General features: G+C 46.2%; 1 protein-coding gene across 1 annotated transcript; it reads right to left on the bottom strand.

Moving 5' to 3' along the window:
* Positions 1-24,407: 24,407 nt before the first annotated feature.
* On the bottom strand, positions 24,408-235,016 carry LOC147717052 (all-trans-retinol 13,14-reductase-like). The gene is made up of 11 exons (XM_086923955.1): positions 234,708-235,016; positions 213,416-213,598; positions 183,239-183,468; positions 167,848-168,043; positions 134,819-135,016; positions 120,850-120,969; positions 113,551-113,689; positions 99,631-99,740; positions 81,833-81,999; positions 76,892-77,051; positions 24,408-25,512 (listed from the first exon to the last, which is right to left on the bottom strand). Exons 1-11 carry the CDS (start codon positions 234,871-234,873, stop codon positions 25,367-25,369), a joined length of 1,815 nt encoding a protein of 604 aa, XP_086780081.1. The 5' UTR covers positions 234,874-235,016; the 3' UTR covers positions 24,408-25,366.
* Positions 235,017-236,790: the final 1,774 nt, after the last annotated feature.

The raw sequence follows: 236,790 nt of genomic DNA, 5'->3' as shown, positions 1-236,790 counted from the left end.
AGAGGTACGCCTCTTAAAAGAAAAGTAGCCACTGGTCCCCATTTGTATTCAAAGTTTTGTAGGAATCTAACAGTATTCTGCCATTCGCTACATCGTTAACCCTTGCCATAGCCTGGCATGCCATTGGAAAATAAAGTGTGCTGTAGTTTTCTTCCAGCAAGCCGGGCTGAAGACGGCTGAAATGACAGAAACCGGTCCTTGGAAGCTTATTTCCGGTCCAGGGAAGGCATGGCTTGGCAGTTCGGGCTGGACTGTTCCCATGAGGCACAGGGTCAGACTGATTTTCAAATGGCCATGTCTGAACTGTGGTGGCAGAGTGGGCTAAAGAATGGTGATGGATTAAGCCCAGATCTGTTGACTGGGTGTGAGTGTTTGATTGGTTCAGATGCACCGTCCATCACCACCCCCTTTTGTACCGCATAGTTTTCTTCCAGGCGGCAGCCAAGGTCATTTTGGCATCTCCTAAGCAGAGCCATAAAATGGCATGATTGCTTACAGTTTGATATTTCAATCAGTCAACGCGTAATCCCAGTAGGGCAAAACTTGGGGAAGCTAAATTATTCACTGGTGCAAAAGCTACGTTGTCTTTGTTGTTTACTGAAGATGGGTAACTAGGCTAGGTGTGCTTTTTCTGTCCATTTCACTTTCTCTCTCTTTTTAGGTCGAGCCTACACAGCGCATGCGCTGTCTCTTTGAGACATGTTGTATATATTTTGTGGGCTTACAGCCCTCCCATTCCTTTTCATTTTTTCTTATAGTGTCCTTTCAGAATCCTTGCTTTTAAGTGGTTAATCTTTCCTATCTGTCCCTCCTTTTCCTTGGTTGTTCACTCACACAGAGCAGCGCCCATTGCTTATAGCCTTCCTCTTGTCCCATTTTAGTTACTGCCTCAGGAACCTTTTTTTTTAATTCTAAAGAGCACCTCACATGAGCATTCGTATTTGGAGTAGGTACAACGTTTTCTGTACACAGGGCTATTATTCTTAGTCTTATTTCATTACATTTGCTGTTGAGTTAATTACCAAAATCAAATGCAGAGGCTGTTCTGCCCTTGTCCTGCTTTTTTGAAATCCTTGGTCACTTTGTATCGACCTGCACGTTCCCTCCGGTCAGCTCATCATCACCTGCTTGTCACTCCCAAATTCAAAATCAATAAATTTGGGGGTCGCCGTTTTGCTTCTCTCGCCCCTAAATTCTGGAATCCCCTGCCCCAGGCCATTAAATCTAGTGCCTCCCTTTTCCAGTTCAGGAAACTCCTTAAAACTTTCCTGTTTACTCTTTCTGGGTAATCCTCTCCTCGTTTTTCTTTCATACGTCCCTCCAGCAAGCGCCAGGAAACCTTCGGGTGTCAGTGCGCTCAAGAAGTGCCATTTAACATAACATAACATACTTTCTTTGTGGAACTGTTACATGGAAATCTGCAGAGCTCGGCTTAGAAATGCGCTTTCTGCACCCCCAACAGCGCATATTTGTATTTTGACACTGCTGTTATCATTTCCTTTTATCATGGTAGCTTGACATTCCTCTTATTTTTCCAAAGGGGCCACGCTTCCTCTGCGGCAGGTCGAGCAAGCCCTTCTCGTATCCATACCCACCAGCGGGTCTCCCTTTTCCCACCGCTCCCTCTGCAAATATAAAACGAACAGCAGGGAGGGGAGTTGTTTCCAGGGCCAGCTTGCCCCGCTCTCTTGTCTTGTTTTGCTTTCGATCTAGAATTGTATCCAGCAACAGCCCCTGCTGCCTCAGTTTTCAGTTTTGATACTGCAGATATTTACCCACGGTCCTTCTAACTTCCATTTTCAAATGCCTTGACAACAGCAAAACAATTGGGGAATTCACTGTTTACACACAGCCAGAAATTAAAAAGGTAGTCTCTATTTTCTTTTCTGAAAAGGAATAAGGTTTTGCTTTGTCTCATAAGCAGGAAGTAACTTCTGGCTTGTTTACAGGAAGAAAAAACGAAGTGTATTTGTCAGGAAATAAGAGATCTCTCCATGTGGCTCTTCTCCTTGGTGCTGTTCAGCAGGTTTGCTTGTTGCCAGTAGAAATATCCTCTATAGATACAGCACTTACTACAGGCAAGTAAGTTTTAGTAGGGTTTAATTAGGGGTACAGATTAAGGGAGGGAGCCTGCCAACCAACAAACCAGCTGGAAACTCCCAGTTTTAATTCAAATATTCATCAGAATGAGAATGTTCATAAAACATTATGCATCACATGGGCAATATGGCTAAAGGTAAATTGTCCTAAATCCTTTGCAAACTCCAATGTAAATATTATGTATATGTTGAAACAAACAAGTCACAACCTCTCCTGTACCTTTTCATAGGACAACCTTGTGGAAGGTCGCACATAAAATACCCTACAAAAGCAGGCCCAACGTTGTAGGTCCTTGTCCACAGAGTCAAAAGCAGTCAAATGTTCTAGCACCTTCTCGAAAATAAAGTTTTACTGCAAAAATGACAACGCAAAACAAGCATTGGCAAAGCCAAAATGCTATTAATCAACATAAGACCGAGTGGCTTTGCGAATGCTTAGTTAAATTTTTAGTCAGGAGTCAAAAGGCAAGCCAGACCCATTGGCATTGTTAATGCTTGTTAATGTTGCTTTCTCCATTTTTCACAGTTTTCTGTATTTTTCTTTCTCACTTTCCCTCTTTTTTGCCTTTCTCTCTCTTGCTCGGGGTCAAAGTCTATGGATGAAAAATAAGTTCCTATCCTCAATAATCCGTGCTGGTGCCCACCAGAAACCAGATGCATAAATGTAAGCACTGTAATTGAGTGTAATTTAAATTGCACTCATAGCTTGTTATGGTGTTGCCCTCCTTTTCATCACTCCCCGATGTCATCAGATCCCACAGCATCTCCATCATTTCCTACACCAATGACACCCCTCTCAGCCTCTCAATGTCCGATAAGTCCACCATGACCAGATCTAACTTCACCAAATGCATGATCATGGTGTCCGAATGGATGAAAACCAACTGCCTAAAACTCAACTGGGACAAAACAGAAGTGCTAAACTTTGGGAACACGAACTCCCCCTGGGACCTCACCTGGCCCACCACCTATACCCACGAAACACACAAGAAACCTCGGATTCAGCTTAGAAAACAAACTCAACATGAATTCACAAGTAAACATAGTTAGCACCTCCTGCTTCCACATACTACACATCCCCAGAAAAATATTCAAATGGACCCTCAAAAGCACCAGGCATACAATCCCTCAAGCCCTCATCACCCGAAGACTATACTACCACAAGGCACTCTATGTCGGAATCTCTAACCACCTACTCCACAGACTTCAGACCATCCAGAATGCTGCAGCTAGACTCATCCTGGACTTCCCACAGCACACACTCCACGCCACCCCTCAGAGAACTCCAGTGGGTGCCAATACAAAAAACTCCCAAGTCAAACTTCTCATGCATGCTTAGCAAGCACTACACAACATAGGACCAGCCACCTCCACTTCCACCAACTCGCCAACTTCCACCAACTCACTTCCACTAAGCTCAGCCTCACTCTCCCTCCCTCACCCCTCCACCCCCGTATCTGCAAAAGCAGAACGGGAGGCCTAGTCTTCTCCTATATCATACCCAAAACATGGAACGGCCTCCCTCCACACATTAGGTCCACTTCCTAAAATCTCCAAGAGGCTGAAGACCTGGCTCTTCAACTAACCACCAGCAGATGACATATACACCTGCTCCAGCATCTGGATACCATCGGGAGATAAGTCACGCTTTACAAACCCTAATAAAATAATATAACACTTTATAATTTACGCAACACCTTCAAATAATTTAAAGGTGTGGTGTAAATTATAAATTAAAGGTATGAATGTAAGCTTATATTTTATAATGTTTGTGTAGTTTAAGTTTGGTTTGTATCTAAAGAATAAATTAGGTTATAGTAATTTAAAGGTAGTGCTTAGATTATAAATTTAAGGTATAATTAAAGTTTAGAATTTGTAATCTTTGTGCAGTTCAGGTATGGTTTGCATAGAAAGAATAAATAAAGTATTTCTAACTATAACAAAGATTTTACCTTTTTTTAATTGAATTAGACTTCTTTTTATTTACAGAAAATTGATTTTAATCATAGTTTTGTTTTGTCAAGTAGAGTATTGTCAAGTGAAGTGCCGTGCAGTAAGGAGGAGGACAGTGTCGTACACTGTTGTGTAGTGGAGTGGGGTAGAGAGGAATGTGGTATAGTGCAATGGTGTAAAGTGAAATACTGTAGAGTGGAGTGATAGAGTAGAGTGATGTAGAGTGGAGTAGTGTAGAGTGGAATATCGTAGAGTGGAGTAGCATAGATCGGAGTTTTATTACCAAATAAAAACAGGCAAAAATAGACAAAAGGAAAACTGTGATTTCACAGGCGGAATAGCTGGAATTTCCACAGAATAACATATTTTATTGACCAAAACAGGGGCGGTTGTTTGTGTTTAATCATTTCTAATAAAGGGTATGCCTCAAGTAAACATCTCACACAAAACAGGGCATGCCCACCTACGTGCCATAGCACAATGCAGCACACCAAAATGGCATTTTTGCAAGAATAGAAATTTACCATAACATATAACATACACATAAGCAGTACTCTGATGATACAGGTATATCGACAATACGTTGATTTGTTGATAGTTAAATTTGAAATGGTAAAACCAGGATCTAAAAAACACTATCCACAATCCTTACTCTGACCTGTCAAGATTCTTCCAAAACTGTCAGTCAGAAAAGTTGTCAATAAAAGCACGCCAGTAAGCCTACGTAACCTCAACCTGCAAAATAAAGTGTAGTGGTGCACAGTGGAATAGCATAGAGTGGAGTGGTATAAAGTGGTATAGGATACAGTGGAGTGGCGTAGAGTAGAGTGAAGTACAGTGGGGTACAGTGGAGTGAAAGTAGACTTCAGTGGCGTAGAGTGTAGTTCCAAACTGTGAAATAGCAGATAGTAGGTAGCCGTGGAGTAGCGTAGACGGGAGTCGGGTACAGTGGAGTGGCGTAGAGTAGAATAGTGTACAGTGGAGTGGTATAAAGTGGAATGTGGTAGAGTGTAGTGGCGTACAGTGGAATAGCCTGCAGTGGAGTGGGGCAGAGTGTTGAGGTGGAGAGGCATACTGTGGAACAGCGTACAGTAGAGTTGGGTAGCAAAGAATGGTGTAGAGTGGAGTGAGGCACAGTGTAATGGTGTACAGTGAAACAGCATTCAGTGGAGATGCTTAAAGTGGAGTGTCGTAGAATGGAGTGTCTTAGAATTGAGCTGAGTGGAGTAGCATAAAGTGGAGGGTCACACAGTGGAGTGGCGTACAGTGGAGTGTCTTAGAATGGAGTGCTTTAGAGTGGAGTGGCATAGAAAGGAATATCATAGACTGTAGTAGTGTAGAGTGGAGTCGCATACAGTGGAATGGTGTAGAGTGGAATAACATCTAGTGTAGTGGCGTAACATAGAGTGGAGTGCCATATAGTGGAATAGCATAGGGTGGAGTGACGTAGAATGAAGTGTTGTTCAGTGGAATAATGTAGAGTGGAGTGGCATACATTGGAATGTCAGAGTGGAGCGTTGTAAAACATAATACCATACAGTGGAGTGTGGTAGAGTGGAGGGGTGTATACTGAAGTGGCATACAGTAGAGTGGAGCGGCCTGGCATACACTAGAATAGCATAGAGTGGAGTGGTGTAGAGTGGAAAGCATAGAGTGGAATATCGTAGAGTATAGTATCAGAGTGGTGTGGCATACAGTGGAATAGCGTACAGTGGAGTGGTGTAGAGTGGAAAGCATAGAATGGAATATCATGGAGTGAAGTATCATAGAGTGGAGTTGCATAGAGTGAAGTAGTGTTCAGTGGAGGGATGTACAGTGTAGTTGTAACGCTGCAGTGTTGTAGAATGGAGTGGCGTAAAGTGTAATAGCATATAGCGGAGTGATATAGAGTGTAGCGGCGTAGAGTAGAGTGTGGTAGAGTTGAGTGGCGTGCAGTGCCACTGGGTGCCATACAATTGATTGGTGTATAGTGAATTAGCATACAGTGGAGTGACTTATAGTGGAGTGATATAGAGTGTAATAATAGAGTGAAGAAGCATAGGGTGGGGTGGCGTACAGCAGACTTTGGTACTTAAAAGAGATGTAGCGTGAAAAAGGCAGAACGGATGTAGACGTAATGTGCCAGGAATTTAGATTGTGATGTGTGCTAATGTTTGGTAGTAGATGTAAATATTATAAGTAGTCTCAAAGTTTTGAATGTTAAAATACTTAGGAATATATTTTGCAGCAGTATACAGCTGTAACTTCATGGTATACCCATGGTATACCCTGGTAGATGCTGATAAGAAAGCAGTATCTGATTGGCTTATGGCTGTCTTTAGGAAACATAAAGGGCAGCCATGTAGTTTTCTGCACACTTTTGCTGCATCCTGGGTAGGGGTGTATTAGGTTTTATTTTTTTCTCTACCTATTACCACTTTATGAAAGTAATAATAGTTAGGAAACTGTATTCATAATTTTCTATATATTTTTTCAGCAAATTAGGGAGAACTGAGCATTTTTAAAAAAAAACAAATTGTGAAGATTGAAATACATTATAAAACGAAAAGACACCGTACTACACTATATTTATAAAATGTAATGTAGTACAGTGTTTTTTATTATCTAACATTTTTTTTTACAAAAAATGCTTTTAAGTACAGCGGTACTTCTCCTTCTCCTTAATAAAAAGGGTAAAAGGTAGAGGAAAAATATCAAACCTAATACTTACCTATATCTACGTGCGTAACGCAGAACACAGCCAAAGTGTACCTAAAACAACATGGCTGCCTTCAATTTTTGTTAAAGCAGTCATTAGCCAATCACATAATACCTTGTTACAGCTATGTACAATGGTACTTTTATGAAATACTGCAACATTTTCAGAAAGTACTGCAACAACAGATATTACTTCGTTAAAGTGCCTTATAATTTAAAAAATGCTTACCCTACTTACCTGTTGTACCAAAAAAAGATCATCTGCACGTGATCATGTGTAATCTTGACAAATTTCATGGAAGTAAGTTCAGCCATTTTCACGCTACGTCGGATACAAAAGTCTATGGAAAATGCATTGGTTGAATCACTGTGAAACTTTCCATCCTTTGTCAAAGTAAAAAAAGCTATAGTCATGGAATGTTTTGTGGAGATGTATAACTCGCATCCTCGCCATGCACAGCTAATTACCCCACATATTACATCATTCATGACATCTTCTATTGCATCATTGATATTATCACTGCAACAGTTATAATAAAATTAATAATGAGAAAGCTGTGAATGCAGGGGCGCGAGTTATATTTACATTAGGGTACGAGTTGAATTTCTGTGGTTTTATGCATGTAAATTCAGAACCTAACTATAATGTCCCTGTAACTTTTATGTTTTTCAGTGAATATACATATATATTTTTTCAAACAAAAGCCTGTAAGCTGTGAGGAGGCACTTGACAGCTTTCGGGCGTTTGGCGAAGAATATATATATATATATATATATATATATATATATATATATATATATATATATATATATATATATATATATATATTCAACTTGGGGTAGTTCAAGTCTCCTTCCGAAATAGGCGCTGCTTGCAAGTGCGTAGCTTCATGCGGTGGAACCAAACCGCTCTATATTCAAACTGCGTTTCCCCCAGGGATCCCAGATCGCCCGGTCAAAAACAAAAGAAGCCTCCACTCCAGTCACTCGATTTGTATGAGGCAAGTTAATTTATTTACAGATCCTCTGCAGCATTATTCACAGCGCAAAACCAACGCGTTTCGTTAGCTCCCCACTAACTTGATCACGGTTGTTACAAACACTGTTTGCTGGATGTATTTTAAAAAGGGAGTCCCTCCCACCTCGGTCACATGATTACAACCATTTGTTAACTTTCACAATGGCATTCTGGGAATTGTAGTTTTCAATTCCAATTTATGTAAACGTAATGCATTTCACACCAACTTAGTGTCTTACTTTCCAGTGCCCTCTCCCTGCTATTAATAGTTTTTGCTCTCTTTAACTTTAGATGAGGTGTTACCTCCAAAATTTTTATAAAGTAATTTTCAAATAAAAAAAACATAAAACATTTTATAGAAAGCAGGGTTGTTTTTCCAAGTCTTATTTCATCAGACATGTTTGGTGCCCTCTAGTGGGCTGACATTACTGAGGGTTTAAACAGTTTTGGGAAAGGTATTTGTGAGTCTATATATTTTTATATTGTCCCAGATCCTCAATTATTTGCATTCTGTGCCGTGGATTTATGGAAGGAAAAAGTTATTATGGAGTTCATTTGGAGAAGCACTCTTTGTTTTTCAGATATGTACATAAAGTTCTTCAGACTGATTCAGTCCGTAAGGGGTCATTCCAGGCTGGATTATGCAAACATTCTGTTTTTGGGACTTCCCAAATATCTGGTCAGGCGTTTGCAAATCGCCCAGAATTCTGCAGCCCGAGCCATTTTTGGCCTTCCAAGGAAAGCCAGAGCTACGGATCTTCTTGCCACATTGCATTGGCTACCAGTTGCAAAAAGGATTTTATTTAAAACACTGACCACGACTTTCAAGGCCCTGCATGGCATAGGCCCCAAATATATCTCCAAGCGACTGTCTTGGTATACCCCTCTCAGATCTCTTAGATCCTCGTCCTTATCAAAAATGAGTGTTCCCACTATCAAACGGGCAAGAGTAGGAGGACGGTCTTTTCGGCACTTAGCCCCTCATGCATGGAATGATCTTCCAATCTCTTTAAGACAGACTTCCAGTCTTCTGTCTTTCCGCAAGGCCCTTAAGACTTGGCTCTTCCCGTAATCTTTGAGGCTGCTTTTATGTCTGTATGCTCTTTTGGTGTTATGTTTTTTTTTTTCCCCATCTTCGGTTGGGAGTCTTCGTCAAAGCGCCGGGATACTCCAGTGGAGTGGCCGTGCGCTATAGAAGTGTACAAATAACATAACATAACATAACATTGTTCGAAAGTTCAAAATGTGGCGTGACTCTTTTTGGCGTAGAAGTTTTTCACGATGTCCACCTCTTTCTGATGGGGCCAACGTTTCCAAGCCCAGAAATTTTAGCAGTCGCCAGTTTCCGTCATGATGTGTCTCCATGTGTTTGGCCACTACGTTCCCTCTGTCCTTGTTTGTGGTGGCTCTTGTGTGTTCCAGAATTCGCTTTTTCAGCTCACAAATTGTACTTCCTATATATCGTAATTGACAAGGACATTCAATCATATAAACCGTATAGTGGCTTTTGCAGGTGATTAGTTCCTTTACCCTCCAGATTTTGCAATTTGCCATCTTGATTTGTTTAGTGGGTTTGGCTATCTCTCAAACTTTGCAATTGTAGCATTTGTTAAACCCAACAGTTTTGAGCCATGATGTCTTTTTCCGGTTCATAAAATGACTATGGATCAGTTGATCTTTCAAGTTTTTTGATCTTCTATATGTGACCACCGGGTGGTCCCCCATCTTTTGGCTGATCGTTGGATCTAGTTTTAGCAATTTCCAATTTTTCTCGAGGATTTGGATTACTTGTTTCGATTCCTTACTGTAATCCATTATGAGTCTTATTGGTTCATCCATTGTACACTCTTTAGTTTGTGGCTTGAGACAATCTGTCCTTGATATCTCATTTGCTCTTTCCCAACATTTTTTTGTCAAATTTTTTCCATACTTTCTCTTCCGAAATCTGTTCATTGTTATTGTGCTATGCTTTTCCCATTCTGTTTTTTCACTGCAAATGCGTTTGATGCGGAGAAATTCTCCGTAAGGTATACTTGAGATCAAGGCAGGTTGATGAAAACTTGTAGCTTCCAAGGTGGAGTTTGTAGCTGTTATTTTCCTGTGTAAAGTTGTCTCCACTTTGTTGTTACTTACATATACCTCTGTATCTAGGAAAGATATGCATTCCCTGCTTTTAGTATAAGTAAATTTCAATCCTTTTGTACTGTTGTTCAAAAGTTCAAAGTATTCTTCAAACTCACTCTCGCTTCCGTCCCACACTATAAACAAGTCATCAATGAATCTTTTCCATTGTATAATGTGTCGGGTAAATTTTGAGTTTTGGGGGTTCCAGGCTATCTCCTCCTCCCACCATCCCATGGCTATGCACGCATAGCTTGGGCTGAATGAGAAGCCCATCGCCGCGCCATTACGCTGCCGATAGAGTTGTTCCCCAAAGAAAAAGATGTTGTTAGTTAGCAACAGAGTGATCATTTCATACAACATATCATTATGTTCCTTGTAATGTATGTTGCGTTTTTGAAGAAAGTATTTACAAGCCTCTAAGCCTAAGTCATTGTCAATGTTTGTGTACAATGCGATGACATCCATGGATATCAAAAGATAATTTTCCTGCCATATCAAATCAGATAATGTACACAAAAAATCAGTTGTGTCCTTGAGGTATGATTTCAAATCCTCTACATAGGGTCTCAGAAAGAAATCAATAAAATTACCCATTGGTTCCATCAACGAGCCATTTGCCGATACAATCGGTCTTCCTGGTGGTCTAGTGGGGTCTTTATGGATCTTTGGTAAAAAGTACATAGTGGCTGTACAAGGGAAATCTACTGTGAGATATTTCTTTTCTTCATAGTCAATTAGATTTCTGTTTTCCCACGTTGTGAGTTTTTGATCTAGCTCTCTCTTTATTTGATCCATTGGATTTTTTGATAGTTGTTCATAATACTCGGAGTTGGATAGTTGATTCATCGCTTCCTCCGTGTATAAGTCCTTATCCCAAATAACCACATTGCCCCCTTTGTCCGCCATTTTTATTTCCACGTTTTTGTCATTGATGAGGGTTGTCAATGCTTCTCGTTCTGGTTGGGTTAAATTGTCTTTGAATTTAATTTTAGGAATGTTGTATAATTCCTGTATTACCGCCTCTTGGAAAATATCAATTTTATTGCCCGGAGTGAGTTGTGGAAAGAATTTGGACTTGGCCTTCATTTTGCTGATCCCGGCTCCTAGTTGTGGTATTGCTGTTTCCAAAGTTATTTCATTTTCTTCCTCTACATCCAGGTTCAGGAGAGCTAAATATCCCTCAGCGTCCTTTACACTCAAATCTGAGGACAAGTTTTGGGGATTTCTAATGATTTGAGGTTTGTTTTTTCTCTCTAAGAAGTGTTTGGCCAGCTTGATTTTCCGAATGTATAAATACAGATCTATCCTCGTTTGTGCCAAATCCAATTTTCTTGTGGGGCAGAAATTAATGCCTCTCTTGAGTAAAGAAGTTTCGGCTGGTGTTATTACCCTTATAGATAAATTAACCACTTGCAATTCTTCACTCATTTGCCCCTCTTCTGTTTCATGCCCCTCGTTTCCGGTCCACTCTGTTGATTTTGTGCACTTTCTCCTCCTGCCTCTTCTGGTTTTTTTTGTTGTTGTTGTTGATTTCTTTGTCTCGGTTGCCATGATCTTCCACGACCTCTTCCTCTTCCTCGCATTTGTCTGGGCGCCCCCTGCTCCTGTTCCCACTGTCGTTGTTGGAGCATGAGGCGCATATCCCCTAAAAAACGCCTCTGTTCGTCATCCAGGGTTGAATCCTCTTCTGTTTGTTCATTGGATGTGATTGAGGATAGGCTGGAGGATGAGATGGTTTTAGTTTGCATTTGGTTTTTGAAAGGATCATATTTTCGGGCGAATGTGAAAATTCTTCCTTCTGCATAATCATTTGCGTCTCTTACAAATTTGTTATGCTTCCTCAATCTCACAGTTTCCTCATGCTGCTCTATTTGTTTTTCCAAGTCCTCTTTGAATTTAGTCATTTCTTGATTTAATTTTAATGATTCCAATTATTTTTCCACTTCCTTAAGTTGTTCCTTTATTTTATCCAAGGCAATTTCAATATGCTTGACTAATATCTTAATCAAGCCCAATGATGAATTTAAGATGAATGCCCCCCATTCCTGTAGTAATTCGTTAGTTACATCCTGTTGACTTGGCATTAACATTATTCTGAGTCCCCTTGGAACCCTTTCTGCTTCCAAATATTTTCGTAGAGCTATGACTTCCCAAGATTTATTGATTTCTTTTCTGTTCAGTTTTTCCCAATGTCTTATTTTACTTTTTATGTCATCCTTCGGTGTTTCACTCTGTTTGGTTTGAACTTTCTCCATATTTCCCCTTTCGAACATATTTATGACATGTTCTTTTCTTTTGGCTTCTCTCTTCTCCATTTTACTAATGCTGCGAAGCGCTGCTTCAGATCAATTGTTGTGCTTAATGTTTTTCTGTCTCTTTAAGGTGACTGTCGGCTTGAAACTTAATGGGGTGATTTTGGCTCCGTAATGGTTGTGAATATCATAGGATAAATGCGCAATTGCCACTGTGTGTACCGCGCTAATACCACTTATTTCCGCCCATCAAAACACACCCATTGTTTATGCTGCCGTTGCTTAATCGCCAGGCTTTCCTTGTATTTTTTACTCGTACTCCGAATGGAAATATGCAAACTTGACGTTTTATTTCTCCGTCAATACAAAGAAGGAGAGAGGGGGATCCCTTCTTACCTCTGATATGCTCTCCGGGCAGCGTGGGTTCCCGCCCTCCACACACACTTCTCAGGTCTGCTTCCCTCGGCTCAGAAATCAATTGCGATGAGCACCACGAAAGGAATTTGAAATATTCAACTTGGGGTAGTTCAAGTCTCCTTCCGAAATAGGCGCTGCTTGCAAGTACGTAGCTTCATGCGGTGGAACCAAACCGCTCTATATTCAAACTGCGTTTCCCCCAGGGATCCCAGATCGCCCGGTCAAAAACAAAAGAAGCCGCCACTCCAGTCACTCGATTTGTATGAGGCAAGTTAATTTATTTACAGATCCTCTGCAGCATTATTCACAGCGCAAAACCAACGCGTTTCGTTAGCTCCCCACTAACTTGATCACGGTTGTTACAAACACTGTTTGCTGGATGTATTTTAAAAAGGGAGTCCCTCCCACCTCGGTCACATGATTACAACCATTTGTTAACTTTCACAATGGCATTCTGGGAATTGTAGTTTTCAATTCCAATTTATGTAAACGTAATGCATTTCACACCAACTTAGTGTCTTACATTCCAGTGCCCTCTCCCTGCTATTAATAGTTTTTGCTCTCTTTAACTTTAGATGAGGTGTTACCTCCACAATTTTTATAAAGTAATTTTCAAATAAAAAAACGTAAAACATTTTATAGAAAGCAGGGTTGTTTTTCCAAGTCTTATGAAATAAGACAGAATGCTGCAGAGGATCTGTAAATAAATTAACTTGCCTCATACAAATCGAGTGACTGGAGTGGCGGCTTCTTTTGTTTTTGACCGGGCGATCTGGGATCCCTGGGGGAAACGCAGTTTGAATATAGAGCGGTTTGGTTCCACCGCATGAAGCTACGCACTTGCAAGCAGCGCCTATTTCGGAAGGAGACTTGAACTACCCCAAGTTGAATATTTCAAATTCCTTTCGTGGTGCTCATCGCAATTGATTTCTGAGCCGAGGGAAGCAGACCTGAGAAGTGTGTGTGGAGGACGGGAACCCACGCTGCCCGGAGAGCATATCCGAGGTAAGAAGGGATCCCCCTCTCTCCTTCTTTGTATTGACGGAGAAATAAAACGTCAAGTTTGCATATTTCCATTCGGAGTACGAGTAAAAAATACAAGGAAAGCCTGGCGATTAAGCAACGGCAGCATAAACAATGGGTGTGTTTTGATGGGCGGAAATAAGTGGTATTAGTGCGGTACACACAGTGGCAATCGCGCATTTATCCTATGATACTCACAACCATTACGGAGCCGAAATCACCCCATTAAGTTTCAAGCCGACAGTCACCTTAAAGAGACAGAAAAACATTAAGCACAACAATTGATCTGAAGCAGCAGTAGTAGTAAAATGGAGAAGAGAGAAGCCAAAAGAAAAGAACATGTCACAAATATGTTCAAAAGGGGAAATATGGAGAAAGTTCAAACCAAACAGAGTGAAACACCGAAGGATGACATAAAAAGTAAAATAAGACATTGGAAAAAACTGAACAGAAAATAAATCAATAAATCTTGGGAAGTCATAGCTCTACGAAAATATTTGGAAGCAGAAAGGGTTCCAAGGGGACTCAGAATAATGTTAATGCCAAGTCAACAGGATGTAACTAACGAATTACTACAGGAATGGGGGGCATTCATCTTAAATTCATCATTGGGCTTGATTAAGATATTAGTCAAGCATATTGAAATTGCCTTGGATAAAATAAAGGAACAACTTAAGGAAGTGGAAAAAGAATTGGAATCATTAAAATTAAATCAAGAAATGACTAAATTCAAAGAGGACTTGGAAAAACAAATAGAGCAACATGAGGAAACTGTGAGATTGAGGAAGCATAACAAATTTGTAAGAGACGCAAATGATTATGCAGAAGGAAGAATTTTTACATTCGCCCGAAAAATATGATCCTTTCAAAAACCAAATGCAAACTAAAACCATCTCATCCTCCAGCCTATCCTCAATCACATCCAATGAACAAACAGAAGAGGATTCAACCCTGGATGACGAACAGAGGCGTTTTTTAGGGGATATGTGCCTCGTGCTCCAACAACGACAGTGGGAACAGGAGCAGGGGGCGCCCAGACAAATGCGAGGAAGAGGAAGAGGTCGTGGAAGATCATGGCAACCCAGACAAAGAAATCAACAACAACAACAACAAAAAAACAGAAGAGGCAGGAGGAGAAAGTGCACAAAATCAACAGAGTGGACCAGAAACGAGGGGCATGAAACAGAAGAGGGGCAAATGAGTGAAGAATTGCAAGTGGTTAATTTATCTAAAAGGGTAATAACACCAGCCGAAACTGCTTTACTCAAGAGAGGCATTAATTTCTGCCCCACAAGAAAAATGGATTTGGCACAAACGAGGATAGATCTGTATTTATACATTCGGAAAATCAAGCTGGCCAAACACTTCTTAGAGAGAAAAAACAAACCTCAAATCATTAGAAATCCCCAAAACTTGTCCTCAGATTTGAGTGTAAAAGACGCTGAGGGATATTTAGCTCTCCTGAACCTGGATGTAGAGGAAGAAAATGAAATAACTTTGGAAACAGCAATACCACAACTAGGAGCCGGGATCAGCAAAATGAAGGCCAAGTCCAAATTCTATCCACAACTCACTCCGGGCAATAAAATTGATATTTTCGAGAGGCGGTAATACAGGAATTATACAACATTCCTAAAATTAAATTCAAAGACAATTTAACCCAACCAGAACGAGAAGCATTGACAACCCTCATCAATGACAAAAACGTGGAAATAAAAATGGCGGACAAAGGGGGCAATGTGGTTATTTGGGATAAGGACTTATACACGGAGGAAGCGATGAATCAACTATCCAACTCCGAGTATTATGAACAACTATCAAAAAATCCAATGGATCAAATAAAGAGAGAGCTAGATCAAAAACTCACAACGTGGGAAAACAGAAATCTAATTGACTATGAAGAAAAGAAATATCTCACAGTAGATTTCCCTCGTACAGCCACTATGTACTTTTTACCAAAGATCCATAAAGACCCCACTAGACCACCAGGAAGACCGATTGTATCGGCAAATGGCTCGTTGATGGAACCAATGGGTAATTTTATTGATTTCTTTCTGAGACCCTATGTAGAGGATTTGAAATCATACCTCAAGGACACAACTGATTTTTTGTGTACATTATCTGATTTGATATGGCAGGAAAATTATCTTTTGATATCCATGGATGTCATCGCATTGTACACAAACATTGACAATGACTTAGGCTTAGAGGCTTGTAAATACTTTCTTCAAAAACGCAACATACATTACAAGGAACATAATGATATGTTGTATGAAATGATCACTCTGTTGCTAACTAACAACATCTTTTTCTTTGGGGAACAACTCTATCGGCAGCGTAATGGCGCGGCGATGGGCTTCTCATTCAGCCCAAGCTATGCGTGCATAGCCATGGGATGGTGGGAGGAGGAGATAGCCTGGAACCCCCAAAACTCAAAATTTACCCGACACATTATACAATGGAAAAGATTCATTGATGACTTGTTTATAGTGTGGGACGGAAGCGAGAGTGAGTTTGAAGAATACTTTGAACTTTTGAACAACAGTACAAAAGGATTGAAATTTACTTATACTAAAAGCAGGGAATGCATATCTTTCCTAGATACAGAGGTATATGTAAGTAACAACAAAGTGGAGACAACTTTACACAGGAAAATAACAGCTACAAACTCCACCTTGGAAGCTACAAGTTTTCATCAACCTGCCTTGATCTCAAGTATACCTTACGGAGAATTTCTCCGCATCAAACGCATTTGCAGTGAAAAAACAGAATGGGAAAAGCATAGCACAATAACAATGAACAGATTTCGGAAGAGAAAGTATGGAAAAAATTTGACAAAAAAATGTTGGGAAAGAGCAAATGAGATATCAAGGACAGATTGTCTCAAGCCACAAACTAAAGAGTGTACAATGGATGAACCAATAAGACTCATAATGGATTACAGTAAGGAATCGAAACAAGTAATCCAAATCCTCAAGAATAATTGGGAATTGCTAAAACTAGATCCAACGATCAGCCAAAAGATGGGGGACCACCCGGTGGTCACATATAGAAGATCAAAAAACTTGAAAGATCAACTGATCCATAGTCATTTTATGAACCGGAAAAAGACATCATGGCTCAAAACTGTTGGGTTTAACAAATGCTACAATTGCAAAGTTTGCGAGATAGCCAAACCCACTAAACAAATCAAGATGGCAAATTGCAAAATCTGGAGGATAAAGGAACTAATCACCTGCAAAAGCCAGTATACGGTTTATATGATTGAATGTCCTTGTCAATTACGATATATAGGAAGTACAGTTTGTGAGCTGAAAAAGCGAATTTTGGAACACACAAGAGCCACCACAAACAAGGACAGAGGGACAGTGGCCAAACACATGGAGACACATCATGACGGAAACTGGCGACTGCTAAAATTTCTGGGCTTGGAAACGTTGGCCCCATCAGAAAGAGGTGGACATTGTGAAAAACTTCTACGCCAAAAAGAGTCACGCCACATTTTGAACTTTCGAACAATGACCCCTTACGGACTGAATCAGTCTGAAGAACTTTATGTACATATCTGAAAAACAAAGAGTGCTTCTCCAAATGAACTCCATAATAACTTTTTCCTTCCATAAATCCACGGCACAGAATGCAAATAATTGAGGATCTGGGACAATATAAAAATATATAGACTCACAAATACCTTTCCCAAAACTGTTTAAACCCTCAGTAATGTCAGCCCACTAGAGGGCACCAAACATGTCTGATGAAATAAGACTTGGAAAAACAACCCTGCTTTCTATAAAATGTTTTATGTTTTTTTTATTTGAAAATTACTTTATAAAAATTTTGGAGGTAACACCTCATCTAAAGTTAAAGAGAGCAAAAACTATTAATAGCAGGGAGAGGGCACTGGAATGTAAGACACTAAGTTGCTGTGAAATGCATTACGTTTACATAAATTGGAATTGAAAACTACAATTCCCAGAATGCCATTGTGAAAGTTAACACATGGTTGTAATCATGTGACCGAGGTGGGAGTGACTCCCTTTTTAAAATACATCCAGCAAACAGTGTTTGTAACAACCGTGATCAAGTTAGTGGGGAGCTAACGAAACGCGTTGGTTTTGCACTGTGAATAATGCTGCAGAGGATCTGTAAATAAATTAACTTGCCTCATACAAATCGAGTGACTGGAGTGGCGGCTTCTTTTGTTTTTGACCAGGCGATCTGGGATCCCTGGGGGAAACGCAGTTTGAATTTATATGTGGTCGGAGGGGTCGTCTGTTTCATATATATATATATATACATACACATTCATATATATATACATACATACATAACTCAAGGCCCTAGAGAAGACAAGAAGCATGATAAGACATATTCCAAGTTTATGCCACTGAAATGCAAAATTATTCTAGCCATGCACCCCCAAAACCTCAGAATGTTTATGCAAGCATCTCCAGGCATTATATATATTATGCTCAGGCCTGATCAGTCAAAGATGATCTGTTCATTCCTCCTAACCATTCCTGGCGGGGTAGCAGAGGTTGATCTCCATTATTTAACAAAGTTTGTCTTGGAAAGCATTAGTCCCAAACCCTCTTCTTCCATTATTACCAGAGGGGTTCCTTTAGGGGAGAGAATAATATGCCAGGCCAGAACAGGTACAGGACACCTTATATCTCCAACCAGTATTGAAAGATAATGGCACATCTGATGACAAATGCTGGAAATCCCTAATTTCTGTTTATTTATTTCAGATATTTAGTCACAAAATATCAAAACACATAGAACTATTATGTTAGAAACATTTACATTCTGTCATGTTATTTACATAAAGAGATTCAAGTTTGTTGCGTTTAACTGGTAAACACTGGTAAAAACCCCACTAAAGAGAAAAGAGAAAAGTTCAGCTCTTTCTTCAGCTCTCAGGCAGACCTTTGCCCGAGTTTCACCTAGGATCAGTCAGTTCGATATATGGACGGATACTCCCATGAACATTTGATGGCTCAGTCAGTAAATGTATTTTCATAGAAGGTCAGTGAACCTTTAAGTAGCTAATCATATAATTAATAAGTGATAAATGTGCTTAGTGTGGAAAAAAGAGATGCATTATTTTGAAATCTGCTACGTCCCTCTCTCGTAGGTTGTTTGTGAGGTATTAGGAAATCGTCCTAATGCATCTTAGTAATTTTCTTTGTTTTCCATGCCTGCGGTGTGCGGGATAGTCTAAGCAAACGCTTCAAATCTGACGGACTCAAAATAGAATGGATAGACAGAGAATTTGGTAGACAGAGCACCCCGTCACATTTGTGAATGAGTAACCTGTGCTCCAAACTAAGTTAGGCCTCAACTCATAGGTGACTGAACAAAACACCGATAGCGACATTAATTCAGGAAGAGTTGGATTTAATAATTAACATGTTTTTATGCTTCTTGTAATATTGCGCTCTACAACACATACTCAGTGGCACAGTATACTAAGGGCTCAGTCAGCATTGGATACTACAGAAAGGCAGGCCTACATTGGGTGACCATTTTCTTCTCAACTCAAGAGGCACACACCTAATACATAAAGTGTATTTGTGTCTTTGAGGTCTTTGCATAAGCAATAAAAGCTCTGGTTCGGTTCATTGGACCAAAGTGTAATATTGAATTTAGTGGCATGTGATGAAATTTACAGAACGCTCACAATCTGCAGGCATATGGGATCAAAAAGACAGGCACTTTTTCTGGATGGACCCATAGCATATGTTACAGGTAGGCAACACTGCACAGTTTATTTAGATCCTTTTATGCATTCGCTCAGTAGGTTCGAGGTTCCCTCTCATTTCCACCTTTCATCTCTTGAGGTCTGTGCCAGTTCATGACTGTCAGCTGTGAAGAGCCAAGACAGTGGCGTAATAATGTCCTGACCGCTGTTTAAAAATGGGTCCGAGCATCATATCCCTAAATCCTACCCCCTTGTCTAGCCATTGCGAAAGCTTCAATTGGAACACATCTTGTTTTGCCCAAACAAGCCACTCTACAGGTTAATCTCGTTGTGTGTTTTAAGTAAGATTCTTAAAATCCTGGATCACCATCTCAAAATAGTGTATCATTGTCTTTGCAAGAAGCCACTGTTTCTAAATACCTTTGTTGATACGACAGATGAATGAAGATGCTGGACTACCCTCACCACCAGATGGCGCTGGGACAATGACAAGCGCAGAAGGCATGGGTGCCTACCCTAAATAGGTGTCGACCTGGATAAGACCAAAGGAAAGCAGGCAAACGTTCCTGCCCCCACTGTGATAATCACCCAAGACAAGGCAAAGAACAACAGAAAAGCGTGTCGGCTCCGACTGTAAGGTACTACTCCAACGGCAGGTAACAAAGAGCAGACAAACTCATCTATTCACAGTAACAAAAATGGTGTCCAGGTCTGTGGATCACTGCAAGCAGGGTAAGAGCTTTATCTTCCATCTTGTATGGATAAAAAGATGAATGAAACTACTAACTCACTCAAGTATGTAATGTAATTTAATTTTAGTTTTAATAAAAAAAATTGAAGCAGGAACACAACAAATAACTAGTTTCTTTAGAAATCTCTGACATATTTAGATATATTTTTGGAAACTGTAAAGGATTAAAGCCTGTAATTATAAATAACAGCCAAAACCACAGAGCAATAGTATTAACTGGTGTTATGTGGCTAGGCACATGAATTGCAGAGCAATGTGTCTTTCTGATCTACATAGACAAATGAGAGAATTGTAATGTCATGGAAGCTGATGCTTGTGTCGAGGAAAATCGCATCTCAGTATTTGCACTCACATGCAACACACGTGCTGTAGTGCTTCAATAAACACTAACATCTCTTTGTTTTGGATGCAACATACAATATAAAAGAACGTATTTCAATAATGTAACCAGAGACTGAAGAATAGGTGCGTATTCGAAAATATACAACCACAGACTACAAGCAGAAACTGCAGGACTCTAACCATTTTGTATAGTTTAATACACCACTGTAAATCACAAGTACATAGAGGGGCTGTAATGAGGAACAGAACTTTAGCACCCTTGCCTTCGTACAGAACTTGAAAAGTCAGTGGATTTGTCATAGAAAGAAATCCACATATACATTTTTTGAGCATTGACCAGGACATTTTAACAGCAGCGGCCTGTGCAGGTGAGAGAGGTGGGGCCAGGTGGAAGGGGGGGGGGGGGGGGGGCTCGACACGACGAGGGAAATGTAATTATTTATTTAATTTCCCCACGTGGTCGTTTGTCGAATTCCCCCCCCCACCCCATCCACCTGGCCCCACCGCTCTTACCTGAACGGGCCGCTGCTGCATTTTAACATATCCTCATTCTTAGCTTAATATCCAATAATGACAATTCATATGCAAGTCACAAAATACATATTTAACACAGATACTTAGGTGCCCTTCTGTGAAGTGCAGCAGATTCAGCCTTAGCTTCCCATCAGCACAGTCCCACACTAGTCGCAATCCAAGACAATTACTTTATTGATGTGTTTGTACCTATACCAATTAATAGGGACATCAACCTACAAATCCACGTGTATTCATTTGACAGGAAGGAAAACAGCTCATCATTCCAACAGACATAAACTATGATACAAGGATAACCTGCACGACTGTGAATTTTCTGTCAGTTCTTTCATTTAATCTCCCAGTGTACACTTCAGTAGAGGTTAAAGTCCCATGTCAGGGTTAGAAAAAGCCATCACAACACATTCAGACAAATGGACTGCAGAACAATCAGGGGAATACTGTACAACTAACAGAAGCACGCTGGGGCGTGAATACACCTATTTCCCTGAGGTAGGAGGTCGCATAATTCAGCAGCATTAACGGTATGAGAGCATAGGTAATGGAAGACCCACTGTGGCACAGATGGTAGTGGAAGAGACCCCGGTGACTCGGCCCACCATCAGTATTGGGTTATATGTCCTCTTGGCAACTAACATCTGACCATGCAGATGTTCACTCAGAATGTCAGATTGGGTCCATGCAGATTTTCACACAGATTGTCGGACTGGGCCCATGCAGATGTTCACACAGAATATAAGATGGGGTTCACACAGAATATAAGATGGGGTTCACACAGAATATAAGATGGGGTTCACACAGAATGTCAGATGGGGCCCATGCAGATGTTCACACAAAATGTCAGATGGGGTTCACACAGAATGTCAAATAGGGTCCACACAGAATGTCAGATGGGGCCCATGCAGATGTTCACAAAGAATGTCAGATGGGGTGCACACAGAATGTCAGATGGGGTGCACACATAATGTCAGATGGGGTCCACACAGAATGTCAGATGGGGCCCATGCAGATGTTCACACAGAATGTCAGATGGGGTGCACACAGAATGTCAGATGGGGTCCACACAGAATGTCAGATGGGGCCCATGCAGATGTTCACACAGAATGTCAGATGGGGTGCACACAGAATGTCAGATGGGGTGCACACAGAATGTCAGATGGTGTCCACACAGAATGTCAGATGGGGCCTATGCAGATGTTCACACAGAATGTCAGCTGGGGCCCATGCAGATGTTCACACAGAATGTTAGATTGAAATCTTGTATTCCAGACACACAGTACATAGGAGTGGCCAGGTCAATTGTGATATATGTAGTATTGTATTGTATTGTATTGTAAGGGGTGCTTGTAGAGCGCACTGACACCATGGGTTTCCTGGCGCTGGTTGGAAGTAGAGAGGACAGAGGGACTAACCAGATTGGGGGAAAAGCCAGGTTTTTAAGGACTTACGAAAGAGAGTCAAAGAGTTAGAGGTTTTAAGAGGAAGAGGAAAAGAGTTCCAGAGCTTGGGGGCCAGGTATGCAAATCTCCGGCCTCCAGATCTGCAAAGCTTGTAAGGAGGGACAGTCAAGAAGTGAAGATGAGAAGATCTCAAGTTCCGGGATGGGCAGTAGGGTCTCACGAGAGATTTCACGAAGGCGGGACAGGGCCCAACTAACGACTTGAAGATGAGGCAGCCGATCTTGAAGGCTGCCCTTGAGGTGACAGGAAGCCAGTGGAGTTTGGCGAGGAGGGGCCTGGCGGATTGCCACTTCGGGATCCCTAGGGCCAGTCTCGCCGCTTGATTTTGAACCGCTTGCAGTCTAGCCACCAATGTTTTAGGCAGACCGTGATAGATCGCGTTTGAAAAATCTAAGCGGGAGAGGACGAGGGCCATGATGACCTGCAGGAGGGCGTCAGGTGTAAGGAGGTATGCCACTTTCCTGATCCTGCGCAGCTGGTAGATACAGGACGAGACCACCGTCCCCACCTGCGGCCCAAGGGATAGAGCGGAGTCAATTGTGACCCCCAGACTCTTCACCGAGACCACGGGAGTGGGAGAGGGACCAAGTTCCGCCGGCCAGAATTGTGGCCCCCAGAAGGTGGCGCTCCTACCGGGAAGGAGGAGCTCCGTCTTACCGGGGTTCAACTTTAGCTGGTTGTGGCCCATCCACTGGAGAATGTGGGACATAACTGCCTGAAAGTTGGGGATAGCAGAGGGGGAATTAAGAGAAAAGATGAGTTGCAGGTCGTCCGCGTAATTAAACACGGTGACGTCCCACTGCCTCAAAGAAAAAAGAAGGGGGCGAAGGTAAAGATTGAAAAGAAGAGGGGATAAAGAAGAACCCTGGGGAACCCCGCAGGGCGAGTGCTCCCTAGGAGCCCTGAAGGTGCCCAGGCTGAGGGTCTGAGACCTGCCGGCCAGGAAGGATTTGACCCAGGCCAACGCCAGGCCTTGGATGCCAGCCTGCTCGACACGGTGGAGAAGGATGTTATGATCCACCGTGTCGAAGGCGGCTGACAGATCTAATAATACCAAGGCCTGGGGGGCACCCTTGTCGACACCGTCTCTCAGGGCGTCCAGCACGGCCAAGATCACGATCTCCGTAGAGTGGCCGGGTCTGAAGCCGGCCTGGTTAGCCTCGAGAAAGTTGGAGCTCTCGATAAACTGTGAGAGACAGGTGGTGACGTGGGCTTCCAGGATTTTAGAAAAGAAAGGTAGAAGAGAGATAGGACGGTAGTTCGCCAGGACGGCGGGGTCAGCCCCTGGCTTCTTCAAAAGGGGCACCAACACGGCCTCCTTGAAGGAGCCAGGCACTGTACCGGAAGAGAGAGAAGAGTTTAGCAGGGGGAGAATGCAGTCGGGTAGAGAATGGCAAATGTCCCGGAGTATAGAGGGGGGGCAACAGTCGTCTGGGGATCCCGCCTTAATGCGGGTGGCGAGAGTGGCCAGAGAGATAGAGTCTAGAAGGGGGAGTTGTGTGAGTAAAGAGGTGTTGCAGGGGGGGGGAACAGATCCAGCGCCAGGAGAAGTGACTGGAATGGTGTCCTTAATCAATACAATTTTTTCAATAAAAAAAGTGCTGAGAGTATTGCATGCTTCCTGTGTGGGGGCCTGAGTTGGGAGCGTCCTAGGGTCGGAGGTGAATTCATTAAGGATTTTAAAAATTTCTTTGGACTGGCAGGGGGCAGATAGGATTTTTCCTGAAGCATAGGCTTTTTTTGCTGCGAGGATGGCAAGTTTGTACCTATTGCGGGCGGCCACATAGGCATCTCTACTTAAAGGGGAGTAGTCTCTCCTCCACTTACGCTCAAGTTGACGAAGTTCCAAGTGGAGGGTTTTAAGATGGGGGGTAAACCATTTATGGGAATTGCTGTGCCGAGATAGGGGAAACTTAGTTAGGGGAGCAAAAATGTCACTGGCTGTTGTGAGCCAGTCAGTCAGTCACAAGCCCATAATAGTAACTCCTGTTAATGCACATATCACACTTATGAGTTGGCATGCCAATACTTATGGGGGGGGGGAAATCCAGGTATTTACTTTAATATGCAGATTTTGATGCAATAAACACCAAAATCTGCATGTTTTTCACCAAAACTCATAACTGTGTTGTATTTATCGTTCCTGATAGACTTCAACTCGGCAGACTTTGTCAGGTGCAATAAATATCTCACCAATTACCGAACCAAAGGGACTCACCCCATCCATCCAGCAACTTTTCACCCCATCCATCCAGCACAACGGATTATCTACTGGCCTGCTTTCTTTGCTTAGTTTGTTCAGTTCATTTGTGCTGCTGGCACTACATCCTGCACACCGAGGCTGCGGTTCGCCCATCCCAGCTAACATCTGCAGGTTTCATATCGGGTCACTTGCTAACAGCCTCATCGGAAGTGCAGGAGCCCAGTTAACACATGGTAACAGCATTTCCCAAGATGCTTTGAGGAACTGGTTGAATATTTTTCAATTAGACGTTCTGAAATTGTCTTTGCTTTGCGCACATCCACAGAATTCTTCCAGATATCACCTGGAGGGAATTACATATGCAAAGACTCTTGGGTACACGTCCAATTAAGAGCCAACGCCGTGGAGGGCAGAGAGAGAGAGGGTGAGAGATTGAGAGAGAGTAGAGACAGAGGCCACAGTAGGTCAGCAGAAGAAGAGTGATGACATTTTTGCAGTGTTGTCGTGGGCTATAAACTATGCAATTGAGAGCCAACGAGAGGGTGGTGCAATGTGTCTTCGTGCCAAGGGTAAGAGCATTTCATGCCCTGCCATTATCCTTAACCACTGCTGAAACGTATTCTTATCTTCAGCCATCTTGAGAAGAGTCTTCACAATTATATATCTCAGAGGCTGCATGCAAAGTGTCTGAGGTGAAATTGCTGACACATTGGAGCAGCTCAAGAGCCTCATACAGTACAGATCCTTGTCCAGCTAATTGGCCAATTCAGTCTTCATCTCCTCAGGGTATCAAGCAGACTTCTTGGCACTCTGCCTCTTCAGTCTCTTCTTCATGAGCAAGAGGTCCAGGTAAAGGATGCGCTTCAGAACTGCACAGCCAGCGATCAGACCCCCGTGGACTGCTCCGGCGATGCCACAGCTGAACACGTCCTGTCCTGTAGAGGAACAGAGAGATACCATGAGCCTTTGGGTCAATGCAAGTGTGAATGTACACCCTATGAGATTTTTGGACAGCGTAAAAGTAAATGAATGAAACAATCATGTGCTATAGGTTGTGATGCAATATATGAGTGGATGTCTGGGTTCCCTTTCTCAAGCTGTTGTTTTTTAATGACTTTTCTTAGGAATAACGGAAATAGTCTTTTTTGGAGTGACCTTGGTAATCAGAGCCAAAACACATGTTGACAAATGACAAAGTAAAGTGAGAGACCATGTATATTGTTGCTGTTTTTTATACATGTACATATTTTTGTATTTGCAGTTTTGTTGTCCCCTACCCCATGGTACCTCATCGCCCTGACGAAGGTGCGGCCTGACTAGGGCCTTACACCGAAACGCACGTCGGCGTGGTTCCTGTTGGTGGCAGGATCTCATCTGTATCAGATGACCTTTCCCATTCCTTCCCTGCCCCACCTTTCACTTTTGTTAATGCAATATTGTCCATCTTGATTGCATTTATTGGCACTGATGTACCATTTTGATTGTGATGTATGGATGTGTGAAAGAATGTTTGAATGATGGATAGTGAAAATGATATGACTGTGAATCGAGTTCTGATGTGTGCGGTGTTTGTGGGACTGTCATTCTCATTGAATGTGTACATATTTTAATATATGTAATGTCATTTATCCTGAATGATTAATCTTGAAATTCTAAGAAACGTTTGATAAAATGGTTAACAAATAAAGAAATCAGAAAAAAGATCCTATGTGTGTTTGGCTCCGATACTACTCGTTGTCACCCGCTGTTGAATCCAAGGATCCACTTGTAGGACCTTAGTAAATGACTCTGGCAAGGTTTTGTTTTTGATTCTTTTTGCTAGGGAAACAATAGTGTTCCATGATGGTGAGACAGGCCATGGCGAACCATGGTAGCAACGGGTGGAGAATTCACAGGACCTAAGTGACCTGTGCTGTGTGTATCAAGGTGAACTTTCCATTGTGAATTCACCTACGACTGCAAAGGTGTCCACAAGCACCCACAAACACACACACTCCCTCCCTCAACATAAATACACCCATCTGTGGGTGAACCTTTTTACATGCTTACAACACCGACTAAAAAAACCCTGATCTGCTGTAGTAGAAGTCAGAATATGAAGCGCGTCCAAGTGTACAGTACATGTAAATCCCAATGAAATGGATAACACAGGGCGAAATTACAAGGTACAGAAGGCCAGATAACAGCATAAGTAGGATACCTGGTACCTCAAGAAAAGGTAGTAAACAAAGGTATGCCCAGGATAGAAAATAATACCGGCCAGAATACCATCAAGTGCAAAGGACAAGGAAGTATTACAGGATACAATAATGCAACATTCATAGGACATCAGAGCAAAGCAGGGTTGAGTACTGTACCACAGAATACCAGGGTCAGATGGGAACTACAGGGCAGAGTACTAACCAAAGGTTCCAAGGACAGGGGAGTAATAAAGAAAACAAATAACACGGATCACTAAGAGAAGAGTTATACACAGATACAATGGACAGGAAGTTACACAGGGTAGAATAATAGGGAATCTCAAGCACAGAACGTTAACAAAGTAAAAAACACCAAGATAGATGGAAACACAGATCAGACTATCATAGTGTTCCAAGCACAGGAAAGGACCAAATATGAAGAATCCAAAAAAACGAGGAGTAATACAGGACAGAAAACTTGGCCTCTCAAGGAAGTGTGTTATATAGAATAAACATATATGTGTTTTTAGACTTCCATGCTATGTACGGTGATTCTGAACAGGGAAAATTATGTAAATGTCATCAAGCGGGTATCTTTAAATAGGGCAGGCCTTCTAATGCTGTTGATGCCTGCGATCACAGAGCTTCCAACGAATGGACTGGCTGCAGATCCACTATTGGAAACAAAAAGGTTCCACATGACTGTGGCTTCACCAATAGAAATACTGCAGTGCCGCCATCCTTAAATAGAGATGGAGAACCAAGAGTTGGGTAACTATCTGCCAATTTTATGCACATGCCCCATTAACCTGCCCAAATGTAAACAAGGTCCTCTGTTTTCAGCAGAGCTGCCCAGTATTAGACGGTAGTGACTGAAAGCTGCTGCAAAAAACAGTCATCCAGTCTCACTGGCCAAAATGTACTATGCTGCAGTGCAGGCGCTCACGAAATGCTATGAGGACACTAAAGTATTTCAGTTTACATGGCATTCAAAGAATGAGGAGGAACATACTAAACTACAAATAAGAACTGAAAAGATCTGCCAGCCGATGTCACACAGGACACCTGAGATGTGACACGAGTTTAAGAGAACAAAAGAGAAGATGAAACATATTCAGCAGTCAGAATCTGACAACAGCAAAATCACACCAAGGCTGCTTTAGAAAATCCCTTTTTTACTATCTCAGAGAACAGGGCTCTTACAGGGCTCTTCCAGAGAAATGCAAGTAAACATGATGAATGTGTTCATTGAACAAGATACTGCAACTACAGCACACGGTCCCTGGGGCTCCATCATAACCCACAGGAGAGTGAAGAATGCCGCATGACTGCCATTTTGGATTGGGGTTGCAGAGAAACTCATGCGCTGCACAGGCATTGTGTCATGGAAATCATAAAACGGGCCCTAAACAGAGTGTCCAGTTTACCACTGACGTGTTGGTAAGTCTAAGGAGCTAGTAATGCTTGCTGGCACAAAAGTCTTCCTCGACTTGGGCTGTGAGTACTTTAAGTCTTGGATTATACAAGTTTGCCGCACATCCTTGGCTCTGCTTGGTATTAGCACCCAGGACTGCAGTGTTCAGTGGATTATACCTCAACAAAGGAATTTGTGCACAGAGCTTCAGCAAGTGGATTCATTTTTTACCTGTGGAGTACTTACTAAGGGTGCATTTTTGGAGTGACACCCACCCCTTAAAGGACACAGCTGTGTTATTTGCCATCTATACATAGTTATCTTTCGTAAACTTTTAGGCATTGGTATTCTTTTTGCCACTTTGCAACCTATAGCAACATGTTGTTGTATTTAGACTGAGGTTACAATTGGTTTGTGTCATGCGTGCATCTCCTACTTTTTCACTGACACAACCGCAACCATTTTTACCTTACTCAGGTGAACCACTCAGTAAGTGGTAGGAGTGGAAGGGGTGTTTTCTTAAATACATTAATACCAATGAAGATGAGGAGTTATCACGATTGATAAGAAAATACTCTTACACTCAATAGATTCCCAAGGGATCATTGTGTTCAATGCCATGGAATAAAACCTCGTAGTTCAGGTGACTCCAATGTATTCCAACATGTGCTGGAAGACTTAGATATGTATGTAATCAGCTTCTGTGTGTATTGCAATTGACAGGCACATTTATTTCAGAAGAAAACAGAACAAATTGGAGCCTATGGAAGACTATGTCTCGGCACTGAAAAAGCTTGCCCTCACATGTAGGTTTGTAGCTTTACATAATGAGCTCATTCATGACCAGGTCATCATGTATGCTAATAACGAGAATTTTCAGGAGAGGTTATGGATATATAGGAAGGCACCATTATCGGATGGAATTGCAGTTGTTAAGAAAGTCAAAATTTAAAACCTGTGTGCAAATGCAGCTGGGGCAACTTTAAAGGAGGAGTTTAAGGATGTGGTTTGTAAGGTTAAACAGAAAGCCAAAAGATATAGACCCACACTTCAGGATGATTCAAAGAAGACAACGGGTAAGTATAAAGAGAGAAAATATTATAGGTGTGGGAGTAAAGACCAAAAGGGCATTTTGCAAAATTGTGTAGAAAGTGTAAAACACGTAAAAGTCTAGCTAGGGTGCAGGAGAAGTTAGACTCAGATTCTGGCTCAGAAGGGTCGGAGTCTAACTACAAGCACAAGGAGTGTGTACTGGGTATCAAGGAAAATTGTAACTGTAGTGATGTCAATCTCCTTCGTAAACATTTATGGTCAAAACCGATACGTGACATGAAGATTGGTGGGGTGCAAGTTTTAATTGTGGCAGACTCAGGTTCACTCTACACAACTGTGGACAAGTTGCTGTGGAAGAAGACATTTGCGGACGTTTTATGGAACTCCTTATCTGCACCTGATGTTGCGACTGAGAGTTTCACTAGAGATCCCATTCTGATGATTGGGTTTGGGAAGTTGTCATTCAGGTTTAAAAATATGGAGTCAATGGGCAAACTGTATGTTACAGAAGAGGGGTCTTAAGTTCTTTGTTGGGTTGACCAGAGGACTCTAAACATCGTTTTGGACCCAAACGGTCGGTGTGGAAAAGGTATTGGTGGTTGGGAATGGTGAGGAATGCTGGTTAGCTTACAAGGAGACGTACCCAGATGTGTTTTCAGGGAAGAGTGGCACACTTAAAGGGTTTTAGCACAAAACTGTGCTCAAGAAGAATGCCATTCCTAAGGTACCAAAGGGTAGGGCGATTCAGTGAATTTTGAGGGTGGAAATTTACAATGTGTAATGCCAGAGGCACTCCTTTGGTTTGAAACCGTATGATTACCTTTGACTACCATGATTTTAATTGAATTTTGATCATTTTACTTTACCCTAGCCTGAATATACGTACTTCATAGGCTTTTTCCCTTGAAAATTTCTTCAGTTTAATCTTGTAGTTTTAACAGAGCGAGAGCTGTCACAGAGTAGAACAGCTTGCCAAGAACAGAACATGTGGGATGTGCGAGAGAGAGAGAGAGACAGAGAGAGACAGAGAGAGAGAGAGAGAGAGAGAGAGAGAGAGAGAGAGAGAGAGAGATGGAAATGTGCTTTTTGGTCCCGAAGTGCAGTGTTATGAGCAGTGTTGGACAAATGTGCATTGTGTTGTACATTGAGAGATGAAGTACGTGCTGCTATAAGCAGTAGTGCACAAATGTGCATTGTGTTGTACATTGGGAAGTATTATGAAGATCTTAGTATTGGCTTTGACATCTTGAATTCTGACTCTGTCTTGCTTCCGCTTTGTGCACTTACAGGCAGGCCCCCAGAGTACTCAAGTTGTTTGGGTTAATCATGTTCAAGATTGCTTTGATTTTGGAGAGGAGATTGTTGAATGTACCACTGGAGACTTTTGTAAGCTTTGTTAAGATAAAGGCTGGAACATCTGAGAATGCAGAGGGAACGTGGGAACTCCTATTGCCCTGGAATGCTTGCATGGAAGGTGGCCAATTCCACTAAGTTTCCTTGGTGCAGAGGGAAGATCTCTCTGAACCTTCTAGTGTGTTTTGAGACTATGAAGCTGAGGTGTGTTGACTTTAAGACTGGGATTGTTTTATTGTCCGAATGGGGATGGATGCATGCACTTCGGGTACAGCTGATCCCAGGTTTGCTGAGGCTCTTAACCCCAGTGGTGAATCCCCCAGTCTGGAGTGGGCTAAGATGCAGTGTTTGCAACAGGTGAGGTGATTTGATTCTGATTGTTGCCATTGTGATGTGTGGCTGTTTACATGCATATACAGTTTACAGTGGCTATAACAGTCATTGTGATGCGTGACTGTTAGAATGCACCTTCAGTTTCCAGTGGCTATAATCATCTAAGGTGTTTTCTTTGAGTATTGACTTTGTGATGTGTGAATGAGTCCGCGTTCACATCCAAAGTTAATCATTTGATGTATTTAGTGTATATCGCTTTCTGATATCTTGCAGGACGTCCAGTATAACTTGCTCATGTATTATTCTTGTGTTTATTATCTATGCATTTAACAGTTGCATTTGCGAAGCGTTTTATTATTGCTTGTGTGTATGTATATATATATATCAACCAGTGAATTTGAGGTGAAAGTGTGGCAAGGGAGAGTGAAGAGACGGTGTCCTTCACGTGGACTTTCAACCGTAGGATGTTACGAAAAAAGTTAAGGAGACAGCGAGCCTTGTGTTGTTATTAAAAGCTCCATGTAAATTCTGTGAGCAATAATCAGCTATGTGTGCAGTGTCGCATTGAAAATGAAATATTTGGAAAACAAACTGCATATGGAGTACCAATGAGACCACATGCCGATCTAGTAGTCTCAAGTAGTGTTTAATAGCAGAATATGACACCGCAGTCACATGACAACGATTTGAAACTTACCTGTGATCAAGTCGGAATGGATGCCAAAACTCATCCGGAATTGAAACATGCTGTCCTTACTGCTATGCGGAAAAATAAAGCACCTTGTGTTTGAAGGTCTCGTGCTCCTTTGAAGATTTTGCAAGGGAGTTGGTTTTTGGATTTAAGTGGGGTGCTCCTCCCCACAGGCCGAGGCCGCCCTGAAAGAGGTCAATGCTCTCCATACGGAGTTCTTCGTAGTAGATATATATATCTATATACATTTGAATATTGTTCATTTGACATCTGGGAAAGCTTTTCCGTTAGAGAGCAGTGCATGAATAAAACCCCAAGCCTTATTCTGAAAAGAGTCTTTGATGTGCTTCATTTCATAAAGTGAAATCCTTCTCCAGGGGGTGTGGTGTTGTGTCTATTGCTTCATCGTGTTTGAGCCACTGCGTGGTATTCTGTATTATTAGGAAGTACGAAGCAAGACATAATGAGATTGAGAAACTACTCCTTGCAGGGGTCATTGAACCTGTGGATGCCACCAAGTGAGTTGCCCCATTAGTAGTGGCCAGATGTGCTAATGGGAAGATCCACTTGTGTGTGAATCTCAGGTACCTCAACAGCAACATTGTGATTGAGAGATGCTCCTTACCTAAAAATAATGAGCTTTTGACAATAACAAACTAACCATATTCATGACCCCTCCCAGGGATGCTATCTGTTTGTACGTATGCTGTTCGACCTCAGATTATCGGCTTTTGTTTTACAAAAATGAATGCACAAATTCTCAGAAACAGAGTGGGGGCTGTGTTCTTCCTGGATGATATTTTGGTCATGGGGGAAAACAGGGATCAGCATTACGGCAGGTTGCAAGAGTTAATGGAAACCCTTGTAACAATGTGCTTATGGCTGAACTTGCTAAATGTAAGTTTGGGGTGAATTCACTAGAATACCTAGGGCATGAGGTCACGTCAGAGGGGATCAAGCCAAAAGAGTCTCCTTGAAGCTGTTAAGGAGACTCCGGCATCCGCTATTAAGAATGAGCTATGGACTTTCTTTGAGCTGTAGAGTTCTATGATAAAGTTTGAAGAACTTTTCAGAGGAGACATAATTTATTTCAGCTTTTGAAAAACAAAGTCCCATTTGTCCGGTCAGACACCTTACAGGGTGATTTTCCACAGATCAAAGACAGCATTTGCAAGGCTGGGAGCTTTCAACGTTTTGATCCAAAGTTAGACTGAATCTTGACGACTGATGTTAGCAATAAGGGTATTGGTGCTGTGCTGTCTCTGAGGGAGTGAACACACCATGGGGTTTGCAATCAAAGGCTGTATCACCAGCCAAAGAGTGCTATTCGGTTATAGAAAAGGAAACGCTAGTCATCTTATGGAATCTGGAGCATTTCAGAAATTTTGTGAGGGGGTATGAAGCTGAGGTGAGATGTGATCATAAGCCTTTACTTAAAGTGTTGTCAGCTAAATGTTTATTTAATGCCACACCTAGAATTGCGAGAATGTCAGTACATCTGCTACATTATAGATGCATCTTGTGGTACCTCCCAGATATTAAGAAGAAAGTGGCTGACTGCCTCAGTAGATTACCTTCACCTTTAGAAGAGATGACAAAGAGGAAGTGTGCATGGCTTGGATGGATGATGAAACAATAGCTCCCATTTCGGAGAACGAATGGTGCAAAGCAAGTGAACAGGATGCCACCTGGTAGAAGGAGAAAGAATTTATAGTAGAGGGCAGGCCAGAGAAGAAATGGTTGGAAGATTGTTGTACACATTTTTGGGAGATCCGCAATTAACTCACGTCCATCATAAAATTGTGCCATGATGGGCATTTGGAGGTTGTCAAAAGTAAGAGGAGGATTAAAGAAAACTATTGGTAGCCAGGAATTGATGCTGAAATAGAGTTAATTGTCAGAGATTGTGCTTTATGCATAGATGCGGATAATTCACAAGTGCTGTTGAACCCCACCAATTGTTTCCTGTACCTTGACCTGAGATTGCTTGGGAGCTGTTAGGTGTTGACATCATGGGGATTTAGAGAGAGAGAGTGGTGAAGTCTGGTACGCCTTAGTAGACCTTGCTAATTTTTCAAAGTGGCCTGAAGCAGCATTTGTTAATGTGCTAGTGCAGAGACTGTTGTTAAGTTAATTGATTAAATCTTTCAGAGAGGAGAGGAGTTGGCCTAATGGCTTGAGTGGTCGACTTCGAATCTGGGGAACTGGGTTCGAGTCTTGACGCTGAACATCCTGTGATTCTGGGCAAATCACTTAATCTCCCCGATCTTAACAACAAAATTAATGTGTCCTCATGTAATGCAACTGGTGCAATGTAAAGCGCTCTGATACCATATTCGGGTCAACTTCACACTATATAAAACTCAGTAAAATGAAGGACTCTAGAAAAAAGTCATTACAGACATAGGGGTTCAGTTTAGGAGTGAGATTATAGAAGGTTTCCTGTGTCACAATTTTACCTCAATTTATCATCCCAGTGGCAATGGTGAAGGGAAGAGCTTTAGTCTAGTGATAAAAGGAAACTTAAAGTTGGCTAAAAGCAAAGGGTTGCAGTGGATGACATGTTAAAAAGAAAAGTTTGGATGTAGCGCACCACACCCTCTGCTTTTTGGTATAGCCCTTCCACCATTATGAGAGAAGGAGTACCTGTATGAGGGACAACCAAGTATGGATGGCTAAATATTGGTTGCAACAGTGGTCTCCTGAAACTGTATAAGAGAACATTGTGAAAGCACAGGGCGTGTATAATGACTATGCTGATCGGAAGAGAGGAAGAGAGGCAATAAGGAAGTGGTGGTGAAGAAGGGAAATATGGTACATATTAAGTTGCGATGGAGAGGGAAGAAGGGTGAAAGCAAGTATTCTGACACGTTAAAAATTGTAGAAGTGGTCAGAAATTCTGCAAGGCCTATCGATTGGCGTATGTGGAACTTTAGCAGAATTGTAAGGTGTAAGGATAGTAGGAAGGATGGAGGAGTAGGAAGGAAGGAAGAATGCGATTATAGTTGGTTGGATAAATGTAGGGGGTTGAATGATGGAGAAGGAGGTGTGACTGAAGAGATTGCTACTGAAGTGAATGAGGAAGTGGCGAGTGACAAAGGCGATGAGGAGAGGCGATCTAATATGTCCAAGACAGAAGTGAAACGTCCAGCATATGTGAAGGACTTTGTTGTTTAAAATATTAGATCCTAGAGTGAAGTAAAAAATTTAGCATATTTGAAGGACTATGTTGTTGAAAAAAAACATAAGGGGAAATTTTATTTTCCTTATTTTCAAATTGAGTATTACTAGATGTCTCCCCGATAGTGCACATATATTTTGTATTATGTGTTTTATTATGTATAATAAAATATATAATATATATGTATGAGGGGGAATATGTGTTGTGTTTATCCTTAAAACCACATGATGTCACCAATATTCTACGCAAAGCACGCAGCTGTTCTTATGATTGGAATAAGGGAACGTTGTGTGTGAGTGGGAGTTAGGCAGTCACAGCCGGATATTCAGCGTGTTGGCCTTTTCTCCTGCAATTACTCAACTAAAGAAGTTAACATGCCTCGTCTCTGCGGAAATTACTTATCACAAGATTGTTTCTTTATCATTTTCAATTCTAAATTATGAAATAATTAGTCCTATTTATGGAAAATGTCATTTAGCTTGTATAGACGAAACCAGGTTTTGATATTAGTTCGCCACACGTACATAGTTTTTCCTACTATTTTGTATGACTGACGTTTGTGCATTTCATGCACAACCCTGTGACTTATGAGGCACACATGGGGGTCATTTAGCTAGTATATCATAGCAAAGCACATTTTCTTTCCATGGATCACTGCCTTGTTCTTATAATGTAGCCAAACAGAGGTTAATGGTGTAACCTGGAGCCATATACAGCAATCACACATGCAAGGGCTTTGAGTGCACACTGTATTCTACATATGGCTTTTAATTTCCATGCCACTAGTACATTTCCTGCACCAACTTATCATGGCGTTACTGGAAAGTTATTTATTCTATTTGTGTGTAACCAATTGTACATGACCGGTTTCTGACAGAGCACATGCAGTGGGACTCTGAATTCCAGTTCCAGAGTCATAAGCAAAAAAAGTCTATAAAAAGGTGAAAAATTTGAGGAACCCATGCAGAAAAATCCAGATTGCTATAATTCAGGATTGGTCAATGGTGATAAACTACTAATTTCCCCAATTCAAAGAATTTACAGATGCTAGAGAATAGCAGGAAACACAATGATGCCATGGTCCCAGTATTTACAAAGTAGATAACACACCCTTGTGTCCCATTTCTACTGGAACTTACTCGGGACTTATCAATCTCCTACTTCTCCATGATCTTATGTTCAAGGATATGAAAGGGAACCCACATCTGAGAGGGAAAGTGAACTTGCCGAAGTTGTCTGCTTGTCAGACATCAGGGGATATTGGTGTTGTTCCAGGACACTTGAGTCACTGACATGCTCATTTAAGATATTTTGGATTTAATGGATAGTTAAGAGTTATAAACAGCATTAATTTGATAATCTAGCTGGAATGGATCAGTGCTATACCACCCTTTCAACATCTCTTGTACAGGTACTGAATGTCTTGCAGAGAAGGTAGAGGAAGGTCAAAGATAGACAACTGTGAAAAGTAAGCTGTCAGCTATTTTGAGACATCATGCAAATACAGAGATGCTGCTTGCTCATCATGCCTTAGTCCACAGATTTTTTTAGGATCCACAGAAGAAGTTCCTGCCGAAAGAACAAATACACATGTTTGTGTGATTTTACCAGTTTTCAAAATTGTGTGTGGAGTAAAACCAAATAATAATTTGTCTTTTAATTAGTTATCAGCTTAATTTGTTATATGTGATTTCAATCTTTCAAGTTCTTGGCTTAAATAGAAATACTGGTCCTCAAGAAGGTGTGATAATTGATGTCTCAAGGAGGTCCAATCTTCATACCAACACCACAATATATCTTAATTTGGTAGATTCAAATGTTGAGCATTGCATTCTGTTTCAAATTGTACATGAACTGGGGTCCTCAGCTAGTCAACAGCTGTTGGTTGTCAAGGAATCTTTTGCCCACAGTATCATCTTTTGCTTTTCCAAGTTGGATGAGAAGGGTGATGCATCAGGCGGGTGTTGATATGTTATGTTAATAACACTTAAATAGTGCACAAATACCACAGGTCTGTTGGCGCTTATCTAAGGATTATGGTACCATATTGCAACAGGTATTGTAAAAATGAGAAAGTCAATCTCTTCCAAAAGCTTGTTCAAATACAAAGTTTTCAGTCTCTTCCAAAATGGGAGGAAAGAGGTTTCTCTCCTCAAACTTTCCGGTAATCCATTCCAGATCTTCTGTATCAGAACTGAAAAAGACCGACTGCCCAGGTAGTTTTATTAAAGTGTGGGCACGTCAGCAAGATCGCTTCAGAGGAGTGGTGGCGGCTCCAGGTACATAGAGCCTCAGCCGGTCCTCAATATAGGCTGGTACCATGCCGTACAACGTCTTGTGTGCAATGCACAGGCCCTTAAATCTGTTTGACTGGCAGCCAGTGCAATTGTTGAAGCATGCACCCATACTTGTAGCTTAAACCATATTCTTGCTGCATCATTCATAAATACAAGAAGCTTACTAAGCAGCTTTTTGGGAAGACAGGTGTACAAGGCATTGCCATAGTCCTATCATGACATAATCAATACAGCCACCACTGTTCGCATAGTTGTAAAAGGAAGAAGAGGAACCAATTTCCGGAGCTGCATAAGGAGACTGTGCAGCTGCCTACCACTGTTGCCACCTTCCTAGCCATCGACAGGGTATTATCCAGCTTGATACCGAGGCTTTTCACAGTTGGCACGAATTCTGGGACAGGACCTAACTCCCGGGGACTAAAATCGTCCGTCCAAGGATTTCCCTTAGTGCTGATGGCCAGGACCACGGTCTTTTCTGGATTCACTTTCAGAGAATTCGCTGTCATTCAATTCGCAATGAACCTAAGAATATTCTGCATGTTCAACTGCGCCTACATGGAATTCTCAATCCGTAAGATCAGCTGAGTGTCATCTGCATAGTTAAACAGTTGGCAATCACCTGTGCTAAAGCTGAAATCAGAGGATATAGATAGATATTGAACAACAGTGGGGACAGCGCAGATCCCTGAGGGACCCCACAAGAACGTGTCCCTTCTCTGAAAACATGACCACCCATCTGCACCCTCTGTGACCGGTCATTCAAGAACGAGGAAATCCATAAAAGTGTGGACCCTGTAATCCCGTACTCCATTAACCGGTTCACAAGCACTTGATGGTCCTCTGTATCAAATGATGCCATAAGGTCCAGAAAAATAACACGGAGGACTTGTCCCTGTCAGCCACCAGTCTAAGCTCACCCAGTACAGAGCGCACCAAGAACTCAGTACTATGATGGGCTTGAAAGCCAGGTTGGCGAACATGCAGCAGTTGATGGTCCTCCATAAATTCTGTAAGGATTTTATTTACATACCATTCCAGAATTTTTGCAGGAAGTGGTAAAAGGGATACTAGGCGATAATTCTTTAAATTTTTTGGATCTGCCCCAGCCTTCTTCAACAGTGGGATAACCATGGCCTTCTTAAACTCTATGGCACTTTACCTGCCGCCAATGAAGCATTCAGTAGTGATTAAAACTAGCCCCCCCACAACAGGAAAGGCTATTTCAAACTCTTTGGGAGGGCAAGGGTCTTCTGGCGAGCCTGATTTAACAGCTGCCAGGGATGAGGCCAGGACCTGGGATCCAATAGTGGGAATGCCTATAACTTCTCACCCTGATAGACAGGCACATCAGCCATTATCAATAGGCAAGGACAAATTGGAGTGTTCATTACTTCGTACAGGATATCCTTTATTTTATTCATAAAAAGTCCTGCATTTTCCGGCAGTCCTCCGGATCTATTACAGAGGCCTGTTCGTTAATCCGGCGTAACTTATTAGGCACTTTAAAGTTCTCCTTTTGTGGATCACCGGCTTCAGTGAGCCTTGTCTCATAGAATGCTGCATTAGTGGCCACAATCGCTCTTCTATAGATGCCCACCATCACTTTGTTCCTCCTCAGAGCCTCCGGGTCATAACGCTTATGCCATCTCCTTTCATTCTGGCACAGTACCATTTTGTAATGATTTCACAAAAGAGAAGACCCCACTTAGTTCCAGGGAACAAGGTACTGTCGACAACTTAAGTCAAAAGGAAATCCCTGGACTACATGCATTTGTCTCCACACTCTCTCACACATACACATCGATCACTAGAGCAACATAGATGTTATTACATATCATGCCAACACAGAAATATGACGTTTACACTCTTCGTGTTTTATTAAAATATTTTTTTTCCCTGGGTTAAAATTCAGATCACTGTCTGAAAAGCATCATTAAAAACGTATACAGTGTTATCAAATTTCAACAAATTGATTACAATATTACATACAGGTACATAGTAATAAAAAACAACAAATTATAAAGGTTTATAATCATTCAGTTACCACAATTTTAAATTGCATAGTAAATCACAAAAGCAAAAACAACCCTTACAACCTGTAGGTGAAATGTATTCCCTACTACTATTATATCTTGACCCAATATCCTCATACCATTTTGAAACAGAGATATAGATCACAGTATCCAAAATCAAGGTATATCTGCTATCTGGTTGGGTTTCTGTTGGGTTCTATTTATCTGTGCGTCGACGCGTTTCGGTGTTGTCTCACTGATAAATTAACACCTTCTTCAGGACAGCGAAATTCATGGGGTTCATCATTAATACATATCCTTTATCAAGGCGGAAGGATGGCAATATTATAATTCCTTCCTTATTCTTTTTCTTAATCGATCTATCTTTGGCTGGTGATTTCTGGTACAAGTAGATCGCCCTTTTTGATTCAGGGCAGCGTTTGCTCAATAGTGGACCATAGATATAAGTCTTATTACGCTCCTCTCTCTGATGTCATGTATTTGTACTTCACCTATACGATTTCTTCATGCAGTTTGCCCAGGTGAAAACTCACTCTCTATTATTCCAAATGGGTTTTTGATGCACTTTCCTGGTCTCTGTTCTGGTGGATGTGTTTCTTATTTTAAATTAAATTAAAACCATCACATCGAGGTATGGCGTTTTCTTTCTGTCGTGCGGCGAACCGGATATGTTCGGTATATGCTTGGATACGCGCGTCTACCTCGTTCTCCTGTGTTGGCATGATATATAATAACATCTGTGTTGCTCTAGTGATCGATGTGTATGTGAGATAGAGTGTGGAGACAAATGCATGTAGTCCAGAGATTTCCTTTTGACTTAAGTTGTCGACAGTACCATTTTGTAGCTCATGTGCCAGAAACATTATCGTGGCAGAAGAATTTTTAGATAGATGTACCCTAGAGCGTATATTAAAATCAGATAATTGGTCAAGGGAGTCTATGTTAAAAAATATTTTAAACCAATTAACGGAATGGCCATAATGGTGATGAGTAAGGTCCGAACGAAAAATAATCCTCGCTTCCATTCCTCAATCAATCAATCAGTGACACTTGTAAAGCGCGCTACATACCCGTAGGGTCTCAAGGCGCTGGGGGGGGGGGGGGGGGGGGGGGGGGGGGGGCGGAAGGGGGGTGCCGCTACTGCTCGAACAGCCAGGTCTTCAGCTTCTTCCTGAAGGAGAGGTGGTCTTGGGTCAGGCGCAGGTCGGTCGGGAGGGAGTTCCAGGTCTTGGCGGCCAGGTAGGAGAAGGACCTTCCTCCTGTAGTCGCTCTTCGGATGCGGGGGACGGCGGCGAGGGCGTGCTTGGCTGATCGGAGGTGGCGTTTGGGAGCGTAGAAGTTGACTCGGCTGTTGAGGTAGCTCGGGCCTTGGTCGTGTAGGGCTTTGTGTGCGTGGGTGAGGAGGCGGAAGGTGATTCTTTTGTTGACGGGGAGCCAGTGAAGGTCTCTCAGATGTCCGGAGATGTGGCTGGTTCGTGGGATGTCGAGGATGAGTCTGGCTGAGGCGTTCTGGATCCGCTGGAGTCTCTTCTGGAGCTTGGCGGTGGTACCGGCGTAGAGGGCGTTGCCGTAGTCCAGTCGGCTGGTGACGAGGGCCTGGGTGACGGTCTTCCTGGTCTCGGTGGGGATCCACCAGAAGATCTTCCGTAGCATGCGTAGGATGTTGAAGCACGCCGAGGAGACGTTGTTGACTTGCCTGGTCATGGAGAGGGAGGAGTCCAGGAGGAAGCCCAGGTTGCGTGCATGGTCTGTCGGTTTGGGTGCGGTGCCCAGGGCGGGAGGCCACCAGGAGTCGTCCCAGGCGGAGGGTGAGGAGCCCAGGATGAGGACCTCCGTCTTGTCCGAGTTCAGTTTCAGGCGGCTGGTCGTCATCCACTCGGCTACCTCTTTCATCCCTTCGTGCAGGTTGGATCTGGCGGCGGCGGGGTCGTTGGTCAGGGAGAGGATCAGTTGGGTGTCGTCGGCGTAGGAGATTATGCTGAGGTTGTGTTTGCGTACGATGGCCGCGAGGGGGCTCATGTAGACGTTGAAGAGGGTGGGGCTCAGAGATGATCCTTGAGGGACGCCGCAGGTGACTTCGGAGGCCTCTGACTTGTACGGTGGTAGGCGGACTCTCTGTGTTCTTCCGTCGAGGAAGGAGATGATCCAGTCCAGCGCCTTGTCCTGGATTCCGATGTTGCTGAGGCGCCGTACTAGGGTGCGGTGGCAGACCGTGTCGAATGCCGCAGAGAGGTCTAGGAGGATGAGGGCCGCTGTTTCTCCATTGTCCATCAGGGCTCGGATGTCATCGGTGGCGGCGATGAGGGCGGTCTCGGTGCTGTGATTGGCTCGGAAGCCGGACTGTGAGGGGTCGAGGGATCCGTTCGTCTCGAGGAAGGCGGCCATCTGCTTGTTGACGGTCTTCTCGATGACTTTGGCTGGAAACGGGAGGAGCGAGATGGGGCGGTAATTCTTGAGGTCGGTGGGGTCCGCTGTTGGTTTCTTGAGTAGAGCGCTGAGTTCGGCGTGTTTCCAGCTCTCAGGGAAGATGGTGGTGTCGAAGGATGTGTTGATGATGTCTCGCAGGTGGGGTGCGATGACAGCGTCAGCATTCCTGACATTGAAAAAAACATTTTCCTAATTATTATGAAGGAAAAATCAAGATTCTACATACCAATATGTCTTTTGAGTTGGAAATAAGTGAATTGTATATAGCATATGTAGGAAAATAGAAGCCTCAAACTGGAATCAAAGCAATTGACATACAGCAGATTCATGAGTAGCTGCTGAATTTCAATGAAAAAAACTGTTGTTACGTGTGGAGGAAGGATTAAGACTCATATTAGTTAATGGTCGGGACTGGTAGAGATGGTAGCTAGCAAGTTCTTTTGTTGGGAAACTACTGATTCCTTTGAATGTTTATGGGGAATCTAGTTGTTAAAAGTTGCTATAGTAAATGAATATTTACAAATATAATGCTTGACTTTGGGTCATTATAGATTAGAATGATACTATAGGAAGAAAATGTTAAAATGGAATCATAGAAAATAAGTGCCAGGAGGAGGGACTGCCCAACAACCGGAGTCTTAAATCCGTGCTGCACAATATAATTAGATGCAGCAGCACCGCAAGCTTGAATGCCATGGAGCATTTGGACACACTTTTTGAACTTGCAGAATGGTCCAAAACTCTATGCACAGACACTCATCAAATACACAGTGAACGATCACATGGAAACAAAGCACAAAACAAGATAGGAGACGATCTGCACACAATCTGCCATGGAAGGTAAACATATTTACAACAAGGGGTGGTGAGGGACAGAGTCTCTGAATAAAGCAGAAAGCTCTCACCCAGTCAAGAGATCAGGGCTAGATCCAACACCGTTTTTTAGCTCACTGCACCATCCCAGTTTCAGAACCTGGCTGTATGCAAATTAGTCTGTTCCTGTCCCAGTGCATGATGGGAACAGGGTGTCAGAAGGCTCACTCCAAGTCCATCGAAGCCGACGATGCTCCCAATGCCCCACCACCTCAGTGACGGCCAGAAACCACTAAGCCACCTCTGAAGTAGCAGGGAAAGGGGAAGTGGACAGAAAAAGAGAGACAGCCTGGTTGAAGAATATTCTTCTCTGGTCTTCGGCCAACGTAGTTGATTAACACTGGCACCTGCAGTAAAACATGCACTTAATCTTCTCTGTAAAACTCTTAACAATTTTAAAGAACTACAATCCTACAATTACTATGGTTACCTGGAAGACCTGGCTGTTTGCTTCTCTCTTATATGTTGAGTGGCTTACTGCTACTATAGTTCTGACTGTACTGTGTCTGAAAAACATATGTATATATATATATATTAGCTTTAAATCACTATGGCGTTTTATGTAGTCTCACTGCCACTAATTTGAGTGATGTACCTGAACCCCTACTCACCAAATCTATATGTAGCTGCCACCTTAATCACCAGGAAGTTTTGACAGTTCCTAGTTAAACTTCAACTGTGGAAAATGAAAGTCCCGTAATTAAACTGATGCTCAGAGGAATGATGAAACAGATATGCGACGCCAAGCTCTGGCGTAAATGTCAGTATTCTTGACAGCGACCAAAAACCTTTATATAGAATGTTCCTTCGGAAGAATTAACTACACAAGTCTTTAACAAAAACTGTCTTTCTCTAAAGTACCTGAAGATGGCACTAGAATCCTGTGCCTAAAAACTGGCTTTGAAAACGTCTTACTGGACTCTTCTCAGCAGCTGTTGGTGCTCCCACGTAGCGCATGCGATTTGACTGTAAATATCCTGATGGCTGTTGGAAACTCCGTCAGCAGAAAGGGCTTGACAAGAAACGAATGTCTAAAAAACGGCGGACTTCACAAGTAACGCACCCGTCGCGGTGCGAGTTCAGTTGAAGTGCGTCATTCTGAAGTTCAAATCAACCCCTCAGCTGAATCACCAGCGCGAGCTCCCAGACACTAGACTGCTGGCGCTGGACAACGATCACGGAACTTCAGGCTGCCATGGATTACATAATGCCTGTAAACATAGTTTCCACATTAGCCTGGACACCAGGAATCTTTTCTTTCCTCGTGGAACTGCTGGTACCTTCTTGTTCCGAATTGGCTTTGCTAATGATTTTGACCTAGCGCCCTGAACAGTGCCCATAATCCTGACAGTACCTCCCTCCAAGGGGAACCCTCCCAATTTTGGCTTCAAGGGATGTATCTGATGAAATATTCTAACTAACCTTGGTGCATGGACATTACTGGAAGGCTCCCATGATCTCTCCTCAGGACCAAAACCCTTCCAATCCACTAGATAGAACAATTTGTTCCTGGAGATTTTAGAATCTAAGATTCTACTGACCTCGAATTCCTCTTCTGACTCTACTCTGATTGGGGTGGGTTTATTTTTGTGTCGAACTTTAGGAGGATTTTTCTTTAGCAAAGATAGATGAAATGCCGGATGTACTTTTAGACTGCGGGGAAGCCGCAATTTAACTACCACTGGGTTTATCTTTTTCTGTATTTTAAAAGGGCCAATAAACCTAGGTTGAAACTTTCGGTTACCTTTCAATCTAAGATGTCTAGTAGATAACCAAACCTGTTCGCCTACCTCAAAATTTTCTTCTGCCCTTCTCTTTTTATCTGCCTGCCGTTTATATGAAATCTTAGCTTTGGTGAGATTTAGCTGAGCCTGTTGATAAGATTTTTTCAAGTTAGCTATCCACTCTACCACAGTTGGATTTTCCTCAATGAGTTTCCCCACAGTTATCGTAGGGTGACGGCCATAATTTAAATAGAATGGGGTAAACCCAGTAGAGGCATGAACTGCGTTATTATAAGCGAACTCAGCCGACCAAAGCAGGTCTGACCAATTGCCTTCTTGCTCCATTAGATATAACCTCAGGTATTGCTCCAACTCCTGGTTAACTCGTTCAGTCTGTCCATCGGTCTCTGGATGGAAACTGGTTGAGTATCGAGTGTCAATGCCCAAACTGTGCATGTAATTCCTCCAGAATCGAGACACAAACTGAGCTCCTCTGTCCGAGATTAGAATCTGAGGAATACCATGAGCTCGCACCACATGTTGGTTAAATAATTTAACCAACTGTGAGGCAGATGGAACCTTTTCCAAAGGTACAAAATGACCCATTTTGGAAAAAGTGTCCACTAACACCAAAATGGCTGTGTACCCCTGACTAAGTGGCAAGTCTACAATTAGGTCTAATGATACTGTATGCCAAGGACCTGGAGCATTGGGGAGAGGTTGTAATAACCCCTGTGGACTCTGTCTAGAGGGCTTCCCTTTTATACACAGTTCACAGGTTGCGACATACTGTCCCACTTGAGCTGCCATACCTGGCCACCAAAAATGCCTCTGTAACAACTGCAAAGTCTTCTTACTTCCCTTGTGACCGGCCAGTGGATCGTCATGACAACTAGCCATTGCCTTCTCCTGCAAATCCCTGGTGGGCAAATACAAAGCTTCTTCATAGTATGGTAACGAATGCCTTATAGATTTTTTTTCATCGTCCGCTGCCCATTTTTCCAATTCCAGCGGTGAACATTTTTTCAATATCTCCTTGGTAAAGTCTTCCAACTGAATAATTCCAACTATTCTTTCTTGTGAAATGATTGGTTCATCGCCAGGAATTCTTTTCTCTTCAAAGCAATTCATACGTGATAAAGCGTCAGCTTTACCGTTCTTCACTCCTGGTTTGAAAGTTATGACAAAATCAAACTCTGAAAAATATAACGACCATCTCAATTGACGAGGAGTCAAGGTCTTGGCAGATTTTAAAAATTGCAAATTTCGATGATCTGTGTACACCGTTACCTTATGTTTGGCCCCCAGCAGATAATGACGCCAGTCCTGAAATGCTTCCTTTACTGCTAGTAACTCCTTATCAGCAATAGTGTAATTAAACTCTGTTTCAGACAATTTTCTCGATCGATAAGCCACAGGATGGAGTTGTCCAGTACGCTTGTTTCTTTGTGACAGAATACCCCCCGTAGCAAAATCGGAAGCATCTGTTTCCACAAAAAATTCCTGTGTAGGGTCTGGATGCATCAAAATAGGTGCAGTAACAAACGTCCTCTTAAGAAACTGAAAAGCCTCTTCAGCTTCAGGAGACCAAAAGAACTCCTTCCCTTTCCTGAGGAGTTGAGTAATGGGTTGAACCTTGGCCGAAAAATTTGGAATAAACCTTCTGTAGAAATTGGAGAAACCTAAGAAACTCTGTACTTCCTTGACGCTCTTCGGAGATGACCAATCCTGAATGGCTTGTACCTTGGAAGGGTCCATGGCCACCCCTTCAGCCGACAAAATGAATCCAAGGAATTCCACTTTCTCCACATGAAAAGAACACTTCTCCAGCTTAACATACAACTGGTTTTCTAACAATTTTTTTAAAATTGCCCGCACCTGGAGAACATGATCCTCAATGCTGTCCGAAAAAATAAGGATGTCATCAATGTAGACGACGGCTACTCGGTCCAAAAATTCCCTCAGCACGTCGTTCACAAAATGTTGGAATGCCGCCGGAGCATTACTTAATCCAAAAGGCATTACTTGGTATTCGTACAACCCATACTTAGTGCGGAACGCCGTCTTCCACTCCTCTCCCTCAGCGACTCTAACTAGATGGTATGCCCCTCGGAGGTCCAATTTGGTATATATTTTCGCTCCCTTCACTTGGTCTAGTAGCTGCGAGATGAGTGGTAAAGGATAACGATTTTTCACTGTCACTGAATTCAAAGCTCTGTAGTCTATGCATGTGCGCAAAGTACCATCCTTCTTCGGCCGGAAAAACAGAGGCGAAGAAACAGGTGATTGGGAGGGTCTTATAAAACCAATCTTTACATAATCATCCAGATATTTTTTTAAGAACTTATTCTCAGCTTCGGTGAGGGCGTAGATTCGACTGCACGGCAATCTGGCTCCAGGTTCGAGTTCAATTTTGCAATCGTACTCGCGATGAGGTGGGAGTTTTTCAGCATTCCCTTTGTCGAACACACTAGCCAAATCCTGATACTCCGGAGGAATTTCTGGGGTTTCCAGTGCACATACCTGATGTGTGAGTTGAGTCAATTCCCAAGCTGGTGAACCCATAGTTTCCTGATGAGAAGGGGCAAAGCAAAACCGGCGACAATGTTCTGAGGTCATTTCCACTGATCTCTGTTCCCAATTGATTTTGGGATTATGCTCGGTGAGCCAGGGCAATCCCAATATTAATTGAAATTGTGGAGCATCTATTAGATTGAAACGTAGGTATTCCCGATGACCCTGCAATCCCACCAACTCCAAAGTTTCCGTCTCCTTAGTAATAGGGCCCGAAGTGAGATTGGTGCCATCCACTGCTTTAACCACCTCTGGTTGTCTCTTATTCACAGCTTGAATGCCCATTTCTTTTGCATAAGACAAATCACAAAAGTTACCAGTTGCTCCGGAGTCTATCATGACAGATACCCCTAAAATTTCCTTAGTGCCAAATCTTACAACGAAAGAAGCTGTCAAATGTGGAGCTGCCGACTGTAGAGTGTTTATGACCTGCTGCACCTCTGGAGTTGAATTTTGTTCTTTTCCCACCAGGACAACTCCTTCTACTGATGGGATTTGGCTTTTAAACTTACACCAACCTTGGGTTTTTTCAAACAGTCTCTTACGAAATGACCCGACACTCCACAGTACAAGCATAAGTTGTTGGCTCGCCTTTTTTCTTTTTCTTCTTTAGACAATGGTCCCCTGATGGAGCCAATCTGCATCGGTTCCTCTCCAGAACTGCTTTCAGATCGACTGGTTTCGCTCTTAACCCGGTCGAGACGTGGAAAATAGGTTCGAAAGTCTTTTTTCTTCTCTGACTTCCTTTCGGAAAGTCGGTGTTCCAGTTGTAAGACCAGGTCTATTAATTCTGATATCTCACGAGGTCTCTTGGGTATCTGCGCCAATGCATCCTTTAGCTCGTCCCTCAAGCCTCTGTAGAAAATGGCAGATCGCTTGCTTTCAGGCCACTCAGTTTCAACTATTAGCTTATTAAATTGAGCAATATAAGCAATTAGCTCCCGGTTCCCTTGCTTGAGGTCTAAGAGTTCATTGTCTGTGGCCTGCTCTGCAGTTCTGCGGTCAAAAATTCGCAAAAATTCTCTTTTAAAAACATCAAAGTTGTACAGGGCTGGATCATCTCTTGAAATTAACGGCATAGACCATGCTGCTGCATCGCCGCTCATGTAGGACAGCATGAACGCAACCTTTACTTTATCATCTTTGAACACAACGGGTCGACAAAGAAAGTGCAGCGAACACTGCGTAAGGAATATCTGGGCCTTGTGCGGGTCCCCCCCAAACCTCTCTGGATTAGCCAATGGAACCACTGGCGCAATGGAATGAATTACCTGAGTAGCAGCTTCTGAAGCTGAATTCCTACTTGAATCTGAAGACCCACCGGCTAAAAGTTCCTCCATTTTTGACCTAATTACATGGTTCTCTTGTTGGGACCTTTTTATTTCTTCTCTTAAAGTCCTATTATCTTCGACGGACTGAGTCAACTGACTTTGCAGTCCGTCCAAAATTCCTGCCAGAGTTTTCAAATCTAAACCCTCTGCCATCGTGGCTCAGATGGAAAGTTGGCACTTCAATCTGTCAGAAGGCTCACTCCAAGTCCATCGAAGCCGACGATACTCCCAATGCCCCACCACCTCAGTGACGGCCAGAAACCACTAAGCCACCTCTGAAGTAGCAGGGAAAGGGGAAGTGGACAGAAAAAGAGAGACAGCCTGGTTGAAGAATATTCTTCTCTGGTCTTCGGCCAACGTAGTTGATTAACACTGGCACCTGCAGTAAAACATGCACTTAATCTTCTCTGTAAAACTCTTAACAATTTTAAAGAACTACAATCCTACAATTACTATGGTTACCTGGAAGACCTGGCTGTTTGCTTCTCTCTTATATGTTGAGTGGCTTACTGCTACTATAGTTCTGACTGTACTGTGTCTGAAAAACATATGTATATATATATATATTAGCTTTAAATCACTATGGCGTTTTATGTAGTCTCACTGCCACTAATTTGAGTGATGTACCTGAACCCCTACTCACCAAATCTATATGTAGCTGCCACCTTAATCACCAGGAAGTTTTGACAGTTCCTAGTTAAACTTCAACTGTGGAAAATGAAAGTCCCGTAATTAAACTGATGCTCAGAGGAATGATGAAACAGATATGCGACGCCAAGCTCTGGCGTAAATGTCAGTATTCTTGACAGCGACCAAAAACCTTTATATAGAATGTTCCTTCGGAAGAATTAACTACACAAGTCTTTAACAAAAACTGTCTTTCTCTAAAGTACCTGAAGATGGCACTAGAATCCTGTGCCTAAAAACTGGCTTTGAAAACGTCTTACTGGACTCTTCTCAGCAGCTGTTGGTGCTCCCACGTAGCGCATGCGATTTGACTGTAAATATCCTGATGGCTGTTGGAAACTCCGTCAGCAGAAAGGGCTTGACAAGAAACGAATGTCTAAAAAACGGCGGACTTCACAAGTAACGCACCCGTCGCGGTGCGAGTTCAGTTGAAGTGCGTCATTCTGAAGTTCAAATCAACCCCTCAGCTGAATCACCAGCGCGAGCTCCCAGACACTAGACTGCTGGCGCTGGACAACGATCACGGAACTTCAGGCTGCCATGCTGCTGTGGATTACATAATGCCTGTAAACATAGTTTCCACATTAGCCTGGACACCAGGAATCTTTTCTTTCCTCGTGGAACTGCTGGTACCTTCTTGTTCCGAATTGGCTTTGCTAATGATTTTGACCTAGCGCCCTGAACAGTGCCCATAATCCTGACACAGGGCAAACCAAACTACAAAAGCCAATTCTTACACTGGGAAGGAAACAAGCTCCCGGTAGCTTGTCTCCTTTCTGGTAAAGAATTGGCTTGGTAGTTTAGTCTGCCCTGTTCCCATGATGCACTGGGCCAGGGACAGACTGATTTGCATATAGCCAGGTTCTGAGCTGGGATGGGGCAGTGAGATAAATAACGGTGATGGATCAAGCCCTGATCTTTGGACTGGGTAAGAGTGGTCTGCTAAATTCAGACACTCTGTTCATCACCACCCCCTTTTGTAAATCGATGGAAGGTAAACAAGCATTGGCATAGCCAATAGGTCTCGCCTTTGGGAGCTTATAAGTGTTTAGCCATGCAACATTTGGTGTTGTTGCACCAAGGATATTGTGCTGCATAACTAAATACGTATAAGGTCCCAAAAGCGAGACCTATTGGCTATGTCAATGCTTGTTTCATCATGAATTTGAGATGCTTTCGATACCATAAATGAGACACTTTTTTTTCTTAATAACTTTATTTTATTGATTTTTGAGCAAACAGAAGTATATTGAATCAAGGAAAGATACCCAACGACCCAATGGAACACAGCTGGTGCAATAATTAACAGAAGCTTCTAAACTCCGCATGCACAGTTGGCGTCCCAGCTAGCAAGCCCCGAGAGAGGGGTGTAATGACTGCCCGAGGGCCATGAGTATTGATGATGTTACAGACATCAATATGCGGTACTCTCCTTGAAGCGCACCTGTCCGCAGACCTCCCCCTCCCAGCCCCCCTAGCCCAACTCCCCCCCCACCCACCGACCTCGGAACCGGTGTGCCATGCGCCATGTAGGAACAATGGATTTCGCCTTTTGGGACCCATTAGCAGGAGTCGGAGCATCTCTGAGCCTAAGCAACCGCAGATATTTGGGGAAGGTCACTTCATTGAATTCTTGCGCTAGCAGTGATAGGATCGGTTTCCATACTGTGTGGAAGGATGCTGTCGAGATTGTGAGATTAGCTTGTATACGCTCCATGCCAATGATATACCACAACTTATGCAACCACCCAGTATGTGAGGGGCGGGTTCTAGTGCCCTATAGGGATAAGATATGGAGTACAGCTGTGCCCAAGGCTAACCCCATCTGCTTCCGGTGTGTGGATTTGAGTGGAAAGATGAGTGCGTTAGGCAGGCCCAAAAGGGTGTAGGCGGGCAAGCGGGGGACCACCGTTTCGAAGTAGGTATCCAGATCCCTCAGCACTCCCTCCCAAAACCCCTTCACCTCCCTACACTCCCAAAGTATGTGAGTCAGGGTGCCTGTTTCCCCACAGCCTCTCCAACATTCAGAGCTACGGTCAGGGTTAATTTTATGCAGTCGAGCTGGTGTTAGATGCCAGTACATGGCCATTTTGACCGCCACCTCCTTGCTCCCTACATTCCGTGCTGTGTGGTGAGCCCTACAGTGGATCTGCTGCCATTCCTTCAACGAGAGTCTCCGACCTAGCTCTGCTACCCATCTGCGCTGACCAGCTGACCTATCTTGTGATGCGGGCGAGTGTAGCATGGGTAATAATTCAGAGATCATTTTACGATCTGAGTGTTTGGAGAGGAGCCATTTCTCGTAGGCCGTAAGCTTACGGCTAACCAATGGGCGCACGTCGGATTGGAGCAGCCAGTGACGGATCTGAAAATACTGAAACCGTTTGGGGTCCTTAATGTCGTACCAGTCAGACAACTCAGAGTAGGGGATGAAGCCCACGGAGCGGCAAGGCAATGCACGCCACTGCGGGAAGGGCCGCGCTTCTGTTCCTGGGGAAAATTCAGGATTATCAAAAAGGGGAGTAAGAGGCGAAGGGAATGTGGTAAGGTTCCTTTGCACAGCAACCGAATCCCATACCCTCATCACTGAACAGGTAATGGGAGACCTACGCAAATACGAGGGGCGATCAGCCGGTTTCAGGAAAGGTACCTTCCACAAGGAAAGGCGGGCCATGGCCATATCCTGAAATAGCCACCTCTTTTCGGATTCTGGTCTGCTCCATTGCACTAAGTAGCGAAGTTGGGCCACCTTATAGTAGTTCATAAGATTAGGAATTCCTAAGCCGCCCTCAGCAGGAGGATGAGAGGCCAAATCGAGACGAAGCTGCGGCCGTTTGCCGACCCAGATGAAGTGCTGTATCTCTGACTGCAACATGCAGATGTAATGCAGGGGGGTGTAACCGGTATGGTCTGGAAGATATATCATATTTTAGGCAGGATAGACATTTTTACAGCCGCTACCCTACCCAGCAGCGACACGGAATGCGTCTTTCAGCGGCGTAAGGCGCTAGTCACTTGTAAGATAAGAGTGGTATAGTTGCGGGTGAGGGTTGTGCCAGTGGACAGTGTTAGCGCGATCCCCAGGTATGGGATTTCACTCTCGGTTCCCAATCCCCCTAACTCCTTGAAAGCATCAACCGGGGCATCCACATGAAGGCCCTGGGCCCAGGGGCAAAAGCATAGATTTCCCCACATTGACATTAGAGCCCGATGCCTTGCCAAAGTCCTCAAGCTCCCCCAGAAAAGCTGGAACGGATCATCGGGTTGCGGTAAGAGTCGCCAAAATGTTGTCTGCGTATAAACTGACTGTGTGCTGTTCCCCCCGAAGGGGATGCGGGATATCTGGGGATTGTCCCGGATCCGCTGTGCTAGGGGCTCGACATATAACGCAAAGAGCAGGGGAGATAGAGGACACCCCTGCTTTGTGCCCCTCTGAATGTCAAAGGGTTTTGAGCAAATCTCGTTGACCTGTATCATTGCTATAGGTTTGTCGTAACAACTCGCCACCCAAGATCGGAAGCGATCACCTATCCCGAAATGTGCTAGTGTCCTATCTAAGAAACCCCAGTCCACCCGGTCAAATGCTTTCTCAGCATCAATCGAGAGCAACAGGGCATCAAGATCCATATAGTGGGTCTTATCTATTAAATGCATGATCCTCTTGTTATTATCACTGCTTTGTCTATTGGGGATAAAGCTCGATTGGTCCAGTTCGATTATGCCGGGGAGGCGCGGGCCCAGCCTGGCTGCTAGGATACCTGTGAATAACTTCAGATCGAGATTGAGGAGGGAGATCAGCCGATATGCCGCGCATTGGGTGGGATCCTTCCCCGGTTTGGGAAGAACAACGACATCTGCTTCTAGCATCTCTGCCGGGATCGTTCCTTGGCCCTTAAAGGAGTTGAACAAGCGCGTCAAGACAGGCGCTAAGGATTGACAGAAGGTCTTATAGAAACCAGCGGAAAAACCGTCTGGGCCTGGTGATTTCAACGGTTTGAGGCGAGATATCACGCCAATCACCTCCTCTACCCTGATGGGAGCGTCGAGTTCCGCCACCTCTGACACATTAAGAGCTGTGGTCGCAGCCCGACTAAGGTATCCCTCACCCGCACCATCAATATTGGGGTCCCTGCTATATAAGAAGGCATAGAATGTACGGAAGGCCTCAGCAATCTGCTCGTCACTTTTAACTCGATCCCCTTTGGAGGTATGGACAGCCGCAATTCTGAAGCGTTCAGTACGCGCCCGGAGTTTGCTCGCAAGAAGCTTCCCTGTCCTGTCGCCCCCCACATAGTAGGAGTGCTTCAGCCGGAGAGCAGTGTATTCACCTCTATTCAAACTGGCCAATTGTGCTCTGGCTGCTTGCGTGGGGCCCCGGTCCGGCTGTGCACCTGTTCGAGTTCCAGCACCTTGGCTGCCAAGTCCTCTCTCTTCTCTCTATGCGCGCGGTTGTCAGCTGCGGAGATCGCAATAAGCTTCCCCCACACTACCGCTTTGAGAGCACCCCAAAGGGCCGTCAGTGGGGTTTCAGCGGTGTCATTGGAAGCCAAGTAGTCAGTCAGGCACTTCTGCACCTGCCCGCAGGTGTCCGGTCACCGCAACAGAGATTCCCGTAGCCGCCATTTCCCTCTCTGATTGCCCGTGGGGCGCAGGTCGAGAGTCAGCTGTACCGCTTCATGATCGGACAATGTCGCTGGGGTAATCCTGCCCGCAGGTGTCCGGTCACCGCAACAGAGATTCCCGTAGCCGCCAATTCCCCTCTCTGATTGCCCGTGGGGCGCAGGTCGAGAGTCAGCTGTACCGCTTCATGATCGGACAATGTCGCTGGGGTAATTTCAACCGAGCGGACCAGGGCTTTAAATTCGGAAGACCCTTAAAAGTGATCAAGGCGAGCATAGGTGTGGTGGACATGGGAATAAAAGGAGTATTGCGTGCTATGAGGGTGTGCTTTCCTCCAGATATCTACCAGTCCTCTATATCGGAGCCATCCTGCCTCTACCTTAGAAATCGACACTGTAGCTCTGTGCCTGTGACCTGACCTGTCCTTCTCTAGATCCATAACTATGTTAAGACCCCCTCCCCAATAAGATCCGTCTGTCCTGATAACGGAGGACTTCTGAGAGTGAGTCGGTAAGTAATGGCTCTTGGCCAGAATTCGGGGTATATATAGAACCTATGACTAAGGAGGTGTCACCCACCGAAACCTATACAACAGTAATCTTCCTTTCGTCTCTGCTACTTTATCCCCAATCCTGCCTCGAAAATGCCTTGCAAGAATATGGCCACCACCCCCTTTTTATCCGGAGTAGAGGAATACAATTGGTGGGGAAATGCTCGGGACCTCATTCTGTGTGTGTGTCTCCTGCAATAGACAGATAGCGGCCCCCGAGTTCTCTAGGTAGCTTAGAATCACACGTCTCTTGATGGCGTTTTTTAACCCCTTCACATTAAGAGTTCAGACTTGGATCATAGGAAGGGACTTGTAAATGGTGTGGTTTTAGAGTGTCTCAGTGTCAAGGGAAAGAATGTAAGCGGCGCAGGCTCAAATCTCAGTGTAGAGTAAGCTCCTGGGCGCATACAAATCCTAATACACATCTACCCCAAAGTTCTCACACCTGTTCCACCCACTCTTTACCCAATCTCCCCAGTCCCAATCCCGATCCTCCCCCCGCCCTAACCCCAACAAAACCTCCCCCAAATTCAAAAATTGTCCAGCATCCGCAGCCTGATCCGCAGTCACTCGTCAAGAAGTAGTGTGGACATAGTACCAAGGCAACCCCGGGTCCCCGCCTGCAGGCCCCACCCCCAGGTGGCTAATAACACATGCGTCTGTAGACCCCATCGCAGGTTAGTGGTTATCATAATAATAATAATCCACATTTGTAAAGCGCACAATCACCCGTAAGGGTCTCTAGGCGCTGGGGGCCATCGGGAAGATTAAGCAAGCTATTGCCCAGAGTCACATGGTGCTGGGCTAATGTGCCGCCGGTGCCGGGGATCGAACCGTGATCCCCAGATTCCGGAGTAAGTCTCCCTAGCCGCGGCGCCACACCTCTTTGAGGAGAGGCGATGACGCCTCACTGTCTGCCATTCGTCTCTTGTCGACCTCGGTGAAGGCTTTGGGGAGAAATTCGGACCTCCCTGGGCGAGACCCAAAAGCTCATTTGCTTCCTGTAGGGACAGGAGTTGCTGGAGCCTGCTGTTCCACTTGAAAATGACGCGAAAGGGATGGCCCCAGGAGTAGGCCACCCCCTTGGATTTAAGGAAAGCGGTCACCTCCCTAAAGGCTTTACGTTTCTGGAGAGTGATGGAGGCCAAGTCCTGATAGAGAGCTATGGCGTGACCCTGGTAGGTGAACGGTTGTTTCGAACGGGCCTCTCTCAGAATACGTTCTTTGAGGGGGAAATCCATCAGGAAAGCCAAGATGTCGGGTGGAGGTGCCGGGGCTTTCCTTCCTCGGTCCACTCGGTGGGCTCGGTCTATGCGAACCTCGAAGTCCTGATCAACCCCCAGTATGTCTCTGAAGAGGCCTTGAAGGTAACTCATGACGTCTTTGCCTCGGCCTGCAATGGAACACCTCTCACCCGAATGTTGTTCTGTCTGGACCGATTTACGAGGTCCTCTGCATGTGCCTGCAGGTCTACCTGTTGATCCTGGAGGCGGAGTACCTTCTGTTGCAGATGCTCGATTTCCTCTGACTTAGATCGATCATCCTGCTCCACTGCGGCCACATGTTCCCCCAGCGCGTCAACATCTCGCCTTATTTCACGGACCTCTCCCGCCACCTCCTGTTTCAGGGTTTGAAAATCTCCTCAGAGGGTGTTAAAGAGAGTTTCCAGAAAGGATCTGGTGATGGGCCCCTCACCCTCGGCCTGCCCAGCCGCCAAAGGCGATGTCGGCGACGCAGGCTAACCCTTATCGCCCAGAGTTGACCCTTTAGTGAGCATGTTTTCCAACGTGCGGTCCCCCTTCTTCCTCGCAGCCGCCATGTTAGGGACAGTGCAGTGGGGCGCTCCCAGTTGGAGATGATCTCTGGCTTCGGCGGCCCCTCCAATCTTGTAGCACGCGAGTAAGAACACTGGCTCCCAGCCGTAAGGGCGGGAGAGCTGGAGGGCACCCACCTTCACAGAGAGCGAGCGGTAATTAGGATGACAGGTCGCCCCAGAGATCTCCCTGAAACAAGGACCCCAAGAGCGGCGCCCCCCACACAAGGGTCAGTTCTGTACCATATAGCCCCTCGAGTCCTTGTCTCTAGCTTTCACTGTTGGTAGCCCGTCAGGCGGCGCCTCGCCCTAGAGTAAGACTCCTGCTGCGAGTGGATGACCGCCAACCGGCCCGCTTTAAAACACAGTCCACGGGGGGCCGCCGCCAAGACAGCAGCCCGCAATCCTCCAAACCCCTGTTGCAATCCCCGGGCCTATGCCGGTACGCCAGCTGCCAGTATGGATCCCAGGGATCCTTCAACGTGTCCGCGGGTATCACCTCTTCCTGCGTCCATCAGGGCCCACCCCCGTGGTCTGGGGCTAGCACCCAGCAATTCAGGCCGCAGATCCACGCCCTTACTTCTGACGCCACCAGCCTATCCCCAGCGCAAGCTGCACCAAGTCAGTGTACCCGCCCTCCGAGGACCAGGCACTTACTGTTCTTAGATGTCTTCTTGAAGGGGGCCTGTATCCGTACTTAGTCCGTGTGGGAGTGCGGGCATCGACCAGCGGTTGTCCGATACGGGCCCGCTGTCCCCCCAGTCTCAGGCCTACTCCTGGAGCTCACCACCGGCACTCGCCCAGGCCAGCGCCCGGGCCAGGTAGTAGCTCCCCCCAACAAAAGGGGGACACATCCAGCCCCTAGGCCCTCGTAGAAGGGGTCTGTGCCCACACCCCCCTCGTTCTCACTGTGGGGCTCAGGGGAACAGGGGGCCTCCCGCCTCGCTTTTGGGAGGCTTCTCCTGCAAGGCTGCGGCAGCGCGCTAAAGTTTTGCGCCTACCCGGCCAGCTCCTCAGCCAGGCGGGAGTAGCTCACCGCTCCCGCCTGCTTCTGACCGCTGCAACAACCTTCACCAGGCTACGAGGCTCCCCCGTCGCCGCAGACCGCCGCTCTCTCACCTGGCAACAGGCAGCTCACTGCAGCCCATCCAGGCCGACCAAGGGCGGGCCACACAGCAGGTCCTCTCCTCGGGAAGCGGCAGGTACTCCCCCAGTCCTGTCTCTCCAATGCTCGGTCCGCGGGGGCCCCTCAGGACCCGACAGCCCTTCTCACCCGCCTTCGGCGACTCGTCCAGACAAGGGTGACGCTCACAGTTTCGCACCCACCAGGCCTCAGCCCCGGAGCAGCGGGTCAAGGAACCCCTCAGGTGGCACCGGAGCAATTCTCCCCCATCCACCGCACCATCTCCGCTGGCAGGAGTAATTGCCAGAGTCTGGACCGGCCCCACCGCTGCAGCATCCAGCTGCCTTCACCGTCCAGCCGCCATCTTGCAAAGGCTCGTCGAGGCCGGCCACATCGAACGGATGCACTTTCCGGGGGTAAGTAGCTCTCAATGGGCGCCGCAGAACCCCCACACCTTGCGCTCCACTTCCCAGTGCTTTGCAGGGGGGAGAACGCGTGGAAAACACCGAGGGCAAAGGGCCGCGGCGGGGAGCCTCAGCACACCACGTCCGATCAGGTCACCATCTTGGACACGCCCCCCCGAATGAGACACTTTTGAGCAGCATATCACTACTACCCACTTACATTTTAATACATTTTTATTTCTAGTTTGTTAAGGAGTAGTGCACATATGTGTTGCTCCTTGAAGAAGAAAAGGAAGGACTCTCACATGACCATAAGTAACATTGTTAGGAGCACAAAATCTAAAACGGGAAAGCTGAAGAAAACCTAAAAACTGTCCTTCGTCAAGTGAAAACTTACATCAAGTATTTATTTACTAAGGGATGATTACAGAACTTTTCGAAATGCCGATGAGTTCAGTTTAAGGAAGAGTTCAAACACAGGAAGTGGGAAAAGTGGCCGCAGCTCCAGGAGAAAAATAAGAGTGAGCAAGCATTTCCTGTGGACTGCACTACCTTTTATGCCAAACACAGGATCACTGGACGGTCTTGGGCCTAAACGGCTCTTGACTTCCTATGATCCATTTATCTTCCTCCCCCTTTCTAACCGGGACTCCAGTAGGAGACTTTTTTTTTGCTCGTAGGTACCTAAAAGGGCATTGCCAGCCAGCGATAAATCAGCCTGCTTGGCACATGTCACTAATCAGCACTCGGAGGGAAAGAATAGCAGCAACGGTCAGACCACTAGTCAGGGGATCCCCCTAAGGTTTGAGGAGTCTCAGCCCCAGCAGCCAACATTAAAATATCAAGTCAGTGAAACATCAATGCCTCCTAGGTGCAATCCAGCAGACATTCTTCGCAATTATGTCAAGATGCCCTTATATTGTAATTTCTGATCACTGAGCTCAGTTATGTTCACTGTAAGGTAAGACACTCAGAATTTGATGTTTTTCTAACATCTTGATTTTCTCAAGCTGAATAATACCATCAAGCAATATCACATAGTGTAATGAAAGTTAGCTCCATGCATGTAACTCTAAGAAAAAAGACTTTTCTAGAGGTGGTTTCTGGCTTGTGTATGTCACAAGATCAATGTCAATAAGCATTGGCGAAGCCACTAGGTCTGACTTTCATTTGCCAACATACCCACACAGAGGCATTCACAAATGCTGTTTACAGCCCTGTTGCAATTGCCAAATCTGGGATAAAAGTCAGTTCATGTAGGAGATTAAGGAATTGAATGTGGGAGACAGTGGGATGCATGGGTGTACCTTTCAGTGTGATGCTTGAGTGCACTTGTCAGATGTAAAATAGTCTCTCATGCATTCAAATGAAAGCATTTTTTGCATCACGGAATGTTACACCAAATATAACCAACTTAAGAGGATGGAGTAAGTGGAATCTTTTACTGGGTCCGCCATACATCTTCCCAATGCATATACTTTAAAACCACAAAGTGTGATGTTTCCTTCAACAAATAGGGGGCTTACCATTTTCAGGATTCCCACGGGTGCAAGCGCTTGATGGATACCTTTTGGGACAACATAGTTGAATATACCCACCATCTGATTTTAATCTTACAGCAGGGAATAATAATAATAATATCTTCGCTGATCACCTTCAGGTATTTTTAATCTAGCTATGGTGGTGGGTCCCATACTAGTATTACTAGTCTTTTAAACTCAAACAATAATCTCCCAGTGGCAAGTTACCTTGCATGCTCCCTCAACATGAACGGGAAGCTCGAGCTGCCTCTTCTTGCAGGACCATAAGCGGGAGCTACACCAATAATCGATGGGCATGATCTTTACCAGATTGGATTGTCCATATGTGATCTCTTAGCCAAAGCCCAGAAGAGGAAGCGTCCTCCGTTTTTTGTCATACCCTTGCATTTTCACTGAGGCTACTTTTGTCAGCTGTCCTGCAGAAGGTGCAGAAAGATCAAGCACAGCTGATTTCGATTGCCCCTGATTGGGGGGGGGCGGGGGGGGGGGGGGGGGGGTCTGATACACTGATGTGTTGACATTCAGTATTCAGCTTTCTCTCCCTCTCCTGCACAGGACAGACCTGTTCTTGCAGCAGCATTGGCTGGTCCTTCACCCCAGTCATCAGACAAAGCGGCTGCATGTCCAGAGAAGTGCTAGCTAGAATCCTTTTGTCTGATGTTTAAACACTGGAATAGATTTGTTCTACGGTGCTTGTCTGAAGGCATGAACCTTTTTCAGTCATGCTTTTCCTATAGTCTATATTTCATATTGCTGGCATCTGCTGGGTGGCCACCTGTTCATCCTTGCATCCTTTTGCTAAATATTACTGCCGCACAGCCCTAACATACATTGAAGGATACTATTCTTGGTCTGCGCTGTATATTTTTTGGCTGGCTGGCACTACGCAATCCTCCTGGAGGGTAATGCTTCAAGTCAGAAGACAAAGTTAATTATCTTTGGTAATGGTACCTCTGGTGGTTACATAATGCTCCCGCAGATTACTCATTACTCTCCCTTCCTCCCCCGGGAGAGGAATTTAGGGAATGCAGACATATTATATTTGGATTGTCATTGTTGTTGATGGTCTCTTAAGGCCTCTGTTCAAACCTAAATAGGGCATTTTTTGTGGCTGAAGCCGCATGGTGCCACCCTGGAGAACTATTTCTGGGGGAAATGTTTTCAGAATCCAGCCTGGCCCCGGGTATATTCCTAAAGTGAGGAATCTGCAGAAGATTATGTATCTACTAGAAATATCATTACCGAAGGTAAGTAACTTTTCCATCACTCACAAAGGCTTTTATGAGCATTACAGATTAATAATAGAAATGTGTCCGTAAGTGCCTTCCCCTCTACTCCCCCAACACTTGCACGAGGGAAATGTGTGGCTGTTAACTGGTTTAAGAAGGTGTGTAAAGGAGGACCTTCCTAAATCCTACCGCTGAACTCTCGAACTCATCCCTGGGGAGCTAAGAGCTCAGAAAAACTGCCTACTGTTTTAGTAAAAAGGTCACCTCCTTTTTTATGTTTTTGCTCTATGCCAAACCATCTAGGTTGTCTTACCGGCTATGGTTATTGTTTTTTCCCCTTTTACCTATTCTGATCTATTGGCGCCAGGAAGCCTTGTGGCATTAGTGGGTTTTATAAATAATACAAAAATAAAACTCATCAACTTACTTAACATTCTACTAATACATGCTGTCCCGTTTCCTACACCATGAAACTAATGGCTAAGCTTAATATTTCATGTGTGTTAAATAATGCATAGGAAGGGGCACTTAAAATACTAATTTTTTTCGTATTTAATGCAGTTGATGCGTTCTTTATCTTTACATTTCATCCATTGCTTTGGAAAGTTACTAAAGCTCGATTACCCTACTACGTCAGGGATCAGTGGACGCTGGGAAGTAATTAACATGTTTTTTGCTTCAGGCATTTTGACACGTAGGAGTGCTTCATACGTATTTTGATTTAATCAGAGAAACTGTGTGTGCTGTAAAGCATATAAATTAGTGATTAAGCCTATTTCTCTCCAAAACTTTTTTTTCGGTCAGCCATAAAAGTGTGTGTTTAATAGCTTGAAGAAAACCTGTTTACATTTTTTCTGGGAGTTTCGTTGCATGCTATGCTGGCTTTATTGAAAAGCTGTTGTGCAGCTACTTCTCCAGTAGGTGCTGCCAAAGTAATATGTTAGACTGAAAAACATCTAGTCATAAGAAGAAAACAAAAATGCTAGAGTTTTTAAAAGGACAAGCATTGGCGAAGCCAGTAAGTCTCGCCTTTTAGACATTTTGACTTTGGCAATACAGTTTGACGACGTAATGTAGCGATGTTGCACAGTGTAGTAACGAAGGAGACCAAGGGTGATAGAATAATCCTTAGTATTTATTAAAGGAAATAAATACAATAGCAACAGGTAAGCGCCAGGGAGAAAAGGTACCATCAATCTTCCAGCCAACCCACAACTGACACCATATAGAATCTAGTCAGCAGAACCAACTTAACATTCTACACACGAGCTAATTAAAGATACACTCACATAATAAGCAATACAACACATCCCCCCGTTATAACAAAAGAAGTAGTATGTACATACAGAATAAAAGAAAGGAACTGAACTTAAATCATTAACAAATATACATTAAAAAAAAACAATAATAAAAAAAATTACATTGCAAATCCTTTCAACCACCCTGGCAAACCCTTGTTCTTTTGCCAGGCAAAGGCAAAATGTCAGCATCATTAATGTGAATATGATGCTGATCATCACTACACACAAGCCTTCCCCCCTTATCATTTGAAGGAAAGTTGGAATCAGATTGGGAAGGAACAACTTGCCTACTTCCACCATTATCACTAGCCAATTGAGACTGTAATTGGCTGTTCTCAAAATTATCTTCAATCCACCCATAATCATCCAATGTCAAAGTGGGCAGTTCACTTTCCTCCTGGTCAGGATTAATTGCCACACTCTTGAGATTCCAACCCCTACCATCCTCAAGCCGAACTGCATTCTTTAACACTTCCGCCACCTTAATAGGAGGTTCAAAACGGCTTTCACCTTTAGCTACTTTAAAAGGTTTTTTCACCCTAACCAAATCTCCAACCTTAATCTGTACATCCTTTGTGATGTGATGTCTATCATAAAAGTCTTTACTTTTAGCTTGAATAGACACCAGACTCTTTTAACCTCCACAGGAGCCCAATTAGTCACTTTCCTATCCAACAACCATCCAGGATTGAATTTTGCTCTAGCGGATCTACCCCTCATCATTGTGAACGGAGACAAACCAGTATTAGTTTGAACAGTAATTCTGTAAGACCACACAGCCTTTTGTACTTGAATCTTCCATTCTAATCCCTTGTTCATTGATGCCTGAATAATACCCTTTATCACTCTATTAAACCTCTCAACAGTACCATTACCGCTCGGATTGTATAAAGCAGTAGTCTTATGCTTAACTCCACACCTGTCAAAATATTCCTTTGCCTTCTTAGAGGTGAACTGCACACCATTATCTGACAAAACACAAACTGGTAGCCCCTCCATAATGAAAATCTCATCCAAAAATGTAATCACATTTAGAGTATCTACCTTCTCTACAAATTTTACAACTGGCCACTTTGAGAAAAGATCAATAACCACTAAACCAAATTCTTTTTGCTCTCCAATAGGTCCAATTATGTCTACAGCAATAGTATCCCAAGGTGAATCAGGAATTAGCCCATCACTCATCATAGGCTTTAACGTCTTAAGCGTTTTGTCTGCTGAATTATAAATAAAACACTTCTTTACAAAATCCTCCACCATTCCATCAACACCTGGCCACCAAAACATTCCCTACACAATTGACTTTGTCCTCACAATCCCAAAGTGACCTTCATGACACAACTGTAGAATTCTCTTCCTCAACGAGACAGGTGGAATCACTCTCTCACCTCTGAACAATAAATCATTTTCACATGATAATTCCATACGGATTTGCCAAAAAGCATTTAAACCATCTTTGACACCACACCTTTTAGGCCATCCTTTACAAATGTAATCAAAAACATCCTTTAAAATAAGATCCTTACTTTGTTCTTACAGCCACTCATTCTTACTAATAGCAGGAATGCCAGAGTCATGTACAAATGCCACACAAAAATCATTCCATGGGTCATCAACACATTCCTCAAGAGGAGGTGGTAACCTAGATAGACAATCAGCAATTACATTTTATTTCCCTGGTAAATAAACCATTTTGTAAATGTACTACTTCATACGCATAGACAATCTTGCCATCCTAGCCGATGCACCAGAAATACCATCACTAGATAGAATCCTAACCAATGGCCTATGATCAGTACGAATAACCACTGGTTTACCCCAGACAAACGCTCGAAAATCCTCCAAAGCCCATGCACATGATAATCCATTGTGCTTTGCACGTGTGGGTTCGGATCCCATCCTCGTCGCCAAATGTGTAGTAACGAAGTAGACCAAGGGTGATAGAATAATCCTTAGTATTTATTAAAGGAAATAAATACACTGTCACCTTCACCCATCCAAGTTCAATAAAATTTTCAAAACTCTTGTATTCCTTATTCCTTAGTTCAAAAATCTTTCCTCTTCTCTTTTTTTTTTTAATAAAAAAAAATTACATATTCAATCCAAATAACAATAAATTCCCCCCCCGACTGCCTCACCTGTTGCTCAATGTCCTCACAATAGTTCTGACTTCTTTTGCCACTAAAGGCTCCTCAGCGTGTCACTCGATGTGCTCTATAAATAAACAGCTTGTTTTCCCTTCTTCGTGGTCCAAAAATGGCCGCCACGTAAGGTCACAGGACGTGACCCTGCGCACTGACGCCACCTCGTTGACTTGCCTGACACCTCCTGCGCATGCCTGAAGACGCGAAGAGACGTGTCACCCGATCCGCGCACCACCGAACTTCACGGCAATTTGAAAGATGCCTCCAAAGCCGGTGTAACGGCAAGATCACGCAGGTAACTTGCACAGAGTATTCTTCAATTTAATCACTTGCCTTGTCATTCTTTGAACAGCGACGAGCTGCGTTCTTCATTTTCTTCTGTTTTATGGCAAAATCAATTCCAGGAATAACAAGCAATACAAAAAAAATGTTCAGTCAATCCAAAGGTCATAAAAAATGTTATCTTCAGACGTCCCTCATCATCGCCAAATGTGTAGTAACGAAGTAGACCAGGGGTGATAGAATAATCCTTAGTATTTATTAAAGGAAATAAATACAATAGCAACAGGTGAGCGCCAGGGGGAAAAGGTACCATCAATCTTCCAGCCAACCCACAACTGACACTATATAGAGTCTGGTCAGCAGAACCAACTTAACATTGTACACACGAGCTAATTAAAGATACACTCACATAATAAGCAATACAACACACAGCATCATAAAAAAAACGAAGCGAAAAAAAGCAAGATGATGGGAGTGCTGTTGCCCATGTTCCCTTTAAAAACAAGCGCGCGCCTCACGCTGATAAGGAGAGGAGGAGGTGGGGGGGGAGGAGGGGGCCAGCGGCTGTTTCCCTTGCGGGTGCCAGCTATGAAACCATCTGTTATTTACTTACAGATGGTTTTAAAGCTTGTTCTCGCAAGGGAATAGACAAACGTGCACGCTTTGCCATTAAAAGCAATGAAAGTGTGGACTTTTTTGCCTGAAAAAGGCAATCGATAGCTTAAGGTCTTTTTCCTAGGCAGCGCATGCGCGCTGCTAGGAAAGACCTAAAAAGGGATACCGCGCTGCTTACATGTGAGAAACGTATTTAACAATATTCTGAGGGTAAAATAAACATCGGAATGTGGCCTTTCAGGTCTCCCGGTGAAAGACTGACCCCGCCGTATTTAGCTATCCCCACATTCAGTCCTTTAACTAGAATTGTAGAAGTGCAGGTTTTCACTAGTAAGATTTCCTGTTTGCTAATGTGAAGTGCTGGGACTCTCTCGTTGAATGTATTGCAGTAGTGCAAAGAAGTGCAGGTACTCTCCCTTCCAAATTAAAGAAGTGTTGATGCTCAGTACAGGACACTACTTGCCCATTTAAAGCACCTCCCACATTTCCCCTGGGATCTCTTTTCAGAAAGTGGATCTGCAGGTGCGATGCCTCAACGTTCGGCAAAGATGAATGTTGATAGTCACGTGGTTTTGTGGCGACTTTGCATTCTTTTATGTTCTGTAGTGACAAAACTTCTAAAACAGGTCAATTTGCAGACCAAAAAAAGTGCCCGGCACGCAGGGTAATTTCTCTCTGTGAGTCAGAGACATTTTTCTATTTTCCCGTTCCTGGTACCAAATAAACAGGGTGGTGCTTCTGCCACTGTAACAGACTGGGTGCAAGTCATCATCTCTGGAGGTGGAGGTAGAGGTCGTTGGGGCTCCACAAGCAGAAAGCTGGCAGTTCCCTCACCGCTAAATGTAGCAGCGGAGCTTGTAAATCTTTGCTCGTAAAATTAAATTATATTAGCGTGGAAGAAGAAAACTTTGTCATACTAGCAGACCCACCCTAAACATGTCTAAGCATTTTAAATCAATCAACTAAATTCAAATTAAATTCATAAAGCACATGGCTACTCTACAGAGTGTCCCGGAGCCAAAATCTTGTCGACTATTGACCTAGTTTATAGGTTCCGCTTAAAGGAACCTTCATCCTTAATGCAAGCAGGTAGAGAGGAAGAGCTTCCTAGCCAGGTGCAGCCAGTGCAGAGAAGGAGGTACCTCCCAATTTCTTCCTGTTAGTTGTAGGTATCACCACCTGCAGTGCATCTGAGGAGCGCAGAGATCTACCTGGATGGTAATGAATAAGTCTTTTGCCAAGATAAGCAGGCCCTTATCGATAAAAGGCTTGGTGGCCAACCCCAGACCCTTTAACTTCACTCTCTCCCAGATTGGCAGCCAATACAATTCCTCAAGATGTATGTGGATTGTATTTTTCTCTGAATATTTAACAAAAGCTGGGTTGGGGCGTTCTATACCGAATGTAGGGCCCGATGTAGGTCGGTCGGTAATGGCCGAAAATCGGTATTTTCAGCCGTTACTGATCGGTAAATAGGCGAATGGTATGTAGGGGGCATTATTTTACTGAATCAAGTAATAAGTAATCGGTAAATTTACCGATTCGGAGCCACCCATATGTAGCTGGGACTCTTCAGAGTCCCAGGAGCCTTAACGAATCGGTATTTTACCATCAAATCCAATTTGATGGTAAAATACCGATTCCGGTGTGCATGCACATGTGTGCATGCACACCTATGCCATGTGACAGGCATACCTGCCCTTAGGGCAGGTATGCCTGCCACATGGCACCCGTGCCTGTTTTGGGGGTGCCAGAGGGTGTCAAAGTGACACCCCCTGCACCCTTGTGTGAATCGGTATTTACCGATTCGGTAAATACCGAATCGGTAATGCCCATTCATTCCTATGGGCTTCAAAGCCCATAGGAATGAATGGGCATTACCGAATCGGTAAATACCGAATTCATCTGATTCGGTATTCCAGCACATCTGGAATACCTACATGTCGACCCATAGATTTACCGATTTTAAATTACCGAATTGGTAAAATTCGGTAATTTAAAATCGGTAAATCTTTCCTACCTACATCTAGCCCGCAGTGTCTTAATTTGGTACAATGGGAGACCCCAGTTTAAAAAATTGGCTGAATCCAGCTGCAAGGCTATGAGAGCATGCACTACCATCTTCTGGCACTGGGGGAGGATTGGGGGGGGGGCAAAACTAGAAGCTGTCTCACCACACTGTCTATCAATCAATCAATACATTTGTAGAGCGCGCTGCTCACCCGTGAGGGTCTCAAGGCGCTGGAGGGAGGGGTGCTGGTATTGCTCGAATAGCCAGGTCTTGAGGGGCTTCCTGAAGGTGAGATGTTCCTGGTCAGTCGAAGGTGTGCGGGGAGTAAGTTCCATGTCTTTGCGGCCAGGTAGGAGAACGACCTTCCTCCGGCGGTGGTTCTGTGGGTCCGCGGCACAGTGGCGAGGGCGAGGCTGGCTGAGCGGAGCTGGCGGTGTAGAACGTGAGGCGGTTGTTGAGGTATCCGGGTCTTTTGTCGTGGAGCGCTTTGTGTGCGTGGGTGAGGAGCCTGGACGTGATCCTCTTGTTGACGGGGAGCCAGTGCAGGTTTCTTAGGTGGGCGGATATGTGGCTTTGGCGGGGGGTGTCGAAGATGAGTCGGGCGGATGCATTTTGTATGCGCTGAAGTAGTTTCTGGAGTTTGGCTGTGGTTCCTGCTTAAAGGGCGTTTCCGTAGTAGTCGGCAGGTGACGAGGGCCTGGGTGACGGTCCTTCTGGTTTCGGTGGGGATCCACCTGAAGATCTTTCGGAGCATGCGCAGGGTGTTGAAGCAGGATGAAGAGACGGCATTGACTTACCTGGTCATCGAGAGGGAGGAGTCCAGGATGAATCCCAGGTTATGTGCGTGGTCCGTGGGAGTAGGCGCAGAGCCCAGCGCTGTGGGCCACCAGGAGTCGTCCCAGGTGGTGGGGGATTGTCCGAGGATGAGGACCTCTGTCTTGTCTGAGTTCAGCTGCAGGTGACTAAGATTCATCCATTCTGCGACGTCTTTCATTCCTTCCTGGAGGTTGGTTTTGGCGGTGGCTGGGTCCTTGGTGAGGGGGTGTCGTCGACGTAGGAGATGATGTTGATATTGTGTTTGCGTGCGATGGCGGCGAGGGGGCTCATGTAGATATTGAAGAGCGTTGGGTTGAGCGAGGAGCCCTGGGGTACGCCGCAGATTATCTCGCTGGGCGTTGAGTGGATGGGAGGGAGGCGGACTCTCTGGGTTCTGTCGTAGAGAAAGGAGGTGATCCATTCCAGGGCCTTTCCTTGGACCCCAGTGTGGAAGAGGCAGGTTATTAGGGTGCGATGGCAAACGGTGTCAAACGCTGCCGAGAGGTCTAGGAGAATGAGAGCGGTTTTTTCTCCGTTGTTCATCATGGTCCTGATGTCATCGGTGGCTGCGATGAGAGCGGTTTCGGTGCTGTCGTTTGCTCGAAATCCGGACTGGGACGGGTCGAGCGAGTTGTTTGTCTCGATGAAAGCCGTCAGCTGTTTATTGACGGTCTTCTCGATGACTTTGGCCGGGAAGGGAAGAAGAGAGATGGGGCGGAAGTTCTTGAGGTCTTTGTGGTCCGCCGTGGGTTTCTACAGTAGGGCATTGATCTGTGCGTGCTTCCAGATCTCCGGGAAGGTGGCTGATGTGAAGGGGCTGTTTATGACGTTCCGGAGGTGTGGTGCGATGATGCTGTTGGCTTTGATGAGATGTGATGGGGGCAAGGGTCAGAGGGGGAGCCGGAGTGGATGGTGTTCATGACGTGGGTGGTGTCTTCAGTACTGATGGGTGTCCATGTGCTGAGGTTGGTGGTAGGGGTCATTGGTTCTGTAACTGGAGGCGGAGTCTGGGGTCCGAAGCTGTTGTGTATATCTGCGATCTTACGGTGGAAGAACGTGGCGAGGGAGTTGCAGAGGTCTTGTGACGGTGTGATGTCGTTGTTGCTGGCGCTGGGGTTGGAGAGCTCTTTGACGATGCTGAAGAGTTCCTTGCTGTTGTGGGTGTTCTTGTCTAGTCGCTCTTTGAACGATGTCCTTTTGTTGGTGCAGATCAGCTGGCGGTGTTCGCGGGTGGTGTTTTTGAGGGCTGCCATGCTTTCTGGAGTCCGAACGTGGCGCCAGGTTTTTTTGAGGGTCCGGCAGGATTTTTTTGATTCTTCGAGGGCGTCTGTGAACCATGATGTTTTCCTGTTGCCGGTCTTGCCTAGGGAGTTCTTCAGTGGAGCGAGGTCGTCTGCGCAGTTGGTGATCGATTGTGCGAGGTTGTGGGCTGCGTTGTTGGTGTCAGCGGTGTCAGCTGGCGGGTTCTGGCTTAGTGATGAGATGAGCTAGTCTGTGGGGATTTCGCTTCAGCATCTGCGGGGGATTTGTTGTGTGCGGTGGTGGGATGTATTCTTCTTGAAGGTGAAGTGGATGCATCTGTGGTCGGTCCAGTGTAGTTCTGTGGAGTGGCTGAAGGAGACGTGGTTGCTGGCGGAGAAGATGAGGTCCAGTGTGTGGCCGGCTCGGTGAGTGGGTGTGTCCATCAGTTGCTTGAGTCCGAGGTTGGCCAGGTTGTCGAGCAGAGTGGTGGTGGTGTGGTCATTGTTTTTCTCTAGGAGGAAGTTCAAGTCCCCTAGGAGGATGTATTCTGGTGAGGCTAGGACGTGCGGGCTGATTAGGTCGGTGATGGTTTCGCTGAATTGTGTGCGCGGGCCCGGGGGTCTGTAGATGAGCGTTCCTCTCAGGGTGGTCTTGGGGTCGGTGTGTATTTGGAAGTGTAGGTGTTTGGCGGTGGAGGGTGTGTCTTTGGCGTTGGTCGTGATGTTGATGGTGTTCTTGTAGATGATGGCGATTCCTCCTCCGATTTGGTTGGTGCGGTCCTTCCGGGTGATCTTGTAGCCGTCCGGGATGGCTATGGCGATGTCTGGGGCCAAGGACGTGTTCATCCAGGTCTCCGTGAGGAAGGCGAAATCTGGTGCTGTTGAGTCAAGGAGGTCCCAGAGTTCGACGGCGTGCTTGTGGACGGAGCGGGTGTTGAGGAGGATGCACTTGAGGTGGTTGTTGTTGCTTGGCGTGGCTGGCGGGGGGTCAGGATCGGAGGCAGGTGAATTTGCAGGATTGACAGGTGAAGGGTCCGTGGGTGCGTTTCGGGGTGGTTCGGTAGCAGGCGGGCGGTCGTCCGGTGTCGAGTGCGTTGAGGGCGGCGGAGTCGAATTTCAGACGGGTACCCTGGATCCGGTGGGGGCCAGGGGATCTGGCGCTGGGCGCGGTCCAGGTGCAGACGGGCTTGCCTTTGGCGCGCTTTCAGCGCGCCTGCGGCGTGGCCGCTGAACGCGGCCGCTCTGCGGCCGTTGTTAGGTCTCCATATGAGGGGTTGAGGGAGGGAGGAGCAGCTGGGAGGCAGGAGTGGGGTGGCAAATGGGGACGGCAGGGGTGCGGGCCGCAGGGACGCAGCAGCGGGGAGAAGGCACAGAGGGGATCGGGGGAAGAGCGGGGGACCAAGCGGGGGAAAAACGAGGGGTCACAGAAGGCAATGGGGGTGCAAGGCACAACAAGGGGCACAAAAATAAAGGAGCAACACCAACAATGCACCAGTAATGCAGCGATCACCTGAGGGGGCTCACGCGGCACCAGGCAGCGGCGGGGCAGGCGACAGCGGGGTCGGCGTCACGGGAGGACCGTGTAGCATCTGGGGGGCGACATACCTGAGGACAGGGTCAAAGGTCGCTCCCTACAGCGCCACGCGGCCTCCCTATGAGGGGCTGAAGGAGGAAGGAGCAGCTAGGAGGGGGGAGTGGGGCTGCGAATGGGGACGGCAGGGGGCGGGGCCACAGGGACGCAGCGGCAGGGAGAAGGCACGGAGGGGATCGGGGGAAGAGCGGGGGACCAAGGGGGGGAAAAACGAGGGGTCACAGAAGGCAAAGGGAGAGCAAGGCACAACGAAGGGCACAAAAATAAAAGGAGCAACACCAACAATGCACCAGTAATGCAGCGATCACCAGAGGGGGCTCACGCGGCACCAGGCAGCGGCGGGGCAGGCAACAGCTGGGTCAGCATCACGGGAGGACCGTGTGGGGTCTGGGGGGTGACCTACCTGAGGACAGGGTCAAAAGTCGCCCCCTACAGCGCCGTGCGGCCTCTCTATGAGGGGCTGAGGGAGGGAGGAGCAGCTGGGAGGCGGGAGTGGGGCGGCGAATAGGGATGGCAGGGGGGACGGGGCCGCAGGGACGCAGCGGCGGGGAGAAGGCACAGAGGGGATCAGGGGAAGAGCAGGGGACCAAGCGGGGGAAAAACGTGGTGTAACAGAAGGCAAAGGGGGCGCAAGGCACAGCAAGGGGCACAAAAATAAAGGAGCAACACCAACAATGCACTAGTAATGCAGCAATCACCTGAGGTGGCTCGCGCGGCACCAGGCAGCGGCGGGGCAGGTGACAGCGGGGTCAGTGTCACGGTAGGACCGTGTGGCATCTGGGGGGCGACCTACCTGAGGACAGACCAACTGGAATTCTAAACCTCTGAGGCGGAAGCCGCAGGAGATAGTCGTCTTTTTAAAAAATTGTATATTTTGTGTTAGTGCATATTTTAAAACTTAGGATCCTCACCAGAGCTCCTTTCTGGGTAAAATCACCAGCAGGCATATCACACGCAGCGGAACCAGCGCTGTCTTGGGAAATTGTTTCCTCACGGACGCCATCGCACCAGACGCGAGGCCACGCCCCCTGATAGGCCACGCCCACACCCCCGCCTATAAAAACAAGCGCTGACTAATAGCGCGCCAACTGGAATTCTAAACCTCTGAGGCGGAAGCCGGAGGAGATACTCGTCTTTTTAAAAATTGTATATTTTGTGTTAGTGCATATTTTAAAACTTAGGATCCTCACCAGAGCTCCTTTCTGGGTAAAATCACCAGCAGGCATATCACATGCAGCGGAACCAGCGCTGTCTTGGGAAATTGTTCCCTCACGGACGCCATCGCACCCGGAAAGGCCACGCCCACGCACCCCGCCTCCCTAAATGTGCTTCCCACGTAAGCGCAGCGGACGAGCGCAGCGGGAGCGCCGTTTGCGCGCCGAAGGCGCGCCTAGGGCAAGCCCGTCTGCGCCCGTCCGCGACAAGACCGCAACAGGCGCAGGAGACCCTGGACCCGCACTCCCCACAGTAAGTTACCAGGCCAACTGTCTACTAAACCTACGCACTGGCCACAACTGTGCCTGCAAAGTTGACATGAATACCATCAAGGGGCAATTCAGCTGCAGGCTATGCAGATGGACCTCCTTCCCGGTCAAGCCTACAATTCCCCAAACAAACCTTAGTGACAACAGTCTACCTTTTAAAGGAGGCTTGATCAATGCACGCTCTATGGGCTGCCATAACCAAGACATAAAAGATCTCATCCAGGAACTAGACCTTGACTGCCTCTTTATAACCGAAACCTGGCTCACAGACAACAGTAACCCTGACCTAGCCACTGCCATCCCACAAGGCTATACTATTTTCAGGCAGGACAGACTGAAGGGTAGAGGCGGAGGAGTAGCCTTGTTGCTACGCAACTCCTTCAAATGCCATACCTTCACCCTTGACTCCCTAAAAGGAGCCGAATCCCTTGGCTTTTCCATTAAACTTAATGAGTCCGCCTCCTTTTCAGGAGGACTCATCTATCGCCCCCCAGGTACTGCTACCAGATTTTTAGAAACACTCAGTGATGTCCTAGGTCAGCTCCTAACTCGATATCCACATGTCACTCTACTAGGCGACTTCAACTTGCACCTCGACTCCAGAGAGGACGGCCAGGCACAAAATTTCCACCAAACGTTGAAAATTTTTAACCTTCAACAAAGGGTTAAGCATCCCACCCATCAAGCCGGACACACACTAGACGGGGTCTGTACTAACTCTCCCCTTCTAGAAACCCAAACCCCTGTCCCACAGATCTGGACAGACCACAACATGATCCCTTTCTCCATCAGAACCCCGCGCCCTATAAACACAATCAAACCCAGCCCACTCCCAGAGAACCACGTCAACTGGAAAATGATAGATGACACCTTCAAAATCAAGCCCACCATCGAGACTCAGATCCCTAGTCTGACGGGTAATGTAGAACAGGACTCTAAACTTTTCCATAATTGGATACAACATGAAATCAGAGCCCGTGCCCCACCTAAACGCACCAGGAAAACAGATAAAAAAGGCAAAATAAACGCCCCCTGGTACACGCCAGAATTAGCCAAGGCCCATCTTCTCTGCAAAAAAGGGGAACGCAAATGGCGTAAAACATATGACAGTACGGACAGAAACTCCTATGTCCAACTAAGGAAAAGCTACCACTCCATCATAAAAAGCGCCAAAAAGGATTTCTACATCAAAGCCATCAATGAGGCTAAGCAAAAACAAAAAACTCTGTTCGCCATAGTTAAAACCTTCACTCACCCTAAAGCACTACATCCTGAAATACCTCCCTCCCAAGATTTCTGCGATCAAATAGCAGACTTCTTCGAAGAGAAAATTAATCTTATCCAAAAAGATTTTCCCCTATACCAAACGTCCCAGTCCCCTATCCCCTTGGAACAAGCAAGAAAAGCAACTGGATATCTAAAAACGTTCTCACAGGTCAGTCTAGCCCAAACCCGGGAAGTAATTCTAGCGTGCAAGTCAGGTGCCCCCTCCGACTCCTGCCCTCCTAGAATTCTTCACCAACTGATCGATGATGTCAATCCCATAATAAACAAAATAGTAAACACCTCCCTCAGTACAGGCATTATTCCTAGAGAATGGAAACAAGGCATCGTAAAACCTTTAGTGAAAAAAACGAATAAATCCCCCTCTGACCTTACCAACCTCCGCCCAATCTCACTCCTCCCAGTTTTGGGAAAAATCACGGAACAAATAGTCTACAGGGAACTCAAACACCACTTAGAAACTAACAATATCCTTCACCCCCAACAATCAGGTTTCCGTCCCCAACACTCGACGGAAACAGCACTGATTGAACTGACCGATTCCATAAAACAACTACAGGACCAAAGAAAGAACGCTGTACTGATTTTATTAGACCTTACAGCAGCGTTCGACACAATCTCTCACTCTATACTCCTGGACAGGCTCAAGGACATTGGTATCTCCAACCTAGCATTGGACTGGATTACATCCTTCTTAACGGAAAGATCACAATCCATCATTCTAGGACCTTTCAGCTCTGCATAGAAAAAGATTCGATCTGGAGTACCACAAGGCTCCATTTTAAGTCCTCTGCTTTTTAACGTCTATCTTATTCCCCTCATGTCCCTGATAGAATCATTTGGCATAACTGTTACATCATACGCGGACGACACCCAACTTATCGTTCCATTAGATGAAAACTCAACGAATGCCGAACAAAATCTTAAAAACTGCTTGAAAGACGTTTTCCTGTGGATGGAAACAAACCATCTGAAGTGCAATACAAGTAAGACAGAAATCCTACCCATGGGGAAAAATGTCAACTTCTGTCCTAACCTGTGGTGGCCAGAGAACTCCACCGCTCCCCCCCAGACCGTCACAACAGCAAGAAACCTAGGAGTCATTTTCGATACTGACCTATCCTTTGACCAGCATGTCAGGAATGTGGCAGGAAGTTGCTTTGGGATTATTAAATCCCTTAAAAAAAATGTTGATTTCCTACCTACTGATGCCAGAAAAGCGGTAGCTGTCGCACTAATCCTATCGCGCCTTGACTACTGCAACGGTTTAATGGCAGGCGTGAAAAAAACCACACTCAAAAAACTGCAGAGCGTCCAGCATTCTGCCGCCAGATTGGTGCTTAAACTCCCCAGGAGGTCCTCAGCTTCCACTGCTTTGAGAACTCTCCACTGGCTGCCCCTGCACAAAAGGATTCTTTTCAAGATCCTTGTTGTTGCCTTCCGGGCATATATTTACAACAAGGGGTAAATATACATATAATCACACTGGCCCTAAATATCTAATTAAACGTTACCCACACTACATCCCCCAGAGGACCCTGAGATCCTCCAACAACAACTTGTTAAAACTCGCCAATTTCAACCTAAAAACCAAAGGGGGTAAAACCCTGACCTATCTATCCGCTAGGGCTTGGAACGCCATGCCCCACCACCTGAGGTCACAGACTAAAGAAACCCACTTCAGGAAACAACTAAAAACATGGATCTTCGGCCTCCCAGATGAATATGTCTTGGCTGCCATCTAATCCTGCCTCTGTAAAGACAACTGTACGCAGAACTTCCAGTTAGCGCCAGGATGCTCCTTCCGGAGCGATTGTCGCGCTTTACAAGTACCACATACAAAATACAAATACAAATACAGGGTCAAAGGTTAAAGGCCCGGGAGTTGAAGGACAATTTATTGTCAAACTTCACCTCGATGTTCCGAACTACCGTGGCAGGAGAGGGAGTAGAACTTGGTCAAACTCCATGAGGGTGGGGGAACTGAAAACCAAGACTTCTGTTTTACTGGTGTTGCACTGGAGGTTACTCCAGTGCATCCACTGGAATATTGCTGACAGACATGCTTCAAATCTGTTCTGCAAACAAAACAGGTGATGGACAGAATGTGGATCAATGTCACACATTCACCCCAGTCCAAAGATCTGGGCCCAAATCCATCGTTTTTTTGCACTCCACACCACCCTGGGTTAGACAATGGCGATATGCAAATCAGCTCTGACCCTGTGCCCCATGGGAACAGTCCAGTCCGAACTACAAAAGCCATGTCCTTCCCAGAATGGAATCAAGCATCCGAGGACCGGACCGGTTTCGAGGTAACACCTCTCATCAGCCCGGCTAGCTTGACTCCAGTGCTGTGGAGTGCCTGGTACCTGTTTTGTTTTCAAATCTGTTCTGGGCAGTAGATATGTTACCATCCCAGGCTAAAAGATTATGTGTGTTGTCAGCGTATGAGGCTATCGGCACTCTAAAAGATTCCACCAGGACTGCCAACGAAGACATAAAAACATTAAACAATGTTAAACTTAATGCAGAGCCCAAAAGAACACACCATGTTAACAGTTTTGAGTCCGAATCAAATGATGGCATTAAAACTGATTAGCATCTGCTCAACAGAAAGAATCTCAACCAGGCCAAAGCGGCCCACCTATCCCAATGTTCCACAAGCGTTGTAACATGATAGGATGGGAAACCGTATCAAACGTGCAGATAGATCTAATAACAGTAGGGCAGCTTGCTTCCCATTGTCCACAGCCAGTTTGATGGCATCCGAAACCTCTGCCAGAGTAGATTCAATGCTGTGTTCTGGGCAAAAGCCTGATTGTGATGGATGCAGCAACTGATTTAAGACGAAGAAGCTAGAAAATTAGGCATTGATTCGTTTCTCGAGAATCTTCGAGAAAGCTGGCAACAAAGAAATAGGCCTATACTTGGTCTTCTTCTACCAGCTGGGGATAACAAACTGATGAAAAGAGTAATTTAAAGAGAACTCAAGATGGATTGATGTCCTCAGCATTGGCCGCCAGTGTATGAGGGGGACAAGGGTCACCAGGGGAGCCAGATTTACATGCTTTAAGGGCTTTCGCAGAATACTCCATTGTGATGGTAATACATTTTGTCAAGGAGCACGGGCATAACGTTGAGTTATCAGACACTGGTCTCTTAATCTGCTAGTGTCAATGCAGGTATTAGAACCAGAAGGATTTAGAGCATCCTCAATGTCCATGATTTTTTTGTTAAAAAAGTCTGAAAGCTGCATGCATAATTTCTGGGAGGCCTCAAGGTCTGAGCTAGGGCACTAGGTTTGGAAAATGTCTTTGTAAATTTAAAAATCTCTTTTAGTTTGTAACTAGACATGGCAATTTCATTTGCGAGAAACTTACCATGGGCTTTCTTTATTCCCTGGTGCTAAATGGGAAGTTCCCTTTTGTAAAGTTATTTGTCTAGTGGTAGATAAAATGTGCCCCAAGATCTTTCAAGCTTTTTGCATTTTTGGTGTATTATCTTTAGCTGCTCATTGAACCAGGGAACTGAAGGGTGTTTTAGGTAACCAGAACCTGTCTTAATGAGTGCAGCAAGGTCAGTCATATTGCCTATCCAGGCAGTAATTGCCAATGCATCCGCATCAAGTGCACCAGATAAAGGTGGAACACACTTATTGAGGATCGACATGCTCTCCTCTGTTAATACTGGCCCACCAAAAAGACAGTGAATTAAAACAGCACAGGCTTCATGATAGGCTGGATACATTAACGGTCATATTATTAACTGCTGTTACACTGACAGTACTTATTGGAGGTATTCCAATAAGGTTCCATTTCATTTACTTTGTTGTACTGAATACCAAGGCATGCCAGGAAAGAGCTGAGAGAGTATTGCAGGAGTGATGAAGATATATATGGTGAAGAAAACAAGAAAAGCTGTTTATGGAGAGATACAAAGGAGATCTAAGGGGACTGCTAGAAGAATAGGATGGGAAGGAAAATATCAGAGTGGGGGCTCAGGCAGGAAGAAATAAAGAGGGGCGGGAGGGTTGAATGATCAATTCCAAGCAATTTCATGAGAATAGGACACACACAGAGGGCAACGCATTGTGTCTCCCTCTCCACCTCACCTGACAGGTAGAGCCCCTTGACTGGAGTCTCTGCACGGATGGAGGCCATTACTTCCAGTTGGAAACGCTTTAAGTTGTGCTCCGTCCCATAAATGTCACCACAAGGGGCCGCCAGGTAATACTGGTTGGTGAGTGGTGTAGCAGCATCCATGTGTTCCACCTATGCAGAAAAAGAAGAGTCAGAAATGTAACAGGCACATAAACCCATTCATCTTCCTGCCATTGGATGCTCTGTCTGCAGTCTGGACAGAAGCATTATGTTGTGGACACAACACCACACTCCAAGCACCTTCTCCAGTTTCATACTGCCACCATGAGCATTCATTTAGGAGTAGCCAGGGCTAACAGCTGCTAACCTAAGCATGGTCTTTTGCACCCTTTGCAGTACCAGTGCTAGCTGTATGTATGTGGTATTTGTATACGCTAAACCTGAGTGAAAGGCAGGGGAGCACTTTATCAGAAGGCACATAATACAATCAAGCAGTGACTATGCAGCGGGGGTTTGGTCCAGAGACAGAAGTCGAGCTATTTACTGTGTCATAATGTAATATTATTTAAAGAAGTGTGTCTTCAATCGCTGAATACATTGAAAAACAATGGGATGGTCATGATGGATATGGAGGTCTCACAATAATATTAATAATAATCCACATTTGTAAAGCGCACAATCACCCGTAAGGGTCTCTAGGCGCTGGGGGCCGTCGGGAAGATTAAGCAAGCTATTGCTCAGAGTCACATGGTGCTGGGCTAATCTGCCGCCGGCCCTGGGGATCGAACCGTGATCCCCAGATTCCGGAGTCAGTCACCCTGGCCACGGCGCCACCTTTGAAGTTACACAAAACTAAGAGGTATATTTACTAACGCACATGCCATAACAGTATTTTTTCTTCTTTTTTTAATTTTCTGTTTATTTACAAGTTAGTCATCACTTTACAGGTATTACATTCTATTGCAGTTGGTGGGTATTAGTCTGGTAATCAACAATCAGTGTCACTCTTCTAACATAACAGGTGGATGTAATAGCACCTTTGTTATCAACAGATTGAAACACAAAGTGTTCTCTCTCAATATTGAGTCTGGAGCAGTATCTCTAGGGGCAATACATGGGCTTCCCCTATACAGGTTCAATTTTCCCCAGACCCTTTCCCACTTGTGGGGGCATACTCTACTTTCGTATACTGTTCTTTCGGCAATCATGCATTGATCCAAATCTCTGGCATGTCACTATTTTGAGCTTATTTCAAGGGCCATTTAATGGAATGAAAGCTTGTGCACCTTTAAACTTAGAATAGTAAAACCTATTATTTCTAGTGCTTAGAAACTGTAGAAGTGCCATGTCAACAGCTACATTATTCTTTTTAGAAGTGAGTGGTCCAGTGTGATTATATGATCATTAGTGTGTTATTATTATTATTGGGGACAGGAAGTACACACCTCCGATTACAACTGGTTGAGACTAGAAGGTGGGCAAATCACTTAATCTTCCCGTGCCTAACAAAAATGAATGTGTGTCCTCATGTAACGTAAATGGTGCTATGTAAAGGCTCTGATACCAGATTCGGGTCAAGTTCGCGCTATATAAAACTATGCAAAAAAAGTGTGTGTTTCTGTGCATTTGCTTAGTTGTAGAGTACTGCATGTCTTCATTGCTGTGTACCTTATCTGTGTTTGTGTTTTTAAGCGTGTATTTACTGGTTGTGTGAACTTCTGTTTGTATGTACATGTGTGAATATATGTGCTCCGTAGTGGTGTGAATTTCTAAAGGGCAGATTTACTAACTAATTCTCGATAGTACGGGTCTCAGTGTGTATTTTGCTTGTGTCAATATTTTCTTGCGCCTTTACCAAATCTTTATATCGGTCTATGCGTCTCATCCTCTAGTTAGCTTCAATGTAATTTGTTCATGTTCTCCTGTCCAGTCTTATTGTTGAAATTGCTCTGTAATGATTAGGGCTCCCGGTTTTATGGTATTTATTTTAACATTTCTGTCTGTATTTATCCATATTTATTTAGTGTTTTGCGTAACGATGAAGTTGTAAAACTGTACATTTCCATATTTATTCAACTGATCGACTGGCTCTTACATTTTGATGTCTGTTGTGTTTTATCTATTTAAGCTGCCAAATATTACATAAAAATACATACACTGGTAAATATTAGCATTATACCACAAATGTATGTTGACATATGCCATTATTTAAAGCAATTTCATCCTGTATTTTCATTTCCCATGCTGTCCAGCTGTTCAGTTGTTGGGATATAATTCATGAAAGACAGCAGGGAGGTTCACTTAAAGAAGCACCATTTGCTGTATTTATCCACCTTAAAAAATAAATGCAGACAGAAAACACAGTGCTTTCTGTCTGTATTTATCTGTAAAAATCCATTAAAACTGAAAACAGGGAGCCTTAGTCATAATATGTAAATAACTGTCCCAGTGACTCTCCGCGCCAGTTGATTCCTATCATAGTGATCTCCCAGGCTCAGCTTCCATGTATTCCTTTCCAGTACCCGTCTCCCTGTTCAATGCCCATGGAACCTTCTACAGTGTCCATATCACCCTCTTCCATTGCCCATTGTCTTGGCATCTATGACTTCATTTCCCAATCTCATCCTGTTCTATTCATATACATTTATAATATATCCAATAAAGTCCAAATCCCTGTATGGAACGCAGCACACCAGCTAGCGCACACCAGTTTATTCTTGTAACCAGGAACAACGCGTTTTGGCTATCCTGTAGCCTTTGTCTACATTAAGGCTACGGGATAGCAGAAACACGTTGTTCCTGCCTGCACGAAGAAACTGGTATGAGCTAGCTGGTGTGACGTGTTCCTTTTTTTCCAGCGGGGATATGGACCTTTCTTGGATACATGACGGAGGACTCAAGCTGTCGCAGGCACCGACACCGATAGGCAGAGTCAGCTGAGTACTTGGGGCATCTCTAATTTTACATACATTGTCAAGATACATATATGTATAGTTAGAAATAACAAATTAATACATAGTAGTTATCCATACTTACCTTCATTATATTATAGCAGTTGGTATTCGGACTAGAATATTTTGCATGCCACTATTTAAAACATCTTCTGCTTGAAAACTGACTAAAAGTACCTACATTATAGCTGTTATTAGATATTCTATCACAAGAAATTGTGTATGTGTTATTGTTCTCTGACAGACTAATCTAAGTAAATTAATACAGGAAAGCAAATGTGTTTTTTCATAACAGATTGTAATATACCTTCAACTTGTTTTGGTCCTATAATAGGCTTAACATTGCGAACCTTTAGCACCTCACCAGTGAACTTGCAAGCAAGGTAGTCTGCACTGACAGATGTACTTGTACATTGAAAAAGGTATTTCGTTTTTTCTTTGGTGCATCACAAGTTGCCTATTAAATAAGCAATAAAGTACCCCCTGATGTACATAATAAGGATATTGAAAGTCACAGAGGTGTTCCATAACCATATAGAGAAATGAGGCTGAATAATACATGGTCACACCATCAACAATCCCACAAAACACTTAAAACCTTGGTGTGTAGCTCTTTCATATGGAAGAGCAAGCATGTTTGCAGACATGAATAATACAAATAAAATCTCTAGTGCAAAATTGAACGCATCCAAAGCCTGTTAGTAATTTGTTGCAAATATATATTAGAAACAGTTCAATAGAAGTCAGTTAAAAAAAAGAAAACTTCACGAGCTTAGAATGTGTAAAAACTTACACCAGGACTTTTACTTTTTTCTATCTAAGGAGTGCAAAAAATAAACATGCTCTCTCTGCCTGTCATTGTAAACTAACTGAAGAAAGAACAGCATTGTTCCATTTTAGTTGCTTTAAACATCTGCTTCAATCACCTGACTTGCTTTTATAATTGTCTAATTCTGACTCCTTTTCTTTAGAAGATATCGACTGAGAGCGTCACAAGTCGCTGATTATAAACAAATTAGATATTGGAGTTTATACAGAGATTGCATATTCCCATGTACTATGGAGAAATTAGAGACATTTTTTATCGAACGATTGTGAATTTAATTTATTATAAGTAAATAAATACATAAACTAATAAATACATTTTAAAAGTGTGCATGCATGCTTGTTAATTTTTCCGTGAATACCATCATATCTGTATGTCAGTCTGAGTGACTGAGATTGTGTAAATGTGTTTGTGCCAGTGTTTGTGTGGTAGTCAGTGTTTCTCTGTTTGTGTCAGTATCTGGTTGCCTGTGTTTATGTGAATGTCCGTGTTTGTGTGCCTATCTTTCAGCGTAATATTTAAGTGTCCATGTTTCCCTGCATGCATGCAAGTATGGCCCTGTTTCAGTGCGTACCTGTGTGTCTGTTTGACTGTCTCAGTGCGTTTCTGTGTGCAAACGTCTGTTTAATGTTCTGAATGTGTGTGTGCCTGTATACGTCTGTACGTGTCCTTTTATCTGTATTTCAATTAATGTTTGCGTCTCAATGTTTTTTGTAAATGTGTATCAATATATATGTGAATGCCTGTGTGTCCGCCTGAGTGTGAATGTTCGTCTACATGTTTTTTTTGGAAAGTTATTTATAAATGTCTGTATTTATGTGAATTTTTCAGTGTTTGTGGAAATATCTATGTTCCTGTGTTTTCATGAATAATTGTGTGCTTGTGTGAATGTCAACAAGTTTGATTGAATGAATGAATTGCATGTATCCTGCGTACTGTTATTGATTTGGATGTTCAAGCGCTTAAACATATTTTTAAACAAGCTCGTTTTCATGTGCATGTCTGTGTGAATAACCATGTTTGAGTGAGTGTGATTTTCTGTGTATTTGTGTTCATGTATAAATGGGTTTATGTGCCGAACTGAATGTGTTTTGTGAATGACTGTGTATTTTCTATGCATGTACGTGTTGGCCTGTGTGTTTGTGCATGGGTTGGGGAAAGTTCAGATACTTTACCTTATCCTTCAGCTGTGGGAACCTCTCGACAGCCATGTCTAACATTGATTGTGCAATTGCCATCTTGTAGTCCTGGTATTCTGGACCTCGGTGCTTCACACGGCCATCCTTCCACTCCTCGAACCACTCATAGCGGGCTATGGTTAGCATAGTCATGCAGGACTTCCCTACGGACCAATCAGAATATGTTATCACCAGTCCTAACTCAGACATTCAGCTCACTGCTCTGTCTTTGGTCACTACCTTTGGCAATGCCTCTGCTGCCCTTTGTTTAAAAGTGGCAGCATTTCACGTAAGCAGTTGACCAGGAGATCGAATAAAACGAATGCTGGCAGTTAGCCAAGGAGTCCCTAATACGCCTCCATTCCAACCAGAGCTTGATAACGCTGAACGTCCGGCATACAGTCCTTAGTACAACTTCATTCGAACTTCAGCTCTATGGTGTGATGCGACGCGGCTCCCAGACTCCGGCACCGTCTCAGACTCAGAGACTCCTTGGCGAACTGACAGCGTTTGTTTTATTGTGTCCGGGACAGCTTAACCTACAGCGTTTACCTTAATTACCAACAAATTTACGAAAGGATACATTTGAGGGATCCGGTTTATTACAAGTGGTTCACCAGATTCAGAGCCAATAACACGCTGTGATAAAGACCTAATGGCTTGCTATTTCCGATTTAACCAAAGGGATTTTTCTTACAAACTCCTACTGATTGAATTTTTGAGTTCAATTCTTTGAACATCAAGATAGCTATGTGTGATGGACAGTGATACTTGTATTATATATTTGTCGCGCTGCCTTGAAAAAGTCTTGTGAGTAAGACGAAACACTTGTCGGCTGATTGTTGTGAAAAAAGGAATAAATACAACAGTGGAAACTCACTATTTATCTGGACTTCCATACTTATTTTTGTTAAGAGAAGAGAGAATTTTAACCTTGTAATCTGGTCTGCAATTGGAATTTGTGAACTAATCACAACTATCTTTGTACTGTCTGTGAAATTTAGTTTGATGACTTAATGGTCTATCGCACAAGTTACTACTCGTGTAACGATATATCTGTAAGAGACATTAGTTAGTGATAGATTCCTTACCTTAGAATATCCCCAGGCGTCAGACTTGATCCGGAAAGTTTTACTAGCAGTACCCCTGCTCGTCAGTAGGTGGCGTCCTGCGGCTCCGCGTCTGTCGCTGGCATCGTAAGCACCGAGATGACATCACGGAGACTACTTAAGGACCACCCATGTGCGCTGACATCAGTTCTGTGCACAACTTTCAGCGCCAGGAACGCAGAGCAATGCAAGAAACCGACTACTGGTGCCATGAAACTGGGGCCCTGAAAGGGATGTACTTAATCCAAGTAATCAGTTCGCAGAGGGGGGGAATGGGTGGGGCAGTAAGAAATCTATCAGTAACTAATGTCTCTTACAGGTTTATATCGTAACACAAGTAGTAAATTGTGCATCTGAAAGAGACACGTTAGTGATAGATTCCTTACCTTAGAATAGCAATACCAACTCCGGTGGTGGGTCTGCGAACAAGATTACACCAGAAAGTCACAGAGAACAGAACGGCCAAAGAAGCTGTCTCTCCGGACTTGACTGTCAAGGCAGTAATGCTTGGTAAACGTGTGCAGCGAGGCCCACGTAGCTGTCTGACAAATGACCAGCAAGGGAACGCCGTATCCCAAGGCAGTAGTGGCTGCCGTTGCCCTGGTAGAATGGGCTGGCAGCCCCACAGGAGGCTCCTCTTAGCCAACGAGTAACACACTTTAAAGCACAGAACGACCCACCGAGAGATGGTTCGTTTGTGCACGACCCAACCTTTTTTGGCACCCGCGCAGCCAACAAAGAGCTTCAGATAAAACGAAAGCGCAAGTTTTGGGTTCAAATGGTGGAGCCTCTCTTCCTCTTTCAAAGGATGCGGAGGCGGAAAGAAGGTGGGCAAAGTGATGGTCTGCCCGATGTGGTTGGGTGTGGTTGGGTATGACAACCTTTGGCAAGAAAGAAGGACGGGTCCTTAGAACCACCTTGTCCGAATGAACAAAAAGGAAAGGAGGTTTAGAAGAAAGAGCCTGGAGCTCACTCACTCTTCTGGCAGAGGTGATAGCTACCAGGAAAGCCGTCTTGAGAGTGAGAAAACGTAGAGGACAGTTATGAAGGGGCTCAAAGGGAGCGCACATCTGGTATGTCAAGACAAGATTCAAGTCCCATTGAGGCATTATGAACATCACGGGAGGAAACGTGTGCATAATGCCTTTCAGAAAACAGTTAACAACCGGAGACTTAAACAGAGAAGGCTGATCAGGGAGCCTTAGAAAGGCGGAGATGGCAGAAAGATAACCTTTGATAGTGCCCAGAGCAGAGCCCTGCTGGGCAGTGACGTAACCCCTCTCCCCCAGCGCATTGAGACCCTCCCGGGTGAGTAGCGCGCTATACAAATGCCATGATTGATTGATTGATTGATTGAAGAAGGAACAGAAGGACCTCAGAAAGCGGGGCAGAAAGGGGATCTACAGCTTTAGCTGCGCACCATGCCACAAACTTGTTCCACCTGCAGGCGTATACCGTTTTAGTGGAGGGACGCCTGGCTGGAAGAATGACATCACAGACTTCAGGGGGAAGATCGAAACCCGTCAACTGTCACCACTCAATCTCCATGCATGGAGGTGGAGGCTGGACAGGTTCGGGTGGAGGACCATCTCTGGCTGCTGCGACAGAAGATCCTCCAGAAGAGGCAGTCGAATCGGGGGATGGATTGCCATGCTGAGTAGCTCGGGATACCAGTATCTTCGTGCCCAATCCGGAGCCACAAGGATGACTTGGGTCCGGTCGCGCCGAATCTTCTTCAGCATTCTGGGCAGAAGTGGTATAGGCGGAAAGGCATACGATAGACTACAACTTGACTTGCGACAAAAAGCGTTACAGAGCGAGCGCCGCCTTGGAAATTCCAATGTGCCGAACTGATGATATTGCGGACTTATTGCCCTGATGCTGCACCCACTGGAACTTCAGGTCCCACTGCAGAGCCCGCCCTTCTGGCATGTTTCACTAGCAGGATGCAGGAGGTCATCAGGCCCAGAAGCCGGAGGGTCATCCTGACTGATCGGAATCATAGCCTGAATATCCCGGACTCGCTGCTCGGGAGGATAAACCTGAAACAGTGTCGAATCCAGAACCGCTCAGATGAAGGGGAGCTTCTGAGAGGGACTCAGGTGTGACTTTGGCACGATGATGGAGAACCCCAGCAAATGCGAGAGGTCGGCCGTAGTCTGATGGTGGTTGACAACTGCCTGGGGTGAGTCCGCCTTCAACAACCAGTCATCGAGGTAAGGGAAGACTGACACCAACGACGTGCGCAGGTGAGCTGCGACCACCGCCATCACCTTTGTGAACACCCGAGAGGATCTGGAAAGGCCGAAGGGGAGCATGCAAACTGAAAATACTCCTGACCTACCATGAACCGCAGGTAATGCCGGTGGGCTGGCAGGACTGGGATGTGAAATATGCGTCCTGCAAGTCCAACGCTACCATCCAGTCTACAGGGTCGAGGGCAGCCAGGACCTGAGCCAAAGTCAGCATTTTTAATTTCTCCTTCCGGAGGAAGCGATTGACGTTCCTAAGGTCCAAGATGGGGCGCAGGTCCCCCTTGTCCTTCTTGGGGACCAGAAAGTAGTGGGAATAATAACCACTCCCTACTTCTGGCCCGGGAACGCACTCGATGGCCCCCTTGGCCAAGAGGGCTGTGGCTTCCTGCTGTAGAAGCACCAAGTGATCGCCCGACACCGAGGTGGCATGGCTGGAGGGAAGGACTGAAAAGGAAGGGGGAAACACGTGCGGATGATCTGAAACACCCACTTATCCGATGTGATATCACGCCAGTGGGGGAGGATCCTGCCACCCACCGGAGTGGGGGGCTCCACAAAGCTCTGATTAGGAAGGTGTAGAATCTAATAAAAGCAGGGAACACAATTGGCGCTGTATCCAAGTTGTAGTTTTATTTCCATTCCAACTTCTTAGGATAAGCAGTTAGATAATCCAAAGGTCACAAGGTACAAAGTGTGAAGCCCCACGGGGAGCATTAGCCCTGCTGCTCAGCCTACAGGATAAAACTGACAGATACTCTTAAACATACACAGAGGCAACATTCCACAACATCACAGAGACTGGCTGAGCAGCAGAGAACAGGACATAGAGAAAGGACAGATTAGAGTGGAAAACAAGATACCACAGAAGGTTTGGAGGTAGAAGCAGCGGGGGTTGAGGTGGACTGACCCCCATGCTAATTCCCAGACGCGCCCCTGCGGATGCCACATCCGCGGCCGCGCTGAGGCTGGTTTTGCACATGCTTGCTGCAGAAATGTGCCTGATCGCCCCTGCCGTGGCCACAAAAGGAACGAAAACCAGGAGTGGCCGGGCTCTTTGCAGAAAGACCCAAGGACTTGGCCGTGGCCCGCGAGTCCTTAAAACGCTCCAGTGCACTGTCGGCCTTATCGCCAAACAGGCGAGTACCATCAAAAGGCATGTTCATGAGCAAGTTCTGGACATCGAGCGAGAACCCAGTAGAACACAGCCAGGCATGGGGACGTAGCTCCACAGTTGTAGAAATTACCCTGCCCAACAGGTCAGCGGTGTCCAAACCACACCGACTGGCGAACTTAGCCGCATCCTTACCCTCACCAACCGCTTGGGAAAGAACAGCCTGAACCTCCTCAGGACACTGTGGCAACACCTGAGCAACGGTCTCTCACACTGCATGGGAATAGCGGCCTAATAAGCAGGCGGTGTTCACCGACCGCAGCCCCAAGCTGGCCGAAGAGAACAACTGCTTACCAAACTGTTCCAGCTTCTTAGAATCCTTATCTGGCGGAGCCGTGGGGAAGGCACTATGCGACATCTAGGCTGGATGACCAGGCTCTCAGGCATCGGATGAGTGGTGAGAAAGGTGGGGTCACCAGATGCCTGGCGGTGATGCCTGGTGACATTCTTATCCACAGGGGCCCCCGTGGCCAGCCGCAACCAAGTGCCCAACAGGACGTCAGTGAGGGCGTCATTGAAGGGAAGCAGCGGCTCCGACGAAGTAGACACCTTTTGGAGCACGTCGGTGAGGAGGTTAGTCTTGAGGGCCACCGTAGGAAGGTCGAGGTTGAGGACCTCAGCAGCCCGACGGCTGCACCATCGTGTAGGAATCTCCCTCCTCCATCGTAGGCGGAGGAGCGGCAAACCCCGGGTCAGAAGAGACATTGAGGTCGCCTGCGTTCTCCAGATCGTCCACCCAGTCCTGCTCGGAGTCACACTGATGGGCAAGAGGGTCCTCGGACCCCTCCCAATCATCCTCCACCTCCGTTGCAGGAGGAAGTGGCCGCGGCAGCAGAGCCGGAGAAGGGACAAAAACGGCGTCGGAAACGGCGCCGTGAATGGTGCCGGCCCGGGTCAGGCCAGCGCCGTGTCCCAATGCGGACGGGAGGAAGTCAGAGAGTGAACACGCTTCTTCAACTTCTTTTTATGTTGTCGCTTACCGGAATTCGAGGGCGAAGACTTGGAGCCTGAGGAGCGTCGACTTTGGCCCCGCGAGCGGTCCCAGGAGTGGTCCCTGGACCTGGAGCGGGGTCGGGACGAGTGCCGGGCCTCCAGCAGTTTCCTGTGCCACTCCCTCAAGGCCTTCGGGGCCATAGCTTGACAGTCCTGGGAGTCGTGGTCGGTCTCCAGGCAGTAGAGGCAAACATCATGGGGGTCCGCCACGGACATATTGCGATGGCAGGCCCCACAGGACTTAAAACCAGACATCCCTATGTGCACCAGGAGAAAAAAGGGGGAGACAAAAGTTTCAAAAGAGTAGTCAACAAAAAGTGACTAAGGTACGTGCTCTATCCGGATCTGGGCTTGCTGGCGCAGAAAAAGAAAGAACTGACGTCAGCGCGCATGGGTGGCGCCTTAGTAGTCTCTGTGATGTCATCTCGGTGAATACAACGCCGGCGAGGGACGAGGAGCCGTAGGACACCACTTACTGACGAGCAGGGGTGCCGCTAAAAAAACTTTCCAGGTCCAGTCTGACACCTGGGGATATTCTAAGGTAAGGAATCTATCACTAACGTGTCTCTTTCAGATAATATACTTAAGAGAGTGCTGTAATAAGGTTCTAGTAATTCAAGTAATGACATTTTGAACATCAATATGTTTTAAGGGTTATTGTTCACTAATGGGATTTGATGCAGAATCATGATAAAATGTGGATTACCATTACCAAGTGATTATAGTTCTGTATATGATCGTTCAATGTAATTTGTTAAGTCTGGGTGTCCTGGGGTAACTAAACACAGTCTTATTTCTTGGGGATGCAGGTGTGTTTAAAAGACTTATAACTTTAAGCATAATCATGTACTCAAGACATATGTGGATGTAAACATGTCACCTTTACATCCTCAACACATTTATATAATCAATAAAAAAATAATTACCAATAGAAAACAAATTGCCATTAAATAAAAAATATAGCTAATTTAAATAACTTTCCACCCTATCTCCCTAAAAACCCAACAACCCTCTACAACACTATAAATTACTAATAACATTTTTTAAAACAATTACTAAATCACTTAACATTACAAATATTTTTTTTTAATTATTCACAATTTTACATATAATACTAACATTTAAATTAATGTATTACCTAAAACACATTAAAATTATTAAAAAACGATGTTTTCTTGACAAATATATTACTGAAAACAGTATTAAAACAATGATATTCTTGACACGATTGTTATGTACCACAAAACCTGATATTTTTGAAATAGTGCATTAACCACCTGAGAGGATATCTAGGCGCTTGAGCAATGTGTGTATGTGTTTGGTCCCTAGATGCTTATATGAAGAGCCAGGTATTCAGCTTCCTGTGGAACTCGATAAGTGAGAAAGAGCCTCTCATGTGTTGAGGGAGGTAGTTTAATGTCTTGGGTACATTGTAGGAGGATGAGAGACCTACAGTTTTGTTTTTGCAAATGTGACTCGTGTATCACAATATTATTTTAGGATATTTATGTTTTCCGATATTTAAAACTCGATATTTTGTCCAAACACCTCTGTAACTGATGTGGTTGAATGTGGATGACTGCATATCTGCTGAGGTTTTTCATGTGAGAGATGGTGCTTGGGGGATGTTTTGAAGGCAGATAAGGTGTGACCTTATGACTTTGAAGGGGTTTCTTGTGCAGGAGTATTTTGAAAACAAAATAGAAACCATTCAGACAGAATAATTTCTCATAACACTAACTGGGAATTCCTAGCTTTGGTGGTTTCCAAGATAAATAGCATGATGGGTGAATTTAAATTCATCACCTTGCATCAATTCGAACAAGAAATATTGGACTGTAGGTTAGGATCACCAGATGACCCATACACCCTGTAATCTTAGTCAAAACTTGACATTCTAATAATCATAATTTTAATCTTCTGCTGAACTCCTCATTGACTTTCGGCTTTGTTCCACGGATCTGGGAGAAGGCTAAAGTCAAGCCTAAAAACGCCTTTCCCATTGCTCCCAGCCTTCTCCGAAATGTTGGAGAAACTGTCTGTTACTGAATCGTCAGAACAACATTTTAAAACATGCCTTGATCAAGTTATAGAACAAATAATGTTTAGCCACTTAAAAATGTAATAAAGAAAAAAAAAGAGATATGGATTCATAGCCTCTGATTGGTGGACAGTGGGATTAGCCACCCCTTCACTGACTGCACTGGTGGCGAGAAACCTAGGTGTTAATTTTGATAAGGACTTGTCTGCTTGTCAACAAATTCTTGCAGTGACTGGAACAGGTTTCTTCCTGATAAAGTCATTGAACAAGTTCCATGATTTTCTGCACTTAAATGAACAAATATTAGTGGTATATGTACTTATCTTTTCAAGGATGGACTACGCCAACATTCTATATCTGGGAGTACCGAAATATCTAACCAATAAATTACAACCAGTGCAGAAAGAAGCTGGGAGACAGGTGTTTAAACTTTCACGTCAGACTTCAGTCTGACGTGAAAGCTATCTGAAAGAACTGCCCAGTCTACTAGTACACTAGTACACAAGCACATTTTGTTTAAAACTTTTAGCTTGGTACATAGAGCTTTGTTCTTGAGAGAAAATCAAAATAGCTAATTTATGGATTTAGTCACGACTCCACCTTTAGAATAGTGAGATCCTTGAACTCTAACCCTCCACGCATTCTGAAATTTAGATTGTCTAAGAGAGAGGGCAGCTCCTTTCTCGATGCTCACTGCAAGAGCTTGGAATAAACTCCCTGAAACCCTCAGATTCATAACAAATTACAAGATCTTTAGGGTCGCTGTTTGTGTGACCATGATGCTTGGTTGACTGAATGGCCCCTTCACACTGTTGTGTCACCACAAGCAGAGTACATGGTTTTCAGGCTAGCGCCATGACGCCCCTTGGGGCTGTAGCTATACTCTATACGAACCACCTAATTCATTCATTCAAGGAGGTCGAAGGAATGGGACAGTGAATTAGCACAAGAAGGCTTTGGGTAGAAAGCTGGATTCAGGAGTCAAGGGGGTGGTTAGGGGTGTAGGGGGGAGTGAGTGGCTAAGTAGGGTAGAGAAAAGATGTGGGCTGTTAAAGATTTCGATAAAGAAATGTTACTGGGCTATGATTTGTACTATTTGATTTGATAACCAACAGACTGGGACTAGATTAATACATGTGGCTCAATGACACTGCAGTGCAGGAGCACACACACTGACATTTGCAGACGAGACTCATGTGTCTCTTTCAAAGTTGCTACTTTATATGTTTACATGGTTAGCAATGGAGCATGCACAGGTCACAACACGTAGGTGAAGTTTAAGGCTTAACCCACCATTGTGGGTGCCTTAGAGAGAGGCTCCTTAAAAGGCTAAGTTGCAGGGCGCCTTGTGCTAATACTTACAGCAAGGCCCCTGACAATATGCAACAGCTAACACATATTCAATGTTTCAGAATGGGCCTCCTGCCACTTTCTGTACCTTATCGGGGCACACATTCTATAATCATCTTCCATCACCTAAAACTGGAGATCGAGACTGGGGAGGTTGAAAAATTTCTTCTGGACAGGTTTCTGACTGTCTAGTAGGATTGAGAAAATGTATGATGGGGTTCCAAAATGTTCTAGTTCTTTGATAGGAGTTTACATAAGTGAAAGGATTTAAGAGCCGGTTTAGATTGACTGATGGAGTTTACTCCATTGGGATGGTGGAGGGCATTACCTCTGCCATACCATGGGACCTCCGCCTGCCAAATTTAGATATGTCCGCTGGCCCGGTAGTCAACACTCCACATTGATAGGAACTGCAATCCTGGTGGTTCCGGTCAATGTAGGAAAACATTTATGGAAGGTACCATCAGCCATGACAGCCAGCCATCAAACTTTATTTAAAAGTTTTTTGTTTTTCAAAACAACCCTACAAAGTAGGAGTTTGTTTTTGAAAAGCAAAACACTAATGACCCCTACACCGTGGGAGTTTGCTCCCAGGGTGTGGGCTTGTTATTGTTTTTTCCAGTCCCTTACCGTGTTTCCAGGCAAAGATGGATAGGAAAAAAAGGATTGCACTGTCCACCCAAAATATGGCAGACAATATAATGCCCTTCCTCCAATTCTGCTGACGGTGCCAAGGGGGGCTACGTTGATAGAATAGTAAAGGTCCATCCATCTCTAAATGAGGTGGATGGACCAGGGGCTTGGGCAGCAGAGCACTAATTAGAGATTTTGAAGTTGTGAAGTTAAGGTTTAGGGGAGCGAAATTCAAATACTTAGCTTTTGCATAATTACATACAATTTCAGTAAAATTGGAGGCGTAGCTTAGAGCGTCAAGATGGCGGTCGCACTCTAAGAGTGCTTGGGACCCCTCCGTCATCCGCTCCTTCATCCACAGCCATCGGCAGCTGCATTTATGCAATAAAGCTAACCACCGACCTGCTACTGCGGTGCCATCAGTCTGGAGTGCTTGATACCTCTGGATCTCCCATCTTCAGCCGTCCGGAGCTTTCTGACTTTGAGGCCTCCACTTTGGCATGCTGGCAAGACGCACTATCCTCCCTGCTCTCATTGACCCACCCACCAGTGCTGAAGATTGCCTGGGCGCCTGAAACCTGCCATCCTGGCTCTCTGAGACTCTTGAGACGACCAGTGACTGCCGGTGCGGATGCAGGCTGACTCCTGCGGAACATCGCTTCTGGAGAGGCCTGATACTCTCCGTGCCCTGCCCGGTGGGGCGGTGGGCCCTTCCCGCTGAGCCCTTGGTGGCGCACAGTGCAACCTGCGGTTGCTTTCGATGGGTTCCCTCCCTTGAGCGACTACCTTCTGCAGACGAGCCAGAGATCTGGCTACAGGCTGAGCCAGGCTGTGGTCACGGTGGTGGCGGAGGGCTTTGCGAGCCCTGGCCGTATAGTGCACTATTACACCGACCTGGCTGCTGATGTGGGCTAGACTCCGGTGAGAGGAGACGACCTCCGGCCTTGACGTTGTGCCCCCTGAGACGTGGCCTGGTCATCAGCGGTGAGTGCTCCTGACCATCCGTGGCATTGTGAATCGGTGGGGGCTCCCTGAACTGAGATGAGTGCAGATGATACACCACACTCATCTGGCTCCCCGCTCCCCAGGTCACCCCCCCTTGTGGAGTGGAGAACGAGACCAGCTACGTGCCCTGAGTGGCCTCGTCTGATCTGTCATTGCGGCAGGCACTCTGCCGGCGGTGGAGCCCCGGTGAGTAGTGCGGTTAATAGAGCGTCCCTGGCTGATCCTGGGTGCGAGCTGCGAGTGGGTCCCCCGTCCCCAAAAGAAGCGTGATCTGAGACCTGACTCACCTGGTGCTTCTGAAGAGTTGGCTGTCGAGGAAACTGGCTGGACGTGGCCCCATTGCACGATTATCGGCCAATGAGACCGTGTTGCAAACCAATCCCCCACTGGCAGCTGACCAGTGGACCGCATGGGCCGGGCCCTGGCTGGAGCTGTTGGAGTCAACCAGACCTGACTCGGAGACAATCCCGACTGCTGGGGAGCTGAGCCAGACCCTGGGGACAGCTGAACAGGAAGGGAGAGACTGAGAAATACCCCTTTAGACCTTGTGCTCCTTACTGGTACACAACACCTGAAGCACCCCTCCTGACCATCACTCCACATGGAGGACCTTCGTGGTTACTGGTTCCTCCCCCTGGTCCTGTCTGTTATTGCCCCGTGACCGGAGAAGACGCTCCCTGAAACCCCCACTCCTTCCGCGCTGGGGCCCTGACTGGAAGAGTCGTTTCTCATCTCATGGTTTCTGAGCGGCGAGGCACTGTCAGTTGCAAATGCTGACTGGGCAACCGGACCTTAACCACCTTCAAATTACCTTCCGTGAGATGTCCCTCTGAATCCCTGCGCGAGTCCTGCGCTGCGTTTCACTGCCACTCGGACGGGCCCGGGCTCCACTCGATACCTAAGATGGGGAAAGACTGAGCCCCCAAGGCATCCACCACCCAGACCCAGATTAAAATGGACCACTATACCACAATCAAGTCAGGCCCAGCTGAGGGCACGGGGGCTCGTTTCTCTCGGGATCTGATCTCGCTGCAATCCTGAAGGCCATCAGCACGTCCCAGGCCTCGGTAGAAAACAAGATCGGGGGGACCCGGTGGATGTGGCCCTCATTCACCAAGACTTACGCAACGCCACAGCTTGTATCTCAGAAGCAGGATCCTGCATCTCTACAGCTGAGGATGACATCCACCACCTGAAGGAGCAAGTAACCCAACTACAAGGCCACACCAAAGATATACACAGAAGAGCTGAGGACGCCAAATATAGGTCACGGCACAACAACCTCTGCCTGGTGGGATTCCCGAAAGGGACTGAGGGAGACCAAATGGCGGCCTTCCTTGAAGGCTGGTTGGCTTCATGGATGTCCAAAGACACACTGTCACCATGGTTTGCTATCGAACGCGCCTGCATCCCTCTTGCCCCTAAACCACCTCCTGGTGTCCCACATTGCCCCGTAATTGCCTGAATCCTCAACTTTAAAGATAGAGACGCTATTCTGAACGCGGCTCGGGCCCAGGGCGCCCTGAAATTCCAGAATTAATTAATTAATTAATTGTGGGTTTGTAATGCGCTAGAATCGACTCCCGAAGGAGTATCTCTGCGCAGTAGACCGCTGGGGAACCCGTCCTGGCTTTCCCTGTGAGATGGTCCCTACTGGGTATCTCCAAGGTGAAACCAGGCATCCCCGGCGTATGTGGGGGGCCGTTGTGGAGATGAGGCAAGCTAATGCCCAGAGTTGCCGAGTGTGATTCCTAGTTAGAGTAGGCACCGAGATGAGAATTATCGAGTCCGCTGACCCTGGTCCACAACCCTGCCGCGTCGGGAATTGAACCCTGGTCCCGGGCCGTCCTCTGCTCTCGGGTCTGCCGCCTCTAACCAGTGAGCCACACCACTCCACTGAATCAAACCATAATGATCTTCCCGGATTACACTAAAGAAGTTCGGGCTCAGCGGCACTCCTACACAGAGGTCAAGCAGAAACATTGCAACTTGGGCTTCCAATAGAGTCGCTGCAATCAGCCTGGATGGACCTGGATAACTGAAGAATGACCCTTTCGGGTCCACTCCGTATCCCCGCCTGGGTCGTCTGGAACACAGATACCTGGTCCTCCATCACGCAAGCAGCGCAGGACACACGCACAATCACGTAGGAGCTTGGAAGCACGCAAGGAGACTTCCAAATTGCCCGGTGCAAAGATCCAGAGACACGGTGCCATCGTGGACTCGTTGGGCTCCACCCCCTATGACATCGAGATGGCTCCCCCACAGAAGGAGTCCTTCCAAGGCTCTGGATCTGCCAGCCACGGTCTCAGATCTCTCCAGAAGTCCTGGGATTTAGCGTACCAACACCATCATTGAGAGGGTAGCCAAAAGAGGGCCTGACGGGGAAGAGACGTGGAGTTCATATTCCACAGTAGTACAGAACTTAGAGATACCTGCCAATTCTCATATATTATCCGATTTTATGGAGGGGCCAACATGCAGCTCTCAACTAAACGTTTTAGTTTAGTTTAATCAGTTAGGTTTTATTTTGCAGGGCGACAGATGCTTCCGTTCCAGAAGTATAGGGTGAGGGGGAGGGCGGGAAGGGTTAGGACAGTTGTTCTCAGCCTAGTTCTATGTTGGGATTTGTCATTGTTTTTCCTTTTTACTGTTTGCAGCACCTTGACACTTGATCACTACGTAAGCACTATGACCACGCACCTCAGAGGGATAAGGCCACAATTGCACCCTCCTGCAACACACCACCAACCCCCTCTGGGGGCTCACTGCCCCGTGTCCCAACCCATCCTCTCCACACACCGCGTATGACACGACCATTCATTAGGGGTATCCCCCTCCAAATTATATCTTGGAATATGAATGGATTGCTAGACCGTATTAAACGGACAGCACCCCTTAAATACGCCCAGAGACACCCCCGATATACTCCTACTTAAGGAAACCCACCTCTTTGGGACTCAGTGCCCCTTCCTGGCACAATATGTATTCGATAGGGTTTGGCACTCTGGGTTCGAGCAAGGGTCATGAGGGGTTGCCATCCTGCTATGACAGGGCCTTCCTTTCACACCCACCTACACTGCTACAGATACTCCTCTCTGTGCCACCTCACTGACATTATCACTGCCCTACCCCTGGGACAAACAGTGATAGGGGGTGACTTTAATGCAGTCATGGCTCCAACGCTTGATACAACCGGCACACCCACTCCTGTTAGGCTGATGAACGCAAAGAAGCTGGTCAACTGGGCGGACCCGGCTAGCTCTGGCCCAAGGTGTCTCCAGGTCCTCCATACCTTTGAGAGTGTCTCTGGGCTTTGGCTTAACTCATTAAAATCGACCCTGATACCCCTGCACCCCTCTAGGGAGTGCTTCAACAGGAAAACCTCCATCCCAATTAGGAGACAATCCTTCAAATACCTGGGGATATGGATCGCACTGCTCTCCGAACTAGAATGGACATTAAACATTACCCCACAGGTTAAGAAAACTAAAGAGGATCTCAAGCTCTGGCAAACTCTGCCGGTCAACCCATTGGGGAAAGTGGCTCTGTTTAAGATGATGATGATCCCCCTGTGCTTCCTTTATGTCATCCAAAATACCACTTTCCATTTCCTACACAGCTGGTTTAGGGAAATAGACAGTATGGCTACGAGATTCCTGTGTGGGGGGGCACAAGATCACGCATCTCCCTTGCTCGGTGTCGGATCCTGCCCTTCAATGGTGGCATGGGCAAGAGTGAAATTCACCTATACTACTTAGCTACCCAAACTTTAGTCCTCCACGACTGGTTCACCAGGGGCTGCTCTGACCCGGCCTGTAGAGTAGAGCTCAGGGACTTGGAGTTTCCTCAGATCCAGGTGTTCCTATACAGCAGTCCAATACCTACAGCACTACCATCAATTACCAGTGGGTCCTGGCGTACGGCCCTAAGACACACATGTTGGGATAAAAAAACTACGCCCGCAGACACCTCTCTGGCAGGGTAGGCGGTTGAGCGAAGTGCCGGCACTCATGGTGTTCAGGCGATGGGACTACATTGGCATATCATTGTTGGGCCATGTTTGGGCAGGCGACCACATTAGGACATTCCAAAACCTGCAGACACGTTACACTCTCAACACCTCCAATTTTATAAGTTCTTGCGGCTACGTCAAGCTCTCGGCGCACATATCCCAGCAGACACAACACTCCCCGAATTCAGCCCGTTAGAAGCTCAGGTCATGATGGGGAATCTGGGGAGGGGAGGAGTATCCTGGATATACCATACCCTGCTTAACAATAGCCCGACAACGCTAGCCCCACTCAGGGCCTGGTTGGTGGGATGGCTGGGCCCTCTGGAGGAAGAGGACTGGTGCAACGCCCTTATGGCCCCCAAAACCATCACAACTTCAGCCAGACTCCACCTAATCCAACTAAACTACTTACACACTGCCTATCTCACCCCAGAGCGCCTTTTTAAAGTGGGCATACACCCCTCTCCGAGTTGCACACAGTGTGGCCATGAACCAGCAGATTTTTATCACATAACCTGGATCTGCCCATGCCTCGCCCCATACTGGGCCGCCATAGAGTCCGATCACAAACATCCTGGGCTGGCAGCTTTCCCACAACCCCCTACGGCTCCTTTTGGGACTAATGGGCGGCCTAAATGGATTTCGGTCCGACAAGGTGTTCCTGGGGACAGCCATTGCAGTGGCCAAGCGGAATATTGCAGCGACATGGGCGCAGTCTAGGCCTCCGAACGTATCAAGGTGGTGCCGGTGAGTGAATTGGTGTGCTGCGCAGGAAAAACTCCTGTTTGAGGCCCGGGGCTACCCCACTTAATACCAAAGGGTCTGGGGCAAGTGGACAAACCAGTTAGATTGATTAGAATGGTCACCTGCCGATATCTATAAATGTAATGTCCATATGCTGTGGTTGTAGATCGCTACGCTTATGTGTACCTTATTCATTCAATTGTACTCTGAGATGCTGCGAAAAACTGATCAAGTGTGTTAGGCTGCTATTTGTTTATTCCAAAATCAATAAATATGTTCATAAAAAAAATGTCTGAAACATTTATTGAAATTATGAGTAATTATGTGAAATGAAAATATGGCATTTGTAGTTTAACATGAAATGTGCCAGTGCATCTATTTTGACTCAATGACGCATTTTGCACTAACTAATTAGCACCAAAGACACATGTGCCACACATAACAGCCACTTGCATTCTGGTCATTCGTGTTGTTCTCTTACTTGTCCGCTATAAGTTCGCTGCAAATGAAGCACACAGCTTGGTGTAATGGTGTAAATTTGAGAATAAAGCAAAATTCCTTAAATTATACGAATTATACCAACGTAAATTAAATTTTGCATAGGTCTAGTGATGAATGCAAGTTGAAGCATACAGGGAATCCATACACTAGAGAGTTGCCAAACTTTGCACCTTGCCTAATGACTGCGGACAGGTGTAGTAGAAAATCCTTTGGGGAGTGGATTAGGGTAGAGATAGACAACCTACAGGAGGTAGACAATTTGGGACACTATCACCTCCACAGAGTTTGCATTCATCACCGAAATGTGGCTCTACCTCTCCGAGAACCCCAACCACACCACCGCTACTCCCAAAAGCTACAAGAGGATGAACCCAGACCGCACCAACAAACAAGGAGGAGGCATCGCCATCATCTTCAAAGGAAACAATCAGATGCACTATCACCAATGACTACCCCACATTCTCATGGAACTTCTCAACTTTTTACTGCAAACTGACGTGAATACGACTATAAGAGGCACCCGCGCCTACAGACCACTGAGACCCCAAGCAACTTTCTGCGACGCCATCTCCAACATCATCGCCCCCTAGCAATAGACTCTCACCACTAAGTCCTTCTCGGCGACCTCAACTTCCACATCAATGACCCTCAACAAGGCCAACTTCATCACCATCCTGGGGAACCTGAGCAACATCGGCCTCTCTAAACTGGTCACTGAACCCATGCACAAAGCCGGACACACACTCAAACATGTTTTTACCTCCAGTGACAAAATCAAATTCAGCCACACCACAGAACTTTCCTTGACCAACCACACCATCATGCACTTCACCATCACCGGCACCCAGCACACCATCACCAGGCATCAGATCTCCTCCACCGACAGCTGAAGCAAGGTCACAGAAACACAGTGGTCATAGGCCCTCACCACCTCCCAACCTGAGGCCTAAACAGACCTCCATCATGCTATCCAGAACTTCACCACCTCGATAATCGACAGGGTCAACAGAGCTGCCACACTGAAACTCACTAAAGCAAACAAGACCTCCAAACATGCTAGCTGGTAGACCCCCCAGAACTCAGGACCACCAATTGCAACTGCCACCAACTGGAGAAGCGGCGCGCCAACAAGAACCCCGCCAACAGAGAAGCTCACAAAACAGCCCTCAGCAACTATCATCGGCACATCAAAGACCCCAAGAAAGCAGACATCACCTCCTACATTGCCTCCACATCCAACCAAAGAAACTCTTCAAAATAGTCCAAGAATTCGCCAACCTGACAGTCGTAGAGAACAGCATCCACCCCTCCCAAGAACTCTGCCACACCCTCTCACACTACCTCCACAGCAAGATCACTAACATCTACAAAAGCTTCTACATCCAACCACTCCACCCTCAACCACGACGACTCCAAGCAACGAGTGCACACCAGCCTAACCATTACCACCTGGTTACCGCTCACTGCTCTGACCACCTCAGCTACCATGTCTTTCATGCACTCTGGGGTGCTCACCGACCCTTGCCCCTCCACCTCTTCAACCTCACAAGAAAACCGGTCAGCCACAACTCACCAAAATTCTCAACACCTCCATCTCTACAGCAGCCTTCCAAGATGAACAGAAACACTCAGATGTCAGACCCCTCTTAAAGAAATCATCTGCAACCTCAACGATTTATAAAACTATCGTTCGATCCCCCTATTACCCTACCTGGTCAGAGTACTTTAGAAAGCATACATTTGTATGAAATTTGATGGGTTTCATAGAGTGTCCATTTGGGGTACCGGGGTTGCAGATCAAGGCTCTCACTTTCTCTTGTGCATCAAATGAAGTGAATGGTGATGCACCTTGAGTTATTAATTATTTGGTGTGTGCGTGAAAGGAAGAAGTATAGATGAGTTCATTGAGGTAGCTAGTAGTCTTATATTGGTGTGTCTTGTGGGTTCAATCAAGCAACAGATTGATAGGTTGTCATACCTGGATGTCTTTGTTGGTAGGTTGGGTCTTTGGCTGATGGAAAGGTGATTAACACCATTGGGATATTGCCAGGTACCTCCTCTTTGCGAAGAGCTGCAAATCGAATTGTCCTGCATGGGAATAAATCAAGAGCTTGTGAAGCAGCAAAGTCCTGTAGAGGTTCTCCAAATCAACTGCTATTGCCCCGAATGTGCTAATGATTTTCTAACCAGGCCCTGGAACCTAAAGTGCACGTGTTTAGCTTATCCCAGCAGCCCATATGCACCTTATGGAGAGTCAAGGTCCTTATTTTATCACATTTTTTTATCCTCCAACTGAGCCTGCTGTTCCATACGTAAAAACATGACTCTTTTCAATAAGCATCTAGTTTCTTCAGAACCAAGATGCTGCTTTTGTGGTGAATGATCACTTTATGATTAATTGTTAGAAATGTTGCTCTTTCTGCAGGGCCATCCTGTTTTTTTTGCCTTCTTGCTGAACCCTGACCCTGCCAGTGCTGGCTATAGAACTGCTAATCAGTGGTAAAGTGCTTGTGCTGCTCCTTTGAGCATGGTAAAATTGGTATACGACAGATCAGCATATTAAACGTACCTTTGGGCGCTGGTATCTTTTACCCACGGTGTACCCAAGCCCTGTAAGTTAAATTTCACCCATGGGCTGCAGCACTCATTGCGCCACCCACTGTAGTGAAAATGCAAAGATGACTGTAGACCTTGCTGTACAGGTTTCAACTCCAGATTCGATCTGTCAAAATAGCCCCTCTTGACAAGCCTTAAACTCTCCTTTTAAATATTAGTCACCCCTAGGTAAGCCTTTCTGCCCATTTAGGCAGGGTGCCTCATATTTAAAAGCATGACATTTACAGCCTAATGTTAAACGTTTCTCTACAATGGCTATCGCCTTAAAACTATTTTCACTGTAGCAGGGTTGACTACCCCATAGGAAAGCACTGGGATATAATATTACACCCACTAAATGTTATATCCACATAGGAAGCAAATAGAGAAATGTTTCACGGACTCTTTAATAGATAAACAAAATCCAATTTAAAGGCAAAGTCGAATTTTATCTAATACAGAAAAGATTCTTTAGAAAAGTTAACTTTTTGCTGCCTAAAGCCTCTGGAGGCATTTCTATCAGTATTCAGCTGTCACCTGGCAGTTTGATGGGTTCCCTGTAGTCGGGTATGAACTGCTCTCCGGATATGGACAATGGGTCGTGGGTCTAGGGATGAGTTGTCTTTCCCTTAACAAGATGGCCTGCTCCCAGACCCTTGGTGCACTTCAATCGTCCAGCCCCTCTCACAGCCAGATGTAGCTTACACCTGGAGGCCTCACCTGTTGTCATTGGTTTATAGTCACCACTGAGGTGGGGCTGTGAGCATCATCTATTACATTAAAATGTCAAATTAAATGTCACATCCTGCTAGACTGGTCTGCTGGGTTTACATATGACATGTGGGGCACACTTCTAAGGAGGGATACAGAATGGCAAACACTTTGTGAGTATCCACTGCCTGTTTGCTAGAAGCTCAGCTTTCATTTTACTAGATTTCTGTTTCTGAGATTGTTAGGTTACGTTGATTTATCTAGTGGACTAATTATCCGACAGGGTATCCAGGCGCTCCGGCAGGTTTGTAGGTGTGTGGTCCCCAAGGTGCTTATATGAAGAGCCAGGTCTTCAGCTTCTTGCAGAACTTAAGAAGTGAGGAAGAGACTCTGATGTGTTGAGGGAGGTTGCTCCATGTCTTGGTGCGTTGTAGGAGAATGAGCGGCCTCCAGGTTAGCTTTTGCAGATGCAGAAAATGTATGAGTGAGTGAATGAGTGAGAGTGAGGCAGGCAGAGCATAGGCGGCTGGTGGGTTGGTGAAAGTGGATGCAGCTGTTTGTGTAGGGCTTTATATATGTCCATGAGAAGTTTAAATTGGACGTGCTTGTGAATGGGGAGCAAGTGAAGCTTCCTAATGTGCGATATGATGATGGTGCAGCATGATAGGTCACGTATGAGTCTTGCAACAGTGTTCTGAATGGTCTGGATTCTGCATATGAGTTGTTTTGAGATGCCGGCATAGAGAGTGTTGCCGTAGTCCAGCCTTTTTGTGATGAGCATCTGCGTAACGGTCTATCTGGTGTTCCGAGATAACCATCTGAAGATTCTTTGCAGCATGCGTAGGATGTGGAAGCCGCAGGTGCACACCACATTGACTTGAGCCGTCATGTTGAGCTTATCTTTTGCAATGATCCCTAGATTTGTGGTGTGGTGTGTTGGTGTTGGTCCAAGCTTTGATGACCACCAGGTGGAGTCCCATGGGGAAGTCTTGTTGCCAACTACCAGTACTTCCATCTAGTAAGAGTTGAGCTTCAGGTAGGTAATTTGCATCAAGTCTGCTTATACGGTCATTCACTTGGTGAAGTTCTTTCTGGTGGTGGTTGTCTTGTACATCAGGGGGAGGATGAGTTGGATGTCATCTGCGTAAGAGATGACACTGCAGTCTTGTGATCGGATGATGTTAGCAAGCAGTGCCATGTATATATTTAAAGGGTGGTTCTGAAGGACGGTGCCTGTGGGACAAGGCATATCAGTTTCCTGGTCTCTGATGTGAGTCCGATCCCTTAGGTTCTTCTTGTGAGGAAGGAACAGATCCATTTGAGAGTGTACACTTGTTTGCCAATCTAGTGTGGTCTTCTGATTAGGGTGTAATGGGAGACATTGTTGAAGGCTGGTTGGAGGTACACAGACATCCTAAAACTGCATTCTTGTGTTAGATATGGGAGGATACCAGGATTACTATAGTATACCCTCCACACACACACACACACACTCAGCCCTCAGACTCCAAGTTTAGTGTGGCCGTAGACTTTGGCCATCTTGCAAATGCCCAAAGTGGATAAGATTACTTCCAGGAACCTTTAGCCCATTAGACAGTGCATCCCCAGGTGTCATTCCCTACAGCTAGCTCGTGCCAGGCATAAATGTGGCACCTCCAGGCACCCACTTCAGAGCAAGCCTGGACCTGTGGAAGATCATAAGAGAGCGGCTAAACCTGTTCTCTGAGACCTGAGAAGAACCTAAAGGACTGGAACTGCATTCTCTCTTGTAAACAGGACACAGTAGTGGACTCCAATGGTCATTAGGCTGATCTGCTGTTAGATGCACACAACAGACAATAAGAGGCCTTTTTCTGCAAGTGCCCAGCCGACCAATGGAACCTGGATCTGGACTGGATGCCGCTGTGGCCTGTGCCTGCCACACCGTGAGTCTCAAAGAACTTCCTCTGAGGTCCTGTGGGAATTTAGAAATGTACTTCTGTGGTGGGTTGGAATTTAACAGATTAAAGTCAGAAGGTAAATTCTTTGACTAGGACGATTTTGGTTAGTGTATCCAACCCGTACTTCATTGTGGCCAGAGTCAACTGCGCCTAGGCCCTGTTCTACTGTGACTATTGACTCTGATTCCTCATTTCGGATTTTAACTTTTTAGTGTGATTTTGTTAATTAAATGTTATTTTAAATGTTACTCTATCTAATTTGTTTTGGGATTTTCACAGTTTTGCATCTCAGCTTTATTACTGTTTTAGAACTGCACAAATACGTTATACATTGGTTCTAAGGTAAGCCTGTCTGCTCCGTGCCATAGCCACCAGAGGGTTGAGCTCAGATTTATTTAGTGGTTTACCCTGACTTGAGGTGGGTACTTACTCCCTCAACTAATAGCTCAATTTCTTATAGTGATACATACACAGAGCAAAATATTGCAATACTTGAAAGACCAACCTGATCCCTCTGTAAGAAGATTTTACCAAGTTCTGAATCTGGGGCTCCCCTGTTGATTTACCTTAACTTATTAAGGCTTAATTCCCAGGGGTTCACACCTCACTCTGTTGATTCTCATGTCTCTGAGGTCACTTCTTGACTTGTAGCCCTCATTTTTCCCATCCTAAGGATAAAAGCTGTACTTGTGGACTATTGTCTATTGTGGGCCCCAATCAGTTAGTCAGTCTATCATCCCTGGCCTTAATTCAAATTACTCACATTTCCATATACACTAAGCCCCATATCGGGTGCGCTTAGCTGTACAGCTCCAAGGGTGTCATCCCCATCTGCTGACCCTCATTTATCCATCTGCTAAGCACCTGACATGACAATCCTTCCTCCTACCACTTTTAGGTGCCCTAATCAGCTTTCTGGACCAGGTCGTTGATTATTAACCCTGATTCTAGCAATCCCCCTTCTCTCTCTATTTCTCTACTTTCTGGACTCCACTCTTCTCTGCGGTCATAAAGAGGATTTCAGATGACACAGCATCCCTTAAATTATCCCAATTCCTATCACATCATCAATTGAAAACAAGAAACATTGCAAACCTGGCTCAATGACATGAACAGTAATGTATCCAAGCCATGTTATGTTATGTTACTATGTTACTGGGTACTTATAAAGTGCACAGCTACTCCCTGGAGTGTCCCGGCGCTGGAAAAAAGAGAACCAGTAGCAGAGCAGAGCAGTCCCTCCCAGGGCAGTTGACTCATTGTGAGAAAAGCCAAGTTTTTAATCCCCGTCTAAACCGGAGAAGGTCCTGGGCTTGACGTAGGGCTGACGACAGGTTATTCCAAAGCCAAGAGGCTACCACCCGATAGGAGCTCCCGCCCTGGCCAGAGCGGGTGAACCTGGGAGTCTGTGAAAGCAGCTGGTTCAAAGATCTCAAGCTTATTTATTTATTTATTGAGTTTATAAAGCGCGACAGCTACCCGTAAGGGTTTCCCGGCGCTAATAGACCAAAAGCAACCTGACACCAAACAAGGAAACTACTGATTAAAGAGCCAGGTCTTCACTGCCCTTCGAAAGCAAGCATGGCTGTCCTCCATACGAATAGCCGGAGGGAGGGAGTTCCAAAGTTTGGGTCCTAGAGTAGAAAAGGAACTACCACCCATTCTGGACAGCCTAAACTTGGGTAGACAAAATAGGTGTTGAGAAGAAGAGCGGAGGGAACGAGAAAGAATATAGGGCTTAACAAGAGACTGAAGGTATAGGGGAGCTACACCCGCCTTAATCTTGTGCATGTAGCTGAGGGCTTTGAACTTTACACGGCTTTTGATGCGGAGCCAATGGAGTTCCTTCAGACGCTCCGTAATATGGTCCGTTTTTCGACAGCCGCAAAGGAGCCGAGCAGCGGCATTCTGGACCAATTGGAGGCGGCGAGTGACCGCCTTGGTGGACCCCAGATGGAGTAAATGGCCATAGTCCAGTCTGGAGGTCACCAAGGCGTCCACCACAGATCTCCGGGTGTCCGAGGGAAGAAGCCAGAAGATTTTTCTGAGCCACCACAGGATGGTAAAGCAGGTGACTGCTACCTTATTGGCTTGGTCCTTCATGGATAACTCCTTGTCGATGGTCACTCCGAGGTTACGCGCACGTTCGGATGGAACGGGCAGGGCACCCATGGCAGAAGGCCAATGCCTCGGGCTCCAAAGATCTGGTTTGTTACCCAATACCAGGACCTCAGTCTTCCCGCCATTTAATTTAAGCATGTTGCTGCTCATCCAGCAAGCTATGTCGCTGAGTCCTGTTTGCAAATGGGATGGCAAAGTAGGGTCAGCATGGGATAGGGAAAAAACAATTTGAGAATCGTCGGCGTAAGTAAATAAATTCAGCCCTGACCTTTGAGCAATATGAGCCAAGGGGGTAACATAAAGATTGAACAAAAGAGGACTCAAAATAGAACCCTGGGGTACGCCATGTGGGGAAGAATACATTTTAGAGGTGGATGAGTGGGAAAAAATTTGAAAAGTCCGATCCTTCAAAAAGGACGAGAGCCAATCCAAGGCTATACCCCCAATGCCAAGGTTCGCAAGGGCTCTGATGAGGATGTTATGGGATACGGTATCAAATGCCACACTGAGATCGAGCAATATCAGTGCAGCCGTTTCCCCTCGCTCCAGAAGCAAGCGTAGATTTTCAGTCACGCCCACAAGAGTAGTCTCGGTGGAAAATCCCGGGCGGAAGCCAGACTGAGAAGGGTGTAATAAGTTGTTAAGCGCAACGTACTGAGACAAGTTTACCTGAATGTGTCTCTCCAGGACTTTAGAAAAAATAGGCAATAAAGAAATGGGACGATAATTGGAGGAAACATTGGGATCAGCAGTGGATTGTTTCAAGAGTGGGGTGACCATAGCGTGCTTTCAGCAGCTGGGGATAGTAGCAGAATTTAGAGAGTGATTAAGCAACGTGCAGATGGTAGAAAGCTGGGGGAGGTCCAAGGAGCGTATTATGGAGGCAGACACCGGATCCAATGGCGAACCAGACTTAACCTTGCTCAGGGTCTCCAAGAGGGTTGAAGGAAGAAAATCAGGCCAAAACAGGAGTGGAACCGATGACTGTGTTGGAGAGGCAACGGCCCCACCAGCGTCATGGAGCAGGTTGACTGGAATATTACTGATGTTACTAGCTCCTTGAGCGGCAATGTCCTGATGTATGTTTTCTATCTTTGAGATGAAGTACTGTGCGAGCTCATCGCATTTATTATTAGATACGGAGGGAAGAGTGGCCGTAGTTCTGGAGCCAGCAAGTTCCTTGACCACGCTAAACAGAATTTTAGATTTATTAAACGCTTCGGAAATCTTTTTATTCACGTAGCTAGTCCTAGTCTGGGCACAGGCTTTGTGATGATGCTTCAGCTCACTTTTATAAGCGAGGCAAGTGGAAGCGGAATAATCCCTTCTCCAAGCCCGTTCAAATTTTTTGCATCAGGATTTATCAATTTGAAGAGACTCATTATACCAAGGGGCGGGAGTTCTGTGAGTGGAGCTTTTCTTCAGAACTGAAGGAAGACAAGTATCAATGGCTTTAAGAAGCCAGGCGTTCACGGCGCAAGCTTCTATTTCAATATTTGCTAGGTCCGGCCGACTAAACGGCGAGTGGTCAGCCAGTGCTTTATTGAGAGCACCTATGTCCAATTTTTTCCAGTCTCTCTTCTTTGTGCTATCAGAAGATCTACTATTAGTCAATGCATCGGTACTGACAACTGAAAACGTAATTAAATAATGGTCAGACCAAAGAATCGGTATGGATGGAAAACAAAGTAACTGAGGAATATTGGAAAAAATGGGGTCGAGTAGATGACCGCCCCTGTGGGTGGGACCATTATTCTGAAGGGTGGGGTTCATGGCAGCCAGGTCAGCAATAAGGTTACTGCTCAAACTATTTGTGGGGTCTTCCAGATGCACATTAAGATCGCCCACGACTAAGAAGTTGCTGGACGATGAGAGGACCGAGCTTACGTAATCGGTGAACAGGACCAGCCAGGCATTAGCCGGACCTGGAGGTCGATAGACTAGCAGGCCAGTGAGAGTGGTCTTAGGGTGCAAAGCGAGCTTAAAATATGCAAAAGGGTCTAACTGACATTGGTAGGTGTCTTTAAATAGGATTGCCACGCCACCCCCGATTTTCTTGGGGCGGTCACACCTAACAATGGCATACCCAGTAGGTAATGCTTCCGCAACATCAGGGCCAGAACAATCGTGAAGCCAGGTTTCAGTGGTGAAGAGCCCGTCAGGGGATTAGTCAGTGAGAAGATCGAAAATCTCACGTCTGTGTTTGGGCAGAGAGCGACAGTTCACGCTAAAGAAGGGATAGCCCAAGGAGGAAGAAATGGAAGTTCTCTGAGTAAAGCGGCTGCAGAGCTGCGGGACATCCAATGAGAAGGAACAATGGGTACAGTGTTGCGGGAGCTGATCAAACTCTTCAAAGGCAGCGACTGGGTGTTCGAGTATGGGTCTTAAGGCATATAGTTGTTTCGCCTCAAACAAGTCTAGGCAGCCTGATATGGCCAGGGATTATGGCCCCTGGACCCGTATGGGCGCGGACGGGCGCAGACGGGCACGCCTTTGGCGTGCCTTCGGCGCGCCCTCTGCGCGGATGGAAGGGAACACACATTTATACCGGAAGAGGGTGGGAGGGTCAGAATGTCTGAACCGCCAACCCTGCACCTCCTCGTGAGAAGTCGGCCCACCCCCGGATCAGCCCGCGACAGCCCCCAATCGGCTGCGCGAGGTGACGTGAGTGCCCACGGAGGTAGCCAGGGACGAAACAAACAACTGTGCAAATAAGCAGTGTGCAAGGTAAAACAAACTAAAACAGCGTTAAAATTATAAAAAATGTCGAAACAGAGATAAGCAGCCTAGCTTTCCTGGCTTTCCGCCTCAGGAAAGAAAGTGCAGAGTGCTAATAGTCAATCAATGTGGGTCAGGGTCGCGGCGGTTTAAATACCTGAGAGGGCGGGAGGGTCGGAATGTCTGGACCGCCAACCCTGCACCTCCCCGTGAGAAGTCGGCCCACCCCCGGATCAGCCCGCGACAGCCCCCAATCGGCTGCGCGAGGTGACGTCAGTGCCCACGGAGGTAGCCAGGGACGAAACAAACAACTGTGCAAATAAGCAGTGTGGAAGGTAAAACAAACTAAAACAGCGTTAAAATTTTTAAAAATGTCGAAAAAGAGATAAGCAGCCTAGCTTTCCCGGCTTTCCGCCTCAGGAAAGAAAGTGCAGAGTGCTAATAGTCAAGCTTCTGGATGGAACATAGTGTTGGCATATGTTGCTCAAATATAAGGCCCCCATAATGTGAAAGGCCTTATAAGCCAGCACCAGGGCTTTGAAATGTGTCCTCTTCCATACTGAGTGCCAGTGCAAGGACCTCAGATGGGGGGTCATGTGTGTCCTGAGGTCCACCATGAGTATGGCTCTAGCCGCAGCATTTTGCACTACTTGTAGACGGTTAAGAAGATAGTCAGGAAGGCCCACATAGAGAACATTCACATAATCAAGTCGGGATAGAATCAGTGCCTGGACCACTGTTCTCCTGTGGGAAACCGGGAGTAATGGGAGGAAATTTCTCAACATTTTCAGTAGGCCAAAGCATGTGCCTGCCACCGCCTGGACCTGGGACTTCATGGACATGTCTTGACAGTTGTGGCTAAGTTTGCAGGGGGAGACATTATGTGGCCACCATTCGTGCCACTCCTCCCCCGGAGTATTACCAAAAAAAATGATTTCTGATTTTTCAGAAGTGCACAGTAGTTGATTCTGTTTAAACCACTCAAATACTGCTGACAGGCAGGAGTTGATCTTATTTCCATTCAGGGCCTCGTTCTTACTGCACGTGAACAACAATTGTGTATCATCGGCGTAAGATATCACAATAGCGCCAAATTATTCTGCTAATAGTGCTAAGTGGTCCGTGTACACATTAAGATACATATATAAGATATATATATATATATATATATATCGTAAAATCCTGTCAGCACGGCCGCCACGTCTTCACTCACGCGATGCCAGCAAACATATATATATATTTCTAAGATATATATATATTGATCGCTTCACTCGAGAGGTTCGACAGTGTGAGGGGGCTCAAGGAGCGACTTTGGGATCACAAGACTGACACATTGGTACATTGCGCCCTGCTGCTATTGTTCCCCGCCTCCATTTCTTTTCATCAAAGAACTCTCCCCCATTACATCAGCCCGTTCTGCTTGAACACGAAGCATTTTGGGAGTTGTGGTGCGGGGATGTTCAAAGGCACTACAAAAGGTATATACATTCATCTTTTGCTCGCAGAGACCTGCTGACACAGACGAAGGCAAAGGCTGAAACACGTCTGTTTATATTGTTTGCGCAATAAACCCAAGTGGGGTTTAAACTAACGTGAGTGCTGGTCAGGTCATATATTTGGCAGTGGAGCGAAAAAAATAATATATATAATTATATATATATATATATATATATATATATATATATACACACACACACACACACACACACACAGAGGTGTTCGAATATCCATATATATATATATATATATATATATATATATATATATATATATATATATATATATATATATATATATATATATATATATATATATATATATATATATATATTCCACAAAACGAGTGGGAACGCCCGTCAACGACGTGTCTGTGCGAAATTACTTTAATGCCAGCTGGATAGTGGTAGACACATTTTGCCTGACCTGCAGGCTTGGTCACTAGCAATTCAATAAAGTTTTTGAAGTATTTTTAACTCTTAATTGGTATTGGTGTATATGTATGTATATATATATTCACTGAAAAAACCATAGGTTTCACACCAGTTATAGTTAGCTGGAAATTTTACTGATATAAAACCATTGAAATTCCCACGTTATAGTTAGTCGGACTCACTATAACTTGCGCGTGCAATGCACTGCTGATGACATCACATATTACATCACTCATGACATGGTGAGTGACATCACTCATGACATCACTGATGACACCATCCAGTGAATATGTGTCTTTCTGAAAAATAAATATTAGTGAGTTATGTTTAAATATTTAAATACATATATTAGTGTTTCACTTTGTGTATAAGTGGCTACATGTGTTGATAAGTAGCTACATGCGTATGTATATGGGTTATTTGATATTTTTATTAGTATCAGTTTGAGTGTCTATATGGTTTGGTGGGGGTATTACTTAGCACATAGATGCATGAGTGACTGACTCTTTGTTTGTATGTGTTTTGAAGACAACATATGTACAGGACTGTATGGGTGGATGAGTGTCTATATGTGTTTGTTAGTGAGTGAATGACTGTCTCACTAGTGTCTTTATCAGTAACTACATATGTTTTAATCTAGTATATATGAATATTGATGTATATAAGTGAGTATATGTGAGAGTAAGAGATTGTAAGAGGTCCTGTTTAAATAAGTATGTGTTTCTATAAGTGATTGTTTAAGAGAATAAATATGTGTAATTTTAAATAGAAGTAAGGTGGAAGTGTGTGTATAACTCTATATTCAAATAAATGGATGTCCAATAGTTTATTTGCACGTGTGAATATGTGTGTGAGTAACTTTTGGATGAATGTCGGTGTGTAACAGGATGTATAGGTGTATCACTTCATATGATGAGTGAGTATATGTATGAGTGACTATATAGAACTGTTGGTGAATGAGTGGATGTGTATATAGATAGTGGAATTACTGAATTGCTTGTTGTAACTGATATAGGTATCTCCATTTTTTTAAAAATTTCAGTTTCTATTTTTGAATATGTGTCTCAAGGGTTACATTATAGTGAAAGGAGGTCTGTCACTATGTCACAAGGATGGTGTCATGAGTGATGTCACTGACCATGTCATGAGTGATGTAATATGTGATGTCATCAGCAGTGCATTGCACGCGCAAGTTATAGTGAGTCAAGTTATAGTGAGTCCGACTAACTATAACGTGGGAATTTCAATGGTTTTATATCAGTAAAATTTCCAGCTAACTATAACTGGTGTGAAACCTATGGTTTTTTCAGTGAATTTAATAGGTTTTTTAAATGCTAATTCCTAACTATAACTGGTGTGAAACCTATGGTTTTTTCAGTGAATTTCATAGGTTTTTTAAATGCTAATTCCTAACTATAACTGGTGTGAAACCTATGGTTTTTTCAGTGAATTTAATAGGTTTTTTAAATGCTAATTCCTAACTATAACTGGTGTGAAACCTATGGTTTTTTCAGTGAATTTCATAGGTTTTTTAAATGCTAATTCCTAACTATAACTGGTGTGAAACCTATGGTTTTTTCAGTGAATTTCATAGGTTTTTTTAATGCTAATTCCTAACTTTTTATTCATACTCATACCGATGTGTTTTTTAGTGAATTGCTAAAGTATGTTTTTGTAAAAATGAACACTATAATGTATATTGAGATAATATTTTTAATTTAAAATATTTTTTTTTTATATTTCACTTCGGTGCGCTTTCGGTGCGCGCACCGGGCGCTTCCCCCGCGAAAAACGCAAAAAAAAAATTTTTTGGGAGGCCCCGCGGGGCCCTTTAATGGCCCCCATATCAAACCTAGGGGGTCAGGGGGGGTCTACCCTGCCCCCTTATGGTCAATTCCACCCTTTGTTTTTGCCACCTCTTATGACTAGATTTTACCGATAGACAAGATGGCGGCAGCTCCGGACTGTTTAGAATGTTTACAGACAACTGAGAGCCAATCAGCTTTCTGCGCGCAAGTCGCGTGTCGCGCCTGGAGCGCACTCCGGTGCGCGCACCGGAGAGCGCCTATAGATATATATATTTTTTTGAACCTAAATTACTCAAAATCCACTGGAGCACATATCTTGATTGGAGCCACTAGCAGTGAAAGCAGAGAAAGACAAGTGAGTTCTCTGGATATGCCATTAGAAGGGAGGTGTTGGTTTATGTGCTGTGTAAAGTTTGAGAAAATGCCCATTTGGGTCACAATTCTGACATAAGTTGCAGGACAGGAGATATGGGAGCTGTTGAGGGTAGAGTGTGTTTGCCCACAAGATATAGACCAATACTTGAACTGACTGGTCTGTAAAGACTGCCACAGTCCTATACCGAAAGTAGATAGTATATATAACATAAAAATGTATGTTTAGGGGGTTGTGCTAAGTTGAGCCTGATGTTTTCTCAGTAATACAAAAGATGATTTATTGCAGTTGTGTTATGTAGTAAAATACTAAAGGTACCAAGTGCTAGTCAATGTAGTGCTATGAATTAGGGGAATTATAGAAGGAATTGCTGATATAAAAATACTGCAGTATGCACTTTCAACTTCGCATCAGATCCAAAGGAATTTGGAAAGCATGTTTGGGCGTATTTGGATAAAGGCTTGACAAGTAAATGCTATACTGGAAAATACTGTCTTTGGAATTTAGATATTTGTCTAAATCAATAAAGGCAAATATTTATGAATTTCAATCTGATGTTATATTTAGGAATGATTGTATATTTTCCAATATAATGCTTACTGAATAGCTATTGGGGCTAGCACCTGAGTAACGTATGAGCAATATGTAAGTAATTGAGTGACTGAATACTTGTCCCCCACAAACAAGTACACCGGTGAGGAGTAGGTTATGTTGAAACTCATCACTATGTAATGACATACTGGATAGATGTAGGTAGCATGTGGAGGAGCATCTTCGGGTGTCAGTCATGCACTGGCAGACTCTAGACAGATGCTGAGTTTGGGCAAAGAAAGACTAGAAACACCTGGTCGTAGGACTATTAACCAGTTGTGCGTGATGCAAGTAATATCCTGGTACCATGCTAGAGTTATGGGTGGCATTAATAATGGCATATGTAGAGATTTTAGATACAAAGAAATTGATTAAAATGGCCCATTAATGGGACATAAGCCTAAATTTCAACATTTTATTTTACTGTATTAGAGTAAACCCCATATTCAAAACACAAAAAATATATTTTTGTATCACATTTGGTCCAGAAGAAGGTTGCATTGAAATAACACTGCCACTGAAAGTTCCCGGACTATGACCCAAAAGTTGTGAAAGAGACACATGAAAAACTCCTTGCTGTAGTGTCTAAGGATTTGTTTGGCGGGTGTGGATTGGTGTTATGAGTATGTCCGGTTTTCTGAATGGTATGATGTGAGGGTTTTAGAATTCATTTTGGGTTTATGGTTAATGAATTGTATTTTAAACTGTACAAGGAGAACAGAATGTATGATATGAATTGGTCATTATTTAAAACAATTTTGAATAAGTTAGAACAAATAAAAACCCTCAATATTTATAAAAGGTAGTAAAATAAGGAATATTGTTGGATAAGTCATATGTTTTGGGGCCATTCACCTGTTGAGCTACTCTGGAACTGAAGTAATACAGGTTAAGTGGGAACTTCTTGTGCTCTATATTGTGGTCTCTTTATCCCTGTCCCAAACCTAGAAATAATTATTTGAGGTACCATTTGCGTATTGTCCTATGGGTTGGACAGACCCATGGCAGATACAAGTATTGTACTACCTTGATAGAAGCCAGTAGATTTGACCATGTGTTGCCAAAGTATATTGGAAAACTACTTGATTCTGAGTCCCCACCCTCACTTACATGCTGTCCAGATCATTGTTCTTGAAGATCCAGCAATTGGTTGACTTGAGCCCCAGTTCCTCTTTCGATCCCTTCAAGCCCGCAAAGACCAGGAAGGATGCCATTCCGTGCTGGATACTGTTTAGTTGAGACTGTAAAGCTGAGAAGAGAGACAGAAAGAGACACTGTCTTAGAATACATCACCTACCTTCTTTTCTGTCTATGGAGAATTTCTATTTTTCGACTGCAACAGTCCCTGACTTTTAAGATCCTTTCTTCATAGAGCTCGTTCAGACACAAAAAGCTGACATTTACATCCATTGATTACCCAAGAAATGGGAACAACATAGAACTTCAGAAGACATGTGGGTTTTGAACCAGACACATTACTATCTGATTATCTCTGTATGGCACTGAGATTACCATGATTACTTACCGCTATTCTTTATTTCCTCAAGTCCACTTTTTCCTTGTGGGGAGCCTACACCTGCAAGACAGGCCAGGTGTTTGCCATCCATTATCTTTATAACATATTTTGACCATTTAATGTAGGCTTCTTTCTCCCCTGCTTCTAAAGTACCTGCCCTCAGTAACACCTGTCCATAGCAATCAGTACCATTCATGGACCAGTTTGAGGATGGACTGCACCAAGGAAGAATGGGACTTGAAGAAATAATATGGATAGTTATCAGGCCATTATTCCTTTTCACTCCTTACTCGTCACAATTATTACTATTTAAGTAAGTAATTAGCAGTATTAGTTTAATGGTATCCATAATAAACCCAGCCCATGCTTGATGCTCCATCCGTGTTTTATGCAACAGCGATTACATACCATCAAAGACTTCAAATATTGTTTAAAAAATATCAGACTATTGTGTGTTGAATTTCTATTATTACCTCCAATAGGGCAATATGATATGTAAAATATATTTAGAAAATATTTATGTCACACAATGCTCCGACAAAGGTATTATGGTAGTACAAATGATGCCATGGCTTTACAGGTACATAGTGAAGATTGTTGTCTGCTATCAGCATCCATGAATCAGCACGTCCCACCACGAGTCTTGAGTTACCAAAATCTATATATCCTTACTTGCAGTACTAAGCCTACCCTCTCCATTGCTTTTCTCACAGTGTCAGATATTTTTGTATTATTTATTTATTTCTGAAGTTTTATATAGTGCTGGCCAGACCCGAGGGTATCAGAGCACTTTACAACAGTCGTATTGCACAAGATCAAAAATACTTTTCTGAAGCTCTATTGGTCGGTGTCGAGGAGGTTGATGCTATCCAGGTGTTGAATTGGTTGAAGGAGCACAAATATTTCTAAGGTTTTGGATAGAAAAGGTAAGTTCAAAACTGGTCTGAAATTATTCAGATCTTTTCGGTCTAGGCCTGTTTTTTTTTCAGCAGTGGTGTGTCTTGCCCGACTTTGAGGCAGTCTGGGACGACTCCGGATCTAAGGGGGCTGTTTATGATCTTGCACCAAAGCGGGGCAGGGGAGAGTTTAAGCTTTTTGGTCAGTTGTGGAGGAAGAGGATCCAGAGCATGAGTGGAGGGATTGTATGTGGATATCAGTTTGACTATCTCAGCTTCCTGTATAGGGATGAAAGATTTCTAGGATTTTGTAAGGGGCTCGGATGTGTTGCCCTTGGTCCCAGGCGGGATGCTCTAGATGAGGGGAGTGATGTTAATGTCCAATGAGAGCTCAATCTTGTTGCTCTTGTCCTCAAAGAAGTTTGCGAAGTTGTCACAGAGCTCTTTGGAAGCCTGCACCGAGGATGTAGCGGGCTTGAAGGTTTGTTGTCAAATGATGTTAAAGAGCTCCCTAGGCCTGTTCTTTGTGTTGTCCAGCGCAGTGCAGAAAAATTAGGGTTTTTGCGTTCTGGATGTGTTTTTTATATTTCCTGCAGGCTGCTTTGAGTTGCTCGCGGAGGATGTCGGAAAGGTTGCTTCTCCAGAGTCTCTCTGTGGCTCTTTGTTGTCTCCTTTCGGAGTTGATGTCAGTGTTGAACCATGATCTCGATGGAATGCTCCTGTTTTTTTTTTATTTCAGGAGGGCTATTTGATCAAGCATGGACGTCCTATTTGAGATGTAGTGCGAGGCGAGTTCAGTTGAGTAGAGGTGGTCAGAGGCGCTGGGGAGGAGCCAGCATATCTTGTCCTCTAGGTCGGCTAGGGGAATCTGTGTTAGATTTCTAGACCATTCGAGGGGTCTTGCGAGGGGGCTGGAATAGAGCCTTTTGGTTGATGTGGAATAGGATGTGTGGTTGTGTGACCAATCCACGGGGAGGACGTGGTCGATCGTAACTGCGTCACGTTGAGCGATAATGGCATCTAAGGTTGCTCCTTTATTGTGTGTTTCTTCTGAGCAGAATTGGGTCAGATTGGCGTCCTGAAGAAGATTGTTTAGGGTTAGAATTAGCGAATTGTTTACCTCTTTCCAACATAGGTTGAGGTCACCAAGAATTAGGTTGTTTGAGTGACCGAGCGAGAAGTGAGCAATCAGGTCCGACAAGTGTTCCCCGAATGCGGAGGAGTTGCCTGGTGGATGGTATAGAGGATGGCAGAGTATTGCTCTGTTGTTGTTTGTCTTGATGTTGGTGGTGAAAGATTCAATGGTGCTATAATTGAAGGCGTCCATTTCCACAATGGCAAAGTTGTTCTTATGGTCTTTTCTGTCCTTGTTGATGATAGTTAAGTCTGGGGGCATCAACATATCTAGGCTTGGTGCGGAGAACTCGTTTAGCCAAGTCTCGGTGATTAACACAATGTCTATGTCATGGGAGAGGATGGATTCTGCTAATTCTGTTGCAGGTTTGGAGGCTGATCTACCGTTTTTGAGCATGCAGTTGGTAGTGGACTCCACTTTTGTGAGTTTCTTTACGAGGGGGGCCTGGGTATGTTAGTGAGGAGGGCTGGGTGTCTTGGTGAGTTCAGGGCATGGTGATCCTTTCTAAAACCTGTGATCACTAGGATCTTGGATTTAGGGGAGGCTGTGGAGGGAAGAGTCGTAGGTTAAAGATAGCTCCGCCGCTTCCTTGGAGGACATTGCTGCTTTGGTTCTTCTGGGTCTTTGTGGTCAGTTCTCAGTGTCGGTTTCTCAGGTTCTCTGTGTCAGGGTCGCTGGGGGGATGGGGAACTCACTCAGGTGTGGCAATTTGTGAGGTCTTAGATGGGTGGAGCTGTTCAGAGTGGGAGTCCGGGGAGGAATCAGCCTAGTCTTTCTGGCCAAGTCAAGGTTGGTTAAGATTTTGCTTAAGCCCAGGGTTATCAGTTCTAGCTGGCTTTCTAGAAGGGCGAGACGATGCTACATGTTTACCTGGGGGGTGTATGGGCGGCTTGGGCAGGGACGTCTCGGGAGGAGGTAGGCATGTCTGTGTTGTGAGTCCTATTGGAGGTAGCGCTGTCTGTGTTTGGAACCGTAGGTAGGGGGAGTGGTGGGTCATGACACGGTTTCGCCGTCCTATTGTCCACGGCAGGAGTGAGGTAGTTAAAGGTCTGAGATTGCAGGTGAGGGTCATTCCTAGCTTGAAGGTTGGGGTGATTGGGGGGTGAGGGTGACACTTGGCGGGAAGTTGGAGCTCCTGAATCGTGGGGGCAGAGGTGCGGGTGGTGACTCGTGTAGGAAAGGTGGTATTTCTGGTAAATGACATGGTATATGATATGTAAGATCAGTTCATGAGATGATATTTCCTGCAGGTTTGTTCCTGGCACCACTTCCTGAAATACAATTTTAAACCGCTAGGAAGTTTAAAAGATGTCAACTCTGTTGGGAGACAGACACAGCACAGAGAGGAAAGACATGTCTAGCTAGAAAAGAGACAACAATGAACATTTGAAAGGGATGTCTTACTAAAAAATAGAGCTATATTACAGGCCTTCTCTTTTTTTCTTCTTTACAAGTTTTTAAGTACAACTTTTGTGCCCGGTTATGAAAGACATTTCGCAGTAGATGCAAATTCATCTCCTCTTGGCCTCTCTGTGTACTCAAGGCCAAGGTGTAGTTACTCTGGCCGCGTTTGATGTGTGGGGTGCTTGTGTGACACAATCCATCTCTCTCTCCCAGTCTCTCTCTCATTCACCCCTCTCACGTCGTCTCGCAAATACACACACATATACATCTTACACTGGCGACAGTAGTTAGTTAGGTCTGAGCTTCCATAGAAAAGGCTTTTTTCATTTTTTGTTTTCCTACTAACTTTGGTGTCATTTGAGAAATCTACACCGATACATACGAATAACAACTGAACAGAATTACACCAAACTTGGCATGAAGTTAAAGCTTTGCTCAAGGACTGTGCTCTTGTCCAAAGACAAAAAGTTTTATTTGTTAAGGAACTCCTACAGAGGTCCACAAAATGCATCAAATGAAGCTATGGGAAAGGATGCATAGTAACAATTCAATCACAACAGGGGTGAGGGAGCAAAGTTCAATAGTGCGATAAAAAATATATTTGCTAATAACTTTGTGTGGGTTTGTGTTGTGTGAGCTCAGCCAAGCCTCACGCTGGGATGTAGAATGTGGAGAGTCACTGAGGATTCCCACGTCTGCAGTTGCTGCCTGAGGTTTGGTGTTGCCAGATGTACAATAAAACTGGTGCTCCTCTTATTGGTGTTGTCCTCTTTTCACGTATAGTTTTACATATCTTGGTATACACCATATTTAGTGTACTTGTGATATTTTGAGTTTCAAGCAAACCTATCACGCAGGGCTACACTTAAAGGTATTCTCAAATAGCAGCAATTCCCAATTTCACTCCCATAGGACTCTAGCAATCTTTGCTCTGCTACATATAGAAACACTGAAGGAAATTATAGCAATCTTGGAACGAAAGTAAAACTTTAGAAGTAAGGTGCTTAGCTTGGAGTAAAACAGTTGAATAGTTTACAAGTAATTAGCAAAACCTCTGCCCAATTGGACAAAGACACCTTTAGCTCCCAATGTCCATTTGAGTTTGCAATACCAAAGTTTAGTTTGAGAATCCATTACAACAGGGTCCACAAGTAAACTACATGACCAGGCCTTAAAGCCAACCCATGCCACATGTGTTTGAAGGCTGTGTGCATTGGGGGTTGGTAGTCTACAGCAGGTTAGCATAATATTGGAAACTGAAATTTTCTTTTTTTTACTTTCTTTATTGTTTTACAGCTCTCGTTGTTACATAGATAATATATATATATATATTTTTTTAATCCCTGCATCTTTGGTGTAGGTAGTGTGATTGCTAAATCAATAGTTGTCTCATTATGTGACAATGCGTACAATGTCATAGTGGTTAAGTTAAAACACATCCTTTTATCAACTGCACAACATTCACATCAATCTAGTACAGTGATGTGTTTTTTTTCTAAGTAGGTTTCAACTCATTCGCAGCCGTGAGCACTAACATGTTCCAGGTGATTCAGTGTCCCGCAATATTTACTGAGTGTCCTCTTCACCGGATTTACTATGCAAATAATCTCTTAGGGGTTGCCAAATATCTTTGGGTCTTGACTTAGGAGGTTGCAACATGTTGTATAGTTCAATATTGGTATCACAATAGGTTAAACTTTTGATCCATTGTGCCACAGTTGGCGTGCTTTTACGCCCTCCCTCTATCGTGACATATCCAAGCGACGCATTAGGGATATTGGCGGCAGGGCCAACAGGGGGATGATTTAATCTGTAGTTGTGAACAAAGCAAACACAAGCTGGAGTGCTGAAACTTTTCAAACACACACCCACAGTCCAGATCTGGGTTGAATCCATCATCATTCTTTAGCTCACTTTGCCACCCCAGTACAGACACAGCTATATGCAAATCAGTCTTGACCCTGTGCCTCATGGGAACAGTCCAGCCCAAACTGCCAAGACATGTCTTTTCTGGACCAGAGACAAGCATCCTGGGACCGGTTTCAGGCTAACAGCCCTCATCAGCCAGGCTAGCTTGAATCCAGTGACAAAGTGAGCAAGGGACCCAAGTCTGGGCATACCCTGCCAACTTAGGGTAAACAAAGCAAACACAAGGAGATGATGGACGGAGTGCTGAACTTTTCTAACACTCACCCCCAGTCAGTTGGGTGAATGTATGACATTGTTCTGCATTCTGTCCATTAGTTGTTCTTTTTGCATTAATCTGTAGTTGTGTCATGTGTTCTAACTCGACAAAAATGGTGCTCCAAAATTCTGCTATCTTACCGCAAGCCCAGGTCATGTGGATAAAGTCTGCTGTAGGGGGCTGGCATTCAGAGCATTGCAATGTGCAGAAGGGATCTATGTGTGCTATGGTTACTCGTGTCATATAAATCCTACGTAGATATTTGTAATTGAGCAGTTTGTGTCGATGATTGCAGGATGTGCGGGTGAGCTTACAGCACTCTAGCCATACCTTATCTGTGAGTGGTTGCCCTGGGTCTACCTCCCATGCAGCTCTTAATTTAGTATCATGTACCGGCATTAAGTCTAGGCTTGCGTGGTACAGTTTCGAGATCAATCTGTCTACCTCACATATGGCCGCCATGCCATTCCAATATCGTGACTTCCCCAAAATCATATATCAATATATATAACATGTGTAAGGATAGGGTGGAGTAATGTTCTAGTTAAGAATAGAGGATTGTGCATTTGCATGCATTCGCAGAGAGAAGAAAGACATTGAAAACTTGAGCTAGATGCATCTCTCTGGCTCAGCTCAGGGTCTTCTTCAACCCTTGAGCCCAAATCGAACCAAGCATTCTCAGGAGGTGATGTGGCCTAGTGGCTACAGTTGCCGACCAGACAATGTAATATGTGGAACCAGGTTCGAATCTAGGCGTCAACTCAGGATCCAGTCGTCCAGTTAATTCCAATAAAGATACTTGAGCCGAAAATAAAACGTGTAACTAGCTTGTATATGTAAAGCACTCTTATGTCCTTGGACAAGTTTGTACTTTGGAAAACTGCCAAACAAATGCGATTTCTGTCTGTCACCCACACTCTACCCTCATACGCCAACAAGTAAAGACAACCCATTGGCCTTTGATGTCAGATATACCCATGTAGTGGCGGAATTGCGTGGTGCGAAACTGGAACATCTGAGATCAATCGCGGCTTCCATTCTTGACCAAATTGTATGATCCTAGGGCAATACTTTATTTAACCAAGCCTTCGTTTCATACGCGATCAGATTTGAGACCTCCTTCAGATAGGTGAGTTGAGGGTGTGCGCTGTACCAAAGTCTCTAATGTGACCAATTCTTTATTCCAACACCCTGCAAGGAGTTTTATGTTATCTAAAGTCCTCACTTTCCAACTTTAAGTAAATAGTTATTTCCCTTAGTAAGCAGTACTCACCAGGCTTTGCGCTGATCTCTGGGGGCAGCAGTCGCCCATAGGTGTTGAACATTCCAGCAGCTGAAATGACCACTGGAGCGAACACATTGATCTCTTCATTGCCCTTCTTCACAGCTACACCTAGAAGAAAACAAAGGTAGATTTAAAGGGTTTTGAAATGACCCCAGAGGTTGGTCTATATCAGCAATAGAGTAATGTATGTCTTGGTATTTCCTAGACATTCATGCCCTCAAAAAGCCCAGCTGTGATATAGGATTATTAACACAATTTTGTAAAGACAAAAGTCCCCACCATCTAGTGCAGCTGCCATCATCACATGCTATTCTCCCCCGGGATCTAAGTCCCTCAGCTGCCTCTGCCTCTCCAGCCTAGCACCAGGATACTGCTTGTGAAGACTGAAGAGCACAAATGCGGAAAATAAAAAAAACAACTCTATAGGTGCACATAGGAGAACTTCTTTCTGTGCTATTTGTTTAATATGCAGCCCAGGGGCTTGGGCTGACGGGGTATACTTATCTTTTATTCCGTGTTATGTTGACAAACATTACATGCAGTTGTCTTTGGAGATTAGCTGGTGTTAAAAAGAATAAAATGCTTAATGAACGATCCAATTTACCTCCTTGTAAAGGTACCCCTAACGGTTCATAAACATTTATCTTGCAATCGCATTTACGTTCTTAAGAAGGAGGACGAGTGTTGCCCACACACGACCTCCCCATGACAAACATCTTCATCTTCTCCCTTTTTTTGAGGATGACTGAACGGAATCCACAGAGTCCCCCCCAAACCCCCTCCCCAACCACCAGAGGTTTCACCTGAAACCCCTGATTGTAAGCTGCAAGCTCAGCTATCCAGTCATCCCACCCTGCTCTCTGAGAAAGGAAACCTGAGTGGTTATTGGGCATCTGTTAACTGCCCACATTTGAGACTATATGACGTGGATCTGTCTGGCAGCTCATTGAACATCTGGAGCGTGGAGCTCTTGTTGTTGTGGTATATACGGTGCATGGAGCTGGTGCCTACTGTAGCTGTATGCCAGAATAAAAGTTAAAGTATTGTCTGACAGAAATAATTTCCTAAATGTCGTTTACATAAATATTGTGAATTGGATGTTATGTGCTCTCCTTCTAACGTGCTCCAAGAAAGTCTGCCCAAGAGATCAACTTTAGTTTCAGATCGGGGCAAGCAAACCCCTTTGTCACTTATTTCTATAATTTTTTTCGTGGTTACCTTTTAATCTGGTGTGTACAGTGATTCAGAAAGCCGTGGACTAGTCAACTAGTCAAAATCAGGATTTTTTTAAAATCCACACAAGCAGGTGGTTAGCCCTAGTCTGACCTGCAAGCAGTCTTCCGGCTGGTCTAGGCCATTTCAGCCCCAGCTCCAGTACCATGAGGCTTCCGCTTCGATCCTTACTCTCTCTCTGCTGAGGGTCAGCCTCGTCAATGAATTGATTTTCTCTGCTTTTTGACTCTCATTTTTGGGCCTATTATTGGGATTCGATTTTTGGGCCTTTTCTCTCTAATTTTGAGTTTACTTTGTCCCTTTCTCTCCATTTCTGCCTTGTTGTGTGTGCCTTTCTCTCTCCTTGTGAACCATTTCTTGTGCCTTGCTCTTTGTTCTGAATCATTCCTGTGCCTTTTTTCCTCTGTTCTGACCCCCTATTCATTCCTGTTTTTACCCATTTTCGTTGAGCCTTCTCTCTGTTTTTTTGTACTCGCTATCCTGTTCATTTTTTTCTCCCTTGTTCTCTGTGTGCTCGTTTTGTTTTACCGCACTCCCTCCCCCAGTGCTCCTTACCTGTTTTCCCTCTCATTGGCCTTGTGCCCCGTGCCTCCCACAACCCCACCCACTGCTCCACTCCCCTCTCCCAGGATCTAATCGATGGTATTCACAGCCTATACAGTGTCCGGATCGCTGGCCCGCTGCACTTCTCCTGGTGCTCAACACCGCTGTTACATGCCACAGTACTGCAACGTCTCACCGCACAACACTGAAGGAACCTTCACTTGCAGCTGCTGACATTTTGTTTGCACCCTCATGCCAACAACCGCCACAACCACACTAACAGAAGCCAGCACATCACCTGCTCAGGTACTCTCAAACCAGTCCCCACCCACACCCCACTCCTGACTTTCATGTGTGCTCCTCAACACCCACTAGCCCAGCAGACACACCACAGAGATCTGGGACCTGCAGAAAGACTGTCTCTTCTTTATGGACACATGGCTAAAGCCACCGTGGACACCGAACATCAACATGGCCATCCCCATGGATACAAGATAATCAGACAGGACCACCAGCACATGCCCAGAGGAGCAATAGCTATCATCTTCATGGACACCATAAGCTGCACCACTTCTGATGACACCAAAAGCAACTACATGTAACACCTCACCTCCAACATATGTATCAAAGTCAACTTCACGATGTGTGGCATCCTGGTCTATAGGCCCCGATAAGGCCCGCACCATCTTCACCAGCAACATCACACACATTGGTGTTTCCTTCATCATCAACTTCAGTGCCTTCATCTGCTGGGAGACCTAAACTTTCACTTGGAGGACCACACTGACTCAACTCAATCATACTCCTTGAAAGCCTGGAAAACTTGAGACTCATCCAGCAAATATCTAGATGGACTGATGCTGCTGGACACCTCTTAGAGCCCGTGTTCACTTCCTTTAATGACATGACCATCACCCATCACCTAGACAGATCACACCTTTGTCAGTTTCAACATCAGCATCCCACAGAAAACCATCCACCGCAGGCCTAGCACATTACTGCTGGAAGAAAATACCAAGGGCGGGCTTCTATCTTCTCTGCAAATGACCCTAAGCACACTGACAACCTAGCAGAAGACATCAAAAACGTAAGTACCTGTATTACCACCTGCACCAACCCTCTGACCCTCGAAAAAAAGCCTAACAGAAAGAACACAAACCAAGGCTAGTTGGTACACGAAAGAACTCCGGTTAACCAACTGATACTACAGGCAACTGAAACACAGGTGGTGAGTGAGCCAGTATGTATAGAAGTTTGACCTAAAGTGCTACCACCAGTAAATTTGGAACACAAAATGGATGTCCGTTACAAAGCACATGGATGCCAGCATCAACAGCAGCAAATACATTTTCTCCATCATCAAAAATGTCTTCAGGCCCACAACCACCGCCAGCGACATCACCTCATCCCTTGAACTATTCAATGAACTCTTTTAGCAACAAAATTACAGCCATATATGACAACTTCAATACCCAACTGGCGCCCATCAACCTTGCAACAGTTTACCAATCTTTGTCGAAGAACCGCATGGAACACCATCACCCACAGACAAGACTGCAACAACCAAGAAGTTCATCCACTCCGGGGCCCTATTGAACCGATGCCCCGATCATGCTTTCAACAAAGGACTCCATCAACACAGCCATTTTCACTGAAGCCTGGAAGCACGCCCTACTGAAGAAGCCCTTACCAGACACCAGACAAGCTCACTAACCAACAACCAAGCTCCCTCCTACTAAGATCCCGGAGAAGGTAATTAACAAATATCTCATGGTCAATCTCCAGCTCCTCGCCAACATGCAGTCAGGATTCAGACCCAACCACAGCATGGAGACAGCTCTCATTGCAATGACTGAAGACATCCGTATAATCCTAGACAGAGGCGGCCCTCATCCTACTGGACCTCAAAGGTGATGTTATTAGTGACTTCATTATGTAATTGAACATGTCATGAGGGATGTAATATGTGATGTTATGGTGGTGTAATATGGAACTTTGCTTTTTTCATTGAATTAGTGGAGTTTCTTTAATGTTAAGTAAGATATTATTATGAGACCTAACTGTAACGTCATTTTAACCTTTGTTTTTTCAGTGAATCTGTTTTTTTAATGTAAAGTAAGGTTTTATTACTCTACTTAACTATATCATCACCTTTAGATTTTTTTAAAAATATTTTTATTGACAAAGTGCATGACAGACAGATAGACAGTAATTACATACAGTACTTGCAAGTTACAATTAACGCCGCGCCTGGGACAGAGGCCGGAAAAGCATATATATTAAACAGGCACTTCTCGGTCTCTACTTCTCCGCATTTCCAGTTCCACCACAGGTGATACACATACCTCCCCCCTATAGAAATTCCACTTCAACCATTTCCTATCCCAGTTCTTCGGGCACCCCCTAGCTATAAAAACTTCTTTCTCTGCTACCATACATCTATCAAATTCTTTCAGCCATACTGCCACTGCCGGCGGCACCTCTCCGCCCCACCCCCTCGCTATCTTTCTCTTGACTAGCGTCTAGCCTAGCGTTGCCAATTGCTGTTCCATTTCAGTTAGGTCTGTATCTTCCCATACATTAGGCAAACCCAAGCGGGGCGTCAGGCTTAGCATCTTCCCCAATGCAGATTGCACATGAGTTGTGCCCCTGTCCCATAGATCCCGCACAAACGGGCATTCTCACACCATATGATAAAAGGTAGCTGGCTGCCAGCAACCCTTCAAACACAGGTCATTTTGTCTAGACCCGATCTTTGCTAGTGTTATTCCCGTGAAATAGGAGCGGTGTAGGATACGAAGCTGTATTAATCTAAATCTGAGCGTAATAGCAGCCTCTCTGGGTGACATAACCGCCTGTCGCCAATCCTCCTCATCAATCGGCCCAAGGTCTCCCTCCCAGTGCCCCTTAAGATTTCCGAAGGTATCAGGCAAATTATAACTACGTTTTTTATAGGTCTAGGAGATTGCCTTGGACTGCAACAGCCCATCCAACAAGCGATCCTCAAGGGGTGACGGTTCCATTATGTCCTTGCAGCTAGGAAAGGCCGCCTGCAAAGCAGGACTAATTTGCAGATACCTAAAAACCTCTCCTGGGGCCAAATGGTAGGCCTTTAGCAGCTCATCAAATCTGAGAATCGCTCCTCTTTTAACCAGGTCCTTGACTGTCGAGATACCAATGACATCCCACCTATCAAACCACGGGTGATAGCAAAGCATGCCGAGTTTCTGTGAATACCACAGTGGCGTTGCCTTGGTGAGCACCCCCGCCCATCCCAGACGTGAGTTGGCTAACCACCAGATCTGTACCGTATGTAAAGTGGAGCCAATATACTGTTGCTTCTTAGTACAGGAATACAGGGCCCCCAGATAGCCCGAGCGATCCATCTGATACCTATCTAGGGCACATGCCGGGTCATCTGGCGGGGCGTACCTCCATCTATTTACAGCCATCAATTGAGAAGCCCAATAATACAACCGTACGTCGGGCAATGCAATGTCCCCATCCTACCATCCTTTCATCAGTTTCTGAAGTGCAATCCTTTGGGGCTTTACCATCCCAGAGCAGTGTACGTATCTCCCCTTCCACCGCTACAATATATGTATCCGGAATCCAGTGCGGGCAGTTCTGGAGAATGTACAGAAATCGCGGGAGAGCCAACATTTTAAAAAGAGCAGCGCGGCCCACCAGCAACTGAGGCAGCTACCTCCAATGTTTGACATCTATGCGCAGTCTGGCCAACGGGGGTGCCAAATTGCGGCTATAAAAGAGAACCGGATCTGGTGTATTAAAGACTCCCAGGTACTTAAATCCATCCGCCGAGACCACCAACGTACAGTCTTTAGGGAGACGAGGGGTCTGCCCATGCAGCACGTACAGTACGGACTTACTCCAATTATTTGCGTACCCCGAATACTTCCCGAAGTTCGTGAAGATGTTAAGAACTGTGTGGATAGATTTATATGGAGAGGCAAGATATAGCAATATGTCGTCGGCATAAAGAGATATTCTATCTTCACACTCTGGTGACCATCTAAAACACTGTACCATCACGTCACGGTGAATCCAGGCCGCCAGGGGCTCTAGCATGAGGGAAAACAACAGCACTGGTGCCTCTCCTTAGAGTGAACTTTCGAGACGTGTAGTTGTTGATTCTAACCTGCCCATGGATGTCAGTATACAGCAGCCTCACCCATCCTACAAATTTAGGGCCTAACCCAGCTCTCACCAGAACCTCAAAAAGATACGGCCATTCGATCAAATCGAACGCCATGGAGGCATCGAGTGACAATATAACTGCATCCTCCTCCAGATACTCCTGACGCGCCATCACATTATGGAGCCGGCCGATGTTAAGGGCGGTGTTTCTTCCAGGCATTAAGCCAGACTGGTCCGGGTGCACCAAAGAGGAAATCACTGTTCCCAGCCGCGTGGCAAGAACTTTTGCCAAGATCTTTGCCTCAAAGTTTATCAGTGAGATCGGCCTGTATGAGCGACAGTCGTCCACCGGCTTTCTGGCCTTTTGGATAACAACTATACTGGCTAGACGTTGGTCGGGCGGCAGAACTCCCGTCTCCCAGCTTTCCTGATACATTGCCCGCAAGTGCGGGACCACCTGAGAGGCCATAGCCTTAAGGAACTCCACAGGGGTACCGTTCGGCCCATCGCCTTCCCAGACTTAATTTGCCCGATGGCCTTTTGGATTTCCTCATTCGCTAGATCCGCATCTAACATATTCCTGTCCATCTCTGAAAGAGTCGGGTCATCGCTATCTGACAGCAGCCAGCGCGAGTCTTCCGCTGTATATGTCGTGGAGGGAGAATACACCTTCTCGAAGTTATCTGCAAACGCCCCCGCTATATCGCAGAGGCAATGCAGGACCTCACCACTGGGTAATGTTAGTCGGGGCACCCACTGTGCACCCTGTTCCCTCCTCACCAGCCACGCTAGTGTCTTTCCTGCCCTGTCTCCAAGCTCATAAGGCCTGTGTTGGGTGGCTGCCTGTTTGGCCAACATGTGTTCACATGCTTTGAGCTTGTACTCCTCCTGCTTTAATTTCAGACTATACAGTGCATCCTCCGAGGGATTTAACGCGTGAGCCGCCTCAAGCCCTCAGAGGGCTTCCTCCAACTGTACCAAGATCTCACGCCTTTTAGCAATATATTTCACTTTCAACAACAAGGCATACCCCTTCAGGACCACTTTATACGCCTCCCATAGCGCTTGCGCCGATCCCACAGACCCTAGATTTTCTGTCAGGAAATACCCAGTTTGCACCCCGAGCTCCTCTTTGATATCTGGAATTTTCAACAGCCATGGGTTGATGACAATAATACAACGCTGCTGCCTTTTCCTGTGAGTGAACTCCACTCCCACTGGGGAGTGATCCGAAAAACCCCGGGGATAGGTCCGGGGATGCCTGAAATTACCCACTGAGGCTGTGTATGTTAAAAAGTAGCCTATTCGGGAGAGACTGCCATGCACACTGGAAAAATATGTAAATTTGGAGTCCACTGTCTGAAGCGCCCGTCCCACATCCGAGAGGCCCAGTGCCGCGGTAAGTTCCACCATGAGCTCATACGGCCTGGCCCCTTGCCTCTGCGGGTACCTATCAACCGTGTTGTCCATTGTCATGTTGTAATCCCCACCCAGTATCAAAGTACCGTCAGGAAGTTTGGTCAATACCTGGCCTAGGTCTATTAACGGTACAAAAGGGGGTGGTGATGGACGGAACATCTGAATCAATCAAACACTCACACCCAGTCAAAAGATCTGGGTTTAATCCATCTCCGTTCTTCAGCCCACTCTGCCACCCCAGTTCAGACATGGCTATAGGCAAATCAGTCTGACCCTGTGCCTCATGGGAACAGTCCAGCCCGAACTGCCAAGCCAGATCTCTTGACTGGGTGTGAGTGTCTGATTGATTCAGAAGCTCCGTCCATCACCAACCCCTTTTGTACCGCTTTTGGCCGCCATAAGTGTGGCAGGGTATACTCAGACGTGAGTCCCTTGCTCACTTTGCCACTGGATTCAAGCAAGCCGGGCTGAAGACGGCTGGAATTCCAGAAACCGGTCCTCGGAAGCTTGTTTCCGGTCCAGGGAAGACATGGCTTGGCAGTTCGGGCTGCACTGTTCCCATGAGGTACAGGGTCAGACTGATTTGCATATAGCCATGTCTCAACTGGGGTGGCAGAGTGGGCTAAAGAACGGTGATGGATTAAACCCAGATCTCTTGACTGGGTGTGAGTGTCTGATTGATTCAGAAGCTCCGTCCATCACCAACCCCTTTTGTACCGCTAGGTCTATTAAGGCATCTCTGGTGGCAGGTAAACAGAAACTACATTCAGGACCCTCCCCTCCCACTGGGCCTCAGCTACCGCAAACCGCCCCCCGGATCCACCCACTTGTTATGTACAATCAATGGTGTGCTTTCTCTAACCAGGATACACGTGCCCCTAGATCCGGTGGTATAGTCAGCATGCACCAGGAGCCGGTATCCCCATCTATTAAGGGCCTTACTTTTATTGCCTACTAAGTGGGTTTCCTGCAATAGGACAAGATCTGGGGACTGTCTCTTCAGGTACTGCTGGACAACACCTCTCTTTATGTTATCACCTACGCCATTAACATTCCAGGGAAGGACATAGAGCACTGATTCCCGTTCAGCCCCAATCTCCCAGTAGGGGTGATACTCATAGCCCAATAGGTCAGTAATACATCGATCACTTCTTTACGCAACTCGCAATATAAGAGTAGCACTGTCACATCTGAGTCTGTCGCATTGAAAAAGAACAGAGAAAACAGAACGTAGCAACACAATACAGTTATTCTGGAACTCGTCCCTGAAGCACATACTCAGTCTATCCAATCCGTAGCATAAGAGTTCACCACAACTTTGAAAGCAATGAGAAACTGCAGAACACCCCCCCAAACATGGCAGAGTGCCTCTCAACCCCCCTGAAATGCTAAAAACGCAGAGGGAACCGACCCCCCCCTCATGCAGATACACATCACAGTTATCCTATTTCGTAGCCATCCTCTATTAACAGCAACTAAGCTGTGTCATATCACATCAATATACCCATCAAATAATACCATGTCATAAATTACCAAGTATAGAAACAGTCTTGTTACAGTGAGTCTTTCCACCCCCCCCCGCCCGTGCCCCTCTACTTGCAAATTCTTCCAGTTCCAGGCTCTTTAGTCCCACCGCCAGGGCTATCAGTCCTGCTCCTCCATCCGACTCCTCCGTAGCGGGGTCCTTGCTCGCCGCCTCCATCCAGACTCCTCTCTGCAGGCCAGATCTACTAGGGCGGTCCCTCCTTTGGCCTCCCACCGTGCTCCAGCCCTCCATCCATTCCCAGACCGCCTCTGGTGAGTCAAAGAACCACGACTTTCCATCCGACTCCACTCACAGCCGTGTCGGGAAGAACATCGCATATTTCACCTCCCGATCTCTCAACCTTGGCCGTGAAATCCGGGAAGAACGCCACCTCATAGTTATCTATCTTCAAGGGAGGGCTGGACCGTGAAGTCTGCAGTATTATGTCCCTATCTTGGAAGTTGAACACCCTGGCAATCAGGGGTCTCGGAGGTGCGCCCAGTTTTGGTCTACCACCCAGGGAGCCCTTTCTATAGAGAAGTAGCTGGACAAAGGTTTGGGCTTTAGGTGTTTCGTGATTAGCTCCTCCACATACAGATCTACAGCCGGCCCCTCCGTTCTTTCCGGAACCCCTAAAATTTGAATGTTATTACGGCGGGCTCGGCCTTCATAATCGTCTAGCTGTTGCGACATTCTTGCCTGCTTCTGTTGCATGTTGAGCATTTGTCTCTGGAGTTCCGATGTGTTTCTGCAGGGCGCTCGTCACTCTATTAAGTTCCTTAACTTTCTCATCCATTTTCTTAAAGTCCGCTCTGAGCAAAGAGACCTCAACAGTGACTGAGTCCACTAAAGTACGCACCCCACCTATTGCCGCCATAACATCATGAAGAGTTGGCTCCGGTCCCGGTGCAGGGGTCACTGCCGCCCCATCTCTTTCCGATCGCGGTGATTCGCCTTTTTCACCCGTTTTAGACAATGCGAACTTCGCCAACTGTTTCTGGGCATTAGCTTTGGGACCCTTCCCTCCTGTAGCCATGACTGCGGAGCCTCGAATCTTCAGACAAAAGCAGAGGGTAGCCTAGAGGATACAATCGCAACCAATTGAAGGGTACAACTAAGACAGTACTCAGCACTGGGTAGTGATTCTTTCCGGGGTCCCTCACTTTGAGCAGGCCTTCACTCACAATGGTTGACTGCAGGAGTCAAGGGCCAGCTGCCCCTGCGTTCAGTGTAGGACTCCTTAGTCCCTTAGTCACAGCCCACTAGTAGAGACTCTCAGTAGCTCTCCACAGTGCCAACGTTCCTGCTCCTCAAGGTGCAGCAGGAAGGGCCGACACACACCACGCCAGTTCAGGCTCGAGGTCAGGAGCCCGCCAAAGCAATGTCTAAGACTCAACACAGCGCCCACACCAGAGGTCCACATGCGTGATCTCCGCTGCAGTTTCTACTAGGCTATTTGAGTAGAGCAGCACCCTGACAGCTGTCACTCTAGGCTCCTGCCCGCAGGGCCCTCACGCGGATCTATCTGTCCAGAAGGATCTCAATCAGGCTGTACACAATCGCCACCCTGCCTTCTGGTTCAGCTGTCTTCATGCTCCTTCCTCACTCCACCACCATCGAAGCACTGCACACAGTCCTGTAAACAGGCTACACCCCCTCCGGACAAGGAGCAACTGCCAGTGCTCCTCTAACACCTCCTGCAGCCAAGCGGTCCCCCCCTGCAAGGAAAGTACAGGGCATCAGTGGGGAGTTCAAGCGCCACTACTTCCAGGCATAGGCTCACTCTGTGTTAGGCCGCAGTTCAGAGGCTGTAACAGCCGTAATATAGCCCACCTTCCAGCCGCCGAGCCGTCACAGTCTTCTACACTGCTGGGCCTTCTCCACCCGCCCCCGCAAGCAATAGGGCCAATGCGCCCACCGAGGTCTTCCGCTGCCACCTCCCTGGACTGCTTTTACCTCACTGGGCCTCCGCAGGGAGTCTTCTCCGGGCCGCCATTCACACTGTGGCCCTCCTCACCATGTAGGCCACAAAGCTGGGGCCTCCATTACCAGGGCGTCCGCCGGGTCTGCACTCTATCTCTCGTTGTGCCAGATGAATTGTCGCGGACTCGCCAACGCAGACCTCATGCCGCCTCCATCGTTCGCTACACCTCACTGCTGGCAGCGGAACTCTCGGGGGAAGGTCACCGTGTCGAGGCCTTCTCTCTCCTCACGGGCCGCACCGCGGGGCCGCCATTTCCCTGCCGGAGCATTGCACAGCCAGGACGATTCTACAGGGAAAGGTGCCGCGGCGGGGGTCCGAAAGTGGCACGGGGGGGTCAGGAACCAAAAACCCACCAGCTTGTAGTGTCGCACAACCTCTGATGGCTCAGGGTACAACAGGATAGCCGCAGGAGGGAAGAAGCTTGTTTAGGCAGCGGCAATTTCCCACGGCTGCAAGCCACGCCCCCCCTAACCTTTAGATTTTTAAGTGAATTTCTAGGGGTGGTTTTAACATAAAATATGATCGTACTACTATACCGAACTATTACAAGACTGGCCTGTGGCAGACAGTCTGGAGGTCTCCCCCCCCTCCTCTCCACCCCCACCCACTGCATGGCCAATCAATGAGAGTGCTAATTATAGGATAAAGGGGTGGCATTTTAAATAAGGCCGCCTGCTTTCTGTGTCATGGGGTTACCACATCAGTATCTAAAAGGCCATTGGCTTTGTCAATGGGTCACCACGTCAATGTATGAGGGCAAGCCTATTGCCTTTGTCAAGGAGTCACCATCTTAATAAAACAGCCATCATGTTCAAAATAAACATTCAAAACAATATAATCCAATACCATATTCAAATGTATTAATTAATGACATAATAACAAGCATTGCAATTTGTGTCAACAAACCTTTAAATAACACATAGGTATTCAAAACAAAACAAGTTTTTACACTTCTCAATCCACATATTGCAGCCATAAAACCAACTACAAAGGGGCCACTGCAATCTTCGGCTGAAAAGAAAAAACTCCAGCTCTGGAAATGCTTATAAGCTCGACAAACCTTTCCTGGGGTTACACAGTTTACAACCAAGGAGGGAAAGGGTTACTTCTAAAAATGTATTTCTAAGGGGCTGCTGTATTCACTGCAACCTCCTGCAACATTTTTGTTACCGGTTGGTGGTGCTCCTGCCCTAAACAATATATAAAGGTAAAACAATATCCCAAAAGGTATGAATGAAAAGGCAATTTATATTGCATGCGCAAGGCATTACATAGGTCATAGAAAGGAGACACTTATTCAAAGGATTTAAATTCAAAATTAATTTTAGTATTTTAGTATGCAAATCATGAAAGGAAAAATTCATCAAGAATTAATTATGTACAGCACACAGTTCAAGAATTCGAGTGACAACCGATAAAACTTGGTGCTCAATATATACAAGTGGTATGTGGCAACGCAAGTGAAGGAGTGAACAGCGGCAGACGGCGCAAGGTGAGCAAGGTGAAATATATACAGTGAATAGCTCAACATGTGACACAAAAATCAGTGACTTTATATTGCACAATTCGCAATTTAAATGGAGTCACAACAGAGTGCGCCTATTGTTTGCGCTGTGGAGTCGACAGCGTTTCGGTCCTTCGTCAATGTGGACCATCTTCAGGACGAGGTTGTCTCGTTTGAGGTGCTGTGGGACAAAAGGGAGAGGTAAGGGTCCCAGAAGAAAAGGGTAACTCATGGGTAAATGGAAGGACGGGATGTGGAAGGAGAGAAAAGGGGGGGGCAGGTGAGCAGGGGAGGGGGATGGAAGTGACACACATAGTCCGCTATTACCTTTCTCTCACCTTGTAGATAATGCATTGTCCGACCACGCCTACCCGTCCCTGACCCCGCCCACCTCCGCATTTAAATTGCGAATTGTGCAATATAAAGTCACTGATTTTTGTGTCACATGTTGAGCTATTCACTGTATATATTTCACCTTGCTCACCTTGCACTAAGTTTTATCGGTTGTCACACGAATTCTTGAACTGTGTGCTGTACATAATTAATTCTTGATGAATTTTTCCTTTCATGATTTGCATACTAAAATACTAAAATTAATTTTGAATTTAAATCCTTTGAATAAGTGTCTCCTTTCTCTGACCTATGTAATGCCTTGCGCATGCAATATAAATTGCCTTTTCATTCATACCTTTTGGGATATTGTTTTACCTTTATACCTTTGAACCCTAATCCCGATTGGTTTATGGGTAACACTCCTGTTTTTCTTTACAAAAAAAAACCTGCCCTAAACAAGGCACCACAAAGTTATAAAACATATAAAATTATCTCACATTGGCAATATCAGGTGCTCCATGTCGGGAGCAGTACATAATTGATGACCAGTTTTAGCACTTATATTTTGTGGGTGCCCCGGGAAACCCCCAGATTCCATATTGGTGGAGATCTGCAGGGGGAGCCCTAAGACCCCTGCAGTCCCACAGGCTTCCCGGAGAGCACTCATCCTGGCACAGGGTTCTAAATAAATGTTGTGGGTACCCCGGTACCACCTGGAGCACCCATATCTCACTCACCCGCTGAATCCTGCAGAGGTAGGCCCAAGAACCACTCATCCTCTTATGCTTGGCGGGAGCAGGCAACAGCTAAGTGTGCTCCTACCTGGCTGGAGCAGTTTATCTTTATCAAGCCAGTGTTGCTTGGACACTTGAGTGACCTCCTACTTTCTGTTGCAAACTGAGTCCCTAGTACACTGATTGCTAGAGACCTTGATCTTGCACTCATGTAGACAGCACACTGGTCAATAGAATTACCCACTTTCGGCTACCCAGCCTGACACACAGCATTTCTAAAGCACATCTTGGAAGTATTTTGAGGGGACATAGGTTCCGTCGTCATAAAGTTCAGGGCAAAGTACTCTCTCCTATGTTCAGGTAGCAGCAAAGATCAAAAAGATCAGAATGTTTTTAGTTCCAGAGCCCCTTTGTGCCCTTAAAAAATCTGAGCTACACACACACAAACTGGAGCCATAAGGCAGACAATTTACAAGAATCTCTGCGATTCCACTTGCCCCAGAACCCCATCTCCCAGCACTCACCTTCAGCTGCCCCTTCTTTATTAAGGAGGATCCGTTCAACAGGAGCCCTTACCAACACGGCACCGCCTGCCCTCTCTATGACTGGGATGATGTGAAATGCGATCTCACTGGAACCTCCTCGTGGGAACCAGGCTCCACGCTTGTAGTGATGGATTAGGAGGGCATTGATGACAAAACTGGAGTTATTTGGTGGCACTCCTGTGGAAAGGCAAAGAATAATATGGACATTCACAAATAGAGCATGGGACAGATAATGGAGAAAGCACATGGTCAGGTACATTTGATAATACCACAATAATCATTACAGATACATAATTAGAAACATAAATATCTTACTTAGTTGAACTTTACATACCCCATCAGGTACTACTGTTTCTCCAAGTTCTTTCTGTCTTCTTTTGAACTCTTAATCTGTCTTCTGGAGCAGCTCTCTAACTCAAAGATCAATCACTCAATTTTTATACATTCGACCCTCAGCAGGAAAACTCTTACATTCATGATATTAACTGCACTAGCAGATAACGCATACCTCACTACGCCAAGAAGTACTCACAAAGTAAAATTCCACACTCCGCCCATTTTAAAGACAGGCACGCCACATTGACAGCTGATACTCTGCACTTAGAGTTCAATACTCCAACTCTGACATTCAGAAAGCACCTCTGCTCGCACTACAGCCCAGCATGCAACACCTCTGTACATCCTGATGCATAATAACTTCACAAAACAGTACCCATGCTGTACTAACACACTGGACATATGCATTTGTAGGATTCTTGTGCCTGCCACCCACCCTCCTGCCTTACAAGATACCACTAGCAAAAAAAGTCCATACCTACCTCCTTAGCATACCTGTCACAAACAACACTGAACAATTCCAACATTGCGGTTTTTGTTCTTCTGCAACCCTAGAGTACTCACCCACATTGCAGCACAATAACTGGCAAAGGAACTCTATACCCTTGTCTGTCACAAATGCCAACTACATCAGCAGACAGCTCCATTACAGTGCCACATCCTCTGTCAGTGTCTAAGCCCTGTGCTATTTGCAGCCACAAACACCACTTCAGCCTGTCACCAGGAAGCATTAACCCCAACCCCATACCGAGCACTAATCTACGCCAGCTCTTCACTTTCAGTTGTGGCTTCGGGCAGCATCGTTGTTTTGGGCATCATTGTAGACCCTTTGGGCACTTGTGAGGAGGTAAGATTAGACTTCCTACCGTAATTCCACCTCAATATTACGGTATACAATACATTTAATTACCGCGCTATTTATGTTTTCTAGCCCTCCTGCCGAGTGCGACAGTATACTGGTACTCTGCTGTAAACAGTGCTTTCCACATTATTGTTGCTTGAAGTGGTGGCCATGGGTATGTTACATATTATGAATAACACTTATGTATTTATTGGTATCTCCCTTCATGATTTATATCACGCAGATTCCTCAGTCTTAGCCTCCCAGCGTCCCAGCGAAGCGCTTCCTCAAGATGGCTTCTGGTTGATATGCACGATCTGTTTGTTCAGCAGACGGCCTGGTCCCATAGGTTTGGTCATTATTTCCAAATTTCTTGCATTACTTCTTGTGGATAGCATCTTGGTAATTTGCTTCCATTTTGTCTATGCAGCCTATGAGATGGACATACTGGCAGGCCGGTTCTATAATAGATGAGTGGTTCAGAATTCTTTTGTTTCCATGTTATCCTTGCTTGATCCTTGGTGAATTGAGTTCACAACCAGGTATACTCAGGTCGGTATTTCCCACTTGCTAGTGCCATTGTAGTATGGTTCCCCCTCTGGGCCACTTGCATAATGTACTTTCCCTTGAATGGAACTCACTCATGGTTGGCCCCAGGCACCGAAGGCATCTCACTCCCTCAAGTGTGTATGTATGTGGTATCCATATAGACTTTGTCCCACTGGCAACTTACCTGTTCCTTCCTTTCTTCTCTTACAGTTATTCTCTTTTAGCACCGTGTAGAAAATCTCAGGCATCATTTGTAAATGTCCTGATGATGATCCTGTTATTTTGTAAGGATCAAAACGTTGTCGACTCTTGCACACTGACCCTATTGTAATGTACATAGTAAAGGCCAGAAGTGCTGCTTTGGATTTAATTGTGACTAACAAATTCTTTAGTTTGCTTCACACATTAGTGCCTGAGTTTCTTTGCTTATTTAATTGTGTCATTTGCGTTTCCACCCAACTATTTAAATGATTCGCTTAATAAATGTGATTTTAATTTGTCTATTGGACAACGTGTATAGACATAAATGTTTTCTCAGTTCAATACTGACATATTGTTTAGTTGAGGATCTCTGTTCATTTAAAGTGCTGTGTAACCCTTGTCCCTTGATATCCATGGGTTTCACTTGTTCCTTATGAACCAGGAAACATACGCAGACTTACATGCACTCTATTTCATCTTACTACTTATAAGAAAGGCAAGGGCTCTCAATTTAAACACGGTCAGTCCCACTCTCTCACTCGGGGCCTCACTGACCACCATCAAAGAAATACTAAATTCTTTAAATTGTTGACTTCTTTATTTAGGTATTGACTGGTACTAATGTTGTGACTTTTGTCTGCAACTTGGGAAGAAATCCTTGCCTTCTAGGTTGATCTTACTAGATGGTCCAGGGCATATTGCGACTCGGGTTGCGACATGTCAGTGTTTTTTACCAGCATGACCAGTCTTTTTATGTCACGGGCGGGTCAAGAAAATTACAAAATTCACCTAAAGCTGATATATTCCCCCCTTATCGATACATACATAAACCAGTAAATATAGGAAGAAATTACTTTAAAATGTGTTCTACAGCTATCTTAATGATCCCTGACAGATAATGAAAAAAATAAACAAAGACAGCAAAGCCATGCTAAAAATTAATACAGGAGAATTTCTGCAACATTCTATTTTAGTATCAATTCTGCACCTTTGTTGAAGTTTAAAACTTAAACAAATTGCTAGTATTTTTTTCTGGGAAAGATAACTAATTATAGCTTTCCAAGAATATAGAGAGGCTTGGAACCCACCCAAAGGTTACTGAGAGTGGCTTTCCTCCCCACTCTCATTTGGCTCCAACTTATTGATGTCTTGTGTTTGTTCCTCCCAAGGAGCATTGCCTCTTTACAGTCTCTTTGGTTGACTACCATCACTTCTTACACAGCTTGCTTTTCAATAACTACTTTTCTCATTTGTGTGAAGCATTAGAGTGCTTGTTTTTTCGAGGTGTCACGCTTGTGGAGTGTTTAGCCTGCACTCTGTGTTGCGCGACTGCTTCTCCCTGTGCTCCTCCCCCTTGCTCTCACTAATGTGCGTCTCCCCATTGCTTCCTCATCCATATCCTCTGGGTTGCTTTTCTCCAACCCTCACACACCCAGATTGCTTTTGCCTCCCCTCACATGTTGCTCTGGTGTTCCCTCCCCACACCGCTCCATGTTGCCTTGCCGTTTGTCCCCCCTATAGTGTAGTTAGCCGTCTAGTAGTCGGAGTGGGCGGAGCGAGCAGGGTGAGGGGAAGAGGAGGGGACAGACCGGATGAGGGGCAGTTAGAGTAGGGACAGGGAGAGAACCAGATGTAATCAATAAAGCTCTTCAAAGAATATAAGTGTCTGTCCTCATTTCATTAGGGACATGAAAACTGGCGACAAGGGCGGGATCAAGCAAGCTCACTATTCGTAAAACCCCACGAGAGAGCCCTGTCCCAAGCAGCCTCGAGGTGAGGAGAACGCTGCCGAGTAAAACGGAGCTGCCGCCTGAGCACCGAGGCCAGCAGCAGGTGACCCTACCCCTCCAGAGACTGAGAGGGAGCCGAAACACCGAGCGCCAAACCGCTCGAAGGAAGAGACGCTGTTCGCGCCGAAACGTGACTCACGCGGGAAGCGTGCAAACCTGGTGAGCGCTGCGTGCACAGAAGTCGGGAGCCCACTCCGACTCTGCCAGGCCCCCAGAGTGAAGGAAAAGTGCCCCAATGTGGAGGACGCTGCTCCCCGAAGATCTACTGGCAAGCGCTGCTGAGCGCGTTGAAGTCGGAGCTCGAGTGCCATCCGACGTCGGGAAACCTCACGCCCGATGCGTGAGCTCTGGCACGCTGTCGCCGGAGAAGCGCAGGATCCTGCAAAGTAAGGCAGGAGCCCACCCCAACCTTACCTGACTGTGGCAGAGACCGAAGGGAGCCAAATCTGAAGTGTGCTGCCCCGGGAAGCGACTGCTGGTGAGTCCCAAGTGAAGGAGCTGGGTCGAGTGAGCAGAGTGAAAGTAGTGCATGCAGACAGCTACGGCGGCCATCTTGAAGTCAGGCAGATTCAAGGACAGACCCATTGGTCAATGTGGGGCGGCCATCTTAAAGTCAGGCATAGTGCCTAACACCTGGAAACGACACGCACGGATTACAGAGAGACCCCCATCAAATGTGAGACGACGCAGGGGAACAAGAATAATATTAAACAAGCATGAGCAAACTCAAACAAATTTGGAAAATAAACGACTGCGGTTGACACTCCCCAGCACCAGTGAGCCGATCAGTCAGGAGCATAAAAAGGTGGGAAGCGCGCACCACCAACATGGTGACTCCTGATAACTCTCCACAGCGAAATGAAGCCAAACCCATCGTGGCAGGAGGGTCACACCTGCGGGCCCCGGAACCGTTAACATTGACCACAGGAGGGGGCATGGGCCCCCTGTGCAAGAGTGGCTCGAAGATTTTGAAAATTACATGGAGGGATCTAAAGTGACTGTTGATAAAGAGAAACGAATCGCACTTCGCAACCTGGCAGGTTGAGAGATAAACAAAATAATCAAGGACCTTCCCTCTGCGGATGCCGATACATATGATAAAGTGCGCGAAGCGCTGAACAAGAAATTTCTCCATAAGAAAAATGTGGACTACGAACGTCATGCGTTTCACCAAGCGCCAAGGAAAGGACTAGGTGATGAGTGCCTTCATCACCCGACTGCGACGGCTATCAAGGCATTGTGAATTTGACAACTTCGATAGATGCTGCCATAAAATCGCAGATCATAGATGGGTGTCACTCAGAAGCTCTTAGAAGGCGGCTGCTAAGAAAACCTCCCAACATAGATGAGATTGAAGAAATGACGCGTATATATGATCAGGCCGTGGAGCACGCCACCACCATGGAAACAGGGCGCCAGGTGAGCCATGAACATGTACGTCGCGTCTAAGCCAAAGAAGCTCAAAAAGATAAGCAGTGGAGGTCGCAACCATCGTCCTATCAAAAATACTCGGAGCATAAAAGGCGAGAACCGGGGCGGAGAGAAAGAAGGCCAGAAAACCAAGAAAATGCTACAGGTGTGGATATGATTACCCTCACGTGGATGCCTGTCCTGCCATGGGTCAGAGATGTAGGAAGTGTGGGTGGACGAACCACTTCGAAGCCATGTGTGGGGACCATCACAAAGAGAGGCGACGCGAACCGTCCAGGTCGTCTCGCTCGGACACTAGAAAACACCACATAAGGGCTGTTCAAGGCAAGTCCGCCGTATCCTCAGGCTCATCTCACTCAAGCCGAGAATCACGAAGATCCAGATGGGAACGTAGATCACCATCCCGAGACTCTAGATCTTCATCCAGAGACTCTGTATATACAATTGAATACGTCAACATGATTGCGGACCCCGACCAACTAAAGAAATATCCACGTCTAGACATAAAGGTAGGAAATCATGACACCAAGTTCGTGCTAGACAGTGGAGCTTCACTGAACTATATACCGGTAACAGAATATGAGAGGATGAGTCCTAAGCGTATGCACCGGTCCGAGTCTTCACTTGGATGTCTAAGAGACCACTCCAATGCTTGGGAAAATTCCCAACGACACTACAACATGACGCCATCACCATACCGGCCGTCATACACGTCATCAAAGGCCCGGAGGCTGACTGTCTACTTAGCTTACCAACTGCAGAGCGTCTCCGCCTTGTTGAGATCCTCTTCAAAGTCAACGATAATCAAGACATTGTCAACAGGTTTCCCAGGCTGTTTCAAGGGCTAGGGAAGATGAAGGATTGTCAAATACATCTACACATCAATGAACAGATTAGGCCAGTAGCCCAGCACCCTCGACGTGTACCATTTCATCTGCAGAAAGCCGTCGAAGACGAACTTCATGACCTCCTGTTCGATGACATCATTGAACGGACGGATGGTCCAACCTCATGGGTTTCGCCAGTGGTCAAAGTGCCCAAGAAAGGCACCACCGGCAAGGTGAGACTGTGTGTGGACATGCGATTGCCTAACACCGCAATCGAGAGAGAACGCCTCCTGGGCCACACCTGAGCGACATGATCTCTGCTTTGAACGGGGTGAGGGTGTTCTCGAAACTGGATTTAAACAAAGGCTACCATCAGCTGGAGTTGGATGTCAAGTCCCGTTATATTACAACGTTTGCAACTCACCTAGGACTTTTCAGATACAAGAGACTGAGCTTTGGGGTGTCATCAGCTGCAGAAATTTTTCAGGAGGCAATTCAGCAAATTATTCAACATATCCCCAACACGCTAAATTACAGCGATGACATTCTAGTATATGGCTCTGACGTCTGTGAACACGATATAGCACTTGATCGCGTCTGCCATGCCCTGTTAGACGCAAACCTGACATTAAACAAAGACAAGTGTGAATTCCATCAGTCCACTTTAAAATTCTTTGGCCACATTTTCTCAAGCGCAGGAATGAAGCCTGATCCAGAAAAGATAGCGACCCTAAATAACACCAAGAGCCCTCAGGATGTCAGTGAACTAAGATCGTTCCTAGGGATGGCCAGTTACTGTGCCCGCTACATCCGAGATTACACGACCATCAGCCATCCTCTTCGCATTCTCACTAAACAGGGTCAACCGTTCGACTGGACGCCCCAGTGTGAACAGGCGTTCAGGGAGATCAAGCACGCAGTGGAGTCCGCTGACAATCTCTCGTACTTCAATCCGAGACGGAAGACAGAAATCACCGTCGATGCTAGCCCCGTGGGGCTGGGGGCCATTCTGGCACAATATGACAATGACTCTGACCAGCGGCGCATCGTTGCCTATGCCAGTCGCAGTTTGTCCGATCCTGAAAGGGCATACTCGCAACCCGAGAAGGAAAGTTTAGCTGTGGTGTGGGCATGTGAACATTTTCATGTTTTCATTTACGGCAAACACTTCACTTTGATCACCGACCACCAGGCGCTAGTCACCATCTACGGCAACCCCAGATCCAAAATGCATCCTAAGATCGAAAGGTGGGGCCTGAGACTTCAGGAGTATACCTTTACCATCGTTCACAAACCCAGGAAGGATGAAAACCCGGCTGATTATATGTCTCGCCATCCTCAAGCATCTTCAGATCCCGGCCCCTCCATTGCCGAGGAATACATCCACTTCGTGGCTGACAGAGCATTGCCACCCGCTGTTCCGATGGAAGCTATCCGAGAAGCCACGGCGCAGGATGCTATTTTGGAGAAAGTACTTCGCAGGATCCAATCCAATCGGTGGATACATGATCCTCAAGAAGACAATGACCTAGCGATCAAACAAGAGATGCAAGCATTCCGACACGTCTGTGACGAACTATCTGCCACCACAGACGACATAATAGAGACCAACGGATCGTAGTCCCCAAACAATTGCGGCAAGGCGTCATTGATCTTGCGCATGAAGGCCATCGAGGGGTAGTAGCAACAAAGCGAGCCCTCAGGGAACGTGTATGGTTTCCTCTCCTCGACCAAATGGTGGAGTCCACCCTGAAAGATTGTCATCTGTGTCAGCTGACCAAAAAGAAGACCCGCCAGCCCCACTGCAAATGACTGACCTACCTAAGGGAGTTTGGCAAGAACTCGCCATGGACTTCTATGGACCACTATCCTCTGGCAAGTATGTGGTTGCCATAATTGATGAATACTCCAGAAAACCCCATTGCGCAATTCGTGCCATCCACCAGCGCAGCTAGCACTCTCAAGGTGCTTGATGAAGTCTTTGCACAATGGGGCGTCCCCAGAGAAGTGAAAACGGACAATGGACCCCCCTTCAATGGGCAGAAGTTCCGCGCATTTGCCAAACACATGGATTTCAATCACAGGAGGATTACGCCTCTCTGGCCTCAGGCGAATGGCACCATCGAAAGGTTTATGGCCACGATCAAAAAGTCATTTCAGCAGGCCACGGCTGAGAAAAGGGACCTGCAAGTGGCCCTCAATGAGGTCCTTCGAGCCTATAGGACAACTCCCCACTCGACTACCGGAAAGTGCCCGGCAACACTCATGCTAGGACGTCCGATGAGAAATCGCATCCCAACCTGGGAAGGGGCCCTGCGAGCGGTATCACCAGGTCGCAATCATCAAGAGATAACAGTGACTGACAAACATAATAAAGACAAGATGAAATCATATGCCGATGCCAAGAGAAAAGCACGGTCTTCATCCTTACATGAAGGAGACTACGTCCTTGTCAAACAGGAGCAACAACGGAAAACGGATTGTCGATTCCGAAATGAACCTTTGCTGGTTACCCAACAGAAGGGCACCATGCTGACTGCGGAATCTGATCACCGCCAAATCACTAGAAATATTTCACACTTCAAGAAGTGTCCTCGAGACATGAGTGAGCCCTTGAGAGATATGACTGATGTGCTCACCTCAGAGGAGCCTGACCGTGGCGTCCTGGAGAGCGGAAGTCAGTCAAGCGAACTGCTGGATGATGACCAGAGTGCAGCCAGGCCCGCGCGGCCCCGCCGGGACATCAAGCCACCAAAGAGACTCATTGTAGAGATGGATTAAAAGAAAAGCTGTTTCTTTGTTGTTAAGAAAGGGGGAGATATAATGTAGTTAGCAGTCTAGTAGTCGGGGTGGGCGGAGCTAGCAGGCTGAGGGGAAGTGGAGGGGACAGACCAGATGAGGGGCAGTTAGAGTAGGGACAGGGAGAGAACCAGATGTAATCAATAAAGCTCCCCCTTCTTGCTTACACTCCACCAACAATAAAAACACACGCTTTTGCATATTTTATTTTTAGTTACCGATCCCAAACGGATTGGTAACTAAAAAAACAAAGTGCTGGCTTCATTTTGTAGGCATGGCGCACAACTCGACAAATTGACACGGTTGACTTCAGCCATGTTGCATAACATTGCAGATGCTACCTAGCAGAGCTATAGACCATTGACAAAGCCAAAATGTCACCAAGACCCGATTTAGTGCATTTGCCAATGCTTGTTTGTTAAGGGTGAGGTCTTGAATCTTACAGTGTGTCCTTGCTAAACACTTTCATGGTACATATGTGATATACAATACAGGACTTTAAAACTGTTGTGAGTACAGAGTAAACCCAAAACCAAATACAAATTCTTTTTTTTTTTTTTTTTTTTTTTTTTTGAAAAACCTTTATTTGTAGAAAAAAGTACACCGCTATTCAGCCATACATCCCGGAGGCCAGGCAGCATTGCGATAACAGGTAGGCTCATGTACAAAAACAGTGCGCAGAAGCAGTCAGGTTTAATTTTCAAGAACTAACAACTTGGAAAGGAGAACCAGAGAGTAAGAGGGCCCCGGAAGGCCACCAGAGAATGAAGTGCCTGGGCACGAAGGAAAGTATGAGAGAGAGAAAGAAGAAAAGGGAGTGGCCGAGGACAGTACATAAGTATTTGAAGGGGCGCAGCGGGAGGGGGCCGGGGGCCGCACATCCAACACAACTCAGAATATCAATTGCAGCACTTAGGTATGGGGGGGTATCGCACCAGGATGTTCCGTCCGGAACTGCGGGAAGGGTTACAGTCTATGGGAAGGACTGGACTTCCAAGTCCGGCTCAAGCGGGGGTTCGCATAAATCGCCCCGATACGAATTCCAGGCTCCCCACACTGATCTCCACATTTTGGGCTTGCCCCTGGCCACATACACCGTTTTCTCCCGCAGCATGCACCAGTCCATGTTGGTCTCCCAGAGGCTAAGGGAGGGGGGAGCGGGCGCACCCCACTTCTGGGCAATGTCCCTCTTGGCCACCATGTTGCCTAAGGTGACCCATCGGGTCTGGGCCACACTGTAGTCATTCGGACACCACACATTGAGGAGGCAACGTCGAGCCTCGGCCGGCAGGGCCACACCAGTCACCTCCTCCATCACCTCATGCACTCGCCTCCAGTACCGGGCCACACCAGGACACTCCCAGATGATGTGCAGGAAGGTAGCAATCATGCCACAACCCCGCCGGCACAGGCCATCCGTGGAAAGCCCCATATGGATGAGCCTGGGACCGGTGACATACACTCTATGCAAGATTTTCAACTGGACCAGACGTAACCGCGCCGATATGGCCACCTCCCTGGGGGAGGAGGCCGCTGACTGCCATTCCTCATCGTCCATTTCTATGCCATCATTCACCCAGTGCATCCTCAGTCGTTCAAGCAAGTCCACCCTCACGTTGATCAGTTTTTTATAAGTCAGGGAAATGGCGCTGTCCGGCATGTGGCCGTCCAGCACCCGATCCTCCAGGGGCGATGACTCAGGGATAGCACCACCGTCAGATACGTGGGGGGAGAGGGCATGGCTAAGCTGGGCGTGTCGGAAATATTCCGTCGACGCCAGCTGGTACTCGAGTTGCAGCGTGGCAAAGGACTTGATCCTGCCCCGTGCAACCATGTCTCCAACTTTAGATATTCCGATGGTGTCCCATCGGTCAAAACCTTTGGTCTTCCACAGTTTCCCCAGCACGTCCGAGTCATACAGGGGAGTGGCCAGAGTGATCTTATCTTTCCAGCCAAGGGTGTCGGTGACCGCGCGCCATACGTGCACCATCGTTCTGGTGGGGCCCGTCAACCTACGATCCAACGACCTGGAGTAAAGAGCTCTGTAGTAGTTACCGTCGTTAACTAGCCACCGATCCATAGCGTAGCCCGGACTTACCGCAGGGCCATAAAGGCCGTGGTTAACCGCCGCAAGTTGGGACGCCCAATAATACCGCCGCATATCCGGCAGTGCAATACCACCGTCATAGCAGGGAATAGTCAATTTGAGCAGTGAGATCCTCGGCCGCCCATCCCACAGCAGTGCCCGCTGCAAGGATTCGATCTCACCGAAGTACTTGGTCGGGACCGGGTCTTGGGAGTTCTGCAAAGCGTATAGGAAGCGAGGCAACGCCATCATTTTGAACAGCGCGGCCCTGCCCATCAAAGAGATAGGCAGTTTCTTCCAAATCTCGACATCCCTCCGTAAGCGCTCGAGCGGTGGCAGAAGATTACGTGAGTATCGGGCGCGGGGGTCGCGCGACACATAGATGCCCAAGTACCGGAAGCCCTGTTGGGCCACCTGAATCGAGCACCCACGGGGGAGGCGCGGAGTATCCCCGCACAATGTGTACAGGGAGGATTTAGACCAATTAATCACCAGTCCCGAAAACGACCCAAAGGTGCCCAGCAGGTCAAAAACCACGATGAGCGAGCGACAAGGAGAGGTGAGGTAAAGGAGGATGTCGTCCGCGTAAAGCGACACTCGGTCCTCAAAACCAGGCGACCACGTGATCCCCGAAACATCGGGGTGCGTTCTAAGCCTTGCCGCTAGGGGCTCTAGCGCTAGTGCAAACAAGAGCGGCGAGAGCGGGCAGCCCTGTCTGGTGCCCCTGTGCAACGTAAAGGAGGCCGAAAGTCTACCATTAACAGCACATTAGCCAGCGGTGCAGAGTATAACAGTCGGACCCATCCAATATAGGATGGCCCGAAGCCCAGTTTGGCTAGAACTGCCCACAAATAGTTCCACTCTAGGGAATCGAAAGCCATAGTAGCGTCAAGCGAGGCCAGGACCGCCGGATCGCGAAGCAAATGAGCGCGCGCCATAACTGCGTGGAGTCTCCGTAGGTTAAGCGCCGTGTTCCGGTGCGGTATGAACCCGGACTGGTCCGGATGTACCAAATCCGTGATCACGCCCACCAGCCGGTTGGCCAACAATTTTGCCAAGATCTTGGGTTCGGCATTTAACAGCGAAATGGGCCTGTAGGACCGGGACAAATTCCGCGGTTTCCCTTCCTTGTGGATCACCACAATGGTGGCGAGTCTCTGGTCTGGGGGGAGTTCCCCCTGCTCGCGGGCCTCGAGGAACATTTTGCGTAGCGGTGCGGCCAGCGCGTCAGCCTTTAGTTTGTACAATTCGACCGGGATCCCGTTAGGACCCGGCGCTTTGCCAGAGCGCAGCGAGCGGATCGCCAGGGCAACCTCGTCATCAGACAGATCTCGATCCATGTCCTCACGTTCAAGATCAGAGAGGCAGGGGAGGTCAATTTCATCCAGAAAGGAGGCCGAAGCGGACTCCGGGAGGGGAGTTGCGGAGGTATAAACCCCTTCAAAATATTCAGCGAAGGACCCGGCTATAGCCGCCGGGTCCGTCAAGGTTAAACCGTCCTCACCCGTCAATTCCGGGACCACCCGGGACGCCAATTCCCGCTTGTCCAACCAGGCCAAGAGCTTGCCGGCCTTATCACCGGAATCATAAATTCTGCCCTGCTGTTCCCTACTCAAGGCCTTCGCCGCGTCAGTGGCGGTGGCCCGGAGTTCGGATTGCTTAAGCGAGATGGCATGGATCAGGTCGGGAGACGGGCCCAGTTCCAGCCGGGCGCTCAAGTCTGCGAGATCAGTCTCCAGCCGCACCACGTCCTCGTCGCGGCGGCGGCGTGCCTCCGCGATCAGGGAGAAGGCCTCGCCACGAAGAACAGTCTTAAAGGCCTCCCAGAGGGAGACTGCGGAGGCAACGGAGCCGGTATTTTCGGCAAAGTACCGGTCTATAGTCTTGGTCAGGAGAGATCGGGTCTTCGGGTCGCGAAAGTACCACGGGTTGATGGGGGCAACTCGCGAAGATGCGGGGACCTGGAAGTCAAACGAGACCCAGACCGGCGAGTGGTCCGAGATGCCTCGAGCCAGGAGACGCGCGGTGGAAACAGACTGTGCCTGGGCCGCCGGGGCCAGGACATAGTCCAGCCTAGAAAAGCTACCGTGAGCACCCGAGAAGAAGGAGTACTGTCGCTGAGTAGGGTGTAGCAGACGCCAGCAATCAATCATCCCCATGGAACATACAAAATCAGGCATCCAAGACTGGGAAGGGCGAAGATCCCTAGAGGGAAAGCGGTCCAGATCCCCTGAGACAACCGAATTGAAGTCCCCACCCACCAGTAACAATCCCTCGGGAAGACCTAAAATGGCGCCACCCAGGTCCCTGAATGTAGTCTCCTGCAACCCCGGGGGAACATAAACCGAAACCAAAACTAGTGTGCGGCCCTCCCATCTACCCACCAGTGCCACGTATCTGCCTCTGTCATCAGCCAGCACAGACTCCACCTCCAACGGAAGGGACGCACGCACCATGATGCCCACCCCCCTGGAGCCCGAAGAGAATCCCGCATGAGCCACCATTTTGTAACCCCGTCTATTCAAGGCCTTGCAAGCGTGTCCCACCAAGTGGGTCTCCTGTAGAAATACTACATCCGGCGAGCAACGCTTAAGCATTTGTAACACAACGCCCCTCTTGATACGATCCCCCAACCCGTTTACATTCCAGCTCAGCAAATGAAGTAATTTACCCCCCATCATCAAGGACGCTTCGCGTCCCCCCCCCCACCCACATCAGCGCCCACTGCAGCAGAATGACATACCAGAAGATCCTCAGCCAGAATAAGAGGCAAAACAGAGAGAAAGTACAAAAAAACACACCCCAACTACCCACCACCCTGCACCAGACTAAAATCCACCCCAACTAGCAGTGTGCCTGTCGCCCCTTAACTAACCTACAAAAAGCCCACGAAGGAGAAAGGAGGCATCCCATCCCCCCCGTCATCCCCCATATCAATAACAAAATGAGTCAATTAAAGCAACAATGTCAAAAGCCGAAGCACCTCACGGCTTCCCAGGTCTCGGAAGACAAGTGATCAAGTAATCATTCCTGTGCTGCCGCGCCTCCGGTGGTTTCCTCCGTCTGGTCGGTCGATTCAGGCCGTTCCTGGGGCAGGGTGTCGAGCCAGTGTCCCACGTCGTCAGGAAAGTCGAAAAAGAAAGTCCGGTGGTCTCGCTCGATGCGAAGCTTGGCAGGATAGAGCATAGAGTATCGCAGGCCCATTTCCCTAAGTCTCCGCTTCACCCCGGTGAAACTCTGCCGCTGTTTCTGAACGGCCTGGGTGAAGTCCGGGAAAAAGTTCACTTCAGAGTTCTGAAAATGGAGAGGGCCCGCGGTCCTCGATGCCTGTAGGATAGCGTCTCTATCCCTATAATTGAACAGCCTCGCGATGATGGGGCGTGGGGTAGCCCCCGATTTAGGCGGCCCACCAGGGATCCTGTGGGCCCTCTCTACCGAGAAGAACTTGCTCAGGCCCCCGGGTTGTAAGTTTTTCACCACCAGGTCTTCCACGAAGAGTTCAGTTGAGTCCTCCTCGGCCTTTTCCGGTACTCCGGTGATGCGAACATTTTGGCGCCGCGCGCGGCCTTCGAACTCGTCCAGCCGACGCGCCAGCACGCCATTAGCCATTTTCAAGTTGCGCACCTCCGTCTGGATGTCAGATACATCCGTGACCAGGCTGGATGCCTTAAGGTCCAAAGATTTCACCCGGTCATTAGTTTTCCCGAGGTCCGTCCTGATGAGATTAAGTTCAATTTTCAGGGAGTCGACCTTGCTGGACAGCTCCTCGCGAAGTGTGTGCACCTCCGTCCTCACCCCCGATATCGCGCCCATGACGTCCCTGAGCGTTATCTCGGAGTCATCCGGCGACTCGTCCCTCCTCGGGTCTCTCGTGCGAACCACCTGCACCGGTGATCCCTTAGACTGGGAGAAGCGCTCGGGAATAGTGGACTGGGACTGAGATGGCTTCCTGTTAATCCGCTGAGTCTTGCCCGCATCCGAGCCACCCTTGCCCGCCATGTTGGCAATCACGGGACGGGGGGGAATACCAGGGGCGAAAGAGTCCAGCGGGGCACGTCCAATGCACACCACAAGGTTTCCAAGGTCCAGAATCAAGATCGTCCAGCAAGGCGATCGGAGCTCAGGAACACCCTGCGGGACAGAGAAGCTCTGGCAGGGAGGGACTCCGTAGGGACACCGCTGCAGCCCACCCTGGCACAAGCGATGCGGGAGGAGCCTCCGGGAGTCGTCGACACAACTAAGGCTAGGAATGTCCAATTTTCATTCCGAAAGCGGGTGCCGCATCAGGCCCGGCTTAACAACCGATTCCCACCATCGTGGGACAGGATAGAGAGCAGGATTAATTCGGAAGATCGGGAGGTCTTCGGAGCTCCGAGCTCACGCGGCCATCTTGGTTGGCAGCGAAGCTCCTCCCCCCAAATACAATTTCTAAACATAACTGGGATACTTTGAAGAAAGGGGGCTCACATTTTATCTCATGGTGTAAACTCATTTTCATATTGTACTGCTTGGAGTCCCAGGTACTAGTGGGCAGGAAAACATGGGAAGCTTGAAATCTCAATAGTTTGGAAGCAGGGGTATAGCAAGGGGGCAGCGGGCCCTAAAAAAGCAAAGGAAATGCCCAACCCCCATCACCTGCTTTGGTAATAATAAAAATCAGCCATAACTGGGCTGGTGTAGTATCCTCACCCCCCTTGGTTTTGGTGCCCCTGCAGATAGGCCCATGCTTGGAAGTTGTGTGCCCCCTCCATTAGCATCAAATTACCTGATACTTTCTTGCCTCACATTTGGTACCTGGGAGAAACCCCATTCCTGGCTCAAAACGCCAGGACAAAGGACTTGGAGACTGCAGGCACCCTCGCCCTCTCTGAAGAAAATGGCGGTTCTCCCATTGATTTGAAAAATGGCGGGAATATCCTGTTGGGACCTGTAATGACGTCGATGTGAAGTGAAAGTGCCCAGTGACCCAAATGGTCAGGCACTAGGACCGGCCCGAGTGAGGGACGAGGGCGGGCGGAAAGGGAGGAGCTGGGGAGTCCAAGTGGGCAGGAAGGGCAGTGAGCTGTTGGGATTTGAAGAAGAAGGACATACAATAAAGAAGGTCCCTGATCTTACCACACTGTGTCTGCCTGAGTTCTTGGGGCTAGACACTACAACTGGCGACGAGGGTAAAGGAAACCCTGAGCGTGTGGACAGCCACAGCAGCAACCGGCGACCGACTGGTCCGGAGCTCGCCCAACGTCTGGAGGCTCGAGCGCGCTGCGAGAAAATGCCCACCGAGTGCCCACCTCGGCGGCGGAAGAGTGATAATAAAAGCGCCTACCGAGTGCCCACCTCGGTGGCGGAAGCGCGTCGCTGAAAACGCCCACCGAGTGCCCACCTCGGCGGCGGAAGAACTCCAACTAAAGCGCCTACCGAGTGCCCACCTCGGCGGCCGAAGCGCGCTGTCAAGAGCGCCCACCAAGTGCCCACCTCGGCGGCGGTAGCGTGTAGCCGAAGAAAACGCCTACCGAGTGCCCACCTCGGCGGCAGAAGTGAAAGAAAATTGCCTTACCTGATCGTGACTCAAGCAGTGGATCACGGCTGCGGTGAGTGAAATCGCCGACTAACTGCCCCCCCCCCCCCCCAGTGAAGAAACGAGTAGAAACGCCCGAAATCTCGCTAGAAACGAGATTCCCGGGCGGCCATTTTGGAGTCAGGCAGCATTGACTAATCCCCTGTGAGGGATCGTTGGCAGCCATTTTGAAGTCAGGCTAAGAGCCTGAAACAGCAAAAAAAGCATTGCCGAGTGCAACAAAGACAACAAAGAAGCACTGGTGAATGCAACAAATAACAAACAAGCACTGGCGAATGCAACAAGGCGAGTGCAACAAATAACAAACGAGCACTGGCGAGTGCAACAAATAACAAACGAGCACTGGCGAGTGCAACAAAAACAGCAAACAAGCACTGGTGAGTGCAACAAAGACAACAAACGAGCACTGGCGAGTGCAACAAATAACAAACAAGCACTGGCGAGTGCAACATAAACAGCAAACAAAGAGTGAATTAGGACTGCAAAAGCCGCCAGGAACAGCAAGCGTACAATGCCTGACTCAGGCCCCGAAAGCATAATGAGAGCATCTCTCCTGCGCCACCCCGAGCCCCTTGTCCTTGAATCCGGCAGGAGCATGGGCCCGCGATGGCAAGAATGGATAGAGGATTTTGAGGACTTCATGAAAGCATCCAAGGTGTCAGAACTCGGAGAGAAGCTGCTTTTTCTCAAGAACCTGATTGGCAGAGAAGGTGGACGACTCATAAAAGAACTGCCAGAAGACTCCTCTGATTCTTACACCAAAGTACGTGAAGCACTAGACAGCAAGTTCTTACACAAAAGGAACGTCGACTTTGAGCGGTACACTTTCAACTTGGCCGCGCAAGAGAGAGGTGAACAAATGGGGGCATTCGTAACACGTCTGAGACGATTGGCTAAACACTGCGACTTTGACAAATTCTCAACTGAGGACGCCCTGCGACTAAGAGTGATAGAAGGTTGTCTCTCCGAGCCACTGAGACGCAAGTTACTCAAGAGAAGCTACACGTTGGAAGAGATCGTAGAGATGACGAGAGTGGATGAACAAGCTGACGAACACGCGAAGAAAATGGAAACCGGGAAAAGTGAGAGACGGGAACAAGTTTTCAGAATGCAGTCGCGACAAGAGCACAGAAGGTCTCCATCACGAACCCGCTCCTCCAGATCAAGGAAACATCACCACCAGTCAAACAAAGGACACAAAAACATGAGTCACACGAAGGGACGATCAGACAGACAACTCAAATGCTACTGATGCGGATACGACTTCCCGCATGCAGATGCATGCCCAGCACTAGGACAACAATGCCGAAAATGTGGCAGAGACAACCATTTTGAAAGCATGTGTGGGGCAGTACCGAAGAGTGACCATGGGGGAAAGACACCGACGACACCCACCTTCAAACAGTCGTCATCATGTCAGAGCAGTCCAGGATAGGCGAGACTCTCTGGGTCGTCACAATCTAGCTGCCGCTCCTGCCGGACATGTCAATCTCGGCGATCGTCATGAGGAGAGTCTCGATCCCCATCGCCCACCCCCTGAGTTCAAAAGGAATACCTTTACCGTGTAGCTGACCTTGATCAGCTAAAAGAGTACCAGAGTTTAGACATCAGGGTTGGCTCCCACCCCGCCTAATTCGTGCTAGATAGTGGAGCAACGCTAAATTACTTACCAGTAACAGAGTACCAAAGCATGAAACAACCGCCAAAGCTAGTTGTTGCCCACGTACAAGTGTATAAGTGGATGGCCAAGGAGCCACTTACATGTCTTGGGAAGTTCGAGACCGAACTGTCATATGAAGATCGAACAATACCAGCCTACATTCATGTCATCGAGGGGCCTGAAGCCGACTGCCTCCTGAGCCTAGTCACTGCTGAGTGATTGAAATTGGCCGACATCATATTCAGAGTCACTGACAAACCAGCACTCATCAAGAAGTTCCCCAAACTCTTTCAAGGCCTGGGAAAAATGAAGAACTGCCAAATAAAATTGCACCTTTGGGTGACAGGACTGCGCTCTACAAGTACACCTACATACATACATACATGAACAAATCACACCTGTGGCGCAACACCACCGAAAAATCCCGTTCCACCTGCAACAAGCTGTGGAGAAGGAATTCCAAGACCTGCTAGAAGCCGACATCATCGAGAGAACAGATGGACCAACTCCATGGGTCTCCCCGGTCGTGGTGGTCCCAAAGAAAGGAGAAACTGACCGAGTCCGTCTGTGTGTAGACATGAGGGCGCCCAACACGGCAATAGAGAGAGAGAGACATCCTGGCCCTCACATCAGTGACATGATCACTTCCCTCAATGGAGCCAAGATCTTTTCAAAACTGGACCTCAACAAAGGATACCACCAACTAGAACTGCACGAAAGGTCGAGATACATCACAACATTCTCGACACACCTTGGACTATTCAGATATAAAAGACTAAGCTTCGGGGTGTCATCAGCAGCTGAGATATTCCAAGAGGCCATCAGGAGAACAATACACCACATCCCACAGGTATTAAACTACAGCAATGACGTCCTTGTCTATGGAGCAATGACTGAGGAACACAACAAAGCACTGGATCAAGTCTGTCAAGCACTGATAGACGCGAACTTGACACTCAACAAAGATAAGTGCGAACTTCATAAACCAACGCTAAAATTTTTCGGACAATTATTCTCTGGAAGTGGCATGAAACCAGACCCAGAAAAAGTAGCAGCGCTAAACGATACACCAAGCCCGGAGGACGTAGGCGATGTACGATCGTTCCTAGGCATGGCCAGCTACTGCTCCAGATATATACCTGACTACAGAATTATGTATAAGGAAACCCGTGCACTGCTGTTAATATAGTTCTCCTGTTGTTTGTTTGAGGTAATAGGTGCTCTAAGGTGTCGCCCAACACCCAGGGCGATATTGGAACAATCGTGGGTAAAGTGTGATCAAAGGACCTTTGATAACATCCCTTAGGCACTCAAATGGGTGTAATCCTCCAAAAGATTCACTGAAATTCGGTATTTTCAACTGAGTTTATTTCTAATTTTTCAAGTTATTGATAATTTTCAATTCAAAAGATGTATCCACTGCCATAATGCATATTAATATTCACATTTCCATATTAATATTCTTGCTCCAATGCATTTCGGGCTACCAGCCCTTCATCGGGGAGCCTACACAAGAAAAGACGAACAATTCTATCAGATATTGGCGACTGTTTATCAAATAGTAAGAGAAAGTAGTAATAGTGATAGTCCCTTAACTCAGAGTATTCACCGAGTGACGAACAAAGATTCCGTGTGAGTTAAGGCAAAGTGCGTTAAGACAAAGTGTGCAGTGCATGACCATAGAGTTATCAATGGATAGTGCGTAAAAGTTTGGCAGAGCGTTAAAACAATAAAGATCACCGTGTCTAAATACGCTTAATAGTGAACCCAGTTACCCGAGATGAAAAGCGTGCTGAGCCAGCACTGCGAGAAATAGGAGGACTTACTTATGGCGAAGTTCACAGCGTTTCGAAAGAACGCCGACCGCAGACCGGCTTGGTAATCCGGAAATGCGGTATTGATGTTAATAAGCGGTCGTGAATGGTTAGTTTAGGAGCACGTGATCGCGAGTAGAGAAAATAAAAAGAGGACTGTTTAGTAAACATGTATTAGTGTGTGGAACAATAAAGTACATGGTGGGGCTGTACTTAGGGATGTATAACAAAAATTAACGTGATAACACAGGTTGAAAGACAAACGTCCATATTAAAAAACGTCCCTATTAAGAAAACCACATAATGGAGCTGGGATCAGAACAGTGCACCCTCGTGGTGCAGTTATACAGTTTGTGATGTTACAAATAACATGCAAATTCGATCCGTTCATTTAAGCCAAAAGGCTTGATCGAATTTAATTTGTAAATCCAGAAATTCCACTTCCACATTTTCATTTTTGGAAAACACTTTACACTGATAACTGACCATCAAGCTTTGATCACAATATTTGGAAACCCGCGAGCAAAAATGCCACCGAGAATAGAGCGATGGGTCCTACGGCTCCAAGAGTACACCTATACCATAATCCACAAGCCAGGAAAAGATGCAAACCCTGCAGACTACATGTCCCGCCACCCCATCAGAGCATTGTGTGTCATACCGATCCTAGAGGAGGTCTTTGCCGCATGGGGCATTCCCCTAGTGGTGAAGTCAGACAATGGGCCTCCATTCAACAGCCATGACTTTGCTGACTTTGCCCAGCACCTCAACTTCACACACCGCAAGATCATACCGCTATGGCCACAGGCCAACGGAATGATCGAACGCTTCATGGCCACGATCAAGAAGACCATCCAGCAAGTAGAACTCACCGGTAGGCGCCTTCAGACAGCACTCGACGAGGTATTGCGGGCATACCGAAATACGCCTCATTCCACCACAGGCAAATGTCCTGCCACTCTCATGCTAGGACGCCCAGTGCGCACCAGAATACCAATGATGAATATGGCAGCGCACGCACTGTATTCCGACTCTGATCATGAGGAGATCACATCCAGAGACAAGATAAAGAAGGAAAGAATGAAGGACTATGCCGATGAGCGGCGTCATGCTACTACCCCTCAAATCCAAGAGGGAGACTGGGTGCTGGCACGACAAGAGCAGCACAGAAAGACTGATTGCCAATACCATGAAGTTCCACTCAAAGTGATACAACAAAAAGGAACCATGATCACTACAGAAACCGACGGGAAAAGACTTACTAAGAATGAGACGTACTTCAAAAAGTGCGGACCCAAGGTCAAAGAGCTACTGACCGAACCGAAACTGGAACCAGGAGACCCAGAGACACTGCCAACTCACAGTCAGTCATTGATGGATACTGCGGATGAGAATGAGCGTGACAGTCCCAATCTCCAGTCACGCCCCAGACGTGTGATCACGAACCCGTCTCGCTTTATCGAAGAATTCTAAAAAAAAAAAAACAATTTGCTGTTTGCTGAGGTGTATATTGTTTTGTTTTCTTTTATTGACAGAGGGGGGAGATGTAATGACGTCGATGTGAAGTGAAAGTGCCCAGTGACCCAAATGGTCAGGCACTAGGACCGGCCCAAGTGAGGGACGAGGGCGGGAGGAAAGGGAGGAGCTGGGGAGACCAAGTGGGCAGGAAGGGCAGTGAGCTGTTGGAATTTGAAGAAGTACCTAAAATAAAGAAGGTCCCTGATCTTACCACACTGTGTCTGCCTGAGTTCTTGGGGCTAGACACTACAGGACCCTTGTCTGATACTGAAGTCCGTTCCTGCTATGCTCTCGGCCTTTTCCCATAACATTTCGAATTTTTGTTTGTTTCAATCAAAAGGTGCCTTATTAATAGTCTACACAAGTTACATGTGTAAACTGACATGGAGCTATTACAATTCAAACAAATTTGCTACGATAGGTTACTGTGTTCTCTAGCTTAAGATAGCTGGGCCTCAATTAGGCCTCAATGTCATCTTGTCCAAAATTAATATTTATCATGATTATTCCCTGTGTATATTTCTGCCTGGTACTGCGTAGAACAAGATGTGGATTTGTTTATTTCTGAATATCACTGTTCTTAACAAAGCCTACTAGTAGAAGCATTAATAAAATTTTTCAAGGATCTTCCACTTGCGCACAGTATTGCATTCATTCTCAAGGGTTCACTGTTGTTTATATAACTAGTTTGTTGACATCTCCGGACGACATTAGGTGAGAAGGGTCGAATCAATACTCATGTAGTAGATTAGTGCTAAAGTGATAGGGTTATATGACGGTTCATAATGCTATAAATGATTTGTTGAACATGTAATTCTTTGCTCACACCATGCTGACTTTGCATTTTTAGTGATTTCATATAGAAACAATTATTATATAAACCCTTAAGTTTGGGGCCAGAGACAGTTTGCAATCTCCTGGGGATGCTGCCCGATTGTTCACTAATTGTGCTGGGCATTTGACATTTATTAATTTTTTTACTTTGTGCCCATTATACTGTATTGTTCCTATTCCATGCTGAGAGCCTTCATGGCAACAACTCTATACATTTAAATTAAACTATTGCTGGATCTGCATTTTACTATTTCTGTATTGTTACTTTTGATTTTTGTAATAAACCTTCCTCGTTTTTCTAAATTCTCTCTAGAGCCCAATTTTATTCCCTGAGTCTGCTGCACCCTGCCACTGCCTGAGCCTAAGCCTCCCATTGGATAATTGGAGCTGGAGGCTGGCTCCTGAGGGAGTAAAGGCAAGGAAGCTGCGAGAACACATTTGGAACTTGGGAGTGAGGGTTCTTGAGGAAGAATAAAAAAAAGTAATGTGTAGTCTTTTCCACTTGCTGCGTAGACAGAGTAGCATATCCTGCAGCCCTGCATTGCTGCTATCCTCAACGTGCTCAATATGGCTGTGGACCAACACTACTTTTGTGCGCCATTGCGTGACCTGTAGAATCTGTGTGCTGCATCGCAGCATGGTAATTGCTGAGCGTGCGCGAGTCCAGTAAGCACCACAGCCATACTTACCAGCATTGGCAGCATTACGGCTGGGGACAATGCCTGTGCTGTAAAAGGCAGGGTCACAGCAAGCTGAGCAGTGGATGTCGATGCCGTCGCCATCCCTGGGCCTACTAATTACAGGCAGCACAAGCAGTGACATCACCTGCTGTACTCGAGCAGCCGTCTGTTCCGCAATAAACCGAGTCATAGCGCACTGATTAATATATGCAAAAAAATGCATTTTTATTTGGTGTACATTTTGTTTTTGCACTCGGTGTAGGTAAGAAAGTAAAACACGCCATCTTTCTCCTCTTTAGGGATGACAACAGGAAAACTCAGAGTTCAAAATAGCAGGGACATGTACAGGCTGACGGCAGGGATCATAGGCAGCAGCAGTGTTATAGATGAGAGAGAGAGCAAGAGTAAAGAAGAGAAAGAAACAAAAGGAGAGGAGAGAGATGAGACGGAGCTAAGTAGAAGAAAAGGAGAGCAAATCAGATACAAAGAGAAAGCAGCCATGATGTGAAGAGTGCACTAAGAGGAGAGGAGATAGAATGAAAGGATGTAGAAGACAGGACAGAGGAAAAAAAGCAGACAAATGATAAAACGGAGATAAGCTAATCAGTGCTAGAAGAGTGATAGTAAAGAGCTGAGATCGGGGGGGAGAGAGAGCAGAGCATTGATAAAAGTGAAGAGGAAAAAGGGTAGGGCTAGAAGGACTAGAGGGCAAATCAGAAATACAGGGAATAAGGTAACACACCAGGTGTGACGAAGATTATAGGAAACAATTAGAGAGGTGAGAGGATAGACTTAGGGGACAGACAACAGATCAAGGTTAGAAGATCGAGACTGAGGCAGTGAGAGTGTTGAAAGTGGGGCTCACCGGAGGGAGAAGTGAGCTGTGGCCTCCTTGGCAAAATGTTCAGCACCTGCACTTCTTTTTCTACAAATTAAGCACTGGGGACACACTGCCTCACGATTTTAGGTTAACACCATCCCCAATCCACCCAACATCGAGCCATGCCATTGAGATGTAGATTTTCTAGATGTACAGTGCTCCCATAGTTGTTGAGAAGATTCAGTTAACATTTAAGTTTACAACATATATGTTCAACACAGGGGTAACGCAAAGTATCTTGACAAATGCCAAAAAGAGGAAACACTTGGGGTTTACTGAGGTAACAAACACAACATAGAACAGATCGGCTATGGACAACCCGTACCAAACACATGGTCTACTGTCCGGTAGGGAGACACGGCCCAGGCCGCTAACATTAAGTTAGTTGACCTGCAACTCACATACAGCTTAAAAACACTACATACACTGTTAAGTGTAATACCAAATCAATATAGTAGCTACTAATGTTCACCGTAGTGTGAAAAATTCACGTATTGTTAACAAGCATCTTGTCCTACTAAGTAATGTCTGACACTCAAGGGGCGCCTCAGTTTTAACATGCGAGATGTGACTCGAAGCCGGTAATGCTGGAATTGTATATTCTGGACTCCTAAACGGCACCAGGGCCCGCTTCTCTAGTTCATCATGTCTTCCCGGTCTCTATACACAGACTAGTGCAATGACAGTTCAAGATGGTCACTCAATTTCTTATCACTGAAAATCTCACACTTCTCCTTGGGTTCAGCCGGCTTGACCGTGATGCTCCCCTAGCAAACAGTAAAGTAGGACATCTGAACCTGTAAGGGCCTTATACTGAATGTTCTAGAAAACCATACGGTAACTCAATCCCCCATTTTAAAGATTAGGATAATTGGGGTAGTGGTAACTCGGGGGGAAGTTACCGGGAGATTACAAATACAACTATAAGGTACCTTTAGAATTGTGGAATTACTGGACAAATTTGTAATTCTGGCAGCTGCATGTTAGTGGCGATACTTCGACTCTGATTCCAGCAACTGCCTGCCTGCCTGATCTAGCTTCGGGCTTTTGTCTTAAAATGGTATATAGAAATAGAACTATAGAGCGCACTTAAAAAAAAAAAAAAAACGAAAGGAAATCTCCTGCAGTAAATTTCTTATGCATTGGCACAGTTCATGTCTTGCACTTTGAGACCTACCCAATGCAACAGATTTTCGGTATTCTGTAACAGTTCATATCGGAAGCGGTCGCTTGATTTTACTCGCATCATGAGCCTTTTTAGACGCTTGGCAAATTTGAAGACATTTGCTAATTTCCTCTGATAGTGTGACTGTTTCCGAGTCACTTTTGTGCTATTTAATTAGCGAGAGATTATAGATAGCGCTGCTTTACAGCAGACATTACATCTTGCATCATTAGATGGAAATAGAAAGTGAAAATATTGACTATCCTTACTGAGAGCCGTATCTAAATGAGAAGTAGCACACATATGCAGTTGTGTGGTTTATAGCCTCAAAAGGGAGGGTGGCAACAGTACTGAGAAGGATACGGCCTTCCTATACACTATTTGGACACCAGACACTTTATTTATTTATTCATGTATCTATTTATCTGTTTTTACTAATTAAGCACTGGGACTTGTGGTGTTGGGCGCAATGACTGCGCCAACACTCCGGGGACAGTGAAGTGGGCCTAACAGGAGGGGCACACTAAAATAACCACAGGAGACAGGAGATGTGGCTTACTGCAGGGATTCGCCTACTTCGCTTAACTGGCGTACATTTGCGCATCCCATACTTTTATTAATTGGAGGTCACATGACCATTACTTTACGGATGTGCCTGTTACGTCACGACATCACATTCCTCCCCAACAAACATCAAAACAACATGGGCTTCAGGCCCCCAACATCGGAGCAACGGTTACAGCATACAAGTTAGGACCGCCACGCTTCTACTCAGCCAACAACACATTAAGAACAGTCTTACGTGAAATAGAACTTCAATCGGCAAGATGGTTCAGGGTTTCTCCGCAGCCGATACTGGGACTGGCCTTGACTCTGAGACTCAGCAACTTCTGCTTCAGAGGTGACTTCACAGCGATCAACCTCAGACAAAGCCTGAGAGACTTCCAGCTCTGCACAAAAGGCGTCATCTTGCCATGGGAGACTAGAGTTGCCAGAGTCACCACCTTCCTCCAAGGTACCCAGCTCCGCCGCTCCTTCGTGACTGTCCCCAGCCACCGCCAGGGCACCGTCCTCCACCTCAGGCTGAGCCGGGGATGACACAGAGATCTCAGAGGGATATCTTTTGAAATGGGACACATTTCTGGCCACAGTCTCCCTTACTCTAGCTGCAATCATCCGGGTTCCTTTGACTTGCCCCCTTATCTCTTCCGTCTCATCTTGAAACCTGCATGTTGATGCTAGGTTTTTGAGTCTAGCATGGTACGTGTCCAACGACTCTTCGGGGAGTTGGCGCGCTTGCCTAAATATGAACCTCTTATAGTCCTGATTGGCTATCGGCTCAAAGTGTCTGTTGAAGGCATTTAGTAATGTGTGGTGGTTCTTTGGCAAGGCCTCTACAAGCGTTTTAGTAATGTTCTGTATGTCTTTGCCCCCTAGGTGCAACAGCATAGCTCTTTTCTGGTGCTTGTGAACCTTGGTGGCCTCGAAAAATATTTGCAGACGGTCCACCCAGTCTTTCCACTTGGGTGCCAGTGAAGAGGGTGGCCCTTCGACTATGAAAGGCCTATGGGCGGTATTTGTGACATGGTTCGTGCTGTGGACCTTGCGACTGCTTCTGTAGTGGACACCTTGTCCTTTTGGGTTGCGGCAGCGCTGTGCTGGTGGTGTGTGTGTGTTCACTCTGCCCTTCGCTGGGCTCCTAGCGGTCTCTGCGTGGCGAAGCATGCACCCTGGTTTGGTGTGTGGTGTTTCTTCTCTGCCCCCTCTCTTGGGTGTCTACCACCTCTGCTGGTGTGCACTTCCATTATACTACCTTTGTGCTCTCCTAATGGTGAGCTGCATCGTCTCCTACAAGGTTGGCGTTGAAGCCTTATGTCTTCTCCATCTTCTCCAAGCTGTGCCCCGCGAGGCCTGTACAGGGCCTTGCCGTCTGCTAGGCCCGTGTTGAGGCCTTGATTCTTATAGTTTACTAGGCCCGTGTTAAGGCCTTGACTTCCCCCCACCACGTGGTGCAGTGTGCGCTTGCACGTCGGGCCCCCCGGCACAGCTGACACACCGGGGGCAGAACAGAGGCGCAGGCTCACCAGGCACGTAGTCTGGGCCACACGTGTTCCGCCAACGGGCGGGGCAGCGTCCTCCGATGGCGCTCCTACACGGGGAGGCGTAGCTGTGTGGCCACGCGCAGCCGTGGCAGGCAGCAGACGCGGCGGGCGGCTCCGCGGGAAGCAGTGCTAGGGCGGGCTCACCTTCTGGCCTCACCGGGCCGCGCAGACCTCCACAGTCCTCGCACGAGACACCAGAGCTCCACATCAGCCACCAGGTGCCGGGTCAGCACGGCGCCACACGTCAGGGCACGAGCACCGCGAGCAGCTGGGAAATGCTCGCGGCCGCCTCACCGCCGGGTGCGAGGGCACGACCACCCTCGTCACCAATTGTGGTGTTGGGCGTGATGACTGCGCCAACACTCCGGGGACAGTGAAGTGGGCCTAACAGGAGGGACACACTAAAATAACCACAGGAGACAGGGATATGGCTTACTGGAGGGATTCACCTACGTTGCCTAACTGGCGTACGTTTGAGCATCCCATACTTTTATTAAGTGAAGGTCACATGACCATTATGTTCCGGACGTGCCTGTTACGTCACACGGCACGACATCACAGGACTGATACATGTTTTTGTCGAAAGGTGTGTTTTTTACTGCATGAAAATCATTTTGTTCGCTTTCCGTAATTGCCTAATGTATCATGATGGGTGGGCAGTAAACGTCTCAGCTGCCGCAAACAGTTGTTAAGATTATCAGACACATCCCTTCACAGAGTGCATGTGTGTGCACAGGATCTCGCTGTAAATATATTATTATTATTCAGTATCATTTGTGGTGCTGGGCTTTTTATTACATCAGCATTAGGTTTATTAGCAGTCTCCGTTCACAAAAAAAAAAAAAAAAGAATCCCGCAAACTGTTTTCTAAAGGAGGAAAAAAGTGTATAACTTAAATGTAATGCAACAGTCACAGTGGAAGGGGAGGTGACAGACATATAGGAAATCACTAAAGATAAATTGTATTTCACCTTTGTACTGCAACCTCGAAAATGGGAAGGTTGCACAGTGTGATCTGCCTCTAATCAGCGTTATTGCTCGAGACGCTGCTTCCCCCACCTGTACGCAGATATCTGCGCTGCAGTTTGGACTCAGAGGTAAACAACCGAGGATTGGGCAACACTCCAGTTCACACATCTCTAATTGGTTTATCAGCTAGCTTAATCTCCTCGGTCATATAGACATTAAGAAAACCGTGCCGCCCGTTGCTAGTTTCCTAGAAGATAGTTTGTCCTTATCTCAAGTCCACCAAGAAAAGAACAGGACATTCCTGGGGTTTATGAGTGCTAAAATGTGCCACTACAGACCTCTCAGATCCTTGCAGGATGAGAATCTGTAGTGTTGGTTAAAAAACAGGCCAGGTAGCCGGGCCCTCGCAGTAGAGTAGCTAAGGCCTGGAAAAGTGACCTTTGAACTAAAGGGATCAGGGTGAGCTTTGAGAAAAGCCTCAAAACTTGATTATTTAAGCTATTTACTTACATTAAGCCTGGTACAATCTGGCAGCGCATGGTTATGTCCCTTCTCAGCACTATAAAGTCTCAAGTAAGTATTTGTGGTGGTTAATAATAGGCATTCTCAAGCTTTAAGAGGCATGGGTGGGAAACAGCTGGTTCGAGAAGGCCCCAGAGCTTTGCTTGAGGTTAGGTTGGCCTGGGACCTGAACACTAACATTAACACAAGGCTTGGTTGAGGCTGTAGTATGGTGGAGCTTCATCAAGGGTTGGGCATGGGCTTCTTGTGGGTAAGGGGGGGGGGGGGGTTTGAGTCTTGTTATGGGAAGGCTGGAAGGCCTTACTCTGTTTAGAGATGGCCCATTACAATCACAGAGAAAAATGAGGGCCTGGTAGGATTTTAAAAAGTGTGGAGTAACCCTGGTGAGAACAGAGTAGATTTTAATTATTTGGCTTTGAGAATGATGTAATACCACACAAAATAAATCAAACAGATATCAAACCGAAAAGAAGATAGTAACAAATCCTCGGACAACATGCCAGCAGAGGCCCAGTCCTAGCGGATGTTACCATAAGGGGTTATTATTGGTTTGGGGAGATAAGAAACAAAGCACAGCTGTGCTCTTGGTGTGCACAAGAAAATCTGCATCTCTTGTGGTGTCCCCCAGGGTCCACCCCAACCACTCTTTCATTGCAACATCTTTGTTCATCTGAAGCCAGACTTTCACTTTTATGGATTTTTTGATGTCAGAACGTTAAATCAGAAATGTCTCTAGCCTCAAGAATACACATTTGAACCTGCTAAAGACATTAGACAGACCATCTACCACATTACTCCTCACCATGCATTCAGAGGAGAAGGAAACAACAAACCCAAACATCAACACAAAAAAACAAGTCTTCAACCACAGATGGTAATTCGGCATTACTCTCTCAGTAATACCAACAAAATCCCCAATGAGCTCACAATGGATCCTAAATAACCAATCAGTGGCCACGCTCACCTCTCCGTTGAAAATCAAAGTGCATCAAAGATTAGCTTTGATGCACGGAACAGAAAACCCTTATCTCCATCATGCACCACCAGAGACTCAGGCTCCAGCTGCTTCTACGCGGTGCAGTGTATGCACTCATAATCCGTGAAAATAGGACATTTAATAGTTGCAACAAGCATCCAAAGATAATACAATCAGGGTATTGTTTGAAGTTCCCTTCCTCTCAACAATAATTGTAATCTGCGGGAAGACTGGATTCTACTTCTTATCAAATCTCTGGCAGCCACTGAAAAGGTAGGCACTGCCCACACAGACTGCCTGGCATAGAAGGTGCTCTTAATTTCAAAAGTTGCCAAGTCCAGAAAAAGAGCAAACACTGATGTTGTTGCATCCACATGAAGTCAACCAGTGAATGCCATTCAAGTGGTTCATAAACGCTGACAATAAATCACACATATCGTCTTTATGGACACATGCCTAGTCCCTGTGCCAAGGCACAATATCTAGGCATGCTTCCAGTCTCCAGCCGCCTACAGTGGCTTAGAAAAGTGCCGCTGTTAGCGCAGAACCTGTCACCCTGCCCATCTCCTAGTCAGAAAATCCCCATTGTAAACTTTATTCTGAATACCTGGCTGGAGTAACGGTCAGCCTGTTGTGTCATGTTCCATATCTTGACCCAGACATACACACTATAAACAAAATCATCTATAGCAGCAACATTCCACGCACCTCCATTCTAGGTGCCAAGTGGCGTGCTAGGGAGCACAGCTCCGCCTCCTATCTCCTGTGGATCACATAAGTGATGCCCTTTCTGCCCAACACTCACAGCTGCTAAAAGCAGCAGATCCATACGTTTGGCCACAAAAAACATCTGGAACAGTATGTACTCCAAGACAACTCAATCATCCAACATTCAGTTGTTCTAGACAATGAAACATATGCATCCCTGGGGCACATTTTCTGCAGTGTAAGTACATCACCAGGTTGTTTGCTGTGAATGCCCTTGGCACCGCTGAGACTAAGATAAGGACAGATATCTCCAGTGCCCTTAGGACTCATGAAATAGAGCTACGGTGTGAGACGATAACGCAGCACTAATTGATTTATCAGGGATCTGATCAGCAGGATCATATATTCATTAGGGGAAGCAGATATAGCGTATCATATTGTGAAGCAACCACATAGCAGGCTGCAAAAGGACTACCAGGGAGGGGGTAGGATATTGATGGGTTTAGTGCTTTGCTCAGTTACGTAACCCTTGTTCCTGGCGCTGCACTATGGACAGAAGCCGGTCGAATTATGCCAGGGATGCCATGGAAAAAACTGAGACAATAATCTGAAAGAAGATAAAGACCTCGCATCCAGTACCGCCTGGCTACTTCAGAGCCTACTGTATTCTTGCAACAAACCCCCTACATGGTTTCTAGCTTTACACTTCTCTCGGTGTTCGTACAATGCCGCTGCCCAAATCTACCCAGGGGTGTTTTTATTTTTATTTCATGATATATTTATTATTCCATAGTTTTCCCTGGAGTTAATCCCATGAATTGACTTATCATTCAGTGAAAAATGTAATTCCAATCTTGTAGTGTTCTCTCTAGTTAAAATTTGCAATTTTCTTTAGGAATTCTATTCCCTTCATCTTTCCCTTCCTCGACCTCCAGCCCTGATATATGTTGAATGTACACAAATGTATTTCTTAGTTCTGATTTTAGTATGAGCTAATTTGATAGCAATTCTCTAATCCGTTGTTATTCTTCCCGAGTTGTGGCCTCCAGATCACCAATGATGAGAATTAATTGGGCAGCACATGCTCATCTATTGCGCTATGCACACCTCTGGCTCAAAACCAATAACCCTTTTATTTATTTCATAACCCCATCGCATTGCTAAGACCTTGTGTGGTTATCCGCAATGATAAGCTCACCTGTAGGGAACTTTAAATTCTCTCTGCTTCCTTGATAGCGGATGGTATTCTAGATTGCCTTTAAGGGGGTTGAGCTGAATGATGTCACAATCGATCTTAAAACTCCAGCTGACAAACAAACTAGCTTTCTAGACTGCCTGCTGTTGGGCATTGTTAGAGATGCATAAGGGGTAAAGAAGACAGGTTTTTTTTCTCTGCACTGGATGGCCCTTTAAACAGAAGGAGCGGAGAAGAGAACTATGCTCGATGAAGATTGACCTGTCGGGAAAAGGTCCATCAAATGGGATTTAGTGGAATGCAGAACAATGGGACTCAATGGAGAGCCTATCAATAGAAGATGGGAGCCAAGCGAACGATACGTGCCAGGGCATCTAGGGTGATGCCCATTGTTCAAATGTATGTTTCCATTCCCTATGTGCACAGAAAGGTGAAGGCTGATGAGGTTATCCCTGTCTAAGTGACTTGCTACGTCAGTGACTACATATGCTTAGAACTCGCAAACAAATGTCAGCACTTACAATTTGAATCTCAACCTTTTTTGGTGTTACTTAATTCTAATGATGTCATTAGACATCACTCGCACAGTGTGTCTATTATTTATGCATTTAATTTGTTTTAATAAATTGTGCTATACACGTGCTAATTACCAGTAACACTAAAGACGATTTGAGATAAAAAGACAGAAAGTGGAAAATATGAAGCAACTCGCCAGAAGTTTAACTAAGTAAATGCATGCAGCCAATCAGAAGAAGGACATTTATAAGGGGTACTGAGTACAGCCATTCCTATCGAGGAAGGACACATGTCAAGGTAACGTATGGGAGAGAGAGCCAGCCGCAGGAAGAGATATCCTTAGGTGTGTGCTGCAATGTATGCCCTGTCCTGTCTCATGCTCTCCGTCAGTCCGTTGTCTCTCCTGATACATAGTCTCATGCCGTCAAGTGTTTTTGCCTCGAGGGCTGTTTCTTTGGATTTGCTAAAGATCATGAAGAATATTTTCCTTCAAGCTTCGAGGACATTTGTAGCTGGGCTCTCCCTGCATGGCATGACTGTTTTTCCACTGATAGGTGTAGTTTTCTTCTTTTCTAAATTTTGGCAACGAGGAAGGGATGGGAAGTTGGAGAAAAGCGATATTCCTTAAGGATATGGATAGTAGGAGACATCAATAGCCAGTTCTCAGGTTGGACATTTTTTCATTGAGTCTACTGTTTTTGGAGATGCCTTAATGAAGGAAGGGTTTTTTCTTAACTGAGATGTTCTCAAAAGACACAATGTCGCAGAGTGCATTAGGAGTTTGAGACGTTTTTCTGAAGCCTCTCTGGAGTGACCTATCTGGGATTAATTCTATCCAGTCAGTAGTGGGGCTGCAGCAGGTGTGTGTCGAAATGGATATCACCCAATTAGGAGAAGATCTGCATAAGCAATAGTTAAAATTAAGAGACTATTACATTACAAAGTGTCCTCCAGTTTCTAATGGGAATGGAGTTCACCAGAAAAAAGTGAAGGAAACAGCAAGGATAATGTAAAGGTACATAGTGTCCTCTCACCATAGAAAATATAGCTGAGGACTGTTTGTAGGTCTTTGTTGCTGGTGAGCCGGTTCAAGACATCAGTGTGGTTGGATAATGCCAGCTTGAATATGGGCGAGATCCAGTGGACGAGACCCGAGCGGATCAAGGCCAGGGAGAGCCAGAGCGGGATCATCTTCATGATGGCGAACAGCTTAACCCGGGTGGCAGTGATCTGTGAAAACAGAAGAACATCCAGCTGTGGGCTTGTTGATGTCACTCAAAATACAATGGAAGAGAGCAGGTCAACAGAAAGTAGAGCGGCATTTGTCGACTCAACAAATTGTAAAATCCAGCCAGGCTTTCAGCACTACTAAATATATGCAAATAACTTCGAAATAAATCATTGTATGTCATTTTATTCTCATGCATATTCATAGCAAATGTATTAAAATCCTAGCTGTATGTTACTACTCAGTGGGTCGACGAGGCCAGCTTTAGTGCAAAGACCGAGCTGTCTACATGGGGCTTGATTGTAGCTCACTGCAGTATAATAAGAGAGGAATCACATGAGTTTTCATAAATCAAGTTCTTTACTGTTCTTGCCAGCATGAACACGACGAACAATTATACCCATAATCATCAGATATACCACCTCAGTAGGCTATGGTCCTATTATTGGTCTATTGGGATAACCTGAAAATCAAATTCTCACATAATAGCACAAGTGACTTTTTGCAGTCAATAAAAAGATTACTAATCACTTGCGTAGTAATACACCCTGTTATTACATTGCTTTGATACATCATTGTAGTGCCATGTAAAAAGATAAAAAGACATGGTGCAAATGGAGCGATGGCCAGGTTGAAATGAAGTCCTGTGTTGTTTTTTAAAATCTTTATTAGAGCATCAGACATAGAAACCAATACAACATAATATAAAAGACAATAAAGAAATGAGCAACTATATCCGAAACCCCCTTTTTTTTTTTACCTCTAACTGCAGCACCCACCCCGGTGGATCCCCTCGGAGCTAGGAGGAAAATTAAACAACAAAAGATGGAAACAAAACATATCTACAATCAGACTAAGATTGAGATTTCATCCTGATTTAGCCAATTTGTTAAAGATCTCCAGATTTTCCCCCCTTCCATCCTAGTCCTATTTCCTCTTCTATTAAAACACAGACATCTCCCAATGATACACAAATAATAATTTGCTAAACCAGACATGTATCGATGGAGGGTTCGGGTCGAGCCAGAACGTGGCTAAACAGAGCCGTAATACAGCCATTGCAATAAAAACCACTTTGAGATCCGATTCCTTCATATTTTGGTTGGAGATCCCCATCATGATAACCTGAGGAGTCAATGAAACTGAATACCCCAAAATATGTTCTAAGCGCTGTTCAATTTTGGCTATCAGTTGTTGTAAGCTAGAGCAGATAGCAAACATATCCGTACTGTCCGCAACAAGTGAGCCGCACCGTGGACAATTTATCCCAGAGGTCCCCCCCATCTATAAATACGAGCAGGGGTTATATATAGATTACACCTGGTCTTAAAAAATTGTACCTGCAGGTTTGCAGAGATACACGAGGTTTGGCTATACATAAGAGATTCTTCGCACTCTCCCTGCCCTGCGTGTACAATCGTTTGCCATCGGTCAAAATGTTTAGTTAAATCATCACCCCCCATCTCGTTAACCAATTTATATAAAACAGATATTGACAATTGGCCTCCATTAATCAAATCAAATAACGGAATACGGACCCAGGTAACGGGTCTTTCACAAAAGAAATCCCTAATCTGCAAATATTTGAAAAAATGTTTGTTCTCAATCCCGAATTTTTCTTTGATAACTTCAAAAGACATTATTTTAGTATCAGATATAAGATCTCCAATGCACTGGACACCTTTATCCAACCAAATTTAAAAATATGCATCACGGAATATTTCTGGGAGTAAGGTATTCCCTGCCAAGGGGGAATAAAAATGTACCCGCCCAATTCCAAATATATTCTGAACCGCAATCCAAACCCTTAAAGCGCTTAACAAAACCTTGAATTTGACTCTTTTATAATAAGCTAAATCTATATGGCGCAACAAAAGTCCTCTGGCCTCAACACCATAAATTAAATTATAAATCAATATATATCCGGACTAACTGTGCTTCCCCCACCCAATAGTTTCCCAATCTGTTTTAAAGTGATCGCCCAATAATACATTTGAAAATTGGAAACAGACCATCCCCCCCATCTCTTTCTCAGAGTCATTAATCTAAGGGCCCTTATTGAACATTTACTATCCCATAAAAACCATGAAACAAGCTGATCTTACTTTTGGAACCAAGATTTATTTATCAACAAGAGAATTGCTCTAAAGCAATATAAGATTTTGGGAGAAATAACATTTTAACGACATTACATCTGCCGATTGTGAGAAGTTGGCCTGATATGTGATGTCCACTATCCTAGTGGGCTCCCTGTATCAGTCCAAACAACCCTTATGGTGATGGTTGTAAAGTCAACCTTATAGAACAACTATCCTAGTGGTAGCATGGACAAAGCAGTCTTAGGCTAATACGTCAGAGAGCATGTGAAGCCAATTGCTTTACCAATAATAATCCCTTGAATACCAAATGAAAGGACACCACACAAGGTATATATCAAATATATATGTATTTATTACTAACACAACCCCTCTGCACTCTTTATGAGGTCAGAGTTCGAGATACAATTCTGCCCTAGGGGCCTCACGAACCATATACTAAGTAAGTGGTATAAGAACCTCTTCAGGAAAGGTGAGTAAGCCTAGGGCCTAGGAAATCGCTGGGGCTACACTGTACAACCAAAGGTTAGGAAGTAAGAGTCCCACAGGATGCGTCGACACAGCAAGCCGGCAAGTCACTGATGGTGCCTGTTTGCACAGGGTAGTCACTCCTTGACCACAAGGGAGATTCTTCAGTCTTCTAGTTGCGGAAGAATGTCAAAGGTCCAAAGTTTCAGTTCAGGATAATCTAATGTCTCTAGACACAGCTCCTAGCTTTCTACTAATCTAAGGGGCTGGATTACCTACTAGGTCCCTCCTATGTGTGGAACCTGGGAAGGGGGTGGTTACACCCCTTTCCCTTTGTCCAGTTTCGCGCCAGAGCTGGCGCTGGAGTGCCCCAGCAACTGGTGTGAACCGGGCTATGCATGAAGCACATTGTGTCCCCCAGGCAGTGTCTCATTTCTTTCACCCCACCCTGCCCCAATACACTATAGCCTCTCTGGGGAGGTGCTAGCACCTCCCAAGACAGGAAACAGATTGTCCAGGCCTCCCCTGCTGGAGTTTCGTCTAGCAGCAGGAGGTCAGACTCGTGTCTGTGGCAGAAGCATCCATTTTGTGATGCTGAGGCTCTGTTTAACTTTAACCGGGTAAAGCTACAACTACATGTCTTTTTCCTCTAGACGGGTGGAATGCTACCCCCCCCACCAGGACTGGTGGGGGGGAAGGTAGTATTCCAAAGCGTATGACACCTTACACAACATGTTTTCATAAAGCCAAACCAAAGTTAGCATTAACTGCGAGGATTATAATGCACTTAAGAGTATATGGTATGGCTATATCATAGAACAGCTATAAGGATATGGTTCCGAAAGCCGCAGACAGGCTCAGCTCATGCTAGAGCGCTGTCTCACATAAAACCAAGCACTCTGCCTTCAGGATTGTCAAGGCCTGCCATAGGAGTGACTTATATGTATATATGTGTCTATATATAATGGTAGGTATAGCAATACTATACCTAAGCAAGGGGTGATTACATGACCTTGCCCCAGCTGAGTGATCAGCCAGTGGTGTCAGTTTGGATGGCCAGCCAGGTGTGGCATAATACATGCTGCAGCCCCTGGTAGGCCTTGGATGCACCTATGCCCAGGGTACCTATGGTACACTGTACAGGGGCTCATAAGGTGACCCAATACCCAATTGGATATTTACCTAAAGTACATGGAGTCCATTTCACAGTGAGAGCAGATAGCCTGGGGCCCTGATTAGCAGGATCTCAGGCCAACTAAGTCGAAAACCAGCTAAACACTAGGCAAAAAGTTGGGGTAACCATATAGTCAGATATCCACCTTCCTACACCGATCAAAGACAGGTGTAAGTTAGTCATTCTATGCGCATCCACATCGATTTTTTGTATTAATGGTTTAAGATTGATCACAACAATTTCTTCGGATTTAGAGCTAATTTTTATGCCTAAATATTTTGCACTTGTTACTATCCGCGGGTCAACGAACCGGACGTTGTCATTACAAACTATTAGAGTTTTGCCCTCATTTAGATGATACCCGGACATCTTACCATATTGTGTGTTTAAAATACTAATCTCATCTAAAGCCAACTGTCAAAATGGCTAAGTCATCGGCATAACCCAAAATTTTGACATCTCCTTCTTTATCATGTACAGGTTGGATTACTTGGTCATCCCAGACCTTCCTAATTAGGGGGTCAATAAAAATGGCAAATAAGAGGGGGGAACACGGACACCCTTGTCTTCTTCCACGCCGAATATTAAATACTCCTGACTGTGACCCCATCAAAGATACTTTAGCAATTGGGTCTTTATGCATGCTCTGAATAGCTCTAATAAATGTTTCCCCTATACCGTAATACTTCAGAGCGATCCATAAAAAAGGCCAGGATTTTTCCGCATCCAGCAGAATTAAAGCCATAGGGTCTCCTGTAACCTTGGTTTAATCGAACAAGGTAATTGTCCGACATATATAATCAATGGTTTCGCGCCCAGGCACGAAACCGTGTTGTTGTGGGTAAACCATCTTTTTAATAACTGATGCCAACCTATTTGCAAATATTTTAGAATAGATTTTTAAATCACTATTGATCAGTGTTATAGGCCGATATGAACCAGGATCTGTGGCTACCTTCCCTTTTTTCAAGAACGTCACTATCTTTGCCATTCGCCAAGAATCTGGAGGTGTAGCCCCATCCTGAACTACACTAAACATCTCAAACATTATCGGTACGAGCTGGGCTTGAAAGGTCGTATAAAAACCTTCCCCAGGCAGAAAATCCAAACCTATAGCTTTTCCTAATGGAAGAGACTCAAAGGCATGGGATAATTCCTCCATATTAATTGAAGCATCTAACATATCCTGATCCTCGGGAGGTAGTACCTCTATTTCCATTCCATTAAGAAATTTATAAATTTCAGCCTGTATCTCATAGTTATCGCTAATATCCTCTGAATACAGTTTTTGATAACATTTCTGAAAGGCTACAAGAATAACCCCTAAATCAGAAACCAGACCCACATCTGGATCTACAATACTGGCAATCCACGAAGATGCCACTCTTTCCTTAGTCCGTATCGCTAACATATGGCCCACCCTTTCGTTACTCTCATATACTTTAGATCGCCAAGCAAGGTATTTGCCCGCGGATTTGGCTAAAGAAATTTCCGCTATGGCGGATTTTGCTATTGCGATCCTAGTTTGAGCTACTTCAACCTCCTCACTCAACTACAGTTACTTGACAAGGTTAGTTTCAGCAGCCCCCAGCGCTTTATACAATGCCAAAATATTCTCCTTCTCTTTTTTCTGCATTTCCCATCCATATCGCATGGTCTCGCCACTGATCCTGGCTTTAAGGGTGTCCCAGACATTTTGTATGCCAGTGCTACCTTTGTTCAAAAGTCAATTAAACCAATAGAAACCTATATGGAGGTAGTTATATAACTCGAAAGAAATAAATACATTTTTATTTCATTGTAATTTAAATACATTTTTATTTCGTTGTAATTTGTAAAACGGAGGAGTGGGTAATCATCTACTGCTTTGTCCGATTAAAGCACAGAATAATATAGCTACAGTTGGAAAGGAAGCTTAACCAAGGCCTTGCTATTTCCGAATGCATGCCTGCCAGGAAAAGCAGTAGGGACACACCAGATACATGACAAGATCGCTGATGGCAATCTTGAAGTGAACTACTAGAAGTTGTGTTTGCGGGAACCGCAGATACATCCCCAATGAGGCACACCAAAAATGATCACACGAAGGTGCTTCGTTAATTCCTTGAATTTGTCACGTTTATTTTCTTTAAAGTTACTTCATTTGAGAATTGTTTGTTTTTTGTTGATATTTAAAGCATATCAAAAGACAACGTTCATTATGCATCCGAACTATGGTATCCTATGCATTTCGGGCTGTTTGAAGTGAAGTCATCCTGATGCCATCTAAAGAAATTGCTGATGAGTTTGGTCTGCTAATCAAAAAATCACTGAATTATTCCAAAGAAAAACTGGAATGACCTTCGTTTATTACCTTATTTCCCAAAAAAAGGAGTTACAAGATTAGGGCCTAGATGTATCAAGCCTTTTGCGAATCGCAAATGGTCTATTTGCATGTTTTGGCATGCATCAAAAATTCGCAAATTAAGGAATCGCAAAAATGTGCGATTCCTTATTTTGCCATAGCATTTAAGGAATTGCAAAATTGAAGGTGGCATGTGACGCACACACATGCCCATAGGGCATATATGTGCGCCATATGCACACACATGTAGATTTCAGGGGTGCAGCAGGGTCTTTAAGACACCCCTGCACCCTTGACATTATTCTCAATTTGCGATTAACAAATTGCGAATCGCAAATTGAGAATATTTTCACAATCATTCCTATGGGCCTCCTGGGCCATAGGAATGCATGGGAAATTATTCCTTAATTGCTTCGCAAATAAGGAAGACTAAGAAATAGCCAAAATATAGCGATTTTCTACATACATCCCATTTTGCGATTTCTAAATAGCGATTCCTTAAAATCGCTATTTGGAAAATCGCAAAATGGAATCTTCATACATCTGCCCCCAAGAAGCAACAAGTTTGCAAAACACATGTTTAACCTGGTTTGGAATTTTGAGACGATTTGTATAATTGAAATGATGTGACAATTTGGAGAAGGAGACTTAAACTTGAATGAAGACTTTCTGTTTGGGAATCAATTTGGGGATTTTCTCGGAATCTTGAACATTCATATGGACATATATAATTTACTGTTTGGGTGATCAGTTATATGAGATTATAGCACCAGACAAAATTTCCTGTCACCCTTATATAGATAGCTGTACATTCTGTTAACATATGTTTGGGATCTGTTAGGATCTATCACAATAGATTTCCACTGTTTTCATTGTTGCTGAAGGTAGAGTGGACCGCTCAGAGTTCGAGGACCTCCTTCCTTGGGATCACGCTGCGGGTGGGCCCCCTTGAGATAGTGTTTCACTACTTGCTCACTCAGCAAGCAAAAAAGCACTTCTTGACTTTTCGAAATGGTCAAAAGTCGATTAAAGGCTGGGGGGGGGCGAGGGGGGGGGGGGTGAATAGCCCACAAGATCTGCCCCTCGGGCAATGTGGGCAAGTGGTACAGTCCTAAGGACTGCAATGTTTTTTTGGGGCTCTTTTTGGCAGGCAGAGGGCATCAGAGTAGGGACAGATTGGGGATTTGTGGGCTACCAGCCATCATTTTGTGTGAAGTGACAAGCTAACTGGTAGCTTAGTGAGGGCCAGGATTTTTGGTTTCAATTTTGTTGAGGGCGGGGTTGTTAGCGGTCGGCAAATGAATCCAGAGTCATCGGGGCCATGTGCCCCTTGCAAGAATCAGGTTGCGAGGACCTGCTGCTGGCTCGCGGAGATGGAGCTATTGACGGAGGTCGGGTGTGGCCTGCACACCTGCTATGGAAGGGGTGGTGGCAGTGGTACTAGCTTGCTCGCCACCACACATTAAGCTAATAACAAGCATTTACAATGCAATAGGTCTCTCATTTACAAGAGTATGAGCTATTGGCATTGTAATGACAATGCCTATTATTTATGTATTGTTTTTAAAACAGATAAATAAAAGGCATTGTCATTTGCAATGCCAATAGCTCATACTCTTGCAAATGCGAGACCTATTGCATTGTAAATGCGTGCTACACAAATAAAAAACAAAGTGTTAGGAGAGAGCGTGTTCTGTCTGCAATAGCAGGCAGGACAAAGCTATTTGAGAAAATAGTGTTTGAAGGCTGTTATTAAAGCCTACCGAGTAACAGCACACGTAACAGGGGGTTTCGACATGGGAGCTTACAAAATGGAGACAAGGCGGTACCAAGGAGGGACTACTAAGCCTTTTGACCAAAGAACAGCCACAGTTTAAATGTGGGCAATGACACAAGCCAATGAAAAATATGGGCGGAGCTTCAAGTCTCTACCTTACTACAGCATGTTTCCCAGAGCAGGGTATGCACTGCCAAGGCTCGACCTAAAAATGGGTGAGTAGCAGCAGTATGGAATCAGGGCTGCAGGGGACCAACGGGAGGGGGATCACACTGCCGTACAGAATTCAAGGGGTAGAAAACCCCGGGAACAAGGCACAGTTGACGGAGGCAGCCAGTAAATAGCATGGGGGAGGGGGGTAGTGGGTGTGGGCAGAGTTTGAGTGCCAAGGCCGGCTAGAGCAAATGAGGTGCGGCTGCATGGGGGCATTGGTACTCACCACGGTAAAGGAGTCTGCTTCAGAGGGTGCATTAAGCATATGAAGGGGCGCATAATGCCAGCCGGAAGGAAAGAGGGAAAGGTCGGTTGGAGCAGATACCAGTGGGAGTAGGGGGACAGGAGAGGAAGCAAAGAAGGCGTTGACTATTCGAAGTGGCAAAGAGGAAGGGGGAAGGCAGAGCAAAGGCCATGGCAACAGAGGGGGTGGGTCAGTGGATGGGCAGGGTTTGATGCCGTCAGCATTTGTAAAGGTAATGCTAAAATGGAGCGCTGAGGAGACAAATGCAGGGGAGAAGGGCATGCATTTAAGAGAGGATGCCAAATGAAAATGGACGCAATTGGGCACGGACGTGTGACTGCACACAATGGGATCTGCAACATCTGCATCCATGGTCTTTATGGCCCTTGGGTTGCCAGTGTTATACCATCCCTTTTACGAGTGTCCCACCCAGGAAGGGGTTGTAAAAAGAGGCAGAGAACACTGGGACAAGGCATGCTGGGCCTTCAAGAGGGGGTTCTGTAACCATGAGTATTGTTCTGGAGGGGTGTCAGCAACAGAGAGGGATGCAGGGAGCTGCAGATAAAGGCTCTTATGCCAGTTAAGGTGCATTGGCTGGCCTACTGGTTGCAGAGGTATGAGAAAACAGACAATGACAGACTACTTTTAAAGGGTTATCGAAATAGATTTCAACTGGAATACGGTTGCCTGTGGGTATGTGGTGGGCAGAAAACTTGAAATCAGCAAAAGAACCCCCCCAGGTGGTGAAAGAAAAATTGGAAAAGGAAGTGAGGGTGCGGAGGGCCATTTGACGACTGGCCACTAAAAAGATTGATCATTTCACCTATTGGTGTTGTACCCAAAAAGAGAAAGGAAAGTTTAGATAGATCCAACATCTGTTCTGGCTGGAGGGTCAGTCAGTGAACAACTACATTTCTGATTAATTGTCTTTGATGTCATATTCGACCATTAATGTAGCAATTGACTTAGAGAACACACTGGAAAAGGGGGACACTGGTGGCAAAAAAGGACATAAAATCAGCTTTCCAGTTGTTGCCAGTAGACGTGGTGGATTTTTAATTACTAGGTAGTCAATTTGAGGAGAAATGGTACCTTGACAGAGCATTGCCGATAGTTTGTTAGATTTCCTGTGCATTATTTGAGATGCTTGTAAATCTGTCCCCAAACATTTTGCGCTGGTTTGAGTCACAAAAGAGAAAACTAGTTTTGCACTGGAAAGTTCCCTAAAAGTAACTCAAAGCAACGCAAGTCGCTGCTATGTGTTCCCTATTTTCAAGGGGGCATTACATGTGTGGTACATAGGTGTTTCCCATGTCACCCCCTATGCTTTTTGACTCAAAATCCTATATACCAAAAATTTGAGACAGGGTTTTGCATAAAAAATTAACGCCAGTTGAAAGCAGGCGCTAAAGGAGAAATGCTTTCATTTCTCCTTTCTTTTCTGATTTTGCATGTGTGCTGCACTGTCCGGCACACATACAAAGTAGGAAAAGTTTTAAAAGTTGTCCAGGCATAGTATTTTGTACTGGAAAGTAACCCTTCCAGTACAAACCCTATGCTAGACTCACACACACACCCTTGCACGTTGGCGCAAAGGTGTGTGTTTGTGGCGTTTGGCAGCAAAATTCTGCAGTGGAGCTAGGTAGAGGGGAGGAGAGAACCATATCTCTAAAGATATGACGCTCTCCTGCTCTCTCTTCCGCATGCAATGCAGGGCAGAACAGCATTTGTGGCTACTGTGCTGCTTTGCATGAGAATTTAGTAAATCTGATCCTTAGTTTGTTTCTGCAATGGTTATTTATGTATGAGTACATGATGGTGACCCACTATTTGGACAACTTCTTTTTTGTGGGACATCCTGGCTCCACAGACTGACAGCGGGTGCTGGACAGTTTTAAAGAGCTCATTGAAGATGTTGGGTTCGTTTGGCCGCAGGGAAAGCTGTGGGCCTACATACAGCATTTACATTTCTAGGGATTGAGATTTATACTGAACGAATGGAGGCATGGTTGCCGGATGACAAAAGAAGGGCAATGGTAACACTAATTGATGTGATGCTATGAAAAGAGTAAATGCAAGTGCTGGAGGTTCAGGCGCTACTTGGACTTGAATTTTACATGCAGAGGGGTGCGGGCAGAATGGACGTTCTGTAGGAACCTTGGCTTACCATTGTCAGGATTGTGATTGTCACATCATAGACTGACACTAAGAGACGGTGTGAAAGAGGACTTGAGTATGTAGAGCTGCTTCCTGGAGCATTTCAATGCCATTTCATTGGTGGAATTTGAGTGAAGAGTTGGAGTGGAAGGTACAAAAAATGAACAGAGGAATGGTAGAATGGAGGGAGGAGCACTGCTTATTTAGCAAGTTTTCCTTTAGTGGTGGCGCTGGCCCTGTGGGGTGATGGTTTCACTAACTGCTCAATGTGGACAAGATGGCGGTAGAGCACATACTGAACAGGCAGTCAGTGAGGGACACACAGGTGTTGAAGATGTTAAGCGTATTTGCACTGAGTTGTCTGTAACGGAATATACTGTTCAATGCGAGACATGTTCCAGGCATTGATAGCAACATTATTGATGCTTTGTCTCGTTTTCAGTGGCAATGAGCCTGTGGTCTTGCTTCAGGTGTTGACAAGGACAGAACACCGATGTAGCCAGAGCTGCTGCAATTGTTAGTGGGTTTCGTGGCTGAGTCTACAAGGATGGGGCAGGCGTGGAGGTCGTTTTTGAAGTCTGAGGTGAGGAGGAGACATGAAGAGGAAGTACCCTGGATGAGACAGGGGGATGTGATTAACTTTATTATGGACATGATTGAGAGAGGTTGGTTAAAGGTGACGATAGCAGGAAAGTTGTTGGGCATTACATTTGTTGGTAAGATGCTATGGGGGCATGCCCCGTCTGCCGGGGAATGGGGTCAGTAGATTTTGGAAGGATGGCCAAAGGAAAAAGGAAATGGAGGGTGAAAGAGGAGACCATTGGAGTGGTCAACATTTTGTATGGTCATAGTGAGCTTGCAGGGAGTGTGCAGCAGCGAATGAGACTTATTTTCAGCATTTATGTGCTGGATGTTTTTTGGGACCTTTCTGGCATATGTAAGGATCAGGTGTTAATTCAGATAAGGAAGTCTAAAATAGATCAGTGAGCTAAAAGAGCAATGGTAAGACTAGGTGTATATCCAGGACATCGTTTCTTCCTGGTATACTAGGGGACAAGGTTGGAGCGACAGGTCCAGAATAGGTCAGGTAAAGTATTTCGGCCCGAGGATGGAGCTGCAGTCATGGCCTTTTAGCTGGGGGTGATGTTTTTTAGGGTATTCTTAAGGCTGAGACTTCCTGCAACAAAATACTGGACACTTTCCTTCCAGATAGGTGCAGCGACTGAAGCAGGAGATGTGTGCATCATGTGGAGGAGTTATAACAGAAGTAATACCTAACTGTGTTTGCTGTTTTATTGAAGGTTCCTTTCCAGGCCCAAAGCGTGAAGGCATGAGCCTCTAGATAGTGAGACATTTGATCATAGAATGGGCAAAAAACAAGCGTCGGGGAGAAGTTATGAAGAACAGCTGGGATATGGAGCCTCTTGCAGTCATTCTGAACAGTGCCAACATCCAATACCATATATATGCGGATGACACACAATTGTACCTGAAGATCGCATCACAGGAGGACATACAAACTTTAAATGCTGCACTTGCACAAACTCAACAATGGCTAGCCCAAAACCATCTATTACTAAATACTCTCAAAACAGAATTTCTTTTGATCACCAAACCTAATCAATCAGCTCCTACCCTTGACTGGATTAAACATCTAACTGCTCTGAACTGCACACCTCATGTTGTAGACTCTGCCAAATCTTTTACCTTGGATAAACATCTAAATATTATAGCACATATCAGCGCTACTACTAGGGGAGCCAAATCCCAACTCAACACACTGAAGAAAATCAAACCATTCCTCCCCCTCAAAGACTTCAGGCCGGCGGTACAATCCTTGATTATCCCTAGAATGGAATATGGATTGGTGACCCTAGCAGGACTTCCCAAAGCCAGCTTAGCCCCACTCAGAGCTACCTTGAAAGCTTCAGCCAGGCTTTTAACTGGATCTAGGAAATGTGATCACATTTCACCCGACCTGTTGCAGTTCAAAATGGTTATCTATTGAAGCTAGAATCAGACTAAAGATTGCTTGTCTAACTCATAAAGCCATACACCACAATACCCCATATTACCTAGCAAATAAACTTTAGCTAACGGGCTCTAGCAGGACCCTTAGAAGTACATCCACCCTTCTCCTAAAGCCGCCAAGATTCAAAAAGATAAGATCGTACAACCGTGCGTTCACCGGCTTGCTCCTAGAATCTGGAACTCCTTACCATCCAAGATCAGATCAAATTCTTCTACTACTTCCTTTAAAAAACTGGTCAAAAGACTACTATTGAACGAACTTTAAATGCACTGATCATAATCGGGTGTTTTCGATAATAACCAAATTCTTGGCATACTCTCACTGATGTTCCATATGTCTTTACCTTCTTTTTGCATTTGTTTTGTCCCAGTCCTTCGATAGCTCCTTTAACTGCATCATTTGTTGATTTTTGCTTGATCCCCTTTTGTTAATATTCCTCGATCGCACTTCTTGGTTCCTTCTATTGTGAGATGTTTTATTCGGAGCGATACATGGCGCCTCTGATACACCCTACTCGTTACTCTTGAATGTTCTCCCACAGTTTGTACTCTCACTTACCTGCTTTTGTTTGTTTTGTTTAATGGCTGAAGACTACTCTGTACATACCCATTTGGGTCTTGTTCGTGCTCTATAAAACTTTTCAAAATAAAAAATAAAATACATGATGTGAGATGAATAGCATGAAAAAGGGTCACGTTATGGACTTTGGCCACCTGTGGTGGTCCCTGTATGTATCATCCGCGTAGGCCGCATGTAAGAGCGGGGGTGGTAATTTCTGCGTTTGCCTCCCTGTGGCGGCTACAGGGGTGGGAGGCCTCTGCCCCCAAAACTTGTACCACCACCCTTACTACGCCACTGGTTATGGAAAGAGTTATTGCCAGCGCTGAACAGGTTTCTAGGGGGCAATGGATACCCAGATATGTTAGCGATCCATTTTGGGGGGAAAAGGGCTTAGTCCAGGAAAAGGTGTTGGTAGTGCTACAAGAGATGAAAGCAGACTTGAGGGAAATGATGTGTTCCTGGGCGGGAACTTTCACATTATGCACAGCATTGATTGCTAGGAGGGTAAGGAGAGGCTTAGATTTTCCAGCACCCATAGACAAAGGAAGGAGGAAGATAAGCAGGGAACTGTAGAGAGAAGAAGGAGTAGGGCATATTGCGCATTCAGAACTGAAGTTTAAAGTTGCTAAATTCTTTCAGTAGGATGTGGGGCACTTATGGAGGATGCAAATGGACCTATATTTGTTGCAATTACATGCTGCTTTGTCTGAGACTCTAGGAGAGGAACTGTGGAGAGCCCACTAGGCAGTTGGGAGGCTTTGATGAAGAATGAAAGGGAGCAAAGGGTGGTGGTGGGGCAGAAAACCTCTGTGGGTAGTTTTTCTGTGTGACGGTCTGACAACAGGTGTTCATGGCTTGAAGCAGTTTTATTGTTGTTGAGGTGGCTGAAGCAATTTGAAGGGGATGTGGGGGGAGTTTGAAGAAGTAAGGTTAATTCAGGTTTTAGAGTATACATATAGTGTCATGTACTGGAGTTGGAGAATTGTGAGGGTGCTGTTAGGGGGTGGGGGTAGGCCAAGCAGTAGGTGGTTTTTGATGTATAGGGAGGTCGATAGTTTTGAGAGGTGATTTGCCTTGGAGTGGATAGTTGTGTGATGCGCACTTGCTTCATTTAATCAGCTTTTCCCACACTAAAATTTGTCAGTGGTCTGTGCTGTTCCCTCTCACCCAAATTCTGCAGAGGGTGAAGAATTTGATAGATTTCTCTCCAAAAGGTAGTGTCTAGTGTGAGCTATTCAATTCTATGGGGTGCCTTGGCACGGGAAAGCAGAGCTCTGGGAATACATTGGGAACTATTAATATTGTTATTGGAGGTGGTCTGGTTTCATCTGTGGGATTGTGAACAATACATAGGGTTTCTAAAGGCTGGGCCTTGGACATGTTCATTGGGAACATCTTTAGTCTTTTTTCTTATGCACATGGAATTTTCCTACACAGCAGTTATACAAAAAGTATATATTTGTGGGTCTGTGGAGTTGCCTTTAGTATGGCTTTGCAAACAAATGCTTGTGAAAAATGGTTGAAGTGGGTTAGACATACACCATTGAGTGTTTCCAGAGCCAGAGGTGCTGGGTAAAGCCTCATAGTCAGTTACAGTTTTTTTTAAAACATACTATTTTAAACAAAAGCACTGACATTCACCAGCTATAGTTATTTTAAGTAACTACAACTTGTGCTCTAAAGTAACTGTAACTCACGCGATTGGCTTGCACTGCTAATTACCTCCCACATTACATTGCTCATGATTGATAAAATTATGACATCTGAAATTACATCACTGATGACAACACTGGTGAATTACAGTATGTTTTAACCAAACTTTTCACCTACTTAGCAGTCGTCCACTTGAGTGCCAACGTTTACTGTTTGTTTTTTTCAGGAACAGACAATATGTGTACCTTTAAGGCCTTTCGCAAATATTTGCAGAAACATACATAAATAAAACTATTGTAAACTTGCAATGGTCCAACCTGTTTGCTCTGCCAATGCTTATTTTGTTTACGTGATTTTTGAATGCTCAAGGCACTAAGCAAGCTTTACTATCCAACCAGAGGATGCGAGATGGGTCCCTGAACTTGGCATCTAGAAAGAATCAGCATGGCCACCTTTGCAGACCCTCTTACTGCCTTACCTTCATCAGCCTCATGAACTCTCTGATGGCCTTCTTTTCTTGGGGGAACTGGGCCTCCAGGTTGGTGACAAATGTCTCCTTGCCGGCGCAGAGGTGGTACTCCCGCTCTCCCACGAACAAGGTTTCATAGTGATCGTCCAGTCGGGCCCAGTCCAGCTGACCATCAGTCAGCAGGTCCATGATCAGTCGAAGCATGCCCTTGGGGTGCATCTGTCCCACATAGTGCAAACCTGCGGGTAACAGTGATGGACAGTATAGAAGTCAAGACAAGGAATGCACAATCTTATTGTCTCTAGGAAATATATCTGCTCTAAATGTATTTATTTGATTGTTGAAAATATTTCTGCAATGAACACTTTGCATATATTAAACTTAAGTATAATAAAGTAAGTTGCAATGATGGCTGTTTGCAGAAATTAAGATTGTTGAAGGTAAAATAGACAGAAGTTGTGGGTTGTACATGACATGATTGCTCATAATAGTGAAAGATCAAAACACAAAATTGGCATGGTCGGGAGATAATGAGTACATGAGATTAGAATTATTAAAACTATTTGCTTAAATTAGCATAAATATGCCTCAAAACTAATTTATTAGATTGATTGCATGGCTTTAAAAAGTAGCACTGTGAACTTTGTTCATGTTGTTGTTTATACATTGTATTTTCTTTCTTTATAAAATAGCTGAAACGTGCCCTGATTTAGGATGATGTTTATTTTCACTGTAACAATTCACTAGCACCCGGAGGAACATGCATCTAATATTTCATTCTTCAAGGGTGATGTTTAATAAGGCAATGTTGCTTCCACTTGTATACGGGCCAAAGATTCTACTTATTTATTCATTTTTAGGGGTTTCTAGAGGGAGCTTTTTTTATTAAATGAAACGTCTGGATGATTTTGGATTTTTTTAATGCAACATTAAGAGCACAGTCCGCGGTGCTATTACACAACATGTTTAGGGCCAGGTTCTTTGTAGGTGAGACCCTTTAAGAACTGTTTTATGGGATTTGTGACTATGATTTACCCTTATTCATAGTAACAAAACCCATGTCAGTCTTCTTTTTGATCCAATACTTAGAGATTTTTCATAATTACCTCTTGATTTTTAAACCGACTAGCACCTATGACAATTGCTCTTTGACTCCATATTTGCCATATTTGGTTCTGGCTATGAGCTAGAATTGGGCTTAGCTTATGTTGCCTATGCTAATTTACATTTATTTGGGTTTTCAGTATTTTGAATTGAACTGACCAACTAAGTTTGCCTTCTGTAATCCTTCTAAATCTTAAATAAGCCTCCATGTGTACTTGAATCTTGTCTTGTGTGGATTTTCGTGTGTGGATTTTCCTGTGCGGGTTTTCTTATATTTCACTGTCTAGGGCCTTCTTTCTTTGGGACTCATATGCCTTGATCCATCTTATCTTGCTACAAAAAACAAGGGAAACCCAAAGGAATAGGGGCCTTGGGCGATAGTCTATTTTAAGGAACAGTGGTCCCTAGCTTAATCTAAATCGTAGAACGATAGACATACACGAAATACCATGAATGTCCTTTGTCCAGCTGGACAGGATTTTTCAAAATCTTAAAAAATATCCCAACAAGAGTTCAACATACAATGACAAGTGGGCACACCCCTTGACCCACGGTGTACAAGACAAAACAAGAAGGAAGGTTATATACAAAAAAACGTACAAGGCAGTCTGTACTAGTATTCAATTACACAGACTTGATTCTATTTTAAACGCACCATTGTAAAGGCTTGATATAACATTTGTTTGATACATATGGTGCTCATTGGTCGGCGGAGTTTGCGGAACATCCGCCCTGCCAGCCATCGAGCTGTTGCTCTTTAAATCCTTGCAATTGCAAATTCGTCATTGTCCTGCCTCGTTAATTTTAAGTGGTTAACATTGCTCACTATCCCCGCAACTATTTTAGCACGCACATTGCCAACGAGTAAAACTGATTAGCACGCTAAAATTCAAGTGGAGTTCTTTGTATCTGCCAACGTTCTGCTTTGTCCACCTCTATGTGGTAACATCGCTCAACATCCCCGCATCCTTTCCTTGATACTCACATTGCATACGAGAAAAGCAGATTACTACGTTAAACGGCACAAGCTCCTCCGGCGACCCTTTAACGGCCCCCGGTTTTCAATCTAATTACGATTGTACCATCTGCACACCAGTAAATGACATTTTATGCAAATGTTTTGAAAATATGATAAGACAAACATGTTTCATATTTCTGTCCTGATGATGATGCCCTGTATTTAAAGTGTGGCATCGAAACGCCGTCGACCAATGAGCACCATATGTACCGCCTTGTACGTTTTTTTGTATATAACCTTCCTTCTTGTTTTGTCTTGTACACAGTGGGTCACGGGGTGTGCCCACTTGTTATTGTATGTTGAACTCTTGTTGAGAAATTTTTAAAGATTTTGAAAATAATAATAAAAAATCCTGTCCGGCTAGACAAAGGACATTCATGGTATTTTGGGTATGTCTATCGTTCTACGATTTAGATTAAGATAGGGACCACTGTTCCTTAAAATTGATCCATCTTATCAGCACTTTTAATGGTAAAAAGCTCCACCAACACGATACCTTGAAATATATATATATTTTTTTTACATTTTTCAGATATTTTTCTGCTTTTCCCAAAGCCAATCTTAAAGCATTTAGGGTACCGGTGGTGCAAGGATGCCTTATTTTACTTACAGCTCTTAGCCCGGACGTCTACTATGGAGTATGTTCTATTTTTAAAGGGGCAGCAAGGTGTAGGAAATCAATGGAGGAGAGACCTTCAGGCTGAAGATACGTCCATAGCTCTCTAGGCCTCATTGTGCAGTATGGTCATGCGACCACTCTCTCAAACCGTGATATATACCACAAATGTAATGACCTTTTGGGATCACCCTACTGAGGTTTTGAAGGCCTTTCGATGCGTAGACAGTTGCACCGCTGTAGGTTACTTTATGCGCGGATTTATGTGCAGATTCGTTTTCATTTGTCCACAGGACCCATAGATTTGACCCTGCCACCATCATTATCATATTGTTGGTTTTCTTTATTGCATTTCCTGAGCTATAGGCCTTGCTGCACTGCCACCTGCCAGATAGCAAGCACTTGACTTTGAAAATTTTAGAACCGATCATGCTGATCGCTTTATTGTTGGATTCTTTATAGGCATTTTGTTTTTCAAAATGTTTTATAGACGCTGGATTGTTGATTAAGATATCTTGCTGATCTGCTATTTGTCTGTGCAGCACGCCCACCATCTTATTTTTTAAATCCGAGTGCTGCTATGGCTATTGTTTTTAAGTTTTTAAGTTACACTTGTTGTACTGCACTTCTCTTATTTTTTTTTTAATCGAACAAAGATTAAATGAAATGAGGATAGATTCCCAGGGGGCTGGCAGTGCTCGACTAGTTGAGCGTGCTAGGGTGAGGCTTTCTCTTGGATATTTTTTTCAGACTAGATGGCTCTTTAAGGCCCTTCTGCAGTCGGGACTGGATGCACTCCTTCATCAATAACATATCCTGTTATGGTGCATGCTGGTATATGTAGGAGAGTAGGGTCTGCTATCCTATGGTCACCCCAAATTTTTGCTTTTTGCTTCACTGGTTTCTGACTTAATGTGGCTGTGGGCCTGCTAATCAGACCCACAGCCTGCTGTTCTCTCCCTAAATTACTGCCAATGCACTCTAGGTGCATTACGAATTGGAACTGGTTCACCTTATGAGCCCCTGTATTAGTGCACCCTAGGTGCCCAGGGCATAGGTGTATCCAAGGCCTACCAGGGGCTGCAGCATGTATTGTGCCACCCCTGGCCTGGCCTCCATATTTGACACAACTGGCTGATCACTCAGCTGGGGTAAGTTGGTGTAACCACCTCTTACTTAGGTACAGTATGTCTGTGCCTAACCCTAAACTGGACACATATGTTCCTATCAGCCACTCCTATGGAAGGCCTCATCAATCCTGGAGGCAGAGTGCTTGGAAATATGTGAGATGGTGCTCTAGCATGAGCTGAGCCTGTCTGCAGCTGTCGGGAACCACTCCCTAAGCTGTTCCGGGATATTGCCATACCATATACTCTTAAGTGCATTATAATCCTCGCGGTTATTTGCTATCTTTGGTTTGGCTTTATCAAAACATGTCGAGTAAGGTGTCATACGAATTGGAATACTATCCCCTCGCCAATTCTGGCGACGGGGATAGCATTCCACCCTTCTAGAGGGACACGACATGTGTGTAGCCTTAACCCCGGTTAAAGTTAAACAGAGCCTCAGCATCACAAAATGGATGCTGCCACCACAGACACGAGTCTGGCCTCCTGCTGCTGACCGAAACTCGGCAGATGGTGGCCTGGACAAAGGGTTTCCTGCCTTGGGAGGTGCGAGCACCACCCCGGACAGGGTTTTGTGTATTGGGTAGGACAGGGCTGAATAGAATCAGACATGCCCGGGGCACACAAGGTGTCCCTGTGCATAGGCCAGTCCAAACCGGTCCTGGGACTTTCCAGACCCAGGCCTGGCGCGGAACTGGACAAAGGAAAGGGGGTGTAACCGCCCCCCTTCCTGGTTCCTCCCAGAGGAGGGACCTAGTAGGTGATCCACCCCTCAGATTGGGAATAAGAGCGGGAGCAGTGCCATTGCACAGCAGATCATCCTGAATCAACTTTACACGAAGAAGAAGACTGGACTTCGACATTCTGCTGCACAGAAGACTGAAGAGAATCTCCCTTGTGGCCTAGGAGTGGCCACCCTGTGAACACAGGTACCAACCAGCAACTCGACGTCTGCTTTGCCGCCGCCTCCCGCCGGAGACCGAGCCCAGAGCCCGACAAGAACCAGACTCCCAGACCTCTCAGAGCCCGATCCACAGTCCCTGCAAAGAAGGGACCCGTGGAGGCACCGAGTGACGTGGGACCGGACCTCTTGGAAGACACTCGAAAAGCTGACTGCGCAGCTTCTGAGGCATCCTCGACGTTGTGCTTTGGGGACTGAGAACCCCCACCACCGAGCCGCCCTTGCACCGAAGATCGGCCCTCCAGCATCTCCACGATCTGCGTGGGGCCCTTTTGCATTGTGCCACTCGACGCGCCATCCCGGCCACTAGCCACGTGGTCAGCGGCCATCTTGGCAACGAACCTGAAGATTTACACAGCAGGTCTGGTTGCTCCAGACCTACCCAAGCTCCTGTGAAAAGGAGCACCCGCTCTGACCTTGCTGGTCCGAGTGTTAAGCATCTTTCAACTTCTGCCTGGCTTGCCTTTGCCAAGGCCTGTTTGCTCCGATCGAGGTGCCGACACCGCCAACAGCGAGAAGCCTGCGTGGGACAGCTCGTGACCGACTCCTGGACGTCCTCGACCCCGGGTATCCACGTGGCTGCAGAAAGAAGCTACCCAACAACGCCTGTTTGCACCCGACATCGCCTGGTTCCAATCTGGTTCCACGGTAGTCACTGGCTAGTGACTTTGAACACTGTCCCCTCTGCTTTCAGGTCTTCACATCTTCAGATCCACCCTTGGATCCACCGGAACTCTTCTCATCGAGCCGCCTGCAGCATCTTCAGCTCCAAGCACCATCGACCGGCGTGACGAAACCCGACACTACTTCGACCCTGTGCACCCGCTTCCTGTGGGTGAGGTAACTCAGCTCCGCCAGTGCTCCTGCATTGGTACACATCTCAAGGGCCTGTGTCTTAAGTTTCAGCTCCGTAGGTCACTCGGAAGGTTCCTAACTTTCTAACTTTGTACTTTTTACGCACCATAGACTTTGTATTGGAAAGTGCGTGCACTTTGAACACTGCACCCGAGTCCCGTGGGCCTCTCCCGACTTAGTCACAACTAGTCTCGAATAGCTCCAGTGATTCCCAAGGCCCTAGGCCTCTTCACTTCCCTCTTGGTATCTCTTATACCACTTTCTTAGTATATGGTTTAGGTGGCCCCTAGGGCTCATCCATATTGTGCAACTTTGGTGTATTTTAAACTGTCTTGTGATTTAACGCTTGTGCTTCTGTGCTCATAAAGAGTCCAGGGGATTTTATAGTTAATAAATCAATATATATTTTCAATATATATCTGTGTGGTGTCCCTTTCATTTGGTATTCAAGGGGGTTGTGTATGGTATAACAGCTGGCTTCACATGCCTTTCAGAGTTTAGCCTAAGACTGCTTTGTCCACGTTACCACTAGGATAACTGGTCTACAAGGTTGAATTACAACCATCATCATAAGGGTTGCTTGGCATGGTACAAAGTGATCACTAAGAACTAGTGAGCATTATATACCAGGCCAACTTCTCACATTGGTGAGCAGCGGATTGGGATCTGAGCTTGCTGTTGTTTTACCATTACAATCTTTGAGATTATCATTTGAAAGATCATACAGGTACCTGCTAGGTACATATAAAACAAGACTAGTATACTTAAGTTCTACTGAACTTAGTTGTTGTAGAGCAAAGGGAGTAGCACACCCTAGCTACACCTACTAGATAGGTTTAGTAGGTAAACACCAGTGTAGGTAGATTGCAACACATCCACCCACACTAGAGCAATGTCTGGAGCAGAGGGGTCCAGTGGACTTACTCCTGTTGAGAGTGACCCTCAAAGGGCACCATCCAAATTTGCTATTTTTTCCTTTAAGGAATTAAGACAGCTTTGTGTCTTAAGGGGTCTGAAGACAGGGCCTTCCCCTACTACAGACCACCTAAGAGAGCTCTTAGACCAGTCTGAGACTCTAAAGCTCTCTAAGGCAAACCCCACAGGGGATGCTGAAGGAGGCCATCCCTCAGAGGATGAGACTGTAGACACCCCTGCCCCTATCATCCTGGTAGATGAGGAAGCCTCCACCACTGGAGCTCCTCGGGTAGATGTAGAGGAAGAGGAGGAAGAGGAGGAGGTGGAAAGCAGTGAGTCAGATGATGACAGAGATAGTCAGGTGCTGGTCAGTAGACTGAACCAGGCTAACTTAAGCCAACTTGGGAATTAATCTGGTAACAACCCATTCAGACCCCCAGGTGGACTTAACCAGGGGCATAGGAGGAAGAGGAATCACTCAGGTGAATCCAATACCTCCCATGTCTCTAGAGGCTCTCATGGTCACTCCAGGAAGGAGATGACTAGCCCTCAGAGAAGGGAACATGAGGCCAAGATGAGAGAGGCTGAGCTTAGGATCCAGAGGCAAGAGTTAGAGGTTGCCCTGGCTAAGGAGAAACTTGCTAGAGCAAGACAGCCTAGAGAGAGTGGGGTAATAGAACCCACTGGTGGCAGCAATATCCACAAGGATAAAGACAGGTCTTTTGATAACAGAAACCTGAGTAAGATTGTGCCCCCCTACAAAGCTGGGGATGATATCCATAAATGGATTACTGCAATGGAGAGAGCCTGCAGAGTACAGCAGATCCCTCAGGAGCAGTGGGCAGCAATCTTGTGGCTCTCCTTTGAAGGTAGAGGCCGAGACAGACTCCTCACAGTTAGTGATGGGGATTCTAGAAACTACCTGGTCCTGAAGAGTGCTCTGATTGATGGGTTAGGCTTAACCACTGAACAGTACAGGTTAATGTTCAGAGACACCCAGAAGACACAGACTCAGGACTGGTCTGAATTTGTTGAGTGTGCCACTAAGGCTCTGGAGGGATGGTTGCTGGGAAGCAAGGTTACAGACTATGAAGGATTGTATAATTTGCTGATGAGAGAACAAATTTTAAATAATTGTCAGAACCAGCAGTTGCATCAACATTTGGTTGACTCAGATTTGACCTCTCCCCTAGAATTGGGAAAGAGGGCAGATAAATGGGTAAGAACCAGAGTTAAGCAAAAGAACCAGAACCAGAACCAGGGTGGTGACCAGAAGAAAACAGACCAGAAGGGTGGGGAGCAGAAAGCTAAAGACCAGAAGTCTTCAACAGGGCCCCAAACTGAGACAGAGGGTGGGTCCCAAACTTCCAAGAAGAAGAAGAAAGAAGGTCAGAAGAAACCCTGGTGTAAAACTTGTAAGAACACCTCTCACTGGACAAGTGAGTGTAAAAAGGGTGGAGCCCCCAGCACTGCAGCCCCTAAGGCACCTGCACCCACTAGTACAGTTAGCAGTGCTGGTCCTCAAGCCAAGGGATTAGTGGGTATCACTTTGGGAACTGAAGGAGATTCTGACCTAGTCAGAACCCTTACACAGGCTGTTCTGGTTTGTGAAGGGGACATATATTTGATCCCTGACATAAGTCCCAGTAACTTGGGCAAATACAGACAGACACCTTTGATCAACAATAAAGTGGCTCAAGCTTACAGGGACACATGTGCCAGTGTCACTATGGTGACACCTAACTTTGTGGACCCTGGACAATACATGCCAGGCGATGATTACCTGGTGACCAATGCCAGCAATGTCACTACTACACATAGTGTGGCACTTGTTAACTTTTCCTGGGGAGGGGTAACTGGCCTAAAGAAAGTTGTGGTTAGTGCTGATCTCCCAGTAGAATGTTTGTTGGGCAATGACCTGGAGAACTCTCTATGGTCAGAAGTTGAGTACAGGACTCATGCAGAGATGTTAGGGATATCATCACATGTCCTTGCTGTGACCAGGTCACAGGCCAAAAAGTGCCTCTCTGAACCTCAGGTCTTGGATCCTGGAACAATGGACCAAGTACCTCCCAAGAAGAAGAACAGGAGGGTTAAGGCTGCGCCTTCCCAACTGCCTACAAGTGAGGATCAGGCTTCACAGGAAACTGATCTTGAGACCCCTGAAGGAACTGTCCCTGAAGAACTTGAACCTGATCAGGTTGAGTTTCTGGGGACAGGGGGACCTTCTAGGGCAGACTTGGGGCAGGCTCAGTTAACCTGTCCTTCTCTTGAACCCCTCAGACAGCAGGCTGCTGCTGAGGCTGCTGGGAATGCTCAAGGTGCCCATAAAGTATATTGGGACGATGGACTCCTTTATTCAGAGGCTAGAGACCCCAAGCCTGGTGCTACCAGGAGGTTGGTTATACCTCTGCAATTTAGGGGCTTCCTACTCACCTTGGCCCATGATATTCCTTTAGCAGGACACCTAGGCCAGAACAAGACCTGGGACAGGCTTGTCCCTCACTTTCACTGGCCTCACATGTCTGAAGACACCAAGGAGTTTTGTCGCTCCTGTGAAACCTGCTAAGCCAGTGGTAAGGCAGGTGGAACAACAAAGGCCCCCCTGATACCACTACCTGTGGTGGGGGTTCCCTTTGAAAGAGTGGGGATTGATATTGTTGGTCCAATGGATCCCCCTACAGCATCTGGGCACAGATTCATACTGGTGGTAGTGGATCATGCCACCAGGTACCCAGAGGCAATTCCACTTAGGACCACAACAGCTCCTGTTGTGGCCAGGGCCTTACTTGGAGTTTTCTCCAGAGTGGGGTTTCCTAAGGAGGTAATATCAGATAGAGGTGCCAACTTCATGTCTGGATATTTGACAGCTATGTGGAAGGAATGTGGTGTCAACTACAAGTTCACCACTCCTTATCACCCACAATGCAATGGGCTTGTTGAGAGATTTAACAAGACCCTAAAGGGCATGATTAAAGGATTACCTGAAAAGCTCAGGCGAAGATGGGACATCCTACTGCCCTGCCTTTTGTTCGCTTACAGAGAGGTCCCTCAAAAGGGGGTTGGCTTCAGCCCCTTTGAATTGTTGTTTGGGCACCCTGTAAGAGGACCCCTGTGTCTAGTGAAGGAAGGATGGGAGTTACCTCTCAAAAAGCCTAAGCAAGACATAGTGGACTATGTACTTGGTCTCCGCTCCAGGATGGCAGAGTACATGGAAAAGGCATCCAAAAACCTTGAGGCTAGCCAAGAATTACAAAAAGCTTGGCATGACCAAAAGGCTGTCCTTGTTGAATTTCAGCCTGGACAGAAGGTATGGGTGTTGGAGCCAGTGGCCCCAGCAGCACTCCAAGACAAATGGTCTGGACCCCATACAATTCTGGAGAAGAAGGGAGAGGTTACCTACTTGGTGGACCTAGGAACTCCCAGGAGCCCCCACAGGGTGCTCCATGTGAACAGATTGAAGGCATATGTCAGCAGGGCAGACATGGGCTTGCTCATGGCTACAGATGAGGGACAGGAGGAAGAGAGTGACCCTCTCCCAGACCTGCTCACTCAGAACCCTGAGGATGGCTCAGTTGATGGTGTGGCCTTAGGTGGCAGCCTCACTGAACATCAGCAACATGACTGCAGACAAGTTCTACAGGCATACAGGCATATGTTCTCATTGACACCCAGTCAGACTAACTGGTGTACACATGTGGTGGACCCTGGTGACAGTCTTCCTGTAAAGAGCAACATTTACAGGCAACCTGACCACGTCAGGGACTGTATAAAGACTGAGGTGCAAATGATGCTGGAATTAGGAGTCATTGAGCCTTCAGAGAGCCCCTGGGCTAGCCCAGTGGTTCTGGTCCCCAAACCTCACACCAAAGATGGCAAGAGAGAGATGAGGTTCTGTGTGGATTACAGAGGACTCAATGCTGTCACCAGGACAGATGCACACCCTATTCCAAGGGCAGATGAGCTCATTGACAAGTTGGCTTCTGCCAAATATTTGAGCACATTTGACTTGACAGCTGGCTACTGGCAAATCAGGTTAGCTGAGGAGTCTAAAGCCAAGACAGCATTTTATACCCCTAGTGGGCATTATCAGTTTGTGGTGATGCCCTTTGGTTTGAAATATGCACCTGCCACCTTCCAAAGGTTGGTGAATCAAGTCCTCACTGGGTTGGATGACTTTTGTGCAGCTTATCTGGACGATATTGCTGTCTTTAGCTCCACCTGGGAGGATCACCTGGTCCACCTGAAGGAAGTGCTTGAGGCTCTGCAGAAGGCAGGCCTCACTATCAAGGCAACAAAGTGCCAGATAGGGCAGAGCAAGGTTGTATACCTGGGCCACCTTGTAGGTGGAGGCCAAGTTCAACCACTGGAGAGTAAGATCCAGACCATCAAGGACTGGTCCCCTCCAACTACCCAGACTCAGGTCAGAGCTTTCTTGGGCCTGACTGGGTACTACAGGAAGTTTGTTAAGAACTATGGGTCCATTGTGACTCCTCTTAATAATCTGACATCCAAGAAGATGCCCAAAAAGGTTCAGTGGACAGAAATCTGTCAAAAGGCATTTGATGACCTGAAGAAGGCCATGTGCTCTGCACCTATCCTGAAGAGTCCTGACTACTCAAGAGAGTTCATTGTCCAAACAGATGCTTCTGAGTTGGGAGTGGGAGCAGTGCTTTCACAGCTTAATGTAGATGGCCAGGACCAGCCCATTGCTTTCATTAGCAGAAGGCTGACCCCCAGAGAGAAACGTTGGTCAGCTATAGAGAGGGAGGCCTTTGCTGTGGTGTGGGCCCTGAAGAAGTTGAGACCATACTTATTTGGCACTCACTTCAAGATTCAGACCGACCATAAGCCCCTCCTATGGCTTAATCAGATGAAGGGTGAAAACCCCAAACTACTCAGGTGGTCCATTTCCCTACAGGGGATGGACTTTACAGTGGAGCACCGCCCAGGGACTGACCATGGCAACGCAGATGGTCTCTCCAGGTACTTCCACTTAGAACATGAAGACACAACTGGTCAAGGTTAGTCTAATGTCCCTGCGTTTGGGGGGGGGTTATGTAGGAGAGTAGGGTCTGCTATCCTATGGTCACCCCAAATTTTTGCTTTTTGCTTCACTGGTTTCTGACTTAATGTGGCTGTGGGCCTGCTAATCAGACCCACAGCCTGCTGTTCTCTCTCTAAATTACTGCCAATGCACTCTAGGTGCATTACGAATTGGAACTGGTTCACCTTATGAGCCCCTGTATTAGTGCACCCTAGGTGCCCAGGGCATAGGTGTATCCAAGGCCTACCAGGGGCTGCAGCATGTATTGTGCCACCCCTGGCCTGGCCTCCATATTTGACACAACTGGCTGATCACTCAGCTGGGGTAAGTTGGTGTAACCACCTCTTACTTAGGTACAGTATGTCTGTGCCTAACCCTAAACTGGACACATATGTTCCTATCAGCCACTCCTATGGAAGGCCTCATCAATCCTGGAGGCAGAGTGCTTGGAAATATGTGAGATGGTGCTCTAGCATGAGCTGAGCCTGTCTGCAGCTGTCGGGAACCACTCCCTAAGCTGTTCCGGGATATTGCCATACCATATACTCTTAAGTGCATTATAATCCTCGCGGTTATTTGCTATCTTTGGTTTGGCTTTATCAAAACATGTCGAGTAAGGTGTCATACGAATTGGAATACTATCCCCTCGCCAATTCTGGCGACGGGGATAGCATTCCACCCTTCTAGAGGGACACGACATGTGTGTAGCCTTAACCCCGGTTAAAGTTAAACAGAGCCTCAGCATCACAAAATGGATGCTGCCACCACAGACACGAGTCTGGCCTCCTGCTGCTGACCGAAACTCGGCAGATGGTGGCCTGGACAAAGGGTTTCCTGCCTTGAGAGGTGCGAGCACCACCCCGGACAGGGTTTTGTGTATTGGGTAGGACAGGGCTGAATAGAATCAGACATGCCCGGGGCACACAAGGTGTCCCCGTGCATAGGCCAGTCCAAACCGGTCCTGGGACTTTCCAGACCCAGGCCTGGCGCGGAACTGGACAAAGGAAAGGGGGTGTAACCGCCCCCCTTCCTGGTTCCTCCCAGAGGAGGGACCTAATAGGTGATCCACCCCTCAGATTGGGAATAAGAGCGGGAGCAGTGCCATTGCACAGCAGATCATCCTGAATCAACTTTACACGAAGAAGAAGACTGGACTTCGACATTCTGCTGCACAGAAGACTGAAGAGAATCTCAGTTGTGGCCTAGGAGTGGCCACCCTGTGAACACAGGTACCAACCAGCAACTCGACGTCTGCTTTGCCGCCGCCTCCCGCCGGAGACCGAGCCCAGAGCCCGACAAGAACCAGACTCCCAGACCTCTCAGAGCCCGATCCACAGTCCCTGCAAAGAAGGGACCCGTGGAGGCACCGAGTGACGTGGGACCGGACCTCTTGGAAGACACTCGAAAAGCTGACTGCGCAGCTTCTGAGGCATCCTCGACGTTGTGCTTTGGGGACTGAGAACCCCCACCACCGAGCCGCCCTTGCACCGAAGATCGGCCCTCCAGCATCTCCACGATCTGCGTGGGGCCCTTTTGCATTGTGCCACTCGACGCGCCATCCCGGCCACTAGCCACGTGGTCAGCGACCATCTTGGCGACGAACCTGAAGATTTACACAGCAGGTCTGGTTGCTCCAGACCTACCCAAGCTCCTGTGAAAAGGAGCACCCGCTCTGACCTTGCTGGTCCGAGTGTTAAGCATCTTTCAACTTCTGCCTGGCTTGCCTTTGCCAAGGCCTGTTTGCTCCGATCGAGGTGCCGACACCGCCAACAGCGAGAAGCCTGCGTGGGACAGCTCGTGACCGACTCCTGGACGTCCTCGACCCCGGGTATCCACGTGGCTGCAGAAAGAAGCTACCCGACAACGCCTGTTTGCACCCGACATCGCCTGGTTCCAATCTGGTTCCACGGTAGTCACTGGCTAGTGACTTTGAACACTGTCCCCTCTGCTTTCAGGTCTTCACATCTTCAGATCCACCCTTGGATCCACCGGAACTCTTCTCATCGAGCCGCCTGCAGCATCTTCAGCTCCAAGCACCATCGACCGGCGTGACGAAACCCGACACTACTTCGACCCTGTGCACCCGCTTCCTGTGGGTGAGGTAACTCAGCTCCGCCAGTGCTCCTGCATTGGTACACATCTCAAGGGCCTGTGTCTTAAGTTTCAGCTCCGTAGGTCACTCGGAAGGTTCCTAACTTTCTAACTTTGTACTTTTTACGCACCATAGACTTTGTATTGGAAAGTGCGTGCACTTTGAACACTGCACCCGAGTCCCGTGGGCCTCTCCCGACTTAGTCACAACTAGTCTCGAATAGCTCCAGCGATTCCCAAGGCCCTAGGCCTCTTCACTTCCCTCTTGGTATCTCTTATACCACTTTCTTAGTATATGGTTTAGGTGGCCCCTAGGGCTCATCCATATTGTGCAACTTTGGTGTATTTTAAACTGTCTTGTGATTTAACGCTTGTGCTTCTGTGCTCATAAAGAGTCCAGGGGATTTTATAGTTAATAAATCAATATATATTTTCAATATATATCTGTGTGGTGTCCCTTTCATTTGGTATTCAAGGGGGTTGTGTATGGTATAACAGCTGGCTTCACATGCCTTTCAGAGTTTAGCCTAAGACTGCTTTGTCCACGTTACCACTAGGATAACTGGTCTACAAGGTTGAATTACAACCATCATCATAAGGGTTGCTTGGCATGGTACAAAGTGATCACTAAGAACTAGTGAGCATTATATACCAGGCCAACTTCTCACAGTATATGCTGCACAATGTGCATAGAAAAAACAAAAGTGTAATGTGGAATACTCGAATTAGTCTCTGTCACTGTGCTTTACCTAGACTCACTTACTGTAATCTAATATTCTCTGGTTGTTTAACAGTGCTCAAGAGGTAGTCACGGTTTGCTTCTGGGTGGACTATGCACGGTATAAAGCCTAGTTGGTTAACAGTGCTACCAGGGTTATGTTTCTGGGTGGACCTCACATGATATATGCCTGGTGTTGGATCGCTGTTGATTTTGGTTGTGGTTGTAGTTTATGCGATATACTCCCTTGTTGAATCCACCTATTCAAATGCTCTGCACTCAATGACGGACTCAACTTGGGGAGCAGGTGAGCGCGGCTGCAAGATAGCCGCCATTCTGTGAAGCTCTGCAGTCTGGTTGGCAATCCAACATAAATCTGGCAATTCAGACATACATTGCAACCCCAAACCAAAGGTGACAGTTGCACAACTGCTGAGGCACATGCTGACTTAGTACAGGACATGCCAGGACTTTTGTAACAGCGAGAAGACAATCAGAGATGTGAGAGATGGCAAGATGGCGGCTCTGTAAAACCCAGCAAGTACAAAGCTGTACTAGGGCGATATAGGACAGTCTAATGCCTCAAGGTGCGACCACATCAACCCCCTAGTCAATGATCTGTGATTAGGGGACAGGTGGAACCAAGTGGAGAAGCCATGTGCTGCGATGAGGCAGGGACCGCGGCTGCAGAGACTCGGGGGCGAGCTGGGGCGGGCCCAGCGGCGTAGAGGCCTGCAACACTTGGGAAGCCGTGAGGACTGACTCAGCCTCCTCTGACCAGACTGCGTACATTGGAACAGACGGATCGTCTTGGTGTGACCCGTGTGGTTGATCCAGTGCCCGAAGGGAGAACAGCAGTAAGGCCTGGGTGGCAGTGGTGCAGGGGAAGACGACGCGGCTGATACCCCTTGCGGATCAAACTTGACTGCAGCCTGGCCAGGGTAGACGCAAACCCTGAGAGGGAGCAACTTTGGGAGATCCAACTGCGGTCTAGAAGGTGAGGGGTGCAGCGGGGGTGCTCAGAGACAGGGGAGGGGTGCTTGGCACCCTCCCGTGAAGAATCGGCAGAGACCGCAGGGAACAGAGAGGAGCCGCTGGGTGCAGCGGCCCCCTGCTCTGATCTTACCAGAACACTGGGGGTTACCCCGCGCATAGAAACAGCGCTTGGGGGGCTGAGTGAGCCGCCCTGTTGATCGGCTGAGACCGGAATGCCTGTGGAGGCCCAGAAGGTGGAAGATGGATCAGCGCAGTAGTAAGAGTGCCCCGTAGCGAATGATGGAGAGGGTGGAGTTCAAAAGCCCGGAGCAGCCATCCAAAAAGGCTGTTAGCTCAGTGAAGCACCACTTCAATGGCAGGCCTTGGACTGAAAAGCCCCTCAGTTAGGATAACCTTGTGGTGCTGAGCCCAGTAGTGGCTCTCACTCCTTGACTTGCATCACTGTTGACCGGTGTGGACTACAAGCGGTGCCACCGGGCCCCATGAAGGCCCTGGTACCAAGCGGTGAAACGCAGCAAGAATACTCACCACCGCTCTAGCACAGTGCATCCCTTGGGGCACTTGGAGCAACAAGCAAACATGGGGAAAATAGGCACCCGGCAATCAAAGCTGTCCTTTGATTGCCGGGGGCGATACCCCCTCAGAGGAAGAACAGATGGAGACACAGCTAGATGCCACGTCCACACAAGAACCGAACATCCACGCTATGTTTAAATATGTCAAACAGTCCCTCATGACTATTGACCTAAAAATTCACTCTGTCTGACTGGCTAGACAGACTGAAAGATAAGGTAGCTGGCCATGATGAACGAATTGCGGTGGTTGAACAACGTACATCTGCGTTGGAGGACGAGGGGGCAGCCCCACAGGAAAAACTGCTCAGTATGGAGGAAGTCCTGAAAGTGATCTAGAATAAGAATGAAGACCTAGAGGCTAGGTTCATACGCAACAACTTGTGCATCATGGGGATCCCATAATCCACCGCCCCGACCCGTGTTGAGGACTATGTGGAAGAAATGTTGCGCTCCCTGTATGGGGAGTCCTTATCTGCAATCTGCATAGTAGAAAGGGCCACAGAGCTCTCTGCCCGAGCCCTCCCCCCTACACCCCGGGGGTCCCTGAGAGACTGATAATAGCTTGATTACTAAACTACAGGGATCGGGACTCTGTATTGCACACGGCCAGAGATCAGCAAGAAACTACGTACCAGGGCAATGCAGTCTCGTTCTACACGGACTTTACCCTGACTTACAAGCCGCCAGAAAAGAGTTTGTGCCAGTGAAAAGAATGCTCCAGAAACAGGACATTAAATACTCCTTGCTCTATCCTGCAAAACTTTGCATTTTCCACTCTGGCAAAACTACGTACTTTACCTATCCTAAACTAGCCACCAAATTTGCCTGGAATCTTCGACCACCCAAGCAGCCTCTGCGTGCGGAGAGACACACACAAGATGGCAAACACCTCAGTGAGAACGACCAACTAACTGCCTGAACTGAGCAGACATAATGATTACTAATTCTTCGAGTTGGGGTGGGTAGGCTCCCTCACTCGTCTTCTCTTTAGGATGTTCTCACCCTCTCAGGATGTTCCTTTATTGATTTGGTCTGTCTACCTGGTTGACAGCGGGGATCACCCCGCTGTACTTTTCACGTCCAGCCACCCAGCTTCCACCAGCTGGGACACGCCGTGCCCCTGGTGGTTTCACCTATGGGATGAGTCCTAATCTGTTTTTGTTTGTTGGTCACTTGTGGCCTCATTGGGGTAGGGATATTGCTTGTCAACCAAGTTGGGTGGGAGGTGGGAGGTGTTACTGGGGTTTGGGCAGTCTACGATTGCTTGGTTTTCTTTTTCTCCACCCATGCTGCTTATTCGTTCCCCTCTCTGGCCTCCCTTGGCCTCACACCAATAGGTATTGAAGCTACAGGCTTGCAGGATACTTTGCAACTGAATGTATGGGTGCGCACGCTGAAAGTGTGACTGCCTTAAAAGCAGTGACATGGAATGTTCGTGGCCTGAATGATTGCAGGAAAGTAAGACTGGTCGTAGCATATCTTAATCGGCATTGGGGTGCATATATGCTACTTACAACAATAGCATCTGACGGGGCTCAAATGCGCGTGCTTGCGGGCGAGATGGATGGGTGAGAAATTTGTTGTAATCTACTCCAAATATGCAAGAGGGGCTGCGATTATCCACAGGAAAGGGCTTCCTTGTTGCACGCATACTGCGCTAGGCGATACACAAGGGAGATAAGCAATATTAGTGGGAGTGCTCGGGACCACCCAATTATGCTGTTCTCGGTGTACGGGCCCAGTTTGGATGACCCAGATTTCTTTGGTGAGGTGTGGCGACTGGTTGAGATGCTTGGTCCAGGTGCAGTTTAGGGGGTGGGGCTTTAACGTAATATTGAACCCGGACAGGGACAGATCTGAGGATTCTTCGTGTCCCCGCCTGGGAGCAGTGGCGCAGCTGCAGACTATTATGACGGATTACAAGTTGGTGGATGTATGGCGCCACCGCAACATGCACAAAGAGAAAGAAGAGGAAGGCACGTGTATGTCTTCAGCGGGCCCCACCTAGTCCAGAATAGATTTTTGGCTGACCTCGAAGGATGTAGTAACATGGGTTTTAAGAATCACCCATCTTGCCTGAAATGTATCTGATCATGTCCGGGTATTGCTCAAGTTCTTATTACCGGGTTCCCTTAGCATAGCTTTCAGCTGGAGACTTCCATCGGGAGCTCTACGTATTTAGAGATGCGATTCGCTCTGAGATAATGAAATACTTTGCACTGAAGGAGGGCATGGTGGAATCCCCCTCCAAACTGTGGGAGGCATTTAAACATTTGATCAGAGGTGAATGTATAACTAAGCTAGCTGGAGTACTGCATTCACTGCTAGAAGACCTCAGGTGTCTGGAGACAGAGATACGGGAGCTCGAAATGGAATACTTGACCACTAATCAGATGGTGATCTTTGGGAACATTAGTGGAAAATTGCAGAGTTTGAAGAGGCAGCCCAAAGGGAAACACATTATCTAGGTAAAGAGGCACGTGCCAGAAGGTATGGCGAGGGAGACCGCGCTGGGAAAACACTGGCTGGTCTTCTTAAAAAACCATGGGCCAACGACTATATTAGCGAGCTAAGCACTACCGACAAGGAGATGGTGATCGGGCAGGAAGCTGTCCAGTGGTAATACTATCCTTTTACTCCTCACTCTATGCTGTGAGGCAATCTGACGTCCACCCTTATCTGACCTCCTTTCTTGAATCAATCCAGCTACTATGGCTGGAAGCTGGCCATGAAGATATCTGGATGAGCCATTTTTGGAGGAGGTGGTGATAGGGGTTTTCCGCGCCTTGCCTAGGTATAAGGCCCCGGGACTGGACGGACTGACGGATGCTTTTTATAAAGAATTTACTCCGCTGCTGGCACCACACCTCCTCAATAAGTACGAGGAGTCGCTGGAGCGGGGAATGCTCCCTCCAGCTCTTCGGGAAGCACTTATCATGATTTTTAAACCAGAAAAGGACCTACTGCTGTGTGATTCCTACAGACTGCTATTGATGATAAACCTGGATAATAAAATTCTTGCTAAATTGATTGCGATAAGGCTCCTCTCGCTGCTGCCCACGGTGCTATGTCCCGACCAGTTTGGTTTTGTCCCCAGTAGAGGTACATCTCACAATCTATACACCTTTTTTGTGACCATGCTAGAAATAGATCCCTCCCTCCCAGCAGCCGCGATCTTCTTGGATGCCACCAAGTCCTCTGATACCTTGGAGTGGCCATATCTCTTCGCACTTCTCTCTCGCTTGGGCATAAGCCCTACATTTTTAAAACTAGTCGCCCTGCTCTACTCCTCACTGACGGCGAGGCATCAAATAAATGGGATAATTTCCTCTCCCATCTCGGTGGCCCGAGGCACAAGACAGGGCTGTCCGCTGTCCCCCCTTCATTTTGCTGTGGCCATGGAGCCTTTGGCCGCTCAACTGAGACAGCATCATGCCCACCATGGCCTAGCATTGTCTCAAGAGTAACCCTAGTGTCTCTGTATGCGGATGACGTGACTCTGTATGTTAAGCGCCCGGCTGAGAATCTAGATCCCCTGATCAGGGAAATTCTAAAATGTGGTGGTTTATCAGGTATCACCATTAACTGGGGGAAGTCGGTTATCTTCTGGCTGACCACAGTCACCAACCGGGTCCAGTCAGAATACCCACTTAGCTGGGTGGAGATCCCGGTGAAATATCCGGAAATCTGGCTCAGCCGCAACATTGAGGAGCTCTGGCAATGTAATTATGGGAAACTTACGGATTGCCTCAAGAGCCAACTACGACTTTAGGTGCAAACCTCGGTCAAACTTGATCACTCTCGCCTGGGCGGGTGAACAACCCAAGGTCTCCTGGGAGACTTTGACGCTGGCATTTGAACAGGGGGGCCTGGAGCCCCAGACATGAAATTATACTATAACTGTACGCAAGCCCAGTTTGGGTTCTACTGGCTCTACCTGACTCAATGTATGGTGCACACAGTGCCTGAACATGACCAAGCAGCTCCGACACCGCTACACATGGCCCTCTACAGACCACAGACTAGGCCGCGCTCGGAGGTAAACACGATTGGATGCACAGTTTGGGCATGGCGAGAGCTGGGGCGCAGGGCGCAACTAAAGACAATGTTCGCCCCTTCAATGCCACTGCCAAGACACCCGGCGTTACCTTTCTCGGAGGACACAGGAGTATGCCAGAGACTAAGGAAGCTCCGGTTACACACTATGGGGTATGCGTTCCCCTATGGGTCATTCATAACGCTTAACAGCACGCTTGCAGGGAACAATACGGGCGTACTTGACAGAATGACATATGACCAGCTCTGAGTGTCGCTGCGTGGCCACTTCGCCTCGTTCCTGTTCGTGCCCACAACGTTCCAGGTTCTAGAAGACTTTCTAGGTAGCCTGTTACCGTCTAAACTCATAACCCGTCTATACTCAGGCAAGCAGCGCAGGGTACCTGTCAGTGTCCCTCCGGCACGACGTGAGGGGGAGGAGATACTGGGAATCCTAATAGAGGAAGATAAATGGCCATACTGCTGCACGCAGGCCAGGGAGTTGTCCCCTAATTAAAGGTTGAGGCTGATCCCCTTTAAGTTCATACACAGATTATACAGGACACCTGAATAGTTGCACAAAACTGGCTTGAGTGAGGATGCGAGTTGTGTGAGGTGCCTGGCTCAAGATGTGACGTTCTTGCACCTGGCCTGGTCTTACCCGGATATTGCACGATACTAGGAAACCACATTTGAGGTGCTGGAGGCGATGTTAGAACACAATTTTGAGCGCTCCGCCCTGATGGCGTTGCTTGGATATGTGCGCACGGTGCCTGCGACAATCAGGAAATTAGCAGCTATGCAGTTACTGTTGGCCAAGAGGAGAATAGAAATGTGTTGGGGTCGTCGCAGGAGCCCGCGTGTTATTGATGGACTTAAGGACATGGCGTTGTTCCATGACCAATTGATCGAATACTAGGAGTTGATGCAGGCTCGCCCTCTGGCTATTTGGGAACTGCTGCATAGCTATATTCGTTCTCACCCACTGGACCAACCTGAGATCGCCACGTCAGGCGAATAGGGAGGCGCGAGGAGGATAGACCCACTAGTGCACAGGTAGCGCAGGTCTTGCAGCCTGCAAACATTTCACCTCTGGGGGCCAGAGAGCACCCCCCTTCTTCTCCACCCCCTCTCCCTTCTCTTCTCTGCTTTCTCTGTCCTCCCCCCCGGAATCTGTGGGCGGGGAGCATTAACAAACAAAGGAACTGGGACACAAGCACAGGCTTGGATGATAACGTTTACAATCCAGAACTAAGAACTACTATACATCTTAAATGTACTTTAATATCTGTCCATATGTAAACATAATGACTAAAGCTATACTGTGCTAATGATGGTACTCAATAAAAAGCATGTATTTATTTTTAAATGACGGACTCAACTTTGGGGACCTGACCATGCAAAAAGTTTTAGAAAGCGAGGTAGTGTCAATTCGTGTACTTGCTGCAGCGCTTCATGTTAGGGTGTAGTAACGTTTACCACACTGTGTATGAGGCCTCTCTATGAACCTCTTGCACCCCACCATTCACTTCCCATGCAGGCTACACTACATTAAACACCCTGACAACCATCTATTCTGAAAGGGTTACAGGAACCTAACACAAGTCAAAGCACTCCATGGCCTCATCAAGGATATAAAGTGTGTATCAATGCTACCATACAATACAATACAACACAGTGCAGGGCCCCTATATTTTCAGGTTTAGGTTACAGTACTGTTAGCTCTGCGTGGTTATGGTTCGTTGGCTTTGTGATGGTATTGCCCAGGTGCTTAAATATTTTCAGGCCAGGGGTTTTGGGGGGATTAAGGGTGTCCTTGTGGGTGTGTTTACTTTATCAGTGCATAACTGGAAAAGACCCTACCAACTTACTGAAAGTCACTTATGGATGGGCGAGGTGGGTTAATGAGGGGCATGACTTGAAGGTTGCTCTCGGGCACACCTTGGCAGGGATCCTAGTCTTCAAGAAAATGGGTGCTGATGAGAGGAGGTGATTGTTCTCTCTAGGTTGCCTTCACACCTGTAGCCTCTTTTAAGCTCTTCTGTTTCCCCAGTGACTACCGCAGACGAGAAGATGGATGAATGCAGGATGGAGTAGCTGATAACACTTCCATTATCACAGTCAGGACTAAACATCCACGCCCTCCAATACCCCTCAGTGCACAAGAGCACAGCCCTGTGATGCTTCTAATGCCATCGCAGAGACACACTAAGCAGCCCCTGCCATATGATGGTAGCACCTTCATACTACTGCAAGCATGCTGAGCAGCTCCTGGCATACATACGATGGCAGCGCCTTCATACTACTGCCATGCAAGCATGCTGAGCAGCTCCTGGGGTATGATGGTAGCGTCTTCATACTACTGCCATGCAAGCATGCTGAGCAGCTCCTGTGGTATGATGGTAGCGTCTTCATACTACTGCCATGCAAGCATGCTGAGCAGCTCCTGGCAAATGTTATGTTATGTTTTTGTTTTTTTTGTAAACAATTTTTATTGCAGAACCAATCACAGAATATGTCAATCACATCAGTACCATCAGTGTGAAATCCCCCCTCTTGTTTTTAAGTCCCCATCAGGTATACACAGCCGTTCAGCCCACATCCCGGAGGTCGGGCGGCAAAGTCTCAAATCGGTGCAATCCTCACAATCGGAGGTCGCTGTACGGCGCATGTGGGGGGTTCCACTGTCTGCTTTTGGATTTTTGCCCTAATCCCCCCCCCCTCCCTGTAGTGTCTATAACTAAAAACCCCAACTACACTACCTGTAAGGGATTCCCCCCCCTCTTTAGAACTCCCCCTCCCCCCCAAGTGTCACCAATCGTTCTCGGTCAGGAATTGAGTCTGTATAACTGCAATCAAAGGGCCTTAGCATCTACTGTGTGTGTGTGACTGGTGTTGGTGCTGACATCCCTTGGCCGTTAGTGGCATTAGTCGTCCCTTCTCGTTCATCCTCCTCTTCATCTAATGTGCTATCTCGCAGTGCCTGCACCAAGAGTTCCCATTCCATAGCCGCCTCCAGGGCCCGCTCGTCTGTCTTTCTACGCGCTAATTGATATCGAATCGTGCTCTCGCTCGCCGCCCATTTCAAAAACTCAGCGAGCCATCTCCGATGTGTCAGGCTCGTTTTTGCCTTCCATCCCCTTGTCAATTCCCGCTTGGCTAAAAGGAGGCCCATATCTATGAACCTGGTCGACATCTTATTTTTGGGTGTGTGTGGAAACCAGTGTAGAATGCTGACTGCCGTAGTGTATTGGAGGTCCCTGTCTGCGGCCTCATTCAAGGTGTCGCCAATGTTTCTCCAGTATTCTTGTAGGTGGGGGCACTCTCTGAGCATGTGAGTCAGACCCGCCCCTAGTGTAGCAAATGTTATGTTATGTTATAACAATTTATTATGTGCACTACTACCCAGAGGTGTCTAGGTGCTCACGGTCTCCAAAAAACTGTCAGAAAAGCTAGTTTCTAAAAAGCCATGTTTTGAGCAGTTTCCTGAACTCAAACAAGGAGGAGGACTTCCTGAGAGGGAGCAGAAGGGCATTCCACTCCTTAATAGCATTGTAACTGAAACTCCTTTTCCCCCAAATAGTCCTTTTAATTCTAGGGGTGAGCATCAGGAATGCATTGGCTGAACGAAGTGATCTGTTGGGAGCGTACCAGCTGAAAAGATCCTTCAGAAATCGTGGTCCTTCTCCTTGCAGGGCCTTAAAGGCCGTGCAAAGTACCTTAAGTTTGATCCACTGGCCGAATGGTAGCCAGTGTAATTCCCGAATGCCTGCACTAATAGACTGATATTTAGGGGCATCCAGGACCAGTTTAGCCGCGGCGTTCTGTACTGCCTGCAACTTTCTGAGTAAATTGGATTGCAGATTGATGTACAGTCCATTACAATAATCCAATTTGGATAACACAATACAATGACGGCACCTACATACTACTGCCATGCAAGCATGCCGAGCAGCTGCTGGCATATGATGGCAGCGCCTTCATGCTACTGACATGCAACCATGTTGGGCAGCTCCTGGCATATGATGGCAGCGTCTTCATACTACTGCCATGCAACCATGTTGGGCAGATCCTGGCATATGATGGCAGCATCTTCATACTACTGCCATGCAAGCACGTTGAGCAGCTCCTGGCATATGAGGCTGCACCTTCCTACTACTGATATGCAAGCATGCAGAGCAGCTGCTGGTATATGATGGCAGCGCCTTACTACTGCCATGCAAGCATACTGAGCAGCTCCTGGCATACATACAATGGCAGCAGCCCAGTCAGGCACACTGAGCAATACCAGACGTACAGTGGCATCCCCTTTATATTTAGTGCCATTCAGACACATGTTGCAGCTCCTGGCATATGGCAGAAACATGTTCATTTTACTAGCAGCCCCAAGCATACATTCGCAAAAAGAACAGTTGATGGACAGAATGCAGAACAATGTCATACATTCACCCCAGTACAGAGATCTGGGCCTAAATCCATCGTTTTTTTGCTCACCATGCCATTCCAGTTTGGACCCAGCCATATACAAATCAGTCTTCACCCTGTGCCCAATGGGAACAGTCTAGCCCAAACTGCCAGGTCAGGTCCTCCCTGGACTGGAAAGAAGCATCCTAGGACCGGTTTCGGGTTTCAACCCTCATCAGCCAGGATAGCTGGACTTCCAGTGGCATGGAGCGCACGTGACCCAGATCTAGGCATATCCGTCCCACTTAGGGTGTCAAATACAAAAAGAACAGTTGATGGACAGAATGCAGAACAATGTCATACATTCACCCCAGTACAGAGATCTGGGCCTAAATCCGTCGTTGTTTTGCTCAAAATGCCATTCCAGTTTGGGCCCAGCCATATGCAAATCAGTCTTGACCCTGTGCCCAATGAGAACAGTCTAGCCCAATCTGCCAGGTCAGGTCCTCCCTGGACTGGAAAGAAGCATCCTAGGACCGGTTTCGGGTTTCAACCCTCATCAGCCAGGATAGCTTGACTTCCAGTGGCATGGAGAGCACGGGACCCATGAGGCACAGGGTCAGACTGATTTGCATAATGGCCATGTCTGAACTGGGGTAGCGGAGTGAGCTAAAGAATGATGGATTAAACCCAGATCAGTTGACTGGGGGGGGGGGGGTGCTTGCGGTCTTCAACACTCCGTCCATCAACCCCTTTGGTTTTGCTTTGTTCACCCTAAGTTGGCAGGGTATGCTCAGGCGTGGGTCCCTTGCTCACTTTGCCACTGGATTCAAGCTAGCCTGGCTGATGAGGGCTAATTAGCGTGAAACCGGTCCCAGGATGCTGGATCCGGTCCAGGTAAGACATGGCTTGGCAGTTCGAGCGGGACTGTTCCAATGAGGCACAGGGTCAAGGCTGATTTTCATAATGACAAATAACAATAAGGAGGGTCAAAGGGGAATATTTAATGACCGTACAATGATATCATCCCCTATTCCATAATTCTAACAAAGATAACAGTAGGTCAAGGAAAGTGGTAAACTATCTGAAACTATGTGTTTGATTAGGGAGCAGTCACGAAGTCCATATGGAATGATACGTGGTGACCATCAAATGATTCCCATCAGATACCCGTCCTGTGCCGCCCTACATCATTTGGGATCCTTCAGCCAAAGGAAGTGATGTACAACCACTAAAGATTAGTTGAACTGTAACCTAATCAAGTGGAAAATAACTCAAATGTGATAGCTTAATTTGTGTGGCATGAGGAGGGTAAACTGACTAGCAGTGCAAAAAGTGTGATAAAGTAACAATGCTTAATCTGAAAAGTGAGTGATTTAAGATTGGGTTGTGGAAATGGAAAAATTATTTTAATAGTATCCTATCCACACCCAACAATAAAAACAGTGCAAGGTAGTGTTATACAAATAACTACTCAGATAGATTAAAGGTCAACATGTTTCTGCGGTGAAAATGGAGTCTCGAGATCTCCTCCTGCTTCATCAGGACCTTCTAGGAATGCTACTGCGTAATGTGAACAACTAAAAAAAGTGAAAATGGTATCACCTGAAATTCGCCTGTTCAGAAGATCACAAGGGTCACAGCGTGACAAGGGACGAACAAACAATTAAAGAGAAACAAAGAAACACATAGTTATTGTCGACAGTTTACAAAACACATATTGTATGTGTTAATTGCATTTAGCCAATCGTATTATTGGTCAGAGGGTCTCATTTAGTAGACCATAAATGTAATTGCCATCTTGTTTGAGACCTGTTGGAAGGATATATTAATCTAACCTCACCCAATTTGCGGGGAATGTACGCCCCACCTCACCTGGCTACAGCGCAGGTAGAAACGGAGCACCGCTCTGAGGGAGGAAAGGAAGAAAGAAGTAATAAAGGAAGGATACAGTAACTGTACTGATAGCATCTATATTGGTAACAGAATGACCACGGGAGTGTTTGTGAATAGCCCAAAACTCATGTGTGTATAGAATGTATAATACGTGCTCACATGGTCGCTTGGCTTCACCTTTATCTAATAACAGCGTCTACCGTGGTAACAGATTGGCCACAAGCTTGTTCATACACGGCCAAAAGTCATGTGTATACATAGAATAATGTGTGATCAAATGGTCGCCTGGCTATACCTCTATCAGATACAGCCATGTTGAATTAGGTGGTGCTCTATCGTTTTATGGTTTCCACACGCTTTGACAATTTGCAAGGATGAACGTTAGATCATATTGCCCAGTGATATCTCATTCTTAGCGTGCATACGTCTTCTAGGGAGTGTGCACTTAAGGTGAACAAGGACGGCTGACAAACAAGAAAGATCCGCCCGCCACTCCAGGCTGAAGGATACAAGCCTAAAACGCATGCAACAAAATGTATGTGGGCATGACCACTCGTAAAGTTAAGTTACGAATATCAGAACACAAGAGTTCCATACGATGTAGCAAACAAGCTACCAGATTTACTAATCACTTTCTAGCGGCGCAACACCTCCCTACAGACATACGGTGGACAGTCCTGGAACAACCAGTAATCCCTGCTCACATTGCTGATATAAGCACATTTCTCTTCAAACGAGAACAGAGATGGGTGTATAAATTGCACACCCACAAGACAGGATTAAATGAAGACATCCCGTGGATGTCATTGTAAATTTAATTAACATTGACAATCCATAAAGACATTTTCTCTTCAACTCGATGCAAAGCAATATGAATGTCATCTGACTGTCCGCCACACGATTCCGTTGCAGAGGTTGAAGCAATCTCCTCTAGGGAAGAGAGCGAGTCAGATTAATCAAATTTTATGTGATTTACGTGAGCATACACATGGGAACATTGGATTCTCATATATCTCCAGGTGTCCATTCCATCGTTACTCAGGGCACGTGATTCTGCGCGTATACATACAGAATATACATCGCGCATACATTATACATACGATCTGGTCGATGTACAAAAAATACCAGGCTCACGCACCAAAAAGACACCATCTCCCCTAGACTCTTGTCGTTAGGTTACAATACCGGTGCACATCGATACACGCTCTTTTTAAGCGCAAATAGTCTTGTCTCTGACACGTAACGCAATACGCGGGAACTACATTTCCCAGCATACCCGTACGTCGTCACGCATTACTACGTGACGCCGTCATCATAGGGCACTTGATTTTGCTCGCATACATATATAATATACTTCGGGTATAAATCATACTGGTCGATGTACAGCAAATACCAAGCTCACACATTACAAATAACATCTCCCCTATACTCTTGTTGCTAGGTCACAAAACAGATGCACATCGATACACGCTCTTTTTAAACGCAAGGAGACTTGTTTCTGACACTGAATGTAACAATACGTGGGAACTACAATTCCCAGCATAACCAGACGCCATCACGCATTACCACGTGACGCCGTCCTCAACACGCGACCCTGTAACACGTAAACAGGAAGAATAAATATCCGCTTCCTGTCCGTCTCGGTACCTCCCTCCATGACAGCCTAGACGGATGTCCGGAGTACCGACGGACAGGTAAGCGGGGCGGGTAGTGAGGCTTTGTTTCTAATATACTCTTAGTAGCAGACGCATTACAGCGTTCTAGGCTTGTATCCCTCAGCCTGGAGTGGCGGGGTGGATCTTTCATGTCTGTCACCCGTGCTTGTTCACACCTTGTTCACCCTTAGTAGCAGACGCATTACAGCGTTTTAGGCTTGTATCCTTCAGCCTGGAGTGGCGGGGCGGATCTTTCATGTTTGTCAGCCGTCCTTGTTCACCTTAAGTGCACACTCCCTAGAAGACGTATGCACGCTAAGAATTAGATATCACTGGGCAATATGATCTAACGTTCATCCTTGCAAATTGTCAAAGCGTGTGGAAACCATAAAACGATAGAGAGCACCACCTAATTCAACATGGCTGTATCTGATAGAGGTATAGCCAGGCGACCATTTGATCACACATTATTCTATGTATACACATGACTTTTGGCCGTGTATGAACAAACTTGTGGCCAATCTGTTACCACGGTAGACGCTGTTATTAGATAAAGGTGAAGCCAAGCGACCATGTGAGCACGTATTATACATTCTATACACACATGAGTTTTGGGCTATTCACAAACACTCCCGTGGTCATTCTGTTACCAATATAGATGCTATCAGTACAGTTACTGTATCCTTCCTTTATTACTTCTTTCTTCCTTTCCTCCCTCAGAGCGGTGCTCCGTTTCTACCTGCGCTGTAGCCAGGTGAGGTGGGGCGTACATTCCCCGCAAATTGGGTGAGTGGAGATTAATATATCCTTCCAACAGGTCTCAAACAAGATGGCAATTACATTTATGGTCTACTAAATGAGACCCTCTGGCCAATAATACAATTGGCTAAATGCAATTAACACATACAATATGTGTTTTGTAAACTGTCGACAATAACTATGTGTTTCTTTGTTTCTCTTTAATTGTTTGTTCGTCCCTTGTCACGCTGTGACCCTTGTGATCTTCTGAACAGGCAAATTTCAGGTGATACCATTTTCACTATTTTTAGTTGTTCACATTACGCAGTAGCATTCCTAGAAGGTCCTGATGAAGCAGGAGGAGATCTTGAGACTCCATTTTCACCGCAGAAACATGTTGACCTTTAATCTATCTGAGTAGTTATTTGTATAACACTACCTTGCACTGTTTTTATTGTTGGGTGTGGATAGGATACTATTAAAATATTTTTTCCATTTCCACAACCCAATCTTAAATCACTCACTTTTCAGATTAAGCATTGTTACTTTATCACACTTTTTGCACTGCTAGTCTGTTTACCCTCCTCATGCCACACAAATTAAGCTATCACATTTGAGTTCTTTTCCACTTGATTAGGTTACAGTTCACCTAATCTTTAGTGGTTGTACATCACTTCCTTCGGCTGAAGGATCCCAAATGATGTAGGGCGGCACAGGACGGGTATCTGATGGGAATCATTTGATGGTCACCACGTATCATTCCATATGGACTTCGTGACTGCTCCCTAATCAAACACATAGTTTCAGATAGTTTACCACTTTCCTTGACCTACTGTTATCTTTGTTAGAAATATGATTTTCATAATGGCCATGTCTGAACTGGGGTGGCGGAGTGAGCTAAAGAATGATGATGGATTAAACCCAGATCAGTTGACTGGGGATGAGTGCTTGCAATGTTCAACACTCCGTCCATCATCCCCTTTGGATTTGCCAAGCATACATTCAGCACTCTCTTAAAACATGTTTACTAATTAAAATACAATTTACTGTCTTCACACACATTCTATAGCTACTTTATTCATTTTAACCATTCTCAGAATAGGCTCTGCACTTTGATGATGTCACTTCCTGTGATGCTGTAGAAACCCAAGGTAATGTTACAGCACATCTTGTGAGGCTATTAAATCATCAACAAGTGTACACTGTATAAAATCATGCATTTAATTTATAAAGCACTAGATTGTGCCCGAGATACACAACTGTGTTGGGGAGGTTTTTGGTGTCAGCAACCCTCATGTAGGCAGCTGAAAACCCATGTAAGCCACGTGCTCTTATAGAAGGCTCTGCATGTAGTGTGAGTGTGTTCGCTGTCTGGCTGTAGCTGGTATCAGTGGATGATGCCCACTCCCTACAGCGTGTGCCCAATGTTCCTCACCAGCATCAAACTCGAACCCCTTCTCCTCGAAGGAGTGGCAGCACCCGCCTGCCTGGTCGTGCTGCTCCAGGACCAGCACCCGCTTGCCCGCTTTTGCCAATACAGCTGCCACACTCAGACCACCGATGCCACTTCCGATCACCACAGCGTCCAGGTGGGAGGGGATCTTACTCTGCACAAAACCTAGAGGGAGTCAAAGAATAAGGGGGTGAGAACAAGGAGAAACAGAGAACGATGGAATGAGGAGGAAGAAGAAAATGTGCTGGGTAAAAGCAAATGAGAAGACAGAGCAAAGAGTAAGAGAACAAAGGCAACCAGAGAGAAATGGGAATGAACGAAAGGACAGACAAAGGTGGGGGAGCGTAAACATGAATACATTGCAAAGCAGAAGAGGGATAGAAGAAATTAGCGAAGGCAAGCACGATCAAAGGGGAGAAAGAACAATGGGGAACAGAGATTAGAAGTGAAGAGCGATCAAAATGGTAGCGAAATCAGAATGGAAGAAAGAGTAAATCATGGAAAAGAGAAGAAGGTAGGAGACAGAAGGTAAAGGCGGAAAGATAAAATCAAAGGAAGGTGGAGCCAGTGGAACAATAAATAGACAGACAGCACAGGGAACGAGTGAGTAAAGAGAAAGAAACAAAGTGGATGAGGAAGAACAGGAAAAACAAAACCTTAAAGGGTACATCAAAGTGAAAGATAGCAAAAGGGGAATACACAAATTACAGGTGAAAGTTTAACAAAGAAGCAGAGGGAGCAAAGTGTAAAAGATCAAAGAAGTTAAGGTGGGAAGAGAGATGGAAGGCACCAATCACCGCATATATCGCAATGATGAGTTCAGTGACAAACATCAGCAAGTCAAACCTGACCATATTTATCGAGGTGAAAAATGCTCAGTACTTACTGGAACATACACATTTTGATCCCAGAAGATAAGAAATACAAAACTCATAATTTGGTGGTAAAGGAGTAGCCAGAAAAATAATATACCCCCTACTTTGACAGTGACTCATATAGAGCACTAAATGTGCGGGTAAAGTGAGCGATACTAACCATTATACTGAAGCAGGGGAATTGTACCTCTGGGGACATTTTTCAGAAAATGGTGCAAAATGATGAGTATTATACCACAATTTTAAAGGAATTTTGCAAAAACAATACGTTTGCTATTATTGACTTATTACTCTCCTTTCTTCTTTGCATCACCTTTCTTTTGTTTTTAAGCGTGTTTTCATCTTGCTTACCTACTGTCTATTCTTCTCACTCCATCTGTCCTTTTCTCTTCCAGGGGATCCTCATCAATAGTCATAAGTATTAGAATATTCCCGCCTATGTGCGGGACCCCGGAAACACTATATTATATGTGCCCCACATATAAATACACATATATATATATATAAATAATATATATATATAAAAAACAAGCAATAGCAGCCAAATCACATTAGAGCTGAAATATGCTGTGAAGAATTTCCACCATACATGAATAAAAAGCATTAGAAACAGGAGAAAACAACACCAAAGTTTGTTTAGGAATTGTTTTAATGCTCAGAAAGCAGTAGAAATTCTCAGAACTCACTGGAAGCATAGGAAGCTCCCAGGCTGCATTGCAAACACACAGTCTAACCAGACTGAAAAGCTAACCTGTAGCTAAATAACAAAAAACTGACACTGTGCCTTTAAGGCACTCATGACCCCCTGAATCCCATCATGCCTCAGGAGTGGCAGTTAGGTCAGTTGTTCTTTCTGGCTCCTTCAGTGAAGGACCCTGGTTTCACAGCTCCACTAATTTTCTGATTTTTTGCAGAAAAATTGCTTCTTTTTGACAACTTTTACTCTTACTTCGACGTCTTACACCTGGTCAAGTAAGATACTGCTTGTTTTGAGCAGTTTGGAGGGCATTTTACTTCGAAAATGCCTTCTCTATTTGTTAAATGTCCTTCTTGTAACAGCAAGATGGCCAAGACAGACTGCCACGAGGTCTGTATCGTTTGCCTGCCTGATGACCATGATCCAGACACCTGTCCACATTGTGAGAACCTGTCAGGAAGGACTCTCAAGGACAGGGAGAGAATTCGGATTTATGGCCTGGCCCACAGAGCTTCGAGAGGGAGATCTCCAGTGAAGAAGGGCTCCAAGAAGGCCCATTCGTCTTCAAAGAAGAAGTCTTCACACCCTTCTACCTCAGCGTCGGGCTCGGCGCTGAGAAAAGATCCACAAGAGGGGCTTTCCTCTGGGAAGCTGCCGTCGACGGCGGGCTCGCCGTCGGGAGGAAGGCCAGGTACGTCGACGACATCGAAGGCACCGGCTCCATCTTCGAAATCGCCTCCGCCGTCGTCAACCGGGCGGCGATCGGCGTCGAGGAAGGCTACTCCGCCGCCGTCAACCGGGCGACGGTCGGCGTCGAGATCCATTACCCCTCCGCCGTCGTCAACCAGGCGACGACCGTCGTCGAGGGACGTCACCTCGCCATCGTCAACCAGGCGACGATCGGCGTCGAGAAGGGTGACTCCTCCGCCGTCGACAGGTGCTCGTCGATCGGCGTCGAGGACGCAGTCTCCGTCGGTGCAGCAGCAGCGCTCGGCGTCGAGGATGCTCAATACCCCTCCGCCGTCGTCGCACAGGCATCCGACGTCGAGGCATGGCTCTACGTCGGCGACTGACCATCGCCGTTCGACGTCGAGGCAAAAAGCTCCGTCGACGACAGGGCGAGACCGTTCGACGTCAAGAGAGAAGCCTCCGTCGGCGACAGGACATCGTCGTTCGACGTCGAGGCTGAGGTCCCCGTCGACGACCGGACACCACTGTTCGACGTCGAGGCAGAAGGCTCCGTCGGCGGTTGCTCATCGCCGCTCGACGTCGAGAGACTACGAACATTCTCATGGACATTCGAGGTCGAGTTTGTTTGATCCCCCAACTCCTCGGAAGCGGTCGGCTGCGAGAAGTGAGCGCTCGACGTCGAGGCACTCGGATACGATCATGGTGACAGAATCTGCTTCTCACCATTCATCTTATCGGTCCTCGGGCTCCTCTACTGCGCATTCAAGATCCAGAAGCCCTGTGCTCAGGACTCCTGAACGTCGTCCGGATCCTTCTGCGGGGCGCATCAGGCTGTCGCCGAGATGGTACAGGTCCTTGGACCATTGGAGGGACGATGGGCCTACCAGGCGTATGCAGGAATATGCCAGCCCACGCCACAGGTCAGCTCTCGAAGACCTGGTGGAGGAGATGGACAAGCGTAGCCCTCCCAGGCGCTCAGCGCCTGTGAATCTACCCACCAAAGCGCCAAGGAGGTCCCGTTCGCCTACAAGAGAAGTTAGACGGGATGGTCGGGGCAGATCTAGATCGCCTGCAAAGGATCCTAGACTGGGTGGTCGGAAGACCTCTGTCCCTCTCCGGGGCAGACCTCCTGTGCGGTCGCCGACCAGATCCCCCAGGGCGTCCCGATCCCCTAGAAGAGACCATCGTCCAAGAGATCGGGTCAGGTCTCGCTCTCCTAGACGGGAGGAGCGTTCCAGGAAGTCGAGGGAGCGGGGACGCAGTTCTCACCATCGACGTAGACGTACCCCGTCTACCTCTTCCACTTCATCTACCAGATCGTCAAAGAGGGACTACTCTCCGACTTTGACGGACAGTCCGACGTCCAGGTCCTCCCCTGTGGATGATATTGGCACGTACCTGGACGTTCTACAGAGAGGTGCGCTTAAACTGAACATCGAAATGTCTGTCCCTCAAGTGACGACGACGGTCATTTTCGAAACCTTGCACAAAAGGGCCATCTCCAGACCGCTGCTGCCCTTGGTTCCGGGGATTATGGACCCCGTCAAGGAAGTTTTCCTAACCCCAGCGTCAATCAGAGCAGTGCCAGCACGCATTACAAAGAAGTACAAACCGGCGGCTTCTGACCCGGTGTTTGTGAAGTCTGACCCTCCGGCGGACTCTGTCATCGTGGCAGCGGCGAGAAAGACACATGCGGTTGCTGGTTCATCTTCAGTCCCGCCAGATAAGGACAGCAAGACCCAAGACTCCTGGGGTCGGAAGGTTTGCAACTCTGCTGCTTCCACTCTTAAAGTCGCCAGTGCAGCTGCGCTCCTGGGTCGGTATGACAGAGCCTTATGGGACTCGATGGAGAGATTCAAAGCCAAGCTGCCAAAAGAAGACCAGCAGGACTTTGAGGAAACTGTTACGGAGGGGTGTCTGGTGGCTAACCAGATGATCAGCACGGCCGCGGGTGGGGCGGTGCTTTCGGCTCATTCCTATTCCCATGGAGTTTGTGCCAGAAGATCGGCCTGGTTGCGCCTTACAGGGCTGAAGCCGGATGCCCAGCATCGGATTCTGAATCTCCCCTTTTCGGGTTCCGCCCTCTTCGGGGAACACAAGGACGAAGAGATGACCCGAATGAAGACTGAGCTGGACACGGTGAAAGCGGTGGGCTTGGAGAAAAAGAAGGAGTTCAAGCGCCGCTTCAAGTCCAACAAGGGGAGAGGGGCCCAACAGAGGGTTCAAACCCCTCAGTGGTCGCAGAACAAAGCTCAGGGAAAACCCCAGTTTCGTGGTAAGCCCAGCAGGGGCAGAGGGGGCCACCAGCAGTCCTCCAACACCCCGAGAGGAGGAAAGGCCTGAACAGTGGCTTCCTCTGACACCGTTGCCCACTCCAGTGGGAGGAAGTGCATCACAACACCTGGAAGAGTGGGTCAGCATCACAAGAGATCAGTGGGTGCTGAATATACTGCGAAATGGTTACAAGATACATTTCCGTGCTCTTCCAAAGAGCATCCCTCCGAAGAGCTCTTGCCCTCACCAACTGAGCTTGCTCCGACGAGAGGTGACAATCCTGCTGCAGAAAAGGGCGATAGAAGAAGTTCCTCGCGCTCTAAGAGGCAAAGGAGTTTACTCCCGATATTTCCTTGTCCCCAAAAAAGATCAGGAGGACAAGTTCAGACCCATACTCGACCTACGACTCCTAAACAAGGTTATCGTCAAGGAAAAGTTCCGCATGTTGGCGCTTCACCAAATATGTCCTCATCTACAAGCCGGAGATTGGATGTGTTCGGTGGATCTACAAGATGCGTACTTTTACATCCCGATTGCGCAGCAACATCGAAAGTACCTGAGGTTTGTCGTGGGGCACAAACACTACCAGTACAAGGTGTTACCCTTCGGTCTCAAGTCCGCACCACGAGTCTTCACCAAATGCATGGCGGTGGTGGCGGCTTTTCTTCACAAGAAGGGTCTCTTCGTTTACCCATATCTGGACGACTGGCTCCTGAAGGGTCCATCCCCGGTACGGGTAACACAAGATCTGCATCTGTGTCTGCAACAGCTTCACAGGCTCTGCCTCCATGTGAACCTGGAGAAGTCAGTCCTGCGGCCTACGCAATCCATCCACTACCTAGGCTCCGTTCTGGACACAAGCGTGGGAAGAGCGTTTCCTTCGGTGGAGAGACTTTCTTCCATGAACCTGAAGTGCGGGTTTCTGCTGGAGTCTCGTCCTCCGACAGCGCGACAGGTGGCGTCTCTGCTGGGTTCCATGGCGTCCTGCATTTTTCTCATCCCACATGCCAGGCTGAGAATGCGGCCTCTGCAACAGGCCCTGGAGGATCAATGGGACCAGGCAACAGGTCGTTGGGAGGACCATATCCATCTTTCCCAGGCGACAAAGGAGTCCGTCAGATGGTGGACTCGGAGACACAATCTGATGGTGGGAGTGCCGTTTCATCAACCCATTCCGTCCCTATCTATAGTGACAGATGCCTCCCTGCACGGCTGGGGAGCACACATGGGGCCGCTTCAGATTCAAGGCCGGTGGTCTGCGCAGGAGCAGACATACCACATCAACATGCTGGAACTCAGAGCGGTATTCCTGGCTCTCAAAGCTTTCCTGCCAGCGATCACATCCAACTCAGTCCTGGTTCAGACGGACAATACGACAACCATGTTCTATCTGAACAAACAAGGAGGCACAAAATCTCGCCCACTGTCTCGAGAGGCTCAGACAATATGGCATTGGCTCCTCGCTCGAGGTCTCACAGTGGTGGTGGTGCATCTTCCGGGCGAGTTGAACGTCAAAGCAGACGCACTCAGCAGGCACTTCGAAGATCAGCCAGACTGGGTGCTAAACGAAGAAGTAGTAGAAGAGCTTTTTCGTTGCTGGGGGCGTCCGTCCATAGACTTGTTTGCAGACGACGAAAACACCAAGTGCCACGCCTTCGCGTCCAGGTTCCACAGACCTGGGACGCTGGGGAACGCTCTTCTGTTGGATTGGGCAGGGATGTTCGCGTACGCGTTTCCTCCCCTGGCTCTGATCCCGAGAGTGGTGTCCAAGCTCCTCAGGACGAACATGGAGATGATCCTGATTGCTCCAGACTGGCCTCGGCAGTGGTGGTATCCGGACCTTCTACATCTGTCTGTGTGTCCACACAAACGACTCCCTTGCAGACCGGACCTGTTGAGCAAAATGAACGGGAGGATAATGCACCCCAACCTCCCATCATTGAACCTAACAGCATGGCTCCTGAGGTCCTGCAATACGGACATTTGAACCTGCCTCCAGACTGCATGAGCATTTTGAGGGAGGCTAAGAGGCCGTCCACGAGGGCATCCTATGCCTTCAAGTGGAAAAGGTTTTACTTGTGGTGTAAGGATCATCATTTGGATCCTGTTAAAGGGCAGGAGGACGTCATCTTGCCATACCTCCTTTCCCTCGCAACGGCTGGTTTGAAGTACGCTTCCATTAGAGTACATTTGTCAGCTATTGTGGCCTATAGGAAGTCCCCTGACCAGGTGTCTTTCTTTCAAGTTCCGGTGGTCAAGGATTTCCTTCAGGGTTTGAAGAAGGTGTATCCCCCTGTGCGCAATCCTTCTCCTCCGTGGGAATTAAACCTGGTTCTGTCTCGGTTAATGTCTCCACCTTTCGAGCCCATCCACAAGGCTTCCTTACAACATCTCTCTTGGAAGGCAGCCTTTTTTGGTGGCGATTACCTCTGCACGCAGGGTCAGTGAGATACAGGCGCTCTGTGCAAAGGAACCTTATACGGTGTTCCACCATAACAGGGTAGTTCTAAGGGCTCACCCTTCTTTCTTGCCTAAGGTCATCTCTGATTTTCATATAAATCAGTCTATTTCCCTCCCTTCCTTTTTTCCAAATCCAACGACCCCGGCTGAGCGGTCACTCCACTCCTTAGATCTTAAAAGAGTGCTGAAGTTTTATTTGGAAAAGACTAAAGGGATTAGAAAAACGGACCAACTGTTTGTGAACTATGGTGCAATGAGAACTGGCTTTCCAGCGGCAAAGAGGTCCATTTCCAGGTGGATTGTCTCTTGCATTAAGTTGGCCTATCAACTGGCAGGAAAACCTTTGTTGATGCCTCCAAAGGCGCATTCCACTAGAGGGAAGGCGGCTACAGTGGCTTTCTTGCATGACGTTCCCATGTCAGAAATATGCAGGGCCGCGACCTGGAAATCAGTGCATACCTTTACGAGGCATTACTGCCTCGACTCGGATTCCAGGGCTGACACTCAAGTAGGGCAAGCCTCCTTGAGGAATCTGTTTGGGTAGTCTGTTTTTTGTCTACTCAAGCTTATTGATGAGATTTCTGTCTTATCTTTCCTTTGCCCGCAGAGATGAGGAGAGGCTCGCTATTCTATTCTAATGCTTATGACTATTGATGAGGATCCCCTGGAAGAGAAGGATTAGTTACTTACCTGTAATCCTAGTTCTCTTCCAGGGGTATCCTCATCAAAGTCATAAGCAACCCTCCCGCCTCCCCGGGCAAAGGATTCTCGTTCATAAGGAGATATTGTTGACCTATGTGTTATTGGGTTTGGTTTTCAGTCTCCGAAAAGAACAACTGACCTAACTGCCACTCCTGAGGCATGATGGGATTCAGGGGGTCATGAGTTCCTTAAAGGCACAGTGTCAGTTTTTTGTTATTTAGCTACAGGTTAGCTTTTCAGTCTGGTTAGACTGTGTGTTTGCAATGCAGCCTGGGAGCTTCCTATGCTTCCAGTGAGTTCTGAGAATTTCTACTGCTTTCTGAGCATTAAAACAATTCCTAAACAAACGTTGGTGTTGTTTTCTCCTGTTTCTAATGCTTTTTATTCATGTATGGTGGAAATTCTTCACAGCATATTTCAGCTCTAATGTGATTTGGCTGCTATTGCTTGTTTTTTATATATATATAATTTATATATATATGTGTATTTATATGTGGGGCACATATAATATAGTGTTTCCGGGGTCCCGCACATAGGTGGGAATATTCTAATGCTTATGACTTTGATGAGGATACCCCTGGAAGAGAACTAGGATTACAGGTAAGTAACTAATCCTTCTCTACCTTTAAATCTTTCTTCATAGGTCTTTATTCCTAAAATGCGCCTCTCAGTCCTTTGCACCTTATTTGCTACTTTTTTTTATTCCTTCTTGTCATTAATTCTTTCTGTCTCTTCTTGTCCATACGTGCATCTCACATTTCTCATTTGTTATTTCATGGTATTTTTCAGCTTTCCTTCTTTCTCTCCTTCCATTTTTTATTTTTTTGTTCTTTCTTTTTTTAGCTATTCACCCTACGCCTGTTCTTTATTTACTTCTTCCTTTTTCTTCTTTTTTTGCCTATTTCCTCTGATGTTTGTACCCTCTTCTCTTTATGTTTCCTTTTTCTTTCCTTCTTTATTTCATTATTTGAATGTTACTTTCTTTCCTTTGCGCAGACTCAATCCGTTTGACTTGAACTTATTTTGTTCTTTGCCATTCTAATAATTGTATTGTCTTGGCTAGACAGATCCTGCACTGCCTTGAAGAGATGTGTTGTGTTCTATATGTGGGCTTACATGCCACCCATCTCCTATGGTAAACTTTAGCCTCACTCTAATTTTCTTTGAATGCCATTCGTCATGGTATGTATAGAGCGTCATGCCCTCTTCTTGTGTTTGGCCCTCCCATAACACATGGACTAAGTACATGTCTCCCTACACGGCTCCCGGTTTGCGGAGCAATTTTTTTCTTTGTTTTTAAGCACTCCATAGGAGTACTTGTGTTTTCAGGCCGTCGCCCTTGTACACATTCACATATACCACTAAAATGCATGTGTGTGTGTACAGCAATGAATGTATTTCTTTAAAAGTTGCTAAAACATGAACACTTTTTTTTTTGACGATTCAATGTATTGGAGCGCTTGTTCAATCCTCCATCTTACCACTGTGCTAACACAAGCCAATGGTCGTGAAACACTTTAAGTGCTCAACAGTTACATTACACAAGGACACATGCATAGTCACAGGCAGGGTGAATCGTACATGATTTTCCCAGAATCACAAACTGTTCAGCCGACCCCGAGATTCGTTCCCCTGTCAGCAGCTTTGGCCGTTACACCTCATCCTCGCTTTACTTTAAAACTTAACTGTTTCTCACTATCACTTCCACATTTGTTTAGCACGACTGTCAGCACCGAAAAAGCATTGGCAAAGCCAATGGGTTTCGGCAATGCCAAGTTATTTTTTTTGTTAATTTGAATGTCTTTTAGCCATGTTGTCTAGTAGCACATCTCCTTTTCAGCAGGCTTGAAGTCACTGAAAAAATTGCTTTGGTGTGACCAGCACAGGCCATGTCATAGCGCTTTTTGTGTTAGGAGAGGCTGGAAAATAAACTAAACATGAAGGGCGAAGAGACTCAGCATTGGCTCAACATTCTGTGATTCTGGACTTTCAGTAACTTGCAGCCATGCTGAACAGCAGATGTGCTTCTAGACAATATGGCTAAAAGACATTCTCATTGACAAGAAAAATAGCTCGGGCATTGCGGACACTGATTAGCTTTGCCAAGGCTTGTTTTTTCTCGCTATCACCAATTTAGGTCGTTTTAGATTTTTAGGTCTTGCCTTCGCAGTGCACATGTCCTACACGGCAAAAATAAGTTTTCGCGTCGCTTTGGCTTTTCAGCCAAGCACGTGCACGCGTTCCATTGCCATCAATGGCAACGCGTGCACGTCAGGAGATTCACTCGCGGGAACACACGCCACCATCTGGCAGCAATATCGCTCCCACAAGTGAATCGTGCCCGCCCCCCACCACTCGCCCCCCACCGCACGAGGTGCACGTGTTTGTTTAAAATAACGCTGGCAACATAGACTTACTCAGAGGTCTTGTTGATGAGGTCTGGACAGAAAATCCTATGCAACACACTGATCGATGGTTTCAAGATGAAACATTAACATTCGGGAAGTTAGAGCAAAATAAAAATTTGGGGCCATTTACATACTACTGTATTTGTGTTGATTGTTTTATTTTCGACGTATTGAGATGTAGGCATTACCTAGTAGCAGGGGCGGATTGGCAAGGCGGGCATTCGGGAATGGGCCTAAGGGCCGGTGCCTCAGTGCCCTCTGTGGGCCGTTTTTTTTCTCCCCTGTCCCAGTCCACAGAGAGTGGACTAGGAAAGGGGAGAAAAAAAACCGGCCCACAGAGTGCACGGAGACAGAGACACAGAAAATGAAAGCAGCCTCGCTGTGAGGCCAGACAGCGATTGTCAGCTGTGGACTCTCCTTCACCCCTACCCTGCCAAGCAATCAAGCCGAGGCTGGGGAGGGGTGATTGTTTGCAATAATCGGCCTCCCTTGGGGCTAGGTGTTTCTCAGGCCTTTGAGCCATTTGCACCTCAGCCCCCCTGGGTCCCATGCAGCCCAGAAACGGTGTTAGTCTTAACACCTCGCCCACAGCCCTTCACATTCAGGGCATAGTGGGCTAGGAAGAATGGGTCTTGCTGTGGGGGCCTGGTGATGTTTGGAATTTTTTTGTTTTATTTATTTATTTATTTATGCGATTTTATATAGCGCGGACTTTACCCGAAGGTGTCAGAGCACTTCACACTAGGAACAGCAATAATACATGAGGAGAAAATTGTAAGTGGACAAATTACAAAAGCAAACGTTAAGTTACATGAATCAAAAGTGACAATAGTGAGCAACCAAAATACAAGAGGAGCAAACGATACATTACAGGAGGAAAAAGAGATATGTGTGCAGGTTACATAAGCGTACAAAATACAAGTAGAGGTATAATACTGCAATTAATGGCAGACACTCCAGCACAAGAACAAACGTTACGTAGGCAATGGTGGCACATGTGCAAGTATCTAAACCAAACAAAAGTGAGAGGTAGCAAACAGTGTGTTACAAGAGAAAAGTGACGTGTGCAAGTTAGAAAAGGGTACCATACACAGGTACAAGGGTAATACTACAGTAAATGGTAAATACTCAAACTGCCAGAACACACTGGGAAGGCACTTCCCATGCACCAGCTTCACCTCAGCCTCCCCCCTGGCTACCTGGCTACCTTGGATGACCCAGAAAGCTGTGTTTTGTGCTCCCCTGCCAGGACATTTTCCCAAGGCCTGGAGGGTTGATTAATTTACTAATTGCAGGGGCCTTACCTCTGTTCATGTGCTCCTGAGCTGAAGGTCTGGGGAGGGCTAAGTAGGTTAGTAATAGCAGGGGCTTTGCTGCTTTTCAGGTGCTCCTGTGCTGGAGGGCTGGAATAATTTTGTGACAAAAAGGGGCCTTGCTATTTTTTTTTAGTTGCTCAGCATGTAGGCCATTGTCACCTTGGCCCTGTGTTGTGTGCAAGAACAGTATCCTCCCACTTTCATTCATTGTCTGTGCAAATGGTGTTTCATGAAAGGGCACGCCCCTTGAATGTGGGCCACGCCCCTTAAATATGGGCCACGCCTCTTGAATGTGGGCCACTTTTTTTGTCAGTGCCCGGGCCGAATTGTGATCCCAATCCGACCCTGCCTAGTAGGTCATTCTTATTTGTAGCAGCCCAGCGTAGAATAAGTAACAATGGTCTACACAGGGCACAGGCAGACAGTTGCCAACCTTCGTCAAAATTGATTCGATTTCACATGCACGAGGTGCTGATCGACCCAGCCTAAGTGCTGTACCTGTTTAAAATGTTGAGGGCTGCCAGTGATTTGTAGCGTATACAATCGGGTTTGGCATGCGTGCTTCTTTAGTCACTGCAATACACCATGACAGTATTGCTTCTAGAAACAGTCACCCAGCAGCACCTCACCGCACCCTCTTAGCCTCTTTTCAGCGGCTATAAAATGTACCTTTAGTAAGGTGGCCACTCCTGCTGCCGGGAAGCCGCTGACCCTCCCATTCTCCCGACTGCCCCGAGCTGCTCTGATTGGCGGCACTGCTCTGGCACTTCCGGCGTGCTCGCTGGATGCAGTTGGGAAGGTCCAGAAAATTCCTGGCAGTAGCGATGGCAGACGAGGCTTCCAGGTCAGTGTAAGTTAAGTACTTCCCCGAAGGACCTTCTTTCAGTTTCCCCAAGAGACACCATCTCAGGCCCCGTAGCGGCGATTACGTAATATTCGGGTGTCATTGAAACCTGCATCCCACGTTAGCTAGCAGTCAACATGACCACTAACCTACCCCAGCACCATGTATGTGCATTAAGCAGCACTAGTAGTTAACTAACAAAAGATGCCGGTGAGTAGTCGCCGTTATCTAAAAAAGTTAGCACAAACGGAACAGCATCGCAAGCAGAAGCATTGCCAGGCTCCCGTTGCTATCCCTTCCTAGAAACAGCCCACTGTTGACAGCACCAGCAACCTACCACATTTCCTCATCAACAAGCCATTAGCATTTGCTTGTTATGCATTTTTTGGGCATATATGTCGTGCCAACCACCACTGTTGTGGTGTTACAGTGCCTTTTCTCTGTGACGTTTCGTGCTGATGCAGGAAGGCTATTCTAGGATATAGATAGGAAGTGGTAGTACATATATAAATGGAAAGGTGGCATAGATGGAATGCAGAGCATAGAACTATCGGATCATGGTTCTAGGGAGGTTGATAGGTGTAGACAGTTGAGGGGTAGCAGGCAATGTAATGCAGTGGCATAGCTAAGGGGCGCTGGGGTGGTCCGCCCTGGTCAGCTCCGTTTATGGGGTGGCCGAGGTGAAGCAAGTCTTGTCTGTCGACTACCACATTCCCCCTAAAACAATTTGGTTGCTAGAGGGCCCCCTCCAGCTTGTTGGCATTTGGCTGCCATCTCTCCCCCCCCAATAAACAAGCCCATCACCCCCACGCTCTTACCTGCACCAGGCGGCCAACTTAGGGTTCGGACCGGGTGGCAGTGGATGTATGACGTTACCGTGCATACATTTACATCGTGGTACATTACATCGCGGTTTTTACAATGCAAGTCGTTAGGACAACTTGCGTTGGAGGGCGCTGGTCTTTGGAGTAGTATATACTGTTCCAACTCCAGTCTACGTATAGTAGGGAAGGTGTTGGATAGTAAATTATACTATTCCTTGACCTAGCACGCCATCCAGCGCAAGTCGCTGTAACGACTTGCGTTGTAAAAAACGAGATTCAATGGTATCGAGATGTAATTCCTGTGTTGTAAACGATGTTTCCCGTGGCAGTAGGTCTAGAAACGCTACTGTTGTAATGCTACATGTGGGCAGCGGTCTGTGTGAGGATCCTATTCTAATAAACAAGTTCCCCATAATCCTCACCTCTGTGAAGATGCCTTTCTTTTCCAACCATGGCGACAAGGATGGGATGGGTGTTTTCAGCAGATGGAGCGTCGATGTTGAAGATGGGAACGTTTGATTGATGAACTTGTATGCCATGTGCATTTGTGCTAATGCCATATGGATGTTCGGTTCTTTCTACGGCAGCTAGTGAGATTTTGGTAGCCTGGATGATCTCCTGATTATTCATACTACTCGACGGTGGTGGCTCTGGAAAAGGACAGATTTACGGACCAGCGATGCGTGACATATGCACATCAAGGTTACTGGTCTAGTGGTTGGCAGGTGCAGCCATATTGGATGCCTTTTGGCACCCCAGCAGTCAATCATCTGCTGCCTGCAGAGTGATGTGACACATTGGCGGCCAGCTGAGCCTAGGATCGTAGTATCTGGAAGTTACCAGTCTAGTTGTAGCTTCTGCGTAACGATGCGCATGTCGGTTGTAATTATTCATACTGTGAGGCTCAGAGGATGTGGAAGTTACCAGTCTAGTTGTGCTGATGCGTAAGGATGCACATGTTGGCGGCCATTTTCAATACTGCCACGATCGGAGGATCTGGATGTTGCTGGTTCAAGTTCAAGTTCCAGTTCACGGATTTATATAGCGCACTACTCACCCAGAGGGTCTCAAGGCGCTTGGGGAGGGGGTTCATTATTTATGGAATAGCCAGGTTTTGAGTTCTTTTCTGAAGGAGATGTGGTTCCGTGTAAGGCGGAGGTGAGTGGGGATTGAGTTCCAGGTTTTGGCCGCCAAGTAGGAGAAGGATCTGCCTCCCATGGTGGATCTTTGGATACGCGGAACTGCGGCTAGGCCTTGATTGGAGGATCTTAGTTGGCGGGAGGGTGTGTAGAAGGAAAGTCGAGTGTTGAGGCATTCGGGCCCTAGTTCGTAGAGGGCCTTGTGCGCGTGGGTGAGGAGACGGAATGTTATTCTCTTGTTGACGGGAAGCCAGTGGAGGTCTTTCAGGTGGCTGGTAATGTGATCTTGGCCAGGGACTTCCAAAATGAGTCTCGCCGATGCGTTTTGGATGCGTTGGAGTTTTTTCTGTAATTTGGCTGTGATTCCGGCGTAGAGGGTGTTTCCGTAGTCTAGTCGACTCGTAACCAGTGCGTGGGTGACGGTCTTTCTTGTCTCGGTGGGGATCCAATGGAAGATTTTTTTGAGCATACGAAGTATGTTGAAGCAGGAGGATGAGACGGCGTTGACTTGTCTTGTCATCGAGAGGGAGGAGTCTAGGATGAAGCCTAGGTTACGTGCGGTCTGTGGGTATGGGTGCAGAACCCAGATCCGAAGGCCACCACGAGTCGTCCCAGACAGAGGGAGATGATCCTAGGATGAGCACTTCCGTTTTGTCGGAGTTAAGTTTTAGGCGGCTGTTTTTCATCCATGTGGCTGCTTCTTTCATGCCTTTCTTTGTGAAGGTTGGTTTTGGCGGTGTTGGGGTCTTTGGTGAGGGAAAGGATCAGCTGGGTGTCGTCAGCGTAGGAGATGATGTTAAGGTTGTGTTGACGCGCGATGGAAGCGAGTGGACTCATGTAAACGTTGAAGAGGGTGGGACTGAGTGATGATCCTTGTGGTACTCCTGTGTAGGTATCAAGGACCCACTGGTTAGGATATGGCTCCTGGGTCAGGGCAAACAATTTTTATGTAAAGGTATATACCCAGGCAGACTTACAACACAAGAAACTGGCTATTAGGGAAACATATCATATATAACAAAATTTAAGAAAATAGTGCAATGGACTGTAATGATATCAAAAATAATTTTTAATTCTGATAGTAAAATTTGAATAAATACATATAGATCTGTATACAAGATAAACACAGTAAAAACTATTGATTCTTAGTGTGACCTTTTTGTAACACAACATAAGAAATCATAACAATTGACAATAAAATATTCTCTCTGAGAAAGTAGAATTGGGCTGTGTATGTCAACGCGTTTCGACAAAGTCTTTTGTCTTCATCAGGACAAATGAATGTTCAGCCTCTTTTTCTAAAAATGAATTTTCATATAGTTTATGCACACAGACTGATGAAGGGAGTGAGGCACCTTTCCTTTTACATTCGGATTTGGCATGTGATATCTGTTTAAACAGTATTCACTGCTCCCATCTCGCTTCTACCTTCATCTAATTCTCATCGATTTTTAAAAGGAAACTTCAAGCGTTTTCCGTCATTTCCCCGCTACAATGCGTTCTCGCTACTATAATTGGTCACCTTTACTAGGCGATTACTTTCCAAGGACGAGGAATAAAACAGATGTATATGTAGGTTGGTTGCACCTGTGTGAGATACGAACGGGTTTATTCCGGGATCTGTCTCCGGTTTGGGTGTATTTTGTAGCCTGTCCTCCGTTTCCTTTACTGGAGAAAGGCGGATGGCTACGGAACTTTTCGCGCTTTTTTTCTTTTCTCCACTCGATGGTTCCGGTATTTGAGTTCAACGGGATTGACGTCCGTTAAAGGTGCAACACCCACGTGTTTTTCGGTCAGTAGCTCGAGACACGTCTGCTTCCGTCAGCGGTTTCTACACAAACCGCTGACGGAAGCAGACGTGTTTTGAGCTACTGACCGAAAAACACGTGGGTGTTGCACCTTTAACGGACGTCAATCCCGTTAAACACAAATACCGGAACCATCGAGTGGAGAAAAGAAAAAAAGCGTGAAAAGTTCCGTAGCCATCCGCCTTTCTCCAGTAAACGAAACGGAGGACAGGCTACAAAATACACCCAAACCGGAGACAGATCCCGGAATAAACCCGTTCGTATCTCACACAGGTGCAACCAACCTACATATACATCTGTTTTATTCCTCGTCCTTGGAAAGTAATCGGCTAGTAAAGGTGACCAATTATAGTAGCGAGAACGCATTGTAGCGGGGAAATGACGGAAAACGCTTGAAGTTTCCTTTTAAAAATCGATGAGAATTAGATGAAGGTAGAAGCGAGATGGGAGCAGTGAATACTGTTTAAACAGATATCACATGCCAAATCCGAATGTAAAAGGAAAGGTGCCTCACTCCCTTCATCAGTCTGTGTGCATAAACTATATGAAAATTCATTTTTAGAAAAAGAGGCTGAACATTCATTTGTCCTGATGAAGACAAAAGACTTTGTCGAAACGCGTTGACATACACAGCCCAATTCTACTTTCTCAGAGAGAATATTTTATTGTCAATTGTTATGATTTCTTATGTTGTGTTACAAAAAGGTCACACTAAGTTTTTACTGGGTTTATCTTGTATACAGATCTATATGTACAGATCCTTGTGGTACTCCACAGATGACTTCGGTGGCCTCTGATTTGAATGGGGGAAGTCGAACTCTCTGGGTTCTCCCAGCAAGGAACGAGATGATCCAGTCCAAGGCTTTTCCTTTTATGCCGATGTTGTTGAGGCGTTGTATGAGGGTGCTGTGACAGACAGTGTCGAAGGCGGCGGAGAGGTCGAGTAGTATGAGGGCCACTGTTTCTCCGTTGTCCAGTAGTGTTCGGATGTCGTCTGTTGCTGCGATGAGGGAGGTTTCGGTGCTGTGTTTGGCTCGAAAGCCGGACTGTGAGGGATCGAGGGAGTTGTTGGATTCGAGGAAGGCGGCGAGTTGGCTATTGACGGCTTTCTCGATGACTTTGGCCGGGAATGGGAGGAGGGAGATGGGGCGGTAGTTTTTAAGTTCAGAGGGGTCTGCTGTGGGTTTCTTCAGGAGGGCGCTGACTTTGGCATGTTTCCAGCTTTCTGGGAAGGTAGCAGAGTTGAAGGAGCAGTTGATGACAGCACGGAGATGGGGTGCGATGATGGAGTCTGCTTTGTTGAAGATGTGGTAAGGACATGGGTCGGTTGGCGAGCCAGAGTTGATGGAATTCATTAGTCGGATGGTGTCTTCAGTGGTGATTGGGTTCCAGGCACTGAGGTTGTTGGAGGGCGGTTTAGGTTCTGAGGGGGGTGGAGAGGATTGTTTGTTGGAACTGTTTTCGAAGCTGTTATGTATGTCGGCAATTTTGTTGTAGAAGAAGGAGGATAACGAATCGCAGAGGTCTTGGGAGGGAGTGATGTCATTCGAGGCTGCGGTGGGGTTGGTGAATTCTTTGGCGATGTTGAATAGTTCTTTGCTGTTGTGGGTGTTGTTGTCGAGTCGATTCTTGAATGCTGATTTCTTGGTGGATCTAATCAGCTGGTGGTGTTTGCGGGTGGCTGCCTTGAAGGTGGTCATGTTGTCGGTGGTTGGGTTTTTTCTCCATGTTTTCTCGAGGGTGCGGCATAGCTTCTTGGATTTCTTAAGGTCATCGGTGAACCAGGGGGCCTTTTTGCTGTCTTGTGTGGTGTGATGCTTTTTCAAGGGTGCTAATTCGTCAGCGCTGTGAGTGATCCATTGTTTGAATTTGATGGCAACTTGGTTTGGGTCCGATGGGGGGCGGGTGGGTTAAGGTTGAGCGATGTGAGGAGTTGTTCGGTGGTTATTTTATTCCATTTTCTTCGGGGAATAGGTTGTGGGGGGTTGTGGGTTGAGGTGGTTTTGTAGCTGAAATGAACGCAACTGTGGTCCGTCCAGTGGAGAGCGTGGTGTGATCGAAGGAGATGTGCTTACTGGAGGTGAAGATTGGGTCGAGCGTATGTCCGGCTATATGGGTGGGGGTGTTAACAAGTTGTTTGAGACCAAGATTGGCTAGGTTGTCCAGAAGGGTGGTGGTGTTGCAGTCGTTTTTCTTTTCCAGGTGGAAGTTGAGGTCTCCTAGTAGAATGTAGTTTTTGGAGGTGATGGCATGTGGGCTGATGAAGTCGGTGATGTCTTCGTTGAATTGTGTGCAGGTTCCTGGTGGTCTGTAGATGAGGGTGCCTCTGAGTCTGGTCCTAGGGTCGGTGTGGATCTGGAAATGGAGGTGTTCGGCGGTTGTGAGGTTATCGTCGGAGCTGGTCGTGATTTTGATGGTGTTCTTATGGACGATGGCGATGCCGCCTCCTGTTTGGATGGGGCGGTCTTTTCGGATAATCTTGTAATTGTCCGGGATGGCTATGGCGATGTCGGGTGTTGATGATGCGTTCATCCATGTTTCAGTAAAGAAGGCGACGTCCGGTGATGTAGTGTCGAGTAGATCTCAGATTTCGGTGGCGTGTCTGTGGACCGAGCGGGTGTTCAGCAGGATGCACTTCAGGTGGTTAGAGTCGGAGCTGTGTTTGGGGTTAGTGGATGTGGTATGGGTCTTGATGCTGGTAAATTTGCAGGAGTGGCAGGCGAAGGGACCGTGGGTACGTCCCGGGGCAGCTTCGTAGCATTGAGGTGTGCGTCCGGGGTTGAGGGCTAGGAGGATGGCGGCGTCAAACGTTATGCAGGAGGAGTGCGGTTTGCGGGGACCAGGGGGTCTGGCGCTGGGGGAGGTCCAGGCGCGGACGGGCGCAGACGGGCTTACCTTTGGCGCACCTTCGGCGCGCATGGGGCGCAATCGCTGCGCGTGAACGCTGCGCGTAAAAGCATCTGTCATATGTGGATAATGGCAGGGGAGGGGCGAGAGAGGGTCAGCTGGGAGGCGGGAGCGAGGCGGAGACCTGGGCAGGGAGGCACACAACAAAAAACAAAATGGACGGCCGCCTAAAGCGAGAAAGTAAACAGTGGCACCGGTACAGTCAGGCACACCTTTAGGTTCAAAGCAGGTAAATCAAACTGTAATTATCAGCGCACTTAGCCAATCTAGCGCTACGATGTCCCAGTGATTTCAATTAAATCAATTAAGGCGCTCTAGCGCTCCTGTGGCAGCATTCAGATTTCAATGACTATCTAAGTTTACTCGCAATAGAGGCAGCGATGCGCTGCGATAACCAAGCAATTAATTCAATGACAAGCAGCAACGCGCTACGATACCAAGTATAATTTGTTGTCCCTCTACCATACTGCGAGGATTGGAGGATCTGGAAGTTGACTACCTAGTTGTTGCTGCTGCGTAACAATGCATAGGTCGGCAGCCAGTTATCATACCGCGACTGCGCTGTGGGTTTAAGGCAAGAATTGTGGAGTGGAGGTCTAGCTTGGACTGCTTTGTAACAGCGTGTATGTCGGCAGCCCTGTCTCATCCTGCGTTGTGGCCCACAAGTGATTGAGGTTGCTTTACCAGAAACAATAGTGTGGGGCATATCAGCAGGTATATTGATAATCGCTCGGTGCAACAGTTGTCGGATCCTGTGACACCTGTTAAGTAGGTGTACATGGAGTTGTGAGTATGACTTTTTATCAGTGATTGTCACACCACCAGTCAATTCAATTGCATAATGTTAGATTTGGGAGTCTCTAGTTGGCAGAGGTAGGTACCTTTGACCAAATAGGGTCCCTTGCTTCTAGTCAGGAGTAAGGGGCTACACTCCTAAAATAACCCCTGCTCACCCTCTTGGTAGCTTGGCACGAGCAGGCAGGCTTATCTCAGAGGCAGTGTGTAAACCATTTGTGAACACATACAGTAATACAGTGACAACACTACAGATGGACACCACACAGGTTGTATTATAAAAATATGTATTTTTATATAGACTTACCACAAGACCAAACAGCAAAAATCCACAATACTGTACTCAAGATATGCTTAAAAATAGGATGTTCACTTAAAATCAGTCCCTAGCAACAGATAACTCCATTGTGAGTTATTAAGACGTCATGACAGGAGAACTCCCAAAATATGGTGCCAACCGCGAGGTGTGCGGCGTCGGGCCCAGATTCAAACAGACCACCAAAGAACAGTACCTTGGAAAGCGATGAAGACACTACAGACTAAAACAAGCATTTGCAATGCAATAAGTCTCACATTTAGGCAAGTTTACGCTATTGGCATTGTAAATGACAATGCCTTTTATTTATGTTTAAAAAACGAAAGAAAAAAAAGGCATTGTTATTTGCAATGTCAATAGCTCAAACTCGCGTAAATGCAAGACCTATTGCTTTGCAAATGCTTGTTTTCTTTGGTCCTCACCCCAGAGCTGTGTTATTGCATCTATTAGTTTCGCCTTCTAAATTGAGATAACCTGTGAGCCAGGGATGAAAGTTAAGAGGGCCATAAAATAATGTAATGAGGCCCAATATCACCCGTGCCCCTCCCACTTAAGCCGGTATTGCGGGTGTTCACTACACCCTGTTAAGTGGTAGTTATCATCCCCGATAAATCCACTCTCTGCAGAGTCGGATTATATGAGGTGAGATAATTACCACCCCCATTACCGGATACTCATGATCAGGAGGGCCAAAGAAGAGGACAAATTGGTCTGGCCATGGCAAGCGCACTATATGTCTAGAATTGAGACTGCATAAATGCATTTGTTCAGAAATATATTATAACATTAATTAGAACACTTGCAATAATTATCTGAAATATGTATTGATTGTGAGCTTACACCAATGGTGCACGCTCAGCACACAGCCATAAGTAACAACGGTACAAAATGTAAAAGCCTGCAGTAGGAAGGGCTACACTGAACTCGGGTTCTTTGTGTCCGAAAGGTGTCTTTGCAATTCTGAAAATGAAAGGCCACTGTAATGATAGGTGTAGAGTGTCCTCAGCCCTCTGCCTGCGGTGGACACCCCTGAGACTGACAGACCGGTTCTTCTGGCGCGTGCACTGTTTCTGGTACAGCTCATAATTAGTGGGTTTTTTTTTACCGTCCTCTTCAGATGGCGCATGCACGGTTCCTTTTAAAGAATGGCGGGTTTATAATTTTGGATCTAAACAATTACCTAAAGTCCTTATACTTCGTAGGCACCTGTGGTACTTACCCTGCTTCAGCACCTTGTCTCTGAGCTTCTGGTCCGTCACCAGCGGTTTGGGCGGGGCCAAGTGGGCTTCATTGAAAGGCGACCCTGCACCGCTGAAGAACTTGTGGTAGATGAAGGTCAATGCCAACAGAGCCAGGCCCAGAAGCAGCAGCAGGGGGAGCGCCATGGCACAGCCTGGGACAGGAACAGCACTGTCAAGGACCAGGGTACCACAGCCAGTGGCAACTGCACCACAGCAAGGACTAAGGAACCAGAGTTCAAGAGCCAGAGACCAAAGCAGCACAGCCAATGCGAAGACTACCTACTAGCAAGAGCACCACAGCCCAAGACCGCAGCACCGCCGTCCAGGACCGGAGAACCACAGCCCAGGACTAGAATACCACAGCACAAGAACACTCTCTGCCAGGGATCAAAGCACCGGCTGCCAGGGACCAGAGTGCCCACTGTCACTCAGGGTCTAGAGCACCTACAACTACTGTTCAGTGTGCCAAAGCCAGGATCCAGAGCACCACAGCACCTCAGTCCAGAACCAGAGTCCTACAGCCAGGGAGAAGAGCACGTACAACCATTCACCAGAGCAACACAGGTCAGCACAAGAGCAGCCAGAGCACCACAGCCCAGGACCACAGCACCGCAGGCCAGGACTAGATTACCACAGCCAGGGATAAGAACACGCTGTCAGGGATCAAAGCACCCACTGCCAGGGACCAGAGCACCACACTCAGGGATCAGAGTACCACACTCAGGGATCAGAGTACCACAGCCGAGGACCACAGCACCACAACCCAGGACTAGAATAACACAGCCAGGGATAAGAACACGCTGTCAGGGATCAAAGCACCCACTGCCAGGGACCAGAGCACCACACTCAGGGATCAGAGTACCACACTCAGGGATCAGAGTGCCACACTCCGGGATCAGAGTACCACACTCACCACACTCAGAGATCAGAGTACCACACTCAGGGATCAGAGTACCACAGGCCAGGACCACAGCACTGCAGTCCAGCACCACAACCCAGGACGAGAATACGACAGCACAAGAACACTCTCTGCCAGGGATCAGAGCACCACTGCCAGGGACCAGAGTACCACACTCAGGGATCAGAGTACCACAGCCCAGGACCAGAGCACCACAGCCCAGGACTAGAATACCACAGCCAGGGATCAAAGCACCCACAGCGAGGGATCAAAGCACCCACAGCGAGGGATCAAAGCACCCACAGCGAGGGATCAAAGCACCCACAGCGAGTGATCAAAGCACCCACAGCCAGGGATCAAAGCACCCACAGCCAGGGATCAAAGCACCCACAGCCAGGGATCAAAGCACCCACAGCGAGTGATCAAAGCACCCACAGCCAGGGATCAAAGCACCCACAGCCAGGGATCAAAGCACCCACAACCACGGATCAAAGCACCCACAACCAGGGATCAAAGCACCCACAACCAGGGATCAAAGCACCCACAACCAGGGATCAAATCACCCACAGCCAGGGATCAAAGCACCTACAGCCAGGGATCACAGCACCCACAGCCAGGGATCACAGCTCCACAGCCAGAGGCAAGCGCTTCTACAGCCAGTAACAAGTACACCACAACCAGGGACAAGGAAGCACTAACAGAGACAAGAGAGAACCACAGGCAGGAACCAGACCACCACTGCCAGAGGGAAGGAGCGCTCAGTCGCAGGCAGGCAGAGCACACACGCGAGTGCTGGGCGGGGCCCAGGCTGCGAAGGATAAAGTGCCGGCAAGGGGCGGGAACAGTCCAAAGGTCTACTCCGACCCGGAGGCGACTGGGAAACACAGGCTGCCCTCCCTCTCTGGTCTCCGCTGGGGGAGGGCGTAGGCGCAGCAGACACCTGCACAACTTTACAATATGCAGCCACTTACACACTACATACTCAGACTCCTGACACGCCAACAGCGAGAATCACACCTAGAGTAGGGAGGGGCGTGGGGGCAGGATTGGATTGGATCTAAAACCAGGCCCGGACACCCTAAAAAACACGAAGTGGCAGCACTGCCAAGTTTCCCAGCTCCATTCTGTGATGTGCTGCTCCAGTGCAGGTTCAATGTTTGAAA

This window comes from Lissotriton vulgaris, chromosome 5, assembly GCF_964263255.1.
Source record: "Lissotriton vulgaris chromosome 5, aLisVul1.2, whole genome shotgun sequence".
NCBI classification, from domain to species: Eukaryota; Metazoa; Chordata; class Amphibia; order Caudata; family Salamandridae; genus Lissotriton; species Lissotriton vulgaris.
The sequence above is the reverse complement of the archived record's forward strand: the minus strand, read 5'-3'. Positions and strand labels throughout refer to the sequence as shown.

Excerpts from the sequence above, each read along its gene's own strand:
- LOC147717052 (XM_086923955.1), bottom strand. The coding sequence starts at position 234,873 with ATGGCGCTCCCCCTGCTGCTGCTTCTGGGCCTGGCTCTGTTGGCATTG. Across the intron at positions 183,469-213,415 it reads GGGGTTCGAGTTTGATGCTG|GTTTGCACTATGTGGGACAG; the intron begins GTGAGGAACATT and ends TGTTACCCGCAG. Across the intron at positions 120,970-134,818 it reads TAAAGAAGGGGCAGCTGAAG|GTGTAGCTGTGAAGAAGGGC; the intron begins GTGAGTGCTGGG and ends GTTTTCTTCTAG.